This window comes from Bombyx mori, chromosome 16 (assembly GCF_030269925.1).
Source record: "Bombyx mori chromosome 16, ASM3026992v2".
In the NCBI taxonomy this organism is placed as follows: domain Eukaryota; kingdom Metazoa; phylum Arthropoda; class Insecta; order Lepidoptera; family Bombycidae; genus Bombyx; species Bombyx mori.
In genome coordinates, this window is record NC_085122.1 from 11,606,297 (window position 1) to 11,894,654 (window position 288,358).

Consider the following 288,358-nt stretch of genomic DNA (forward strand, 5'->3'; position numbering starts at 1 on the left):
CTACCACCAGAAATACAAGACAAGTGGGAGGTAGGTCCTTCGTTGGTCCTTATAAACATCACAGCGTAAAAATAGAAAACTATAAAAATCTAAAAGTTGTATTTTAGGATTTTTTACTCTCTCTCTGTCTCTCTCTCTCTTCCTTAAATATTTTTTATTGCTTAGACGATCTCACGACCCACCTGGTGTTAAGTGGTTACTGGAGCCGAGTAAATAAATAAAGTCATAAAGTTATTTACTGATCTATCTAAACAAAATTATGACTCAAATAAAAATTATGAAATATTTATTATTTCTTAAAGTAAACTATGTAGACGAAGCAGGTGGTAATAAATGTGTCAAGGAGACTATTTACATCTTTTATTAAAATAAAGAGCAATTTTTTTTTAATGAAAACATGTTGTATGACGTCATTCTTACATTATGAATTTAATTATCTAATATAGCGCAAAAGCAGCGAGTAAGCAGTGGCTCTTTGAGTCCTCGGCTACGGCTCTTTTGCGAAATGATTGATCAGGCATTGTAAGAGACAAGTAAGCACTTTTCTCCCCTCCGGGCGGAAAATGGTAACTTTTGTCCCGCTGCGCTAAACAAAGTTGCCGCTTTCCGCCTTTGTCGGACAAAAAAATAGTATACAACCCTTGGAAAGTAAAAAAGTAAACCTCAGATCACATGTAATTGTTGGCCTTTCTTATTTTCCTTCCCAAGAGGTGTAATGTACTATTGAAATACAAAGCTCTAAAAATACATTATGTTAAAAAAAAACCTTATTACCTATACCACACTGTAACTACACCGAGACCTTAGAACTTATATCTCAAGGTGGGTGGCGCATTTACGTTGTAAATGTCTATGGGCTCCAGTAACCACTTAACACCAGGTGGGCTGTGAGCTCGTCCAGCCATCTAAGAAAAAGAAAAAAAAAACCAATTCTGTGTTATACTGAGGTGAAATGAATTCAGTTCAGTCCAACCCATTGAAGACACAGGTTTGCGCGTTCACTGCGAAGAAGGACCCTTTTGTCATGGCGCAGGAATTTCAAGAAGTATCCCTGCAGATTTCCGCGAGTATCGGGATTCTGCGGGTCGATATTTCGGAGTCATTTCGAAGGTAAAGCCAAAATGGTAGGCAGCGGCTTTGCTGACGTCCATGAGCGACGGTGACCACTTACCATCAGGTGGGCCGTATGCTCGTCTGCCTACAAAGGCAATAAAAAAACCTGGGGCTTTTTTTGAAAAGGTTGCCAACTAGGTCAGTAGTTAGAAAATGCTACTTTTAATATTTATCTACTTGGTTATATTAGATGCAGGCCAGCTGCCACTAACTGTTAAAAGAATCCAAAATTTAAAGGTTTAAAATAATTCGTAATCATATATCTATATAATAGGTTGGGGAAAAAGTTTCTACGCATTTTTTAAGAAAATTCGCAACATTTTTTTATTTAGTTTATTTACATTTAACTAAAGTATGTAAGTACCATTTTATTCGATAACTTTTTGCCATCTTGTAGGTAGGGACATGATCTTATTGCTATAGAAATTTTGGGGCACCTGATCAAAATACCGCGACAATTGGTTTTGGCAGTCCTCTCGTGATGTTAACCTGACACTGCCTAAAGAATTCTGAAGAGACCGAATCAGATGGAAATCTGAAGGTGGAAGGTCAGGACTATACGGTGGATGCATTAACACCTCCGAGCCAAGCTCTTAATTTTTGCTGAGTGGCTAAAGATGTGTGAGGTCTAGCGTTATCATGATGAAAAACCACACCCTTTCTATTGATTAATTCCGGTCGCTTTCTCTCAACTTCTTGCTTTAATCTCATCAGTTGTTCGCAGTAGAGTTCAGAATCGATGGTCCTGCCTGGTGGTAACAGCTCATAATGAATAATGCCCTTCCAATCCCACACACACACACACACAGCATCACCTTGTTGCGAGTTAACCCGGGTTTCGCCACAGTCTGTGAAGCCTGACCACCTTTGAGGTTTTTTTCAGTGAGCTCATGAGGTACCCAAATATCGAGCTTTTTTGTGTACCCAGTTTTTTTCAAATGTGCCAAAATTGTTTTGTGCTCAATTCCCAGTTCTTCAGCTACATCGTAACTACCGATATGCCGATCTTGCTCCACTTTTTCATAAATGGCATCCATTTTATCCGTAATAGGGCGACCAGAGCGACGTGCATCTTTGACATAAAAATTTCCGGATTGAAAACGCTTAACCCAAATTTGTGCTACTCTCACAGACACTGCACTAGGTCCATAAACATCACAAAGTTTTTTCGCGGCTTGCGTTGCATTTTTAAATTTTTTGTAGGTACGAAAAATAAATGAAAATCACACATTTTCTAAAATTGAATTTGGAATTATCTTCTTTAAAATTTAAACTTTTAATGACACCAAAACCATCCATATACAAATAGTACCTATAGCCAAAGAGATTTTATTACAATTTCATACATACATAATGCGAAAAGACTTTTTCCCCAATTGTTAAATAGAAAAAAAAAAGAATTTCATATTTTCAGTACAAATCGGCAATTTCTTAATTTAACCTCTAATTTAAAATCAGTCTAAAAATGACATTAGCTGTCATAGACTTAGGTAAGGAACGTCACTTGGATTATTTAAAGCGGGGTTATAACAAAAAATGTTACCCGGTGAAGCCGGAGTAATTGATAAGGACACATTTGTGCAATTTATATAAAAACTTCTAACTTCTACGGATTATTTCAAAATCGAAAATATAGACGGTTCAAATTTATTGTCTTCTCATCGAAAACGAAGTATTCACTCCGGCAATTCTTTTTACTGGTGGTAGGACCTCTTGTGAGTCCGCGCAGTTGGGTATCGCCACCCTGCCTATTTCTGCCGTGAAGCAGTAATGCGTTTCGGTTTGAAGGGTGGGGCAGCCGTTGTAACTATACTTGAGACTTTAGAACTTGTATCTCAAGGTGGGTGGCGCATTTACGTCGTAGATGTCTATGGGCTCCAGTAACCATTTAACACCAGGTGGGATGTGACCTCGTCCACCCATCTAAGAAATAAAAATAAAAAAAACAATAGTGAATATAAATTTGAGGTAAGTGTTACAATCAAATCCAAGCTTCGACATTTGTATTAAGTCCACTACACCTTATTACAAATAAATAGGAGTTATTAAATAAAATGCAAACTTTATTATTCATATTATTATAATTTCTAGAAATCTGCAAACACTTTTATTTCGCTTAAATCTAATACAATGCAAAACTGGTCATCGAATCCAACGTTTTAGTCTCTATTTCTATAACGAAAGTTATAAATGACGCTGAATTGTTTTTGTTTGGTACGATACGACACGGATTTACATGCATCTAAGAAATACTTTAATAGCTATCAGTTATAGTAATGTGATCCTACACAACACAGTGTTGCCAAATGAAAAATTATTTGTAACAGTTTGAAAATTAACGTATAAAATACTAGCTGACCCGGCAGACATCGTAGTGCCTCAATTGATAAGTAAAAAACCTATACTTTTGTATAAAATAAACTTAAAACAATCAAAAGGAATCCGTCCGACGGGGGACACATCAAAAGAAAAACAAAATTATTGTTTTTATTTAATTCCGAGCATTTTCATATTTATCTACATTTTAAACCTTCTCTGGACTTCCACAAATAATTCAAGACCAAAATTTGCCAAATCGGTCCAGCCGTTCTCGAGTTTTAGCGAGACTAACGAACAGCAATTCATTTTTATATAAATAGATAAGAAAGTATATAAACGTTCCCTTGGTCTATTGAATCTTTGAAAACAGCTATCCTAGAAAGTACTATAAAGGATTTTAGTAAGAGTCCCTGTCGTATCGTATCGACACATAAAAATGCGTATTTAAGCACCGAGCTGCTTGTACAGAATAGGGACGTAGTCGTCATACTGCGCTTCGTAGAAGTTGCCCGCAATCGGATCCCCTAGGTTGTACTTCTTGGCGAACTCGGCAATTTTGAAATTGGCACGTTTGTCGCTCGAACTGTGGAATTAGTTTGATTATTTGTCGTTATATCATCAGCGCTAAAATGTTGAGACAAATTTTTAGTTATATATTTTGTTTGGTAACGAATTTCAGCTTAATATAATGAAGTCGTCGTGGCCTAAAGGATAAGACGTCCGGTGGATTCGTATGTAGCGATGCACCGGTGTTCGAATCCCGCAGGCGGATACCAATTTTTCTAATGAAATATGTACTTAACAAATGTTCACGATTGACTTCCACGGTGAAGGAATAACATCGTGTAATAAAAATCAACTCGCAAAAAAATTATAATTTGCGTAATTAGGTGGTAGGACCTCTTGTGAGTCCGCGCGGGTAGCTACCACCACCCCGCCGCCTATTTCTGCCGTGAAGCAGTAATGCGTTTCGGTTTGAAGGGTGGGGCAGCCGTTGTAACTATACGGGAGATCTTAGAACTCATATCTCAATGTGGGTGACGCATTTACGTTGTAGTACGTTACGTAGATGTCTATGAGCTCCAGTAAGCACTTAAAACACCAGATGGGCTGTGAGCTCGTCCACCCATCTAAGCAATAAAAAAAAACAATGACTTCTTCTTAATTTCTCACTGATATCTCAAAATGAATTCTAGCCACCTTGAAACGTGAGGTCAAATTACATTGTATCACGTCTAACCCGCCCTTCAAAACTAGTAAATCCGGCAGAAGTCGAATGGTAATTTTTACTCATCAAAAGAATATCTTGCAAATAGAAACTGCAAGCGTATCATTGCTACTTTTGAGGTATACCCATAAGTGTTCACCGTTTACGTTTAAACCATATAAAATACACTCTTTAAAATAACCAAACAAGTCTAAAAATGTTTTGACTATTTCCATGCCTCACTTTCTAGGTTAATTGGCAGAACAGCTCCGCATTACTTATAGCTGCTCATTTTGGAATAGCCTCTTAGGCCACCAGCTTATAGGGAATAAAAAGTAGGTGAGGTTGTATTGAAAGCAAAGTTAATGTGCTTGTTTACAAATACTAGTGGTAGGACCTCTTGTGAGTCCACACGGCTAGGTAGCACTACCCTGCCTATTTCTGCCGTGAGGCAGTAATGCGTTTCGGTTTGAAGGGTGGGGCAGCCGTTGTAACTATACTGAGACCTTAGAACTTATATCTCAAGGTGGGTGGCGCATTTACGTCGTAGATGTCTATGGGCTCCAGTAACCACTTAACACCAGGGCTGTGAGCTCGTCCACCAAACTAAGCAATAAAAAAAAGTTTAAAACTTACGTGTTAGTGAGTCTCGGCTCGTCGAATGTGAGCTTCGATGGTTGTTTGTACAAGAGGAACACGTATCTGTGCAGGCCTGTCTTTTCCGGAGGTCCAGAGCCCACGTACTGGGACAAAGTTTCGCCGGAGTTTACCTCGTTGCCCTGGATGTTGCCAACCAGCCAGTGGTGCCATTCGCGAAATGTGGGTTCTTTACGGGACGGCGCATCAGGGTCTGTTCAGGGAGACGATTTTTGTCTCAACTATTCCTCTTTATTTACGAATGAACTGGCGATGCCAATAGATGTGAATGTATATTCATTTGAATTGTAGTCTCAATTTGATACAAGATTAGTGCTTATCGATGATCTTATGTGAAAATTATAGGAGAAGTGATCTCTTGTGAGACAGTAGTAGTAAACATCTTGTAATTAAACACCGATTGCTAAGATTAGGATTATTTGACCAAAGGGTTTTAGTTGCGAACAATATAAGCACTTAAGTTGCTTACCGGTCATGGCCAGAGTGTAGTACTGTCCTGGCTCCGCGTCCCATTTCACTGAAGGCTCGTCTTTCACCTGAGTTGGAGTCAGCTCATTACCTTCTTTAACTTCGACTCCGCTTGGGTATTTCACCTGAAAATGTACGTAGCACTACACCATCCTTCCAGTTCAGTTCACTTTTGCTTCAACCCGAGAGATCCTCATAGTAATGTAGAATTATTTTATTCATATTATTATGTACTATTTGGGAAGGAAATTTACGTGAGCTCTAAGTGTCGAACTGGCTAGATGTTGCGCAGCGCCGGGATGAATGGCAAAGTTTATTGTCGGAGGCCAAGACCCACTTCGGGGTCATAGCGCCAGCGCAGTAGTAGTAGTAGTAGTGAATGATATTTTTTGTTTAGGTCAATAATTGCAAATATAAATATTGGTAAATGAAAGGACAAAAATGTTTATTGACAGACATAATTGGTCCTTATTAATTACTGGTTGAAGGCTCCTTTTAGGCAAATAATACTTGTGTTAGGAGACTCCGCTCTGCCCAAAGTTGTACATAAAATGGAACTTAGCCTAAAAAAGACAAGATTCTTAAGAGTTTCAGGCAGTTGCGTCCCCAGGTCCTTATTTTAATAATTCCATCTTATTATTGAGTGCCATTCAGCTCTTATCTACAGATCAATTTATCCACAATACTATGGCCACAAAGCAGGTTAGGCACTTCGGTTTGGACGGTGGGGCAGCCGTTATACAACATAATTGAGATTTCGACCGTATGACTTCGCAGATTTGGCAGCATACACGTTAAAATGTCTATAACCTCCGGTGGACTGTGAGCTAGTTCATCCACCTATGCAACAAATACAATACAGAACAAGTTTGAACATCTAGCGCGTTTTGAAATCCTGTCGCCAATCCGTACCCGTTTGCTATCTTATAAAATAATCATAAGACTGGTTAATCAATCGGGCTTCGAAATTTACAATCATCATCACTTAGGCACACAAATTATGTGTTCCGAACAATAAATGATGGAACTATGACAGTTAAAATTGTATGTAATTTAAAAAAAGAAACAGCTTATTTTCTCGTGTACACTAACTAGTGTTATTTAACTAGGTACTCGTTATTTTATCATTACCACGAGCAATACCAGCTAATGGTTTAAGGCCGTGTGCACACGTTGGAACCAACATATTAAATTGTCATATGACATTGATAATTTACTTGCAATGATTCGGTATGTCCAGTTACAAGAATACTATGCGATAGATTGTTTTACTAGAATCGGTGACGAGGTTCACGCTTGAGATATTATTCTAATATAATCAATAATAGATCGGACCGCTACATTTATTCTTTGTGACAGATTTTGTGCCCTTAAATTAAGTATTTAACAATTGGTGCGGCTGAAACTCTACCAATGCCGGTCCCAAGCCCGAATGAGAGAAGGGGAGGGTTGAGTTGGAGTTTGACCTTTCCACCTTAAAACGGTCAACGTAGAATGTCTAGCGGCGGTTAATTAGCCGGACCCAAATAAGGTTTCAGCGGCCTCGAAGAACTAAATCTCTTCCAAAAGCACCGCGGGTACCCACCCACCATTTGTATTTTCCCAAGAAACAGCTGATTTAACTTAAAGACAAGAAATTGCGCCCCTGATGAAACATAGGAATTGTCTTGGTTTTTTAAGTTCTGCCGCTAATAACCATAAAAGTGAATCGTAATCGCTTCAAAATCGATTTTCAGCTTGCATCTATACATATATAGACATATGTATATCTGTTCGGAGCAACCTTTTGACCTTCTATCTACTTAGCGAGATTACCCGTTTGGCGGAAAATCCTTTTGTTCGTATTTACCGTCTTTCTCTTTTTTCCTTACCAATTTGCTGGCAGTCTAAGGGGCTATTCCAGCTGAATCCAACTACTCTCTGGTTGGTAGGTAAACTCACGGATTTCAACGTCTTTTTATTTGTTAGTTGTGGTAGTTTATAACCGTTTCCTATTTCTGAGTAGTTAAAAAACACATATTACGAAAGATAAAAAACTTGATACTCTTCTCGACGATACGACAAAAAACGATAAAAAAAACAGTTAAAATTTATTTAGCATTAATACAATTTAGAACTTTTTTTATAGTTCGATTATTTTTATGAGGTAGTTAAGTTATTGGAATTTTTTTAATTTAACGTGTTACTAGTTACGGGTAAACTAAACTGTAAAGTCAAAAATCTATTAGTTCGAAGCGAATAACCTCTTTTTATCTATACATATAAATAAAATTGGAGTGTCTTTTTGTAATATTGAAATAGCCTCTATTTACTACATGCATATATACGGTACATACACCAAAATAACATTTTTTACAATTTTTGTCTGTCTGCTTGTTCCGGCTAATCTCTGGAACGGCTGGACCGATTTTGACGGGACTTTCACTGATACGTAGCTGATGATATAGGGAGTAACTCAAGCTATTTTTTTAGACTAGCTTCGTCCGACTGAACTGAGACTTAGGACTCATGTCTCAAAGTGGGTGACGGCATTTATGTTGATAATGTCTAAGGGTTCCAGATAGGTCATGAGCTTGTTCAGTTATATTTTAGAATACCGAATCTTCAATATTATTTTTTGGTTCTTGACACTCACTACTCTTGTTTGCGCATTATCTGTGACAGTGGAATGTGTAGATCAAACAACAACATTTAACGTAAGCGTATTTCGTAAGATTAAAAAATCAAACTCCTAAAGACATCTTACTCAATTTTAGATCACAAATGAATAATGTTTTAAAAATATGCAATTACACAATAAACGAAAGGTCACGACGATTTTGAGGGCGAGATCTCGTCTACAATGCAAATACAATGCTAATAGATGTAGCTCTTTCGGTCCCACACGAAAGCAACACGAAAAGGAACCCAATGCCTCTAGCGTGATTCATTTTATTGGTGGTAATTCAAAATGTTACTGAATCGCATCACTCGCTTATTGACGGATGTAGCTAGTGTAAGGTTTATTGTAAAATAATTAAAACAAAAATAATAAAATGTATCATGTTAAACTTAAGGATTGTCAAATAGCAACACTGTTAGTGGGAGCAATGGCAGTAGTGGGGACGTGACATAATAAAAAAGGCGGTAGTCTGAAAAAACGACACAGAAATCAGTGTATTCGGTTGTGAGCAGATGTCTAGAGATGGTAAAAGTGGAGTTACAAATAAAGCAATACAGAATTAAGTAAACTACTGCAATCTGTGTATTATTTCCTGACCGTTGGAAGTGGAGTCTTACACTAGTACCGTAATTCTGAGCAGCCGATCCGGCGCTAACCACAAAAACCATGAATCAGTGATATGTGGATCCACGCCGGAATTGGCCGCAGTTGCAAAGAACCCGCACCGACCGGTACTTGACTATGGATCTTTGGAGGTCATCAGCAATCAACAGTCAAATTTACTAATGATTTCCGTATTAAATAACGTTAGGAAAGGCCAGCGCGAACAGTTTTGTTATTTATTGAAACAGTTGGATGATGTTATCCCTTATAGTCAAGTAAATGAAAGGCTTAGAATTGTTATGAATAGACTTTGAGAGTGCGCAAGCATTTAAATATTTTTAAAATAGAAGCAGAGAAACAATATAATACAATAGACTTTAGCGCCTTATCACGAGAAACCCGATGTAATCTTATCGAGCTATAGGTATGCCTATACCGGTGTTCAAATCTTGCAAAAAATATAATTTGCGCGATTACTATACAATTGAGACATGGACCTCAAATCTCAAGGTGGATGACGACATGCACGTTTTGATGATGTGGCCAAAGACTGTGGCTAAAATGGCCATTACGAGAACAAGATAGAAAGATTTCAACCTACATATTTGGAGAAAGTTGAAAAAACATGTAAATGCTTTTATAAAAACTGATTTAGACTTTAATAAAAACACTAAATAGATAAACATGCTTTATTAAGGAGGCCCTATTTTAAAGGTATTTAATGTGTATGTGTTTCGATATCCAGGCGATTGTATACAGCAGAGACGCGAATGTTGCGATGGATGTCTGGAGTAACGAGAATGGATAGAATACGGAATGAATATGTTAGAGCAAGTCTGAAAGTGGCACCTGTGACAGAAAAGTTAAGAAGTGCACGTTTGGGATGGTATGGACATGTCGCCTTTTCGCATTAAAAGTGTACAATTTTTTAAAATATTCGAAATTGAGTTAATATGCGGAAATATTTGGTATCACCAGTATTTTTCTCATAAATACTGTCTCATAAAGAGCGTAGTTTGGTTTTAGTTTTTTTTACTTTACTTATGCTTTGACTACTATTAACAAAATTAACACATAATTTTATCTTACTTTAAAAGACAGACCGTGTAACTGGTAAAAAATAAAAAATAAATGTTGCAAAGATGATTAATGTTGAAAGACGATAAGGGCTAAGGATAATGCAAGAGGGGAGTTTGCAAAGAAATGGTATATGAGAGAGGAGTATGGAAGGAGAAACCAAATGGCGCCGACCCCAGGTGACTGGGAGAAGGGTAGGAGAATGATCCATCCACTTTACAGTAGACGGGCCGTTCGTTCGCTCGTCCGTCTATGCAATAGAAAATGATATATAAAAAAGAATATGTCCATTTCGGTTTCATTAAATCATCAAACGAGATCCGCCCAATCAGAAAGAACAGTTAGCCAAATGAAAAAGAAAAACTGTCAACAATTATGGTGCAACGTATTTTATCGTTGTAACATTGAATTATTAATAGCAGGTACATAAATGCAATCGGTGTCACGAGAAACATTTAGTTCCCGATCTCTCTTTCACTTTTATGCAGCACAGCGCTGTTTTTTAATTATATAGTATCGAATCAATAAGCGAATAGGTCTTTCTGGCTGAGCCCGTGTTCGCAAACTGTCCTGGTGAAAAACTAAAGAGGCCTTCGGACCACCAGTAATCCTTCAATCATAAAAAAAGGACTAGGTGCTCATAAGCATTCGCGCCTTATTCTAGAAATTTCAACCGGTATATTATTATATAGAGTTCACTCACCTGCAATAAAGCGGCCGGCGCTTTTGGTATAACATCAGGCACCACTTGGCTGGCCTCGAAGGACTTCGCTACGGTAGACATCGCTCTGGTCAAGACCCTAAAATTGACCATAGTGGCGACTGTTAACAAAACAATCGCACATCTGATTAACGCACCCATTTCTTGACGTTCACAAACAAGAAAAAATGGATGACGTGAGATCAGACCGAAGATCAGTGAGCGACTGGCTATCCAAATGAATTACTGTTGATGTTTATATGAAGGTAATGGATTGTTCTATAGCAGAGGTGACCAACTTAATTTGAACCCAGATCAACTGTTTACTGACGAAACACTGTACGATCTGCCAAAGACATTTCTTGAAACTTAATGAAACAATGTGGTTCAGTACAGAAATAAGTACCTAGTAAGAGTATATTTTCTTTTATTAAAAAGATTAACATAAAGCTGTAAAATATATAATAAAAGAGAACTATTGTGTGGAAAGAGGATAAATAATGTGACGTAATGGTCATTAACAAATGATACAAAATGAAGATGATGCGTGCAGCAATTGGTGATTACGTTGCGCAGTCTGATCCTATGTATTTATATTTTTTTGTCTTGCCACGATCGACTGAACTAAGGCCTAGGCCGCACTACGGTTAAACCGCAGCGGTTTAAAGCTGAGTTTATGAAATAGGAAAACGAATATAAGCGGCCGCACTTGCGGTTCTTTCCCGCGACTGTTTTTTAAACCGCGAAATGTTACAAAATCGGCGCGTAAAACAAACGTAGAAAAATTTGTAATCCATAGAGCTAGGTGCGCGTGACGCACTATGCGTAGCCGCGGGCGGTTTTTTAAGAATTGTGAAATAAATTTGCGAAATATTTGTATACACGAAGTTGATGTATGGACCGCACATCGAGCAGAATTTTATCGAAGTTGGTTACTGACATCCGATAGTAATTGAAAAGTTACTTTGGGTATTTTCTTAAATTTTGATATTTCTTATGAAAGAAGCTTTTCTCAAATCTACGGCTAGTAAGTGGATAAACCCAACATCTGTGAAATTTTCATTGACGTTATTTTTTTCTATTTCTTAGTATCCGAGCAACAATACAGACCGCTCTTTTGAAATCCATCTTCAAACTGTGAAAATCGTTGGCGAATTCGCGGTTAATAATTGTAGTGTGTGCGTCTTAAGCGGTTTCGCGGTTACAGCGGTTAACCGCTCCCGGGAAAAAACCGTAGTGCGGCCTAGGCCTTGTAGCCACGATCGACCGGTCGATCGCGATCCACCGGTTGGCCACTCCTGTTCTATAAGATACATAGAGACAGTGTGACATTATTTTTTTCTTTTATCGACCCTATCCGGGAGAACGAATTTAACGGCCAGAGTTATGAATTTCACAACCTAAATGGCCACTTTGAGGAGAGCGTATTGGGATTGGCACCGTATCCTGTCACACCAGCAATTAATCGTTTTAACTTTGTGAGTTTCATTTTTATTACACGACTAGCTTTTGCCCGCGACTTCGTCCGCGTGAAATTCGGCCGGAAATTCGCGGCCGCTGATCTTTTTTATTTTTTAAGATTTTATGGCCTGGGGCAAAAATCGTTTATGGTATGCATTTTTTCTCTCTAAAACTTCGTACCAGAAAATAACTACGCGCGGACAGCTAGGTGAGACACGGGCTCAATCTGAGAGAATTTACTAGGTAACAATAGCCCTAGCAAGAGCAGTGCTTCGCAGAATCTACCGCTGGATCGGAACCGCGATTCCACTGAGGAGATCCGACGAGAAACTCAGTCGGCTATGTATGCTAATGCTGCCGCCATTTGTGAAGAAGGCAATAAGGATGTTCCTTTTTTATTGTTTAATAGGGATTAATCTGTTCCATTTCATTATCTCAATTTTTTGTGTGTTCATTTATAAGTTGCTTACAATTACAATTGCTCTTTTCATAATGTTTTCCTCACTTACAATGCCACTATTGTTAATGAATGTTGTGTATAATAACATACCTCTCTATTTATATAAAATCTCTTCAAGTATTGTATCAATAATCTTGACGGAATCATTACTTGACGGATGACGTGCAAATGACTAACTTTTATAATAACCATTCTTCAGTATTAATAACATTATTATTAGAAGCGTACATACCGTACCCATTACTTGAATATTTACTGAGTCACCCATTGATCGTGATACCCAAAACCTTTAGTATGTTTATTATAGAAAACAGGTAGCAATAAATCAGTAAAGAAGACATTGTGATAAAAATTCTAAGATAAGAAATATAAATAATGATTATTTTTATTTACTCTTAATTTTATCAACATACCAATTGCTTTCAAACTTTTATGTGCATCTGCAGTGAAAAAACTCTATCTTATCTATAATAATGATTATATTTTATCTTAAATATTTTTCATTTATCAATTTTTTATTTGTACGTTCTTATGCTATGCTTTGTTTGTTCAGCAAAACATGTTTTATTTGTAATAATTATAATTAAATATTTCACTTGTTGCCTGTAATTTTATGTACCTAATGAGAGAAATCAAGATGCAGGATTTACTTCCAAGACCCATCACACCTGACCGCTTGGGTCATGTCATTAAGAATGCTTTAATATTTGAAACATACCACCAGTTAGATCTACATTGTGTCATGGAATGTGTTTCGTTTGCTCTTGTCAATTATCTATTGCATATGCTGCCTCTTTTTAGAATATTGAACATATTTGGAACCTCTATTTCTATATACAGTCAAACCTGGATAAGCGAGAACTGGATAAGTGAGAAAACTCTATAAGTGAGAGTAATAGCCAGGACCCGTCATTTTAAGCTCCCAAAACCTCTATTAGCGAGAAACAGAAACCTGTGTAAGAGAGAGTCATTTTTCCCTCATTGACCTCCATAAGTGAGAGTGCTACTTATCTATACCTCTATAAGCGACAGTCGAGCTTTATTTATTTATATTATTTAGGAGGAACAAATGACAAAACAAATTACAAATTTAACATCTGCTATTTTATGACTCATTCTTAACTTTCGTGGAACTTCCTACCATTGTTTTTGTATTTTTTTCTCGTCAATATTGAACCTATTCGATTTCGTGGAACTAAATAAAATTGTTATTTTATCGCATTCTTTTCGACTGGACACGTGTGCCTGTGTACCGTCCTGTTTGTCGGCCTTACTCAGTTTATCGTTAATCAATTGCGAAGGAAAGTTCTGTTCTGCATCATGTCAAAACGGAAAATTAAAGTACTGTCATTAAGTGATAAACTTAAAATAGTGAATGCGTTTGAATACGGAAAGTCGCGAAATGAAATTCAGAGGGAGCATTAGCGAGAAACTCGGGTTAGTGAGAAACCTCTATAAGCGAGAATGAGATTGTGCTCCCTTGAACTCTCGCTTATCCAGGTTTGACTGTATCTTCTAACACTTCTTCTACCTTCTGTGTACTTAACATAAATTTGTTTATTTTCGTGTTCGTATTTAAGATATATTATATTATTTTTATGACATGGTGAACAGACCTTAATATATCAAATAGTCGCTAATAAAATTAGCAAAAATTTGTTTAACAGATTTAATTGAAATTTTTTACAATTTTTATTGCACTCGACTGTTTGAGAAATGTTACCGTAAATTAACTCTTAATTACTTTTACCTAGTAACGTTTTTTATTGCTCAATTATGAAGACAAACCACCTTTTGTACATAATAATGCCAGTTTGACAATGTTGTTGAAATTTCATAAGGTTCAATCACACCGATTTGCTTATTTCTACCACAAAACAGTTATAAAAAATTTATTACGTTACTGCTGAATGAAATCAATCATCACCATTAAAATTTTATTGTTTAATATTTTGATCTGTTTTAAAGTCTGAAATTGTTGTGGACTTTGCTTATTTCTACCACAAAACAGTTATAAAAAATTTATTACGTTACTGCTGAATGAAATCAATCATCACCATTAAAATTTTATTGTTTAATATTTTGATCTGTTTTAAAGTCTGAAATTGTTGTGGACTCAAGGGTAAGACAACTGGTGCATTTGTATAGAGAAATGTGCTTGTTTGAACCCCACAGGCTAGTAGTACCAAATTTTCTAATGAAATATGTATTTAACACACATTTTCCACAGTGAAGGAATAATCTTGTGAAATAAAAATGAAATCCACAATAATTACGATTTGTGTAATTACTTGTCATAGTCTTGTGAGCCCAGATGGTTAAGTAATCATCACCCTATGTACATATTTCTGCCAAGAAATAACAATTTGTTTAGTTATATTATTATTATATATATTGCTTTATGTTTTTACTTGGATTTCCTTGTTGATACATTCACATACTACATCGGCTTTACTTTAAATAATTTCTGTGTTAATCTTTTTTGTATACATGTTTATCAGATTTTGTTTGAGTATTTTCAGTAGGTACCTTGATTACTTTCAAGCTTTATTTTTCAGGTCAGCACATCATCTGCTGATCTTGCAATTTATATTCATACTATATAAATTTGGTTCTTCCTTAGTTTTAATTACATAGTAGAAACATTTCTTAGCATTTTTTTCAGTAGTTTTTTCATTATTTACTTGGAATAATCGAACATTACAAATATATAGTTTTTTAGTCAGCTTGGGTTGTAATTAATGTTTATGGAAAAAACAAAAGGACATCATTTAATACACCTTGTGATAGTTAAAACTACTTTTATATATAAATCTCAAGTTTTTTATTAATATTATTTTCAATGTGTTGAATGCAAATTTCCAGGCTTCGTGGTCTAATGGCCATACACGGACAACCTGAAGCTGTTAGGACCGACTGCTTCGAGCTGTGACTGCATAGTGAACTACAGATTTCTACATAAATACATACAAGAACCACTTGAGCAGTTGCAACTGATTCGGGGGTTTGGCAGGATGGTGAAATTTCATCATGTAGTCAAGTAACGGCCAAACATACACTGCTCGAGCTGTCAACTGCTCACGCGCAGTTACCTCCGCCGGCGCTCTTCATTCCACGACGCGCACGTTTTCCGCCCGCTTGCTTCGTTTGTTTATTGAGAAAATTTCTATTTTCTTTTTCTACATCGCCGTTGTCGTCTTATGAGCACAAGCAGCAGTAGTGCTTCTGATTTGAATTAAAATTGAAATTGCCAACTACTCAAGCAGTTAAGTCAACGCAACGAGTAAGTGCAACGAGATTTATCAATGTCAGCTTCAAGCTGTTGACTACGACTGCAAGAGCGGTCCGTGTATATTGATCAATGGCGATCTGCTCGAGTAGCCCGTATATGCCGGCTTTAAGGTGTTATTCTTCGACATTTGAATACTGTTATGTTTTCGAATTTGCTTCATGCGAGATTAAATGGTAAAAGTAGACAGATTTAATTATGTCTAAGATTCGCCTAAGCCGAAGAGAATACTCTTTAAATATTAAGTGTGTTATCTGTGGAAAATACTATATTGTTTAAGTTTCTATTTTGGTATGTAGATATTGATAAAACCGCGTCAAGAAGGATGAGGCAGCATTACCCAGTAAAAAGTTTTAGTTTATCGCGCTGTAGTAGGTAGGTTCCTATCTATTCTTGTCACCTTATGATAAAGAATTGCAAATTTTAAGTATCACTAATTACGTAATTTTGCAAATAAAATAAACTAACAAACATCTAGAATGATCTAGCACCTAAAATATAAATTGATTTTCATTGTAATGTAGTTAAGAAGAACTGTGAGCTTAAAAAATATGACAGACTTACCTAATATACTGAAAAAGCTATTCTTGAAACAAATGAACAACTGTGTTCAAGTTTTTGTTAAAGTAAAGGTAGATGCAGATTTTCAAAACAAAAAGTTTTGACAGGTTATAAAATACCGGACCGTACCGACCACAGGTTTTTTAGTTGGGTTCGTGTATTGGTAGGCAAAGGGAACACAGAGAAATTTACTGTGACAAGAACAAAATTGCTTCTGTAGTGTGAAAAATAAAATGATATTATATATCAAATAAAACAATTCATGCATCTTTACACCATATGTTCACGACAAAAAGTCTGCAGCTTCTATGAGATTTTGATAATTTGATACTTTGTTTATCAATAATCTTTAATTACTAATGAAATTCTACGACTTCGACTAAATTTAGCTTTGCAGCAACTCACAAGCACAGTTTTTTTTGCATCTGTTCATCGAGTCGTGTTTCAGCATGCTCAAAATTTACTTTGTACGTAAATTATACTTCACTCTCAAACTGATGAAAGAATTTTTTATCGTATTCCCGTCTTCTTCTTTCCTTTTTCCTTATTTGCACGAGCTAAGCAGGTGGTGCATCAACCCAACGATAGCGTTTTTCAAACATTCTTGACATTCTTGTTTATAAGAGTTCTTGAATGACTTATCTGGCCGTGTTTCTCGATTCAGTACGACGCGACGCGACGTCTCTTATGAATTATGAATAAGCTGAGATTTCCTCTTTGTTTAACATATACGTGGCGTAATAATCTAATCAATGTAAGTTTCTCATTTCCAGAGTAGAAATAAAATTATTAAAAATATACAAAGATGCTTTCAATCTTAAAGTTAATAACATAGGCCTCTATGTTCCTTTTGCCTATCGAACTAGAAATGACGAAAAAAATATGCCAAAACTGAAATGATTACAAATTGTGTCACATTTCACAATTTACAAGGAAGAATCAAAAATTATTCATAAATAAAAACATACCTTTTAACACAAAAAGTACTAATATCATTAGTATTATTAGATTTCCAAAAAGCAGTTCTCGATAGTTAATTATAATTAAAGCAGTGATGACTTTTGCATCATTGTTAACGCATTATGAAGCGGCAGCATAAATCATGCTCGGCGACGTCCAGTTAACGAAGCGTTTAATAGTGATAGTTGTCATTTTGAGTATTATTTTTGTGTTGAAAGAATTCGTATTTGTTTATCCACTATGACTCAACAAAGGGTAGCGTATTTCTATAATCCGGACGTGGGTAATTTCCACTACGGTCCAGGGCATCCAATGAAACCACACAGGCTGGCTGTGACGCATTGTCTCGTGTTGAAGTATGGTCTTCATAAGAAAATGCAGATATATAAGCCGTATAGGGCCAGCGCTCACGATATGTGCCGTTTCCACAGCGAGGACTACATAGAGTTTCTGCAAAATGTAACTCCTCAAAATATACAGAGTGAGTTGTTTCAATGTGCCCCCGGAATGATTGAAATAAGAATGCAACATATTGGACTAATTTACACTGTCATTTCTAAATATTATATCTTCTTAGACACTTTTGTCTGAGTTGTGGTTGTGCTGAAAATGCATATGCAGAAGTATTTGTTAGGTTGCCCATGTTCCAGAGGATTGCTCTCCTGGGGAAGCACTTTCTTATTTCTATCAAATATTCATACGAAATATGTATATGAAGTTTTTAATTTGAAGTAAACTGCCACTGCCACTTTTGAGTTTTGTGTAAATTAGGTAAATTAGTTTTGAAGATATATACAGTTTGTGAGATTATTCTAAAATACTAAAATAACACCTTGCTACAAAGATTTGGTGTAGTTTAGTTTAAATGGCAGTACAGTTTAACCAACCAGATTTTAAGTAGACTAGGGTTTAAGGGTGGTGTTGTGGTGGTAGCCATCATACATTACCCACTCAGTGGAAGAATTTCCCTTTGTCGTATATCCCTCCATACTGGTGACCCCGACGTGATATTACTTGGTAGACCGACGTTCCAAATGTTGTTGTCCGGAACTTGTATACATGCAAGTTTATTTTGAAAATGTTGTAAGCGAGATTCAGGCATCTGTCAAATATCTTCTGTTGTATGATGGGTACCGCCACACTGCTATTCAAATTGTGATATTTATTGGCTCTTAATTATTGGAGCACAATTGGCCACAACCAGGATGAGGCTTTTGGGCTCGTCCATCAATTTAGAGTTATGACCCTTTATTTCCTATTATAGGTTACTCAAAAGATCTTTTGCACTATAATGTTGGAGACGACTGTCCAGTATTCGAAGGTCTTTTCGATTTCTGCTCAATGTACACTGGAGCTTCATTGGAAGGTGCTATGAAGCTAAATAATAACACTTGTGACATTGCCATCAACTGGTCTGGGGGCTTGCATCATGCAAAGAAATTTGAACCTTCCGGTGATTATTAAATGTTTAAATTACTTAGGGTATATGAACCTCAATTTTAATTATTTCAAAATGAAATTTGGTATTTTTATGCAAAACTGAACACATAATGTGATTTTTTTATAACCTTATGTAACAAGTTAAGCTTAATAAGTGGTGATCTTGTTTTCAATATTAAATAGATTAATTCACTTGTTAAGATGTAACAGAAAGGTTGTTTTTTTTCCAGGATTTTGCTACGTCAATGATATAGTAATAGCAATTTTAGAGCTCCTAAAATATCATCCAAGGGTTCTGTACATAGATATTGATGTTCACCATGGAGATGGGGTTCAAGAAGCTTTTTACCTCACTGACCGAGTCATGACGGTTAGTTTCCACAAGTATGGGAACTATTTCTTCCCTGGAACGGGAGATATGTATGAAATTGGTGCAGAGAGTGGACGATATTATTCGGTAAATGTACCACTGAAAGAAGGCATAGATGATCAAAGCTACATACAGGTCAGTTTGGATGATTTATTATCTTAATTAATAGAATGTTTTTTTTTAATCAACAGTATTTATAATAGTTTTCATCTTTTTTTTTATTGTGTATATGGATGGACCAGCTCACGGCCTACCTGGTGTTAAGTGGTTACTGGAGCCCATACAACATAAATAATGACCTTATAACGGCTGCCCCATCCTTCCGACCGAAATGCTTCACGGCAGAAATAGGCAGGGTGGGGGTACCTACCCGTACAGACTCACAATACGTCTTACCACCAGTAATTACGCAAATTATAATTTTGCGAATTTGATTTTCTTCTGTATAGTGTCTTCTGTATAATATAGATCATTCTTTTAATTGAATAAAGGTATTTAAACCAGTGATCTCCTATGTGATGGAGTGGTATCAACCTACAGCGATAGTACTGCAGTGCGGTGCTGACTCGCTGGCTGGCGATAGGCTTGGATGCTTCTCACTCTCAACTAGAGGTCATGGCGAGTGTGTGAATTTCGTTAAAAACTTAAATGTGCCAACCCTGGTGGTGGGCGGAGGAGGGTGAGTATTCTTTATTATTTAATGATAACTAAATGTTCATAAATTGTTATTGACATGATAAGTAATTTTTTTTTTATTGTTTATTGGTGGATGTGCTCACAGCCCACCTGGTGTTAAATGGTTACTGGAGCCCATAGACATCTACAGCGTAAATGCGCCATCCGCCTTGAGATATAAGCTCTAAGATATCAAGTATAGTTACAAAGGCTGCCCCACCCTTCAAACCGAAACGCATTACTGCTTCACGGCAGAAATAGGCGGGGCGGTGGTACCTACCCGTGCGGACTCACAAGAGGTCCTACCACCAGTAATAATTAATAAAAAATATCAGAGCTTCACCCCTTTTTATCTCTTAATCATTAAAATGAACTGATAACATTAAACAACATGATAACATTAAAATGAATGAAATGATTTGAACTTGCAGATATACCTTGAGAAATGTAGCTCGCTGCTGGACTTACGAGACCTCACTTCTTGTGGACGAACAGATCTCCAATGAGCTTCCATATAATGAGTACTTAGAGTTCTTTGCACCAGATCTTCAGTTGCATCCAGAGATCAGCAGGTTTGGCACTAAATCTATTGTATATAATGAGCATCTGCAATTAACCTATCCTAGAAAACTTTCAAGGTCATTATCATTATTGCACTGTGTGGCTAAAATACCATCATATTCCACACAGAATTAAGTGGTTACTAAATCTCATATAAGTCAATGTATATTGCCATCTATTTGAAGAAAGAAGATTGCTGTCTCTATTACAAAAATAGCATTTTGTTTGCATTATAGTAATTATTGCCAACACAAATTGACGTAATATTAGGCAATCTTTCTTATATTTATGTGAAATTGTAACAGGCCCAGCAAATGTATCTGAACAGAGTAGCACGGAGTGTTTAATCCATAATATAATTTACTATATTAACTTTCCAGGCCTGAAAGCACAAACAATGCCAATAGCAAAGCTTATTTAGAAGCTATAACCAAATATGTATGCGATAATCTGAAGATGTGTCAACACTCGCCCGCAGTACAAATGACTCATATACCAGGTATTCATGTTATACTTAACACAAGCAGTTGACAAATATTTGCCACAGGTCATCTAAATATTGAGTAACGTAACGAAAAAAACACTTTCTGTATTACTTAGAAAAGTCATAGAGCAAAACATCATAGACATTATAAACGTCAAAATAATTAATAATTAACAGAGGGTCCGGATTGTATAGGTATATATACAGATCTATTCCTGAAAGATAACCTCACCGATCTAGTTCCAAGTCAATGACCAGTTTGAAGGTCATGATCATCATCAACCTGTATGTCCACTGTTGGATATAGGCCTTCCTATAAGATGTCTTAATTAACGCCATTCGCATCCACTTCTAGCAGCTCGACCCTCTATACGGTGCTTGCAGTTAGTAACATTCAAAATCTATTAAGTCTGCCTTTCTATAATCACCCCTTCTTGTTTGTAGTTTTAAGTTAAAAACCTTAATTTTCCAGGTGACTTCTTCCCTGAAGATTACCGAATCAAGGACGAACCCGATCCTGACGTTCGTATCAGTCAGGACGATGCTGACAAAATGGTGGAGCCCAAAAACGAGTTTTACGAAGACGAGAAAGATAACGATAAGGAGTTGCCACCAGAGATTAAGGATCCATAGCAAATAGAACTGCCTCCGGATCCCCTCGCTATATGACATGTGCACAAGAAGTACAGAATGAGCATTTTAGCTCTAGCAGACTAAGGCACCGGAGGTAGACAGTGATTTGAAAACGTTAATAAAGTGTTTGTGTTAGGTCTGTTAAGTGTAAAAAAAAAAACATTATAGTGCCAGTGTTTTTTTGATTGCAGTGGGTATGGCTTCTTTACCGTAACACTAGAAACAAATTACATTCCACATCAAACAATCATGGCAATATTGGTATTAATTTTATTGTGAATATATTAAATAGAGTAATACTACGTAATATTACAACGGCTTTAACAGTATAGAGTGAAAATTTTGGATGTTGTATGATTTCAATGTATGTTATTATGATAAATATAAGTTTTAACTTTCTTTTTTATAGCTTAGATGGGTGGGTGGGTGAATTTAGGTTCCTCCTGGTATTAAGTAGTTAACAGAACATCATTGCTTCACAGCAGAAATAGGCAGGTTGGTGGTACCTACCCGTGCAGGCTCATAAGAGGTCCTACTACCAGTACCACATATTAGTTTATTTCTATCTCACTTCACGTTTTAATAACAGAATGAAGTTTTGAAGCAAGATTTCCAATTAGAATAATGTATATATGTGTTGTAATTTTATAGACACTGCAGGCTGACAACATCTTTGAATCGAGCAGTCAATGAATTAGCTCAGTTTGTTTAGAAATTAATTATTATTATTTTAATTTTTTTTATAGCTTAGATGGGTGGACGAGCTCACAGCCCACCTGGTGTTAAATGGTTACTGGAGCCCATAGATCTCTACAACTTAAATGCGCCATCCACCTTGAGATATAAGTTCTATAGTAGTGTGTGGTGGTAAGTGGTTACAACGGCTGCCCCATCCTTCAAACCGAAACGCATTATTGCTTCACCGCAGAAATAGGCAGGGCGGTGGTACCTACCCGTGCGGACTCTACAGGTCCTACCACCAGTAATCTAGAGGTCCTACCACCAGTATAATAGTGATTAGGAATCGTACTGTGTTGTGAATTAGAGAGATCAATGTCCATTAGTAATTAGCTGTAGATCTCGATATATGTATCTTTAATATCAAACTTAAACTTTAGTGTATAATTTGCTATTATTTATACCAACCGGTTATTTATTAAAAGTTCTGTAACTCTTTTAGTGTTGAGGTTATTTTCACATATTTTGCAGAAATCGGGAAAGGATTTTTGAAAAATCAGTACCACATACAAAATTTTTACTTAAAAAAAATACAAAAATCAATCCTAAATTCACAGCAAAATATTTTTTCATTGATAGAGCGCGCTTAAACACTTCCATATAGGCCGATACCTAATACCTTTAATCAAATTGCGCAATAGTTGGTATTCCGACGTACCGCGCTTTATACGCGTATATAAAGAGTCGATTTATTCTCACACTCAACAAGGTCAAGTATTTTGATAATTTTTAGTCCATTTCATTAGCTTTACTCGTAATTAATTAAAAATGATTAACATTCAAAATAAACTTGTAGTCAAAATGGTTTTTATGTAAATTATCTATATTATTAACAAAGTTAGCTTATGAAACACCTACATAGTATTCAAAATATATTATAGTTTACTAGCGACCCGCCCTCGCTTCGTTTCGGAAACTGTAATTTATTATTGATTTCTCCACTATTTAATGGATGTTATACATATAAACCTTCCTCTTCAATCACTCTATCTATTAAAAAAACCGCATCAAAATCCGTTGCATACTTTTAAAGATTTAAGCATACATAGGAATATAGGGACAGAGAAAGCGACTTTGTTTTATACTATGTAGTGATGAACATTTGATTTTCAATTAATCAGATTGTTGATGCACGATGACATGGTTTTTTTTCATGCAGCATTTAAACGCAACATTACGTCACGATTACCTTGCGCATACCCGTGTGCTTAGTGCGAGTTTTTTAACGTTCTCGATAGCGTAAAAGTTAACCCAATTTTATATGCAGTTGGCGCCCCTAGCGCCCCTAGCGACAAACGTAGGCAAACGATCCCATTCCATACAAATATGAGCTAACTTTTACGCTATCGAGAACGATAAAAAGCTCGCTCTAAGCACACTGATCCAGCGGACCGAATGGTAAACTAATGGTGCTTTTTGGTACCTCAAGTACCAGTCACCGTTCTCGTCGAACCTGTCGCTTGCGACGAAGGGTTCAGCGAGTAAACCAGCCTACTGAGTTTCTCGTCAGATCTTCTCAGTGGCTGGCGCTTCCGATCCGGTAGTAGATTCTGCGACGCACTGCTCTTGCTAAGGCTAGTGTTAGGAACGTCCTCTGTAGAGCCTCGTGAGCTCACATACGCGCTCCGTTAAGCGGGCATAGTCTCAAGGCTACCAGTTTAGGTAGGGAAAAACAAAAATTACCTTACGTTGGTGCGCTGTATGAAGTTTTAATTCCTTTGCATAAATTATCTATGCCAAATCATGAAATCACAATGACAGTCATCAGTCAAATTAATAGTTTAGCATGTTATTTACGTACATTTACTTTGTTGCATAATAATTAATATTATTTTCTTTTAATGGTTATTCTCAGCACACATTTCCAGTCATTCAATAAGTATTGTTTGATAGTATTTACGATAAAGTAGGTAGATTATTTGAATTTGTGAACGCAAATGTTTATGAAAAAAAGTAGGTAATGTTGTTTAATGATGTTTTACATCTAATGTTTACGTGTTAATAATTAATGTTCTTGATGTTATAATTACGTACATGCTTTTTATAATCCTGTTTCAATTATTGCTTTTATATCAACTTATCGGTGTTAGCACAAATTTAATGTTCCTATTTTTATTGGCATAAAAGAGGGCACTTGAAAGTTTTTGATGTGGTACCTACCTATGTTTTTGAAGTAAAAGTACATTGGCGTCGATTTGATTTGAATCTCGATGAAACGAAAGAGACAAACATATGACCTGTGTGAGAGTGAGATAGAATGATTCATAAGGTTTCGTTTCTACTTCCAGTTTACTCGGTCTGTGATTGATTAATCTTAATAGTTTTTGGCATTTAGGAACAGGTTTTGTATCACGGTACGATTGACGAACGGTAAGTAGCACGCTAACAGTTGCAAGAATGATAAATGAAAAAAAAAAAGATAATTGATAAACTTAGCGATGAACAGATTGGGGTGACCGGATTTCACTAGTTTCTGTTAATTAAGTATAATTGTTGTGGTTTTAGAATATAATTTTTTAACATAAGAGTAGGGATTTTGGTAGTATTCTACAATCTGAAACATGCCATATTGTCAGGATTTGAAAAGTTAACAGAAGAACAAAAACAATGTCAATAGTAAAATATTTTATTGTTAAAATAAATACAGTACATACAGTAATTAATCCTAATAACTACCTAGTTTTAGATCCAAATTATTATCGCTGATGTACCTATGAAAGTCGCTTGTGTCCTCATTTAGATCTACAGTCAACATTTGTAGTTTGTCACAACTTTGTATTATTTCTTTTACAACGTTTTTTGAAACCTCCAAAGTGCAGTCTAACCAGAGATTGTCGATGTTTTTGAAACATCCTTTACGCAGTAAGCTAGACAAAGTATTATCAATGTTGACTTTAGTTTGGTATTTCAGTACCAACGTTTGCAGATTGCTCGTACAATTAAGGAAAAAAGTTAAAATCTGTTCAATACTAAATGTATCGTTGCCTATTGTTAGGTGCTGTAAATTGTTAAAGATATTATTTGGTCGCTGGAAATATCTCGGCACCTCCAAGCTTTTAGATTGACTCATTAAATAGAGAGAGTTCAAATTCGTGCAACATAGTCCTATCGATAAAATCGCGTCCAAAGTCAAGGAGTTTTCGATTTCCCACAGAGAGAAATGAGTCAAATAACAGCCCTTGAATAGTAAGAGTTTCTGCATTGACTCCGAGTATGAGAAGAAAGATAAATTTAACCTATTCAGTCTTAGTTCACTGGTTGAAATCTGCTCCAATATAGCGTCTTTGTTATGCTCGGACAAGTGCGTGATCGATAATTCGCGTAAGCACGGACATATGTTTATTAGTTTTCGAATACCGTCAGCTGAAGCGTAATGACAGTTGACTTTCTGAAGACTCAAAGGACCTATTTCCATGACAGTGCCGATTAAGGTGGAACCGATATCGCAGGATTCGATTCTCAGTTCTTCTAAACGCGGTAATTCGTTTATCAACATGATGATGCCGGCTTGAGAGACGCAACGGCCGACGCGGTTGGCTCGTTCGTTCCGTGGCGGGTCCATCGCTAGAATACGTAAAAGTTTCAATGGCGCAATCGAGTATAAACCAGCATCAGACACATTTCTGATCAATACAGATGCATTAAAAAGAGATTTGTATATATCAACTTTCGAGACTATGTTTAGTTCCTCGAGAAGGAGACAATTCAGGCCCACTACGTTGAGTATTTCGTCTGTGCATATGAATTTGAGGTCGAGAACGACAAGACGACTGAATTTCGAGAGAGTTTCGATCCAGAATGGTTGGGGTATTGAGTTATCGAGATCGCATTTGCGGAAGACTGTCATGTTGGGATGCGTCAACACGTGGAGCTGAATACGAGGATCGCCACGGTACTGGCAGCATGTTCGTTCTGAACAGAGGACATCGAATAACCTGGAACAATGTAATTGATATTAATTAAATAGCTGAGTATGTGCTTTTTTATTTTTTTATTTCTTAGTTGGGTGGTCGAGCTCACAGCCCACCTGGTGTTAAGTGGTAACTGGAGCCCATGGACATCTACAACGTAAATGCGCCACCCACCTTGAGATATAAGTTCTAAGACCTCAAGTATAGTTACAACGGCTGCCCCACTTTTTAAACCGAAACGCATTACTGCTTCACAGCAGAAATAGCCAGGGCGGTGGTACCTATCCGTGATGACTCAAGAGGTCCTATCACCAGTTAGTGTAGCTCATCTTAAGCGTTAACTGAATTATAATACTATTAATTTAAATTGGGTATTTTTTGTTGACACAGGCAGATCAATATTATGCTTACATCAAGTTTTTTTATGGGGCGGCCGAGTATACAGCCCATGAGATGGTGGACGATTGCCGTCTCTCATGTGAGAAATACCAGGGGCATAGCTAATCCTCTGCCTACTGCTGAGTTATCTGCCCAAACCTTATCTATTATCATACTGAAATATTTTGATCATACTTGAATATTACTAGTGTAAAATTACTAGTCGTAGGTCACTCCAAGTCACAGGTTCCAGAGACAAAAACTGGTCTATGTTTGTGTTTTCTCCAAAATACTAGTTTTAATAGTGATACTGAATTTGGCTGGGCATTGACCCTGTTGTTATTTGTCAACAAACAACAAATTCCACAATTTGTTGTCCAGTACAACTTAAAAAGTTTGAATGAGTTTGTACTCAATCACCATCAATCAGTCATATTTAAGCACTTACGGGACAGTATGAAGGGTAGTGTGAAGGGCAATTGCCAACTTGGGACATGAGTGTAAAGATTTAATTATATTATTATTATAGATATCATCTTATTGATTTACAGGTAATGCTTTTGTAAGACTTGTATTATATGAGTATATAAATAAGGAGAATCTAAATCAAAACTCATAATTGAGTCGACTATTATCAAAGGCGGCAATCTGACTTTTGGACAATGATTGGTAAATCAGAAAAACGAATTATTGACTTTGTATTCCATTGGCAGTCACAAAACTCTTCGGAACGACATCTTAGATAAATAACAGGTTAACTATTAACCTTTATTTAATGCAGGTTTTGAACCGTATTCTTTGAAGGAGACGATTATATTCAAATAAATCTGTATTGACATATCAATAATTTTTTTTTGTCCAAATTCACAGATTGCCACCTTTGATAATAGACGACTCAATTCACTTAAGTTTTTGTGCAATTGAAATATCTGGTTTGAAGTCTATATCGCTTTATTGGTATTGCTAAAAATTGGCAGCAAAAATACAGATTTATAGGTGCGATGGATGGCACTGCATTTTATGTGAGGTGGATCTGTTTATGTTCAGGCAAATTTGTTTTGAGATGGTTTTTATAGCTGATTTACTCCTTTATGGATGGTTCTGATTGAAGTTCGTTATAGACATCTATGAAAACAGAATCGTCATCATTGCATTATTTTGTAAAAATTGTGATATTTTGGTATTAATGATCCCAAAATGTGAATAGATGGATGCATTATTATGGTCATAGTGATCACGAATGATGAGAGCAGGCAACTCATAAATTTAAAACCATTAATAACATGACAGTCTACAGCACTTGACTAGTTCAAATGGTCAGTCTTTTAAAATGCATTTTTATGAACATATTCCTCAAGTGTCAGTGGTGGTCGGTTGAAGCTTAAAAGAAATGAACAGAAGGCAAATGTAATAACGATGTGTAATGCCATGAATTAAGGTTAAAAGTTTTTACCTGCATGGTAAAACAGTCATCAGGTGGCATTTCAATGAATATACTTTTTTTTCACACTCATCGAACTCTCCCTCTGAACAACTTTTTTCGATAACGTAACAAGCGTAATTAATTACATTTAAACAACTTTTAATGCTTAATTGAAATAATCTTTGTGGTTGTTTAGGGGGCGACATTTGTTAAAATAATTCTAGTTGGTTATGTTAATTTCAATATGTAAAAGTGTACTTTTATACATTATTTTTGTGACATTTTACATATTATTATTAATAATAGTATTTTTGTCCTTTCTAAAACCTACTGTGCTCACTACTGCGTAGTAAGTACGTATCACATTTTTATGCAATGGTCACAAAAATGTCACTGAACTGACTTAAGTAGCTAATCAATGTTTTTTCTGTTTTGCTGTAGGTACGTACGGTTGTCACTTTTCAGTAAATATCTCAACTTAAAAAAAAAAAATTCTCAACAGGAAAGGCGAAGGTATCGCACCCTACGGCCTAATCTTTAATAAAAATCTTTTAAATAAATAATAATAATTTGTGTTTTAGGAGAATTGATATGGAGCGAAATGATAAAGTTTATTCATTTGATACATTACTAATCAATTGAAGTGAAATTAAATTAAACGAGATGACATGAAAGGATGAAATATTATAGACTCAGTAAAGTGGTCGTTGATTACTGAGATTTTTTAGAAGATCACGTGAACCTACGTTCAGTGGCTTTGTTTAAAATTTCTAGATTTTTGCACTTTCACAGATACTAAAAAGTTAATAAACAACCGTTAACACCGTACACATTTAAATCCGAAGAAACACTCACACACAATTTACATAGCCTCTCCTCGCGTTTCCGCCAAGGTCACTTTTTGCTCATTTCCATAGAGTGAACTCCACGGTATTCCTCAATTAGCCAGAGAATGGAAACGCAGACCAAACTTACAGCTAAATTTCATGACTTAATGATGATGATGACATGATTAAAAATTTATTTTGTTAGTCAGCCCGCTGTTCAGCGATCTTTCATGTCAGTTTCATTCGATCGCTACCAAGCTTCACAAGATCACTCGGTAAATCAATCCGAAGATATTCAAAAAATTACGTTGAAAGCGCACCGCCGTTTCGGAGTCTAGGGATATATTATATACATAGATAGATACAGCACATTTAGCATAACATTTAGAAGTAGGCAGCAGCATGGCTTTGCCCCTGGCATTGTTGACATCCATGAGCGACGGTAACCACTCACCATCAAGTGGGGCGCATGCTCGTCTGCCGACAAGGTGGGCCATGAGCTCGTCCAATCATATCCATATATATATATGAATTGCTGTTCGTTAGTCTCGCTAAAACTCGAGAACGGTTGGACCGATTTGGATAATTTTGTTCTTGAATTATTTAAGTCCAGAGAAGGGTTAAAAGGTAGATAAATTGAAAATGCTCGGAATATAACAATTTTGTTTTTCCTTTGATGTGTCCCCCGTCGGACGGATTGTTGGTTTTAAGTTTATTTTATACAAAAGTTTAGGCCTTTTATTTATCCGTTGAGGATCTATGAAATCTGCCGGGTCAGCTATATGCAATAAAAAATAAATAAAAAATACACAGAATCGCTATGGCCTTTTAAATTATTTATATCTGATGAATAATTTTGTTGTGCTATTGAGTATAATCATAATAAATCGATTAATGATCTGTTCATTTTGTGACGATATAAGAAGGAATTAGACTTCTTGGAACTGAACAAAATATTATATATTTATGTTAAAATAGATTGTTTATAGACTTGACTTGAGGTTTTTAATGTGAAAATCATTTCACTTAATTACACTGACTTCTGAATACAGAGATCAATATCACTTATGTCATATGTGCATAAGTTATGTCTATTTTATTCTTTAATGTTCAAAATCTCGTATATTATACATAATGCATGCTTTTGTAGCTTGCTTCTTATCTATTTCTCGTCTTAAATATGAAGTGTATATTATCTATGATTTCTCGTTGAGTTCAGTGTGCTTAGTGCGAGTTTTTTAACGGACTCGATAGCGTAAAAGTTAGTTCATATTTGTATAGAATGGGATCGTTTGCCTACGTTTGTCGCTAGGGGCGCTGTTCCAACTGCATACAAAATTGGATTAACTTTTACGCTATCGAGAACGTTAAGAAACTCACACTAAGCACACAGAGCACAACATGACTTTAGGACTCTCAAATAATTTTGAATGTTTTGTATGGGACCAATGTATCAGTGTTTTTTTTTTATTGCTTAGATGGGTGGACAAGCTCACAGCCCACCTGATATTAAGTGGTTACTGGAGCCCATAGACATCTATAACGTAAATGCGCCACCCACCTTGAGATATAAGTTCTAAGGTCTCAGTATAGTTACAACGGCTGCCCCACCCTCAAACCGAAACGCATTACTACTTAACGGCAGAAATAGGCAGGGTGGTGGTACCTACCCGTGCGGACTCACAAGAGGTCCTACCACCAGTAATTACGCAAATTATAATTTTGCGGGTTTGATTTTTATTACACGATGTTATTCCTTCACCGTGGAAGTCAATCGTGAACAATTGTTAAGTACGTATTTCATTAGAAAAATTGTAGATCAATCCAGGGCTAAAGTAGAAAACAAAAAATTTTAAAGCGTAATATCCAGTTCATTTAATTATTTGTGCGTGCTGTGCAACGCATATGTTTTTATTTTTAAAACTATATTTTTAGTATTCTTAGAAAGGCTCGGATAAAATGAAAGATCTCTCACCATAAGCGTTTAGAAATAAGAAAATACTTCAAATCAATTGTTTTATTTTGTTAAATTACTTCTAGAACTATCTAAATTACAAATTAAATTAAAGTAAAAATATTTTTAATTACATTACTTAAATATACTATCAATATCTATTTTGTATCTACATTATTACATAGAATAGCGTAAGTAATTCTTGTCTCTAGTATTTTTACACTATAATATTCAGTGTAATGAGTATTTCTCTAATTTACACGTGTTGAAATATTTAAGCAAAATAATTTTTTTAAAGCTATTTGAGTGAGGCGGGTGCTTGGCGCGACAGATTTGAGCGAGTTATATAGTTGCCTTCAAATGTTCCTAATGCGGACGGGGCTCATTCCCGATCCTGCGGACAGAATGGAAAGAAGCCGACGTCGCCCCAAACATGTCATTTTGGATCCTCCCGATCCACTAACGGTGCTTTTAGGTACCTCAAGCACCGGTCTTCGTTGTCGTCGAACCCCTCGCTTGCGACGAAGGGCTCGACGAGTAAATTAACCCTCAGACACAGCCCACTGAGTTTCTCGCCGGATCTTCTCAGTGGGTCGCGTTTCCGATCCGGTGGTAGATTCTGCGAAGCACGGCTCTTGCTAGGGTTCGTGTTAGCAACGTCGCCAGGTTTGAGCCCCGTGAGCTAACCTACTAGTTAAGGTTACGCTGATATAGCCTCTCAAGGCTCTCAGCTTAGGTAGGAAAAAAAAAAGCAGACATGGCTGCGGAGGTTTCATGTTTTATATTTCCCGCCGCAATACTAAATTAAAGTTATCAGCTGTTTTTTCAACTGAGGAAAAGCCTCGAGTGCTGCCAATTAGAAGAGGTTTTTTTTGCTAAGCCAACAGTTTGACTTTTGTTGAGCGGAGTCTAGGTACATTAGCGGTAAATAACATTTTAGAATACGGGCTATTTATAAAAAAAAGTCTTAATGGGTGATTGAGGTCATGGTCTATTTGGTGTTAGATGGTTACCAGGATCCATCGCAACGTGAGTACCGTCGCCCAAGACGGTAAAGCTTAAAAAATTGGGAATTTGGCTCTAACCTTAAATTTAATTTAGGTAATTCGTGATCAGGTGTTGTTATTCATAAAACATAGTACATATATTATATTTTACAGATTTAGGAATACCGATTAAACTAATATTTACATTATTTTAGAAGATTAGTAACTAGTAGGTACTTTTCAGAGTTTATATATTATTATGGCTTAAATTTTTATTAAAACCTTTTGTTTGGCACGAAACGGAATGTTTTGGAATGCATCTTAAAATAATTTTACTGTAATATTTCGATTATGTTTTTGTTCTTTAAGTTTATTTTGTAGCAATTTATGTATTTATTTGGGAAACAAATAGTGCATTAAAAAAAATTTGTGAGCCAATAATGTCGATGTGAAACATCGACATTATTTTGTAAAAGTATTATGCAGAAAAGAACAGATTCTGATATAGGAACTAAATATGTCATAATGATAAAATAAAATATTACGAAAAAATAATTTGTTTTCAAGTAAAACACAGGTTATGTGTACTGTAGTAAACAACACTGTATACACTACGGAGTATACACTATAGGTATCCGAGCTCAGTGTAGCGAGAGAGATGGCTTAAAGCCGGATCGAGTGGGAGAGAATCGCACAGTCGATTGCGCATGGCGACGCGTCGCCACACCGTACACACTACTGCATATTATTATAGACTGTATATATATACGATCATATAGCGTGGCGACGCGTTGCCACGGCATGCGTCGCCACGCCAGAAATCGGTTTTACGTGCGGCTATAGATGTTTCACATCAATAAGTTAACAAAAACCAAACAAGTTTCCGCTACGCATGAGTAGAAAATGAATTTATCAGTTACTAGCGACCCGCCCTCGCTTCGCTTCGGAAACATTAAAACACACATGAAAGTAAAAAATAAAAATAAAAAATAAAATAAAAAAAGTAGCCTATGTTCATCAGGGACAATGTCGGTTTCTAATGGAAAAAGAATTTTTCAAATCGGTCCAGTAGTTTCGGAGCCTATTCGAAACAAACAAACAAATTTTTCCTCTTTATAATATTAGTATAGATAAATGAATGTGTGATTATACCGTAATAATTAATGTTTACTTAAACTGGTATATCAGAATATGACGACACGAATTTTGGTGCTAATGAGTGAGTAGTACCTGACGCTAACAAGCTGCTATAGATAGGATTTTTTGTCACTACATTTTGGCAATGCCGATTTCCCTACTTTGTCTGATAGTCTCCCTCTCTATTAACTACCTACTAATTCCTTGCTTGTCTTGCACAATAAGAGTCGCAGAATTACAAAATTCATACTAAAGTTTATAGTTAGCATCATTTTCATTATTAATAAAGTTTATGAACTAGCATAGTTTAATTCTGAATCCATAACATGTATTATGGTAACTATAGATAATATCCACTCTTATCTAAATATATTACAATATATGTCAGACCACAATTTTAATTATGTTATTAAGATAGGTTATTGAGTTTTTCTATAAAACATTTTATGGAAACGAATATTATAAATTATTAATTCTTTGGTTTTAGCTAAGTAATTAATCATTTTTTAACTTCACTTCGACTTAATTTCGACAATTACCTATTTAACAACCTGTATGCATATTTATTGGAATGCGATCTTATTTTACAATACACAATAATATGATAAATAATAGGTATAATACATACACGATTTGTGCATAAGATTGTTATTTACTTATAGCTAGGTTACCTACTAAAGAAAACTACAAAAAACTTTGAAGTTGAACTTCTAAACGTCTCGATTACTAGTTAATGATTATATTGTTCTCTCTGACTGCTAAATTGTCTACAATACAATAAATTATTTATTAAGTTACAGTACAAAGTTGATACCACAGACAAAAAATTTGCTGAATGTCGAATACGGAGGCGCTGTCAGAAATATTATGTAACAAATTTAAAGAAAAAGGCGGCAAATTAAAAACATATCTTCGGAACGCCAATTGAAACAATTATATCTAATTTACACATTTATAGATGAAACAATAAAACAAGTTTTAGTAATATGTACATGTATTTATTTTTTATTTTAAAGGTTTCTATGCCTTGCTCGTGTTTTGATAAAAGTACGTAAGTATGTACGTAAGATAAGTAAGTTACCTTTTGATCCATAAACTTATAGTGAAGGATGTTAATCTATGTAATCTTATTCAAGACTGGATTGACTGACAACGCAACGTGCAAAATCTCAATGTACCACAAGAAACAATATTAAATCGTGATCATCGTAAAAAATGATAATTACCAAAAGCTGACCGCCATCTTGATGCTCATTCGTGTTTTGATCAATATTCTCTCGTTCATCGCTTACGTTTCTAAATGCATCGGCGGAATCGTTGTTAACATTTTCAACGGCTCTACTATTATTACCTGTATTTTTGTGTTCATTGCCGTCCCTAACGTTTTGTTTCCCATCACCAGAACATTCGTTTTGTTCAACGACATTGGCCTTTGCGGTATCTGTCGTATTTTCCCTGTCGTCGCTTGATAATTTGAAACTTGCTTCACCATTATAATCCCAATTCTCAAGTATTGTTTCGTTGGAGTGTTCTAATTCATCATTCGTAAAATCTACATTATCATTATTTAAATAAGATTCAAATTTTAATGGATTTTTTTGTTGTGTTTCTTTTGCATCATCTATCACGCATGTATCAGTTTCGCTATCATTACAACTCGTATCGTCTGATGTGGATATATCTCTAGAACATTCTTCAATTTTCGAGTAGCAGAGAGAGGGAACATTTTTGTTGTTTAGTGGACTCCACTTGGGCTCGGTTTTGAGTCCATGTTGCGTGACGGATCAGAGTCGCTTATGCGATTCTGTACTGGTGTTCTTCAGGGAGCCGAATCGACGAGTTTCCGAGGATGGAGTGGTTTCTCGATCAAGACTCGCCGCTCGGAGGATCAGCCCTCTTGATTGTCGGAGCGAAGACTCTGGTCCTAGCTGGGGACGGATACAGCTATTTTGAAATAGATCGAGCTAGTTATTTTTGCTATTAGTGTTGTTTTGTTGGTAAAGTTGAGTAAATGAGCTTGCGGCCAGATTTTTCGCAGCTACCGAATCTCATACACAAGGTATGAAACTATACCTTAACCATTATGCCTGTGCTTCAATTATTTTAACAACTATAACCCCAATCATTAAATATGCCTGCAAAATTGATTGATAGCTTTAGTATAGATTTTATTGGTTTATTTAAGAAGACGTAATTCTATATTTTCTACATAATAATTAGCTGGGGAATCAATGGCTTTACTGCCTGTAAAGACTTCATTAATGAAAAACTACTGCTGATGGTAGGATGTCTTGTGAGTCCGCACGAGTAGGTACCACCGCCCTGCCTATTTCTGCTGTGAAGCAGTAATGAGGGTCGGTTTGAAGGGTAGATAGATAGATTTCTATGGGCTCCGGTAACCATTTAACAGCAGGTTGCGATTGCCAGGTGGGCCGTGAGCTCTTCCACCTATCTAAGGTGATATGGTGATATGAGGCCGACAATAAAAAAAACTACTTACCGGTTCAACCAATGAAGCGACTCTGTACTGTCTCGTAGGAGTTCTTTGCAAGTAAGATGATTGGGGGAGCAGTGGTACAGAGGCCGGTGACCGCTCTGGGCTTTCATCACGCAGTGGTGTGTCTGATTCCTGGTTTTAGAGATAAAGAGGCGTATAAAATAAATTTTGGCGTTAATCCAAAATATTAAAAGTATCTAATTCTCTGACCAATTGAATATTGATTTTTGGATTTGATAGGAATTATCTGTATCTCCCTATAAAATACTGATATTGCCTTTCTGTCAGACTAACTATGGTCTAAGCAGGGTTGAAGTAGTAGTTTTAAAAAGATGAGGAATAATGATGGTATATTTTGCTTAGACATTAAAGTCGACTGAATAAGATTCTTTCGGAGAAAAAACGTACCTTTTTTCTTGCTTTGATGGATGAACGAGCTCACAGCCCACCTGATATTAAGTGGTTACTGGAGCCCATAGACATCTACGACGTAAATGCGCCACCCACGTTGAGATATAAGTTCAAAGGTCTCAAGTGTAGTTACAACGGCTGCCCCACCCTTCAAACCGAAACGTATTACTGCTTCACGGCAGAAATAGGCAGAGTGGTGGTACCTACCCGTGCGGACTCACAAGAGGTCCTACCACCAGTAAACCTCAAATTGCTCGTGTCTCATTGGTTTTTTAACTCAAATATATAGCATCTGCCCACAGCTATGATACAGAATGACAAGTACGGCCGCTCTGACAAGGAAAACAGTAAAAACATTTGCTTTGGTCTTAATTTCAATTTAATGACCTCTTCAAGCTCCCGCAGTGTGGTCTCGTACTGGTGTCTTCTGGCTTCTTCTCGTTCTCTCTTCTCTAGTTCGTCGGCCAGCATCATCACCTCCCAGTCTCCGCCACTCCCTGACAACCCTTGCGAAATCAGTTTAAGATTCAAATACAAGAAAAGTGGGCTGCGCTTAGTCAAGCGTGCGCGGTATTGCTGTGTTCCATTCTGTTTTGAACTATGACCAAGCGGCATTTCGTCGAACCCGTCGCTTGCGACGAAGGGATCGACGAGCGAATTAACCCATAGACACAGCCCACTGTTTTCTAAGTGGGTCGCGTTTCCGATCCGGTGGTAGATTCTGCAAAGCACTGCTCTTGCTAGGGTCAGTGTTAGCAACACTCCGGTTTGAGCCTCGTGAGCTCACCTACGTTAGGGTGAAGCTGAAATAAATAGCCTCTCAAGGCTATCAGCATAGGTAGGAAAAAAAAAAAGCGGAATAGGGGTGTGACTGGTTCAGTATTTACAGATTGTTAGTGCTTATAATAGTTATGACTGAGCAATTCGGAATACAATGCAAAGTGCGTGAGCAAGTTTCGCACGATTTCCTTTTTGAGCGGAGTCATGAAAAGCGTAAATGACTTTAAATTGTTTTATATTTACAACTATGAGGGTCAATTTGGGTAATTAAGTAAATCATATCAGATCTTGCTTATAAATATCACGTTGACAAGCGTTATGGTTTTTTTTTGTTATAACCACAATTTTTTTTGGTTCCACCTCCAACGACCGCCAAAAAGCGTTCCCAAACTAATCCTGATTAAGGATCGTTTGGAATATTTGGGTTCACAGATGGACTTTGGACTTTGCGTTTTATATTGCGCGTTACAGGGATTACTGGGAAGACGGTTGGAAGTGGCAGTCGTATTGTGATGTGCATGATACGGTGACCACCTCCGGTAGACTGCGAGCTCTATGACTGCGAGAACAAGTGGTAAAGCAGCGGTCGGGAACCTTTTTTAATTATTACCCCAAAATATTTATGTGTAAGTTGATATTACCCCATGGCGAAGAACAAAAAAAAACGAAATCGCTTCGTTTTAGCATCTTTCATATTACAGCCTCCATGATAATTTAGAAAAAAAATAAAAAAATCCTTTCATTTCATTTGGTGTCATCGAGTTTGAAATCACAACGATTCTAAAGAAGTTTCACTTCAATATATGAGGCCTATAAAATCAAAGGCAGCTAGCCTTAATGTCGTAAAATGGATTAACAATGGCGCTATCTTGTTCAGTTAGTTGGACACGCTTTAGTGTTTTCATGTTATAACAAATGCAGTAATGTATGTAATGGTAGAGTTAACATTTTCTTTTACATTTTGACATTCAACAAGTGTGTTTTTGATGACATACAAGTTGAAATAAATGATTTTGAATTTGAATTTGAATTTGAATTTGAGTTAAATCTCTAACAAATTCAGTTCAAAAATTTTATTTTTACTCTGTACTAAGTACTAATAAACGAAGTTTTATCATTTAAAATTCAGATTATTAGTAATATTCTCATTATTTATAAATCTGCTTTAAAATAAAGTATATCGTAACTATCCGAACAAAGTTATTTCAGATTCTCAAACCGGGAGTGTTGCTAACACTGGCCCTAGCAAGAGCAGTACTTCGATGGATCGGGAGGATCCGTAAAGACGTGTTTAGGGCCGATTTTTGTAGTTTACTTGAATATTTGACAGATTGGATTTAGCTGTTTTGATTTTATAGGCCTCATACACTTTTTACTCACAAAAGTTTCATTTTTACCTCCCCAAAATTTCATTTAACCCATTTGGGGTAATTTACCCCGGTTCCCCGACCGCTGTGGTAAATCTAAGTATACATACTGCTGACTGGGGCGTGTCGGGACCGACTCGCGAACTCTTCGAAGGCGGGCGTCCGCGGCGGAGACTCGGAGTCGCTACTGGAAGATGTTGATAATCTAAAATATGAATGAGGTGTCTATTTGGACAGCGGAAGGTGTTTATTGTTTTGTTTTATTGTGTACTTGTATGTGTATAATTTTATTGGATGTGCAAGGCATGTTTGCTTACTTTCATTTCATTAAACTTAGCTTAATAGATTTGAGAGTAGATTTTTCAAATTGGGTTTCACAACGAAGTCCATAGATAGCCCATTAATTTAACCCAATTCGGAAATAATAAGTCATATTATATCACGTCATATCACACAATAAACGAAGGAAAACTTATAGAGAAGGAATAAACTATCAGTGTATTATTATCGTATGTACTGATGTTATTGCTTCATAGTTTCACCGTGGAACTCAATCGTTATTTTATTACAAAAATAGGAAGATGCCAGCGGGTTTTGAACACAGACACGATCGCTTCATTTTTCGACGCCGGGCTTCTTATTCTTTAGGCCAAGTCGCCTTCAAACAATTTCATTCTTAGGAGCAAGTTGCAATAAATTTTCTAGAGTTTCTAGTTGGTTACTGTATTGTATATTGTATTTGTGGACATAAGTAAGAATATAGACAGTCAATGCGTCTTGATTCAGTCGTAATTGTGTCATTATGTTTAATTGGGCAAGGTGAATGTTCAAATGTTGTGATCATGTTACTGGCGTGTGCTGCTCTTAATGATGTTGAGATTTTTGTTTAAGGTATGTTTATCAGGATAAATGTGTTAAGGGAGAGTCTATTAATTAGGTTTTTTTTCTTTTCTTTCTTAGATGGGTGGACGAGCTCACAGCCTACCTGGTGTTAAGTGGTTACTGGAGCCCATAGACATCTACAACGTACATGCGCCACCCACTTTGAGATATCAGTTCTAAGGTCTCAGTATAGTGACAAAGGCTGCCCCACCCTTCAAACCGAAACGCATTACTGCTTCACGGCAGAAATAGGCTTGGCGGTGGTACCTACCCGCGCGGACTCACAAGATGTCCTACCACCAGTAAAGGGGGTATTACAGTAATTTAAAATTACAATCATAAAATTAAATAAGGTTCGTTGAGTCGCACGCGTCGATACAGTTGTTGGATAGCGTTTAAACAATCAAAGCGCTTCTTTGCTGCTCTGCGGGGTTCGGACAAATACGACAAACACTACTGTGTCAGATTTGGCCACATTGGTGAAACAGTACAGTGGGAGCCATATAGAACGCTACGATGAGTTGCTCGCTCCGGGCATTTCAATATTGCAATCATTGTTACGTTATAATACTCATTGTAAAAATGAATATTTAAAAAAAAATCTAATATAAAAAAAAAGCATGCCCGCTGAGTTTCTTGCCAGTTCTTCTCAGGATTGAGGCTAGTTTTTGTGAATGGCGGTAGTTCTTTTTGACGTTCAACAAGTATGTACTTTCATTTATGTTGAATAATTTTTTTTTGACTTGATTTGATTTGATGCGTATCAAATTAAGACATACGAATCTGTCCAGCTGAGGTCACTGCCCATGTCCAGCACCACGTCGTCGTGAGTCCTGGCGACGGGTCGACGCTGTTGTCCAAAGAACGAACCGAGACTGAACTTCCGATGTTCGCGTTTACCAGATTGTTCTATGAAATAATATTAAAAAAAAATTAACAAAAAAGAAAACCGATTTTAACAACACAAAAAACCGGCACATCGTCAATGTAGACGAATTCAATTAATTAATATGCATCAGTAAGGATGTGTCAAAAACCATTGGTCAGATCTTAATAAAATTTAAATGGGACCACATGAACTTTTTCTTTATCTTGAAGTGGGTTACCATTTTTTCGTAGAGCAGACGCTCTTAGACTTTTAAATTGCTGACATTGGAGTGACTTTTTTATTCTACTTTTGTTCAATATTTATCCTACAAGGCAGAGCATGTGGTTGTTTCGCGGAAGAAATAGGCAGGATGGTGGTATGTCTCTGTGTATATAACACGCTGAATCAAAAATATTATCATTGAATATGGCACAAATAAAAAGTGATAAATAAGCAAATTACATATTTCTATGTTGTAAATTGTACTTAAATTGTCTAATTTGTACGGCTGAAATTAAACACACATTATTTACTTATGGATTAGTATAAATTCTCACTTCTATCATTCCTGCCCGTGTGATGCATTCCGGTGTCAACAGACAAGGTCTTTTTGATTTTTGATTTGGTGTTGTCGAGATGCGAGCCGAAGAAGTGGAAGGGAGTGGTCCTCCTGCTGCTGCGGAGGCTGGACTGTTCTGGACTCAGCAAGGAGCGGTCTTCAGACATTGTGTGCGGGGATAATGGCCTGGAAGTGTAATCAGCATGTAATTCGGTCGACAGCAGCTTGTCTTGTCTGTCTTGATATACTTTTTACTGGTGGTAGGACCTCTTGTGAGTCCGCACGGGTAGGTACCACCACCCTGCCTATTTCTGCCGTGAAGCAGTAATGCGTTTCGGTTCGAAGGGTGGGGTAGCCGTTGTAACTATACTGAGACTTTAGAGCTTATATTTCAAGGTGGGTGGCGCATTTACGTTGTAGATGTCTATGGGCTCCAGTAACCTTTTAAAATCAGGTGGGCTGTGAGCTCGTCCACCCATATAAGCAATAAAAAAAATACAATTCCACATACCTCGTGAGATCATGCATTTCAACACTCTCTTGATCGCTCTGATCTTCCCAAGACTTTCTCTGCCTCAATTTAGCAGCCCGCTTCCTCGAATAAGTTCCCGCCTTCCCGTCCAGGTTTAGGTCCATCCTCTTCGACTTGCTAATAGACCACTCCTCCTTACTCGAAGAGCTTTTATCGCCTTTCGTCAAAGACTCAGCCAAACTCTGCAGCTCTGAGTACGAAAGCTTTTCTAATTCGATGCCTTCAGTCATCTCTGATAATTTCTCGTCGCTGATGCTCTCTGGGATCTCTTCGTGGGACTGTTCCAGTCTCGCTGCACTGTCGTCTTCAGCGCTGGCTGTTGGTGGAGACGAGGCGAATACCGTGTCTAAAGAATCACCTCGCTGTAAGAACAAAAAATGATTAGCTAGAATATTATTAATTTACATTTCCAAAGGCATACGTAAGGGGGAGCGACGCCCGCTGTCACACTTTTCCCCTTGTTTTTCAATTGCAGCCGCCAAGGGCGATACATCGATTTCATATTTCATATATTCGTGTATCTTTAATATATAACTAATAAAGATATCAAAACAAATAAAAACAGTCCACTCTCAGTTATCACAACGCAACAATTTGTATGGAAGATTTATTCGCTCAATCTCCTCAAGAAAAGACTAATTTTATCAATACTGATATCAATATTTTAAAGAGACAAATTTGTTAAAATAATTAATCATCTTATTGTTTTAAGTTCTATACATATATCGAAAATATTAAATGTCTAAAGAATCACCATAAATCCTTCTTCAAGGTCTTCTTCTTCTTCACTCCCGGAGCTGTTTTTCATGGTGACGGCGACAGGTAGTTCCAGAGGCACCGCCCCCGCGCTGGACGCGAGCCCGAGCCGCTCGAGTTCCTGAATCCTCTTCTGCAGTTGGCTGATGATCTCGTCACGCTTGCGAACCTCATTTTCTAAACTTGTAAATCTACAGCAGCGGCAAACGTAAATCAAATGAACTGTAATTCTTAAGAACAGACGTAATTGCGAAATGATAAGACTTCTGAAGACCACACATGATAGTGTAAATCATTAATACGTGAAGCAAAAACTTTGTACCCCTTTTTACGAAAATTGCGTGGACGGAGGAGTATGAAATTTCCAACACTTATAGAGAATATATAGAAGGAGTGCAGTATGTTAATTTTTTTTTATATTAAGCATAAAAATACATTAAGTCAATAAAAAAAAAAATTACACACACTACCATGTATTTGACACACAGACATAATATTATATAACTCTTTATTTATTGTCAAATTGTTATTGTTTAAAGTCTGTGGTCAAATTCAGAATAGATTAAATATTGTTTATCTTTATTAATATTTGTCTAAAGTGTAGTCTTGGCGAAATCTGTGATTAATGAAGTATAATAAATAGTCTTTGACAATAGAACCCTAATAATGTTCAAACTTACAATTTCAATTAATTATAGTCGAATTTCGACTACTGCGGGACTACTAGTTAATTTAAAAAGACCACGGATGCCTACTGTGTTTTGGCAATATCATTTGAAAATGCAATTACGTTCACAAATCAATTAAAAGTAAACTTAGTTACCTTTCTTGAAATTTTAACTGGACGTCTTGTAGATGTCCTTGTATAACTTGTTTGATTCCCAAGAGAACTTCCCCAAAATACTCCTGTTCTTCGATGGAGCCTGCACAGGGATAGAGCTAATGTAATTGTCGTCACCTAAAGGCGACTTGTGTATTCGTATTGTCAATACAATAAATAATTTTTTTAATACTAAACCAAATCTATACCGTGCGATGAAATAATCTATTATTATAGTCTAAATTGTTCATACGTTCAATGTAATTTAATTTACTTTTTAAGAAATCTCACACGAAACAAAGCTTCCTAAGTAAAATTACCTCTGAGTAGTTTCCTTTGATTTGCAACAGCCGATATTATAGTAAGTTTAGGTTTTTCTTTGGGCACTTTAATATCTTCGGGCCTCAAGTTTTTGAAATCGTACATCGGATCCATATTCTGTTGCAGATGATATTCCGTTCTGAAATTCAGGCCCGTCTCTTTGGTGACTATCGTATCTTCTATCGGTCTTGTGATTTGATTACACGGATCAGGTTCGACCACTTCAGCTTCCGTCAACGGAGGCGATATTTGTGGAACTTGAATGGGAACGTCTGGGATTTGAAAAACGGCACATTTAGTGTCAGCGGGAGCACTAGCCGGAGGTGAAGGTAATGTGTGCCTATGAAAGGTCACACTTTTGGCAAATTTTGAGTGTCTCGCTGCGTATCCTTCGAGAGTTGGTGCTCGAATTAATTTCCTTAATTCATTACTACGTTCAGGACTCTCGGCTGGGGTCACGTCTTCTGATAACTTCTTTAATATAGATTTCAATGTTCGTCTTTCTAGGGTTTCATTGGATTCATGACTTCCGATTGAGTCAGTAGATTTTCGCTTATATTTCCTTTTGTCCATTGTGCTGCCTTCTGAATGACTTCTAGTTAATGTGTCGCAAAGTAGATCCTCCGAAGAACTGGTGCAATCTAAGCTTGAACTTCGAAATTTAACCACCTTTTCCAATTCAGCTAATTTCTGTCTTTCGTTCAAAATCTTGAGTTTCTTAACGAATGGCAATCCTCCGTATTCTGGCGAGAGATCATCGATAGATCTATACTTTTTAACTTTGGGTAAAAGGGTGCCGAGATTTTTAGTTTCAGTAGTTTTCGCTACGTTTCTTTTCGGCGATAATGTCATCAAATCTAGGCTTTTCTCCTGGACGGTTTCTATAGGGCCCGTTAAGCATACCTTAGGGTTTTCCGACTTATCACTATCACTTATAACTTGAACATTATTATTGTCTATCTTCACCAGTTCCGCAGTTGTTACAACGGGAACACATATTTTTACACAGGACTCTACGATTACTTCGGGCGTTTCATTAGTTACATCATCTTTCTTTTCTTCCAAGCTAGATTTACTTTGGCTTTTTGATTCACCTAAAATCGCGGCCTTTTTTAGTTTCGACCACGGCTTTTTATTTTTAATCTCTTCTTTATTGTCCGTAATTTGTATGGGAGGTATTTCTATTGGATTTTTCTCAAAAGATGAAGCTTTCTTTTCTGCAGTCGTATCTGAATCTTTACCACCACTTTGCAGAAGCTTTAGTTTATCCCTGAAAGTAGTTCCAACAACTTTCGCTGGCGATTTTATCTTACTCACTACAGAATGTGGAATCGAAATCAAATTGCTTTCTGTTTTAGGTGTGGGCTCAACGACTGCTGACGGTTTTTCGCTACCATCTTTATTTAGAGGCTGGCAAACAGCTGTACCGTCACTCTGGACTTGCAGAATTTTGTCTCTGAAGCTAACTTTCGGTCTAGAAGTCCCGTCACTGGAGCCGGAGGAATTTTTTCTAGAAGTCCTGGTGGTTGGACTTTGAAGCTTTCCCGGGGAACTGGACTCAGAGCCTTTTCTAATGGGACTTAAAGTTTTAACTGTTGGACTCAACGGACTTTTGATAGAGGTGGGACTTATTGTGTCGGAGCTGGAAGGTTGGTTGCTGGTCGTTGGGGTTAGCTGATTTTTTTCGCGTTCTTCTTTCGCTTTGAGGAGCATCAGCCTTTGAATAAGCGGTAAACCAGCTCCGATTACTTCAGGTTCATCAGGAGCCGCACTTGTGGATGGGATCGGCTGGGTTTGTATATTTAACGATACAACTGATGAAGTTGAATGCCTTTGTTTTGCAACTTTTTCTTCTCTATCCTGTAAAATAGACTAGTTCAATACTATGCACTTGCTGTTTTGCGGTAGTTATATGTAATGTTAAATAATTTTGTTCTATTTATGTTCTTTACCTGTTTTTCCTTTAGAAGTTTTAATCTCGATAATAATGGTAGTCCTGCACCTATGGGAGAAACGCATTTCTCACCATCTTTGCTGCCTGATGTTGTTTCCCCATTGTTATCCTGTGGAATTTAATTTAAAAATTATGTAGTTACAACAAAACCGTTTTAGATTTCGATGATATCAAACGACATTGTGATTATGGTTGAAGCGTAATATTCTTTCCAAGCAAGTCAATGGTAATTGGCTAAGCCCTACGAAAATCTTCCTATTCTTCATCAAACGAGGATTATGGAGAGTACCTAACTGGCATTGCTGAAATCCATGGGTGACGGTAACCACTCACCATCTGGTATGCTCGTCTGCCTACAAGGGCAATAAAAAAAACCTACCTCGTGAGGTCCGTGGGCCTGTGAGTCATCACTCTCAACTCGGTTCATTCGTCGCAGCACCTTCCCTTCGCCGCCCCCTCCCCCGTTGGCTGCACCGCCCCCCCGCCCCGCGCGCTCCTCGTCCGCCGAGCGGCGCCCCCCGCGCGATCTGCTGCGTATGGCGTTACGGATGCCCTGGACATATCAAAACATTCATGTTAAATGTTACTTACTTAAAGGGACTGGAAGTGTTCTTATAGGCAAGTTTTTGTTACGCCGAACCACGTGTTAATCGCGTGCTATGTGAAAAGAAGTGTGAAAAGAAAGAAGGGTGTGCAAGAAGAAGTGAAAAGCTAGTCTTGAAATACGATTTATTGTGCTAACGAACACTAGTAGTAGTTCTCGGGAACGTTTTCAATGCACCAGATAAAAACAGTCCTTGAAAACAACGCCTAGTTACATTGCATACCTAAATAGCTATCATTTTCACGGCAAAGATAGATAGATAAATCGTGTTTCAAGACTTGCCTTTCATCTAATAAGTTTTTGCATATCACTACGCTATGAAGACCACAGATTCCCGGGGTGCGTGTGTCGGCGTAGCAACGTCTTACCTATAAGAACACTTCAAGTCCCGTTAAGCTAACTTACTGGTGGTAAGACCTCTTGTGAGTCCGCACCACCACCCTGCCTATTTCTGCCGTGAAGCAGTAATGCGTTTTGATTTGAAGGGCGAAGCAGCCGTTGTAACCATACTGAGACCTTAGAACTTATATCTCGAGGTTTTTTTTTGCAATGTGTGGAAGATGTCTATGGGCTCCAGTAAACATTTAAAACCAGGTGGGCTGTGAGATCGTCCACCCATTTAAGCAATAAAAAAAAACATGGTTAGCTACGGCAAGCATCATCAGTAGTCCACTGCAGGACATAGGCCTCTCCAATTGCACACCACTGAGCATAATTTAGGAAATCGTATTATTTTTTTTAAACTACCCCCCTATCAAATGTTTACCTTGACATCACTCCTCAGTTTGTGGACTATTCTTTTGGGACCGCTGTCGTCACCAGCATTTTTATCCGGACTGGTTTCTCCTGAAAGATTTCTCAGGCTGTACTTTTACGGATTTTTTTTTCAAAACACCCACAAAGCCATCGAAAAACGAACCATGCATCCGATTGACTTGAAAGTCTTGAAACTTGGTATCCATGTAGAAAATACATGTACTAAATGGATAGACTAATATTTATATGTGTGTTGGAATAATGACAATAAATAATAATGTTAATTTTAAATGCCCAGCGAAGCGGGCGAGTACGGTTAGTCATTTATAGATTTCCAAATTACAAAATCAATGGTATTTTCTTTAAATGTCTACATGTAAACGATTTATGGGAGCTTGGATACTGGAAAAAAAAGCAAAAACATAGATTAACTTTTAATATATAAACACTATTTAATACCCTTGACTTTCTGTCTTGACATGTTCTTGGCTTCCTGCAGTCTTTTCCGGCCCAGGGTCTGGAGGATCTCCTGCGCCTCAGGATAGTCCTTCATCGCAGCGAGCACGTCTTCACGCGAAAGTGAGAACAGCTCCGAATAACCAACGGAACGGACATCTGCTGTCCGTCTGAAGTTGATGTTGTTTAAAAATGATTTATTTATTTATTTAAGGATTACCGACAGGGTTTACAGTAAGACATAAAATAACATTGACATGAATAGAGCAATTGATAACTGCAACTCTAATTAGAGGCAATCACAGCATGCATTACATTAATATATCAATAGAGATTTAACAATACTATTAATAATAATAAAAAATTAAAAACAAAAGAAAGACAATAAGAACAGTAATACCCGATTTAATTAAAATAATAATATTTCAATTGCACTGTGGTTCGATAGAATCGATGGGAGTTTAAATCTACGATCATATCGAAGGGTGAAATTCTATTCGGCTTAAGCGAAATAGCTTTTCACCTATCCATATATAAATACACACTCATCGAGCTCGTATTGTGAGTCCGCGCGGGTAGGTACTACCGCCCTGCCGTGAAGCAGTAATGCGTTTCGGTTTGAAGTATGGGACAGCTGTTGTCATATAAACTGAGACTTTCAATTATCAAGGTGGGTGGCCGCGTTTACGTTGTTGATGTCTATGGGCTCCGGCAACTACAAATGGACCGTGTGCTCGTCCATCCACAATAGCAATAAAAAGCTCCAATACTCAATAGTAAGGTATGAAGTACGATTTTATTTCGTTGTTTTACACGACGATTCAAAAAGCTCATACTTTGTGAGCTTCTACCATCAGGATGTTTGTTCACTACTAAGAGATGGATCTTTAAAGGTGAGTTGAGAAGAGTCCGTGGTTGTAGACACCAGTTTGGCGGTATCTCCAACCTCGCCGACGTTTACGAGCAAGTAATGTAAAAAAAAAACCCGCAATGGAAATTGAAGTGAGTGACCGTCACTTCTAAGCATGAACATAAATTAGAACAGGAATTCGAATACTAACTTGTTCAATCCGTCTAAGTTCAATATCCCGATTTCGCCGAAGAAGTCTCCAGCCTTCATGGTGGTTAGTACTCGTCCGGTTTCCGATATCACCTCCAAGATTCCATCGGCTATTATAAACATTTCTCTAGCAACTTCCCCTGAAATACGACGGTACATAATTGCTGACACACTTCACGTTTTCTTTTACGCTCCTCTTTATAGTAAAACTAGCTTTTGCCCGCGACTTCGTCCGCGTGGAATGGTTCCCAAATAATGCTTTATTTTAGAACAAATTTGGTTAGCATAAAAAACGTTATAATGAGCCAACCTTAACATATAGACATATACGGACTTTTTTTTAGATATTTTAAAGGGGAACAATTCTCTCATACACTATTTTAGCGAAACTTGAACCGCTTCTGCAGCGCACGCAGCGGAAGCTCTCAAAAGGGAAAAAACCCCGATTTTGAAACATTCTTTCTTGGTGCTCCGCTTGTATTAGCCTTAGCGTGATGTTATATAGTTTATAGCCATCCTCAATAAAAGGGCTATCTAACACTGAAAGAATGTTTCAAATCAGACCAGTAGTTCCTGAGATTAGCGCGTTCAAACAAACAAACTCTTTAACTTTGTAATATTAATATAGATTGACGTGTTCAGTATATGGAACCTAAGCCTCCCCGCACAACCACATTTCCATCCATAAGTATACATGGCCCCAGCTTATTTTTCGACTTCTCCCCTAATCCATATACTGGTGTGATGGGTCCAAAGCGTGCCTCTCCGGTATAGTACTGCCGTGAAACACTAGCCAAGACTTAGGTACCCTCACCTCCCGTGAAAACCTTTTTGCAGTTGCTTGTTCATATCGATTACCTTTACGACAAATGGAATCGCCAGGTGTGAAGATGTAAGCCTTCATTTTCAAGACGAGGTCATGAAGGAACTCCGGCTGGCACTCTTGGAAGATGGTGACCTATAACAACACACACGACTAGTAGAACGAACCTTCAGATTTCTTGTCTTAATACCTTCAATATTGTAACGCGCTGGGGTTCGGGATAAATAAAAAGTTCTACCAAAGTACAAATTAAAAACTGTATTCAACACTTAGAACACTTAAAACACTCAACAAACACTTTAAAATTATCAATTCGCTTCTTCGGCTTCGCTTCAGGTAATCCGTTCACTGTTTCGCATCGAGTAGTTCCGATTACTAACTGACTGCGTGCCATCTCTGCAACGCTTTTATGGTCGAGACGAAATCCCTAGAATCGCCGAGAATATTCCACAAAAGTCTAGTATTGTGTGTTTCCGATATCTGACAATAGATGGCGTTATACTTCTCGAGCGTTCTAGATGTTACTAGATTCTTCGATATTAGTTCGACTATTCGGCGATAGATGGCGTTACGCTTACCGGCGTAACAATATTAAGTGTATTATCTATGTTAATGCCCGTGGTGGTATTTAAGTTATGTTCTTTAATGGTTAATTCCTCTGAACTCTTAAATATTAAGTGTATAATGTATGCTATCAACGCAATTTCATTTGTCAATGTCAATCTCGCAGATGTCTGTTTTAAAGGAGGTTTTAAAGGTAGGCAGTGGCTTGGCTCTACTCCTGCCATTTTTGAAGTCCACGGGTGATGGTAACCACTCACCATCAGGTTGGCTCGTCTGCCTACAGAGGCTATAAAAGAGATTTGAGCGGTAAACAGCATAATAGTTGTGTTCTTGGCGTTGCAGATCAGGTAAGCCGTACCTTCCTCTGTCTTCGAAGATATTAAGAAAAAAACATAAGTACTAATAAAACACCACCAATACTAGCCAACATTACGCATTTCACGTCCAAATTTAATTTACTTTCCCGGAAAACTCGAGGTATTTTTAGTATTTTTTTACTGGTGGTAGGACCTCTTGTGAGTCCGCACGGGTAGGTACCACCGCCCTGCCTATTTCTCCCGTGAAGCAATAATGCGTTTCGGTTTGAAGGGTGGGGCAGCCGTTGTAACTATACTGAGATCTTAGAACTTATATCTCAAGGTGGGTGGCGCATTTACGTTGTAGATGTCTATGGGCCCCCAGTAACCACTTAACACCAGGTGGGCTGTGAGCTCGTCCACCCATCTAAGCAATAAAAAAAGCCAAATGCCTAACGCAACTTAGCTATTTCTATCTTACCTTTTTAAGTACGCTCAAATTGACATGCAGAGCAAGTTCGGTCTTCAGTTTATCGGGTAGCAGCCCTAGAGCAGTGTTGATGTCACCGCCTCCTTGGATCCTGCCGCGGGACCACGAGTAATCGTACCATCGTAATACACGACGTTTCATACCACCCGGCACCTGTAAAGGAAGAAAGTACAGTGCGTCAACAATTACGGGTTTATCGTATATACAGGGTGGCCCATAAGTCCTTTGAAAAGTAAAATTTGAATAAAACGAACAGGGCGCGCGTGAGCGGTGCAGGGGAAGCGGGGGGAGTAACTTCGGTTTCTGGGAATTTAGTCGCGATGGAGCGTTTTACCGGAGCGGACCGTGCGTTTTGTGTGCGCGAGTTTTATAAAAACGACAATTCGGCAACCGTTGCGCGGCGTAAATTTCGAGAACACAAAGGTTTACACAACTTTGACGACACTCCAACTCTTCAAACGATTAAGAACTGGGTTGCTAAGTTCGAGGAGACCGGTTCGACGTTAGATAAACCGCGGTTGGGTCGCCCAAGGACGTCACGTACGGAACAAAACATAGACACAGTGACACAGTCTATTCGCGAAAATCCGACACAGTCAACTCGTAAGCGCGCCAGAGCATTAAACGTATCCAGGACATCGTTACAACGGATTTTGAAGAAAGATTTACATATGCACCCTTACAAAATTCAGTTGGTTCAAGAATTAAAGGAAACTGACGGTATTCAAAGACAAAATTATGCGAATGAAATGTTGAATCGGTTTACTTCCTTCAATAACATAATGTTCTCTGACGAGGCTCATTTCCATCTTAACGGGCATGTTAGTAAACAAAATTGCCGCTATTGGAGCCCCATCAATCCAAAACTTAAGCATCAGAAGCCCTTACATAGTCCGAAAGTGACTGTTTGGGCCGCTATGTCAGCCCATGGTATCCTAGGGCCTTACTTCTTTGAGGATGGCAGAGGGCGCGCAGTTACTGTTACGTCGGAGCGATATGTGGCTATGATCGAAGAGTTTTTCATACCAGAATTGCAAAACTTTTCAGGCTTTAATGCCAGGACGTGGTTTCAACAGGATGGGGCCACTTCTCACACCTCTAACACTGCTATGCCCGTTATCCGTCAACTTTTTCCTGGCAAAGTTATCTCTAAGAGAGGAGACATTTCCTGGCCTCCACGTAGTCCAGATCTGACCCCGATGGATTTTTTTTTGTGGGGCTACCTTAAGGCTAAAGTATAGGTACGACACAAACCCGCGGTCAATTGAGGCCCTAAAAGAAAACATCCGCAGAGAAATGACAAGCATTTCAGCAGTGACGTGCCGCGCAGTCATCGACAATTTTAGACGTCGTTTGCAAGAGTGCCGTGATCGCAACGGATTACATTTAGGAGATGTCATTTTCAAAAAATAATTCCCGTTTTTTAAGCTTTTTATGTAAATAAAAATTTAATTCATAATGTAATTAGTTTTATTTTAATAAATTTTTTTTCATATCAAAGGACTTATGGGCCACCCTGTATATCGACGCTTGAAAGGCAAACGTGACTAAGCGACAATGCGTGAACTTTACAGTAGACTAATTTACAGTTGGAATACCTGAAAACAAAATTTATTTTAACGAATCTAGCTGTAGTAGAATCTAGCTAGTAGCTGTAGGATTGAAATGATTTTAATAGACCTAGGAATATATTTTTTTTGCGCATCGAATATGGTTATTGCCTATCATTTATGTATAAAGCTTTTATTGTCGCTTAGTCGCGTTTGCCTTTCAAGCGTCGATATATATATTTAATGAAAAAAATCGTGTCTTTTAAAAATTAGGTTAAGTGCGTATACTTAATGTACCTAAAAATTAAATGTAAGGTGCATAGCATAATGCAGGATAGTTAGGTTGCCGATAGATCACGCAATTCATTTCTAACCGCATTCCCGGTGACACTTGCCTGAATTAATGTCAATTGTTAGTTTGAAATATTGTAATTATTAGAAATATGTAAAAAAATTTATATTTTTAAAAAGCCTTATTAATAAATCCTTGTAACAGTACGTACGTATTCTTGACTTTTTTTTTCTATAAGCGATTTCAGCTAATAGCCGTTGGTTTTTTGTAGACGTCCTTAAATTCATCAAAACTAACAACTCTATAAAAAAATTAGCACCAAAATTTTATTAGCTTTTGAAGCTGTGTTTTCGCTTCTAATCGAGCTGAAATATTTGGTAAGTTCCCTCAAAAAATGCAAAATGGATTTCTAAAGAGTTTTACTTATAAGGCTGTCTTTTTTTTTGAAAAAAAACCACTTTTTTTTTTGAAAGAAAAAAAAAACAGTAAATTGTAGCAGATTTTAAATCAATCGAGTTCAAAAAGTTCGCGAATACTTGCTACCTTTTTTGAATCGCAAAACTACGCGAAAGATAAAGTTGTACTCTCGAAGGAAGATAAGCGTTAACGTAAACAGAAGAATAGATAAAGCGTTTAAATTTATTTCAAGCCATTGTATAGTTAAAAAAGTACTAAATCTCTGCAGTTATAACTTGGAATACAAACGTTGGTAATTTAAAGTTTCATCGTTTTTATAATCGATTTAATTTTCCGAAACAAATTTTTGACGTTTGTGTTTATTTAATGGGGCAATATAATATGTATAACCAATCAGTAATAGTACAGGATCCCTGGTACTCTTTTCATCATTCGGTGAAGTGGGTAGACGAGCTCATAGCCCACCTGGTGTTAAGTGGTTACTGGAGCCCATAGACATCTACAACGTAAATGCGTTATCCATCTTGAGGTAAAAGTTCTAAGGTCTCAAGTATAGTTACATCAAGGTCTCAAGTATAGGTCGTGATATTGGAGGGGCAGATATGATGCGTCACATGATGTCTTATCATCTAGACATTTACAACGTAAATGCGCCACCCACCTTGAGATATAAGTTCTAAACTCTCAGTATAGTTACAACGGCTGCCCCACCCTTCAAACCGAAATGCATTACTGCTTCACGGCAGAAATAGGCATGGTACAAATTGTTCAGAATACTGTTTCATACAAATTATTCAGAATACTGACCTTATGGTGCCTCATGTAAGTTTTGGCTCCGTCCAGAAGCCTCTCGAACTCGAGACGGTTCGCGTTCCTATTAGTGATGACATTCCCGACTTGTCCGACAATAGTTGCGAATATAAACACCCCAATTAGATAGCTTACTATTGTGAACACGTACCTGTCGAATTTAAAATTATTAATTAATCGATCGCTAAAATATTGTCGCACGCGAGCACTGGTGAGCACACTTTTAATAAAAATACACGATTGTAATCTAAAATGGCATTGAGTAAAGACATGGTGATCGTCAGAAGAATCATTCGCGGTTGTGATGCATAGAACATACGATATAGAACTGTATGATAAATAGAATATTGGTATAATTAAAATAAGTGGAGCGAAATAGCTAGGATGTGTATATAAAATGAATAATTGTTGGGTATTAATAAAAACAACAGATAAATTGTATCTATCAGGGAAAAGACAAAGATGAACTAAATTCAAATGGTTGATAGTATCTTAATGATTATCAGACAATAAAAGTGAGAGACTAGAGGAAAAAATATCCAAAGGGAACATAGAAAATGAGGCACCATATTGAAGAAGACAAGTGATTGGTGACGACAATGAAACAAGATTTATATGAATCACAGACACAATTAAAAACACGTAATTTTCCTTAATCACGAAAATTGTTGTCGATAAAATAAATTTGCGTCACAGAAGCAGTTGGCAAAATATTCCAATTTCGACGAATAATAATAAGCTTGTCGGTCGTGTCAGCGAAAACTGCAATTTACTTGAAATGTCGGAAATATTTTAATGATAATTAAAAATGCGAGGCTAAACCGTAAAAGTCGATTTTAATTATGTCTACGACAAAGGAAAACCGAGGAAGATATTGTCAGCTATAGAAATTTGGTCAAGGAAAGCCAAAAGTCTAGAGCTGCATGACTATAAACCGTGTGCCAATTTAATGAGAAAAAAATATATATATGAAAAAGAATGTGTCTATAGAAAAAAAAATTAAGTGCAAAGTTTTCGAACAGTACAAGTGTTGCAAAATACCTTAAAAAAAGTGACGTGAAAAACGTGAAGAGGCTCTAAAGTGGCGGTTAAAACTGAAGGCTGTTCGAAAACTTTCTAGAATTTTTCGTATTAAGTTTTTTTTTTTCGAAAAAAGAAAAATAATATAACTCAATAGTTACAAAAATGATTAATTTAAGCTGATCGTCGTTTTGTTGCGTGGAACAATGAAAAAAAAAACCGTTTTTATATTTCGAATTAATGTGGCATTAAGGAAATTTTCCAATTTTTACTCTTAAATTTGCGGGCGTCAATTGTTCAATCATTTTACGTCATACCGCAAATAAGCGCGAAAAACTACTAATGTCAAATTAATGTCAAATGTCATAAAGAATTAATGCCAAATGTCATTCAAATCAGATTATTCTAGAAAGTTTTATGAATTAAACAGTCATTATTCCACGCTCCGATGTAAATGAAAAGACGATCAGTGCGAAAGTCTGTCTGTGTAACACCCAAGTTCGTCGGAGGGACACGAACAGCCTCCAAATTTCTGCCGCCACCATTTTTTTTTTTAATATCTTTTTTTATCACGTTCTGCACACGGCTGTTTTCTTCCAACATAGTGTTTTGATTGATTTATTCATAAAAATACAAATAAGATTATAAATTATTATCAAAATATGCTTACAAAAAAGTTATAATGTTTCAAATTCAAGCTGTGGTGTCGCAAGTCGTGACAGTTTGGGAAGCGCTTTTTCATTTTAAAAATCAATTGTTTGTAAGTACAATTTCTTATGTATTTTGTAATTTGTATTAATAAAAGGTCTATAAAATTATATTCTTTAAAGTAGTTTCTACCCAAAGTGCTCGATATGAGTGCATAAATAAATCACATATGAACACGTGTTCGAAGAAACAGCTTACCTCGGAAAAGAGCATTGCAAATGAAAAACATATTGTTTAAGGCAACGAGTTTGGTCAGATCATGTACGCAGGTTTATTTTATACAGTTTTTTTTCACATTTTTTCCCCTACCTATTCGCTCGTGGCCTAAGGGGCTATTCCAGTTATCGCCGGGCGGGTAAGGGAGCCCACGGGCTTAACCTGAGAGAATTTGCTAACACTAGCCCCTAGCAAGAGCAGTGCTTTGTAGAATCTATAGATCTCACGGATCGTTTGGAGCCTCTGGGTCTGCGGAGGGACTTCGGTTCCCTCTGTATTCTGTACCGCATGTTCCATGGGGAGTGCTCTGAGGAATTGTTCGAGATGATACCGGCATCTCGTTTTTACCATCGCACCGCCCGCCACCGGAGTAGAGTTCATCCATACTACCTGGAGCCACTGCGGTCATCCACAGTGCGTTTCCAGAGATCTTTTTTGCCACGTACCATCCGGCTATGGAATGAGCTCCCCTCCACGGTGTTTCCCGAGCGCTATGACATGTCCTTCTTCAAACGAGGCTTGTGGAGAGTATTAAGCGGTAGGCAGCGGCTTGGCTCTGCCCCTGGCATTGCTGAAGTCCATGGGCGACGGTAACCACTCACCATCAGGTGGGCCGTATGCTCGTCTGCCTACAAGGGCAATAAAAAAAAAAAAAAAAAAAGAATCTACCACGGGATATCCACACAATGGAATATATTCCGTTTGAGTTATGAAATATATAATCATTTGGTGATTTCATATTGTGTTTAACGGTATATATATATTTATTGTATGTATGTATTTTCTATAGTAATGTGTTGTTAATAGTACACCGCAATATACCTACTGTATCTTTATCTGTCCAGAATTTCGGGTAATTAAACGGTTGTCTGGAAGAGATCGCTTTTAGCGATAAGACCGCCTATTGTACAAACGTATCGGCTTGTTGGCTGTTTTCTGATAGCCCAAGAGCCCGCGACAGCCAGACCTTCGTTATTTTATAAAAGCTGAAAGTTTCTCTGTGTATGTCTCCAACACAGGTAAGAACGACCCGCGATTATAGAGTTTCGATTGTGGTTACTTGGGCAGGTAACAGGCAGTAAAGGTATATAAAATAGTACCTTAAATTCGTTAAAGTATAAAGGTTTCTTTTTTTAATATTTACTCCAGAATATCTTTAGAAATCACGATATCCGTTGCCGGACACTTTTTCCAGTTGTTACCCCCTGCCAGACACCCCTAAACTTTAATAAATTTTAATTATACTTTCGTTATACTATAAAAGCTAAATTTCATATATGTTACTTAGGGACTTATAAAAATATGTTACCCCAATAGCCGGACAGTTTTAATGGTTCTTACATCTTGCCAGACACATTGAAAGCCCGCTGTAGGTGCGAGCGCGAGGTAGCAACTGTTCAAGCGGGTGTGAGCGAGATAGAGTGCTTAGTCTATTGTGATCTTTTAAGATATCCAATAAAAAAATTATTTTATTACGTTCATAGCAATATTATAGAAAATAAAAAATGTTATTTTAATATTATAAAGTACAAACAAAATATTACATGTCAAAGAAAAATATTTAATCGTTCTTATAATTTTCCTCATTGTCGTCGATATTGAACTGACAGTCGAGTCGGCCTGAGGGGCCTACGAGGGGGGGCATAGCTACTACCGTATCGAATTTGAGAGTACGAGCTAAGCGGTAGTAAGACCTTTGAGAGGGCGCGAGTCCTTCTAAGAAATCAAACCATCTGGCATCTCGGACTTCGGCGATGCGAGACTTTACGTCGCGTTGTAGGGCACGCATTCAGGTACGATTTTCCACTGTAGGATACCTATCGTAGGCGCGGATCGAAGCGTTCTTAGCTCTAAGGAGTTCCCTAATATCGTCGGGCAATTTGAAGCGGTGAAGGAAGTCCTCCGCCACAACTTGCTTCGATGACCTATCTAATGTCGAGGTGATGTGTGACGTTACGATGTCTATGGCTTCAGCGGTATCCTGAGGAGACGGGGTAGAGTCCGGGCTAAACGGGAGCGATGGTGGATCAGATTCAGCCAGGCTAATGCCCAGCGTGTGCCAATCCACCACAGTCCTCGAGACGGGAACGGAATCGAGAGCGTGACCGAGCTTCATAATGACGGGGCGGTGGTCTGAATCTAACTCTAAAACTACTTCGATCGAGTGTAAGCGCAGAGTTACGTTTTTTAATAATGCTATGTCGAGTATATCCGGGCGATGCGCGATATTTAGGGGGTAGTGAGTCGGGGTTAGCGGAGCGATGATATCGAAGGCGAGATCATCGACTAACGCGTCGAGCCGCCTGCCATTAGGGGTTGTAGTGTGTGAGTTCCACCTGATGTGTTTACAATTTAGGTCGCCCGCCAGAATGACAGAGCTTCCCATGCCGAGTAGCGCCTCGATATCACTGCTTAGAACGGATAAATCCTATAAACGACAGCTGATGTGCAGTAAAAGATCACAATAGACTAAGCACTCTATCTCGCTCACACCCGCTTGAACAGTTGCTACCTCGCGCTCGCACCTACAGCGGGCTTTCAATGTGTCTGGCAAGATGTAAGAACCATTAAAACTGTCCGGCTATTGGGGTAACATATTTTTATAAGTCCCTAAGTAACATATATAAAATTTAGCTTTTATAGTATAACGAAAGTATAATTAAAATTTATTAAAGTTTAGGGGTGTCTGGCAGGGGGTAACAACTGGAAAAAGTGTCCGGCAACGGATATCGTGATTTCTAAAGATATTCTGGAGTAAATATTAAAAAAAGAGACCTTTATACTTTAACGAATTTAAGGTACTATTTTATATACCTTTACTGCCTGTTACCTGCCCAAGTAACCACAATCGAAACTCTATAATCGCGGGTCGTTCTTACCTGTGTTGGAGAGATACACAGAGAAACTTTCAGCTTTTATAAAATAACGAAGGTCTGGCTGTCGCGGGCTCTTGCTCTATGATGTTAATTGTGTTTTGGTGTGCACTAAAGTATGTTCTCTCTCTCTCTCTCTCTTTCTCTCTCTCTCTCTCTCTTTCTCTCTCTCTCTATATATATATATATATTTTCTTTATAAAGTGAACGAGTTATTTTATTTACGTGGTTTTTGTTTAATTGTTAATAGTTAATAGTGCAGGTAATATATTCTCCAGGAGTACATAAAATGTGTATAATTGTAATATTTCACTAAAGTTTAAATTGTGATATCACAACAATATGTTAACAAGTATCTATTCCTAATTCGATATAAAATGAGTTCACCGTCCAATATATTTTTTTAAAAACAATATAGAAACCGAACCTAATACGAAATTCAAATTGTGGTTGAAGTAAATCCGAGCCGGCTCCAGCGTTCGGTGATTGAATTCGAAATTAGAAGTCAAGGGTTGTCTATGGAAATTAAAGTTGCCAGTTACATTGACGTCTGCGGTTTTCAAGGAGAAATGGAAATACAGCTACAAATCTCTTTTATTTAATTGTTTTTTCAGAATTGGACAAATTTTATTAGTGGTCTCATTCGCACATCGACATGTGCATTGATAATGACAGGGCTCATAGATTAGCTATCGCTTAGCGTAGTTATTTTGTAGAAACATATACGATATGGCAGGAGACCAGAATGCCAAGACAACTGCTCTATGGCAAACCAGAAGGCTGCAGAAGCAAGAAGGAGAAAGTCTTGAACAGAGCAGTCTGGAGAGACATACTGGACCAGGCTAAGGCCCACCCTGGGCTGTAAGGCCTAAGATGATGATGATATACGATAGCTATGTTGTGTGTTTCCGGTCCTCATATCATAGAAGAAACATATCTTGTATATGTTATATACATATATATAAGGAATAAATTCCTCATAAGGAATGGCGAAGTCTGGTGAAGCACACCATCACCCGATATGACGACCACGAACACTCTGCTAAGAGTGCATACGACTAAGAAGAATGTTATATATGCCGTATATGCCCTCGAACTAACAATCTGTGGGGCATAAAAGTACTGGAGTGGAGATCTCATACTGGGCGTCGTAGCGTAAGACAACCAATGAGGTGGATCGAAGACCCGGATAAAATAGCGGGTAAGGACTTGATGTGAACGGCCAGAGACCGACAAGAACAGACCGGCATTTGAAAAGACCTACACTCAGCATTGGGTGCACACGGGTTGAAGAAGGAATATGTTGAACGTATCAAATTTTTTTGCGGTAGAATTTGTTTTATATCAGGTAATATATAATAACACAGCACACCAAAAGTACCCTCCGCTCCATTAATATTAATTTTTGTTATAAAAACCGACAAAAGGTTTGAGAAGCGTACAAAATTATAACAAAACTCGTTGTTGTTATTTTTTCCACGTTGTCTTGATAAAAGAGTTTTCATGTAACGTATGAATACCGCCATTATTATGACGAGAAAAAAATGTTCCGGTTGAAAAACTCGCAGAGTCGCATATGGCACATAATTCATTTTAGTTTGACGATTGTGATGTGAAAACAAATTTCAGGTTTTACCGCTAAAATACAGTTACGCTTTTCATCACGGAAGACTAGAAAATTACAAGAATAAGGCTTGTGAAACATTTTGAATTGCTTACATCTATTCTCAGACGGGTTATTCTAAGTTTCACTATAAAACTCGAACTTGAAAGAACCTACAAAAATTGCGTACGACCGAAGCAAACAACTTGATAATATTTTCCGTAAAGAAACTCAACTACAATATTATAACGGTGAAACAAATAACTTTGTGATCGTTCGTTCTTACCGAAAATACTATTAATAATAAACTTTGTTTCTTCCCTATTACCGCTCTCGGGACATGGTAATATTATTACCGTTTTAGAAATACGCGAATAAAGATAATTGAAATGTGTTCTTAAGCAACACATAACGCAGGGGTCACCAATGACTTTTTTTTACACATCAATAAGAAAAATGACACTTTTTATTGCGGACTGAAGTTTGGATTAAAAAAAAAATTATTGCCCTTATAGGCAGACGAGCATACGGCCCACCTGATAGGGAGTGGTTACCGTCGCCCATGGACTCCAGCAGTGCCAGGGGCAGAGCCAAGCCGCTGTCTACCGACTAGCCTACCTAAAGAGATGCAAGCTATTGATATTACACCTTGGAAATATATAGGTACATCAGTAAGTCGAGAACGAAATTTAATGTTAATAAAGATCATCTTCGAAAATTCTGCTTCGCAATTAATATATATGTTTACCCAAACACAAAGTAAGAAGTTACAAAGCTTATTTTTGTAGTTATGCATAATTTATACACAATACATAAACTTTATTCAGAACTTTTTACTGAAAACTTCCGTGTTATGTAGTACAAGTTGCTGTGTTTTCGCGGTCCGCACTAAATGGGTTGGCAGATACGGACCGCGGACCACCATTTGGCGATTCCTGACATAACGGAATGCGAATAATAACATAATATAAGCTTCATAGCTTAAGGTTCTATGGATTACGATACGACTTCACACTTAGCTTTCGACTCTACCACCAAAAAATTTTTTTTTTTCGAAAATTTCTGTTTTTCCGGTCAACAACTGATAAGCTAGGAAAGCCTTGAAAGGTTGTAGAATACCAAAAAGAAATGCTCGTGATAGTCAATGACGTAATTGAAATTAAAAAGGGGTGCGCGAAAGAGATACCGAGATACTCCCACTGACTTTGACCTATGTATGACTCAAGCTCGGGACAAATAATAAGTCGGTTTCTTGAAGTGATATATATTTTTACTTCGACATTAATAATTAGCTAAAATAATTGAAAATTTATAAAAAAGGCGCCAAAGTCGTAAGTGAGTGAAAAAAGGACAGATAATATGAAAAATGCACAGATAAATTATAAAAAATGAGTTTATGCGTTTCGTTTCACGCTATGAAGATCTTGAACAATGACCTTCCTTATATACCCATCGATAAAAATAAATTTGAAATGCGTTTCATCACCGATTTCGATACTGTTTTCCCAAAATCATGTTGGTGGAATTTTGTCTTCGATGATGATCGATTGACGAGAGAGCTGAATAATTAATTATTTTAAAATTAAATATATTCCGGTCACGAATTATGTTAAAGAGCAAATTAGATATTTATCGTAGTTTCAAAATGACAGTTCACAGTTTTTCATAAATACTGCATTTCCGAAATAAATTTATTTACCAATAAATTAGTAAAATTCGACAAATACTAATGTCGCGCTTTTTAAACAAGGTCACTTCGATTTGACGCTAGTGTTATTTAGTAGTAGGTTTGGTTTCAATTTAAAATTATAATTACGGAAATGAAATAGCGCTACCATTACAAACAAGAATATGCTTAAGACATCTAAAGTCAATTAATACAATACTGTGCTTGTATAGTATATTTAGTATAAGTAGTCATTGATATCACAAATTTTTCTTTTGGCCTACCTATTTCCCAGTAGCCTCGATGGGCTGTTCTGACTTTGGCTTTGACTTCGTTGTTGGACGAGCTTACGGGGTTATTCACCGTGAAGGAATTTGAATACCTGCCCTAGCAAGAGCAGTGCTTTGCTGAATCTTCCACAGGATCATAATGGCGACCCACAGAGAAGATACGGCTAAATGAGGTCTAAATAGGCTTTTTATGAATCCCACGTAAAAAGTAATTTTGAAAGAATGTTCTGGATGTCCATTAATCGTTATCCGGGAGACTTAAGGAGTATAAATCTTGTAGAAAGACGTAAAAGCGCCCTATTCGAGCCCCGATCCATCATTACGAAAAGAGGGATGGGATGCTGAGAAATTTGTGGGGAGACGCTGTAGATGGTTGATGATTGCTTTTTATTTTTAAACGACTACAAAAAAGGAGAAAGCTGTCAATTGGACTAGAATTTAATTGACTTCAACTACATAGACGATATTCTTAATTTACTTCGTATTTCGGATGGTCAGTTTTTTTAAATTTTGTATTATCCTAGATACATTTTTGTTTCTGACATCGTATATTCGAATTTATATCATCAGTCTGTGTGTTTACCATGAAGGCTTTCATTTAAGGGGGCACCAAATTTCAAATTCAGTGGAGTCCATTACAATCCATCTCCCGAATTTGCATAATTAGGACCCCGTCTGATTTGTATAATAAAATCTGAGGCACACCTTTGATAAAAACTTTACTGGTACTCCAAAAACGTTGATTACATCAGCCTTCATATAAATTTAGTCAAATCTAAATAATAGAGATGTATAATGGCACGTGATATTTCTAGAAAAAGAAAAATATTAAATTTTGATTTATTGACTTATAATTTATTTTGTTATTTTTATGTTATCGTTGGTAAATTATGCTGTTATTGTGGTAACAATTAATCGTTCTGTATTCAACTAAATCGTAGTTTTAATTAAGAGTAAGGTAACACCGAATGAAGTTGTGTTTATAATGGCGGGCATTCCATTCTCTTGTTGACAGCGGTCGCACGCGGTGGTCATCCACAAACCCATTAGTTCTAAATCGCTAATTAGTCTTGTAATCCCTGATTGTTTAAGTGATTTATCCGTCTGTATAATTAAAATAATGAAGAGTCAACATTACAGTTTACATATTTCAACGTTTTCTGCATTACATCGCCTACCATGGATTCCTATGGTGATGAGTTTACGAACCGTCCACCAATGTAACAACAACAACAAAAAAAACTTCGAAAAAATGTGTTATATACGCTGTCACGACGAGTTCCGTGAAATATTCCGAAAATTAATAAAAGTATTATTGAACATTGCCATAATGTACTTAATGTACAGATTCGTTCTAATATGTCTTACTCTTTCACGCATGTATCTATGTCATCAAAACGAGGCTACGTATATAATGTACAAAAGTAAATAGAGTTATTTTCCCTGTGTAGTCCCAAGGCACCTTAAGTTTTCCTTGTAACTTTAATAACGTGATGCAGTCAAGCGAAACGCAAACAAACTTATATCGATACGAAATTACATTTTTGTGAGGAAAATTCCTTAAATAACAATCAAGATTCAGAGGTTGTTGTAAGGGAAAGTAAATGAAAATAGAAACGGAAATAATTGGTTGAATTAACCCAACGAGAAAACAATATTATTTATTTTGTATTCAAAAAGCCATTTGTGTTATTGTGAATCTGCAAATTCAAGCTTATGCTTTTTGGTGTCTTGTACAGATAATCTTGAGCATTAATGGGCAATTGCATGTCTAGTTTGATGCCATAGATTGCTGAATGAGCTCACGATCCACTCGGTGTTATTTGGTTACCGAAACCCAGAGACATCTTGTTACATTACGTAAAAGTCTCAATGGTATTGTATTAAAACTTTACGGACGGATCCGTAATACCTAGGTAGGCTAGGCCTTTAAGCATTCCAAGAACCGGTCGCCGTTCTCATTCGACGTGCAACTTAATCCATAGACACAGCCCACTGAGTTTCTCGCCGACGTTTCTCAGTGGGTCGCGTTTCCGATCTGGTGGTAGATTCAGCGAAGTAAGCACTACTAAGGCTAATATTAGCAAAATCTTTAAGGTTAAGAGCTCCGTGAGTTCACCTACCAATCGGGGCAAAGTTGGAATAACCCCTTAAGCTACGAACGATTAAGTAGGAAAAAACCCCCATAATAATAGACTTTACTACCATAAGAAACTTCTGACCTAAGCTAACTTATAAATCGTCAGATCGAAGCCTGGGAAATGAAGCCGTAAATAACACGCCCTGGTCAAACAAAGGCTGATCTTGCCCTTTCCTGATTTACGGCTTCCCAGGGCACCGCTTAGGAAGCCCATAAAAACACGGTTTTTTTTGGGTAGGACAGAGAAATGTATCTAATTACTTTAATATCCTGTTGATAATACAGTGCATAGTTAAAAAAGTATCGATACAAGAACCAATGGTTCGTCCAATGTTTGAAGAACCAACGGTTCGTCCAATGTTTCATTGAATGTTTGAGGAACTGATGGCTCGTCAAATAATACAGTGCATAGTTAAAAAAGTATCGATACAAGAACCAATGGTTCATCGAATGTTTGAAGAAGAAACGGTTCGTAAAATGTTTGAAGAATTAATGTTTCGTCGAATGTTTGAAGAACTGATGGCTCGTCAAATAATACAGTGCATAGTTAAAAAAGTATCGATACCAGAACCAATGGTTCGTCGAATGTTTGAAAAACCAACCGCTCGTCCAATGATTGAAGAACTAATGTTTCGTCAAATGTTTGAGGAACTGATGGCTCGTCAAATAATACAGTGCATAGTTAAAAAAGTATCGATACATAACCAATGGTTCGTCCAATGTTTGAGGAACCAACGGTTCGTCCAATGTTTGTTGAACTAATGTTTCATCGAATGTTTGACGAGCTGATGGCTCGTCAAATGTTTGCAGTGTACGTAGATGATCTGACCAAACGCATAGAGAACGTACCCTCTGTTGGACCTGAACTGCAGTAAACGGGACTTCAGTCCGCGGCGCGGCAGAAATTTGGGGCCTCCTTGCGTGCTATCATTACACCAAAGCTAGTTAGTTTTGTTCTTAATGAATTAGTACTCAGCATATATCTATGCATATGAACAACAAAGGTTGAATTAAAAAAAAAAATGTAAGCAATGTTTTTCTGTCATACGAGAAAAAAAAAAATTTGATTTTGGAACACATACAGGCTCCCAAATTATTATTATTGAGAATACAACTCCTTTGTCTTATTTTGACTTTTCTCTTAAGCCTAATTCGAATCATTTGAATAAAGTGGAGCTTGTGAATTTATGAGCGAAATTTCATTTCGTGTTATTTCATTATTCACGAAAGAAAGCTTGGTTTAAATATCTAAGGAAGAAAGTTTTATGAGTTAATCGAATTAAAATGTGATTAATTTCTAACGGAAAAAGTTTGATACTTTAGAAGGGATTCTGCCACAGTGCTTTTTCAATTTTTTTTGACATCGTATACATTTACACATAACCACAGAGAATACTAATTTTTTTTAATAACTATACCATCTGTGCCACTCTTCAAATTGGATCAAATAGCTGCTACGTGACTGAAAAAGATAGCGTAGAGGTACCTAACTTTTCCGCTTCATACTATGTTCCGCCGTTGGCAAATTTACATATAAAAATTCACATTTACATATTCATCGTGATCATTGTAATAATTACAGGAATTTTTCGAAGCAGTGTAAGTATATTGTTATCCACTTATTGTTATTACTGGTGGTAAGACCTCTTGTGAGTACGCGCGGGTGGGTACCACCACCCTGCCTATTTCTGCCGTGAAGCAGTAATGCGTTTCGGTTTGAAGGGTGGGGCAGCCGTTGTAACTATACTGAGACCTTAGAACTTATGTCTCAAGGTGGGTGGCGCATTTACGTTGTGGATGTCAATGGGCTCCAGTAACCACTTAACACCAGGTGGGCTGTGAGCTCGTCCACCCATCTAAGCAATAAAAAAAAAGCACCCAAGTGAAACGAACAAACAATATTCGATTATTTCTAAGTTTTTGTTTAGTTCGCTAAAAAAAACTTTTTTTATAGTTTTTACTCAACGTTTTCATTGATTCATAAATTTAATTGCATTAGTTACGGTTTGAAGTGTACATATACTGTTAGACTGTCAATCTAATTTCTTTTCTCTAATGTTACATACATACACCAGTCACTGGAAATAAATGAATCGAAAATGTATGAATATGAAGAGTAAAATTTTTTCTCGGGCTGTTAGAGCAAAGGGATATCGTGTTTGACGTTTCGTGAAATCGTTTCCCGCCTGTCAATGTGTACGACATGACAGTTCGATATACTTACATAGGATCTTTATCGATGTGTAAACAAATTAAAAAAAAAAGAAAGTTTATGAAATAAAATTTTCATCGACTTCAGGATTTCCGATTAACTTGAAAATATGCGAACGCAACAAGTTGCGATCACAAAAAAAATCATAACTTTGTTGTAACATCCTGACCGGTATCAATATAACAAATAATATTAAATTCATTGCTAGTTTGATTTGCTATTTTAGCGAGTTTTATCAGATTTTAAACTAGATACTTAAAATATATATTTCATAATTTTTTCTATTCCCGTATCTCTTATCAGAGTGAATTACTATACGATTAAAATATCCGCATTAATTTAATTAACATGAGACACAGCTGATAACCTTTTCCATATAGGCAATTTAACGTAGCAGACAAAAGCTTTAATGGCTTTATTGAAAGTTACACGTACAGGTGTACTCGTCCGGAATCGTCACGCGCATTCCAAAAAGCTTTCCTCCGTTGTATTCCCCGGGGAACACGTGCTTTCCATTACTCCCGAAAGCTCAGCTTGTAAGATTAAAAATAGCGTTTGTATTCACGATACGTTTTGTACATAGAATGTGTTGTTATGGTTAGAAGAAGACGCAATACTAGTTCCAAACCAGGATTCTACCCGGTCAAAATGAATCTATTGTTTTTAAGCATGGAAAGCTTATTGCTGCGTTGATGTCGAAGTCCCAATTTTGTTGGCAACAACAATTTTATTTCAAACCGCACAAAAATAGTCTAGAAAATATTGGTCTATTTAGTGTATATTGATACATCTCTGTCTATAGAGTACGACCTTTTCCAAACTGAATTACAGGATACCACGTATGCGGCTGAGAATAGACAAGTTTGAAAACACCACGAGAAATTAATCCGTGAAAAGATCTACATTGTTAACGAAAATTGTACGAGGAATGTTTCAAGTCGTCAGATTGAAATTGTCCCCTAAGGTAGACTGTTAGAGAATGCCCATGGCATTAAGTCCGCCTTTATACTTTATAGTATAAGAAGTTATAAATAAATAAATAAATAAATAAATAAAATTGATTTGATAATTTCCACGCGTTTCATGAACCATTGACAAATTTTTTTTTTTTTTTGTTTTGGCCTCAGATTCCCATGGCCAGAGCATAAAAAATATTACATTTTTAATTCAATTTCTTATAAAAGCGTTTTTTTGCTGTTTTTAAACTAACTACTTATGTTTACTTATATAATGATAGTATATACGTACATAAATTATAGGTAGGACATTTTTTCGAAACTGATTTAGCAATTATTGAATTTTTCATTGCCCTTGTAGGCAGACGTGCATACAGCCAAATTGATGGCGAGTGGATACAGAGCCAAGCTATCTGCCGTTAAGTACTCTTCACACAAATTTATTATTTTCCATTTTTAAGCCGGAAACGGGCGTAAGACGTGAGTTTTAATTATCTGGCTTCAGTGATTAGGGGGACCGGCTTAACGAGAACACTTTTCTTAGTTTAATTACGTCAGGCAATAATTTTGGTTAAGTGATCGTTTGCGGAGGGGGTCGCGGAAGATTTAGTGATATTCTACAGGGGTACTAACATTATTTTATCCATTTGGGTACCGTCTGGCCCGTAATTAAGGGTAGAGAATAAAATGGATTTTTTTTGAGATGGACCGTCCAAATAATAAATAGCAGCTCTAAATGGTTCCATCAATGAGTGCACAAGAAGGGCCAAGATACGCGAGGAAAGGCGGCATCTTGTAAGCGCGCCACCATCCGAACTGTTGACCACGACTATTCTGCCAAGAGTGCAAGCGACTAAGAAGAATCATGTAATGTTAGTATATTTTTTTAATTTTTTTATTGCGTAGATGAGTAGACGGGCTCACAGCCTACCTGGTGTTAAGTGGTTACTGGAGCCCATAGATATCTACAACGTAAATGCGCCACCCACCTTGAGATATAGGTTCTAAGGTCTCAGTACCTATATGTAGTTACAACGGCTACCCCACCCTTCAAACCGAAACGCATTGCTGCTTCACGGCAGAAATAGGCGGGGCGGTGGACCTCACAAGAAGTCGTACCACCAGTAACCCCAGTAACCAGGGCAGCATTTCTCTCTGCGACTCCTATTTTAAGTGCTGTTGGTATAATATTTTTATGAGTCTTATACACAATTGCACTGGTGGTAGGACCTCTTGTGTGTCCGCACGGGTAGGTACCACCACCCTGCCTATTTTTGCTGCGAAGCAGTAATGCGTTTCGGTTTGAAGGATGGGGCAGCCGTTGTAACTATACCTTAGAACTTATATCTCAAGGTGGGTGGCGGCATTTACGTTGTAGATGTCTATGGGCTCCGGTAACCACTTAACACCAGGTGGGCTGTGAGCTCGTCCATCCGTCTAAGCAATAAAAAAAACCTATTTTTACGGCTTGGAACGTTTTGATAACATTACTGCTTTCGTGGTCACAGGTGATTGAAATGTTAATCGTCGGTATTCCAATATTTTGCAAACTACCGTCTTATGACGACTGATTCGATGGTGTGGAGCTATTGCCCCTTGTCTCTTGCGTCGAGGATCGTGGGTTCGATTCTCACATCAGGCCAACATTCGTGTGATGAATAGGTTTGTTTGCTCTTTGCCTGGGTTTTTATTACCTATATATGGATATATTTAAACGTATATAAGTATGTTTGTCAGTCTCTGGTACCCATAAGACAAGTAATCCTTATTTGGGGCCTAATTATGATTTATTTATTAATGTTTTTTTTTCTTTATATTACATGATAGTCTGCATAATAATAAGCCTCAATACGGTTTCTTCCTGCCTATATGTACCGCAAGTGGCTTAAAAGATGTTGCAACAACGTCATTGAGATTTCGATTTTTTAAACTATGTTATGAAAATTCTATTAAAATTAATATAAAAATTATATTAAACAATGAAAAATAACGTAAGAACATTTTCCGTACATAATAATTGTATAAGTAGGTATCGTGAGCCAACATTTTAATCTGTGACATTTGAGTTACTAAAGACTAATAAATTTAGACTCAAAATTCGATATTTATTACAAAATTTAAGCACTGTGGCAGTATCTATATCCCTGAATAGAATTATTTAAAAAATATGGTCTTGTGCATTGAAGAGTCACCTTTGTTATTACGTAATTATTTCTGGAGACTGAAAATTTTAAAAGATTTAATTAAATAAAATATAACATACATATAAATATAACATAGCTTTTCTATAATATGAATGTTAACACTCTGTAGAGTAACGGGAGTATTTTTACTACCACCAGTTTTTTTGCAGATACATATTTCTAAGCACTTCTCTATTAGGAAAATTGTTTTTTAGGTCGCAACATTCATGAATGCTAAGAAAATAAATAGTAACATAAACAAAAAAACATTCATGAAATATAGTTAAAATGATATTCTAATCGTTTATCTAGTCTAGATCGTTGATTCCTCATGAATAATTGGTGAAATCGATTCTTTGCATGAGCCTACAAATATTTATCGTGCACAGAGATGAGCAGAATTTTCAGAAAATAACATTAATTGTATTGCCTTACTTCCAGTTTTGGATTCGGAATAAACGCGATGCAAATTTATATGTGGGTAAAATTTATATTACCCGAATGGATTTATTTAAATATGTATATTATAAACAAACACACACACACACATATCTTATAATATTTACGCATATGCATAAAACTCTCTTCCTTTTTGTCGATTGGAAAGATTTACAAAAAACCTGTCAAAGAGAGTAGGTACTTACTCGGCATTGGTCTCCGGAGTCGGCAGGTCCCCTATGGTGGTCAGGGTTAGCGTGGACCAGTACAAAGAGCCGAGGTACTTTCTCGTTAGAGTTGCATAATCTCCCGGACGATAAGGATACACCCAATCACCCTGAAAGAACATATTTAAATTAACTAGAGGTCCCGCAGTAGTCGAAATTCGACTATAATTAATTGGAATTGTATAATGAGTTCGTACACTATTATGATTGTATTTTATACTTCTATAATCACAAATTTCGCCAAGGTTACACTATAAAAAAATATTAATAAAGACAAACAATATTTAATCTATTCTCAATTTGACCACAGACGTCAAGAACAAAAGTTTGACAATAAATAGTATGCATGCGTGTGTGCGTCAAATACATGGTATGTAGTGTGTGTAATATTTTCTTTATTGATTTAATGAATCTTTTATGCATTATTTTAAAAAAATATTAGCATTGTGCATTTCTTCTCTATATTCTCTATAAGTGTGGAAAATTTCATACTCCTCCGTCCGCGCAATTTTCGTAAAAAGGGATACAAAGTTTTTGCTTCACGCATTAATATATATGTTCGAAACCAATCCGTTAGTTTTGAATTTTTACCACGGCAACACGGGTCGCGATTTGACGGTGCTGTCGCGATTTGACATCTGTCACTTTGTCTTGCTTCTCGAACGGGACGGTACCTGTATATTGACGGTCTACGCTAAAGTTGTGTATCATCGCTAATCCTTATCCATTCCTGCCCCATACCCTTCTCCCTAAGTGATACGGCGTGAGAAGACGAAGGCATCGGTTCCGGTGAGTGATTGCATGATATTTTGTTAAAATAGTACATACGGCGCCGCGAATCGCGGCACATGTTCGACGCGCACCTCGTGCTGGTTTCCGTAGCCCTAGGCTGCCACGAGGTCGCTGGGTTCGAATCGAACAATTTCTGGTAGCAGAGCGTGGTTAGATTTGTGAAATCTATATAAATTACCACGAAGTAAAATTTTTTACGTCTAACCTCACTTAATTTTGTTACTAGTCAGCAGAAGTAGTGTAGGCATGGGGTTCGGTTCTGTTTAAACTATCATTCTGCTGACCTAGGTCAGGTCGTTTAGTGTGTTTCTATCCACCTGGTTAAGAAAATTAGTGAGTAGTAATAGTTAGTAATAGTAAGACTGATTTATTAGCTTCCACTGCGCATAGCTGACTAATTGTACGTGAGTTGGACAGCTGTGCTGGCTGAGTTTATGACCTAGCACACAGCTGCTACAGTGGTCAGCTATTTTCATACTATTACTACAGATTTATGTTAATTCTGCTCATCATAGCAGTAGATTACCACATCTATTTAAGCATAATTGTGTGTAACAATCTGAATGTTATTACAGTTTGGGTTTATAGTTTATTGTTAATTTGTGTATGATTGTAGCTCACTTCCTACTTATATTTTAGTATAATTGAGCTGCAACACATTTGTAATTGAATATAACTGGAGTACTTGTTGAACTTGTAGTAGTAGATTGCTGGTTGGGCCCTGTTTGGAGACTAGCTTAGTTATAGTCCAGAGGCCAACGGTGTATGAGTGTCATTTCAAAACTTATACCAGCAATTTGCTATTATATATATTTTTTGTTATTTGTTTTAATTTGTTCTAAATTTAAATTACTTGTTTGAATTTGTGGTAGTGGATTGCTGACTGTGGGCCCTGCTTGGTGACTGGCTTTGGTATAGTCCTGAGGCCATCAGTGTTTGAAAATTAATTCACAAATTTTTATCAGCAATTTGCTATCATATAATTAATTTTTAATTTTAATTTTGTTATTTGACTTACCCGTTGAACGGTGTGAATACTTTGTGATAGTAAATTGTTGATTGGGTCCTGTTTGGTGACTAGCTTCTAGTTATAGTCTAGAGGCCAGGTGCGCTTGAGTTTAGTTACAACTCAAAACCTGGTATCAGCAATTTTCTATCTTATAACTTTAATTTTAAGTTTGTTCTTATTTGTTGGGGTGTCCTTGGTACAGTGGTGAGGTCTAGGTTACCTAAATACTTAGGAGTAGGAATATTTTGGTGGGCTCACTCGTACACTCCTTTAAATAATTCCTTTGTTTTTGTTTTGAATTTTTATTTTGATTTTTTTTTTGATTTTTTTTTGATTTTTTTTTGATTTTTTTTGAATTTTTTTTGAATTTTTTTTTGTTCTGGTTGTAAACTGCAAGTAACATGTCGGTGTCCTACATTCGCGGGAAGGTGACTAGTGAGCTCCGATGGTTCGCATCAGCTCATGCTTTGGTTGACAGAACGGATAGGGATGCGGCATTGCTCGATAGGGCGTCTCAGGTGCACGAACGGTTGGAGGTAGTGTACGATCGGTTGTCTGACCTCGTTGCTTTGGGGTCCGAAGTGGAGAAGGAGGTGATCCATGCCATCGGTCTTGACGTGGACCAGTGTCAGGAGTACGCTGATGCCATTCTGCAACGGGTGGCCGATATTAAGAAGCAGTCGGCTTCCGGTGGTAATGGAGGTTCGGGAACTTCGTCAGGCGTCATATCACGCCTCCCCTCCATCGACCTGCCGATCTTCCACGGTGATCTGAACGAGTGGGTCGGCTTTATAAATTTGTTTGACAGCCTGGTCCATGGTCGGTCGGACTTGACTGCCTCGTATAAGATGGCTCAGCTTCGGGGTGCTCTGCGAGGTGAACCTGGTGAATTGGTGGCACACTTGCCTATCACCAACGACAATTATGCGGTCGCACGCCAGATCCTGTTCGACCGATATCAAAATCAACGACGGTTGGTAGACGCTCAGCTGGCCAGGCTGTTTGCGATACCCAAACTTTCTCGGGCGTCCGATATCAGAACCGAGGTACTGAATCCAGTTACGGTGGCCACTAAGGCCTTGGGCAATTTGGGTCTACCAGTAGACCAATGGTCATATCTGCTCTTTTATATTGTTGCAGGTAGGCTGCCGGTTGAGGTGCTCACTCGCTTCGAGCAGCAGGACAACGCAGGTAGGGACGAACTGCCTACCCTGGCCAATCTGCTGGCATTTTTAGAAGCCGAAAGTCGCAGACACGAGATTATGCCACCACCCTCCTCTGGGTCGCGTGTGCCGGCTTCCGGCCACGCCGTTTCGGTTGCTCAGAGGGGAGGGGGAGGGGATAAGAGGGGGCCGTCTCAACGACTGACTGCGCTCATGGCAGCGGTGGGAGGCCCACGGTGTGCCTTCTGTCATGAGAGCGGGCACGACGTAGCCGCCTGTCCGAGGTTCCGGTCGACGCGCATCAGGGGTAGACGCAACATCGTTGCCCAGCGGCGATGGTGCTTTTTTTGTTTTGGGCCGCACACGGCGAGCGTCTGTCCACAGCCACAATTGTGCCCTAATTGCGACGGTCGGCACCATGCCCTCCTGTGTCTGGAGTCTGCCGCCACTCCGAGGTCATCCGGACGCAGTCATCTAGCCTCGCCGACCGGTGAGCGCACCGGTCGTAGCCCTCGCCAATTTGGCGGCGTGGACCCTCGGGAAGAGGCTTCGCAGGGAGGCGCCGGGTTAGGTACTGCGGGCGGGTGCCAGCGGATGCCCACTAGCTACGCCGGGGTGGCCACGTTGTCCCCCCGTGCGGGGCCGTGTTCGCCTGCTGGATCGAGTAGCCCTGCTCACTCGTCTCCCCTTCCCTCAGAAGTACGGTTTTCCCCTCCGCTGAGGGAGCGGCCGACGCTGGAGCGACTCCCTCCAGTGTTTGGCCCGTTTGGCCATCGTACACGGAGGTATATGAGGCGGGACGGGAAACGAGGGCCTTATGTGGGAGCGTGGGATCCGCTGGCACGCTACGACCTTCCGTCGCGCGCCGACCGGGATAGCGGGGACCCGGGCCCCCGCTAGGAAATTGCCGCTCACTGCAGTGTTGCCCCAGCCCCAGAAGCTGTTTTACTTCCTACCGCTTCTGTTCGGGTGTTGGATTCGGATGGCAACACTGTGTTTGCTCGAGCTCTGTTGGATTCCGGCGCACAGGGCAGTATTATGTCGAGCAACCTTGCAGTACGGTTGGGCAATCCTATTTACAAGTCTTCTTATTCTATTCGTGGAGTGGGCAATGTTAGAATTTCGGACGTGATCGGTCACACTTCATTTATTTTCTCATCGAATCCCAACCCTCGCTTACAGTTTAGAGTCTCAGCTTTGGTGATGCCTGAGGTGATAGGTCGTCACCCTCCGGTGAAGGTAAACAGTTACATACGGTCATTGACTTCAGACTTACGGCTAGCGGACCCCAAGTTTGACACCCCGGGGCCAGTAGACGTACTACTTGGGGCGGATGTACTAGGGAAGCTGCTCCTGACTGGGAAGCGCGTTCTTCATGCGGAGGGTTTGGTTGCAATGGACACAAAATTAGGGCATGTATTGTTGGGTCCTGCGTTCCGGCCGGTCGCTGCGAGGAAATCGGACAATTTTCTGGTCGGGTCTACGCTTTCGGAAGTAGTCCAACGGTTTTGGGAACTAGAAGAACCTCCTACAGCTTATCGAGTTAACCCGGATGAGGAGGAATGTGAGCTGTTTTACCAGAATAATACGGGTCGTCTCTATTCGGGCCGGTTCTTGTTAAGACTTCCTTTTCGGGCGAATCGCCCACTGCTAGGCAGTTCGAGGAAGGCAGCAGAGACTAGACTTTTGTCAATGGAGAGACGCATGAGGCGCGACGCGGTGTTCCGGCAGAAATATGTAGAGTTTATGCGGGAGTATGAATCCTTAGGTCACATGTCGGTTTCCAAGGTAGATTGGAGTGCTACGGAGCACTGTTTCCTGCCTCATCATGCGGTTTTGAAAACTCCTAACGGTAAAATTAGGGTCGTGTTTGACGGTTCGGTCACGACCTCCTCCGGCGTCTCGTTAAATCAGTGTCTCCATTCGGGTCCAAAGCTGAACCGGGACATTTCAGACATACTGACGAGCTTCCGCAGGCACCAGATCGTTTTCGTGGCAGACATCCGTATGATGTTCAGGCAAACGGTGATTCATCCGGAGGATAGGCGGTATCAACTCATTCTCTGGCGTGAAAGCTCAGATGAGCCCATAAAAATTTATGAACTGAACACGAACACTTACGGGTTGCGGTCGAGTCCATATTTAGCGGTTCGTTCTTTGCGGGAGTTGGCAGTGAGGGAACGGTTGCACTACCCTCGTGCTGCGGACATTTTGGAACGGGATCTATATGTCGATGACGTATGTACGGGCGCCGACAGTGTCGAAGAGGCCTTATCACGCAAGGATGAACTGATCCGCCTTTTGAGCAGGGGCGGGTACGAGTTGAGAAAATGGCTGTCTAACTGTCCTGAGTTGTTGACTGGTTTGCCAACGGAGTTTCAACAGGATCCCCATCTTTTCGAGAATGTCGATAACCCTAACATGCTGTCGGTCCTAGGGATTCAATATCGTCCGATTCAAGACGAATTTACCTATCGGGTGGAGTTGGAAAATCCAAAGGTATGGTCTAAGCGAACGGTGCTTTCCACAATTGCTCGAACCTTCGATCCAAACGGTTGGATCGCTCCTGTCACTTTTCTCTTAAAGTGCTTCATGCAGCGACTGTGGTCTGCTAACCTGTCATGGGACGAGGGGATTGCTGGTGACCTATTGAAGGATTGGTTGAACTTTTTCTCGTCTCTTCCTGATATTAACCACGTGTCAATACCTCGGAAGCTGGTTCCTGCGGGCAAATACAAGGCGTCTCTCCACGGGTTTTCGGATGCCTCGGAACGTGGATTCGCAGCTGCGGTATACTTGCGAACGGTTTCTTCAACTGGAAGGGTTGATATACGGTTGGTGTTAGCGAAGAGTAAGGTCGCTCCGCTTCGGACACGCATGACGATTCCGAAGCTCGAGTTGTCTGGTGCCGCTCTGTTGACTAGGTTGTTAAACCATACAGCTACTAGTTTACGGTCGGTTATTGATTTAGAAAACACTGTCTATGCTTGGACAGACAGCCAGATAGTGTTATGCTGGTTGAAGGCTTCGGTTCATACACTTGAAGTTTTCGTGGCCAACCGTGTCTCCCAGATTCAAGGTTCTGAGGTCCCTCTAACATGGAGACACGTGCCTGGTGAGCTCAATCCGGCGGACTGCGCTTCTCGGGGATGCTTAGCATCGGAAATAGTTGATCATCAGTTATGGTGGGGTCCCCAGTGGCTCACCATGAAGGCTTCTCAGTGGCCTCCCTCTCGCATAGAAGTTCCTCCAGGTCTCGTGGCTGCACCGGCGCAGTTCGAGGATCGAGGAGTGATTCAGGGGTTGGATTTGGATCTGCTCATCAACCGTTATAGCTCCTTGGACAAGCTGGTTAAGGTTACCGCCTGGATTTTGAGGTTTATTCGGAATTGTCGTTTGTCGGTGTCTCAACGCAATATGACACCTGTTGTGTGTCCCATCGAGCGGAAGAAGGCGCTGCTGAAATTAATTGAAGTTGTGCAAGCCACCAGCTTTCATTCAGAATTGAAGGCGCTAAGGACTGAGCGCCCTAAGCTTCGTGGAGCTATCGCTCGTCTTAGCCCCTTTGTAGACGGCCAGGGGTTGATTCGAGTGGGAGGTAGATTAAGTAACTCAAATTTACCTTATTCGGCGCGCCATCCCCTTTTACTTCCCAAGAAAAGCCAGTTAGTTGACCTGTTGGTGATGGATCGCCACATCGCAAATTCGCATTCCGGTTGCAATGCGCTGTTGGCATCCCTCCAGAGGGAATTTTGGATTCTGTCAGGGCGTCGTACCGTTCGGAGCGTCCTTTTCCGGTGTTTACCCTGTTATCGGCTTAAGGCGTCTACGATGCAGCCTCAGATGGGAGATCTGCCTCCAGACAGGGTGAAGAAGATGAGGCCGTTTTCTGGAGTTGGTACGGACTTCGCTGGGCCTTTCATGATCAAGGCTTCACGTTTGCGGAATGTTAGGTTAATTAAGGCTTATCTGTGCGTCTTTGTCTGCCTTTCAACCAAAGCTGTACATCTTGAAGTTGTTGCCGACCTTACAACTGAAGCCTTTATTGCGAGCTTGGATAGATTTGTGTCCCGTCGAGGCTTACCCGAATTGATACGCTCCGATAACGGAACGAATTTTGTAGGTGCGGACCGTTACTTGCGGGATGTAGTAAATTTCTTGAACAATAACCAGGTGGATATTGAAACGGCCCTCTCTCGTCGCGGTATTCGGTGGACCTTCAGTCCTCCAGGATGCCCCCACTGGGGTGGAATTTTCGAGGCAGTAGTAAAATCGGCTAAGACTCACTTGATGCGCGTGATAGGGCAAACCTCGCTCACCTTTGAGGAGCTAACTACGATATTTTGTAAAATTGAAGCGGTACTTAATTCACGGCCGTTGTGCCCGCTCAGTTCAGACCCGAATGACTTGGAGTCGTTAACTCCAGGCCATTTCTTGATAGGACAGCCACTCAATGCGTTGCCGGAGTATCCCCTCTCGGATATCAAGCCTGGACGGTTGAGGCGATACCAGCTGTTGCAGCAGATGTCCCAAGATTTTTGGAAACGTTGGTCCCTTGAGTATTTACATCTGCTCCAGCAGCGCTTTAAGTGGACGGATAGAACCAGTCCCCCTCACGTCGGTGACCTTGTGTTGGTTAAGGATGCTAACCTGCCGCCACTGCGTTGGCGTAGGGGGCGCATTGTTAATCTGTTTCCCGGTAAGGATGGGACCCCTCGGTCTGCAGAGGTTCTGGTCGGGGACTCGGTTCTCAAACGAGCGGTCACAACGTTGTCCCGGCTGCCAGTTGATTAGGGACAGGTAGGGGACCTGTCCGGGCGGGTGACTGTTCGAAACCAATCCGTTAGTTTTGAATTTTTACCACGGCAACACGGGTCGCGATTTGACGGTGCTGTCGCGATTTGACATCTGTCACTTTGTCTTGCTTCTCGAACGGGACGGTACCTGTATATTGACGGTCTACGCTAAAGTTGTGTATCATCGCTAATCCTTATCCATTCCTGCCCCATACCCTTCTCCCTAAGTGATACGGCGTGAGAAGACGAAGGCATCGGTTCCGGTGAGTGATTGCATGATATTTTGTTAAAATAGTACATACGGCGCCGCGAATCGCGGCACATGTTCGACGCGCACCTCGTGCTGGTTTCCGTAGCCCTAGGCTGCCACGAGGTCGCTGGGTTCGAATCGAACAATATAGATATCTAAGTTTCCTTTTTACCTTCCAAAATTGAGGCACAGAGATCGGATACTGTTTGGACACTAAACATGCCTATCACTCAAACCTTTTATATAAGCTCTTTTGAAGAACAACGCACTATAGTGCTCTGTTAGCCAGCCGCATGGAGATCTTCATTGAATGTCTATGAATCTGTTCAGAGTTTTAAACTACATTTAAATTTTTAGTATAGGAGTGGTTAATTATTGTCCCTCTGTTTATTCATGAAGTGAAACTATACAAGTAGTTGCTATCTGCAGTACCCATGATGAGGGTACATTTGACTCCGCACGGGTACATACCGTCTACTTTTGCCTCTGTGTCAAAACTTTCTGACTCAGGGTGGGCATTAGCATCATGTTGTCTCTACGGGTGTCGACGCACGGACATTGAGGTCGAGTGGCACGGCCATTGAGGCCGGGAGAAGGACAGCAGCGAGGGGCCTCGGTTCTTCACTCGCTTGCTCGCTTGGACACTTAACGTAAGGAAACGCTACTCGCGACAGTTGTTTGGTACTCATTTTTATAAATTAAACAATTATTATACCTATTGTGTTACAACCCACTCTTTCATTTTAATAAGCTTTAACACCGATCTATCCTAGAGTAGCCCAGAACAATTGACTTTCTTTTTCTTTTTTCTTTCCTATTACCCTCTGCTGGGGTCTATATAAAATTTTCCATTTGCATCGATCTGGAACGATGGGCTTTAGTCGCCACTTAATATTTGATGGCTTAGTTATTTTGTCTACAGGTTTAAGTTGAAAATTTCATCGGTAAACTTGACCGTGGTTAGATATATCGGCTTGGCATAAAACTACGAATTTCGTTCATAGAACAAAACGTTACCAACCCCTATGTATAGTGGTGTGCTTCGAGAGATATTTTTACACGAACGTTGCAATTTTACGATGATACCATTACCTATCTATATATATAGTTATAAAAATGAATTGCTGTTCGGCAGTCTCGCTAAAACTCGAGAACGGCTGGACCGATTTGGCTAATTTTGGTCTTGAATTATTAGTGAAAGTCCATAGAAGGTTTAAAAGAGATAAATATGAAAATGCTCGGAATTAAATAAAAATAAGAATTTTGTTATTCCTTCGATGTGTCCCCCGTCGGACGGATTCCTTTTGTTTGTTTTTAGTTTATTTTATAGAAAAGTTTAGGTATTTTATTAATCGATTGAGGCACTACGAAGTTCGGTGCCGGGTCAGCTAGTTTAAAATAAAAAGTAAATAAAGCCATTTTTTAACTGATTTTTCAATTTAACTCTTTTACGGCACTAGTATAATATGTTTCATTTTTGAAATTCATACTTATTTGTATTTAAATCATCACGCAATATATAAAAAGTTGTTTATGATCCAAAATTATCGATTAAAAAAGTAATGACAATGAAAAAGGGCCAAAGAATAGGGATTGTTTCACTGGTTTCTCCTATGGACCCTGGTGATCAAACACACTAAAAACATGATATTCATCGATTTCATTACCATGTTATTCATCCATTTCTAAATATTACTTCAGCCATTAATAAGATTGAAACATAAAATTAAACAATATTAAATCAAATGCTTTTATAACGTTAAATTTTTTTTTAAACAATATATTCAGATAGTTTGTGATAATGTACATAATGAAAACTGTGAAAGTTTTATTATTTACGTCAGCGACTCGTGGAAATTGAGCAATATACTAAATTAATTCAGCAATGAAATGTTTCGCATCACTATGGGGTTATGAAAAATGGCAATGTCACAGATCATTTGAACGAACGCATAGTGCGGAAGTTGTGGATAACGCATTTGGAACTCTCCGGGGAAGTCTTATCAATTTTATGTGAATTCCTTGCGGGTTTGGACCTTATTGAAGTAGTTTGTTGGAGTTACATTCTTCCGCTTATCTTTTCGAGATTATTAAAAAAGTGCTTACGCCATTGTATTTTTTTATTTTTTTTTATTTAAAAAAGTACTGCCAGATCAAAAACATTTAACATTGAAAATAACATAAACTATTTCATTTATGGCCTGATGCATGTGACAATAATGGCGTACATAACATTGCCAATTCATCGGCTCGAAGATGGAATACAATAATAAAAAAACAAAGAGTACCTAATGAAAACATACTTTGAAATTCAAATTTAACAAGTAAAACAGTAATAATTGTTGAAATTAAGTTAAAATAAAGTCATCGGTGGCTCTGTATTAAAATCGCAGATGTGATGTAGGTTTTTTTTTCTTGTGTGATCTATATTGATATTTGGAATATGTGTCTGTGTCTTGAAGAACGAACTGCAGTAATAGACAAGTACAAGAATCAAGTCGTCGTGACCTAAAGGATAAGACGTCCGGTGCATTCGGACATAGCGATGCACCGGTGTTCGAATTCCGCAGACGGGTACCTACCTACCAATTTTTCTAATGAAATACGTACTCCACAAATGTTCACAATTGACTTCCACGGTGAAGGAATAACATCGTGTAATAAAAATCAAACCCGCAAAATTATAATTTGTGTAATTACTGGTGGTATGACCTCTTGTGAGTCCGCAAGGGTAGGTACCACCACCCTGCCTATTTCTGCCGTGAACCAGTTATGCGTTTCGGTCTGAAGGGTGGGGCAGCCGCTGTAACTATACTGAGATATTAGAACTTATATCTCAAGGTGGGTGGCATTTACGTTGTATATGTCTATGGGCTCCAGTTACCACTTAACACCAGGTGGGCTCGTCCACCCAACTAAGCAATAAAACAAATCAAGAGGACTTTTACCCAAGAGAATTGAAAGATGGAGGAAATAAGATGATTAATCTGTAAGCGATACTTTCTTTACTCCTCTTCAGATACGACTCTTTATTTTGTGTCGCGAATGTAATTGTGTTTTTTTTTTGTAATTGAAAAAGCATCGTATGTATACACAGTAAAAATTATAAATTATTATTTGTACCAAACAGCCTTTTATGGTTTGATTTTTTTTTCCGTTTAAGTCATGATTGTTATCCGCTCAAAGCGTTCATGACCGGACGAAGCCCATTATACAAGACTTGACTATGAAAAAAAAAAACACTTTAAAACACAAAAGACATTTCGCTGTAACGTACAAACGACGTCAATTTAAATTATCATATTTTTTTTTTTTCGGGCGGGAACATGAAAATGAAGCAAATGCGGTGATCGTTAAACCCTCAGAGTCCGAAATGCTTTTAAAAGGCCTTTTTCATATTATGTCTTCTTTTGATTTCATGTTTTGTTGGCTGTCTGTGTTGCCCGCATTTTATTTATTGCTTAAATGGGTGGACGAGCTCACAGCCCACCTGGTGTTAAGTGGTTACCGGAGCCCATAGACATTTACAACGTGTCGCTTCCCACCTTGAGATATGAGTTCTAATGTCTCAGTATAGTTACAGCTACTGCCTCACCCTTCAAACCGAAACGCATTACTGCTTCACGGCAGAAATAGGCGGGTGGTGGACCTACCCGTGCGGAATCACAAGAAGAAGGTAAGAATATACTGGTTAGACCCAGTAATTACGCAAATTATAATTTTGCGAGTTTGATTTTTATTACACGATGTTATTCCTTCATCGTGGAAGTCAATTGTGAACATTCGTTGAGTACGTATTTCATTAGAAAAATGGGTACCCCGCCTGCGGGATTCGAACACCGGTGCATCACAAGATACGAATGCACCGGACGTCTTATCCTTTAGGCCACGACGACTTAATTATTTTATGATAAAACTAACCCTCCCTATACGGTATTTTGTTTGGTTTTCGCGGGTCTAATCTAAAACTATTACTATTACAGTTTAATCGTGCAGTTTGTCCGTGACCAGGAAAACTGTAAAAAAGCGAAACATCGAAATGCCGGAAATAATGAAATGACAGAAAAAAAAACACGACATTAAACTTCCACAAATAATTCAAGACCAAAATTAGCCAAATCGGTCCAGCCGTTCTCGAGCTTTAGCGAGACTAACGAACAGCAATTCATTGTTATATATATAGAAAATAGAAGATTATTTAAAAGTCCATACCTGGAATCCCTCGGCTTCGGACAGCAAGAAATAGAAGCACCCGAACCAATGCGCCAGGATCAGCAGTATGTGGATGAGGTTGATTACGCGCCAGAAGTTCGGATAGACCGTCCTGGATTCGACCATGTAGTAGCAGCTCACAGCTCTGTAAACCTGGGATGAGAGAGTGGACTAGGTGACTTAATCATTCTTACACCAAAGATACTTCTCCATTCACTACACTGGTGGTAGGACCTCTTGTGAGTCCGCACGGGTAGGTGCCACCTTGCCTATTTCTGCCGTGAAGCAGTCATGCGTTTCGGTTTGAAGGGCGGGGCAGCCGTTGTAACTATACTGAGACCTTACAGCTTATATCTCAAGGTGGGTGACGTATTTACGTTATAAATGTCTATGGCCTCCAGTAACTACTTAACAGCAGGTGAGCTGTGAGCCCGTCCACCCATTTAAGCAATAAAAAAAGGCTGATTGATTCTTAAAGGTGCTTAAACGGGAAAATATGATGGCCTCGCAACAGAAATGAGTTGGTAAATGCGGTTAGCGATCGTGTTGTGCTGGTATAATATAGTCCAGTCATTTTAGGCCAAATTAGGTGCATATCCAGTATATTACCATGAAAAAACTTGTATTTTGACATCCTAGAACAGTCCTCAAAATTCACATATAGTTGGATGGTCGCAAATTTTAAAGTCAGGGGTCAAAGGTCACAACATCTTTTTCTATGGGTTTTACGCTATTTGTATTTATTATCAATATTGTAGAGAATTAAATTCTCTACAACTTTTTTATTTAACATTTTTTCATACCTTGAATTGTTTTCGAGATAGAGGGCGTAGAGTGCGCGGTCAGAGAATTATCTGACGTCAACTGGTAGTCTCGATCAAAAACTCGTAATATAAAGGTTATAATTTATTGTTAAGCATATAATTATCATTTTTTATTAAATTTTAGATTAAATTAATTTTTTTTAGTTAATTATCTATTTTTAGTTAAGTGTCAATTTATTTAATATCACTTACCTGGCCATGTAATTAAGAATGTTTGTGACCTTTGACGTTTGACCCCTCACTTTAAAACTTGCGATCATCCAATTATATGTGAATTTCGAGAACGGTTATAAGATGCCAAAATACAAGTTTTTATGTGGTAATATATGGGGTATGTCAATTTTCGGAGGTCATTCCCTATAATGACTGGACTAATATTCAGAGATCGCAGTTGCTGATTTTTCAATGAATAAGAGTTTTAGTGGTGCCATTTAATGCCGATACTATACAGCATAAATTGCAGTGAACAATATTAACGAAGTCAATAAAGAATTTTTTATAGGATACTTCTGAAAATTACTATTTAAGTAGTTTTTTTTCTGTTTGCTTTTATTCAGCACTGGCGGCCCGCTCCGGCTCCGCTCGGGTCTTTAACAAAAATTTCAACGATATCTTTTTTTTTTTTGCCTCTGTGATCTGTCTTGGACTATGAGCAGATCCGTTGCGTGTGCTATCGCGTCGAAGAGGCTCCTCACCAGGAGACTCCTCATTGATCACCATCTGTCACCAACTCCCTGTATATCATGACGTTTCAGTCGTTTGATGTAACTGACTTTTGTAAACGCATTAGCTAGGGTATTTGGGTGGTTTTCCAGCCGAGTTCTGTACTTAGTCCCTGTCAACCTTATCTCTTCCTTAACAGTTCTCATGTTCATGGCTTCATGGATCTCAGTGTTTGTCACAAACCATGGTACGTTTGCTATGGTTCTTAAGATGCCATTCTGCATTCTTTGCATGATATTTAAACTGGAGTCGCATGCACTTCCCCACAGTTGCAATCCATACGTCCATATTGGCTTCAGGATCATTTTGTAGATTAGGAGCTTATTGTCCGTGGAAAGCTTCGAGTTACGTGCCATCAGCCAGTAAATGTTTTTGAACCGCATGTTTAGCTCATCTCGTTTTGATTGGATGTGTTTTTTCCATGTCAGTCTTTTGTCCAGGTGCATACCGAGGTATCTGACTGTATCACATTGTGGCAGGGTGATATCGCACATTTTTACCGATGCGCAGCTTCCTTTCCTACGTGTAAATGTTATGTGGACGGATTTTGTAGTATTAGCCTTTATTCGCCATTTCTGGAGCCATTCAGTCACTTTGTCAAGGTTGTTCTGCAAGGTAGCAGAGGCAACAGCTGGGTCCGTGCTGCTTGCAAGTAGTGCTGTGTCGTCCGCAAATGTAGCTGTGGTAACGCCTTGTGTTTCAGGAAGGTCAGCAGTATATATGGTGTACAAGACGGGTCCCAGGACAGTACCCTGTGAGACTCCCGCCATTATATCGTGAATATTTGAAAGCTCTCCGATATCTGACGTTGTTTTATTTTTTTAAATAAAAGAACTCTTATTGCGGCATAACTATAATAGTTAGACATATGCTGTCGTGACACTTTTTGTAAATAATAATGTGTTCTATAAAGTCGTACTACATTATTTTATTCTATCATCAATAGTTTTCGCAGGGCACGCGATGTAAAGAATATTTTAGGTTTTTTTTTTCACCTTGGGTTACATTATTGGAGTTTTAGTAAGGATCCTTAATTTTTTTCAAAAATGATTATAGCCTATGTCACTCTGGAATAATGTAGCTTCCAAACAGTGTAAGAATTTTTCAAATCGGTTCAGTAGTTTCGGAGCCTATTTAATACAAACAAACAAGTCGTCGTGGCCTAAAGGATAAGACGTCCGGTGCATTCGTGTTGAAGCGATGCATCGGTGTTCGAATCCCGCAGGCGGGTACCAATTTTTCTAATGAAATACGTACTCAACAAATGTTCACGATTGACTTCCACGGTGAAGGAATAACATCGTGTAATTAAAATCAAACCCGCAAAATTATAATTTGCGTAATTACTGGTGGTAGGACCTCTTGTGAGTCCGCACGGGTGGGTACCACCGCCCCGCCTATTTCTGCCGTGAAGCAGTAATGCGTTTCGGTTTGAAGGGTGGAGCAGCCGTTGTAACTACACTGAGACCTTAGAACTTATATCTCAAGGTGTGTGGCGCATTTACGTTGTAGATGTCTATGGGTTCCAGTAACCACTTAACACCAGGTGGACTGCGAGCTCGTCCACACATCTAGGCAATAAAAAAAAAAAAAAAAAAAAAAACAAACACATCTTTCCTCTTTATAATTATAATATTATATAGTATAGAAGTACCTAGTCAGGTCATAAGTATTGTCACACAGTAAAAACTTTTCTTTTAGAATGCTGGCCACAAAAAAGTTTATTGAATTCGAATTTCGAATTGTTCATGAAAATAAAAAGGTATACTTTTAAAATTTTACTCATTTTTAAATATGGAGTGGACGTTGAAATAAGACCGTGTTGCAGTTATTGCGTTGCATCGTTGCGGTTACGCGCCAATTCAAATTTTTAACATACTGAAAAATTTGAATATAACCAAAAGATTCGTTTATCGTACCATCAAACGATACAATGAAGACTCTAGTGTAGATGACAGGTCAAGAAGTGGTCGCCCTCGGTCTGTTAGGACTCCAGCAGTGATAAAAGCTGTGAAGGCGCGAATTCAAATAAATCCCAAACGTAAGCAGAAACTGTTGGCCCTTCAGATGGGGTTAAGTAGAACCACGGTGAAAAGGGTGTTAAATGAAGACTTAGGGCATCGGGCATATCGAAGAAAAACAGGACATCGTTTGAATGCTCGTCTAATGGACCTGAGACTGAAGAGATGCCGCGCTTTGTTGAAGCGGTATGCGGGAAAAAAATATCGGGAAATTATTTTTTCGGATGAAAAAATTTTTACCGTAGAAGAGAGCTACAACAAACAAAATTATAAGGTGTATGCACACAGTAGTGAAGAAGCGAGCAACCGTATTCCGCGTGTCCAACGAGGTCATTTTCCATCCTCGCTCATGGTATGGTTGGGAGTTTCTTATTGGGGCTTAACAGAGGTACATTTTTGTGAGAAAGGTGTAAAAACGAATGCAGTTGTGTATCAAAATACAGTCCTGACGAACCTTTTGGAAACTGTTTCTCATACCATGTTCAATAACAGGCACTGGGTATTCCAACAAGATTCGGCGCCAGCTCATAGAGCGAAGAGCACACAAGACTGGCTGGCGGCGCGTGAAATCGACTTCATCCGGCACGAAGACTGGCCCTCCTCCAGTCCAGATTTGAATCCGTTAGATTACAAGATATGGCAACACTTGGAGGAAAAGGCGTGCTCAAAGCCTCATCCCAATTTGGAGTCACTCAAGACATCCTTGATTAAGGCAGCCGCCGATATTGACATGGACCTCGTTCGTGCTGCGATAGACGACTGGCCGCGCAGATTGAAGGCCTGTATTCAAAATCACGGAGGTCATTTTGAATAAACTTTAGTGTCATAAGAATCTATGTTTTGTTAAGTTCATTTTGGTATATGAATGGTTACATAATGAATAAACTTGTTTCAATTATTTTCCATTAAACATGTGACAGAATTTATGACCTGACTAGGTATAGATGAAACACTCGGTGCGAGAATTAACTCGAGCATTTAATATAATTTTAACGCTTTGAATGAGAGCCTTTACGAACAATAGAAGAGAGCCACAGAAATTCGGTCGCTAAATTTAACTTTTAAACGTTATATTGTCAGTGGAAGGTTTAGTGGATAGTCCTGGAATAGTTCTCAACAATTCGCTATGAGGTTTTATGTGGTTACATCCGGTAACATATAAAGAAGTATCTTAGCATGTCCATATTTTTATTGCTTAGATGGGTGGACGAGCTCACAGCCCACTTGTTGTTAAGTGGTTACTGGAGCCCGTAGACATCTACAACGTAAATGCGCCACCCACCTTGAGACATAAGTTCTAAGGTCTCAGTATAGTTACAACGGCTGCCCCGCCCTTCAAACCGAAACGCATTACTGCTTTACGGCAGAAATAGGCAAGGTACCTAGCCGCGCGAACTCACAAGAGGTCCTACCACCAGTAGTTTGTTCCTTCTTGGTATATTTTTCGGTGCATTTTTTGTTTGGTTAATTTGATAATTTGTATAACCGCGGTCTATATACTCTAGAATAGTTTTCCTAATAGTACCGTTAAAACGATAGACGAATATTTACAAGACAGTAATATTTTAGCCAGAGCGACAATTACAAGGAAGCCCCGTTCCATTTCATTAATAAGTAATGCATAAAATTACAGAATTAATTTGTAGAAAAATAATGTGTGTTAACTTATGCGTACCTTTGTCTAAAATATTAAATAATCGAAGACACATTACGGTTTGATTTATTGTGTATTTAGGTAAATGTACTAACCGACGTACTCTTCTCAACTGCATTCAAGCACATTGTGGCTTTCAGGCTAATTACAGACCACCATTCAACGACCGTCTGGTGTAGTGGTAAGTGACATGGTCACTACACAAGGGGGTCGCGGGTTCGAATCCCGCCAAGGGAAGATATTTGTATGATAAATATAAATGTCTTTTTCAGGGTTATGGATGTATATTAAATATATGTATGTGTATAATAAAAATCTTACATTTATTTCCGCTATCTGGTACCTGTAACACAAGTTCTTTACGAACTTATCACGGGACCAGTTAACGTGGCGTGATTGTTAGTAAATATTTATTTATTTATTTATTTATTACCATTTTCGATTTAAATGAAAAAACCGGTTCATATTTTTCAATACGCAGTTTTTTGCCCTACCTGAGCTTATAGCCTTGAGAGGCTATGTCAGCGTAACCCTAACGTGTGGGTGAGCTCCCGGGGCTCAAACCAGGAGGCGTTGCTAACACTGGCCCTAGCAAGAGCAGTGCTTCGCAGAATCTACCACCGGTTCGGAATCGCGACCCACTGAGAAGATCCGGCGAGAAACTCAGTGGGCTGTGTCTATGGGTTAATTCGCTCGCCGAGCCCTTCGTCGCAAGCGACGGGTTTGACGAGGATGGTGACCGGTGCTTGTGGTACTAAAAACACCGTTAATGGATCGGGAGGATCCGTAATGACGTGTTTTGGGCGACGTCGACTATTTACCATTCGGTCTACAGGATCGGGTATGTAGTTTCCAGCGGCCACGACAAGAGAGTTTTCATGTCGTGCCACCTTCTCAAAGTGGCGCAGATTCGCAGTAATGACAGACAACGACTATGGACTATACGACGAGAATGCAGTCACCTATTTCGAGATAATATGTCAGAATTCTTATTACATATGTATTTAAGTGTCATTATTTCTGATTTTGTTTAACACGTTGAATGCCATTGTAGGTCATCGGTGCCCTACGCGGCGCACTCAACTTATTATGTCGATTTCGCTCTTCGATCTTAATCTTAAGCGCCGGAATACCTAGTAAACTATGGGAAAGAGGAATTGACGAATTCGATGATACTGAGAATGAATCTATTTATTTTTAAAAGACTTATAAGACTAGTGCGCGCGGAACTAGTAGGCCGCGCCTTAGGAGGCGCAGGATGAGGGGCGGGTTGCCTACTGCTCGTAACACACATGAGATTAGACAGTGATGACTAAATAAATAAATAAATGAATAAATGAAATAATAAATAAATAAAAAACAATTGAACTTTTAGAAGTTTATATTGTACCTATCTAATTATCCGTCGCCCATGGACGTCAGCATGCCAGGGGCAGAGTCAAGCCGATGCCTACCGTTAAGTCTCGACAAGCCTCATTTGAAGAAGGTGGGCAGCGGCTTGGCTTTAACTGTGGCATGGCTGACGTCAACAACCAATCGTCATCAAACGGACCATATGCTCGTCTGTCTTTAAAGGAGATAAAAAGTGTAACTTAAGCTTCGATTTGAATATCTAGAAATTGTATTGTTAGACTAAAAAAACTGCACTGAGATTTCAGAAGTCAAAAGATCTGTTCGAATAACTTTCATGTTTTGTCATTACGTTTGTGAATCAACTCGTTTGAAATCAGATCCGCTTGAGTCCTCAAAGAGATCGGACTACACTATTACGCGATCTTTAAAATGCTCAGTACATTTCGACGTGTTCATGTCAAAGATATAGCTTTACAACGTAGCTTAATGATGCAGATATTCGAAAGTACAAAAGTAGAAAAACATATATTATTTTTAAGCTATTGCATAGATTTTAACGCGGGCCTTGAGCGCGGCGACCGAATCATCAAATTCCGTAACGAAAAAAACCTTACACCCCTCACTCCGCCTACCATGTAGCTCGCGTTGAACACATTCACAAGTTGCGCTTGTGTAGTGTTTGTGAATAAGCGCGTGGCGTGACGTGACACTGCATGCGCAACATGAAAAGTCTGCCCATCTCTCTCTTACGCGGTCTAGCTTATGAGTGTGAAGGGGACAGTTAAGGTTTTGCTTTTATTAATGTTTAATATAGCGTGGTCTTATTTTATTATTGTTTTAATATTAAATTATCATTGTCTAATTATAATTGCATAAGTTGATAAAAAATGCTATAAAATAGCTTTACCGCGGCAGTTCCTGAGTGCCACACGTTTTTTTTAAATTACACGCTAGGTCAAAACTATACAGTTTATTTTATAGGTATTGTATTAGTTTATTTTTGCTCTAATTATTTTCTAATTAGTTCTATTAGTACGACTGTTGATTCAAAATTTGAAAATACCACTTTTTATACTTTACGTAATCGTAAACAATAACTAAACTATAAATAAGCTAAATCTGTGTGAAAGCCAACAAATTATTCTATTATTTCTATTATAAATAAACATATTTTAGGGTAATTATGTTGACGATAAGCTAATTTAAAGAAAGTCTGGTGAATTCCTGCACGCCTCCACAACAAGAGGTATCTCTGAAGCCTTAAATTTGGACAAAAAAAAAACAATTTTATACATGACTAATACACAAAACTCAAGTCGTTTACGAAATGCTCCTTGTAAGATTCTAATCGAATTGATTAAGAAAGATCGCTAGAGACCTCGGCACAAAGGGGAGAAACGTCAAGTGTACATTGTTAAAAGCGAAGCCTAATAGATATTTCTTCGAAGAAAGTTCTGAGCGAATTAAAAAGCATTTAAATTTCATTGAACTATTTGAAGCCGAAACAAATGTTTATCCATACTACTAATATATAAATATACAGTAGTTTTTAAGGATGGTCCATTATAACTACTGAACCATGCATCCGATTGACTTGAAACTTGGTATCCATGTAGAAAATACATGTACTTAATGGTAAGCTAATATTTATATGAGTGTTGGACTCGCTAATAATAATGAAAATAAATAATAATCTTAATTTTAAATACCCAGCGAAGCGGGCGAGTATGGCTAGTTTCAATATAATTTTCCTGCCACATTTGGATGTGAGCATAGTTAAGTATGCAAGACTGCGCTATCCGCTATCCGAGGGGTCGGGTTTATGACACAGAAAACTGTCACTTGTAGCATATAGAAAAGCTATTTTGGAATATTTATAAGGTGATTTAGTCCTATGAGTATTATAGTTTTATAGTGTAAGTTGATGTACATAATATGTGCGTATTGTGTTGCTTTTGTTTTTTTGTTACTTAAAGTTCTAAATTTCTCTTCTCTGTTCACTTTTTACTTATATGTGATTTTGAGCGTAGACACATGTTTGGTTATTGTTTTAGCTGTTTTAAAAATATTATATTTGTATTGTACTGTTGGTTTCCCAAATAAATAAATAAAATAATAATTGAGTGATTATTTTCCATTTATTAGTACAGGTCTTTTTGCTATTTTGGCGTACGCCAAGTGGAGGGAGCGGTTGCTGGAGGAGCTTGGCCAAACTTCAGTCACTCGCCGACGCACCCTCGAGGCCCTGGTGCCCGTGCTGGAGGCATGGTCAGATAGACGACACGGCGTGCTCTCCTTCCACTTAACGCAGGTCCTCTCGGGGTATGGTTGCTTCGGGAGGTACCTGTGGAAGGTCTGCAGGAGAGAGCCACATCCGGGTTGCCACCAGTGCGGGCATCCGGACGATGACGCTCAGCACGCACTCGAAGCGTGCCCGCGTTGGGAGCGCTCGCGGCGAGACCTCATCGCGGTGCTGGGGAGAGACCTCTCCTTGCGGGCTGTCATCGCCCGCATGCTAGAGGACCAGAATTCTTGGGAGGCCATGACCAGGTTTTGCGACCTGGTCATGGCGTTCCGTGAGGCTGAGGAGCGCGAAAGGGAGTGGGATCCCTCTTCGGCTTCACAGCGAAGAAGGCGGAGTGGGCGGCACGGGCGCGAAGGTCCCGTTCATCTCCCGTAGGGGCTGTCGGGTGCCGGGTGCGGGGGTGCCCGGTACTCGGCTGTTGGTCCGGTGGTGAGGCGGCGCAAGGTGGCTCCTGTGCACCGCTCACGGTGTGTCTCCGAGACGACGTCCTGCGGGATTTTCCCGGGGATGGAGTGCCGTCCTATTAACAGGATGGGTACCGGCGACGGCGAGCCTTCGGCGCGCACTGTGCGGTACCGTGGGTTTCGTGGAGTCGGAGTGGTGGGGCTCGATGGGGTTTAGTCGGTAGTCGTTCTGCGGGGCAAGTGCTTCGCGCGCCTTTTTCAAGGCGTAGTCTCCTGTGAGAAATTGGGGGAGGTGAAGGACCTCGGCTCTTCTCTTCTCCCCTTCTTCCTCTCAGGAGGCGCCGGAGTCCGACATAACCCGGTCCGTTACCCCCCTCGACCGGGTATCCGTAAATGGATTCCCCAGCGTTAAAAAAAAAAAAAAAGGTCTTTTTGGTATTTGGATTATAAGGTCCGTTATTTGCATATTTTTTTCGTGGGAGGCCTATCCATGCTGTTTTTTTGGTACATGGTCGCCATTCGAGGACTTTTCAATGGCAGCGACAACACCGGCCATCTGTTCTACAAGCAATGTGTCCTGCTTATTGCCACTACAATCTTGTAATCCTTCGGGCTATGTCAGTTACATACCTTATATCATAATTGTATATCGTCAGATAATTAAAATGCCGGTCACCGTCCTCGTCGAACCCGTCGCTTGCGACGAAGGGCTCGACGAGCGAATTAACCCACAGACACAGCCCACCGAGTTTCTCGCCGGATCTTCTCAGTGGGCCGCGTTTCCGATCCGGTGGTAGATTCTGCGAAGCACTGCTCTTGCTAGGGTCAGTGTTAGCAACTCTCCGGTTTGAGCCCCGTGAGCTCACCTACACACGCTAGGGTAAGCTGAAATAGTCTCTAAAGGCTATCAGCATAGGTAGGAAAAAAAATATTTAAAATGTGGTTCGAATTAACCCGGCAGCCTCTTAGAAAACGAAAACTCAAGTTAATCAAGCTCCTGGATCTCAAAATATCGTTAGTTTTTTCCAAGTAAAAGATCGTGAATTTGAAAAAACCATACTTGTAGAAAAATATACGATAGTTAGCCCAATCCAAAATATTTTGTCGAATAAAACATTAGTTCTATTTATTATAGTGACGGTAGCCTTGAGCTTCCCAAAAAAAAAAAGTATATTTTTATTTATTTAAAGATCCGTCGAAACTACGATCCTTTCGATACGTTGAAAATTATAAAATGAAATGATTGAACGTACGATTAGACCTTTAAAATAGTTTTAATTATATCGACCGCGAAAACTGTAATATATTTGAAACCTCAGTAACAATAAAATAATAAGTTTTAAACGTCCGTCTGGTGTAGTGGTAAGTGACATGGTCACTACACAAGGGGGTCGCGGGTTCGAATCCCGCCAAAAGAAGATATTTGTATGATAAATATAAATGTCTTTTCCAGGGTTATGGATGTATATTAAATATTAAATATACGTATGTGTATAATAAAAATCTTACATTTATTTCCGTTATCTGGTACCTGTAACACAAGTTATTTACGAACTTATCACGGGACCAGTTAACGTGGCGTGATTTTTATTAAAATATTTATTTATTATATATATTTTATTTATTTAATTACATCGACCGCGAAAACTGTAAAATATTTGAAACCTCAGAAACAATAAAATAATAATGATAACTCCTGTAACGAAGGCGTAAGAACAGAAAACGGTAGATTCAACTGTAGTTTTAATTAGACTAACCAGGTTGTATAAGGAAGGCTTTGTTTATGTTTACAATAGGTGTTCTGTTTGAGTGAAAACAAAAGTTTTGTTTACTTATTGTGATCTGATTTAATTAGTTTGGATATAATCCTTGGAAGTACTGACTTTGTTTGCAGACAGATCTTACAGGCGAGTTCGTTGTTGTCTGTGTAATTGCTTGCTTTAAGTTTAAAAATTTAATCCTTTGTAGTAGCCCATTTCCAACATTCTAATGTGATTTTAGACAAAATCATGTGCCTGATTTTCCCTCAACTCTTTGTCTTGGGTTACCCCAACTTCACCTTATACAAACTAAGCCGCGACTATTGGATAACAATTTTATCCTTGTTTATATGTCGTAAATCCTGGTCCGTAAATTGGTTCTGAATTTCGCATGCCTGCTGGTTACGCTGTATTTACTGCTTGGAATTTTGTTATAGCCATCAACAGGGAAAATGATGCACACTGATTTATTGATCGGAAATACTTAGATAGTCTTATTATTATGGTGAAACCTAATTCTCAAGGATTGTTAGTCTTTCCTTGAACAATGATACTGTAAATACACACTAAGCTAAGCGCAGACTGTCGCTAATTGTGTGAGAAATATCCCTTGCTTGACCATTGGAGTGCAAGCTATCACAACTTAATTGTAGTAGTAGTATCTGAGGCTTAGCTCAAGTAAATTTTAGAAAAAACTTAATACTTTTTTTCTAAGCCTTGACACCTGGTATTCCAAATTTGATGATTATTGGTTGAGCAGTTCGGTTTGAAAGCGTAACGCAACTAACTCAAATTTGTATACTATGTACAGCATGGATCATAGAGGTATTGCATATTGTTATTCTAAAAAAAATTGAAATTGTCATGTCGAAATGTCAAGATATCAATTTGGCACTATGCCAATTCACCTTGAGGAATCGGGGGAAGCGGATGATTGGGTTGGTGCCGATCTTCAACTGGAACAGATCCAAGGGTATCAGCGCTGCGATGTCCAGAAGGAACGGGCGCGAGGCCAGGTAGTGCTTGGCTAACTTCAGAGAATCATACACCTGTAAATTATATTCTAATACAATTCCAAGGATCTTTCGTAATCATAGTTTTATCTGTATGGTTGTTTATCAAAATATACAGGATTGCATATCCATGAGTTACTGTCGCTGTTTACCCAGAATTTATCCCAGTTTTACATTATTTTTCGACTTAGTCTTCCCATCCTCCATTGATGCTAGTAAAGGACTGCCTTTTCCAAAGAAGGCTGATTTTACAAAAAGAATTTTAGGTTTTTATTTTTATAGGATTAGTTTTAGGTGTTTATTTTCTACGGACAGTAACAATAATAATAAGTCGAATAAGACAAAGTTATTTTTATTTGATTCATGTGTGAATTTACGGTACCAATCATCTGGTATGATACCACAAGGCTAATGCCGTTAGCTGTTTTATATTTCAAACCGAAACTACGTTGCAGCAGAAAAAGGCAGGGTGTGAATGGTGGGCATAATTCAAAAGATCTTTCGGTATTGGTCGCCATTAAAATTTAGATAACATAATATAATAATAATTTAGAGAACATAATAATAAAGCAGGACCGATCGTTGTGGTAAGGCTTGGGGGAGGTCTATGGCTAGCAGTGCACGTCTGTGGGCTGAAAGAAGAAGAAGAAGAATGTAAAAGATAAATGCTTACCATAAGTCCTTGCTCGAGGTACCCAGTTCTTAGCTGGACAATCAGATCGAGGGCGAAGACCACGTCGCTAATGCAGTCGCAGGATACCCAAAAAGTGTGACACATTATCTGAAAAATACCTGTCATTAAGACCAGATGGGATATTTCACTTTTGTCTTTAATTACGACGAAACTATGTGTAATCTATATATATTAATACGCGAACAAAAATTTTTTTAACCCTTTTTTTTCGAAAATTTCGCGGTCGGAGGAGTATGACATTTCGCACACTTATAGAGAAAGTAGAGAAGGAGTGCACAATGTTAATATATTTTTAAATTATGCTTAAAAAATACATTAAATCAATAAAAAAACATTACACACACTACCATATATTTAATACACACATGCATGCATACTATTTGTTTATTGTCAAACTTTTCTTATTGCTTATAGTCGGTGGTCAAATTGAGAATAGATTAAATATTGTTTACATTTATTAATATTTGCCTAAAGTGGAGTCTAGGTGAAATCTGTGATTATAGAAGTATACAATAGAATCATAATAGTGTAAACTTATAATTTCAATAAATTATAGTTGAATACCGGGGGACCACTATTGAGTTCAAATAATTAACGTTGCCTAATATTTAGTGTTGGTATTTTGCTGTTCTGATAGTCTTTAGGAAATGATGCAAGTATGGGACCAGGCCCATTTCTATTTTCCTATCTATAGTATTTTCATCAGCTTATTTATATACGAGATCGCAATTTTTTGTGTGCGGTGAGCTCGCATCGGCTACTTCAACAGCTTTCTACTGAATTATACTTTAAAAATCTTGTTGTGTTAAAACTTTTGAAAGAATGCGCCAATGTATTTAAAAATATTGTATACAATAATTATTTTCTACGGATAGGGCATAAGGCTTCATGTTTAGATTGAGTTCACATAACCTTATATCTGAAAAGATAGAACGAAGTGTTCATTGTGTTACGGCTATATATTATTTTTAAAATTCTGAGACCGCGTGTTATGCCCATTTTATTTGATTTTAGTCTCTTAGATAGGTGCTTTCTCTATTGAGTTACAGTTTCCATCTATTCGGTTCTGTCCAATTGGCATCAGGCCTATAACTATGATACTCTATAACAAATAAAAACCTTGAATTATCAAATAAGTATTCACGTACTATTTTCCAAACCGTGATCTACTGCGGTGATGTGGACTCAAATAATCAAATTGTAACAAGGCAGTTTTAATCTTATATTGATCGACCCGGATTTGGTAATGAAATAACGTTCAGATCTTCATCTCCTGTTTATTCCATAAATTAAGTACCCTCGTTTGGAGGAAAACAAACGAATTAGTACGTAACGAATGGGACATTTTGTTTTTCTTAGACGTTACCTTGACGCTATATAATTGGCTGTTATATTGTGTTTCGATTTAATTGGAATTTTAATTGCGATTCTTGTCTTAGCAGTGCACTTAGACTTTTTTATATTATTGTTTTATTGCTTAGGTGGGTGGACGAGCTCACGGCCCACCTGGCTTTAAGTGGTTACCGGAGCTCATAGACATCTACAACGTAAATGCCGCCACTCACTTTGAGATATGTGTTCTAAAGTCTCAGGTATAGTTACAACGGCTGCCTCACCCTTAAAACCGTACTGCTTCACGGCAGAAATAGGCAGGGTGGTGGTACCTATCCGTGCGGACTCCCAAGAGGCCTTACCACCAGTAAACTGGTACAATAACGATGTTATTGTACCACTACACCAGACGGCCGTACAATGCCATCTGGTATTGTACGGCCGTCTGGTGTAGTGGTAAGTGACATGGTCACTACACAAGGGGGTCGCGGGTTCGAATCCCCCCAAGGGGAGATATTTGTATGATAAATATAAATGTCTTTTCCAGGGTTATGGATGTATATATGCCAATTCTTCTCAGGACGGAGGCTAATTCTAAATAAAAATTGGCGGTAGTTCTTTTGACGTTCAACAAGTATGTACTTTCATTTATGTTGAATAAAACTTTTTTGATTTGATTTGATTTGATATTAAATATATGTATGTGTATAATAAAAATCTTACATTTATTTCCGTTATCTGGTACCTGTAACACAAGTTCTTTACGAAGTTATCACGGGACCAGTTAACGTGGCGTGATTCTTAGTAAATATTTATTATTATTATTATGTATTATTATTGTTTATTCGTTATCAGATGTGGAGAGCAGGAAATACTAGCATTGCGGCCTTTCCTATGGCCGGGGATATAATGTGGGTTCTTTTTCATAGAAGTCGTTACATATTGTTAGAGATTCACGCATAGTTACTGGTTTTTTTTTGCGCACGATCATCCCAGCTTTGTGCGTAATATCTGTGAGCGGAATGTGCGCACCATTTAGTACATAGCCAGTCTTTTCGAGTCAGTCACCGAACTGTTTTGTAGGGGAATTTATTTGTCATCCTTAATCTGTCATTTACATGTTTATTGCTATTTTACTTGCGTGGTAGATGCGAAAACGAGCTTGGAGTCAACCCTACGCTAGGGTGCATAATTGTATTAGCGTAAATGCGACCGCAAATTCACAGGAATTTATTTCAGTAATACAGCATCTATTTAACTGAATCAAATTGTTGTTATTCTCTTTTCCACTTCGTTCAGCATTCTTTTATTTTAATAATCCGTACTTAAACAATTTTCGTATATCAGTTTTTTTTTAATAACACAAGTGTTTTATGAAAATATTGCTATTGTTATTAAATTTTCATTGGGTTTTGTGACATATGACGTAGAAGCTTGTACTTTTTTGGTATTGCCTGGGGTAGTCGATGTTGGTACGACCCAGGTCGCTGGTCGCTTTGGTCACTTTTTACTGATGGTAGGACCTCTTGTGAGTACGCCCGGGTGGGTACCACCACTCTGCCTATTTCTGTCGTGAAACAGTAATGCGTTTCGGTTTGAAAGGTGGGGCAGCCGTTGTAACTATACTGAGACCTTAGAACTCATGTTTCAAGGTGGGTGGCGCATTTACGTTAAAGATGTCTATGGGCTCCAGTAACCACTAAACACCAGGTGGGCTGTGAGCTCGTTCACTCACTTAAGCAATAAGCAATAAAAAAAAAGGTCACTGCCTATCGCTGGAGACTCTTTAAGCCTCGTTTCTTGAAGGATATGCCGAACCATATAATACCGTACATCAAAAATTTCTCCCAGAGCATATAATTTCTGGATTCATTAAACAAAAAAATAAGTTGAACAGATGGGATAAAACATGTCTTAAGTTATTATAAAACTGTGTTATTATTATTATAGAATCGAATTACTTCGCATTTAGTGGCGAGTGTTAATACCAACATTGTTAACACCACCATTACATTTGAGACATGCATGTCTCATGGTATATCGGGAGATCTTCTATCTAGGTACAAGAAACGGGGGTGACTGAAAATCAGCGCTCATTTATCGACTTTGAATAGCATTAGCTGAGCCACCCCTTTTTTCACCACTGTCTTTTTTTCTTTTTTATGGCTTAGATGGATGGACGTGCTCACAGCCCACCTGGTGTCAAATGGTTACGGGAGCCCATAGACACCTACGACGTAAATGCGACACCCACCTTGAGATATAAGTTCTAAGGTCTCAAGTATAGTTACAGCGGCTGCCCCACCCTTGGAATGGAAGGATTTGATTTGAGCCCTACACCCCAGCAGAGGGTAATAGGAAAGGATGATGATGCTGATGCAAGAATTAAAAGACAAAATGTAACATCTAAATAAAAGTGCATCTTGAGGTGTCTGTGATTATGATTTAATTCTGATAATTGGGCGAATATTGGTTTTCTGAAACGCATTATTCTCGAAATGACTTGCTTGCCGATTATTCTAAATTAACAACATATGAACAGCTCATGAATTCCTAACAAGCATTAAAAATCACTCATTCCGATAAACGAGGTGCGAACGCAGAATGACATGTGAGAATTTGATACAGAGTTAGATAATCAAAATTTCATCTTCACAAGTAAAAATAAAGGTTTCCGTTAGCTCCAACTTCTCCAGAATCAGATATAAATACAAAACACGAGCTTATCCAAGCAGAAGGGTACGTTTCAGAGCACAACCCATTTGGCCCCTTTAGTTCATTTCCCTCAACGCCGGTTTCGCAACGCAACAAATCTATACCAATGGAAAACGTAGTGAAAATAAACACAAAAGAGTAAAGGTTTTTCTCGGAAATAATACTAGGTGTTATTTTGTGGAACTCAACTACATTTGAACCGAAAGTATTCTGGAAGAAACACGATTCGACTTAGATAAACGTCTTGCGAAAATGTAGCAAAGTATAGTCTGGTTCAATTCATTATGGGCTTTATACATATAATAGGGTATAGTGTTGACACAACGATTGGCTACACTTCTGAGGCCTAATAAACATGCTTAGAAGCTAAATTTGCGTTATAAAAATATACCCAGCAATATTCCGAACTGACTTTGCGTTATGGCGATAGACAGCGATTTGGCTGTGCTTAGCATTAACCACCAGGAGGGTGGATATACTTTTTTGCCTACGAAGGCAATAAAGTTTAAAAAGGAGGATGATGAGTCCATGCAGAAAGGTGCCACAGACCTGGATATGGCGTTCATGATTGATGGAACAGTCAACATTAAAATATATTTTTAACTTCGACCTCATGTCCCAAGTGAACTGACCTCAATCGATCATGATTACATTGACTCGAGGAGTGATTCTAATGAAAATAAGTAAAATCTATTTGTATGAAGACTTAAGGTTAGTTGTTAACATTGAGGATGAAGAATAATATTTAATTTTATTGAGCTTTAAACGCGTTCGCAGCGAGAAATTTATTTCAATGTGACATCTTAGATATCTAGTCATCTCTTTCTAGCACAAAATAAAATAAAAGTTACGGTCTCCACACAAAAGAGAGGTCAAGGTTTTTCTTTACCAACCGCAACGGAGATACGGACGAGGGCATTATATCGGTTTACACTTTACGCACTTAAGTGTAAAGTAAAGCACCTGTAAAGACCTTAAAGTCTTAATTGGTGTTTCGCTTAATCATCTAATTTTATAGAATAGAAGCTGCTAAAAAAAATACATTACTATTGTATCCTGCATAGAAGCAAATGCACTATGTGACTAATATTGTACCCCTAAAACGTGAATTTTGTGTTTTTTTTTTTCTAGTATATTGATAGTATCCACTATAATTAACAGTTATAGCTCGAAATGGGAGAAAAGAATGGGAACAAATTCAAACCCTTTCAGAATACGATTGCACTATGTTTAATCCGAATTGTAGGGTCAGGAGTATTCTCAAAGGGTTAAATCTAACACCAACCGTATTGCGGTCGGAAAATCCCTTAATTTTCTTCAAAGTATTTTACCATTTATACTGTTTTAGGAAAATCGTTTATTTAATGCGCTTTGTCCAAAGTCTACAATATGGTATACTTATTGTATATCACATGATAAAAAAAAAAAACCTTTTTACGTTTCATTTTCAATCAGGCATGCTCATATTTACATAGTAGACGTATTTCAAGTTTTTACCCCAAGTGTAAATCAAATATATAACGCGTTGCATGAAAAACAGATGCTTACTACGGAGAAAGTGTATCTGCAATATTCCAGCGCATTTCCACGCAGTCGCACAGCTAGATTACGCTGCATGGAATTACTTATAGTCTCGCCATATAATAGGGGTTAAAGTATGAAATTGCTATTTAATTGTAACTAGAAGATGACCGAGCTTTGCTCGTTTTTTTTTATAACGCCATCTTGTTGTGTCTTTAAAGCGATAGTTGCCCTCAATTAAGAAAAATAGTATTATTATTCGCCAATAGATGTCCGGAAGAGTTGATTATTGAAAACACGAATAAAACAACATTTTCTGAAAATAAATCGTAACTAGATCGATTTATCGCCCCCAAAATTCCCTGTATACTAAATTTTATGAAAATCGTTGGAGCCGTTTCCGAAATTTAGATTACACACATATATTAATATACAAGAATTGCTCGTTTAAAGGTATAAGATAGGCACTTCGAATTTAAATAAAACCTTCATGGTTTGAGTGATTTTTTTAAAAATGGTATCTATGAAGTTCTACTTTTAAAAACTGTGCAACATTCGATTATAGACTTTCAGTTGTTTTTTTTTATTCAGCTTAGACAAGAAAGACGGATACTTTAAAAATTCCAGTGATTTTTGAATAAGAGTTCCGACGTGGAACTAACGCTGCAGAAACAGCTCGCAATATCGAAATTATGATTTGAAGAACGAACCGCGTGAAAGACCGCCCACACATCTGAATAGCAATGAATTGAAAGAGATGGTGTAAGCCGATCCGAGCCAAACTACCCAGGAAATAGCGGCATGGTTTAAAGTTACCTTACCAACAATATTGACTCATTTGCGTCAATCAATACAATAAAAAAAAATATGAGAAAATGGGTGCCTCATGATTTGACTGATCTGCGGAAAGAAATGCGTGTTGAAACATGGGTTGCTTTGTTGAATCGATACAGAAATGAAGTAATATTTGATCGAATTGTGACATGTGATGAAAAGTGGATTCTTTACGATATCCGTAAGCAAAAAATGCAATGGCTGACCCCAGGTCAAACGCCGAAACAGTGTACTAAAGCAAAGCTTACCAATAAAAAGGTAATGGTAACTGTTTGGTGGCCTCAGCATGGTGTTAATCACTATAGCTTTCTCCAATCTGGTTAAGCAATAACGGCAAATGTCTACTATGCCGAACTCAGAACAATGATAGCAAAACTTTGCAGTGAAACGGCCCCGACTCATGAAGTCGTCATGGCCTAAAGGATAAGACGTCCGGTGCATCCATATCTAGCGATGCACCGGTGTTCGAATCCCGCAGGCGGGTACCAATTTTTCCAATGAAATACGTACTTAACAAATGTTCACGATTGACTTCCACGGTGAAGGAATAACATCGTGTAATAAAAATCAAACCCGCAAAATTATAATTTGCGTAATCACTGGTGGTAGGACCTCTTGTAAGTCCGCACGGGTAGGTACCACCACCCCGCTTATTTCTACCGTGAAGCAGTAATGCGTTTCGGTTTGAAGGGTGGGGTAGCCGTTGTAACTATACTGAGACCTTAGAACTTATATCTCAAGGTGGGTGGCGCATTTACATTGTAGATGTCTATGGGTTCCAGTAACCACTTAACACCAGGTGGGCTGCGAGCTCGTCCACCGATCTAAGCAATAAAAAAAAGAAATAAAATCGATCTTTCACCATTATTGCTCCATGATAACGCGAGACCTCATATAGCACGAGAAACCGTTTCAACTCTACAGGAATTGCAATTAGAAACCATGCTTCACCCTCCGTATTCGCCAGACCTTGCTCCAACGGACTACCATTTTTTTCGGGATTTGAACAATTTTCTACGTGATAAAAAGTTGTCTTCCCATGAGGCAGTACAAAATGCTTTCACATAGCTTGTAGAATCTAGAGCACCAGAGTTCTATCGCAAAGGTATAAATTGCCTTCTTATTAGATGGCAGCAATGTATAGATAGTAATGGTAGATATTTTAATTAAATAAATATGTTACATGAAAAAAAAACGAATTTCAATTTTTCAGTACAAATTGGCAATTTCATTCTTTAACCTCTAATAATTAAACGTATATAACGACATTATGATGTATCATAACTGTATTACCTGTAACTCAGGGAAGCTTTGTCTCACGATCAGCGTCCATAGATTATAGAGCACGCAGATGGTGATCACCCAGAGCCAGTAGAAGTAAAAGTTCTCGTCGGGGTTCACTACAGTGCGCGGGGCGCGGACTTTACGCCTTCTGTGACGGTTCGTTGATCTATGTTCACCAGTTGCACCCTCCGAGCCTGTATCTTCGACCTGCCAAAAAAAAAAAAAACGTTTCAAATTAATTAAATAAATAAAATAAATATTTACTAACAATCACGCCACGTTAACTGGTCCCGTGCTAAGTTCGTAAAGAGCTTGTGTTACAGGTACCAGATAACGGAAATAAATGTAAGATTTTTATTATACACATACATATATTTAATAAACATCCATAACCCTGGAAAATACATTGTTTTTTTTTATATACAAATATCTTCCCTTGGCGGGATTCGAACCCGCGACCTCCTTGTGTAGTGACCATGTCACTTACCACTACACCAGACGGCCGACGAATTGATCCTTTATTAGCTTAGATACCAGAGAAACGTAGGTCCAAACTAATTTGGATGAGTCCCTGTTTCTCATGGGTATAGATAACCAAAATGCTGTCAATAGGCAAGGCTCTTCAAAACCTGATGCAAAGAAATTTCTAGGGGTGGAGTGTTAATCAGCCTAATCAACCCAACAACTCTCTCAATCTTCAAAACTCACTACTAGCTCAATATATTTTAAGGACTTTGAAACCAATGGTCACTTGTGACCTTTTTATTTAAAACTTCATTTGGATCTATTGAGGTATTAAAATAATTGAGTCATTCAACAGTAATCTCATTGTTGATGTTGACTTCCATTTCACATTATCTGGCACCAGCCTGCATGTTGACTAGCTTACAATATATCTCTCTAGACGGGGCTTTCATTAGATCTGTTTTGTGTTCGGGCTGAAGGCAATAAGAACCACTGTGCTCTAAGAATTAGGTCTAAACTTCGTTGCGCTATATGGAGTGAACATTATTACAAATTCGGTTTTGCATTCGTGAATAATCTTTACATCATTTTAGTGAAGGAAATAAGACTCTATTCCAGTTTCATTTTGAGATATATTTGATTAAATTTGGTTCGAAGTTTTAGAATAAATTTTGATTTTTCTTTTAAAAATATATATTCGCAAAGGGAGATGCAAATCCAGGTGTCGCTCAGACTGAAGAAAGGTCAAAGCTTTAATAAAAGTGATTTTACGATATGAAACTATGACGTACCGTCTCCTGAGTGGCAGGTGTCTGTCTGGTCGAAAATCGTTTCAAGAAAGAATCTTCTCTTTTCAAAGGCGGTTTCTTTTGTATAGCCGAACTCAATTGCACTGTGGTCCTCAACTTCATCCATCTCTGATTCGATTTTGTTCTGTATCATTTAAAATAAAAGGGATTAATCATCAAAACTTACTGGAAAGACCTCGTTGCGTTAATTGATAGCAATAGCAACTGTCGATTGTGACAGGCGCGATTGCGAACAAGTTCCCACAATCAGGTCATCGAACGCTCCCACTTAGGGAGAGTGTTTAAGCAAAAGTAGCCATGCTTCCAGAATTTTATTCGTTAAGGTTCGTAAAATACTCCATCCTGATTAATTCAATATTCAATTTTATTTAGTTCAGCTATGCAACATCTAGTTATGCTGGAATATTTTATATCTAGAATTGAATAGAAGAATTTAGTTGGAATCGGTGCACTGCGAATTTAGTGTTCAATAGTATAGGTATGTATTGAAACGTGCAATAAATCTACCTTTTTGACATGCTGCAACGCACCATACTATATAATAAATAAACAAAACATATGCCTACGATCTGTAGAGTGAAGATTCAGTGAGTTAGAACTATAATAGTTTCCTCTAAATCTAATTCTAAGTTTCTAGTTTAAATAAAACACCGTCTATACATAATACTGAATCGAAAACATTGAGATGCATCAAACAGTAATATCGAAAGTCGTTCTCCAAGTGAAAACAGGAAGGTAGAGGAGACTTCTTAAAGTGAACTAGTAAAGGCACAATTATCACAAGATAAACACACAACCAGTGAGGACATTCTCGAAGTACCTACGCAGACGAAGGTAGCACATTAGTGGGAAACAAACAAACATACAAAATCGACAACGATGCGGCATTACCCGTTCGTCTATCGGACCTTTTAATTTTCCTGAGTGCCTGGTAGTATGCCATGACAGCTTGGACGTGCCTCCATTTATGGCCGCGTTTGTCTGTGTCAGACCCTGGCCTCTCAGAGTCCTGGACTGACTTGTGTGAGCTTGACGAGCTCGACGCAATGATTGGTTGCCTACAAAGGGACGCAGCGTGTTACACTGAGGCGGTGGAGTGCTGTGCTGTGTTCTTGTTGGAAAGCTCTCGAATAGGATACGTCTTGGACGATTCAGCGATATTTATTACTTTTTTTTAGATAGGCATAATAATATGTATCCCTTTGATTGTAAATTAAAAAAAAATGCCATAGATTACTGTTTGAAGCTAATTTTCGTTTCGCAGAATCGTACAGACGTAATCGTGGATGTTTCGAGTTACGTTATTAGCGAGTCGTCGGTATTACAACATGCATAGTGAAGTATTTATGTCAACGTTCACTAATCTCGTTCACGGACATTTACAATTTAATCAAATTACATACTGTGTTCAATACAATATTTCAGCATTACAGTGGCGTCTATACGTCCGGCTGTGCAAGGTTGTGTTCTAAATTATTTTAATGTTATCTATTGCATGTTTTTTTTTTGTGTGAAGCCATTGATCGGGTCGATTACGTATATGCATAATGATTTTCGAAGTGGCTGTCAAATTAATGAAAAAAAAAAAACTTGAAAAACCTTTTTGCAATTTTAATTCACATTTTGACGTTTGACGTTTCTTATGTCATAGACGCAAGCAATCGCTTATATTATTCGAGAGCCATTCGAAAGTCTAATCGGCATTCGTATTGAGCACTTTGGTACCAGGTCGTGCTTGCTAGGACAGCTAAGCGTTACCAAAGCGTTCGGTTGCTATCGTGTGTACGTTTTTATGACTTACATATCCTCCGGCCTCGCATTCGCCGGGAATGGGGATAACTTGCCCAAGAACCTATACAGCCCACAGAAAAAATTAATTTAATTCTTGAGGTATATAGGTAGGCCTTTTTATCCGAAGAAGCAGTGGTCCGTTCCGGTTTGGAGAGATATATGCCTTTTTCATTCCAATGCGATCGGGTCATCGTCACAAGTTAAAGTATGGCGCGCTTAATATTTGTGTTGTCTGTGGTTTCGGGCATAACTTTTTAAACCAGCTAGCCAGAGCGTAAATTTGCTTATATTATGCCAATTAAAAAGAGGTTATACTACATAAAATTATATTATTCACTCGTTCGAGGTAACGAGAATGACAAAAGTTTTATCACCGAAACAACAGTTGTAATAAAGTTGTAGAGTAGTTATTAAAACTAGATTAAGTTGTTAAATTTATAAATTTGAAACCTACCGTAAAATGTTGCTAAATAAATATGGAAAATTTTCTCACTTTACATTCATCAAAACTTTTTGTTATTTTGATAAATTCAACCTGCTACTGCTTTTAGATTAGCTTGACATGTGGGTGTATTTCGTCAATTTCCTAAAAGCTCTTGGGCTGCTTATTTTATAGAAACCTCAGTTGATAAGAGTAAGTCAGAATAAGGTGTATAATTGAATTGTGTTCTCTTATCCAACTCTTTGAAAATAATGGATAGTTTTATTAAATTAAATGGACCTAGTGAAAATCGCTGGGCTACGTTGGATGTATGCGGCAACGGAATGGCCGCATTGGACATCACTTGGAGAGGCCTATGTTCAGTAGTGGACAGCTACAGGCTGAGATGATAATGAATAATTTATTATTTACTAGCGGCTCGCTACGGTTCCGCTCGGGTCTTTAACAAAAATTTCAACGATATTTGACATTGTTTTTTTTAAAAATAAAATAACACTTATTGCGGCATAACTATAATAGTTAGACATATGCTGTCGCGACACTTTTTGTAAATAATAATGTGTTCTACAAAGTCGTAGTACATTATTTTATTCTATCATCAATAGTTTTCGTAGGGTCCGCGATGTAAAGAATATTTTAGGTAATTTTTTTACACCTTGGATTGCATTATTGGAGTTTTAGTAGGGAGCCCTAATTTTTTTCAAAAAAGATTATTGCCTATGTCACTCGGGAATAGTGTAGCTTCCAAACAGTGAAAGAATTTTTCAAATCGGTTAAGTAGTTTCGGAGCCTGTTTAATACAAACAAACAAATCTTTCCTCTTTATAATATTATAATATTAAATGTAGATCTCTTCTATTATATATTATTATACTTTACTCTATGTTACTTTTCGGAACTGATTATTGATGTAGTGTTTGTTGTCTTTCGACACGCCTTAATCTTCCCCATACGGGGTACTTAAATGTCTATATCGATCGAGTTGTTGGACCCGGTCATCGTCCTCGTCGTACCCGTCGCTTTCGACGAAGGGCTCGACGAGTAAATTAACCCTCAGACACTTCCCACCGAGTTTCTCGCCGGATCTTCTCAGTGGGTCGCGTTTCCGATCCGGTGGTAGATTCTGCGAAGAACGGTTCTTGCTAGGGCCAGTGTTAGCAACGTCATCAGGTTTTAGCCCCGTGAGCTCACCCACTAGTTAAGGCTACGCTGATATAGCCTCTCAAGGCTTTCGATTTAAGTGGAAAAAAAATTAAAAATAAAGTTCTTGGAACGTTGAGTACTGGCTAGCTTCGAATTCTAGTCAGAGTTAATATCTTCTTTAATTATATTAGCATTAGAGTTCTAATTGTATTTGTTTTTGTCTCGTTTTTGGAATGGAGTTCCATAAGCAGGTTTTGTTTGCTAGCTGAGGATCTAAATTGAAATAAGGTGTAACAACAATGAAAAACAATACCAAAAAGTTTTCGCAGTGATATTTAAGGCAATTTCCGATTATATAGGAAACTGTTTTTTTCTATAGATTCAGCTTGCCGTAAATTTTCAGAATACGAAACATATTACATAGGTATATTATAAGGGTGAAATTTCTGCAGCATTGCAGGAGGGTCATTTAAATTTAACATTTTGAAAAAAATATTATAACAAAAAAAACTTACACTGAAGTTTTTTTTTGAGCTTCATTAAGTTCAATTAAAAACATCGAATTGTTGATACTAACACCAAACAAAACGGACCTTTAATTGCAATTAAAGATAAATGTCGCGTATTAAGCGAAATTTCGCTTAAACCGAATAGTCTTTCACTCCTCGACATTAAAATAAATAAACCAATTTTTCCCATCTCTATAGTTACATAGAGAGCTATATGACTGGTTTTCTACTGGTAGTAAGACCTCTTGTGAGTCCGCGTGGGTAGGTTCCACCACCCTGCCTATTTCTACCGTGAAGCAGTAATGCGTTTCGGTCTGAAGGGTAGGGCAGCCGTTGTAACTATACTGAGACCTTAGAACTTATATCTCAAGGTGGGTAGCGCATTTACGTCGTAGATGTCTATGGGCTCCAGTAACCACTTAACACCAGGTGGGCTGCAAGCTCGTCCACACATCTAAGCAATAATGAAAAAAATATGAAACACGAAAAACTTAAAACTTGAAGCAAATCACACGAAGCCGTTAAATAATTCACTGGAAATTGAAAAATTTTAATGGAAATTCGATAAAAAAATGTATGCCTTGTTTAACGCTTCACACAATCGAATTATAATTGAACAAATTGTTTGTCTGTGTTTCGATCTGCGGCCGCGTTGTCTGAATTATTTGTCGCCCGGCGGGGCATTTCGGAGTAACTCAATTATGCCGTCGGAATAAATTAGCCAAACGAAAGCTTTATTCGATTATCCTAACGAATGTGTTTCTTTAGTTTTCAATAATCGAATCGCAAAAAACGTCCGTAACGTAAGATTTTTATTAGTAACTAGCGACCCGCCCTCGCTTCGCTTCGGAAACTGTAATTTATTATTGATTTCTCCACTATTTAATGGTGTTATTATATATGTAAACCTTCCTCTTCAATCACTCTATCTATTAAAAAAAACCGCATCAAAATCCGTTGCGTAGTTTTAAAGATTTAAGCATACATAGGGATATACAGATATAGAGACAAAGAAAGCGACTTTGTTTTATACTGTGTAGTGATGCACACAGTGTAGGACCTAACTTTGTAATAACTTACAAAAGATAACATATTTTTTATCATTCATTGACCACGATCTCAGAGCGTTCGTTTGCGCAATACACTAACTCTTATGCAAACAACCGTGAATGAAGTGTACCACAATAAGTTCGCACGTTACCGAATGACCGTGGGTTGTTGCGAAACCTCCAGTTTTATTTTCTTTATACCTCGAATAGAATTTAAAATTTATATTTTTATAATAAGGAACTTCGTTCCTATCCGGTGTCCCACGACACCACATATCTTTTTTAATGAATGCAGAACTGGTTACTGGTGGTAGGACCTCTTGTAAGTCCGCGCGGGTAGGTACCACCACCCTGCCTATTTCTGCTGTGAAGCAGTAATGCGGTTTTAAGGGTGGGGCAGTCATTGTAACTATACTTGAGACTTTAGAACTTATATCTCAAGGTGGGTGGCGCATTTAAGTTGTAGATGTCTATGGGATCCAGTAACCATTTAACACCAGGTGGGCTGTGAGCTGTTCCACCCATCTAAACAATAAAAAAAAGTCGTAGGTAGTTTATTTAAGCGGTGTTTTCGGAGCTGTGTGTGTGCGGAGAAAATTTGCGGCCAGTGGCCATCAACATTCACAAGCGAATTCATTGCTCCTCGGGTGACTTCTGATAAGCCTCACTTGTTTCACTGCCGTATGTAATCACTGGCAACACACACTGATCAAAGATTTTCGTATTGAGTCCCGATGGTATTTGGGTAAGAATTGCTATAGTTCTCTCGAGGCCGCTGGATGCAGACTGCACAGGACTGGTCCTCATAACGAACCTCGGAGGAGCCTGGATGCCTGGCTGCCCCACCTTTCAAGCCGAAACGCATTACTGCTTCACGGCAGAAATAGGCAGGGTGGTGGTACCTACCCGCACGGACTCTCAAGAGGTCCTACCACCTGTAAATTACAGCATTAAGACTGTTTCTGGGCAAAAATAGGCAGGGTAGTGTCTACTCATCGCGGGTTCACGATTTACCCTACCACCAGTAAAGGATGCATGACCATCGATATGTTATCAACACCGTTACCTAACACGCGACCGGCCAATGGTATACGTCACATTATTGGAAGCCTAATTCCGTAATTCGTGCGGACAAATTTGAGCTTTAACGATTGCGATAAATACAAATTATCTACATACAAACGTATATTGGCAATAGAGCCGTTTCTCGTTTACATATATACTTATATATAGGGGCCGTCGCGTCCGTGATCCCAGAATAAAGAAATCGATAAATGAACTCGAACAGAAATAACTTGAACAAGACATGTCTGTTGGTCAATTTATATCGAAAAATCGGGTTATTTAAAACTCTTTGAAGCGAATGAAGACGTACTTGTGATGTGTAGTAACGACCTTGATAAATAAGTTTTAAGGTCTCAAGTATAGTTACAACGGCTGCCCCGCTCTTCAAACCGAAACGCATTACTTCTTCACAGCAGAAATAGGCAGGGTGGTGGTACCTACCCGCGCGGACTCACAAGAGGCCCTGCCACCAGAAATTCAGCCTATTTCTATAACAAACACGGCCCATCTGTTGTTATTCAATTATCGAAGACCTGCATCAATTGACCTGATACAAGAAAGAAAAGATTGAATGACCGCTATGCAATACAATTGGCAATTCGACCTCATGTCTCAAGGCAGCGTTCGCGTCTTTGGGCTTCCGTAGCCACGCTGTTTCGCGATATCAGCAACACATAAGCACCGTCAACATCGACAAAGTTTAAAAAAAAATACATTTATCTAAGCGTCTCGGGTCATAAAACATTTACGGTCAGCCTTTTGCATTCATCCAATTGAAATTCAGGTTTTTTTCGGGAAGTGTTCCCGGGAGACTGACATGTGGAAAACTACCCTAAATTTATCGAAAAAATTACACCTTACCTTTTTTTATTGCTTAGATGGGGGTGGACGAGCTCACAGCCCACCTGATGCTAAGACATCTACAACGTAAATGCGCCACCCACCTTGAGATATAAGTTCTAAGGTCTCAGTATAGTTACAACGGCTGCCCTGCCCTTCAAGCCGAAACGCATTACTGCTTCACGGCGGAAATAGGCTGGGTGGTGGTACCTACCTGTGCGGACTCACAAGAGGTTACCTACCACCAGTAAAAAAAGTTACTTTATTCCAACGATTCGTTCACTCAGAATGAAAAAAAAAATACGTAAGGCGATACAACTCAAGCAAACTCACCCTACTCTGTTCCAAAACCGCTTTAGTCAAATACAGTATAAGGACGCTGTTTTTAATATAATTAAAAAAAACTTTTTCGGCTTAATCTTGCTTTTATGTATGTTTGAATTGAGTAAAAAAACCTAAGAATCGCGAAAAGATACTTTTTTTGTTTCGATTAACTGTTCGTCAACTAATCTATATATATAAAAAATGAATTGCTGTTCGTTAGTCTCGCTAAAACTCGAGAACGGCTAGACCGACTTGGCTAATTTTGGTCTTGAATTATTTGTGTTGGTCCAGAGAAGGTTTAAAAGGTAGATAAATATGAAAATGCTCGGAATTAAATAAAAATAACAATTTGGTTTTTCCTTTGATGTGTCCTCCGTCGGACGGATTCCTTTTGTTTGTTTTAAGTTTATTTTATACAAAAGTTTAGGTCTTTTGTTTATCGATTGAGGCACTACGAAGTCTGCCGTGTCAGCTAGTCAGGTATAAAAATAGTTTCTGATCCGATTAAGAGATTACTCGACTTTCGGATGAAGAGAATTAGCCCGGCTTAATTTCGAATGTTCGTGGTAAATTCCAGAAATTTGAGTAATCCTATCTTTGATATCATTAGCTGTTTTACTGGATGATACTGGATTTATTATGGGCGGTGTTACAACACAGTGGTGTAGCAAGAGGGTGTCGAGGGGGGATTTAGCCCCGGGTGCTATTCATAAAGGAGCGCAATGGTCTGCAAAAAAAAAAAAAACTGGTTTTTTTTTTATAATTACTTTGGAAAAAATAACAATATATAAAATATAAATTTCATTGCACCTACCACTATTTAATCTGCACTACCTTTGGCTGACTGGTAGAGAATGGCTTGGGCATTAAGTCCGCCATTGTAAATTTTACATGAAGTGTAATAAATAAATAAATAAAAAGCATACACGAAATAATTTAAGTAAAAATATGGGAGGTGGATGGCGGCTTTCACATTGTGTGTAATTGTGTGATATCTAAGAGCTTCGGATGCCTCTTAGAACCAGGTGGGTCGTGAGCATTCAGTAGTGTGGTAATAAAAATAAAAAAACTGAAAATTAAATTTCTTAAAGTAGCTGGATAAAATCTTAAGGTATTAGTGAAGTTCAATTCGCCAAGAAGACTATTATTATTGAAAACTTGAGACTATTCCATCGAAAAAATTCTAAGTAATTTTTGTATTTGCATTTACATTTTCGCGTCGACTTTTTTTTGTTGTCTATATTTCTGTTAATTCTATTCGGTTAGTATTGTTACGCGCTGGGGTTCGGGATAAATAAATGTTCCACCACAGTACAACTAAAAATTGTATTCAACACTTAAAACACTCCACAAACACTTTAAAATTCCCAATTCGTGATCCGTTCGCTGTTTCGCTTCGAGTAGTTCCGATTACTACTGACTGCCACCACATCCCTAGACTTATCGAGAATATTCCACACATTTCGAGTTACGTGTTTCTGCTATCTGACAATAGATGGCGCTGTAATTTTCGAGCGTTCTAGATGCTACTAGATCCTTCAACATTCGTTCGACTATTTGGCAATAGATAGCGTTACTCTTACCGGCGTAACAAAGTTATTACCAATCATTTTTATTCTCAACCTACTGTGTATTTATTTAATTGTATAATTTCATCCCGTTGTTCCACGCGATCTAAATCACTATGTTTTATTCTTTTGAATTTTGAAATAAAACAGATTTTGCATACAAAATACATTCTACTTTCCATGTTATCTTATCCACAAACAAAATCACTTAATGCCTTGAAACAACACAATGCATTAATGATAAAGGGTTATTGTTTAAATAACAGAGTCTTAAATTCCTTGCTCAAGCGTTTGGAGATGTCTTACGTCAAATTATGAATAAATGAAACACGTACTCTCCAGGTATTGTCTGTGAAATCCTTTCATGTGTCGCGAGCAGTGATGAATGGATTCAGAAACAATAAATCTTAGAGAGTCGGTTCCCAAATGATTTTCGGAAACCAGACCTAAATGGCGACTAAATAGTTCACTAGAGAATTGGTAATATCGTTCTCTGAGGTTATTACCAAAATACTGCTTACGCCAATCATTTACTGCTGGTAGGACGTGTTGTTATCCGTATTGCTACCTTTTAAACTGGAACACATGATGATGCAGAGTAGGAACAGGCCGGGCGGTTTGTCTACCAGCAGCAAAGTGGCTTGGCTTTGCGCTATTGTTTTCTATGAGTGAAAGTGAACACTTCTTCAGTTCTTAAGACCCCACGGCAATAAACTACAAAAAAACAATGGGAAATTTAAGAGATTCTTAATTTGAGTTTTTCGCGGTAGTCCCGTTTAAAGACTAGTGACCACTTCAGTAGACCCGTATGTTCATAAGACCCAACGGCAATAAACTACAAAAAAAGTTGCGCAATTTAAGAGATTCTTAATTTGAGTATATACCATCGGTTGTGAATCTCGATAATTTTGCGTCGCTCGAGTGCTTAATGCGAGTCAGTAAGTACATGAGTCATCAATAAACCAAGCCTTATATGCATTTATTAGGCCAGGGACACTGTTAATATGAAAACACTTGACGTATTATAATTCCGAGTTTGCCATTCTGATTTATTATTTCATGCGCGTGTTTGCAGAGTCAATCGGTGTTAGTGTGTTAGTAGTATTGATTTTTTTGCATTTCGAAGGGTAAAAAGTTATTATTTTATTTTTTATTGTTTAGATAGGTGGAGCAGCTCACAGCCCACCTGGTGTTAGTGGTTACTGGAGCCCATAGTTCTGTTCTGAGCTCGGGTTCTGACCCCGGACGGAGATCGGACGTCGAGTGTAAGAGTGCAGGGGAGTCGTTTAGTGCGGTAAGGCCCTAAAGCTCCTTGGGCCCGCGGTCGGCTCCCTGCAGACAACACATGCAGATCGTCAAGTCCCGCATACTCCGAACGCCTTCTAGACGCGGGGACCTCGGCACCGGTCCGAAAAAAAAAGGTGCGATAATTTACAACTCTCTGCGAAAAAGGTTAAAAAGTTTCTCAAGGGAAATGTTATGAGTGAAATAGAAGTTCCTTTTTTCTCGAGCCAAGGATATAATTGACTGGTTTTCGAAGAGCACAATCCTACCTGTCGGCCGTGAATCAAATATTGTATACTACGAATATGCCTTTTATAAATTCTCGCAATGTTTTTATCCCTATTCCTTATATTTCTATGAAATCACAAATAATGTTTCTGATTTTCAGCAAATTTAATAAAGTCACGTTTTTATTTATTTATTTAAGCTGAGCATTAAATTTTGTACTTGGCTGTGACCCTGGTACTACTGGCGTCTGTGAGTGACGGTAACCACTCACCATCAGGTGCGCCGTTAACTGTTAGGTTTAGAATCGCTGTAGAAAAGTAAGCAATAGTTTAAAAAAAAATAAAAAATACGCTTTTAAAAGAAAAAGAAAGAAAAGAAAGTAAGAAACTAAGAAAATCCAATTAAAAAATTTAAAATAAACTTATTGTAAAAAAAATTGTGTCAATAGTTACAAATATTTTGTTGACAGACATGAGTAGAAGGATTATCATTTTGATAATATCTTAAAAAAACACCCCACACTTTTTTTTAATAAATTTATTTTCCATTTTTTAGTTGGATTTTCTATAAAGCGTGGTTTCTTTTGTGCCTTTATTTATTTATCATTTTCATTATTTAGTTTAAGTAACATTATGTATCATAAATTATTCATTAATGTAAATTCATACAAATACAACAGTTTCCAATTTGCGAAGTGAAAAAAAGAAGGCGCTCAAATAATTTTGTTGTTTTGACTGCCGAAAGTAAATACCGGGCTTAACTGTTTAAAATATTGAATTGTCATCGGTTTTTAATAGGTATGCCAAACCAAAGTATGCCTTTAAGTATGCCAAAGTATGTCTTTAATAAGTATGCCAAAATATGCCAAGTTAATCCAACGTTTTGAAAGGAGTCAAAATCATGTTTAAAGATTCCGTTACATACTAACATACGTATAAAACTAATAATAGCGTTTTAAAACAAAGAAAGCGTACTGTTAGGTGGCGGCCAGCGTCAGTCTTTTTTAAAAACATAATCCTCTTTTGCCACACTATTTTATTTAACTAAAAACGCCCACAAAAATGTTATGTGACGCGCTGTGGTTCGATATAAATAAAAAAGTCTACCTAAGTGCAAGTTAACACTGTATTAGCACTTAGAACATTTCAGAAACACTTTAGTGGTAATGCGTTTCGGTTTGAAGGGCAGGGCAGCCGCTGTAACTATACTTCAGACCTTAGAGCTTATCTCAAGATGGGTGGCGCATTTACGTTGTAGACATCTATGGGCTCCAGTAACCACTTAACGCCAGGTGGGTTGTGAACTCGTCCACCCGTCTAAGCAATAAATAACAAAATTGTTTCAAGTTTGGTGGCGGCATATGCGTTGTAGATGTCTATGGGCTCCGGTGGCCATTTAACACTACGTGGGCCGTAAGCTCGTCCACCAGAACTTTCGGGACTTTTATTTTCTTCGAACAAAGAGTATCATGAAATCAAAATATCCAGGTAAACCTCATTCCCTCCTTATTCCCCTTACGACACACACGGCTAGAGTTAGATGATACTATTCCAGCCTAGCCTATTCATATCTCTCTCATTCGCCTCGTGGCCACCTAAGAATACGCACGCTTGTCTCGCTTCGTCTCTTAATCAGTTTCTCAAACTTTTATAAATATTTTAACTTTTTGTTATTATCACTATCACTTCTTAAAATGCATACCTGTGCGAATTGTGGTACTCAACACACCGACGGAACAATATGCAGCATTTGCAAGAATCATTATGATTTTCCATGTTCTGGAGTGACGGAATCCGGCTATCGTAGATTAGGTGAACGGAAAAATACCTGGCGGTGCCTGAAGTGTAAAGGGCCGCAGGACTCAATACAGGAACAACTTAGTCAAATCCTATCTCGACTGGCTCCGTTAGCAACGGTGGTGGATGACATCAAGAGCATCAAGGCTGAAATAGGCGATCTCAAGAATTCCCTCGAGCTGGCATATCAACTCACTGGTGATCTCTCGAACACGGTGAAGGACTTGGGCTCTAGAATATGTGCAGTTGAAAAGATCGGCAGTGAGGTTCCTGCTCTTCGTGACGAAATTACCAGATTGAACAATGAGCTACAGGACCGGGACCAGTGGGCCCGTGCGAATAACGTGGAGATCCGTGGTATACCGGAAAAGAAGGGTGAAAATCTATATGATGTCGTCAGCTGTATCGGTCAACTTTATAATATTTCCATTAAGAAAGAGGAGATTAATTATATTGCACGTATCCCAACTCGTGTGCTGAAGGCTGAAAAATCTATTATTGTTGCGTTCAACAATAGGTATCGCAAGGAGGAACTTATCGCTTTAGCTCGTAAAATTAAGAAGAACAGTCTCTCGGACTTGGGTATACGAGGAGAGGGAAATTTTTATCTGAACGACCATTTGACGCAGCGTAATAAAACATTATTAAACAAAGCAAAGTCGCTTGCGAAGGATAATAATTTCCAATATATTTGGGTAAAACATTGTAAAATAATGGCCCGCAAATCAGATACATCCCCGATATTTTTTATAAAAGAGGAAAGGGATTTGAAGAAGATAACCTGAATAATAATCAATATTTCTTTTTATTAAGTATTTTTTATCACACAAAATTTATTTTCTTTTCATTATTCTTTAAAGTTTGCTCTAATAAGAAGTCAACTGTTAAAAGTTTGAGAGCCGCATGCAACCTCGCGCATTATTATTACCTATATTTTTATTATTACGAAGTGTGCATCCAGTTCAGGTACGTAAGTTCAGCTATATTCATACGTTTATCGTTATGCATTACGTCGCTTAGCCATGTCATAGTGCACATTATCGCTTGCGTTTTGCTACTTCGGTTCCGCTCATTATCGCTTGATAAGTGTGAACCGATCGTGCTCGAGCGATCGTGTGCGATGCCATGTAAGTTTTTTTTACTACCCTATTCTTACAATATTAAAATTAAATTTTATTTGTTAAATGTATTACTTTTAGGATTTGAGTATTTACTATTTCTACAATATTGTTTTGTGTTGTTGAATTACTTTGTTCGTGAAAATGATTGTCTTGGTACGTTTATTAAAATCAATTTATATTATTCTTTATTATTGTTCATAATATTACATTTAAAATTGCTTATTTCGATTTATTTCAGCTATTGTATCAAAATTCTTATCAAATGGCTAATGTAAAGCTTAGTATTTATTATCAAAACACTAGAGGGTTACGTACCAAAACAATTGATTTTAAAAGAAATGTCCTACTTAATAACTACGATGTTATCATAATCACGGAAACTTGGTTAATGGATAGTATTGGTGACTGTGAGCTGTTCGATGATAGGTACATTGTGTTTAGACGGGATAGAAATTATATAGCTACAAATGAATTGTATGGTGGAGGCGTACTGATAGCGATACGACGCGATCTTACGGCGTCGCGCCGCCCGGAATGGTCGTCTTCTGCCGAGGATATATGGGTTACGGTGACATTCAATACTAAAAGTCGTGGTGTTGTAAATATACACTTTTGTTCCCTCTATTTATGTGATGAAAAACTTGGCTACAACTTCAATTCTCAGCTACCCAACTTTACAGACAAACTCTCTCTAGCAATGGACTCATGCCCTAATGACACATTTATAGTTACCGGTGATTTTAATATGAGAGATATCAAATGGTCTTTTGACACTGACGAAGATTTTACACAGCCACAGGGCATTAGTGGGAATGCGCAAATCCACTTTTTTGATGTCTTAGCAGAATGTAATTTCTATCAATTTAATTACTTTTATAATACTAATAATAGGGTACTTGATTGGGTTTTATCGAACTCAAAGCTTGAAATCAGTGCTTGTGACGACCCTTTAGTGAAGGAGGATGTTCATCATAAATCGTTGAATATATTTCTGTCTTTAACTGATATAAAACAGTTAATAGTTCAACCTAGGTTAAAGTATTGCTTCCACTCTGGAAATTTTGAGTCTATTAACTCGTCACTTGCGGATATAGACTGGGACAGCTTTTTACTAAATTTTTCCATTGACGAGGCCCTCGATAATTTTTATAAGATCTTATATGACGTAATCGATAAGCACGTTCCTCGAAAGTATTATGCTGCTAGTTTGTTCCCACCCTGGTACACATCCCCGTTAAAAAAAGTTTTGAAGGAAAAATACAAGTTTTTGAAAAAATACCAGAAATACAGCAATACTGACGATTATGAAACCTTTTCTCTCCTTCGTAAGAGAGCTAAAATATTGGAAGATGATTGTTATAGAGCTTATATCGCGTCGGTCGAAAGTTCTATCTTAAAGGACCCTAAGTTCTTCTGGAGATTTGTTAAAACTAACAAAGGTAGCGCAAATAACCTTCCTTCTACTCTCACATACGAAGGACAAACAACTGACTCTGGGGACGTTATCTGTAATCTTTTTTGTGAATACTTCCAATCAAATTTCCTTAATACTGCTACGGCTGATCACAGTACTGCTGACCAGCTCCTAGGTGTTAATTCAAACATAGCACACTCTGACTGCATATCCAGTATTGAAATTGATCCGGCTGAGATTTTGAAACTGCTAAAGGCTTTAGATCTGTCAAAAGCAGCAGGTCCTGATAAGATTCCACCCCTATTCATAGTTAGGTGTTCTGAGAACTTGCTTGCACCATTGGTCATACTTTACCGTAGGTCAATTCATGAAGGAATCATACCTGTGATCTGGAAATCTGCGTTCATAACACCTGTTCACAAAAAAGGCAATAAAGAAAATATAAAAAATTATAGGCCTATATCCAAATTGTGCTTATTTGCTAAACTGTTTGAACGAGTTGTGTATTCACAGTTGTACGCTTTTTTAAAACCTACCTTCATAGCGGAACAACATGGTTTCTTGAAGAATAGATCGACTACCACTAACTTAGTTACCTTCACGGAATATCTCACACGTAATATGGATTCTGGTGGTCAAGTTGATGCTGTCTTTACTGATTTCAGTAAGGCATTCGACCGCATCGATCACACGATTCTGCTACAAAAGCTCTTTAATGCTGGAATTCATGGTAGTCTCTTCAGGTGGTTTTCTTCTTATGTTGAAAATAGATCACAAAAGGTTGTGGTCAACGGACATGCTTCTTCCTGGGGAGGGATCCCTTCTGGTGTTCCTCAAGGGTCTCTGCTCGGCCCGTTGATGTTTAATATCTTTATAAATGATATAGGTACATGTTTTCGGTCTTCGGACTTCCTCTTGTATGCGGATGACATGAAAGTTTATAGAAAAGTTAACTCTGCCAATGATTGTCAGATGATACAGGAGGATCTTTTAAGACTCGAGGAATATTGTCACCTTAATAAATTAGACCTCAACGTTTCGAAGTGTTTTGCCATGACCTTCACACATAAGACTACACCTGTTAAGTTCATATATCAGCTTATAGGAACCAATCTGGCAAATGTAGATGAATTTTGCGATTTGGGTGTAACACATGATAGGAAACTGTCTTATGAGAAGCATATAGACAATATAGTAAAAAGAGCCTATATATCATTAGGTTTTATCAAGCGGCTTGGTGCACAATTTACTAGCGCTAAAATTTTTAAGGTGCTGTACTGTGCATATGTGCGCAGTATCCTAGAGTATTGTTCGCAGGTATGGAATCCGCGATATAAAATTTATATAAATAGATTGGAGACCATACAGACCAAATTCATGAGGTTTCTTCAATTTAAAACTAAAGTGTATGATCCCGACTACGAGACGAGATGTAGAAGGCATCACATACTTCCACTGGAGGAAAGACGTAGGATAGCTGATATTGTTCTTTATAGCAAAATAGCTCAGTCTGAGGTGGACTCGTCTTATCTTCTATCGTTGTTATGTTTAAGGGTGCCCCCGAGATCCATAATGCGCGAGAGCCGTCAATCATCTCGTCTCGGAGTACCTCGTGGTGGTACAAATTACAGACGTAATGCATTCTTTATAAGAGCTGCTAACAGTTTCAATGCTCTAGCTGACTTCCCTGAACTGGACATTTTCAACACTTCTACTAAGAGTATTAGGAGAACATTAGTCAGTCGATGGTTGAATGCAAATATTTAATTAATTATTTTCTATTTACTACGATTTTCTGTTTTTTTTTTTTTCTCAAACTGTTTTATTTTAGTTTTACGTTTTACTTTAATTATTTAATTCTAGGCGATGCGACGCCACAATCCTTTATACTTTATAGTTATTTAAATGCGGAGACATTTAAATGGTGTTTAGTTGTAAGTTTAGAGTTTATATAGTTTAAGTTCACTGTTTGTCTTCCTAATAAAATAAAATAAAATAAAATAAAAATAAAGTAAAATGAAGGCAATCTTATCAAGTACTGAAGGGTAATATAAAAATATGTTTTCGTCTACTGGTATTGGAGCAACTCGTGTAGCAGATTCACTGTGTATTGACATTTACCTGACCTTTACGTTGTCCAATGACAAGTGATAAAGTTTAAAAATAAACGTGAGGTTTACGTTCTCATAATCGTTCTCTGTATAATTTATGTCGCGATCGCGATCTCCAAACAAGGTCAGTGGCGAATTCACATCACTCTGGGGTATACAGTTCTTGCTCTGTATTGTCTATATATAAGGTATAATGACATGAAATATAATTTTATAATAGCACGTTTTTTTTTGTATGATTGATGGTAGGTAATTACTGGTAGTCTGGGTCAATCCTGATTTTGCAGGATAGCCGTCGGAGCACCATGGTTCCTGAGGGACGTGGATCTCCATGATCACCTGGAGCTTGCCTCAGTCAGTAAGTATCTACAGTCGGCATCGTTGCGCCACTTTGAGAAGGCGGCACGACATGAGATCCCTCTTGTCGTATCCGCTGGAAATTACATACCCGATCCTGTAGACCGAATGGTAAACAGTCGACGTCGCCCAAAACACGTCATTAGGTATCCTCCTGATCCATTAACGGTGCTTTTAGGTACCACACGCACCGGTCACCGTCCTCGTCGAACCCGTCGCTTGCGAGGAAGGGCGCAGCGAGCGAATTAACCCACAGACATAGCCCACTGAGTTTCTCGCCGGATCTTCTCAGTGGGTTGCGTTTCCGATCCGGTAGATTCTGCGAAGCACTGCTTTTTCTAGGGCCAGTGTTAGCACCACTCCGGTTTGAGCTCCGTCAGCGTACACGATAGAGCGAAGCTGAAATAGCCCCTCAAGGCTATCAAAATAGGTAGAAAAAAAAGGGTAGCTCTTCAGTTTCACTAAGACAGGCGGGCGAGCGAAGGCTCTACCAGGAGGGGTGGGATTTGATAACAGCTGCCCAAGTGCCTCCAAAGGAGACCTAACAACACAAAAGCAGCTCCTTCGCGAATGAATCTACTACCGGATCGGAATCACGACCCGCTGAGAAGATCCGGCGAGAAACTCATCGGGCTGATGCTTAGGTTAGCACGTCTAACTCTTTGCCGAGTTCGACGAGTACGATTAAGCCTGCTCTTAGTGTTAACGCTGAAGGCGTCCAATGCAAGGTTTATTGGATCTGAAGGAACCGTAAGAATGTGTCTAGGGCGTCGACGGTGATTGGCACCTGCGAGATTGGGAATCGGGGAGTAGTCAGCGGCGGCAACGATAAGGCGATTATCATGACGCATAGACTTATCGAAGTACCGTTCCGACGCTGACTTTTGTGTGTTTCGAAGCCCAGGCCGTCGGTTACCTCAACGTTCCTCACGAACCACGGAGCTCCAACGGCTAACCTGTAAAAGCGGGATTGTAGGGCTTGGGGGGTCTCTATGTGTGTGCGGATCGCATGAGCGAATACCACACTCGCGTAAGTCAAGACGGGCCATAAGCAAGTTTTGTAAAGTGTCACCTTGTTCCGAAGGGACATTTTACTCCGCTTACAGATCATGGAGTATAGTCTGTCTAGAAAAAACGTGGCACGGTCGCGCACTGATTTTCGACATAATTACTTCAGTGCGTCACGTAGAGCACGGGTGACCTACGTAGCAGTCGGCGTGTTAACAAATAGCTTCAACTTTCAACGCGAATAAGCTGCATTAAAAATAGATATTCATAATCTGAATGCTTCCGATTCGATTTCCTGGTACATTTTTATAGCGTTCGATAGAATCCGATTTCCATTTTGAATTTCAATAAGCGAAATAAGACGCGTTCGTCGGAATCTTCTCGGATCTTTTCATAGTCCTGAACCGAATGTAATCAGAGTAAGCATCTTAAAAGAACGCCAAAGAAATATATGAGCGCAGAATTCGATTTCATGAGAGCCTTTTTTGTATTATAATTAAGTTTATTCGATCGCTTTGCCTATTGATGGGTAGCTTTGACTTTTTGGTAGACAACTATTGTGCTTTTGGTACCAATAACGTCTGCGAGTAATGCTTACTACTCGCTAACAGGTAGGTCTTGTAGACATCTACCATCGACAGCAATATGCACAACAATCGGAGCTACGTATTGAGATGATAATGAGATAGAATACAAAAACAATGCTTGCATTTTTTTTATTGCCCTTGTAGGCAGACGAGCATACAGCCCACCTGATGGTGAGTGGTTATCGTCGCCCATGGACTTCAGCAATGCCAGGGGCAGAGCCAAGCCGCTGCCTACCGCTTAGTTAACTTTAAATTTTTTACTGTTGGTAGGACGTTTTTTGAGTCTGCACGGGTAGGAATCATCCTGCCTATTTTTGCTGAGAAGCAGGAGAACATTTCGGTTTGAAGGGCGGAGGAGCCGATGTACTGTTAAAATTGAGACCTTAGAACTTGGTCTCAAGGTGGTGGCATTTACGTTGTAAAAGCCTATGAGCTCCGCGTAGCTACTTAAAATCAAATGAGGCTTGAGCTCGTCCATCCATATAAGCAATAAAAATAATTAAGGAATGAGTAATTAATAACGGTAGATTAAAAGTATGCGAGTCCTTCACCGTAAATCCGGTGCTGCCTGCAGGGCCGGATTTAAACTTAATGCCGCTCCTGGGCACCGGAAAAAAATCCACCCCAATACTGGAATTTTACCTAAACCCATTCCAAAAACATAAATAAATCTTTGTTTTTTTTTTCACAATTATAAATTTTGACTAAGGGTGACTCATAATTATATTACACAAAAAAAAACTAATTAAATTTCTTTAATTACAGAAATTTTGAAAAATCGATTACTGTTTTAAATCTCGAAGGAAATAAATTGATTAAATCATTTTGGTTATTAATTTATACCAAAAGGGCCAAAATTATAATTCACAAATAATGGATGAATTGAATTTCTTGAATTATCAATTAAAAAGAAAATTATTAGTTATTAGAATTAATTATATTGAGCAATCTTGATAAGAATAAAAAAAAATTATTTTTTTCAAAAAATTTGCAGCCCTGGGCACTTGCCCCGACTGCCCCTAATGTAAATCCACCACTGGCTGTCTGCTAGTTGGACTTCAATAACCAGCGCTGGCTTTCAGGGAGACGGGGCGCCAAAGACACGTATAGACTGCGTGAGCCGATGATCGACATATGTAATTTGAGTTCCGACAAATTAATTCGTGCTTCATTATTGTATAACACATACTACATGCGTGGTCGAACAGCGGGATACGTCGACACGAATACACCCTTAAGACAAACACACATCGAATGCGTTACTATTAGTATCTTATATCTTTAAACGAGCAATTCTTGTATATATATACCTAAATAATCTGAATCTCGGAAACGGCTCCAACGATTTTCATAAATTTAGTATACAGGGGATTTCGAGGGCGATAAATCGATCTAGCTACTACGATTTATTTTCAGAAAATGTTGTTTTATTCGTGTTTTCGATAATCAACTTTATCGATAATCAACTTTATGACTCATCCCGACATCTATTGGCGAATAATAATACTATTTTTCTTAATTGAGGGCAACTAACCGCTTTAAAGACACAACAAGATGGCGTTATCAAAAAAAAAAAAAAAACGAGCAAAGTTCGGTCATCATCTAGTTCATGTAAAATTGTGTTGTGACATTACTTCGATTCATATCATCGACTTTTTTATGCTATTCACACTTTCTTCACATATACCAAGATTTCTTAATTAGTATCGAGCTTATACTTTTCAGCGTATTTTATAGATGTCTGTAAATGCCGTCACCCATTCGGTGACATGTGGTCAAAATGTCGATTTTCTATAATAGTGTCTGTCTTACCCTCAAGTCGAAAATCGCAACGCGTTAGAAATAGCCACGATGTGGTACGTATGTTCCATGGGGAGTGCTCTGAGGAATTGTTCGAGATGATACCAGCATCTCGTTTTTACCATCGCACCGCCCGCCACCGGAGTAGAGTTCATCCATACTACCTGGAGCCACTGCGGTCATCCACAGTGCGTTTCCAGAGATCTTTTCTACCACGTACCATCCGGCTATGGAATGAGCTCCCCTCCACGGTGTTTCCCGAGCGCTATGACATGTCCTTCTTCAAACGAGGCTTGTGGAGAGTATTAAGCGGTAGGCAGCGGCTTGGCTCTTCCCCTGGCATTGCTGAAGTCCATGGGCGACGGTAACCACTCACCATCAGGTGGGCCGTATGCCCGTCTGCCTACAAAGGCAATAAAAAAAAACACATCCTCATAATCTGTCTTACTAATATTAAATCTGTTTAATTACGACTAATTCGCTATTACAAGTTAATTATTGTCAATTATTACGAAGCTAATGTTCATAGACCGCTCCACAGAAAATAATGAAGGCAGTTTTAGAATGTTAATAGGACATTTTAGTTATATATCCATTTCTTTCTAACACTAAATCAAATTGAAGTTACCGCTTCCACACGACCGAGATGTCTAGACTTTCTTAGTCCACCGCAAAGGAGATACGGACCTGGGATTGTAGACTTCGTTCTACAATTTAGATTTTAGTCGTGCTTTATAAATATAAACATTTATCGGTAGGCAGCGGCTTGGCTCTGCCTCTGACATTGCTGACGTCCATGAGCGACGATAACCATTCACCATCAGGCGGGCCGTATGCTCGTCTGCCTATACGACGGACTAAAAGAAAAAAAAATCAAAAGAAATTCATGTTATCCTATTTGTAAAAGACCTCCAAAAGGTTGTTATATAAAATTATAACTAACCTCTGACCGGGGCTTTTGTTTTCACTGCTGATGTTGTTGCTGGAGTCATCGTCGTCTTCACGAGAGGTAGCCGCGGAGAGCACCCTGGACGAGCCGGCGTTGGGCTCGCTCCCATCATTATCTTCACCTTCTGAGTTGCGATTCGTGCCTTCTTCTGCCTAAAAGAGAAAGAAATTAAAATTAATAAGATTGTATGTCTGTGGGTGGTAGCATTTGCTTGTTGACTGTAGACTGACCTTTCTACGAAGAATAATAATAAACTAAGCCTTAATAGATTTGCTGGAAATCATACGAGGAATATAATCACTGATAATAGTGAAGTAATTGAAGTAGAATCGATGTTTTTTTTTATTGCTTAGATGGGTGGACGACCTCACAGCCCACCTGGTGTTAAGTGGTTACTAGAGCCCATAGAGACATTTACAACGTAAGTGTGCCACCCGCCTTGAGATATAAGTTCTAAGATCTCAGTATAGTTACAACGGCTGCCCTACCCTTCAAACCGAAACGCATTATAGCTTCACGGCAGAAATAGGCAGGTCGGTGGTACCTACCCGCGCGGACTCACAAGAGGTCCTACCACCAGTAAATCAGATGTTGTATCGAATTATATCAGCAGATTAGTTAACTTTCTAAATGCTTTTATTTATGATTGAGAGATTACTGGTAGCCCAGTTTTTAGTTTCACCAGGACAAGTAGGCAAGCAAGAGCTCAGCCAGGATGGGTGGGATTTGCTAACAGCTACTCGAGCGCCTCCAAAGGAGACTTAACAACTTAAGAGTAACTGCTTTGCGAATGAATCTAATTCCGGATCGGAATCGTTCTAAATGCTCATAAACGCCTACAGGTTCACGTGTATTATCTGAAATTTGCACGACGCGGTAGTGTTCACTCTCTGAGGCATTCAAGACGTTGCGAAAAAAACACGTGTGGTACTCGGGGACTGCCCCGGTAAAGCTATTGCATACCATTTTTTATCAACTTGTACAATTATAAGTAGACAATAGTAATTTAATATTAAAACAATAATAAAATAAGCACGCTTATTTATAAACATTAACAAAAGCAAAGCATTAAGTGTCCCCTTTACACTCATAAGTTAGACCGCGCGAGAGAGAGATGGGCAGACTTTCCATGATGCGCATGCAGTGCGACGTCACGCCGTGTGCTTATTCACAAACACTACACAAGCGCAACTTGTGAATGTGTTAGGTTTTATTTTCGTTACGGAATTTCTTGATTCGATCGCCGCGCTCAAAAACCGGTATGCAAAAAAAGGAATATTAAAAAGCTTCAAATGGAATATAAAAAAGATAAAACAACAAGACAGTTTCAGTTATAAGACCGATATTGACTGGATTCAAATGAGGAACTTAGGTAAACAAAGTGAAGATAGTATTTCAACTAGAGATTGATTTAGTAGGAGTAGAAACCGATGGAAACCCGAGACAAATAAACTGAGCCTGACTGAGCCACCTAAAACTTCAAGTATTAAATTTTGACATCGCTGTTACTATTAAGATTTTGAGAAAAATATATATTGAATATCTCTAATTTTAGTTTACCAACAAGACTAAAGTTTTTTTTAACACAAAACATAAAATAGTTGAAAAACAATGGAGGAATTTATACTTGTGTTTTATTTGCTTATTAATAAATATATAAATCAAAACCGGAAGAAAATACTGTGTACTATTTGAGCGTACGAAATACTTCAAGATGCTCAGTTCATATCTTGGAATATGCTGGCCAAATAATGCATAAAAAACGAAAAGAACACAACATGCAAAAACGTTAAAACTTTATTGTTTAATTAATAACAGTCGGATTTCGAACACTGGATAATTGTTAGTAACTACGAATAAGACTTATTATTTATTCGTAAGTTAGAAATGAAAAATCATTTTTAATGTATTTTCAAAATTATTTATTAGTTTTAGTCTCATTATAGAATCTCATAGATACATTGGGTTTTTTCCATAAAATATATTGTTCATTTTTTTTTTGCATAGATGGGTGGACGAGCTCACAGCCCACCTGGTGTTAAGTGGTTACTGGAGCCCATAGACATCCACAACGTAAATGCGCCACCCACCTTGAGATACAAGTTCTAAGGTCTCAAGTATAGTTACAACGGCTGCCCCACCCTTCAAACCGAAACGCATTACTGCTTCACGGCAGAAATGGGCAGGGTGGTGGTACCCACCCGCGGGGACTCTCAAGAGGTCCTACCACCAGTAATTACGCAAATTATAATTTTGCGGGTTTCATTTTTATTACACGATGTTATTCCTTCACCGTGGAAGTCAATCGTGAACATTTGTTGAGTACATATTTCATTAGAAAAATTGATACCCGCCTGCGGGATTCGAACACCGGTGCATCGCTTCAACACGAATGCACCGGACGTGTTATCCGTTAGGCCACGACGACTACAAAACTCATCTGACAGACTTGTCAGCGGAATGACAGACTTGTATTAGAACACAATATATTTGTCTCTCTAACTAAGCTTGCATACATACAAGCTCAGAACAGATGAACATTTGGATCGTCGGTCTACCGAGCAATTTCGACCACTCGGTGGAAGATTTTCCCTCTGTCTTTACCTCCCAAAAGACTTTATAATTATTTTCTTTGTGGGATCCTCCTATCATAAAGCTTCTCCAACCGCAGTGTTTATGGAGTTTAAGGTTTTTTTTTTGACGACAAATGTAGACGAACTCATAGGTGCAGTATAACTTTCTAGATTTTAGGGTGAGAGAACAGTTATAGACAGTTGAGACTGATTTTTCTAGGCGAATAGCAGTTTTCCTGTTACGATTTCTGCGGAATCCGGTAACCACTTCAAACTTGATGGGCCGTGATCTCGTATAGTAATCTCGTCTGTTTAAATAAAGTTAAATAAAATCCAAGGTTTAAACAGAGTTCTAGCTGTTTCAATGTTTCAGGAGCCTCGTAAACGAGATTGAAGAGGATTGCATCAAGTTCTCTAGTAGACGATAAAATTTAATACAGTCAAACCTGGATAAGCGAGAGTTCAAGGGAGCACAATCTCATTCGCGCTTATAGAGGTTTCTCACTAACCCGAGTTTCTCACTAATGCACCCTCTGAATTCAAACGCATTCACTATTTTAAGTTTATCACTTAATGACAGTACTTTAATTTTCCGTTTATACATGATGCTAACGGAACTTTCCTTCGCAATTGATTAACGATAAACTGAGTAAATCCGACAAACAGGACGGTACACAGGCACACGTGTCCATTCGGAAAGAATGTGATAAATTTTATCAACGTTATTTAGTTCCACGAAATAGAATAGGTTCAATATTGACGAGAAAACAATACAAAAACAATGGAAGGAAGTTCCACAAAAGTTAAGAATGAGTCCTAAAATAGCAGATGTTACATTTATTAAATTCTTATTGATATTAAATAATATAAATAAATAAAGCTCGACTGTCGCTTATAGAGGAGGTCCATGAGGGAAAAACGACTCTCTCTTACAGAGGTTTCCGTTTCTCGCTAATAGAGGTTTTGGGAGCTTAAAATGACGGGTCCTGACTATTACTCTCACTTCTAGAGTAATAGCCACATAATGCGGAGGACCGCATTATGTGGAAGGCATTGGGGAAGGCCTATGTCCAGCAGTGGGCAGATAAAGGCTGAAGATGATGATGATGATGATAGAGTTTTCTCACTTATCCAGTTCTCACTTACCCAGGTTTGTATATTGTATGTACTTTTTTATTTTTTTTTTATTGCTTAGATGGGTGGACGAGCTCACAGCCCACCTGGTGTTAAGTGGTTACTGGAGCCCATAGACATCTATAATGTAAATGCGCCACCCACCTTCAGATAAGTTCTAAGGTCTCAGTATAGTTACAACGGCTGCCCCACCCTTCAAACCGAAACACATTACTGCTTCACGGCAGAAATAGGTGGGGTGGTGGTACCTACCCGAGCGGACTCACAAGGGGTCCTACCACCAGTAAAATATGTATGTTTAAATATATTTTTTTATAATTGTATATTTTTTATTTTTTATTGCTTAGGTTTGGCATCAAATCAAATCAAATCAAATCAATTAAAACTTTAACTACACCTATAATTACTTCCATCTTGAGGTGTTCTGAATGCGGACAAGTTCCGCCGGATCAAGATATTTCCAATTAAAACTTTCGCGCTCTAGATTCGGCGGAATTCAGAAGGTTACAAATGCGACTGCAGTGAGGGGAATAAAGGGAATAGAGTTTACAATGATTTGACTGTGTATTCTGGAATGTTGCTTTTTAATATTTTGTGAATATATTTTTTACATCTTAAGTGGGTGAACGGACAAAGGGATGAAGTGTCAATTGTATTCTATAACGGCTGCCCCACCCCTCAAACCGGAACGCTTAACTGCTTCGTGCCTTAAATAGGCTGAAATAAGATATGAAAATGTTTGGTTACGTTCTGTATCTTAAAAAAAAAAGGTCACGAGAATTCTTTCACAACTGGAATTCAAATATTTTATTTGTTTTTTGTCTAGCCGTATGTATATGTCGTGGTTAATGAATTTTAGTAATATTAAGAAGTTGTTTTGACTATTATTTTAAATGATGAAATGTTGTTTTGATAAATGTCACAAAATGTAGGGTAGACTCCGTGGCGCCACAGTATAAAATGGCGGTACGTGGACAGAGTCGTGGCATTCCGTGTCAGACAGTCATACAGTCCGTATCGGACGGTCCGTCCGTCTTAGTCAGTGAGTCTCTGGCAGTCAGTCAGTCGGTCTGTCGGTTTTATTGACTTTTTATAAATTGAGTTCAACCAAATACGAGTGATGACGGAAACTACCGCTCAGCCATCTCCCAGGCGCCGTGCGCCGACATATATATTTTTTATTGCCCTTGTAGGCAGACGAGCATACAGCCCACCTGATGGTGAGTGGTTACCGTCGCCCATGGACTTCAGCAATGCCAGCGGCAGAGCCAAGCCGCAGTCTACCGTTAATTACTCGGTTATATACTTCGGTTTTTAAGTTATGTATCTTAAAAACCGAACTATACATAGTCTCATCACATCATAAGCGGAGTCACACATATTTCAATAAACACTTCATTAGTTTTTTACGATTAATAACAACCATGATAACGCATTGAATCATGAGGCCGCCTTCGTTTTGAATAACACTGAGATGGAAACGGGCCATAAATAAGAATATAACACTTTTACGTTTCAATATCGCCTTTATTTATTTTGCAATTACGAGAATTTCAACGAACGAACCCTAGGAAGAGCCGAATCCACCATTGGATCGGAAACGCGACCCACTGAGAAGATCCGGCCAGAAACTCGGTGGGCTGTGTCTGTGGGTCAATTAACTCGTCGAGCTTTTCGTCGCAAGCGACGGGTTCGACTTAGGGTACCTAAAAGCACCGTTAGTGGATCGGGAGGATCCGAAATGACGTGTTTTGGGCGACGTCGACTGCTTTCCATTCTGTCCGCAGGATCGGGAATGTATCTTACAGCTCTTGTTGTCACGGAAGACTTGAAACCCGGACAGTGACTTAATCTTATCCTGTTTGGTTCTGGAGGGAGAATGTAATGTAAGCATGCATGGGTCTGCCAATTTTTCAAGCGAAGTAGAGGGCAGGCGGCCATATAATAGACATACCTCATCAAAGCTATGACACGGACATCCATAGTTCAAAGTTTCAGAGAAGTTGAAGACTGCACGAAGTGAAAGTGCGTCGTGGGAGCTGCTTTGGTTAATAATAATGCAGCGCAATTAACCATGACCCCTTTGTCAAAAGTGAACGTATAAGAAGAGGGATCACCGTATTCCGGTCTAAAAGATAGCAATACGAGAACAAGGGACGTCTATGGGCGATGGTAATGATCAGATGGACCAAATGGTCGTTTACCATCAGAGACATTATAAAAATTATTAAAAAAGAGCTTCAAAATACTTTACAATATCTTCATTGATGTTTCCAATCCAGGATTTTCTCCTTGTATCGTGTGTTTTTGATACAAACACATAAAATACTAAGGCAGAGGTAGGCTTATAAGAGGTGGGCTTAAAAATGTATGGTAGTCCAGTAAAAATATTATGAGAACCTGATAGTATTATTTAATTTTTGTGGTAATAATTTTACATTGTCGCTCTAAGTCTGTTCTACTCGAGCTGGATCGTACTGTGAGGCACCGAATTGACGCAGAATCGATGAAATAGCGGCAGGTCCCGGGCACCACGTGTGACTTACACATTTCTCTTCCCCTAAAAGGGAAGATAAGTACCTTAATAAGGCCTGCTGTCTTGTATGGATCAGTTTGTTGGACGACTAAAGTGGCGGATGAAATTCGATTGCATGCAGCAGAGATGCGAATGTTGCAATGGATGTGTGGAATAACGAGAACGGATATAATACGGAATGAACATGTTAGAGGAAGTTTAAAAGTCGCACCTGTGACAGAGAAGCTGAGAAGTACGCGTTTGGGATGGTATGGTCATGTGATGAGACAAAATGAAAATGAGGTTAGTGTTAACTATGAATGTGGAAAGATATAGAGGAAGACGTAGATCTAAGAAAAAATTGATGGATTGCGTGAAAGACGATATGTGTAAGAGGGGAGTGAGCGTAGAAATGATAGAGGAGTATGGAAGGAGAAAACATGTTACGCCGCCCCCAGGTAACCGGGAGAAGGACAGGAGAATGATGATGATGATGAATGATGAATTTTACATTGTTTGGACGAGAAATATACTTTGGAGTGATTATAAAATATTTAGAACGGAACTGTAGTTAGGTAAAAACTTAACCAGTTTTGTGGCAGTATATAATAGTGACAACGCCGTTTGGTTTATATTTATTAAAAAATTAATAGTTGGTGATAAATTATACAGGTTTAATATGGCTTCGAGCAAAAATTAGGGGTACTTTGGGAACTAGAGACTGGTATACATATTTCTACACATAATATATCTTTGATAGTAGCATAATAGACCTATGAAGTTGCTGTTTTACAATATATACCGGCCATTTGAAACAGAATTTATGTGTTCTGGCAATAAATTCTAAGTTAAAATGAACTTGATTAAAAAAAATTTTGAACTATTATTCTATTCGCATTTAGTCATTTGTTATTAATGAGGGTTTTCTTTTTGTATCTTTTTTATCAATATGGACACGATAAAAATACTATTAATTCTCGAATACAAGTTCCGTCATGGTAGCAGTGCCGCACAAACATCTCATAACATTAATGACGTGTACGGAGCAAACACTACAAAAGTATGCACGACTCGTTATTAATTTGATCCTTTCCGACACTATCATTTTGATCTAAAACATGAAACCCGTTGTCGTGCGAAATCTAAAGTTAATGACAATGATAAATTAAACGCGCTTATAAAAGCTGACAATAGTCAATCTACCGCTGAGTAGGCGACAGGTTTCAACGTTAGCTACAAAACAATATTCCACGGGGAATGGTCTGAGGAGTTATTCGAGATGATCCACTCATCTCCTTTTTATCATCGCACCTCCCGCTATCGGAGCAGAGTTCGTCCATATTATCTGGAACCGCTGCGTTCATCGACAGCGCGTTTACAAATATCTTTTTTGCCACGTACCATCCGGCTTTGGAATGAATTTCCCTCCATGGTGTTTTCCGAGCGCTACGACATGTCCTTCTTCAAACGAGGCTTGCGGAGAGTACTTAATGGTAAAACTTTACCCTACAAAAGTCACGGTCACTGGTTGGGTGTCTAGTGCCGAAATTATTCAACACAGCTCCTTACCAAATAGCATCAGCATAACTGCATTTATGTACAGTGAGGAACTGGAAACAATGATGGAGAAGCTCGCGAAATTCCTCTCATCCTTGATTCGTAGCTCCTGCCCGCTGCTCTTATGTGAAAATGCTCGAACTCATCATCACAGAATGGCATCACAGAAGTTCTCTAAGCTACAGAAGCTAGGGTTGGAAATTTTGCGCCATCCACGGTACTCACCGGACTTTACGCCGAGAAACTTTTAATTTTTCCAAAGTTTAGACTACTTCTAGGCAGGAATACATTTTAATAACCGACAGGCAGAACAAAATGGCATTGAAGAATAAGAGGGAGAAAGAAAATATCTTTAACTTTCTGGATATATTATACAGCAACTTTGTAGGTAAAGACCTAATATATAATATATATACATACGTATATAAACAAAATATAAATGAAACCAATATAACGCACATATAAAATAAAAACATATATACTATACAATACTTATTACATAATAATAATATAGTCTTCCATAAAATAACTGCAATATAATGTAAAATAAAAATACCCGCTTGCTTAAAATACTCGCATTTTACTTGTCTTAACATGGTTACAACTATACGAAGTTTAATTTGAACCCATATTAAATGAACAAATAAAACCATAAATTGTAATACTCCTTATTACATTATCTTATATTAAGTAGCGTGCAACACTCGGTCGCACTCGGGTGTCATCGGATGCGATCGGAGTTTCCGAACGCGCAGGTGCCCCGTGACGTCATGCAACGAGATTCGCGCGCGTCGATTTAAGTTGATTGTAAAAACGTAATTTTAGTTTTAATTCGTATCTTCTAGAGCCTAGCATTGTTTACTTTACTCTTGGTTATATTTTAATATTGTACACATCATAGATATTGTGGAATTGGTGTGTTTGATACTTGATTTATATATTCGGAGTATAATATCTAGCGAAAGCGAGGGACAACTAACAAACCACAATTATATAGTATTTTATATTATATTATACATTATATAGTATCTTTTTCGGTTTTCCCGAATCGTAGACATTAAAATCATAAGCAAATACAAAAATCCATTAAAATCAATTAAAATTACATACCTGTATCCTTATAAGCGGTATAGTTTCTTCTTTGTACATAATATTTTAGTGTCAAATTTCACTTTTAATTCATCAAACGTTATATTTTACAGGAATTTACATTTTATTGATGTATGATTTAGCGAATTGATCTGGTTTATGATAATGATCTTTGATGCAACGGAGATATGTGCTTATTTCACTTGTCTTTTTGATGGATATAATAATGAACGCTGATGCAACGGAGATATTATTATGTGCTAATTTCACTTGCCTTTTTCATCGATTTTCTCAATCCGGGAGAGTAATAATAGTATTGCATGGTTACCAAGCCCATACAGATAAGACAAATAAAATTTAAACATAAATTGATGTGTTAGTAGAAGCTTAGAAGCCCGGTGTCAATGTGATTATAAGCTTAGAGCCTCACGGGAATATGCATGAAGGGCATGTGTATTACCAAGGCGCTGCTGGGTTGGAGCTCCATCCTGGAAAACAAGGACGAACATCCTTGGCAAAGAATGGTGTAGCAGGACTACAGAAGAGATATACCAGTAACGTCGGCTATCTTCTTCTGAATCATGTCACTCTTGACAGAATGGTCGTTTTTATTTATTTTTATTGCTTAAATGGGTGAACGAGCTCACAGCCCACCTGGTGTTAAGTGGTTACTGGAGCCCATAGACATCTACAACGTAAATGCGTTATCCATCTTGAGATAAAAGTTCTAAGGTCTCAAGTATAGGTCGTGATATTGGAGGGGCAGATATGTTGCGTCATACGATGTCTCGCCATCTCTTTCTGCACCACCACCTTTCCACCCTGCTCCATCATTTAGGGGATCTCGCACTATAGTTTTAATTAGGTCGGTTCAAGGTCTATTTTAGTAGTTTTTAAACACGAGAAAACCGTAATAATTTATCTTTAAATATGGCTGATGTATAATTTGTTCTCATTAAGGTAAGGTAGCTATGAGGATATTAGCATCGCGTCGTGTGGCGTGCCTATGTAGAGGCCTGTGTCTAATAGTCGACCCTAATAGGCTGCTTATAAACGATGTCACATATATTTATCTAGATGTTGTATATTTTGATATATTTTGCAGTGCGTGATGTATAGACTTATCTGAGAGTAAGAGCGACGTTTAGGGACGTTGCAGGAAAGCGATTTCACGATTGAAAATATCTTCAATTTTACTTGTGTACACTTTGGATATTAACTTAAATTGTTCTTACGAATATTATCGATTTTGGAAAGTCAACTTTATATTTAAACTTCGAGGCTCATTTTAGAAACGCCTATTTATTTGGGAGGCATCGTTAAACTTTCATTAAGGATTGACAATAGAGACCTGTTTTTAATGAGACGGATATCTGGCTTAGTTAATTTAGATATTAATTAGTCTTAAATTAATAATGTCGGATTTATGAAATACAGCAGAATGATTTTGGGGACTATTTATGACAAGATAACAGAAATTCAAAACCGGTATTTGCGTTTTATTTCTGGCAAATACCATCCGGTCACGTGGATACGAGGGTAGCCGAAGAAAAGTATGGCTGCGTTTTTTACATTTCCATCGGCGGTCAGCTATGAACCACATAAAACACAAGTCAAATCCGGCCTGTCATAGATCATACACATAAATTAGTTATAGATAAGCAACTCAAGCACTCAACAAAAATGCTTACGGGCGTCGGTCACTAGATGGCTTCGCTTCGATTAGTTTCTCATTGCTCCTGTAGATGGCAGTAACATACATCCTATATTTTATTTACAAAATCCTTTTGTAAATCTTCAGAAACCACACATTGATAAAATTTAATCAATTTGTCTACTCGTATAACAAATAAAGACTTGTATGATTTATTAGTTTGTATATTTTCTGTGTTTAGTTATACCATAAATGCCTTAACTTTAACAACATATAAGTTTAGGGGCAGCCGCTACAAGATGTCGCTAGTTTTCATACAGATTTTTTTTGTCTTAAAGTATCGCAGCTTCAGGGCCCTGTTAAGAAGAGTGAAGACCTCTCGGAATTGTCGTCGTCTCTTTGCACGATTACCCACCATACGCCCATAATGTTAAGAAATAATGAAGATATACGATACGAATCGATCGAAGATATAAATACATATACTTAATGGATAGGCTAATATTTATATGTATGTATGTATGTATGTGTATATATATGTATGTATATATGTATGTGAAGTGATTCATTTCAGTCGTAGTTTAATTATCGAAATTAGGCTTTCATATCAACAATAAAACTATTCTTGTTGTTAAGCTAGTTATAAAGCTGTAATTCTAAAAACCGAGTTTTCGTAATATTCCGCAAATGCAATTCTAAATTTACATTTTGCGACGGGACTATAAAGTATTTTTAGTTTCTGTTTGTATGTAATATTTTCATCTTGTGCTTTGTGCGAACGACTATATTATTGTTGTCGTTACACACGTGATTCGAGGACGAGGCTTGTTTATACAAATCAAATTAATTTAAATAAGTTAATTTAAAATGAACATTCGTAAAATGATAGTTTATTGAATACTAACAGTGTGTTTTTGATTACGAAACATTTTATCAACACACTTCCTTTTGTGCGTAAGTACATTTATATTTCTATTTCCATAGTTGCTTACATTATCACTACGTACTAATTAAATCTCTGATTCAGAGCTGAAGAAAAACATAATCTTATTACTTTAGTCGTCGTGGCCTAAAGGATAAGACGTCCGGTGCATTCGTGTTGAAGCGATGCACCGGTGTTCGAATCCCGCAGGCGGGTACCAATTTTTCTAATGAAATATGTACTCAACAAATGTTCACGATTGACTTCCACGGTGAAGGAATAACATCGTGTAATAAAAATCAAACCCGCAAAATTATAATTTGCGTAATTACTGGTGGTAGGACCTCTTGTGAGTCCTCGCGGATAGGTACCACCGCCCTGCTTATTTCTGCCGTGAAGCAGTAATGCGTTTCGGTTTGAAGGGTGGGGTAGCCGTTCTAACTATACTGTGACTTTAGAACTTGTATCTCAAGGTGGGTGGCGCGTCTACGTTGTAGATGTCTATGGGCTCCAGTAACCACTTAACATCAGGTGGGCTGTAAGCTCGTCCACCCATCTAAGCAATAAAAAAAAAAAAACTACTTTAACTTAATATAAAATTCATTGCACCTACCACTATCCACTCTGCAATGGCTTTGGTGGACTGGTAGAGAATGCCTAAGGCATTAAGTCCGCCAATGTAAATTTTACATGAAGTGTAATAAATAAATGAAGTGTAATAAATATCGGCACATCCTGCGACAAGGATAAGTTATGCAAGCCAGATTCATTCATACCGTTATAAAAATTGTGTATAATTTAAAAAGTGTTTATTTCAAAATCATGTACAATCCACTTCAAATTTCCGCAGCGAAGAAAACATCTATTCCAGTTTGAAGCGTGGAATAGATTTTAAACATTTCAAACGTTTCAGTTCAGCAACATTTTTACTGGTGGTAGGACCTCTTGTGAGTCCGCGCGGGTAGGTACCACCACCCCGCCTATTTCTGCCGTGAAGCAGTAATGCGTTTCGGTTTGAAGGGCGGGGCAGCCGTTGTAACTATACTGAGACTTTAGAACTCGTACTATATAAAAATGAAATTCTGTTCGCTAGTCTCGCTAAAACTCGAGAACGGCTGGACCGATTTGACTAATTTTGGTCTTGAATTACTTGTGGAAGTCCAGAAAAGGTTTAAAAGGTAGATAAATATGAAAATACTCGAAATTAAATAAAAATAACAATTTTGTTTTCCCTTTGATGTGTGCCCCGTCCGACGGATTCCTTTTGTTTGTTTTAAGTTTATTTTATACAAAAGCTTAGGTCTTTTATTTATAGATTGAGGCACTACGAAGTCTGCCGGGTCAGTTAGTAACAAAATAAAAACGAGACTGACCTAAAGTATCGATGTGGGTGGATCGTGTCTGTGGTAATAATAGCAAAGCAGTACAAGCATACAAAAGAAACACTTCAACTAGATTTATTTGTATAGATTTCATATTACTTATTACTCACTCTTTGATTACTAATGCGGTACGAATACGTATCATTAGCAAGACAGGAATATAATATCTTATTAGTCAGAACACGTGATATAGTTCACATTGTGCCCATCAAGTAGATTAATCCCGTAGGAAGTGATCGAAAAAATATATTACTTTTATATAGGTAAATAAATATAGGTTGAGCCAAATATGAGTATATCACCTGGTATTACGATTGATAACTTGGTATTTGTTATTATTTGATTTGAACACGAGATTAGAGGTTAAGTGAATTGATTTATTTTGTTAATTAATTTTTCAGGGTTAAATCTTGGACTGCCGTTGCCGGTCACTGATACCCTACGTGGCGCACTGAAGTAATTAAGTACGATTTCTGTTACTAAGTGACTGGATTGCCTAGCTTTGCCTTCTATTTTAGGTCTCTTGGAAATAGATTAATCCTCAGTATCTTCGGATTCGTATTTCCCAGAGTCTACTAAATATTCCGGCGCTTTAGTTATAGAAATCTACATAATTACTTTAATGCGTCACGTTGGGCATCGGTAATCTAAATGGCAGTCAAAGGGTTAAGCATAAATTGTATCATTGCTGACTAATTAGCCGGGTAAAATCTATGAAGGCGCATAAATATGGGAATAGAAAAGTAAATCGCTGGACGTGGCTATTACGGGTGCTTCCAAAAAGTCCTTTGACGTCTCAGTCGATTCCCACCATTTTTGCGGACATTTTTAATTTCACCTTAACTCGTTTTGTTTCATTCCATTTCAATCATTCAATTTCGTCAAATGGTCAATTTCATCATTCATCAATCGTTGGTAGTCTACGGGGCTGTTCCAACTACGCCTTGACAGGTAAGTGAATTCACGGAGCTCAACTCGAGAGGACTTACTACTAACACTAGCCCTAGCAAGAGCAGTGCTTCGCTGAATCAAAGTCTGTTGAGATGCAACTATTATTAACAATATTTTGAATTATTAAACAGATGTGTCCTATCGATCAAAGAGCTACCAAAATTTAGGGATGATGATGATTAACAATTTACATTTTGACTTAGTATAGTAGAAATAATTTTTTTTATCGCCTTTATTTAGGAATGCATTGAAAATTCAGTGTTACTAAATTATAAAACAGTATTACTATTAAATAAATAACAAAACTATTGTTAATATTATACATATATATATTTTTTTTATTGCTAGATGGGTGGACGAGCTCACAGCCCACCTGGTGTTAAGTGGTTACTGGAGCCCATAGACATCTACGACGTAAATGCGCCACCCACCTTGGAAATGGAACGTAAAATGCGTTATCAACGTTCTGTTTGTCTATGCAACCCTAGAAGAACATGAAGACGGTCCCTTATTTTGCCCTACTTCTCGGATTCGGTCACTCGCAGGATATCAAGTTCTTTCATTCCATTCACATTTCCACAATACGTAGGAGTGCCCTCTTTTAATACGCTTTTTTATTAGCTTCAGACGTAATGTATGTTTGTAACGGAATCTTTGAACATGATTTTGACCCCCTTCAAAACGTCGGATTAACTCGAAATTTTGTATGCTTATTAAGGACCGATGACAATTCAATATTAAAAAAAAATTTGAAAAAAAAAATTACCCTGAAAAAATTGAAATTCAACTCAAAGATTAAAAATAAATAATAATTTAAAAAAACGAACAAAATACGCTTTTATAGAAAATCCAACTAAAAAATTGAAAATAAATTTGATTTAAAAATAGTGTAAGAAAAAATGATTTCATTTTTATTATTTCATAAAATATTTATAACTACTGATACCACGCTTTTTTTACAATAAAATAATTTTTTCTTACATTATTTTTAATTCAAATTTATTTTCTATTTTTTAGTTGGATTTTCTATAAAGGCGTATTTTGTTAGTTTTTTTAAACTATTCTTTTTTTAACTAACTTTCAGAAGGGCAGTGACGTGTTTGACAGTGACATGAGTCACGTGTTTCTAAAATTAGTTACTTAGTCGGCAGATGAGCCATCAGTTCTAAAGATTCGATCTCACGTTATTTATAATATATATTATATAATATATTCATTAACCCGTCTGTTAAGTGGATGCTACGACACAGTAAAGAGCTTGCAATAAGTTGATGAAGCTTGGATAGTCCCTGCTGTCCTACCCTTAGGACCTAAACGACTTCACAGCAGAATGAAGTAGGATTGTGGGATCCATTACTACTGTTAAGGAAAATTGATTTCGACCTTTAATGTTCAAGGGGAAAATCTATATATTATTAATACGTAAAGCAAAAACTTTGTATCCCTTTTTATGAAAATTGCGCGGACGGAGGAGTATGAAATTTTCCACACTTATAGAGAATATAGAGAAGAAGTGCACAATGCTAATATTTTTTTAAAATAATGCATAAAACATACATTAAGTCAATAAAGAAAACATTACACACACTAAATACCATGTATTTGCGCACACACGCATGCATACTATTTATTATTGTCAAACTTTTGTTCTTGACGTCTGTGGTCAAATTGAGAATAGATTAAATATTGTTTGTCTTTATTAATATTTTTTTATAGTGTAGCCTTGGCGAAATTTGTGATTATAGAAATCTAAAATACAATCATAATAGGGTACAAACTTACAATTCCAATTAATTATAGTCGAATTTCGACTACTGCGGGACCTCTAGTATATTTAAAATCTCAATGGCATACTGGTCATTAAATTTTTATTCGCTTCATTTACGATTCTATTCGATGTTTTTTATGATTACATTAAATTTTTTTGTTGAAACGGTTCATGCAACAACGTGTATTGAAACTATGGTACCTATTAGAGTGCTATAATACAAAAGAAAGAAAAAAATATGTGCTAACAATAAAAAAGTGTTAATAACAATTTTACAACATCTACTTAGGTAACTCAGAGGAACGCAAACAACACGAAATTATAATAACATGATATTCATTTTTATACAAAATTTTAGAAGATTATGTACAATAGTAAAGTGATGATACAATAGTAAAAAAAAAAAATTAAAAAAATTGAGCTATGCTGATGGAAAGTCATATAACTGTTACGCCATATATCGCCGAATAGCCGAAATAAATATCAAAGGAACTAGTAACGTCGAGAAAACTTGAGAAGTCAACGCCATCTTTTAGATAGCGGAAACACACATTGAAGCTACTCGACTTGCCCAGAATGTTCTCGATAAATTTAGGGATGTCGTATCGGCTGTAAAAGCGTTGCAGAGATGCACGAAGGCGGTTAGTAATCTGAACTACTCGAAGCGAAACAGCCAACGGATCAACTGAAGCGAAGCGGATTGAGAGTTTTAAAGTGTTTTAAGTGTTCTAAATGTTGAATAGAATTTTAATTTATACTTCGGTAGAATTTTTATTTATCCCGAACTCTAGCGCGTAACATTATATACACACGGATCATAGTCAAAGACTTGTATATTTCATCAAATGTTTTGTAATAACAATTTTCAAGATTACTTGAATCACATTATTGTGTTGTGAAGCTCCTCACTTCTAACCTTATACAACATCGGACTAAAATATATTGTGTAAAAAAACCCTTCTAGAACAGTCGAGATTCTAATGTAAATCGAGGCTAAAAATATTAGTGCAGAGAAAAACTCGCAACGTCACGTACTTATCGAGAAAGGTGACGGCAGAACATGGATAAATCGAATACAGACCGATCTAATAAAAATTTAAATAGCCTTATAAAAATTTAGTATCTTCGGAGTACGGTCATCAAAAACCTCTTGGAAAATTTTGAGCTTGGAACTCTTCGATCCGTTTTAAAGTTATTAGTTACTTAACTGACTTTTAATAATAAGTTGTTGTTTAAATTGAGAAATTGTTTCAATCTTGCATTGAAATAATTGTTATACAAACCTTCACACAGGTAAGTGTGATTTGGCTGCGGTAGGATTAGGAAGCAAAGTGTTGCCAGCCCGAGAAGCCCCACAATACGGAGGGGAAAAAAAATAGGGCGATAGTCACACGAGAACAGTCTCTGTCGATGGATGATAGGGAATTCAAACAAGCTTTTCCAGACACCAAAATGATTAGTTTCTGGCGATTCGTGATCAAAGAGACTAAATATATTATTATGTCTATAAAGTGATGTTCAGTTTGCAATTAAAACAATTCTGTTGTTTATTTATCTAATGGCGAAGGGTTCATGTCGAAGTATTTCACTGTTTCAACTTTGGATGAATGCTGGTAATTTTGCGCTAACTTTGGTGTTTTATCAACCGTATTCATATTTGAGAAGACATGGTCTCGCAAACTCGTTTCTCTTGTTGATAAGTCTTTCTTCATATCTTCGATCATAGTTTTTACCGCCACCCTATTGGGTAGACTCAGTATCCATTACCTATGTATTTTGTTATTTTTTTATCTTCTGGAAGTTCTGCCCTTGTCATGGTGTCTTCGTTCATTGAAGTCGTAGAATCATCAAAAGACCATATTTATTCATAGAACGTTCATATTTTAATTATTAATAGTCTTAGCAGTTTGATGAAATTTTCATCAGCTTAGCGCAGTGGTCAATCAAATTTACCAAGGATAGCTTTTCTTAGAACATTCCGTATTTGTTTACCAACAGTACTTACTTCTACTACTACTAATTAGGTAGGCACGTAACCATACTGAGCAGGAGGAACAAGTGAGGTGACAATGTTGGTCCATTAGGACCAACAATATTCCCAACATCCACTGATAAAGTGTCATTTTAAATTAGTTTGACGTTAATAATATTTGAGACCGAAATTCGAGCTAGTGGAACTTTCACTGGAATATGTATAAGCTTGTTTGAATATTATACAATTCAGTTCTCTGTCAAAACCGAATTACTCAAATATTTGTCTGTGATGTGTGTTCAGCGGAATTCATAATCCCTCTTAAATTTTGTTTGAATCATGCTCATGCATTAATATAAGGTATTCAAGGTTTATATTGGTGTGGAAGTTTTATGTTTAAATAATTTAATTTGTTTGATAAATTCGATAGAGGCGAGTGTGGACAATGTTATAATTCTTGTCCTGGGATGTTCATTTGAACTTCACGATAATACTGCCGTGAGCCGCGAGCCGTGTAAAATTACTTGGCAATCATTAACGTGGTCATCTCTATAGGGTCTATTACCAGTCAATAGCATTTGGGCCGTGAGTTCATATGCAATAAGAATGCTTAAAGTACGTCGTTTTAAGTCGTCGTGGCCTAAAGGATAAGACGTCCGATGCATTCGTATCGAGCGATGCACCGATGTTCGAATCCCGCAGGCGGCTACCAATTTTTCTAATGAAATACGTACTTAACAGATGTTCACGATTGACTTCCACGGTGAAGGAATAACATCGTGTAATAAAAATCAAACCCGCAAAATTATAATTTGCGTAATTACTGGTGGTAGGACCTCTTGTGAGTCCGCACGGGTAGGTACCACCGCCCCGCCTATTTTTGCCGTGAAGCAGTAATGCGTTTCGGTTTGAAGGGTGGGGCGTTGTGACAATACTGAGACCTTAGAACTATATCTCAAGGTGTGTGGCGCATTTACGTTGTAGATGTCTATGGGCTCCAGTAACCACTTAACACCAGGTGGGCTGTGAGCTCGTCCACACACCTAAGCAATAAAAAATAAAAAAACATATTACCGTAAACCGTAAGCCCCTATTAAAGTAAAACAGTTTGTGTGTTTGTTTTTAACTTAGACAGAAGTTAAATAAGAACAGAAGAGATTGGAAGTTTGTGCCGCAGTCACAAACCAGGATTGCTATAGTCGAGAACAATCTAATCACACAACATAGTTCGCCTCGAGAGCGGAGAATTCATTTCCCTTTGCTCTTTGTGTAGGCTTCTGTTTTTTTTTTTGTTTTTTTTTTTTTTTTTTACTACCGCTTCGGAAATAAAGAATTGAACATAAAAAAATGTATATATTTCGTGTAAATTGAATTCAATGTGTATAGCATTATACAATTATTGTTTTTTTTTGTTAATTATCAATTTACAGATTTTGCTTTTAGATACTTATTGCAATTCTACACGGGCGGGACCATGTTTATGTCAATTTCTGCGGAGTTTTTGAAGTTAGACTTCTTAAGGCGCGTTATGAAAATTTGATGAGAGTGAAACTTTACGTTGCGCGCGCACCGTGACACAAAATTAACAGAAATGAAGTTGTCCACTAAAGAAAAAATGCTACCAACAAAACAGAAATGGAATGGAACGCCGCCTCTGTTCACTGTGTATTTATATTTATAATATTTATCCACATGCTTTGAGTTTCTACATTTAAAACACGTGTTTTCATTTTGTTTTCATTATACAAGTGCGAATTTTATATGTACGTCTGAATTATAATCAGAAGTGATTTAAATTGAATATTTAAATTAATATTAGAAAATATTTGTGAAAAAACTGTGCTCATTAACCTTCCTAAGTGCTCCAATACAATTGAGGTTAACTATCCGTATGTATTATTTAGTTATATAAATGACAAAATTATTATTTAATATAATTCATACTAAATATTATTAAATTATTAACGTTAAAAAAATATTAATAAATATTATTAAATTATTAACCCTGTCTATTTCTGTCGTGAAGCAGTAATGCGTTTCGGTTTGAAGGGCGGGGCAGCCGTTGTAACTATACTGAGACCTTAGAACTTATATCTCAAGGTGGGCGGCGCATTTACGTTGTGGATGTGTATGGGCTCCAGTAACCACTTAACACCAGGTGGGCTGTGAGCTCGTCCACACATCTAAGCAATAAAAAAAAATACATGTCTTCATGAATATCAATGAGGATCTAAGCCTTATATAGTCTTTCGCTATTCGTTCAAGACGGACGCGTGTGAGTGACTGACTTGTCGGAAACACGAGGCTAATATAAATAGGATATTATCGATTCTCAGATCAATATGAAGTTACTACAGTTCGAATGGCACGTGAGTGATTCTTTAATATTCATTTGACGTGTGGTAATATGTCGATGTCTATGACTCATAACATAAAGTTGGATTCCGGGGAAAAATTGCTTTATACCGATACCTGTGTTTCTTTGGGTTCTCGATTATAATCTAATATATAAAATTCTCGTGTCACAATGTTCGTTCCCATACTCCTCCGAAACCGCTTGACCGATTCTCATGAAATTTTTTATGCATATTCAGTAAGCCTGAGAATCGGCTACTATCTATTTTTCATACCCCTAAGTGATTAGGGTTGTCCACCCCTAACATATTTTTTTTTTATTTGGACTTTTTTTTGTTGTTATAATGAGGTATTATGTGGTTGAATGAGGTTTTGTTATTTTTATTATATATTCCTTCAACGTTCACAGCGCTACATGCCTCTTTCACTCATTTACCCACATCCTTACACACTTACAATAAGTTCGTTTTTTTTTCTACACTAGAAATTCCCTAGAAATCTTATATATGGCAAAACAATGTTTGCCGGGACAGCTAGTCATTTAATAATAATAATAAGTTTTTATTTCAGAATTAAATTCCATATGAAGTGTTAGTAATACAAGATCTTGAAGTGTTAGTAATACAAAATGTTTCTTAAAAAAAGCAGTTCATTTTATTTATTTTACATTAACCATGGCTGGTCTAGAGCCAACATGGACTTCATTCCATTGCCTCAGTATAGGGCAGCAATAGCGAATCGTCAGGAGGCTGTTCGGGCTGTCCCGAAAAATTACATTGACAATTTAAAGTCGATTGCAATGAATTGTTGGTTGCAATCTTGTTATATTATTTTTCATTGTTCTTATTGCAAATTTTATTGAATTACAATTTATTAAAAAAAAAAAAAAAATTTAAAAATAAATCTAAATTAAAAAATAAAATATCTATATCAAATGCATTTGAATTAGCTTAAAATATTGTCTAGGCAGGCCTTTCCGTTACAATATTCTTAAGACAGCGTTAAGATATTATTGTAATAGATTCAGACGCTCATGATTAATCTTCGTCGTCACTGAGTCTTTTGCCGAATAAATGTGAACCATATGTCTTGCCCATTTGAATTGTAAATCGCGTTTTCGACGACGACTTAACTCTCCCCTTTGATTTATTATAATTTAAAACAGATTATGCAAAAACGGTTTTGTTTTCACAGACAGACTTTTCTATACATACGTTTTTTGGTGAAATAGCTTAATGTTATTGGTCTATTCGCCTATTAATCACAAGAACCATTTATCTTTGGAATGAACTGCCTTTTTCTTGTTTCTTGAGCAGCTGCTGTGCAAATACGAATGTCTCCACACGGATAAATGTAACTTTGTTTTTGGTGAAGTTTCCCTAATCCCTGGACATCAAATAGGAGAACAGTGGTACTTTAGTTACTTTAGACAAAAAAGGTTTTAAGTGATGATATAAAATTTTGTTTTAGCGTTAAAGAATTATTGTAGAGTTTAACTCATGCGATAAAATAATACGTGTGATGTGAAAGAATATATATAATGTAATATTTTATTATATTTACATTAAAATACAGGTTGACATACTAAAACTATAGCACAAATTGAGTTGCTCTATAAAGAGAAACAACATTTAAAGTAATAACTTTAAATAGCTAAGCAATAGCTTCACCACTTTTTTATATTTCAATATTCCAAATTGCTTTTATATTTCTGTTGTTCCTTCTTATAATGTTTCAATATTCAAAATTCCATTTATGTCATCTTTATAACATATTAACCTCTTTTAAGATAAATCGTATAGAGGTTACATATATAGCCCTTGTAGGCAGACGAGCATACGGCCCTCCCAATGGTGAGTGGTTATCGTCGCCCATGGACTTCAGCAATGCCAAGAGCAGAGCCAAGCCGCTGCCTACCGACATAATATATTCGTATCTATTTTTATTTGATGTACTTCTGTCATTTTATATTTTGTTATGAGAACGATGATGTTAAAGTAAAAACCGGCTCACTAACAGACCGAAAGGCCCGAAGCTATTGTTAAGGAAATATGTCCGTACGGAATCCTTCTGAGCCTCTGCTCTTAGTGCCGCAATAAATCATTCAGCTCGACTAGTTACGGAAACTTTCGTGATATATTATGACGTGTGCGCTTTAAGTTCGCTTGTCAATCAGGAAGGCTATTGTGATTAAACGATTGATGCACACGCAAAACGTAATATCTATCTATATATATATAAATGAATTGCTGTTCGTTAGTCTCGCTAAAACTCGAGAACGGCTGGACCGATTTGGCTAATTTTGGTCTTGAATTATTCGTGGAAGTCCAGAGAAGGATTAAAAGGTAGATAAATATGAAAATGCTCGGAATTAAATAAAAATAACAATTTTGTTTTCCCTTTGATTTCTCCCCCATCGGACGGATTCCTTTGGTTTGTTTTAAGTTTATTTTATACAAAAAGTTTAGGTCTTTTATTTATCGATTGAGGCACTACGAAGTCTGCCGGGTCAGTTAGTATGTTAATAAATATTAAACGCTATTCGTGGCGTAAAGCGGAATTAGAGAAGCGATTTTTTGGCAATTTCTTTTAGTTCGTATTTTTGTTTGAGTGTTTTTTATACGAGGATAAGCAATATTTTTTTTGACACAAATTAATCGGACGTCTTGATTTTTGTGCAAAATAAGTTTAAATAGCATCCTATATTGAGAGATAGCAAGCTGACGGTAGCGCGCTTAAAACCTCCCCAGCCTCTATCAATCTTAAGATCGAGGCTCGGACAGGGGTACAACTAGTACAAACCTAGCAATATTATTACTACAGTATTTTATGTTGCTATTAAATAATGGCGGAAATTAAGTGGAAGAGGTTTGAATGTTTAAATTTGATACGTTTTTTTTTAATTTTTAAATTTAAAGCCTTATTTTGGTGCACTCGATTGTGCCGAAAACGTTCGTTTAAGATAACGTTATTTAAATATATTCTAGTTCGTTAACGCGTTTTTGGATTAGTTTCAAGGCTTATATTTATATCTTTTTTTTTTTTTTAAAAAATGTACTCCACATTGCCTCAAACTTTCTTTTATAATAGCGTTACGACGCTTGAAAGGCAAACGTGACTAAGCGACAATGCCTGAACTTTACAGTAGACTAATTTAATGTTGAAATACCTGAAAAAAATTCTATTTTAACGAATCTAGCTGTAGGATTGAAATGATTTTAATAGACTTAGAAATATATTTTTTGTTGCGCATCGAATACGGTTATTGCCTATCATTTATGTACAAAGCTGTTATTGTCGCTTAGTCACGTTCGCCTTTCAAGCGTCGCGTTATTAAAATATATTTGACTTCATTAAACGGTATTTCGATTAGAGTTTATAAATTTTTGTCTTGATGGACCTTTACCAAAAGTCTTTTACTTTGGTAAGCGGACGTTTACCAAAGTCCATTGCGATGAGATCCTCCTTCAATATCAAATATTAAATACCCCAACATCTGTTCGGAGCCTAGTTGACAGATGTGACTAAAGCAATATCGCCTCATTTATCACGATGATGTGCTCAATGTTATAACACGATACTAAGCGCTGAGATATACTGCTGTATGTATTTACAATTATAAAAAAAATAAAAAGACGTGTGGCACTCGGGGACTGCCGCGGTAAAGTTATTGCAAAGCATTTTTTATCAACTTATGCAATTACAATTAGACAATAATCATTTGATATTAAAACAATAATAAAATAAGACCACGCTATATTTATAAACATTAACAAAAGCAAAACATTAACTGTCCCCTTCACACTCATAAGCTAGACCGCGTGAGAGAGAGATGGGCAGACTTTTCATGTTTTTTTTTTTTTTTTTTTTTTTTCCTACCTAAGCTGAGAGCCTTGAGAGGCTATGTCAGCGTAACCCTAACTTTTGTAGCTCACCACGGGGCTCAAACCTGATGACGTTGCTAACACGAACCCTAGCAAGAGCCGTGCTTCGCAGAATCTACCACCGGATCGGAAACGCGACCCACTGAGAAGATCCGGCGAGAAACTCAGTGGGCTGTGTCTGGGAGTTAATTTACTCGTCGAGCCCTTCGTCGCAAGCGACGGGTTCGACGAGAACCCTTCGTCGCAAGCGACGGGTTCGACGAGAACGGTGACCGGTGCTTGAAGTACCTAGAAGCACCGTTAGTGGATCGGGAGGATCCGAGATGACGTGACTTTTCATGATGCTCATGCAGTGCGACGTCACGCCGCGCGGTTATTCACAAACACTACACCAGCGCAACGTGTGAATGTGTTGAGCGCGAGCTACATAGTAGGCGTAGTGGGGGTGTCAGGTTATTTTCGTTACGGAATTTCTTGATTCAGTCGCCGCGCTCAAGGCCCGCGATAGAAGCTATGCAATAGCTTAAAAATTACACTCTATAATTAACACAATTATCTCATTTCATAGTCTTTGAACTTTAAATTAAATTTCAGCAAAGCTAGCAAAAACTGAATAATTTAAATAAAGCGAGCGATGAATAAAACATTTGTCACAATAGAGATATTTTAGTTTTTATGGGATTATTTTAGAAACATATTTAGGTACTTATTTTTAATTAAATTATATTTTCATCTTTTCCCTTAAGGGTTGTAGCACAACTACGGTTCATCATTAAAATTAACATTAACTTTGTTGACTTTTGAAAGAGCTGAAGTCTGTACTAGAATATAATTAATCATTTTATGTAATTTAGGTATTCGTGACTTAGTAATTTTTGAACGAAGTTTCTTATGGGACGATGCAGAGGGGTACCCTAACCTGGAAAAAACGTCCGTAACGTAAGATTTTTATTAGTAATGCACACAGTGTACGACTTAACTTTGTAATAACGTACAAAAAATAACATATTTTTTTATCAATCATTGCCTCAAATGCGAAAAAAGAGAAATTCTGCAAATGACGACAAAAATTCCCCAAAATGTTTTCGCGCAGATTCAAACATGTACTTCTTGTACATTGATCTGTTTGTTCGCTTTGTGTTTTTGTTGTGTAATATTAGACTCCAGGGACATTCCCTTTATTGACTTTACTTAAGAGGCGTGTGAAGATCACAACATTTCACTCAAATACCCGCTTGCTCTGTTGGAATGTTTTCGTTATTCATTTAATTGGATTGCTTTGAAGCTGGAACCGCGTCTCGACTAGGCTTAACCGATTAAGTAATCATAATTATAGCGGTATTTAAGTTTCGCGTCATTTTTTTATTTTTGACTAAAATTTTTTTCTCTAGCATTTTTCATGGTAGCCTAAGGGGCTATTTCAGCTACGCCCGGCCGGGTAGGTGAGCTCACGAGGTCAACCTGAAAGAATTTGCTAACACTAGCCCTAGCAAGAGTAGTGCTTCGCAGAATCTACCAGCGGAACGGAATCGCGATTCACTGAGAAGATCCGGCGAGAAACTCAGCGGGCTGTGTCTATGGGTTAGTTCGCTCGTCGATCGATCGTAATCGACGTGTCTAAGCTATGATCTACAAGTAAGTACGTAAAGATCATATTGTTCTTAATAATATTTCGACTACTTGCCATATGTGTTCCGATTTCAAGAGTGGGTGCGCTACGACACAATACAGTTTTTTTTATTGCTTAGATGGGTGGACGAGCTCACAGCCAACCTTGTGTTAAGTGGTTACTGGAGCCCATAGACATCTACAACGTAAATGCCACCACCCACCTTGAGATATAAGTTCTGAGGTCTCAAGTATCGTTACTACGGCTGTCGCACCCTTCAAACCGAAACGCATTGGTTGTCATGATATCTCTAGGAACATGCGTTCAAGTAATAACTTCTTGACACCAGATGGAGCGTTATATGCCGTGATGCACGTGATATACGTGATATCCTGCCTAACTAGAGCAATAAGAAGCATAAACTGTCGCAGCGATTTACATTAGAAATCGTCAAAACCGACGCGTTATAACCGTGATTTTGAAAAGTTATTGAATTCCCGATATTTAAGCTCTGCGGCAAGAGTGATTGATCCATGCCTTCGAGTAAGCTTCTTTTTTTATTGCTTAGATGAGTGGACGAGCTCACAGTCCATCTGGTGTTAAGTGGTTACTGGAGCCCATAGACATCTACAACGCAAATGCCACCACCTACTTTGAGATATGGCTACTAAGATTTCGGCTGCCCCACCCTTCACGCCGAAGCGCATTACTGCTTCACGGCAGAAATAGGCAGGGTGGTACCTACCCGTGCGGACTCACAAGAGGTCCTACCACTAACTATTATATTTTATATAAGCCTAACGAGCCAATAGACGAGAGTCAAGCTGCGTTCGCCCTGATTCAACACTTATTTACCTAATATATATTGGAATTGTGTCGCTGTAATTTGCTGGTCGTTTCCGATTCTGTGTTTGCCCTTTTTTTCCCTTCGTCATTCTGTGGATATGAAATTGCTAATGAAGATGAATGTCGAGAATGCTATTATTGTTTATCAGCTGAGTTGTGTTTGTGAAGTCGTCGTGGCCTAACGGATAAGACGTCCGGTGCATTCGTGTTGAGCGATGCACCGGAGTTCGAATCCCGCAGGCGGGTACCAATTTTTCTAATGAAATACGTACTCAACAAATGTTCACGATTGATTTTCACGGTGAAGGAATAACATCGTGTAATAAAAATGAAACCCGCAAAATTATAATTTGCGTAATTACTGGTGGTAGGACCTCTTGTGAGTCCGCACGGGTAGGTACCACCACCCTGCCTATTTCTGCCGTGAAGCAGTAATGCGTTTCGGTTTGAAGGGTAGGGCAGCCGTTGTAACTATAATTGAGACCTTAGAACTTATATCTCAAGGTGGGTGGCGCATTTACGTTGTAGATGTCTATGGGCTCCAGTAACCACTTAACACCAGGTGGGCTGTGAGCTCGTCCAATCATTAAGGCAACAAAAAAAAAACCCAGAGGGGCAACGTTAAGATACTATTTGAAAGTCGTGGTCGTGGCTAGGTAAGATTGGCATTGTTATAAGATTATGCCATAACTTAGTGGCATTTTTGTTGTAGTTTATATGCTGTTGTAATTGTATCAAGCTTGTATGTCAAAAAAAGTTTCAATCTTATAATTAAAGTCAGGGAAAATCCTTGAAATAATTAAGAATGATTCAACAGACGATAAGAAGCTTCCGCTTCCGGAAAAAGCACCAGTAAGAAAAACCAAGTATGATTTATTTATTTTTTTATTTATTTATTTATTTAAATAAGTACTGCCACAAACATCTAACATTGAAAATAAATTTAAACTATTTAATTTATGGCCTGATGCATGTGACAACAATGGCGTACATAGCATTGGCAATTCATCGGCTCGAAAATGGAATACAATAATAATAATAATAATAATTAAAAAAAAAAACAGTACTATTTGTTGAAATATTAATAAAAATGTCTAAAAATGTCATGTCATATCGAAAAGAAGAAAAGAAGAAATGTTAATATAATGTCAAGTAACAACAAGTCAGTTATAGAACAAGAAATGATCAACGATTAAAGTTAAAGTTAAGGTCCCTTTTCCTCTCTTTTCCTATTCTGTCCTTAAATACACGCAACTTGTCGTGACGCACGATTTTGAATCTCTTAAAATTTGTTAATTTTCCATAAGGAAATGATTGGTGAATTTCATAAGGGAAACCAATCATTTCAAGAGAATATTCATAACACTATACATATACTTATAGCTTTTTGATTTAATAAAACATTGTATATTTCTCGCTTAAAATATCTTATATTTATCTTGAAATCACGCACCAAGTTATAGATTGAACCAATGATAGATACCGGATAAATTAAGGCAAATACGATTTGTATCAGAATCCGTATAATGACGTCAACATAGAATACAAACTGGAAAGACAGACTCAGGGCGCGGGAAAGATCAAAATCTGAGACAAGCGCTTCAGTCCATACTCAAGGTAATTAAACCCATAAACGCTCATCGATTTTTACCAGAATCTCCAATAAGGAGGGTTCTCTATTCGATTGGTAACCTTCATACATAAAACAACAACACCAGGAACTGTAATGTCTAATGGCAGATAAATTTTGCGGTAGGCAGCGGCTTGGCTCTGCCCCTGGCATTGCTGAAGTCCATGGGCGACGGTAACCACTCACCGCGTCGCATACTCGTCAGCCTACAAGGGCAAAAAAAAATTTATTCAAAGATGTATTATATTATTCAAAAAAATGAGTGCTTTTGATACGTAAAAGAAACAGACATCCTTTATATACATATATGAATAGGTATGTCTAAAACAGAGATATTAATTTCAAAGAAGAATTTTATGATTGTCGTCATGAATTCAAAGTTTATAGAACGAAATGAAAAATTCTTTTACACAAAAAAATAATTTGACGGAATTTAAAAACAAAATGTATTTAATGAACTCGTACGAATTTAAATGTGAATAGAAAAAGTCCAAAAAAAAAACATTCGAGATTTTATGTCTCAGGATATGAATCTGGTTACTGCGAACGTATGTCTAAAAATGGACATCTTAAACCGTATTGCGCGGATCGTTGATGGAAAGGATGAGGAAGATGGTGATGCTATATTATGTAACAAAAGCTATGAATTTAATTCCCAAGTCATTTATATACGAACAGGTGTGGAAGGATACGGCTTCTCTAATCTACTTTGAAGTGTATTTAGCGAAGTATAGCACGAATTCGTGGGCCCATGCTAATTTGCGATGCTAATTTTATTTAGCCATATTTTTTTGGTATAAGAATTGTTATGTGACATGTATGTTGAAATTGATATGTAATTTTCTAATTACTTCATTGGTCTAGTAGTACCTAATTGACCCTGACTATACCAACGAAGTCCAGTTTTTATTTTAGGTCGGAATCAGCATCTTGCTGAAAGATATTTACTATTTGACGTCGACTTGTTTTTATCTCGTTCTAATCTAAACTTGAAATAATTCTGTCTACCCTACCTATTTTGATAAAGAATATGTGAAATGACATAGATTATCCAGAGCTGATTGAATTTCGATCCAATCTATTTTTTAAAATGTTTGATATCTCAAAGTAGATTCTGCATATTGGATCTTTACGCTTCGGTGGTTTCAAAGTGACAGTTTACTCATTCTGTGTGCTAATTTTTGATTTGGCTTTGGCTCAACATTTATTGATTATTATTTGTCTTTTACTCAATTTTTACTGGCTTTTATTTGCTCAATTTTGAGTTCGTCGTGGCCTAAAGGATTAAATGCCTGGCGCATTCTTATCAAGCGATGCGAATGTACCGAGGTTATCCCATAGGCATTTTTTTTAAATCTTTTACGTACTTAACAAAATTTGACGAACGACTAACACGATCAAGGAATAATATCGTGTAATATAAATCGAATACGCAAACATTATAATTTGCGTAAATACTGATGGAAGGTAGTGTTGTGAGTCCGCACGGGTTTGTACCACACGGTCGTGAAGCGGTAAGGCATTTCGGTTTGGAGAGTAGCTGTTGTACTATAAAATGAAGACTTAGAACTAACAAGCGGTTATCAGCATTTACGTTTTTGAAGCCCGTAAGCCCGTCCACCATTTGTTACATAGATCACCTGTTGAAAAGAGTGCTGAAAAGTTCAAGAATAACTTATCAACGTTCAATATAGGTGTAGACTGGAAATCTGTGATTAGACATCGGGTTATAAGAAGACCCTTTTCAAAGTAAATGAGGTTGGTAAGAGAGTGTTAACTATGAATGTGGAAGGATATAGAGGAAGAGGTAGACCTAAGAAGAAATGGATGGATTGCGTCAAAGACGTTATATATAAGAAGGGAGTGAGCGAAGAAATGGTATATGATAGAGGAGTATGGAAGGAGAAAACATGTTGCGCTGACCCCCGGTGACTGGGAAAAGGACAGGAGAATGATGACGATGAATAAACAGCCTCAAGACAACCATAAAACAACGTTCGTTTACTTAGTGAGCAAAATCATATTTTACACAATAAGTTATACTATATAGGTTTCTTTAGAGATATAGGTATTCTTCAAAGAGAAAAACAAAATGTGTGCAATTCACACGTGGTAGAAGTGAAACCTTCCAAAATTAAAATACAATTATCCTAAACGTCTTAAGTATATGTAAAATTTTGTCATTAGTAAATAATTGTAAGGTAGCGCCCTCTGTGAATTGATACTTTAATTTCACATATAATCCTAAATTAAAATTCACTACAAGAGCTTTCATACACACGTTAGTATTAAAAAATCTCACAGATGTATTAAATAGTATGTATATTTCTGTCTCATTCTTTGCTGGCTTCGTCCTACACATTTTTGTATTTATGTCTCTTACCTGTCGTTTTTTCCGTTGCATCCGGTTTGAAATCACAACGATTCTAAAGAAGTTTTCACTTCAAAAAAAAAACATTGCTATCATTGGAATCATTTTCAACAAAAGGCATTCTTCAAGTGATTAAAAATTATTTTATTCCAACTGTTCATTCGTACCATAATACATTTTGCAGCTCAGACACAGACGTCTAGTAATCCAATTGTAACTATTCTTAAGGTTTCAATGTTTAAGATCAAATATTTCATTGTAAATGTAGCCTGTTTTAATCTGTTTTGTTTTCATATGAGGACCTTTGAGGAGGTTTCGTTGGGGAATTTTGTATTATTGGGAACAATTATTGGCATTAATGTTCTTTTGAAATGTCTGATCTTTTGAAGTGTGCCCTAGGTTAGTTATTAATTTAGTATTTTATTTATTAGGATAACAACAGATGACGTTATTATGAGACTAACAACGTGGAAATATCTTTTAAAAACTCCCATACACAGCTCTAGTCGCTATAGTGGCTATTTCACAATACAAGCAGTGCGATTATGGAATTCTCTCCCTCAACCTATTCGTGCTAGTTCCTCTCTAGAAGTTTTTAAGAGTCAAATGAAGAAACATTTCCTGTCACTTTAATTGTATTTAAGTTATTGTTTTATGTATGTTTATTTATATGTATTTTTCATTTTATATTAGTTTTTTTTTTAAAGCTTTGTTTAAAAATCATGCTTTAATAGCTTTTATATTGTACACTATTCCCCTCTTATACATCGTATTTCTCTCTGCTAATGGTTTGCTGGAAGAAAACTCATGAATGAGTTAAGCTCACCTTTGTATATAGTATTTAGTATTTAAACATTCTTTAAATCTGTTTTTATTGTATTTTCTTTTTGTGTACAATAAGTATAAAATAAAGATTGTCGGATACGACATTGAAGTCTCAATTGTACAGAGGTTAAAATCACATATTGATTTGATTTTTTTTATAACTGCCCAAGCAATAGAACGCTGATATAGATGTATGACTCGTTAACATTACATCGGGCGTTTTGCCGGTTCGGCCATGGACTCGTTCTGTGAAAAATAAATCTTTGTACGTTAAAAACGAGATGACGGTATTTTTAAATTTCATTTCCTTCCGTAACGGAGCAGAATATGTCGCGCGTTTCCCCTCCAGTGTTCCGTTCTGACATACGGATGGGGGAGTTAGGGGGCAAGGGGTAAGCTTCCCCCTTCCTTTAAAATTGGAGGAACGCTTTTCTCATAAAGAGGATTATAATTTAAATGCATACGCGTTTAAAACATGGAAATGTTTTCAGCATTTAAATTCATCTGCTTGTTAAAAGATACCGCTTAAAATAGTAACTCGGTACGTATACAAAGAATAGTTATGTTTATCAATAGCTTAAATAGTTGTTGTCAATTGTTGAAAATACGTGTAGAAAGGTTTTATTTTTTATTGCTTATTTGTGTGGACGAGCTCACAGCCCACCTGGTGTTAAGTGGTTACTGGAGCCCATAGACATCTACAACGTAAATGCGCCACACACCTTGAGATATAGTTCTAAGGTCTCAGTATAGTCACAACGGCTGCCCCACCCTTCAAATAGGCGGGGCGGTGGTACCTACCCGGGCAGACTCACAAGAGGTCGTACCACCAGTAATTACGCAAATTATAATTTTGCGGGTTTTTGATTTTTATTGCACGATGTTATTCCTTCACCGTGGAAGTCGATCGTGAACATTTGATGAGTACGTATTTCATTAGAAAAATTGGTACCCGCCAGCGGGATTCGAACACCGGTGCATCGCTCGATACGAATGCACCGGACTTCTTATCCTTTAGGCCACGACGACTTCACAAACTTCACGGTTTCTATTACACAAAATAAAAGCGTTGAATATATGCAATATGTACAGCTATAATATAATGTAGTGTTCGAAAATAAATAAAAACGAATAAATAGTCACATTTTCATATTTTTTTAAAGTTATATCAAATTTGAAAGATTCGAACTTAGGCATATTAGCATTGCTGGTTACGATTACACCGGGCCGGGCGTCTTATCGTTTAGACCACGAAAACTTTTAAAAAAAAACCCACGAGATCAATCGACTGCGGACGCACTATATCAATGATTATCTAGAAGATTGCACAAAGTGGGAATGAGTTGCTCACTCCGGGCATTTCAATATTGTAGTAATTGTTACGTTATAATACTCATTGTAAAAAATTCATATTTAAAAAAAAATCTAATATTAAAAAAAAAACATATTAAAAAAAAAAGACATACCCGCTGAGTTTCTTGCCAATTCTTCTCAGGACGGAGGCTAGTTCTTGTGAATTGGCGGTAGTTCTTTTGACGTTCAACAAGTATGTACTTTCATTTATGTTGAATAAAAATTTTTTTGATTTGATTTGATTTATATTTCGATCACTACCGAAATTCGAGTAAAGTCATATACCATAACTAATTATTGCGCTCAGCCGCTTGGAAACGAGAGCGAAGTTATCGAAACGCAGTCGAACGGAAGGCGCCTATCTAACGTATTACCCTCACCTGGATTCGGGAATATGTTCATCCAGTTTACGAAAGTCGATCAAGGTTGGGGAAAGATATAGTGTTACAGTACAGTCAGATTAAAATCAAACCTGCACAATTATAATTTGCCTAATTACTGGTGGTAGGAACTATTTTGAGACAGGGTGGTGGTACCGTACCTGCCCTGCCTTTTTCTACCGTGAAGCAGTAATGCTTTTCGGTTTGAAGGGTGGGGCAGCCGTTGTAACTATACTGAGACCTTAGAACTTATATCTCAAGGTGCGTGTCGCATTTACGTTATAGATGTCTATGGGCTCCAGTAACCACTTAACACCAGGTGGGCTGTGAGCTCGTCCACCCAAGTAGCAATAAAAAAAATCTATACTATAATATTATACAGCTGAAGAGCTTGTTTGTTTGTTTGAACGCGCTAATCTCAGGAACTACTGATCGGAGTTGAAGAATTCTTTCAATGTTAGTTAGCTCATTTATTGAGGAAGGCTATAAGCTATATAACATCACGCTAAGACCAATACGAGCGGAGCATCAATAAAGAATGTTTCAAAATCGGGTTTTTTTTCCCTTTTGAGAGCTTCCGCTGTGTGCGCTGCGGAAACGATTAAAGTTTCGCTAAAATAATGTATGACAAAATTGTTCCCCTTTAAAAGTTCTAAAAAATTCCTCGACAGCATATGTCTATATTATTATATTATGTAACTATTGCATGCTGATGAAGTTGCGGGTAAAGGCTAGTTAAAGATAAACGTTGATTGCAAATATTACAGCCACGGCAGATAGTAAAGACATGAAAATTAATTGTATGTGTGTAATTTCTCGAAGAGCTGAAGGTCACCAAGCGCCTGCTGACTATGTGCCAGGAAAGGATCCGGAGTTTCTTTGGGCACATAATGCGATCCTCATTGCACAGCCTGGAGAAACTCACAATTCTCGGACAGATGGAGGGGAAGCGCGCTAGAGGAAGAGCGCCAGCTAGATGGGTTGACCAACTCAAGGAGGTGACTGGAGGCCAGATATGGGGAGCGGTACATATGGCGCAGAACCGGACCGAGTGGAGAAGATTGACATACAGTCACGATCCTCAGCATTGAGGTTGATTGAACGACCAGAAAGAAAAAAGTGTAATTTCAATCATCATAACGAGAGGTGAAAGGCGACATTTCGCTTATTACGCGACAATTATCTTTGTAATTAAACGTCAGTTTAATTTGGTATTACGAGTGTAGCATCAAAACAGTTTAATGTTTTTAATTCAACTTTAATTAAGTTACGAGTGTTACTGTGCTACTTATAATATCTGGTGGTAGGACCTCTTGTGAGTCCGCACGGGTAGGTACCACCGCCCTGCCTATTTCTGCCGTGAAGCAGTAATGCGTTTCGGTTTGAAGGGTAGGGCTGCCGTTGTAACTATAATTGAGATCTTAGAACTTATATCTCAAAATGGGTGGCGCATTTACGTTGTAGATGTCTATGGGCTCCAGTAACCACTTAACACCAGGTGGGCTGTGAGCACGTCCACTCATCTAAGCAATAAAAAAAAAAAAATTGTATTCAAGTTTAACAATATTTGCTATGTGTATGTGCATCACTACAATTCTCATGTTGTATTTGTTATTTTAGTTATGTGTTATTTGTTCTACACACACTCATCACTTTTTATTATTATTTTCATTATCCTCTCGCAGGTCTGCTGGAAGAGATTTCCTAAAGAAATAAGCAGTGCCTTTGTACATAATTTTCCTATTACTCTGTACTATGGCTTCTTTTCCGTGTGTACATAAATAAATAAATAAATAAGTTTACAGCATTCAACCAGCTGAGTAAGTTTTTTTTGTTATGATATTTTCTCCGAGTTTTATACTTTGAAATGACCCTCCTGGAAAGTTGCCAAAATGCCGCTTAAACCAATTAGAATTTCACCATTCCACAATATGCAATGCTTATAGTGTTCTTAGTGTATTTAGATTGTTTTACGTACCATCATTCTGTCTATTTATGCCACGAAGCTGCATTGCGATCATTTTTATACAGCCGTTGTATTATATGTTTCAAACTTAGACACGATATAACTACACGATATCTATATATTAAGCAAAAACTTTGTATCCCTTTTTACGAAAATTGCGCGGACGGAGGAGTATGAAATTTTCTACACTTATAGAGAATATAGAGAAGAAGTGCATAATGCTAATATTTATGCTATATTTTTTTAAATAATGCATAAAAGATACATTAAATCAATAAAGAAAACATTATACACACTACATACCATGTATTTGACGCACACACGCATGCATTCTATTTATTGTCAAACTTTTGTTCTTGACGTCTGTGGTCAAATTAAGAATAGATTAAATATTGTTTGTCTTTATTAATATTTTTATAGAGTATAAAATACAATCATAATAGTGTACAAACTTACAATTCCAACTAATTATAGTCGAATTTCGACTACTGCGGGACCTCTAGTAAATTGAATGCTATAATCATGAAATTAAAGTGTCTTAAAATACAAATCGCCATAGAATAGCGTTCCAAACATAGAATAAAAATAACAGATAAATAGGTGTGGCATTCTGTGCGTATTTGTCTCATGAAAGCGGTGCACATGCGCGAGCAGAGTTATTTTTAAAATTAACCGAGAAATGAGCTTCTTAAGTCACCCCTCTAACTTTCCAGATACACGATTTTTAATCAAATAAACGATATTACAGAACAAAAGTGATCTATTACCAAAAATTCGAATTGAATGCGATACGTTAGCTGTAACTCAAAGATTTGGGGACATTTATACATGGAACGGATGGAACATGAAAACCATTGGCTTACAGAAATCGGAGACTCATTGGGATAACAGGCCCTTAGTTTAAAATTAAATGTAACATAGTGACATCAACATAGGAATGCCTTATGTTACAGCATGAATCAACGATTTAAAGATCATATTTTGATCTACAATGGCTCAATAAATACTACGCGAATAAAGCCCTTAAGAACTTTGCGACATTGCCTCGTAATTCAGCCTTAGTTTCGGAATATTGCTCGCGTGAGTTTTGTTACAGTGACTACGGAAAATCATCTACAGATATTTTAATCTGGATTATCTATTCTACGTCTATTGTTGTCTATACTAGATCGCATTAATTACAAAGTATTTACATAAATTAATTATTAATAAATCTTTAATAAATATTTATCTAATACTAAAACTCGTGATAATTAAAAGTAAATTACTGAATTTCAGCATAGCTTCAGAGCTTTTTAAAATACACTAAACAATTATTTGAAAGAAGAAAAAGCTCCTTTTAGCAGTGAAAAACCTTTTGAGTATTCGATGCGAATTTATGATGTTTTTGGAATTACTATGCCTCTTTGAAAAAAAATATGGTACTTAGATAATATTATTGGTCGTAAGATTCAAGTGAATGTAATCAGTAATCTTGTACATTGGACACCTTTTTAACTGTCGCCAGTGAATGCGAGAATACGTTAATAGAAGCATTATCTTATTACAATTAAAATAACATGACAAGATGTCGTGTAATTTTTACAAAACAGATTTCCTGATCCATTTAGTGCAAATACGTCTAAAGCATAGAAAAAAAATCATGCGAAGTATGGTACAGTGTAGTTTGTTGAGCGCAACTAATTTCATTTATAGACCAGTATTTTTAGGTTGGCACTTCTGTAACTAAGTAATAATTGTTTCTCATCTAATTAGGTCGCCACGCAAGTCGGCCGCTCTTATTGTCCAACTAAGTTAAGTCAATTAGCTGTGCCCGACAAAAGTGAACGAAACTAAAAAAGTCTGCTAATTAAACGTGAGAAAACATTCATGTAAAAACCTGTAAACATGCCAATACAAAATAAAGTCATTCAAAATCCATTCCGCGTGCGTTTCACATTTAAAAAAAAAAAAACACACATACCACCGACGGCAAACGGACTACATTATTTTTTTTGTTTGCCATTTAAACGGGCAGCACTGTGTTCTATTTTCGAATCACTGTCACATTTTGGCGCGAGGGGACTTTAGAATTTGTTTCCCGAAAGGGTTACAGGGCGCGGGCGAGAGCAAAGTGGACCGTTCCAAGCCACAGACAGCGATCTACTGAAGGCGAATTGAACGAGGGAGCTAATACATACTTCAATCACGTTGATACTCAGTTAGTTAAATAAAAACTTTACAGACTTACCTATCATTAAATTATCTTTAATGGATGGAATAGATTAATTGACTAGTTTCGACTAGTGAAAAATAAAATCACGTGAAGAATAAAAGATACTTCTATAGGAAACGGGAGTTGTTTGAGTAAAATAAAGATTAAAAATTATATCTGTTATATAGTAATCGCTTTATGAAAACTTAAGATAGCAGAATGGTGACAAAGTTTTATTTATTTACATTTAATCAATTGTACATTCAAAATTGTAAAAAATTACAGTAATACCAGCAGATAATATTTATTCCATTAGAAAATGAGATGTTTCTAGATTTACACAAAAAAAATACAAAATCTCAGTGGTAAATTTTAATAATGACGAGAAAATGTTAAGTAATGTCGATGTAACGAAACTAGAAAATTTTGCAACTTATGTAATCTTAATGATATGCAACTAATTAATTAGTATAAGAAATTAGGAATACGGAAAAATACATTAAGGCGAATGTACTTTAGAAAATTATTTTACGTCTCAGTCGGTATTTTGGAGTCGTTGTGGCCTCAAGGATAAGACACTCGGTGTACTTATATCGAGCGGTTTGACTATACCGGTGTTCAAATCCCGGAGGCAAGTGCTAATGGTTCTAACGAGATACGTATACCCACCTAAATCTATACTATACTAATTATACCTATAGATATATGTACTAGTAAACCCATGTTCATGATCTATGATTAAATAATAGCATCATGCACAATAATTTTTTTTATTGCTTAGATGAGTGGACGAGCTCATAGCCCACTTGGTGTTAAATAGTCACTGGATCCCATAGACATCTACAACGTAAATGCGCCACCCACCTTGAGATATAAGTTTTAAGGTCTCAAGTATAGTTACAACGGCTACCCTACCCTTCAAACCGAAACGCATCACTGCTTCACGGTAGAAATAGGCGGGGTGGTGGTATCTATCCATGCGGACTCACAAGAGGTCCTACCACCTGTACACAATAACTGGTATTAGAGCATTTCGTAGTAGTAACCTACACGGGTTGATGCTATCACTATAGCTATTTCATATGTGAAGCACTGCGTGTCAGTTTCAAGACTGGGACAGTTTTTATACTATACATTTCAGACTTCATTAAGATATGTTTCAAGGAGAGTAGCAGTAATTCCATTGTGATGCCAATGGGCTTCATTAGCTTCTTAAATCTAGGTGAGTCGTGAGCTTGTCTACCGAATCATCCATCCAAAAAAAGTGCATCTTCATTCTAGCATTTTTTTTATTAAACTAATTCTGCTACATCTTGTTCCAACGTTTTTCATTTCGCTCTCATTGTCCTCTTTGTATAGTTTACTTTTTGATGTTTATATAATTCATTCTGTTAAATATATAGGTAGATCAAAGTTTTTTAAAGAGCTTTTTCATAATAGAATAGCTTCAGTTTATAATTTGCTTTAGATTTCAGTAAGAAATTGCAATGTTTACGTTAATATACAAGATTAAGCTCTTTGTTGTCCATGGTATTCAAAAATATGATTTTTATAATAAAAAATCGGTGCGCGGTAAGTATTATGAACGAATTAAGAGTCAACTAAAAGGAAATTAAGGGTTATGGAGGGTAGAGGTAAGGAGGACTGTTATATGATAAGCAAATTTAAAAAGTGTCTAGCTAAAAGCAGCGAATTGCAAATCAAAAACCGACCAAAATAGCGCTAACGTAGCAAATTTTACGACATAAATATAGCAGTTTTAAATGGATTGAAGTGTGTTGATTTGAAACTTCTAATGACTTTTGGCGCTATTTTTGAAATAACACCACTTACAACGGTGGCGCCACCTATATTGGTCTATATATCCACAGTCACATTTTCATAAACAGAGAATGTGCTCCTTACCTCTACCTATTAACGGAAATTGAGATACAATAGAAACTTTAGGAGATCGAGGTCAAACAAAGCAAACTAAAAGAGTGCCTTAGGTACACAAGCCCAAAAAAGATACCAGCATTAGAGTTGACTAAACAAAGCCTCCAACCTCGGACGTTTTGTAAATACATTGTTTTGATGAACAAAAGTTTTTTCTAACTCAAAAAAACAACACGAACTCACTGTGTTTATATTGTAAATTACAGTTTGAAAAGCAATCGACTCTGGAGTGTTATTGTTTAACGCATTTTGTAATAACGAGTTTGAGTATTTTGATATAAAACTTTTGTTATGACGAGGCTCAATTAGATAGGTCGAGTTTTATACACAGCTTCTATCGCAGCCTTAAACTGGGTAATACATTTTGTTGATTTATTAAGCCAAGCACAATTACGTGTGGTTTTAGCAAGTTAATCTTACGTGGGGATGAATTTTAAGGCAACAGGAGTACTATGCTTTGATTCCCTGTAGATTTCGCGTGCTGGCTAATTAAGGGACCGATAGAAAGAATCACGTGACGAAAGATTATGCCGCCACCATGCGACTATTTCTTTCTATATCTCTTTCTATTACATACGAGTAAATATGTTTCTGCACATATTTAAGAAGATTCGAACAGATAGCATTGTGCACATGTAGTGAGAAATTATTTTCCTTCGGGAACACTCGGTTCTTTATCGGAATACGATAACACCTGAACTGTCAATGAATGATCGTATTAAATGAGTTACATTTTCATATACATTAATATGGAACTTTATTGTTTAGTTTCAAATGTCAAAATAAATTTATGTCATTGTATGTCATGTCACATAGTATGAAAGCTTGGGAGAAAGTGATAGCGAGAAGAATGAGAGATGAGAGTGAGGTATCACAGAACCAATTCGGGTTCATGCCGGGACGCAGTACAACGGACGCCATTTTTTCCCTGCGCCAATTGTGCGAAAAATATCGCCGTGCAAGTAAAAATGTGCACATGGTGTTTGTTGATTTAGAAAAAGCGTATGATAGGGTTCCCCGTGAGGTTTTGTGGTGGAGCATGAAAGTGAAAGGAGTGCCAGGGAAATACCAACGGCTTGTTCGAGCTATGTACGGTAGAGCTAGTACGTACGTACGCTCCGCAGCTGGCGATAGCGACGAGTTCAGTGTGGCGGTAGGCTTACACCAGGGATCAGCTTTAAGCCCTTACCTGTTCATCCTAATAATGGATGCCCTAACATCGGACATACAGGAAGAGGCGCCTTGGTGTATGCTGTTCGCCGACGACATTGTTCTCGTTGGAGAGGAAGGGCCTGAGATACAGAGGAGATTGGCAAAATGGAAAGAAAGGTTGGAAAACGTGGGTTTGAAGATCAGTCGAACAAAAACCAAGCACATGTTTTGTGATTTTGGTGGTTCTTCAGACTTCACGCCAATCGCCTTAGATGGTGTATCCCTGCCAGTCTGCTCCGACTTCAAGTACCTCGGCTCTATACTCCAGAACGACGGCAACATAGACCGGGACGTCACAAATAGAATAAACGCTGGTTGGATGAAATGGCGACAGGTCTCTGCAACAGCATGCGATCGTAGAATGCCCCTTCAGCTCAAGGGCAAAATTTACAAAACGATCATTAGACCTGTCGTGCTGTATGGATCTGAGTGTTGGGCGACGAAAGTTAAGCATGAAAGAGGAGTGCATGCGGCAGAGATGCGAATGTTGAGATGGATGTGTGGAGTAACAAGAATGGATAAGATAAAGAATGAGTACATCAGAGGAAGTGTGAAAGTGGCCCCGGTAAACAACAAATTAAGGAGCGGACGGTTAGCGTGGTATGGACATGTGATGCGTAGAGAGAAGATGCATGTGACTAGGAGATGTATGGAAATGGTAGTGCAAGGTAGAGGGGGAAGAGGTCGACCGAAGAAGACATGGATGGAGTGTGTGAATGACGATATGAGAGAGAGAGGAGTGAGTGTTGAGATGACGGCTGATAGAAGAGAATGGAAGAGAAAAATTAGCTGTGCCGACCCCACATAGTGGGATAAGGTGGAGAAAAAGAAGAAGTCATTGTACTGAAGCTATTTGAGAGAGCACGACAAATACGAACTTTTCCGAAAAATTACGAAGAAAAATCTTTTCTCACTGTATCTATACGCGGCTAACTCTTAATTTTATTACTGAGCAATTTTTTTTATTAAAGTTTATAATTTAACCATCTTACATTCAATTGCAGTACATAGATAAATTTGTTTCAAATGTAGAATGAAAGTTATAATTAGTAAATTTGCAATGATAGCGAATTTCGCTCCTGATGGTGGTCCCCCGACCGTAGACGTGTTTAGTTTGTTGGAGTCATGCCGTCATGGGGTTCTCTTATGCCACCATGCCTCTCATACGCCACCGGTCTCGACTGACTTGCGTGTTTGCGTGCGCATACTAGACGCTACCACAATAGACGTTTAGAACAAACAAAAAAAGGCGCTTTCTGTATTCCAAATAAGAAACGGAGGTAAGAAAAAAAAATTGCTATCATCGGTTTAGTGGTTTGGGCGTAACAGACTCACAGACTAGCTTTCGTATTTATAATATTAGTATGGATGCTTGTCCTGTCTGTCACAAAGGAACACATAATTGGTTAGCTGCAGATATAAATTGAATGGTGGTTTATTCACGGGCTTACAACAGAATACACCGCCAGTGACATTTGCTACGTAAATAGCACACATTAAACTGTAATTTAAATATGTTTATTTGTTGTTGTCGACGTTACGACAATATATCGCACGGTTTTAACAATAGGTTACGGTCAAATTGGAAGCTTACAATGATGCATCCAACCCTTCCTTGGAATTCAGAACAACTGTGGGATCAATATGATTATTATTTTTTCCTATATGTGAGCTGGAGTAATCGATATCTGAATGTTGTTTTTTGTTATATTCTTGTATTAAATACATTTAGCTATTTTGTGTTAGCCATTATATTATAATTTTCGGAGAACGCTGTTGCTCATTCCCAGCAGAACCCTTCAGTAGTTTTTTACGACTGGGATATTTTTTTTCCGAGGTGACCACTTAGCCATAGCAAGACGTAACGTGGTTTGGCCTCCTACAAAGTGGAACATAGACCTGCCTTAGACAACGGCAATCTGTGACATACAGACAGAACAGAGCGGGTCATTATAGCGCGTCTTGAGGGAGACCTAAGTCCAGCACTGGAAGCTTGTGTGGAAGAATGTGTCGTCGCTAACACCATGAATCCAGCCGAAAATGAGCAGTATAACAAACCATTGCTAAATAAAAATGCAAATGCAATAGTTTGAGTCACTGCAAACGCAAAACAACCAATGTGTTTCTCAGTGCTGAGGGCCAAGAACTTTACTGAGCATTTTTGCTTCGACTATGTTCCTCCATTTTTTCCCGTCCTCCGCGTGGATAGATGCTGGAGTTCAATGGCGTCTTAATATCGGACCATAGGACTACCCTTCTTGGCCTCTTTCCTTCCATTTTGTTAGTGATTAGTAGTTTTTCAAGATTGTTACAAAATACTAGAAGATATCTATTCATATTTGGTATATTTATGTTACACACTAATTCACTGACATAATATAGGTATAAACTCACAATCCACAAAACAAACGTGACTAATAAACTCGATCAACGCCTCGCATAATTCGCTAATCTTATTTTAAGCCGTCTCGTAATACATGTAAAGTACATTATCGCTTGGCATTCACATTCCGGTATGTTGATTTGAGCGTTTGTGAATTCATTAATCTCGTGTTTTGATTTTGTTCGCGTGAACATTAATTAATTTTAATCTAATTGTTTTCTATTGACAGTCAATATCAGAAATTCGAGAGATCCAAGCTGATGATGCCTATAGACACGAGCTCTAAGTGAGATTTAATGAATTTATTTGAATTATGAACTCGTAGTGATCTGAAGTTGTCGTGGCCTAACGGATAAGACGTCCGGTGCATTTGTGTTGAGCGATGCACCCGGTGTCCGAATCTCAGGCAGGTACCAATTTTTCTAATGAAATACGTACTCAACAAATGTTCACGATTGATTTCCACGGTGAAGGAATAACATCGTGTAATAAAAATGAAACCCGCAAAATTATAATTTGCGTAATTACTGGTGGTAGGACCTCTTGTGAGTCCGCGCGGGTGGGTACCACCACCCTGCCTATTTTTGCCATTAAGCAGTAATGCGTTTCGGTTTGAAGGGTGGGGCAGCCGTTGTAACTATACTTGAGACCTTAGAACTTATATCTCAAGGTGGGTGGCGCATTTACGTTGTGGATGTCTATGGACTCCAGTAACCACTTAACACCAGGTGGGCTGTGAGCTCGTCCACCCACCTAAGCAATAAATAAAAAATTAATAAAATATTTAAAAAATTTGACCAAAGTGCTATAAAAAATTTCTAAAAGAAAAATTTGTGGGTACTTTGTCATACTCGTACGAACTGTGTTCGATATTTAATTTTAACACCGTGTATTGGAATCTGCCTTATCGTGTAGATCGAAGCTTAAGGCGAAACAAACTGGCCAAAGCTAAAGAAACGGTCAGCTTTTGCTCTATACAAATAAACTTACATGCTTAAAAAGCATTTTTATAAAATAGAGGGTAGTTAGCACAATATTGAGATATCAACCAATAATCTATATATATAACTCGAGAGCGGCTGGACCGATTTGGCTAATTTTGGTCTTGAATTATTCGTAGAAGTCCAGAGACCAGAGAGAGAGAGAGAGTTTGTTCGTTTTAAATTTATTTTATACAAAAGTTTAGGTCTTTTATTTATCGATTGAGGCACTACAAAGTCTGCCGAGTCAGCTAGTACTAATATATAAATCTACAGTGGTTTTTACGGATGTTCCGTTATAACTACTGAACCGTGCATCCGATTGACTTGAAACTTTGTATCCATGTAGAAAATACATGTACTTAATGGATAGGCTAATATTTATATGAGTGTTGGACTCCATACACCAGTAGCGGGGGCGTTAATAATGAGAATCTTTGTGGGAGTAAGAAATAATAATGCTAATTTTAAATGCCCAGCGAAGCGGACGGGTACAGCTAGTTTCTTAATACTTATTATTCGTGATACTTATTATTTTTGTTCCTTTTTCAACGAAACCTGTATAACAATTTATGTAATATTATAAACTAATTGATATGCGTATTACAATGTAGTACATTCATTAGTACACTGGCAAACATTTATTAGAATTATATAAATTGTATTTTAGTGTTAATTATTATTGTTTTTTTTTTTTTATAACAGCGAGAGGCAAAAGAGCAAGACGGGTCACCTGATGGTAAGTGATTCACCGCCGCCCACGGTCACCAGCGTTTACGCCAGTGATTACATGTATTATTGATTACAGTAAAGTGATTCTTGCAATCCGCGGACATCACAACATAAATGCTGCATCCCACCTTGAGACATCAGGTCATGTCTCAATTGTATTGTATAGCATGATATGGTATATTCAATAGCCAATGCGATAATGAATAATTATTTTCTATAAAAAGAGTGCTTTTCTTGAGATTAATCATTAGTTTAAGTGCTTAGCAATATATTTCATTCATTTTCAGATGAGAAAGCACAAATTATGCTTGACCGTGAAGAACATATTTATTGTTCACGATTTTTTTAATGCTATAGAGAGAGAAAAAATGAAAATTATCTTTCGTACACGTAGACAATATAACTTCAATATCGACCTTGAGACAACTGAGCTTTGAACTTTCAATTTTATTATTGACTAGCGGTTCGCCCTCGCTTCGCTTCGGAAACATTAAAACACACATGAAATAAAAAAAAAAAAAAAAAATGAAAAAAAAGTAGCCTATGTTCATCAGGGACAATATCGGCTTCTAATGGAAAAAGAATTTTTCAAATCGGTCCAGTAGTTTCGGGGCCTATTCGAAACAAACAAACAAACAAATCTTTCCTCTTTATAATATTATTAGTATATTAGTATTAGTATTAGTATAGTATAGATTAGTATAGATGGTCTAGAGGTTATATTTTTTAAATCGGAAAACTTGATGTTTTCTCAGCAGCAATGGGTAGGATGGCTATTTCGAAGGATGCTAGTGTCAATTACAGCTACTTTTTTACTAGACGTTTCAGCATAACCAACTTTATTGAAATTGCATGAAATAATTTCATTCCAACGCTGCGAGCGTGTGCTACGGCCGCGCTACGGTTGCTACGAACTGTGTAGTAACCTCGTAACACTTTTAATTTGTAAATTATTTAGCTATCATGTAATAGTAATGGGTATTGTTTCGCTAATAAATAAATAAATAAATAAATATTTACTAACAAGCACGCCACGTTAACTGGTCCCGTGATAAGTTCGTAAAGAACTTGTGTTACAGGTACCAGATAACGGAAATAAATGTAAGATTTTTATTATACATATACATATATTTAATATACATCCATAACCCTGGAAATGTTCGAAGAGATGGTTTTTTGTTGACTTATCCTTAATTTCACGTCTAAGTTATACTAAGTATATTAACATACTTCTATAATAAGAATAATAAGACTTCAATTTTTTATATTACTGGACATATTGAGAACCTGCACGCCTCCGTAAGTCTTGCCTTGTCTTGTTTTGGATTAAAGTCATTTATTTAGTTTTACGATCGTTTAAAAATGTTTCTAGCACTAGGAGGATTTCATCTTTGTTTTCAAGATGGGCAACGGTTTTCAGGTTTTATTTTTATTTTTTTTATTTGCTTAGATGGGTGGACGAGCTCACAGCCCACCTGGTTTTAAATGGTTACTGGAGCCCATAAATATCTACAACGTAAATGCGCCACCCACCTTGAGATATAAGTTCTAAGGTCTCAAGTATAGTTACAACGGCTGCCCCACCCTTCAAACCGAAACGCATTACTGCTTCACGGCAGAAATAGGCAGGGCGGTGGTACCCACTCGCGCGGGCTCACAAGAGGTCCTACCACCAGTAAAAATTTATGTTGGTTGGTGGGTTGGTTAAAAGGTATGTTGGATAGAGAGGAGGAAATTCTCTAAGAAATTGCTTGAGATGCTTCCTTCATCTGTTTTTTACTATCGCACTTCCTTTTACCGAAGCAGATAGCTCTGCTCCGGCGGTAGGCGAAACAGTTCTAGATAGTATGGATATGCTATTTAAAACCATTGCGTTTTGTCTACAGTGCGCTTTCAGAGATCTTTTTTGCCGTATACAATTCGCCCCTGAGATGAAACCCCCTCCACACAGTTTCCTGAGCGCTATGACATGTCCTTCTACAAACGAATTTCGAGGGAATCTAGCACAGAACGCAGTGACGTCACTACTCATCATCAGGTGGACTATATCCTCATTTCAACGTGTGGCAAAACAAAGATGAATAGCATATCAGAAAACAGAATTAATCTGAATTAAATTGTCGACATGGTATCACATAATACACCCGTATTTATGGTTTCAAAGGTTCTTGCATAAAGATAATTTCATATCAAAAATCAAGGCAGAGGAGTACTTGTAAGGCCAGAATAATGTTATGCATTACTGAGGTCGCGCCGCTATAAGCCGAATGTTAGAAAACCTCTTTTTTAATTTTAAGCCTCAAGAGAGTTCACGGTCCCTGAATTATGGTGTACAGGTCGCTACAAATGTTTTTTTTTAGTATATTGTTACGCCGGTAAGAACAACGCCATCTATTGTCGAATAGCAGAAACGAATATCAAAGAAACCAGTAAAATCTAGAGCCCTCGAGAAGTACAATGCCATTTATTGCCAAATGGCGGGAACGCATATTGTAAGTAGTCGACTTGCGAGGAATGCTCTCGATACTTCTAGAGATGTCGTATCGACTATAAAAGCGCTGCAGTGATGACACGGAGGCACTCATCATACGAGACTACTTGTCGAACCGTTCGTTCCGATATCGAGTCGAGGGAACGCGTTCCCGGCCCCGTCACGTCACAGCCGGAGTCCCGCAAGGCTCCGCCCTCTCCCCGTTACTATTTAGTTTGTATATCAATGATATACCCCGGTCTCCGGAGACCCATCTGGCGCTCTTCGCCGATGACACCGCCATCTACTACTCGTGTAGGAAGAAGGCGTTGCTTCATCGACGATTTCAGACCGCAGCTACCACCATGGGACAGTGGTTCCGAAAGTGGCGCATCGACATCAACCCCACGAAAAGCACAGCGGTGCTCTTCAAAAGGGGTCGCCCTCCGAACACCACGCTGAGCATCCCCCTCCCGACTAGGCGCGTCAATACCCCCGCCCCCGCCGTTCGCCCAATCACGATGTTCGACCAGCCCATACCGTGGGCCCCGAAGGTCAAATACTTAGGCATCACCCTCGACAGTAGGATGACATTCCGCCCCCACATCAAGACGGTACGCGACCGTGCCGCCTTCATTCTAGGACGTCTCTACCCGATGATATGTAGGCGAAGTAAAATGTCCCTTAGAAATAAGGTGACACTCTACAAAACTTGCATACGCCCCGTCATGACCTATGCAAGTGTAGTGTTCGCTCACGTGGCCCGCATACACTTAAAATCCTTCCAAATCATTCAATCCCGTTTTTGCAGGATAGCCGTCGGAGCCCCGTGGTTCGTCAGGAACGTCGACCTCCATGACGACCTGGACTTAGAGTCCATCAGTAAGTATCTGCAGTCGGCGTCCATGCGCCACTTCGATAAAGCGGCACGACACGAGAACCCTCTCATCGTGACCGCCGGTAACTACATTCCCGATCCTGCGGACAGAATGGAAAGCAGTCGACGTCGCCCAAAACACGTCATCTCGGATCCTCCCGATCCACTAACGGTGCTTTTAGGTACTTCAAGCACCGGTCACCGTTCTCGTCGAACCCGACGCTTGCGTCGAAGGGCTCGACGAGTAAATTAACTCTCAGACACAGCCCACTGAGTTTCTCGCCGGATCTTCTCAGTGGGTCGCGTTTCCGATCCGGTGGTAGATTCTGCGAAGCACGACTCTTGCTAGGGTTCTCTCTAGCTCCCTGCTAGGGGACTCTTGTTAGCAACATCGTCAGGTTTGAGCCCCGTGAGCTCACCTACTAAAGTTAGGGTTACGCTGACACAGCCTCTCAAGGCTATCAGCTTAGGTAGGAAAAAAAAAAAAAAAAAAACACGGAGGAGTTAGTAATCGGAACGAAACAGCGAACGGACCACCTGAAGCAAAGCGGAAGAAGTGAACGAATTGTAAAGTGTTCTGTGAGTGTTCTAAGTGTTAGTACAGTATTCAATTGTACTTTGGTAGAATTTTTATTTATCCCGAACCCCAGCGCGTAACAATATTAAGGATTGGGCGAACAATAACTGAAAGGTACATTCCGACCACGAATTACCTAGATCTAGTTCAGTAAAATTGACACTTCAACCTCGTTTCTAAAGGAGGTTTTACTGGTGATAGGACCTCTTGTGAGTCCGCACGGGTAGGTACCACCACCCGTGTCTGCCGTGAAGCAGTAATGCGTTTCGGTTTGAAGGGTAGGGCAGCCGTTGTAGCTATATTTGAGACCTTAGAACTTATATCTCAATGTGGGGTTGTAGATGTCTATGGGTTGTGAGCTTGTCCACCCATATAAGCAATAAAAAAAGGCGGGATTCGATTTGTGATATTGGCGTCAGATAGGCTATAGAGCTACGTTTGCCTGTATAGAGGCTGGGAAAAATAATAATGACAAGAAGTAAACAAACAACACTCGGAGGCTACACCGATACTTTTTCTAAACTAACTTTGTGAAGCACTTCCGTTGACGAGCGTACAAACTTAATTAAGTCACTTGCGGGGCATTTCAATTTTTCCGCTCGTGAAAAAGACAATGTCGAGAGAACGACCGCGTCCCAGCAGATTTAGCGTCTATATAAAGGACGTTAAGGTTTTAATTGCTTTGGTGGCCTTAACAGGAATTACGGCAAGTTAAAGTGCCTTTAATTTAAGTAGGATTGATAAGAGATTGAGTAAGACGATCTTGGAAACGATAATCTTGGAAAATTCTTGCGAAATTTGGATAATTTTTGTATTTTCTTCTGATTACTTTCTATCGTGATTAATAAGGATTCTTCGAAATAATTAAAATAATAGCGGACAAATCACAATATAAACCTGTGTATAGTTTGTGTGTGTGTATTTGTGTGTGTGTTCACCATGTATGTGAACATGTATTCTCTGTGTATGTATCATTCTATGCGAATCCTACTATTGTGAATGATGCAAACATCATTAATATATTCTCAAAATTTAATTACCATTTTTTTATAGATAGCTTTCTGCCGTTAGATTTAAACTCGTGGAGTACGTTTTATATCACAAGGATGGACTTGTACAGTAGTAGGATGAAAGAAAACCATGTATTCTCATGGTTCCATTTGGATACCAAGTTTCATAAATATATATTCAGTGCTTTGAGCGTGAAAACATTTAATAGATATTAGTTATCTTCGTATTTATAGTAATAGTATTTATAATAATTGTAGAGCGCAAAAAATATGAAACTATTGACTATTTCGAAGCTTAGTTTGCTTGAGTTGAGGCTTCATTGGTATGATGTAACTATACTGATACCTTAGAACGTTAGAACTCATATCTCAAGGTGGGTGGCAGCATTTACGTTGTAGATGTTTTATCGTCGTCGTGGCCTAACGGATAAGACGTCCGATGCATTCGTGTTGAGCGATGCACCGGTGTTCGAATCCCAGGCGGTTATCAATTTTTCTAATGAAATACGTACTCAACAAATGTTCACGATTGACTTTCACGGTGAAGGAACAACATCGTGTAATAAAAATTAAACCCACAAAATTATAATTTGCGTAATTACTGGTGGTAGGACCTCTTGTGAGTCCGCGCGGGTAGGTATCACCACCCTGCCCATTTCTGCCGTGAAGCAGTAATGCTTTTCGGTTTGAACTGTAGGGCAGCCGTTGTAGCTATACTTGAGCCCTTAGAACTTATATCTCAATGTGGGTGGCGCACTTACGTTGTAGATGTCTATGGGCTCCAGTAACCACTTAATACCAGGTGAGCTGTGAGCTCGTCCACCCATCTAAGCAATAAAGAAAAAAAAATGTTTATGGGCTCCGGTAAACCCTCAACACCAGGTGGTCTGTGAGCTCGTCCACTCATCTATGCAATAAAAAAGAGCACATAAAAGACCAAGCTTTAGAAATATCGAAATATTTGTTAACTGGAAACGCTATTGGCGTGAAGCCGTTCAAATTATCGCTGCGATTCGCGATAACCTAAGAAAACCTTACCAGTGCATAATAGTGCCGCGTCGCCACACATTACTTCCTTCCACTTCGAATGATTTCACGAGGATCTCACGCGGGCGAGTCTCGAGTTATAAAATTCAGTACATTCCACATTGAATAGTCGTGTCGTAAACACTTTTATATCTTTTAGAGTGTTATTGTGTCGTTCAGATTCTGTTGTTACGATCAAAATATTTATAAAATGTTGTACTATTATTATTTATATATTGAGGAAGTTGTTTACGTTCGCTTGTTCGATTTGTTTATTAAAATTCAACATTGTTTTAACGCGTTCACAACTAGAATTATGTGTTAATAGGTCATCTCATATTTATATTCGTCTCTTTCCTGCGCCAAAACAAATTAAAGTTACTGCTTCCGCACGGAAGAGATGACTACATTTTTCTTGGATACCGCAAGGAAACGAAAGAAGCTAGATCTAGCTAGATAGAATAGACCTCGTTTCACACTCAAAGTGTTAAAGAATTGATGCTAATGCATGATCTTGAACCGGGAGGTCTCACTAAATTGCTTATTTCTGCTACGAAGCAGTATTGTGTTGTAGTTCGGAGGGGGAGACAGTAGAACACTATACAACTCTACAACAACTATACAATTGAGATTTTAACCTCAATTCTCAAGGTGGAATGAGCTATGAGCTCCATAAGCTCTGAGTTAGGTTAGCCGTGAGATGGTATACCCAGATTCATCAAAATAAAGTTCGAGAAAATCTGATGCATAGTGAGTCAGTAGTCAGATACATGAAATTAAAAATACTTTTAGGGTTTGATCTCCTGTTTTTAATGTCATTATATGTATAAGCTCCGACGTTTCTATATGTACCATAAGCACCGTTAAAAAGCACCGTTTAATTTTCAATGAAAATAATTCTAGACTTACATTTCTTTTCACACAGAACGAACTAATAGTATCTTGAGGTCTGGTAGTCTTTTTCCATAAATGATTTATCCGTCAGTATTAAAATGAAATATTCTAGTTGGTTGGTATAATAAATAAGCTTCCGTGTTTCTCCAACTCATTTACGCCGTGAACTATTGGTACATTCGTGTTCTCAAATTAGAACCGTTCTTAACATACCATTGCGACGTTTACCTCATATCTCAAGACATGTCTCTGACTCCAATCAGGAGGTTGCGTGTTCAAACCACGTCGGGGTCACCAGTTTGTAGGTATCACGACTAAAGGAAGATCTTCCACCGAGCGGGTGATATTGCTCGGTAGACCGACGGTCCGAATGTTGTTCGGAACTTGTATATATTATACAAGCTTATCTTGAAAATGTCGTAAGCGAGATTCAGGCATCTGTCAAATATCGTGTTTTTGTGATGGCTACCGCCACAGTTATATTTAGGCTGTGTCCATAACCGAACACCTGATTACGTAAATGCGATATGAAGTGAGATTTGTTGTAGCCTCGTAGACGCGTAGCTTCGTAGCGCTGTAGCGTCGTAGTAGCGTAGCGCATGAGTTGTTTCAGCGAAAGCTTTTGCGTTTTATTCCACAAGCGCTGTTTCTTTGTGATAATTAGTGACAGACTTCACGCTTTAGGGTTGACGCTGTAATTTTTTTTATTTTTTATTGCTTAGGTGGGTGGACGAGCTCACAGCCCACCTGGTCTTAAGTGGTTACTGAAGCCCATAGATATCTACAACGTAAATGTGCCACCCACCTTGAGATATAAGTTCTAAGGTCTCAAGTATAGTTACAACGGCTACCCCACCCGTCAAACCGAAACGCGGATTAGATGTTAGATTGAAAATCTTTACGAATCTCTTTAATAATTAGGTAATCGTTTAGCATGTATTAGTTATTTGACAAATAAGATCATGATCTGTCGGAATGTAGGTAGTCGATCGCATATTAACATGACAATGTGAAACTAAAGAGAACAAGTCTGATTTCCATCTAACTGTATATCAGTACAGGCGTCAAAGAAAAAAATGATACATAAAAAATAATATAACGGAGGAAGAGAATTGATGAGGAATTTGTAAGAGCTTGAAAGATTATTTTCAGGTGTCGGAAACAGAAAGAGATAAACGATATTTCATCTAAAACGTCAGAGTGTCGGATTTCGCGTTACGATAACGCTGAGCTTGGATTACTGATTCACGTTGGATAGTCTGTCCCTCACTATCCCTTAGAAGGAAATTAAAGAGAACAAAATTATTCCATAAAAAAAATTACTGCCTTTGAACATACTGCTTGAAACTTATTTATATGTTACGCTTGGCTTGCTGTACTTTAAAGATTCTCACATCGTCCATCGCTTACTGCGTTAAAACGATAAAACCATAGATTTAAGTTAAAAATTGTCGTTTATAAGTCGTTAGAGTCATAAGGAGCAATGACAGTCGAAGTCGTCGTGGCCTAAAGGATAAGACATCCGGTGCATCCATCCAGTGTCGAGCGATGCACCGGTGTTCGAATCCCGCAGGCGGGTACCAATTTTTCTAATGAAATACGTACTCAACAAATGTTCTCGATTGACTTCCACGATGAAGTAATAACATAGTGTAATAAAAATCAAACCAGCAAAATAATAATTTGCGTAATTACAGATGGTAGGACGTCTTGTAAGTCCGCACGTGTAGGTATCATCACCCTGCCTATTTCTGCCGTGAAGCAGTAATGCGTTTCGATTTGAAGGGTAGGGCAGCCCAGCTCAACTATACTGCGACCTTAGAACTTATATCTCAAGGTGGGTGGCGGCGTCTACGTTGTAGATGTTTATGGGCTTCGGTAACCACTTAACGCCAAGTGGGCTGTGAGACCGTTCATCCATATATGCAATAAGAAAAAAAAATGACAGTTTCATTTGAAATTTAGCGAATTTGGTAAACAAAATAAATCTCATGTTTCGCTCGTTGAATTTCAATAGGGGCATTCTTTTAATAAAGCACTTGGCACAGGCGTTACTCATTGTCACGAAAGAAATCCGTAATTTTTTATTTTCGTTAAAAAGTGCAATACGTTTATTTGCATTATAATTAACGTTCCGTCCATATTCGAGAACTGACCATGAATACTGATAACTCAAATTAAAAAATTTGTTTATGTATTACATAAACTTTATTACTAGAAAAAAACGTAATGAGGGTACAAAAGCTAATTAATGGTGTTTATAAAAAATTAGTTACATTGAGCAGACAATGGTTTTATGTTGTTTCGTCTTTTTGCATATGTGTATGCATCATATCATATTCAAACTTTTAATTTTAATTTTTTTATTGTTTAGATGGGTGGACGAGCTCACAGCCCACCTGATGTTAAGTGGTTACTGGAGCCCATGGACATCTACAACGTAAATGCGCCACCCACCAAAAGACTTCATTCATAAAGTTTCAATGATATTTTCAGGAAAACTTCAGATTGTTTGGTAGCGATCAGGTCAAAGTAAAGTGTAAGATTAGAGGGGTTCGACTAGTAAATTTTTAATAATATGGTCTTAACATAATTTCACTTCATATTCTACATTGAGTTTTGATTACGCTAATATATTACGCGCTGGGGTTCGAGAAAAATAAAAATTCCATAAATTGAAAGTGTATTAGCACTTAGAACACTTATAATACTTTAGAATTCTCAATTCACTTCTTCCGCTTCGCTTCAAGTGATCCGTTCGCTGTTTCGCTTCAAGTAGTTCCGATTACTAACTGACTGCGTGCCATCTCTGCAACGCTTTTATAGTTGATACGACATTCCTAGATTTATCGACTACATTATGGGCAAGTCGAGTAGCATCGATGTGTGTTCCGCTATCTGACAATAGATGGCGTTGTACTTTTTGAGCGTTCTCGACGTTACTCGTTCCTTAGATATTCGTTTCAGCTAATCAGCGATAGATGGCGTTACTCTTACCGGCGTAACATTATTTTCTTTATTATATATGTTTTGAATACTCGTGGCCCTAATCTATATTATACAAAGTGTTAGTATATTAAATTAGACTGAATTCTTATTTGTATTGGACAACGGCTGCCCCAAGCTTTATGACGAAAATACAGTGGCACGTAATTTGCGAGTTCATAGTACGCCATATAAGTAATCATTTTAGATTCCGTCCATAGCGCGATATAAATTTTTCCGAGTGTCATTTATACGTGGAGTGCGTTCACGAGCGCTCAGGGTTGGTAACCAGTGATAAATTATTATATTATTGAATAAATAAGCGGCGAATGCTTTGAAAGTGTCTGCTTATAGTCAAGTGTCACCGCAACTATAGATGTCATGTTGCTAGGCAACGCCGGTTTGTCTGTAACCCTGGCATTTTTTATGTCCAGGGACAACAGAAGCATCCAGTCATGTCCGAGAGACTTTTATAAGACAGTAAAAATATATATCTCCACTACACAATAGTATTTATATAATAAAATAAATTGCAAAAATTCCAGTGAAGAGTCCTGTGTGCTTAGTGCGAGTTTTTTAACGTTCTCGATAGCGTAAAAGTTAACTCAAATTTGTATGCAGTTGGAACAGCGCCTCTAGCGGCAAACATAGGCAAACGTTAATAGTCTATTAATTTCAACTATATATATTAATTAAAAAAACGCGAAATTAAACCATAGTTATAGAAACCTCCGAAGATACCAAAAGAGGAACACAGAATAAAATAACGTAATTCGTAGCTTAATTTTGTTATTTTAAAGTAAGATATTGTCAGCCCTACATAATCCAACCCAGGCTGCACTCAACTACAGAAGGTGTTTTCACAATGGTCTCCCTATTAGAGGCAGCTACGACAATTATTATTGTTTACCTATCTTCACCACTGTTTACCTTAGCTTGTGGTTAATGAACCTTAATATACGTGACTAGCTTTTGCCTGCGACTTCGTCCGCGTGGAATAGTTACTTTGGCATAACGCTAAATTTTACCCGCCTCTTCATTTACGTAGAAAGTGAAAATATTTTTGAATAATAGAGAATGTTAATGAGCTATTTAAGGTACCAAAATCACGTTTTTTAACCGACTTCAAAAGAGGAAGTTACCAATTCGATCATAATTTTTTATCTATGTATGTTCACCGATTTCTGGAAAATGTTTGAAACGATTCTGATTTTTAAAAAAAACCTTTTTTATTGTTCCCCGATTTTGAAACATTCTTTAATGGTGCTCCGTTTGTATTGGTCTTAGTGTAATGTTATATAGCCTATATCCTTCCTCAATAAATGGGCTATATAACACTGAAAGAGTTTTTCAAATCGGGCCAGTAGTTCCAGAAGATTAGTGCGCTCAAACAAACAAACAAACTCTTCAGCTTTATAATATTAGTACAGATTTATATAAATATATTTTACTGCCATCGAAGACAGATATGACAACTGTATATGTTAGAGTTATAGACATCGGCAATGACAAGGCCACAGCTGCTGTCAGCTGCTAAGAGCTCTGTTCAAACTGCTTTCATGGAATAAGAACTATGATTTTAAATTTAATGAAACCTAATATAGTGTAATAGAGCGTCACTCGGAATCAAACGGTCATATGTTTGAAGCTCAGCTTTACTAATATGAACTTTAAAATTAAATAAATAATAGTTTAGAAAAACTAACATAATACGCTTTTATAGAAAATATAACTAAAAATAGAAAATAAGTAGTAAGTGCTTTTCAGGATATTTTCAAAATAACCCTTCTACTCATATCTGTTCATAAAATATTTATAACTACTGATACCATGCACCCCACGCTTTTTTACAATAAAATCATTTTTTCTTACACTATTTTCAATTCAAATTGATTAAAATTTATATTATATTTTTAGTTGAACTTACTATAAATATTTATAAGTAACAGCCTGTGCTCTCTGCTCACGTAGAGTATACTAGAAATAGAGCTGAATTGAAAGTAGATTACTGATATTTGCAGTTAAGTCTTATTGCGAAAGAGTGTTGTTTTAGTTACGAACTCCGGCCGAGTCTGCAATGTAAGCATTTGGCAATAGCAATGCATATTTTAAGTGACTTCGAAAAAAGAAGAAACTCTCAATTCGACTGTGAAGTTTTCTGCAGGTGAACCAATTTTGATATCTCTTTTTTATTTGAGGTCTAGTGCTTTTCATGAGATCCTATTTAATCAATATTTCACTGTTATCTATATATTAATACGTGAAGCAAAAACTATGTATCCCTTTTTACGAAAATTGCGCGGACGGAGGAGTGTGAAATTTTCCACACTTATAGAGAATATAGAGAAGAAGTGCACAACGCCAATACGTTTTTAAAATAACGCATAAAAGATACATTAAATCAATAAAGAAAACATTACACACACTACATACCGTGTATTTGACGCACACACGCATGCATACTATTTATTGTCAAACTTTTGTTATTGACGTCTATTGTCAAATTGAGAATAGAATATGGTTTGTCTTTGTTAATATTTTTTATAGTGTAGTCTTGGCGAAATTTGTGATTATAGAAGTATAAAATACAATCATAATAGTGTACAAACTTACAATTCCAATTAATTATAGTCGATTTTCGACTACTGCGGGACCTCTAGTTCTTTGAGTTATCCTTAATAATGCATGATTCATTGATTTGGTCTACATTAAAATTTATGGTACTATCGGTTTCTTTTTTGGAGTCGATTTAATTTTTTGGTATTTTTTTTATTATTATTGTGTTTATGATATTCCTTATTGTTCGAATAACTCATAGAGTCGTATTCACATAGGAATATTCTAGTCGGACTATCGGTGTAAAGTCTTGTTTTGCTTTTCTGTGAGTGCGCAGGCGGATTCATGGTATATTTTAGTTATCAATTGAAATGGAAAAATATTGAATGTGAACGCCGGCACATTGAGATATAAAGTTGATGTCTCAAATGAATTAGAGAAGCTCATAATGGCTACGGAATGAGCTCCCCTCCACGGTGTTTCCCGAGCGCTATGACATGTCCTTCTTCAAACGAGGCTTGTGGACAGTATTAAGCGTTAGGCAGCGGCTTGGCTCTGCCCCTGGCATTGCTGAAGTTCATGGGCAACCTCTCACTATCAGGCGGGCCGTATGCTCGTCTGTCTACAAGGGTAATAAAATAAAAGTAATTGAGCTCGGCCACCCATCTAAGCGAAAGGTCGCATAGAGGGCAAGCGCGCCGTGGACAGAACACCAGCCAGATGGTTAGATCCAGTAAGAGAAGCACTTGGTGGTAGTCTGTACCATGCGGTCCGTGCCACTCATGATCGAATCCAGTGGAAGAACGTCAAATGTGGTCACGATCCTCAGCAGCGAGGGAACGATGAAGGAGAAGAAGAAGATATCTCTCTTCACATCGGTACATATATTCCTAGATCATAAGTGTGCGTAGATAATTATTTTTGTTAGACTTAATATTGTATTTTTAGCGTTTTTTTTTATTGCTTAGATGGGTGGACGAGCTCAGAGCCCACCTGGTGTTAAGTGGTTACTGGAGTCCATAGACATTTACAGCCGTAAATGCGCCGCCCACCTTGAGATACAAGTTCTAAGGTCTCATTCAATAAATTCACATTCAATAAAACGGTAATGCAAATAACCAAATTCGTGGCGACGGTAAACTGGGGGAATGCGCAATTGGAGTGACAAATAAAATCGTTTTTCCATTTGTCATGCGCATGAGTTATGTTTTATCGTGCGTGCAGTCGGCTCCATCGAATTATAAGACAAAAACAAATGAAAAAAAAAATTCATTTCGATCGTTTTCAAGTAATAAAAGATAATTATTCTCGAGTGCACGCACACCTGGGCTCGGGAACGGATACTTCCCTACGTGCGAAGTTTCTCAATACATCGGAAGGCACATGTAAAATTGATTATTCAGTGTGCACTAAAATATTCGCTTGAAAATGAACACACGAATATATTTGAACGAGTCGTTTCCCGGGTATAGCCGGGGACAGGTGGTCCGGAACCCGGTAAGTCCCGGGAGAGATATTTGAGTATGTTTCGATCTTTGGTTCTATTTATATCGCGTTAATATCGAATTCTAGATTTGATGAAGTTTTTTTTATTGCACGTATTGAGTGGATTGCCTCTCAATTGTTAAGCGGCTACTGAAATCCGTACACAATCCAACACGAAAGCTGATCTTGAGACATTAACAACTTAGAAATTTATAAGACTTTACTAAGTAAGACTAGTCGCTGGGCTTAACCTTTGCATTAGACACCTTTAGCTCTAACAATAGGAGTAGGGACTCCGGTAACCGTACTCGTCGAACTCGGCAAAGAGTTCGACGTGCAACCTAACATAAACATCAGCCCGCTGAGTTTCTCGCCGGATCTTCCCAGCGGGTCGCGATTGCGATCCAGTAGTAGATTCATTCGCGAAGCAGCTACTCTTGAGTTGTTAGGTCTCTTTTGGAGACGCTCGGGTAGCTGTTAGCAGTACCCAATCCTCTTGGCTGAGCCCTTGCTCGCCCGCCTACCCTAATAAAACTCAAACATAAAAAAAGTGTCGCTGGACTTGTCAGGCAAGGGCTGTTATATCCTTTAAGAGTAAACATTGTTGCTTCACGGCAGTAAAGAACAAGATGATTTAGTATGAATATGAACTATGTCGATATAATTTACTCAAAGAAAACGATCTAAAAAATAGAATTTTTCAAAAATCTTTTCTACTGTTTCACTTATACAAACCAAAATATAAGAAGACAGCTGTTATATGTACTATAAGTAGTTAGCTACGATTGTCGATGAAAAAACATAATTATATCTATATAGTTAGTGGTGGGTAAACAACAACTAAATAATAATATGTAGATAGATAATTAAAAGATGAAAAACTCGTTATTTCTAAAGAGTTGATTACTGCAAACCTCTGTTGTAGAAAGCGAAATCGTAACGAAGCTAAGAAAAGTTCAACTTGAAGTAGTTCGGAAATATTTTAGTAGATGGCGCTGTTTTAAATATTTTTGCTGGGTTAACTAAAAATTCATTTCATATTGCATTTTTATGAAGGAATACCATTCCAAACTAAGTTATGATACTACATTTTTTCTTCGTTTTTCTTCTTAATCTAATAAATAATGCCTTTTACTCCAATACACGGACTGACAAGCATTTTCCCACGTCATTTTCCACTCAGTAAAATTTAATGCTTAAACTACCTAGTTGGTTTAGAAGCATCCAATTTTCGCACTGAGTTCCAAATTTAGTTTTTTTTTTGATAAGAACTTTTTTCTCGCCCAATCTTCTCAATGTGTCGTCATTCAGATCCGATTGTAGATTTAGCATATCAATGTTCTTGCTACAGCTAGTATTAGCAAATTTTTTTCTTTTTTCCTACAGTGCTTCGCAGAATCTATCACCGGATCGGAGGCGCGACCCACTGAGAAAATCCTGCGATAAAATCAGTGGGCTGTGTCTATGGGCTTATTCACTCGTCGAGCCCTTCATCGCAAGCGACGGGTTCGACGAGAATGGTGACCGGTGCTTGTGGTAGCTAAAAGCACCGCTAATGGATCGGGACCATCCGTAATGACGTGCTTAGGGCGACGTCGACTGTTTACCATTCGGTCTACAGGATCGGGCATGTAATTCCCGGCGGCCACCACAAGAGGGTTTTGCTTCCGCCTTTTCAAAGTGGCGATAGATGTCGACTGTAGATACTTACTGACTGCCCGTGAGCTTATATACCTACTAATATATATTACGAACGTATGTATAACGGTCAACAACGATCATATAGAGAAAATGTTAATAAATTTTTCGCTTTTGAGTGTTACACGATTCCTTAATTATATTTCTACACGGTTGATCATATTAGAGACTAGGCTATCCCGTATACATCAGTGATATAAGTGAGAAGATTGTATGGAATAAAATTAAAAGATATTTAAGTAGATTAAAACTATATCCAGTCTTTTAAACAACATTAGAGACCCCAATTCAAATTTTTTTATTTTATTTTTGGAACGAAGTTCTTTATGGGACGATGCGAAGGGGTACCCTAACCGGGGAAAAACGTCCATCACGTAAGATTTTTATTAGTAGTGTACGACTTAACTTTGTAATAACGTACAAATTAGTAATGCACACAGTGTACGACTTAACTTTGTAATAACGTACAAACAAATGTTTTATCATTCATTGACCACGATATCAGAGCGTTCGTTTGCGCAATACCACTAACTTTTATCCAAACAGCCGTGAATGAAGTGTACCACAATAAGTTCGCACATTACCGAATGACCGTGGGTTGTTGCGAAACTTCCAGTTTTATTTTCTTTATACCTCGAATAGAACTTAAAATTGATATTTTTATAATAAGGAACTTCGTTCCCATCCGGTGTCCTACGACACCACACATATTTTTTTTTTCCTACCTACGCTGATAGCATTGAGAGGCTATTTCAGCGTAACCTTACTTCACTTTTGTTTTCACTTACTATTGTTGATCGAAGCTTCATACGCAGGGAGTTTCTAACGGGAAGGCAGAAATGTCATGTGGCGCTCTTAAATTTTATTCAGTATTTTAATGTTTTGTGGTATAATGACTTTAGTCAAAAATTCTAGCTAGCTGTATATTTTTTTAAAACAGTGGAATCGGCGTACGATTTTTTATGTGGATTCATCCGCTTGGAGAGGCATAGAATACACAGCTCATACAGCCAAGTCTTCCAGTTATTATTTAGCAAAACGTCATTTTCGTTAAATCTATACTGTTGTAGAGGTAATTTTTGTCTGTCTGTACAATATCGATTGCATTCCGTTTAGTAAAGCAGTTTTTCCTTACACATGCCAAGTTTCAAAAACTTATAACGCGTTTTGTTATCAATGATCAACGTTTAGTTGCTATGTTTTTTCAAATGTTTTTTTTTGTTTTTGCAGTGTTTTAAAAATATAATAAATACACGAAAATAATTGGATTGTTACCCTTTATAAATCAGACAACTCTTATAAGGAAACAATAAAAAATAATAGTGGTACAAAAACTGCCGTTCTTCTTTATAACTTTATTTGTTAGTCTCTGATAGGATATATAGTGTGATAAAGCATTATTTAGTAATAATCTTTATTATGTTTTTTTTTTATTGCTTAGATGGGTGGACGAGCTCACAGCCCACCTGGTGTTAAGTGGTTACTGGAGCCCATGGGCATCTACAACGTAAATGCACCACCCACTTTGAGATATAAGTTCTAAGATCTCAGTATAGTTACAACGGCTGCCTTACCCTTCAAACCGAAACGCATTACTGCTTCACGGCAGAAATAGGCTAGGCGGTGGTACCTACCTGCGCGGACTCACAAGATATTCTACCACCAGTAATTACGCAATTTATAACGATGTTATTCCTTCACCGTCGAAGTCAATCGTGAACATTTGTTGAGTACGTAATTCATTACAAAAATTGGTACCCGCCTGGGATTCGAACATAGGTGCATCGCTCAACACGAATGCACCGGACGTCTTATCTCTTAGGCCACGACGACTTATGTTGATTATTTTTAGTTTTAGAAAGGTACATTCCAAATATTGCCTTCCAAATCAAAACTAAAAATAATGAAATAAGGGCCTAGCTCGGAAGGGTTTTAGAAAAACCCTTTATTAGTACTAAAATCATCATTTTTGTAATGTTTCAGTTGTTAATACTTGTAGTACATTTATCTTACTCTATATAAAAAAAAGGCCTATAGCCCTTTAAATTACGATATTATGAATGATAGAGTAAAAATATCGGGAATCCCGAATCCTTAAACGCGGTTTTCCAAAAGTTTGTGTTTTTGAAATAGACCTTTACATTACTAAGGGAGCGATTTTTTATGGTAGGCAGCGGCTTGGCTCTGCCCCCTGGCATGGCTGCAGCTATGAGCGACGGTGACCACTTACCATCAGGTGGGCCGTACGCTCGTCTGCCTACAAAGGCAATAAAAAAATAATGTGTATACACAAATGGGTGAATTTAAAAAATTCAACAAATTTGTTTTTTTTTTTAAGTTAACACATATCGTTGACAGTTTTATAGTCGACTGTAACGAATGGCCGCGATAAATTCATTAGCACTCTGTGGGCCGAGCGCTTTTACAGCTTTTTAGGCAATATTCAGATACGTTATTTCTTTGTGGAAACATTAAGCAAGCTTTATGGTCAGTTCTAAATATTTAACACTCTAAGCAGAATTACAGTAAAGCTTCTTATTCGCGCTTTATTCATTCAAGTTTTCACAATTTGCAGCTTAAAAAAATGCGATTACTGGTGGTAGGACCTCTTGTGAGTCCGCACGGGTAGGTACCACCACGCCGCCTATTTCTACCGTGAAGCAGTAATGCGTTTCGGCTTGAAGGGTGGGGCAGCCGTTGTAACTATACTGAGACCTTAGAACTTACATCTCAAGGTGGGTGGCGAATTTGCGTTGTAGATGTCTATGGGCTCTAGTAACCACTTAACACCAGGTGGGCTGAGAGCTCGTCAACCCATCTAAGCAATAAAAATAAAATAAAATAAATGCGACTCAATTCCTATATACGCGCCAAAAAATTTCTTTATTCACGGATTTAATCAGTACATCGGTACATATAAATCAATAAATAGGATTCCAATATCTAACCAATTATCCTTTGTAAGTACTCTTTTCCATATTCAGTTTCTATTTCGCGACGAAATCACGGAAAGTATACCCCGTAAATAAAGATATTTTACTGTATTTTAAAATTTATTATTAATTGGATTTTTTTAAATTACCTTTTACGGCTAAGCAAGCTTAAGTATTATATATAAACCTGAGATAATCAGGACTTAATTGAGTGTTTTAGCCGTCTTTTTAAACAATTAATTAGTTTGATTATAGTTGAAAGATAGTTGAGATTTTTTATTTTTTTTCCGGGCAGATGAGTACAATAGGTACATAGGTATCACATACATATAATAAACGTTTCAAAAATGTTACAGGGATTTTTATGGGTTTGATTTGAGATGGACCTCATGGTTGTTCAGTAGTAACGAGGCATATAGTGGTAGTACAATGGATCAGTCTTGTGAGCCCGTACCTACCCGTACCACCACCTTGCCTACTTCTGTCGCGAAGCAATGATGTTTTTTTTTTATTTTTTTTATTACTTAGATAGGTGGACGAGCTCTCAGCCCACCTGTTGTTAAGTGGTTACTAGAGCCCATAGACATCTACAACGTAAATGCGTCACCCACCTTGAGATATAAGTTCTAAGATCTCAGTATAGTTACAACGGCTGCCCCACCCTTCAAACCGAAACGCATTACTGCTTCACGGCAGAAATAGGCAGGGTGGTGGTACGTACCCACGCGGACTCACAAGAGGTAAGAAAAGAGACCAGTAAAAGGTCTAAGTAAAAAATAAAAGAAATCACGACATGAATGAATTTTAATAGCATTCATATATAGCAATCTTATCGGATGCTGTTCGTATATAAATACGAAGATTAATAAAATATCAAATGTATAGTTATGTAGGTAGGCAGCGACTTGGCTCTGGCCCTAACAGTGGTGATGTCCATGAGTGACGGTAACCACTTACCATCGTTATTACTTTCTACAGCAGAGGCAATAAAAAAAGGTATATCTCTTATAGAAAGCCAAGAATGGAATAGAAGGTAATATCTAAAATTAATAAAACAAAACGAACAATCAATGTAAGCTTTGTTTTGGTTATTTTTGTTACTTAAGGGCAAAGGTGATGAGGATTGGAGGTAATAATATAAATGATGAACGGTAGGCAGCGGCTTGGCTCTGCCCCTGGCATTGCTGAAGTCTATGGGCGACGATTACCACCCACCATCAGGTGAGCCACACGCTCTTCTGTCCACAAAGGCATTAAAAAATTTTAATTCATCGATCTCTTGTTCTAAATGTGAGCGGGGACTTTCACTATGAGCTTTGCTAACCGCTTATAATCAGACCGACCGTGAGCAATCCTAACTACCTCGCACATAAAAAAACCTGAAGTATTCACTCCATCAGATTGAAATCAAGTTTTCCAGGCGACAATGGCAGGTCGTTTCGAGAGAGCTTTTTATGTAAAAGCTCAATAAAGTTAGTGGAGCATCAACGACTGCGGTATATCTCTGCGTGGACGTCGTTACTGTGACCTTTGGCCTTCGCAGACAGCTGATTGACCTCTTTCGATTTTATGTTGCGTCATCTTTTTAGTAAATGTAGAATTAATTAACTGATGTAGTACATTTTAATAGATTTATTTTAGCATATAGATGCCCAATTGAGTATTTTTTATTATTGAATTCAGTGTTGTTCAAATTTCGTTAAAAAAAACTAATCTCGAATATCAGCTGACCAAGTTCAAATATCAGATACCAGAGATAGCATGAAGTGATACCGTGGTACACTTCGAGGCATTCATTGTAAGGCTCAGAAACTGGTACCTTTTTTATGATTGAAGGATTACTGGTGGCCCGGACACCTTTCCATTTTCACCAGGATAGGTGGGCGAGAAAAGGCTTAGTCAGGAGGGGTGGGATTTGTTAACAGCTGCCTGAGCGCCTCCAAAGAAGACCTAACAACTCAGAAGGAACTGCTTCGCGAATGAATCTACTACCAGATCGGAATTGCGACCCGCTGAGAAGATCCGGCGAGAAACTCAGCGGACTGATGCATGGGTTAGGTTGCATGGCGACCTCTTTGTCGAGTTCGTCGAGTACGGTTACCGAGGTCCCTAAGCCTGCTCCTAGTATTAGAGCTGAAGGCGTCTAATGCAAAGGTAATTAGATCTGATTTATCCGTAAGGATGTGCCTAGGGCGTCGACGGTGACTGGCTCCTACGTGATCCGGATTCGGGGAGTAGTCAGCGGCAGTAACGATAAAACGATTATCATAAAGGAAACTGGTACCCTAAGGGTGCCTGTCCACCGGAGCGGAGCGAAGAAACGGAGAAATATTAACCATTATGATTGCACAAAATCAAAAGCATAAGATTGCAAACTTTTTATTTTTTATTTATTTTTTATTTTTTTGCTTAGATGGGTGGACGAGCTCACAGCCCACCTGGTGCTAAATGGTTACTGGAACCCATAGACATCTACCACGTAAATGCGCCACCCACCTTGAGATATAAGTTTTAAGGTCTCAGTATAGTTACAACGGCTGCCCCACCCTTCAAACCGAAACGCATTACTGCTTCACGGTAGAAATAGGCAGGGTGGTGGTACCTACCCGCACGGACTCACAAGAGGTCCTACCACCAGTAATTACGCAAATTATAATTTTGCGGGTTTCATTTTTATTACACGATGTTATTCCTTCACCGTGGAAGTCAGTCGTGAACTTTTGTTGAGTACGTATTTCATTAGAAAAATTGGTACCCGCTTGAGATTCGAACACCGGTTCATCGCTCAACACGAACGCATCGGACGTCTTATTCGTTTGGCCACGACGACGACAAGTCGTCGATTTTGTGCAATCTTATTGGTTAATATTTCTCTGTTTCCCCGCTCCGCTAACTCGCTCGGCACCGGTAGAAACCACACCATCTTTAGTGTGTTTGTCACACTAAAGACGGTGTGGTTTCTCGACACGAACCCACAAAGTATTTCATTACTGCCTTTTCGTAGTTTTAATACGGTTACAGCTACCTTTATTCATTGTTTAGTTTTCTGTGGGAATCAAGCGTTCGCTCTCGGCCGCCTTCGTTTTACTACATTATTGTTTTTTATATATCGCTAATGGTTTTTTTTTTTTGTTAGTCAGGAGGAAATCGCGGTACTTCCGCCCTCCACTGGGGATAGAGGGCGGGGCATGTCAGAGTCGAACTGACTAAAATCTCCTGTCGCTAAACAACCAACATCCAAACCTCGCATGAGACAGAACTTATGAAGAGGCAGAGGGGGAAAGTGAAGCGTTTAGTGCGGAGCACATCTCTCCCATCACCCTCCCCCTCGGGACGCCGGACCGGCGGTCGTCGGCGCCACGACCTCCACCCCTCTCGGTCGGCAGGCTATCCGAAGCCCGCCTAGATGGATCGCTAATGGTAAGAGAACTCGAAGATCGCCAACCAGGTGGACGGATATTGTAAGGGAGGCTACAAACACCAGCGTCCCGGGTGCCATTGGCAGGCCGAATGCAGGAAACATTGGAGGAAGCTGGTGCAAAAACTGGACCAAAGTGGTCACGACCCTCAGCAATGAGGAAGCGATGAAGAATGGTATAATGCAAAAATAAGCCAAGAATACTAGATGTAATTCGCTGGTTCTTTTCAAGGTTCTAGTTATTCTTCGAAACAATGGACACTCTATTTCCGATTTGTAATAAGCGTTGATGAATTTACGTTATCTAATCAAGATCTTATTAGCTCAAGTAAGTTTTTACAAGCTTTTTAAATTATTACTACTAGCACGGCCGATTTGCAATGCAATCCACCGATACAGATCAGGATTTGCTCTCTGCCAAATAAATGCTACCACGCAACAGAATACATTTAAAACAAACAAAAAAATCATAGAAATCGGGACGTATTACTTACCTGCTCTACACGATTTCCCAGTTATCCCAGTGAACTTTGAGAAAATAAGAGTTATGTTATGATAAGATAGAACGAATGATTGCATGATTTCGAGATTCCTTAAAGATCAGGGTCATAAACAAGTTTCTTCTGATTTATAGACGAACTTACAAATCACGTAACAAACTTCTGACCTTTGAAATTAAAGTAGTTAAAATTTTATGGCATGACGTGATTTCATTTAATTTATTATACATTACTCATGCGAGACCTTTTGTGAGTCCGCACGGGTATGTACCACCACCCAGCCTATTTCTGCCGTGAAGCAGTAATGCGTTTCGGTCTGAAGGGTGGGGCAGCCGTTCTAACTATACTGAGACCTTAGAACTTATATCTCAAGGTGGGTGGCGCATTTATGTTGTAGATGTCTATGGGCTCCGGTAATTACTTAACACCAAGTGGGCTGTGAGCTCGTCCACCAATCTAATCAATAAACATAAAACTCAAAGATACTGTTTCCTTGGCCGTGAAGTTTCACTTGAAATCTAAGATTGTATTGAATCACAATATTATGATACATTAAACTAAATCTTTATAGCCCAATTACTTAAAGATAAATAATATTCAAATATCACCGCCAATAAAGACGAAGCTAATTCAGTAGGGCGGACCCGTTTGAGTCAATTTGCAGCCCATTCATATCCAATTTCGGTAATGGACACGTGATATAGGGGCTCGAGTGGCCCTAAAGGGAAGTTGTTTCCGTACATCAAAATATTCACATAAAACCATTTATTTGACTCGGAATATTATTATTTTTACCGGGAAAAAAACGTAGCGGTCAAAGTGACGTTTTTATTGGTCACCAATAACGTTAATGATAAAGCCTTTATTCAGACAATTAGATTTTTTTTTTTTTTTTACATATACAATATTTTTTTTTTTTTAAGTTAGTGGTATTAATATTAAAAAAAAAAAAAAACATATATATTTATTAAAATTATATTTATTATAATAACGTTAATGAGCAAAACGATTCTGATGTTTGAGAAAATAATAATTTTTGTTGACACCCGGAAGTCGAAGCCAACGAACTGGATGGATTTGGGCAAATTTCGGGGACAGTGTACAGAGTTGGATGAGGTTTTCGCTGAAATTCATACCCCAGTGTCATAAACTTTCTTAATTATCTACTAGATGAAGTATTTATGATGAAATAAAATGTGTGGTTTATAATATTAAATAGACTAGAAGTCAAAATTCGATCATAGTCACTCACGACTTAGATTAATTTTTATTTTAAAAATGTCTCTCTTGTTTTCCTAAGAAAACCATGTAGAGATAGAATTTTAGTAAAGTTGATGATGCATTAAAGTTCTTTATTAGTATTATTATTATTATTTATTGCTTAGGTTTGTGGACGAGCTCAGGGCCCAGCTGGTTTTAAGTGGATACCGGAGCCCATAGGCATCTACAAGATACCGCCACCTACCTTGATATATGAGTTCTAAGGTATCAGTTATTACAGTACAACGGCTGCCCCACTCTTCAAGCCGAAACGCAATACTGCTTCACGGCAGAAATAGGCAGGGTGGTGGTACCTACCCTTGAGGACTCACAAGAGGTCCTACCACCAGTACATAAACAACAACAAAAAACAATTAAAAGTATATTAGAAAAAAGGACTCAGCTGTTTAATCTATACTTAAATAGATTATAGAAATACAATAATGAAATTTATGATATAAGAATCTAGATTAAAGATTTGAAAACCAATTACTATTATAATTTACCTATAACCTAATCAAAGGACGTGATAGGTACACATTAAACAATCTTGTTTATAATCTGGCACTTAATATTTGTTCGATCTCAAATTTTAATAGTTTTATAAGCAATGACCGCATTAACGCTACGTAATATCCGACAGCCTTTGTTAAGCATAACCTGTTGTCGTTCCAGTAATTAAGGGGAAATGTGTAATTAAAGCTTATGGATACGCTCTGGTTATTGAACCCTTATCCAAACATGACTGTGTTGTGACGTGTAATCATAAACTTCCGAGCCCACTGAGTTAATCGCCGGATCTTCTCAGTGGGTCGCGTTTCCGATCCGGTGGTAGATTCTGGGAAGCACGGCTCTTGTTAGGGCCAGTGTTAGCAACACATCCGGTTTGAGCACCGTGAGCTCACCTACACGCCAAGGAGAAGCTGAAATAGCCTCTCAAGGCTATCAACATAGGTAGGAAAAAAAACTTCTGTAATGTAAAATTTGTGAGGTAAACAAAGCATGTAGACAAACAAATGTTATCTGGACTTCGGACAACTAATAAGTGAAGAACAGTATTATTACTGGAATAGTTCATATGCGAAAATGGCTTTAGTTACCTATTTAGAAGCATTACGCTCATTCACAGTGAGATCTTTTTAATACGCTTTTATTATTAGCTTCAGACGTACGTGTGGGCGAGGAAGAGGAGGCAAGCAGTGGTGTACGAAAGAAATGATTATTTTATTTTCCTTTCAAATTATATTTCAAATAACGGCCGTGACAATATAGGTACACAGGTGTCGTGCGTAAGGTTGCTGCGAGAGAAGTGTCGGTGCGGTTGCAGTAGTGCTCGTTGACCGATTTCTTTTTTTTTTTGGTAGTTTTGTGCGCATAGACATTACCTATTTATAAGCATTATTTTCATCCACAGTGAGATCTTTTTTCTCACGTAGCATCCGGCTTTTGAATGAATTCCCCTTTACAGTGTTTCCCGAGCGCTGTGACATGTCCTTATTCAAACGAAGCTTATGGAGAGTGCTTAACGGTAGGTAGCAGCTTGGCTCTGCTCCTGGCGTTGTTGACGTTCACGAGCGACGCTAACCACTCATCATCAAGTGGGCCGCATGCTCGTCTGCTTACAAGGCCAATAAAAAACCTAGTTTCAGATTTTTCGTCCTCGTTCAGGTTTTTTTTTTTAATTGCTAAATGGTTAGACGAGCTCACAGCCCACCTGGTGTTAAGTTGTTACTGGAGCTGGTAAAATGTGCCACTCCTTCTAGTGTGTGCACCTGTGTGATTTTTATTACACGATGCTATTCCTTCACCGTGGACGTCAATCGTGAACATTTGTCGAGTACGTATTTCATTAGAAAAATTGGTACCCGCCTGGGATTCGAGCATCGCTCAACATGAATGCACCGGACGTCTTATTCCTAAGGTCACGACGACTTCAATTAAGCTTTAGAATAACTCCTGTCCTGATTGACATCAATAAGTCTTTATCAAGGACCGTCGATATCAGGCAAGGCGTTCTTACCATAATTGTTATTGCAACAATATCTGCCGCTACAAGCTATTTACCGAGGCTTCAATCTTATACCTTTAATATAATCTGAATCTCGGAAACGGCTCCAACGATTTTCATAAAATTTAGTATACAGGGGATTTCGGGGGCGATAAATCGATCTAGCTACGATTTATTATCAGAAAATGTTGTTTTATTCGTGTTTTCAATAATCAACTCTTCTCGACATCTATTGGCGAATAATAATACTATTTTTCTTAATTCAGGGCAACTAACCGCTTTAAAGAAACAACAAGATGGAGTTATAAAAATGATATGTGGTGTCGTGGGACACCAGGTAGGAACGAAGTTCCTTCGGCTAATGTAGAATCGACACAAATTGCAAAAAAAATCGTGCTCAATTTTATCTAGGTTTTCTTGATTTTTCTCTTAAATTTTGCTGATTAGTTTTTATTTAAGTACAAGAAAGTATTTAGGAAATTCAGTATTTTAGGAAAAAAAATAAATTACTTAAAATAGAAAGAGAATGGATGAGAGAACGAAAAGAAAGAGGGAGAAAGAGAAAGGTATTATACACTACTCGCTTGTGTATGCGACTGTCGCGCCTGCGCACGTCTCATTTAACGGTTTTATTCCACGCACTTTTTTCCACGGATTTTTTCTTACGGTTTTACTATCACATTTTTTTCATTTTGGTCGCGCAGCAAAATCGTCTCATTTAACGGTTTTATTCCACGGATTTTTTCTTACGGTTTTACTATCACATTTTTTTCAGTTCGGTCGCGCAGCAAAATCCCTATCCCCTCCAAGCCTGCCGTAAGGAAATTCGTTCCAAAAAAAAAAAAAAACGAGCAAAGCTCGGTCATCATCTAGTATTATTAAACAGTACAAGCGGAAAATGAAACTAGTAGATATAACGTGAGATAGTTTAGCTTTTGTCCATTGCATCTCTCGACTTCTGGGGCCGTTTCAGCATTAATAAGATGTCGCTGTGCAGAGAGCCGGAAACAAAGTTCTCACGTTCTCATATTGTCTTCTGATTCGGTCCGTTAGGGGACCCGAAACAAAATAGCTTTCCTCCCGGCAATCTGAACTTTATCATTTAGAGCTTTTTCGTGTGATCACAGCTTTAAGTCCTTTTTTATTACTGACTAGCTAATCCGGCAGTCATCGTAGTACCTCAATCGATAAATAAAAGATCTAAACTTTTGTATAAAATAAACTTAAAACAAACAAAAGGAATCCGTTCGACGAGGAACACATCAAGGGGAAAACAAATTGTTATTTTTATTTAATTCCAAGCATTTTCATATTTATCACTTTCTCTGCACTTCCACAAATAATGCAAGACCAAAATCAGCCAAATCGGTCCAGCCGTTCTCGAATTTTAGCGAGACCAGCAATTCATTTTTATATATATATAGGTATAGATAGAAGATAGACTAGCGACCCGCCCTCGCTTCGCTTCGAAAACTGTAATTTATTATTGATTTCTCCACTGTTTAATGGATGTTATTATAGATATAAGCCTTCCCCTTCAATCACTCTATCTATTAAAAAAAACCGCATCAAAATCCATTGCGTAGTTTTAAAGATACACAGGGATATAGGGACAGAGAAAGCGACTTTGTTTTATAATTTATACTATGGTAGTGAAGTGAAAAGAAAAGATTATACAGTTGAATGAAGTCAAGGTACGTGTGTGTGCTAAGCGTTGAAGAGTTTTTTTTAATCTACCTATTCGCAATCGTTCAGAGCAAAGTAGAAGGTACCAGATCGCGTGGAAGGTTGCCCATGCTATAGACCGACCAAATCAAGTCGGCAGGCTACGGTTGTTTACATGAGTGTACCAGGCTCACTACAAGCTGGAAGGAGTTACTCCTGAGGCGCTCAACATCTGCCCACAGCAATGATACTAAATGACGTCCACGATTGCTCTGACAAGAGTGATATGATAAGGAAGAAAGGAAATTGCTGGTAGCTTAAGAGGCTATTCCAGATTCCAGACGGGTAGGTTTAGACATTACAACGTGAATGCGAACACCCACCTTGAGGCTTAAGGTCTATAATATGATAATAATAATAAATAAATATATAATAATAATAAATTAATATTTACTAACAATCACGCCACATTAACTGGGCCCGTGCTAAGTTCATAAAGAACTTGTGTTACAGGTGCCAGATAACGGAAATAAATGTAAGATTTTTATTATACACATACATGTAAGCTTGAGGGTAGACATTATCTTGTTGAACACCAAGTAAAACGATGTCACTATTTGATTCCTGATTTAATCAACAATATGTTATCTTAACAATTCACTTTAACACTTGTCCAACTTTAACCAGTACGTACAACAGTCACTGAATCACACAACGTAACGAGGATATAGTAAGTGCACCAGGCAAGCGCAGTCCAACGAATGTTCATTTCAAGGCACGTTCCGCCTTTTTATACTAGCCGGCGCAGCTGGCTTATGAGTCACTTCTGTTGCAGCTGTTGTTTACGAGTGGAACGACACGGCCGGCGCGCCTGGCTTGTGTGAGTCACTCCTATTGCACGTGCTATATAACATAAATATCGTTAACGCCGTCACGGCCATACTGACGTGCGCTCGTCCTCGTGCGCGCATTCTTATAGTATGTCTGTGAACAACAAACGTGTTCGTTCATCCTGACATTAACGGATGCAACTTAAAACGTGGTCTATGATATTAACAATCTAGTACGGTTCGGTTCGCATAATTCTTCAGAAAATCCTATACTGGCTATAAATAACCTTCAGACTGCTTACATACCTGGGCCAGTTCATTTAAAACTCTTCAGGTATGTAAGTATGTCCCTTTTAACTTAGACCGGAATTGTTATCCCTTCAGTTTTTCGAACTGGACCGGATAATGCTAGACCGAATCGCAATCCCTGTAGCTAATTGTTGTGGCTAATCTGGATGAAAATCCCTATAGCCAAGCCATTGGACCGGACAGACCCTTCAATGACTTCACACTTTTTTTTTTTTTCCTCTTTTTTTTTGCTAGTCCGGATTAACATCTCTCTGGCCACATACAATTCTCTTTTTTTTTTCTTTTTTTTTTTTTTAATTTTCCTGTACTGTAGCGTTTGTTAAAACATTTCTTAAACCAGAACATTTATACGGAATTTCTTCAGAAATAGTGCGAGACCGACCATCGTTTTCTACATTTCCAACACCTGCACCTGAGGTGCCTGAGCTTACAGACATTGTATCACTACCCACAGACTATGTTTGCTGTATCGCTATTTGCGGACAAAAATGTCACTTCTATTGTCAGTGATAGAGTCGTCATCATTAAGATCAGTTTCATGAACAAGATTAATTAACCCATCCGTGTACGCCGTCACGTCATCGTCACTATAATTTTCAGAAATTTCTAGTAGGCCTGACGGGCCTCGAGGTATTTCACGTAAGTTTTCATGGGGAAATTTGTACACTCAACTGCAGTAATGTTGAAGGGACCTTTACATTTTCGGTCAACTTACGAAAACAAAATCGCGGAAAAGAGTTTGACTTTAGCTTTGCCTCGACTAAACCAAGCTTCTGTTTGTGCCCTTTTTTTATGTTTTCGCCGGTCTTCGACCGTGCTAAATCAAGATCTAATCTAGAGGGATTATCACTCTGTTGAAACTTTAAGATATTTCAAGTGAACTACCCTGAACGGCAAACGTCTATTCTATTGGAGTAAACCCTGTTACTCGACAACGTGCACTATTAAGGGCGAGTTGAATATCCCCTAACTGCTCTTGCCATGATTGGTCCGAGCTACTTTCAGATCAAAGAATGACTTGTTCATGAAACCGCTTACCATTGAATAAATTACTATGGCTTTGTTTTATAAGACTACATTCTGACCCTGAATGGAACATAAAGGGGAAGCCAAAACCACTTATCTGTAACACACTGAAGCTCTGGAACACACGTTGACGTCTCTGGTTGGACCTGCCACAGCACCTCACAGTCTCCTACGAGGCGGCGCGCCCTAGCGCAAGTGCAGCCGGAGCGCGGGGGCTCCAATATCGGCAGTCCGTGCTGGAGGCGTGGTCTCGTCGTTTGGCGGACCCGTCAGCCGGCCTCCGTACCGTCGAGGCGATCTGCCCGGTTCTCGCGGACTGGGTGGGCCGCGACCGCGGAAGTCTCACCTCCGGCTACACGATGTTACTCCCACACTGAGGAAGCCAACCGCGAACACTTGTCAAGCACGCACAAGCACGCACTTCACCGGAAAAACCTGCATCCGCCAGCGGAACCCGAACACCGCCGCATCGCCAGACACGAACGCACCGGACGTCTTATCTTACAGGTCACGACGACTTCAGATGTGTCAATTTTTCTTCCCCACGGAAACTTGCTTGCTTTCTTGTTTGCTTGCTTGCTGGAGCCCGAAGTCATCGAACGTGTAGTGTTATTGGTATTGAATCGAGTAGATTCTAAAATTTCAGCGACAATTCACAGTCTCATGTCGTGGTTTACTGTACTAGTGCCATGTAACACTAGCAGTAGTCATTGGCTTAAAAACGATTCGTGTCGGAACTACCCACTCGTCATGACAGATCCATTATTGCGATCGAAGTTTCAATTGAGATTTGCACTTGCCTTAATTTCTTGCAATAGCTTGTTACGTGTTGTATTTCCGTTAGTAAACGCCATGTGATGACGTCGACAGTCAAACTGGGCAACATGAGCCAGAACGTAAGATGTGACGATTTCTTCGTGGCTCAGATCTTCCATCGAGGTAATAGAGACGTTATTACACGACTTACGTATGCTGCATTCACGCTCTTGTGGCGTACCACTACTAGTATTCTGATCTGCATCATGTTTTTTTTGCTGTACTTCGAACATGTTCAAACACGTCACGCCAGTGAGAGTAGAGTCCTGATCTCACTTCTGATGTAAGCTTGAGGGTAGACATTATCTTGTTGAACACCAAGTAAAACGATGTCACTATTTGATTCCTGATTTAATCAACAATATGTTATCTTAACAATTCACTTTAACACTTGTCCAACTTTAACCAGTACGTACAACAGTCACTGAATCACACAACGTAACGAGGATATAGTAAGTGCACCAGGCAAGCGCAGTCCAACGAATGTTCATTTCAAGGCACGTTCCGCCTTTTTATACTAGCCGGCGCAGCTGGCTTATGAGTCACTTCTGTTGCAGCTGTTGTTTACGAGTGGAACGACACGGCCGGCGCGCCTGGCTTGTGTGAGTCACTCCTATTGCACGTGCTATATAACATAAATATCGTTAACGCCGTCATACATATATTTAATATACATCCGTAACACTGGAAAAGACTTTTATATTTATCATACAAATATCTTCCCTTGGCGGGATTCGAAGCCGCGACCCCCTTGTGTAGTGACCATGTCACTTACCACTACACCAGACAGCCGTTTCAATTGTACAATTACGCGGAAGTTATGATTTCGCCTGTTTGATTTTTACTACTCGATGTTATTCCTTCATCGTGGAAGTAAATCGTGAACACGAGTTGAGTACGTATTCCGTACAAAATGCACATGCTTCAGTTCTATATTTAAATAGAGAATAATAAATCGGATGTACCGATACTAATTACAATATAGACACGTATTTTGCAAATATTTCTTATTGAAAGCAGAAAAAACAATTGCATTTCTTTATTGGTAGCACGACCTCTTGTGAGTCCGCACGTGTAGAGGTACCACCACCCTGCCTATTACTGCCGTGAAGCAATAATGCGTTTCGGTTTGAAGGGTGGGGCAGCAGCTGTAACTATACTGAGACCTTAGAAATTATATCTCAAGGCGGGTGGCACATTTACGTTGCAGATGTCTTTGGGCTCCAGTAACCACCTAACACCAGGTGGACTGTGAGCTCGTCCACCCATCCAAGCAATAAAAAAAATGTCATTCATTTTTTTCATTTTATTTTAAGTAATCATATATTTAAATTTAATTAACGGTTATTGATTTTATTTTTGGATCTTATTAGCTCAAATTCTCAAGATCATTGTTATGTCAAAAGTTCATCATTTTAATGAGTCTAAAACATAAGTGGATTTATTAAAATTTAGAACAGTGCCACCTGATTTACTTTTTTGGTAATTAACACCGGCTGTAGAGTCAATCAATTAGGGCCTCGAAGTTTCGTATCGAAAATACTTGCGCTGTTCGCGGAATATTAATTGTTTATTGATGGCTTAAAGCGTGACCCTAATAGCATTCTGAGGAAGCAAGAAATTTGGTACAAGAAATTTGAATAAATTATTAGGAATTATGTGGAGAATGGTTTTATTATGTATTAAACATACATAAAGTATCTCTTTTATGTAAAGAGCATCCTGGCAATCATTCCGTTTGTTTATATGGCACAGATATATAAGACGTGCGGTGCATTCGTATCTAGCGATGCACCGGTGTTCGAATCCCGCAGGCGGGTGCCAATTTCTCTAATGAAATACGTACTTAACAAATGTTCACGATTGACTTCCACGGTGAACGAATAATATCGTGTAATAAAAATCAAACCCGCAAAATTATAATTTGCGTAATTACTGGTGGTAGGACGTCTTGTGAATCCGCACGGTTAGGTACCACCGCCCTGCTTATTTCTGCCGTGAAGCAGTAATGCGTTTTGGTTTGAAGGATGGGGCAGCCGTTGTAACTATACTGAGACCTTAGAACTCTTATCTCAAGGCGGGTGGCTTATTTAAGTGAGTGAAGTTAATATTTTGAATCAATTGTAGAATGACGTCACAGTACGTCCAGTAACCTCTTAACACCAAAAAAAAAAAAAGATCGGCGAACGAACTCACAGGTTACTTGGTTGTAAGCAGATCACAGGCGCTAGGAGCCCATAGATATCATGAGTATCGCCAACCATCTTGAGACTTGACATTTTTATATTGGGTAACTACCGTCATTCTTTCTATAGACATATTTCTTGACGTTTCACCACGCCGCACCCGGAAAAATATATATATAGAGAGAGAATACACTTTATTGCACACCAAAACACAATTTACATTCAAAAAACAATCAATAAAAAGCAGATACATTTGTACAATAGGCGGTCTTATCGCTAAAAGCGATCTCTTCCAGACAACCGTTTAATTTATAGAAATTCTGGAAAATATAAAGAAAATATAGCAGGTATGTTGCGGTGTACTATAGATAATACATTATAGAAAAAATATATATATACAATAAACAAAATATATACCGTTTACATATAATATGAAATATAATGACAATAAAAACCGATAAATCAGCTTTATTTATATGCCAATAAGTTGTTTATTGGGTTTTGTCTGGGCCACTGATTTAGGAAAATTGAATAGCACGAATAATGCAAAAACATAAAATCTTAATCTAGTTTAAGAAGCAAAAGTCAATAACGCTTTTTTTTTTTTTTTTTTTTTCGGGCCGGGGGCCGAACCTCCTACGAGGTCCCCGCGCCTAGGGGGCGCGCGGGGTATGTGAGACTCAACGATCTGCAGGTGTTGAGAGCAGATCGCGGGCCCAAGGATTTTAGGGCCCACCCACTAAACGACTCCCCTGCACTCTTACACCCGACGTCCGATCTCCGTCCGGGGTCAGAACCCGTTCAGAGTAGGGGGGTTCCCGCGGTCAACACTACAACCAGACACGCGGCGCCACCCCGAGGACGCCCGACCGACGGGTCGTCGAGGCGATAGTCGACGACCAACGACGTCGGTCTCCGCGGTACGGCGGCCCTACCAGGCCGCCCGGGCGGTGCCGCTGGTGTTCCGGGATACCCCGCTGGGCCAGAACCAGCCTGCCGGGTCGGAACGCGATACACCGCCGACCGGGTTGCTCTTCAACAGTATGTTCGGCGACGACAGCGACGACGAAAATGCGGACCGCATCGCAGTCCGCAGCCGCCGACGCGCCGTCCCGTCCTCCTGGTGCCAGCGCGCTAGAGTGACGGTAGCGTGCGGCGCAGCCTCAACCCCCTTAGGTCGCCCCGTGACCATCACCGGGAGGAGACTGCCTCCTCATAGGGGCTGGAGCTGGACAAACGCCCTCCTCCGAACCCCGGCTCGACGGCGGCGGCACGGCGCCGAGAGGGAAGAAGAGCTCTCCCTCTCCCGTTCCGCCGCCTCCTTCTGCGAGATGGTGGACTCGCAGAAGTCGAGCATCGCCTGCCAGGACTCGTCGCTGCCGAGCATCGTAGCCACGACGGTCGGAAGCGACAAGTCCGGTCCTATTTTTGCAACGAGGACGCGGCGCTGCTCCGCGAAAGCGGTGCAGTACGCGAGCGTGTGCTCCGCCGTGTCCTCGTTGCAGCCACTGCAGTGGTGACACTTCGGCGTCGGCTCCCTCCGGGCGACGAGGTGCAGGTAGCGACCGAAACAGCCGTGTCCCGTGAGCACCTGCGTCGCTCGGAAGGTGAGACGTCCTCGGTCGCGATTCACCCAGTCCGAGAGGACCGGGCGGATCGTCTCGACAGTCCGTCGCCCGTAGGTGGGGTCCGCCAGGCGGCGAGACCACGCCTCGAGCACGGCACGCCGAGATTGAAGTTTCCGCGCTCGAACTTCCGCCGCGCCGGGACGCGGCTCCCCCCTGGAGCGGAGATCGCATCGCCACGCGTAATCCGCAGCGAGCGCCTCCGCTTCTAGGTCCCAGGGAGGCGTCCCAGCTAGCACGCACGCCGCCTCAAACGAGACGGTGCGGTATCCACGAACCGCCCTGACCGCAATCGCGCGCTGCGGACGTCGCAACGCCGCAACGTTGTCACGGGTCAGGGCGTGGCACCACACGGGAGCCCCGTACAGTGCCATCGACCGCATCACCCCCGTGTAGAGGCGACGCACTACCACGTCAGGCCCCCCGACGTTCGGCAACAGCCGACTCAGCGAGCCGGCAGCCGCCATCAGTCGGGGACCTAATCTTTCAAAGTGAGCGCGGAAGCTCCAACGACCGTCCAGTACGAGACCGAGGTACCGCAACCCGGTTGCCTCGATCTCGACGCGAACGCCTCCGATCACGAGGTGGGCCCCCTGAGGCGGCGCTCTCCGGGCCCCGTGAAACAACAGGGCCTGGGATTTATCAAGCGCCACCTCCAGACCCAACCGTCGGATCCTGCTGATGACGAAGGCCACCCCCGCGCAGGAAAGACGGGCAGACTCTCGCAAGTCCCTCCCCCGGGCCACGACCAAAGTGTCGTCCGCGTAGCAAACTACGCTCAGACCCGGGAGAGGAGTGCTTAGGGTGCCACGCAAGACCCAGTCGTAGCCGATGTTCCACAAGAGAGGGCCAAGGACCGACCCCTGTGGAACACCGCGCTGGACGGGGAAGCGGAGCACCGTCCCACCGTGCCCGGTGCACACGACCGACCTATCCTCGAGGTAAAAGTCAATAACGCTGAGTTAACGTCTTGGTTCGCTAACAAATTTCCCGAGCGAATCAAGGATCGCCATTAAACCGCGCCACAGCGAACCATTGATGGCCACCGTAACTGTATTTTTAATAATATCGTCTTGTAAACAACATAATATAATCTAATGGCTTGATCATATAGTATAGATTGTTCAGTAGCAGCCGCTATTACAGTTTATTAATTAATGAACTATTAATTAAGGTTCGGTTGGCTTGGTCGTGTAGTGCGTATAAAGCAAGATCGGGCTGTAAAGCAGGTGTACGCGGGTGTATCGGAGGGACGCCGTCCCGTAGGGAGGCCCCAGTACCGCTAGTCTGACGCTGTGGGGGGAAATTTACGTGAGCTCCAAGAGTCACACTGGCTAGGTGTTGGGCAGCGTCGGGATGAATGGCAAAGCTTATTGTCGGAGGCCAAGACCCACTTCGGGGTCATAGCGCCAGCGCAGTAGTAGTTATTAATGAACTGCGTCATGTAGTATGTCCAGTGTTCGAGGTTAGCCTGAAAATGACGTTCAAAGGTTCGGTTACACGGTGTTTTCCGAGCGCTATGACACGTCCTTCTTCAAACGAGGCTTGCGGAGAGTACTTAATGGTTACTGTCGCTCATAGACGTCAGCAATGCCAGGAGCACAGCCAAGTCGCTGCACACCATTGAGTACTCTCCGCAAGCCTTGTTTGAAGAAGAACATGTCAACAAAAACAAGAAAAATTCATTTTGACCTTCCTACAAAACTAAAATCTTGTATCTGCTTCTAGCTATATAGCTACTGTGAATAACATAATATATTAAATATTCAATTATTACTTTACCACTTTGCCCGAGGAGAATTAAATACAAAAGTCAAATATTATCAACGTCGTAGTGCACAAAGACAAACAATTTACGAACACAAAGACTATAGCTCTGTTTGTTGTTAAGATAAAGTAACATTTACTTTGAAAACTATTAGGATTCCAAAGATGTTCGTATTTATTTGCCTGTACAATTTGCTTGAGAGAAATTTTCATTGCTAATTGGATTTTCTTTTCGTAATTACATTGTAATATAGCTGTCTCGTGATCTGAAGTTTTAAACTTTATTTAACACAATTAAAACTATTTTCACAATTCAATTACACTTATATTAGTTAAATCGTTTATAAGTAATATTGAAACCATTTATCTGATCTAAGACTAAGGCACTGCGCAATTTTATAAAGTCATTATTACTTTTACAATGTAAAAATTAAGTAATAGATTTAAATATTGCAATGAAAGTACGACAAGCCCTCTGGGGATATTTTATGTTTTTTTTGTTTTGTTTTTAAACAGATGAAAAGCTTTTTTTTATTACTTCGTTGGATGGACGAGTGTTACAGCCCACATAGTGTTAAGTGATTACTGGAGCCCATAGACATCTACAACGTTAACGCATCACCCACCTTGAGATAAGTTCTAAGGTCTCAGTATAGTTACAACGGCTGCCCCACTCTTCCACTCTTCCACTCAAACTGAAACGTATTACTGCTTCACGGCAGAAATAAGCAGGGTGACGTGGCGGTACCTACCCGTGCGGACTCACAAGAGGTCCTACCATCAGTAATACGCAAATTATAAATTTGCTGGTTTCATTTTTATTACACGATGTTATATCTTCACTGTCAATCATGAACATTTGTTAAGTACGTATTTCATTAGAGAAATTGGCACCCGCCTGCGGGATTCGAACACCGGTGCATCGCTAGATACGAATGCACCGGACGTCTTATCTTTTAGGCCACGACGACTTCCAACGACGACGAAGCTTATCGACGTTTTGATATTCAACAAGTAAGTTATGATATTTATGTCGAAATAAATTTCAATCTAGTATCCTTAAAGATTCATATCTGTCGATCCTGTATTTTATCTGTTGCCAATATGAAAAAAGCGATTTATAATCAAAGTATATATAATTTAAGTTCTATGTAAGAACGGTTATTGTTTAGGTGCGTGGACGAGCCCATTGGTCACTTACTGTTAAGTGTTATATTAGACTTGTCAAGTAATACAGTAATATCGAAATGATACACTGTCGAAAGATATGAATTCAAAACCTTTAAAATAAATTTTATTATATCGCCTTATGTATCAAAGACAACAATTCAGCCCATAGTAATGTCAAGAGCTGACTGCCGCTGAAGATTTTTCTTCAAGCTACGTTTCAAAATATTTTATTTGTTTTAGAAAAAGTTCCCCGATCCAAATTCGGGACATCTTTTTTTTTTAAATCGCGATTTACACATAAAGGGGAATGCCCATTTCAGGCCCAAAGCGGACAATAAATTAGAGAAAAAATACTTAGTGCATTAATTTCGTCATAAATAAATATGCATTTGCTTTCTTCCAAATGAGCGCCACTATAGTTTACAATAAATAGTTTAAAAAAAGTAACTCTTGAAAAAACAAGGTTTTTGATTTTTGCGGGAAAAATATTGCCAGCAACATTTTAAGTATATAAATAAATCATTTTAAGTATTATCATTAATCAATCGATTTTAATCGATTATAAGCAGATAAAATGACATCAAAGACATACCCATTGGACTTTAACTTGTAACCATACTTAAGACCTTAGAACTTATATCTCAAGGTGGGTGGCGCATTTACGTTGTAGATGTCTGTGGGCTCCAGTAACCACTTAACACCAGGGTGGCTGTGAGTTCGTCCACCCTTCTAAGCAATAAAAAAAACTTTACTAGTATTGTTATTTAAATATGTAAAACTAAAACAAAAACATAAAAAATAAAATATAATGTGTACTCGTAAAAAAAAGATTAAGAAATAAATCAATTATCGGTTATTTAAAATAAAAAAATCGATATATGAATTTAATGTAATTATTTTTCGTTATACTGACAACACTGAATTTAATCTGACTGACACTTCGCTTGCTGCTTGTGCTTGCGTTCAAAATGGATGTGTTTTGATTTTTCTTAGATTTATTTTACTTTTATCAATAACGTTTCATACTACGACTGAAAAACATTGTGTGAATTGTGGTTTTAACCTGACCAGGATTTAAAACCGTGTATATGCACTCCTGTGCTATTTTTAGATGATTTACCAATTGTGTATGAAGGTGAAAAAATATGGATATTTAAAGAAGCATGTGTGTTTTTTATACCCTAATAACTACAATTGGATATAAATACATTAGGAACATCTTAAACATTAAGAAAAGAAAAGTTCTTGAAGTATCTCACAACCCGACCCTTATTTATATAGAAAATTAACCTCACAACGAATTTTTATTTTTATTATATTTTTTATAATAGTGGCGTCAATTTCAATATATTTTTTAGATATCTAGTACATTTAAGAATTTGAATCAGTCCATTTTTATAGTAATATTTGATGTCCATCTTGGGCCCACTATGGAGAGTGGGCATTCCCCTTTAAACTTTCAAATACATTAAAAAAAGAAATATGTATAATATAAACATTTTTTGGAAGAAGTTTCAAATAAGAATCATGTAAAGGAGACTGAAACGATTACATACATTTTTGGGCCCGAATGTAACGTGATGAAACTAATATGAATTAATAGATTCAGATTTATCAGTACCTTGCTGAAAATTATAAAAGTTTTCTCAATCTGAGAGCCGAGTTAATCAAGATTTAGTAAAAGTTAGGTTATGTTACAATCCCTTTAAAAGAGCTGAATAATATTAACTTATTTAAGCATAAGTAAATGTTTATTATATCCATTGGATAATCTTTTAAATGTCATATTATGAATGAATATCAATGATATATATCAGGTATGGAATATGGAATTGCTATCCCACAATTCACACAGCGATCCATAATTTCAACAGTATCCAATGCAACAATTTCAAGTCAAACGTGTGAGCTATCTTCGGTGTCCAGTGTAGAAGCAATTGTACAAGGCTGGCAGAGTTGGAATCCGTAATAATAAAGCAGTGATCGTTGAAAATATAAAAACAGCCCGATAGATACCGGTAAAATGGGCGATTAGGGACAAATTCCAACTTTATGACCAATTTTAAGGTAACTGTTGATGTATATAATGCTGTATCAGGATCAAAATGATTGAGTCTTGGGGGCATCTTTGTTATCCAATTTAAAACAATGCAACTAGCATTCCAGTTTAAGCAAAAAAAGCAAAAATAGGTGTAATCCCTATTTACCCGGAAATTGCGGTTAATTGGGACGAAATGAGAAATTTGCTAGGGTTGGCACTACTTGGTTTTAATTTATTTATTTATTTAGTTGCACCAACAAAGTGATATATATATATATAACTAAAACTTGATTACATTTATTTACTTATGGTTAATTTATATTTACTTGGGAAATGATCCGCGACAGATTTTTCCTGTAAGTTGTGAGACAATTTAAAAAAAACATCTATTTCATCACTTAAAATTAGCTCAGCGCAATCGGACAACTCCGAATGAACATTGATGGAGACCACGCTACCGTGGACATTATTGTTGTCCCAAAGCATTCTGTATATGGGAGAGTAAGCACCTAAATTTGAACGAGTGGGCTTACCTAAAAATAGAAAACAATACGTAACTGATAATATAAATATTTACCAAACAATAAAATAACATTGATAATTTTAAATAAAAGTTCTAGACAAAAACATCATGAATAAGCCAAATTTTTACCAACAAATTTAAAAAATATTGTTATAACTACATAGACAACCCTACAAGCCTGTACCTATTTATACTTAGGTCGTTTCCATTTCACGTATTCTCATCCCAATTGACCCCTTTTTCGTTGTTATTTGTACCTAAGACGTCCCTAATATCCCCCAAAACAACAGATTTTTACATGTATTTTTATTTTATCAAATACATTAAAACCAATAACAACTGAGACTTACCTTTAATATATATGATGGTTCAAACACTAAATAACGTTTATAAATCACAGTCGTCTTCTATTATTATCAAATAAATAAAAGAGAGCAAAGTTTCTAGCACTCAAATAATTACTATCACAGAAAGTTAATTTGAAACGCGATTTTTTATAAGTTATCAGCTATTATCATGCATATTCAGAGTTGTTTTAGGAACTTTCAACATTCTACTATTAAACTACAAAAAATGGAAGATTTTGCAACGAATATAAAACTAATATTGAGCGTCGAAAGATTTTCCCGGTTTTTTCCCGATTCGCCTCTCAATCCCTAATCGCCCCATTTTACGGTACACACTCAAAATGCGTCGAAGATACAAAACGAGTAGAGCAGAAAAAACCAACAAGCGCCAAAAAATAATTGTATAATCTATGAACAAACGTCATGTCAGCTTACTGTCAAAGCTGTCATCAAAAATACAATCGATTTTAATCGATTTGAAATCGATAATCTTATTACTTTGCTAAGTAATAATAGACTTTTTCTTCATTTATGTATATAATCGCAATTTAACCCGGCGCATACCGCACTTGTATACAACAAGTATAAATCGCTCATTTAATTACTTTGCATTAATTACCTAGTGCAATGTTATTCTTTTTATAATCCTGTAATCGATTAATTAAATCGATCACACCGTTATACCGACAAAAACTAACTTTCTCATTTTTCTCCGGTCCCAGAAAGAGGATTGAGGTGATTTTTTATATTCTTATATAAAAAAATATGACAAATTTTTTAGACTACATTCCAAGTTATTACATTTTTGGCCCACGATTTTCCGTCTCCTTTCTGGGTTTTCGAATTCGACTTTCAGAATCCATTAATTTCGGGTAATTTAACGAACTGTATTATTTTGTAGCCACTTTCACGGTCCGAAGGATTTTTCCTCTGCTATTTGAGTTATGAAGATTGTTAGCAAACGAGCCGAATTTAATGTAATCATGAATTTTTATATACTTTTTACTTTCATCAAAGAAAAAAATACCAAATACGAAGAACCCACAAGATTATTTATTTATTTATTTATTTATAATACGTTGAGTTGTCTTTTAGAAATTCTATGAATTCATCTTTTGCCAGTGCTATTTTAAGCATGCGAATTCTTTGCCTGTAAGAACAGGACATATTTCGATTTCTATTGAACATTAATATCCCTCTTTTTATTTTTATTGTTTTTTTGTAAGTTTCTTGGGTGTCAGACATATAAATTAAACAGACTAACTTTATTCACACTCTGATTTAATCTACCAATTTTACATTGATGCGTCTTATTCAACTACTGTGCTCTGACTTTTTTTTTTTCCTACCTAAGCTGATAGCCTTGAGAGGCTATTTCAGCGTAACCGCGGCTAGTAGGTGAGCTCACGGGGCTCAAACCTGACGACGATGCTAACACGAACCCTAGCAAGAGCCGTGCTTCGCAGAATCTACCACCGGATCGGAAACGCGACCCACTGAGAAGATCCGGCGAGAAACTCAGTGGGCTGTGTCTGAGAGTTAATTTACTCGTCGAGCCCGACGGGTTCGACGAGAACGGTGACCGGTGCTTGAAGTACCTAAAAGCACCGTTAGTGGATCGGGAGGAGTGCTCTGACCGTCTGCATTCTCTTTTAAATATCTCTCAGCCGGCTATCCCCTCTTGACTGGTCACGTGGCTTAGTCACATGACTTTAAAAGCAGTCAATTGAGCAACTAATAAACAATAATACATATTTAAATGTTTTGCAATATAAACCTCATATTTAATAATAATTCTTAATATCTATAGGACTTTATATAATCATATTAATATAAATAATAATAAGCCTTACAGTTTGTATATGCAGTTTTTTTTTTCTTTTTTTTCTTTGTCTTAATTTAATATTAGTTAACGATATTTTTATCTTAAGCACAAATACTCTTAAGCAAGATGTGTTCACACCCAAAAGGGTGAATTCTGTAATGTATTATTTTATGTAAATAAGTTCAATGTTTATGTATGCAAATTTTATCCAGTTGTGTGACTGAAATTTAAAAAAAAAAAAAAAACAGATTGCTTTAAAATTATACACAACTAGTGAAGATTGCGTTTTATTTGACTATCGCTAAGCGCATCAAATAAATTGGTGCGTTGTGTCGATCTTGAATATGGCATCACCCGATTTTTTTGCCATTAGCCTCTCTCGTTAGAAAAACCGATTAAGGGATTCATCGAACAGTAAGCGGTCATATCATATAGTGATTTCATATTATATGCAAACGATATATATCTATATATTGTATGTATGTATGTATAGATGTAGTCTTTTATCTGTGACCGTAATATGTTTTTAATAGGGTTGAAGTTCGGGGTGGTGTGGCGGTATCCATAACACTTCGTATCCATGTTAATGTAAAATTTTGTCAATGGAATATTCTACTAAGTCTTCTACAAAGTTAGATAAGAATAAATAAATAAATAAACAAATAAATGTCAAAAAATAATTTCGTGTAGTTGTATTTTGGTTAATGATGAATTATGTGGAATATTGTATTCTTTTTTTTATTTTTTATTTTTTATTGCCCTTGTAGGCAGACAAGGATACGGCCCACCTGATGGTGAGTGGTTACCGTCGCTCATGGACTTCAGCAATGCCAGGGGCAGAGACAAGCCGCTGCCTACCGCATAACCAGTTTATCATAACCTTGTAACCATTCTTGTAACCAGTTTATCATAAGCGGCTTTGCGGTATTAAAGTTGGGCGGACGTTTCACATATTTATTGTGTATAAGCAGCATTGTCTACTACTAATATACAGAATTTGCAGACAAGTTGGGAATAAGTTGATTCCGTAACCATTTTTCATAATTAACATTATTCGTGGCATCGTGATCATCGCCGGTTTTATACTCTGAGTTTTTGCTATTTTTGAATTTTTAATTTTGAAGATTAAAAAATAAAACGGGTTGGAGAAGAGGAGAGCGATCACGAAGAATTTTCACGTTTAAAAAGATCGTGTTTCCTGGCCTGTCCTAAATACGTCACGGAGGACCGAAGCTCGTTTACGGAGATTGATGGCAACCAGCGCGACTGCCACTCAAATCGATCAGACAATGACGTTCCGCGCCAGAATGTTGGCTTGTGTGAAATTCGGCGTTCAACAGCTATGCTTGTTCTAAATTGACACTGATCGACAAGCAATTCAAGGGGTAAATTCGCTTTAGTTTCAACACCAGCTGCAACCGCGGCTTTGCTCGCAAAACTGAATGAAACCTCTATAATAATATATAAAAATGAATTGCTGTTCGTTAGTCTCGCGAAAACACGAGAACGGCTGGACCGATTTGGCTAATTTTGGCCATGAATTATTTGTGGAAGTCCAGAGAAGGTTTAAAAGGTGGTTAAATATGAAAACGCTCGGAATTAAACAAAAATAACAATTTTGTTTTTCATTTGATGTGTCCTCCGTCCTTTTGTGTGTTTTGAGTTTATTTTATACAAAAGTTTAGTTTAGATTGAGGCACTACGAAGTCTGCCGGGTCAGCTAGTTTTATAATAAAAGCACGTAAGACGATTCAGAAGGATAACCAACTACATAATATAATTTTAGTTGCACATACATAAATATATGTGTACATCATATCGACCTATGGTCATAGATAACACATTGCTATAGATAAGCAATTCAAGCACTCAACAAAAATGTTTACAGGCGTCGGCCACTAGATGGCTTCGCTTCGATTAGTTTCTCATTGCTCCTGTAGATAACAGTAACATATTACCTATCCTATATTTTATTTTTAATGAAGGATTTTGTTAATCTTCAGAAACCACACATTGATAAAGCTTAATCAATTTATCTACTCGTATAACAAATAAAGACTTGTATGATTTATTATTTTCTTTTTTTCTGTGTTTAGTTATACCATTATCTTATATGAAATAATCACCTATATTTTATTTTTAATGATGGGTTTTGTAAATTTTCTATAATAAATAGACTTGTATAGTTTTTTTTTCTTGTTTAGTTATACAATAATTAAATGCCTTAATTTTAAAGTCATATAAGTTTAGGGGCATCCGCTACAAGATGTCGCTAGTTTCACGTTTGACGTACTGAGACCTTAGAACTTATATCTCAAGGTGGGTGGCGCATTTACGTTGTAGATGTCCACGGGCTTCAGTAACCACTTAACACCAGGTGGGCTGTGAGCTCGTCCACCCATCTAAGCAATAAAAAAAAACTTGAAACCAGTCACATTTAAATAAGTCCTATAACTTATATTAACCACAACAAAAGAACTTTGAGGACATACATTATCCCATTACAAAACATTTCCCGTACAAACTTTACAAAAGAAACATTTTTATTCTTGCGTTTTCATTTAAGCTCTGAATGAAATTTTATTATTACGGCATTTTAAGCTTTGACCGAGCTTATTTCAATGTTGTTATTGTTGTATGGCTTATACGTGATTTATGTATACGATATACATAATTATAAACGGTATATAAGCGTAATTGTTGTTATTACTTCAAATGTTACTCTATTTTGTTGTTCTATAAAAACAAAGCATTTTAAAAGTTTCAATTACATATATACATATGCCAAACTATTAAAAAAACTGTAAAAATAAAGAAATGACATTTAAAGTCTTATTCTCATAGTATTCCGTTCATAATTCTAAATATCAACTAATTTCATCAATTCATATTTTCAAATTTCTTTACCGATACTTTGTTGGCATTTCATTTTAATTCGAATCGCTCCTGAAGCTGTGCAAGTGTGGCAATATTTCCATTTGTAATTATGTATGTAAATAATATTTAGTAATTCAATTACCTCTTTACAAACGTGAAGTCGTCATGGCCTAAAGGATAAGACGTCCGGTGCATTCGTATGTAGCGATGCACCGGTGTTCGAATCCCGCAGGCGGGTACCAATTTTTCTAATGAAATACGTACTCAACAGATGTTCACGATTGACTTCCACGGTGAAGGAATAACATCGTGTAATAAAAACCAAACCCGCAAAATTATAATTTGCGTAATAACTGGTGGTAGGACCTCTTGTGAGTCCGCGCGGGTAGGTACCACCACCCCGCCTATTTCCGCCGTGAAGCAGTAATGCGTTTCGGTTCGAAGGATGGGGTAGCCGTTGTAACCCTACTGAGACCTTAGAACTTATATCTCGAGGTGGGTGGCGCATTTACGTTGTAGATGTCTATGGGCTCCAGTAACCACTTAACACCAGGTAGGCTGTGAGCTCGTCCATCCATCTAAGCAATAAAAAAAAAAAAAAAAAAAAAAAAAATAAAAAAAATAAAAAAAAAACCTACGAAATTCAGTACGTACGTAAGACGGAAAAGGATTTTCTTTCAAAGAACATAATTGGAATCAGATGAAATGCCATCGTGAAAAAAATGCTAAAAAAATTAAAACTAATTAATTATGACAGCCCTAGCAAATGAAATTTAAAAAAGTCTGTTCCTAAGTTAATGCGGCCTGCGCACGACCCTAAAATCAGTGGTGACATCGCGACAGCGGTGGTGGGGATAATCGTCCCTAAATCGTGAGCTCGCCCGAAGCGATTTTAGAGTTTAGGGTAAACAATAAAAATCGGGTTACGATTTGCCTATACACGAGGTGATTTAGGGTACGATTTAGGGTCCTCCCTACTACTGTTCCGATATCGCAACTGATTTTATGGACGTGGGAAGTCGTCGTGGCCTGAAGTATAAGAGGCCCGGTGCACTCATACCGATGCGACCATGCCTAAGTTCAAAACTCACCTGCATGTATCACGTTTTTCTCAAGGAAATACGTGTACCGTAAAAGGATTCCAATATAGGCATCCAACCGAATATCCTTTGTAAACGCGTCATCAAACGGACTAATAAAAAAGTAAAATAAACCTTATCACAACTACGCCTAAAGTACGTTTTTATTTTGTCACCCAGGAATGTATTCCTAACAATCCCATATATGTAAATTAGCATTCCACATTTACTGTTTTAGTATTCATATACATATTGACGGAATATATACTCCGCGAATAAAGAGCTTTTACAGTACACGAAGGCTTTCGACAGTAAAGAAAGAGTGGTGTAGCAAAAATCAAACTTGAATCATTTTAAATTATCGTAATGATTGGTGATAAGACTGGTAAGGTGGATAGGAAATCTTGCCACGAAGGACTCGACGAGTAAATTAACCCTCAGACACAGCTCACTGAGTTTCTCGCCGCGTTTCCGATCCGGTGGTAGATTCTGCGAAGCACGGCTCTTGCTAGGGTTCGTGTTAGCAACATCGTCAGATTTGAGTCCCGGAAGCTCACCTACTAGTTAAGGTTACGCTGATATAGCCTCTCCCGGCTCTCAGCTAGGTAGGGAAAAAAAAGGATAGGAAAAGGCCTCCGGGTCGTAGCCCTAATACGTCGGTCCGACCACATCCGCACCGCTCTTGATTTCACATTTCACAACGCCCTCCACGAGAAATACGACCCAAGGAGGAGGAGATAAGACGTAGTATAATATCCGTATACACCCGATAATGTTTATTCCTGTTACAAAATAGAAAGGCGTTACCTTTTGGCGAATGGGACATATATTGGCTAATCAACCTTCAGTCTCATGTGTCATTTTATCCACGCTGTGGCGTTCTAAGCGAATCTGCTGAGGCGGTAGCCATTACAGAACACAAGATATTTGACAGATGCCTGAATCTCGCTTACGACATTTTCAAGATAAGCTCGCTTATATACAAGTTCCGAACAACAACATTATGACCGTCGGTCTACCGAGCAATATCACCCGCTCGGTGGAAGATCATCCCTTTGTTGTATATCTCCACAGCTGTATCCATAGAATCAAACTAAGATTTGGGACAACTGTTCCAAATTGATTTGTACGTTCAACTTTAAGAGGAATTTTGTTTACTCCTTAAAATTTTCAGCTGCCCCCATAAAACACGGCGAAGCGCAAAATGTTCAATATCGGAAACATTCTCCGAATGTGTAGTAAAGAAAGTCATAAAATAAGTTGATGGGCGTATTCCGTCATATTTCAAGGGGCAAAGGTGAGCTGAACGGAGGGAGTAATGAAACTTGTAATATTGAGGTGATGGTGTAAGTTTTCTAGACCGGGTGACGGTTACGAGATATAAAGTTATGAGAGGTCTGCTAGGCTTATAAAGGACGAGAAAAAATAAAAAAAATAATTGGGGCGCGTGCAACTTGATGGACGTGAAAAAAGTGAAACTTCTTTTGCTGTGTGTAGTATTGTGGTTTTCTTCATTTTTCATCCTTGTAATAGGGAATGATGTGTATAAGAGAAACGACCTCTTCACCACTTATATATTTTTTAAATTTTAAACCAATTAACATTCAGTGAACCTCGAGATCGTCTGACTACTGACGTCAGAAAAACGTCGATATTAGTTTCTATTTCACGTGGAAGGTACGGTCGTTAAGCAGAGTGTGGTAGCCGGATAATTAGACGCTACTCGCTAGAAAAATTGTTGCTAGGACTAGCAGCGGCTACATGAGAAGACTTTTAGATGAGCTCCAGATAGCCCGAAGGAAAGTTGAACGGTATTGACAACCGCAATAAATTTGCAAAACAGCAGGTGCACAAGCTTGGATTCCAAAATCCCTCTCCGCAAAAGCAGAGACCAGAGTAAATTAAATAAAAAAACCAGAATAAATTACAAACGATCATTCTACTCCCAAATATTCCCTGTACCATGGAAACCAGAGATTGATATACCTATATTCAGATACTTTTGAATATATAACTATAAATTATATTAAGAATCCATACAAAGCGCAAAGAGATTTGTCCACGTATATTTGGTCTACGTGGGCATCAAATCCGTGAAACTCGGCCTACTTCACCACAGAGTCATTAAAGTAAGCTGTATTGGCCAATTAGCTACAACTAAAAAGGGTTGCAGCCGAGAAAAGGTCAAGCACCACACACACAACTTACCCTAGAGTAAGACCTGCCCTATGAAATATTAAAGTAATTATATTGCCAGAAAATATTCGTACAAAAATTTAAACGCACCGGGTTGTGGCATTTCTATAAGATTTATATTGTACTGGACGTTTTGTGAGTCCGCGCGGGTGGGTACCACCAGCCCGCCTATTTCTGCCGTGAAGCAGTAATGCGTTTCGGTTTGAAGGGTGGGACAGCCGTTGTAACTATACTCAGACCTTAGAACTTATATCTCAAGGTAGGTGGCGCATTTACGTCGTAGATGTCTATGGGATCCAGTAACCACTTAACACCAGGTGGGCTGTGAGCTCGTCCACCCATCTAAGCAATAAAAAAAATTAATAAAAAAAACTATCGATGGTAGTGTGTATGGTAGATGGTACTACTGATAGTAGTGGTACCTAGTCTAACTGTTCACAAATTATAAGGCCAATCGTCTTTATTTAGATTGCCCGACGCGTTTAAAGTGCCGTAATCCTCTAAGCTTAGCGTTTTCAGTAGAGAAACCCTCATTAGGATGCGCGGTCATAATTCCATTACCTTTGAACGCTAAGGTTGGTTGAATGGGATTTTTTAAATTCAACAAAAAATGCGTAATTATTATTAAGTAGTTAACATCGAACTTCATCCTTGGAAATTACTCATTAAAAATTGTAATTCCTTGATTTATAATAAAATTGGCGTGACAGCTAAGACGGCTCTTAAGGGCTTTGAGTAATATAACTTTAATTTTATAATATAACAAATCAAAATAATTTAACATAAATCAACTCACACAGTATAACAAATCTTCCAATGCGCTTAAAGGAGGCACAGTTCCCAAGATACTGGCTACGTTACCTCGTTGGACAGCCAGACTCTCTCTCTGTGCAAAGTACCAGCCAGCTTTAGCATCACGTGTAACCTCCTTCAAGCGTTTGGAGATTTCTGACAAAAATTTCTTTGCTTCAGGGCCCCAAGGGCTTTGAGTAAATTTTTTATTTCCCCTTTTTCCTATTAACCTTAACTTTAACGTAACTGTTTTTAATAGATGCTAGAGACGCGTCACGCTCCACTGTAACAATCGATGTTTTTGTAAAATAAAGATGTGTGGTATCGTGGGACACCGGATAGGAACGGAGTTCCTTATTATAAAAATATTAATTTTGAGTTCTATTCGAGGTATAAAGAAAATAAAACTGGAGGTTTCGCAACAACCCACGGTCATTCGATAACATGCGAACTTATTGTGATACACTTCATTCACGGTTGTTTGCATAAGAGTTAGTGTATTGGCAAACGAACGCGTCTGAGATCGTGGTCAATGAATGATAAAAAAATATGTTATTTTTTGTACGTTATTACAAAGCTAAGTCGTACACTGCGTGCATTACTAATAAAAATCTTACGTTACGGACGTTTTTTCCCGGTTAGGATACCACTCCGCATCGTCCCATAAGAAACTTCGTTCGAAAAAACATTGATTTCTTAGAACTAATCGCGCGCCTATTTCAACACTGAAAGTACACCGGTCATCGTTCTTATCGAACCCGTCGCTTGCGAGGAAGGGCTCGACGAGTAAATTAACTCTCAGACACAGCCCACTGAGTTTCTCGCGGGATCTTCTCAGTTGGTCGCGATTCCGATCCGGTGGTAGATTCTGCGAAGCACTGCTCTTGCTAGGGCTAGTGTTAGCAATATCGTCAGGTTGAGCCCCGTGAGCTCAACTACTAGTTCGATGAATCTAGTATAACACCTCGAGGTTACTAAAATAGGCAGAAAAAAAACTGATAGTACCAGGACGAGGAACCTTCTTGGAATTGCCAAAAACAATTCAAACCGAAACGCATTGCTGCTTCACGGCAGAAATAGGCAGGGCAGTGGTTACCTACCCATACGGACTCACAACAGGTCCTACCACCAGTAATTACACAAATTATAATTTTGCGGGTTTGATTTTTATTACACGGTGTTCTTCCTTCACCGTGGAAGTCAATCGTGAACATTTGTTAAGTACGTATTTCATAAAAAAATTGGTATTCGCCTGCGGGATTCGAACACCGGTGCATCGATAGGTACGAAAGCACCAGACGTCTTAACCTTTAGGCCACGACGACTTGTTGGAAGAGGCAGACTTGGCCATCATGCGACACTCATTTAGAAAATAAATTCATTAGCACATAACATTAATGAACTCCTCTAACACTGTTTAGCAATTTAATTAACCTCGGCATTGTTTACGTTGTTAATATTATAATAACAAAAAAAGACGTGTGGCACTCGGGGACTGCAGCAGTAAAGCTATTGCAAAGCATTTTTTATCAACTTAGGCAATAACAATTAGACATTAATAATTTAATATTAAAACAATAATAAAAATAAGACCACGCTATATTTATAAACATTAACAAAAGCAAAACATTAACTATCCCCTTCACACTCATAAGCTTTATTTTTATTTTTATTGCTTGACCGCGTGAGAGAGAGATGGGCAGACTTTTCATAATGCGCATGCAGTGCGACGTCACGCCGCACGTTTCTTCACAAACACTACACCAGCGCAACCTGTGAATGTGTTGAACGCGAGCTACATAGTAGGCGTAGTGGGGGTGTCACGTTATTTTCGTTACGGAATTTCTTGATTCAGTCGCCACGCTCAAGGCCCAAGATAGAAGCTATGCAATAGCTTAAAATTCACATACTATAACAAACATCTGTCTGATTTCGGAGTATGTATATGCTTTTAAATGATTGAGTTTTATTTACATTATAGTAAGATTAAAAAAGTTTTTTTTTTTTTTATTGACCGCGCAGGCAGACGAGCATACGGCTGACCTGATGGTAAGCGGTTACGTCGCTCATGGACGTCAGCAATGCCAGCAAAAGTTTGTCTTTAGTACTGTTTATTTTTTAATTTTCGCGAATCATAATTGAAACAAACCGTCAAATCTCAAGATAATTTTATTTCTTTCTGTGCGCAAAGCTTCAAATACAAAGAATGCCTCCGAATACCGTAGCTACGAAAATTGTAAAGCATTGAAATCGTCAGAAAAAAATAAAATGAAATGAACGTAGCGAGATTAAAACGAAAAATAAGTTTTAATTATGTGTCTATATGTAGAGTTGAATAGTACAAGTCAAGTTTCAAAACGACTGAATTTCATAAACAATTCCATGACATCCTAGTTGCTTTCATTTACATATAAAGTTATTTATTATACTTATATACTGTCTACTCAAAACCCCCTTATCATAATAATATATTATTTTACCTCTCATTATAATAATTATATTCAAATATTTAAATACCTATGCATCTTGTTAAATTTCGAAGTAGTCAATAGCGTCGAAATTTAATAAAAGTATTTATTAGCTTTAAAAAAAAAAAAAAGACAATTAGAATACTTTATATATCTGTATATTTAAAAATGAATTGCTGTTCGTTAGTCTCGCTAAAACTCGAGAACGGCTGGACCGATTTGGCTAATTTTAGTCTTGAATTATTCGTGGAAGTCCAGAGAAGGTTTAAAATGTGAAAAAATATAAAAAAGCTCGGAGTTATATAAAAACAAACAGTTTTGTTTTTCCTTTGATGTGTCCCCTTGATGTGTCTTTTATTTATCGATTGAGGCACTACGAAGTCTGCCGGCTCAGCTAGAATTGAAAAACTTCAGAGGTGTCAAGGGACACCCGGATGCAACGAAGTTCCTTTCGATTAATTAGTGAAGGAATTGTAATTTTTTTTTTAAGCTATAATAATAAATTACGGCATTATGAAGAAGAAAAAGACAATACTATGAACTAAATTACTATTGTTGAAACGCTATCTCGAGAAACTGTACTCATTACGCGGACCAATCGGATACGAGCAATGTCACGCGATAAGCGCCTACACGTTGATTGGTCAGAATGACGGATCTAAAAAGTGTCGTGACAACTTTTCGTAAGAATTTTTTCCGTCTAGCCCCCTTTCACAACGCGCGATAAGGAACTTCGTTCCAATAAAAAAAATCCTTTAAATCAGGCTAGATTCTTAAACTCCCTTTAATCTTTCGTTGCTACATTTACGATGAAGCGACGTCACAATATGGCGCCGTAACAAGTAACGAGCCAGATTTATATCTAAGCACAGCTCACCGTCTGCTTTTATTGCAGCGTAGCAGTTAAAATACAATTTAATTGTATATTCCGTGAGATTACGTTGTCTAAAATTTAAAACGTCTTCTTTCTCTCTTGTATTTTGTCTTTCATTTGTCTATCGAGTTTCTGTGTGCAATACAGTGTATGTAAGTGAATAAACTCTTTGGTTTTCACGACACATTATTAATAGGAATTTTGATGTTTAGTATTTTCCTTATTTCCGCTTCCTCATCGTTGGTAGCCTAAGCCTAGGTGAGCTCTCCGGTTGAACCTGAGAGAATTTCCTAACACTAGACCTAGCAAGAGCAGTGCTTCGCTGAATCTACCACTAGATAGGAATCGCGACCCACAGAGAAGATCCGGCGAGAAACTCGGTGGGTTGTGTTTATGGACTACAATTGTTTCACATTTTAGGTTATTTTATTAGGAAATATGAAAAGAATATTAAAAAAAAAACACGTGTGGCACTCGGAGACTGCCGCGGTAAAGCTATTGCATAGCATTTTTTATCAACTAATGCAATTATAATAAATTTTTTTGTCTGGAGGAAATCACCGGACTTCGCCCTCCACTGGGGATGGAGGGCGGCGCTGTCGGAGTTTAACCGACTAAAACCTCCTGTCGCTCAACAACTAGCATCCAAACCTCGCATGATACAGAACTCGTGAAAAGGCAAAGGGGGGAAAGCGAAGCGCTTAGTGTGGAGCATATCTCTCCCATCACCCTCCTCCTCGGGACGCCGGACCGGCGGTCGTCGGCGCCACGACCACCAGCTCTCTCGGTTGGCAGGCTATCCGAAGCCCGCCTAGATGGCGCCGGTTAGAATGGTCTACCCTACGGAATACCCCGCTGGGCGTGGAACCATCGTGGGTTGAGGATAGCCGGCCGTCCATCACCCGGATGATGCAATTATAATTAGACAATAATAATTTAATATTAAAACAATAATAAAATATGATCACGGTATATTTATAAACATTAACAAAAGCAAAAAATTAACTGTCCCCTTCACACTCATAAGCTAGACCGCGCGAGAGAGAGAGATGGGCAGACTTTTCATGATGCGCATGCAGTGCGACGTCACGCCGCGCGCTTATTCACAAACACTACATAAGCGCAACGTGTGAATGTGTTGAACGCGAGCTACATGGTAGGCGGAGTGGGGGGTGTTAGGTTTTATTTTCGTTACAGAATTTCTTGATTCGGTCGCCGCGCTCAAAGCCCGTAATAAAATCTATGCAATAGCTTAACTATTAAACTATTAAAAACTATTAAAATTAAAATTTCTTCTGCCATCTTGAATACGAGGATAAAGTGTTAAAACTCAATATTTCGACTACATTTGCCACTGAATAGGTACTGATTCAGAAATCACGAACGCTACCATTTGTTTTTGTTTTCAAGATCGGTCCTGATACACTTTACATTATGAAGATCTTATTTATACGTTCGCTTGTCATTGAAAATTCGATACTCCAGTTCGCACAGTCGATTGCGACGAAGAGACGATCGACCTTAGGGATTTATATTGAATAGCACCGGAACGCGAGTATGGACCAAGCGAAGATGTTTAAGCGATTTATTATTATTATTTTTTATTATTGCTTATATGGGTGGACGAGCTCACAGCCCACCTGGTGTTAAGTGGTTACTGGAGCCCATAGACATCTACAACGTAAATGTGCCACCCATCTTGAGATATAAGTTCTAAGGTCTCAATATAGTTACAACGGCCGCCCCACCTTTAAACCGAAACGCATTATTGCTTCATGGCAGAAATAGGCAGGGTGGTGGTACCTACCCGCGCGGACTCACAAGAGGTCCTACCACCAGATTTGAAATATGTGTCGTGGAATACGACTTATATAATACACACTTCTTTACAATACACATTACATATAAACATTGTTTTGATTTCTATATAAACAAGAAGATGTTGTTTTGATTAATATAGTAGAGTATTTGGATTTGCACTTTTTGTCCGCTGTTTCCCAGGCGCTATGACAGTTCCTTCTTCAAACGAGGCTTGCGGAGAGTACTAAGTGTTAGGCAGCGGCTTAGCTAAACTTTAAAACTAAACTTTAAAAATCAAAAAGTAACTAATTTTCGACATTGATTCCAAAACTACAAATATATGGTAAAAAAAATTGTGATTTTCGTGAACGAGTTGATAAAGTATCATCATATATTAAAATATAATATAAGTATAGTATTGTAATTAGTATTAAAATTATAGAATTATAAACTTCGATAATCCTGCACCCATTAGCTGTATGTAAAACTTTCTCTCTCTCTTATATTAACATATATTAAACAGTGATTAATCAATATGTCACTGAATAGCAAACAATAGCATAGCTTCAGCTTCGTGACGACATATTTCCTTCACAGACTATTTTCGATAAGCTTATTACTACATGAAGCGTTATTAGTATAACAATTGGCACGAGTCTTGAGCTATGTATGAGCAGTAGTCCATTTTTGGGTCTGTTTGGGGGAACGAGGCAAGGAGGGGGAGGTGGTGCCGGCCATGTTGATTACGTGATTGGCTCTTCCCACGTCACCGCACATGTCGTTAGTTGTGATTAGATCCCTGTGTTGTGCACGCGTATTACTGCAGCAAACTACACTTTCGTCCAATTTTATTGGTCACAAATTTTTTTTACTAACGCAGATGCATCCCCGCTCTTTTGCGAGAACTCAATACTCGTGCCGATTATTATACCACACTAATATTCCACAAATATGTATTTTAAAGGAATACCTTTAAAAAATATTGCGTTTCTATATTATATAATAGGTTAGCTCATGACTTGTACCACACACAGAGTGAAAGGCGTTTTTACGATCGAAGAACACATACATACGTACATTCTATTTTTACCATTTGTATTGGGCGGTTTGTTTTGTGATGAAATGTTAAGCATTTAATGCTCACAATAAGGTTATTTTCTGGTTATTTAACTTATTTTTAGTATATTAATAAGGTCATATTAATCATTCTCGTAGATTCGAAAGAGGGATTTACAGAATAATGGGCAGTCACGGTCAGCGAGAGAGTTATATTGTACATTAAAATTGTCAGCATAAGTAACCAAGAAGAGAAGTTTGAGTAGGAAAGCGGACCCTGGCACTAGACCTGGAAACGCTAGGAAGAAGAAAAAGAAGAAGAATGAATTGTCATTCTTCTACTTCTATTCTATCTATGATTGCATAGCAATTAAACATTCGTTACTATTACGAATACAATCAACAAATATTGAATTAAGTCACTGAGCCATTGTAGTCAGCGACTAGTAATTAATTGTAACTTACACATTATATATGAGTCGTCTATTATCAAAGGTGGCAATCTGTGCATTTGGACAAAAAAATTTTATTGATATGTCAATACAGATTGATTTGAATATAATCGTCTCCTTCAAAGAATACGGTTCAAAACTTGCATTAAATAAAGGTTAATAGTTAACCTGTTATTTATCTAAGATGTCGTTCCGAAGAGTTTTGTGACTGCCAATGGAATACAAAGTCAATAATTCGTTTTTCTGATTTACCAATCATTGTCCAAAAGTTAGATTGCCGGCTTTGATAATAGTCGACTCATATGTCGGAGAAGCCACAATTATTAACACCATCGTCAGACATCGTAGGGGCGAATAGGATGATCAAGCTAAGAGAAATATTGAGTACACCAATCACGTTTGTTATCTTAGAACAACTTAGAAATGTATGTATGTAGAATGTAACTATACTTGAGACCTTAGAACTTGTATCTCAAGGTGGGTGGCGCATTTACGTTGTGGATGTCTATGGGCTCCAGTAATCACTTAACACCAGGTGGGCTGTGAGCTCGTCCACCAACCTAAGCAATAAAAAAAAAAAAAAGAAATATTCTCTTGACGTTACAAAAAGAAAACGATTGATAGTTCTAAGGGCAGCATCGCTCTTCAAGAAGGCTGGTTGGTAAGTGTGGTGGCGTCTGCGCGCCTCCATCGGCTAGGCTCTGTTGTAGTACGAAGTTAGCCGAGTTCCGACGATACCGCAATCGTGCTGCCATCTCTCGGGAATCGTGCTGCGTTTCGTTTAGCTACCAAACTAATGACCGTCTCCGACATATTAATATATTGACAAGATCAAATTAGAAATGAGAAAAACCAGGAAAGCCATGGCAATCGACATATTTGTCGTCTTCGTGGCCTAACGGATAAGACGTCCGGTGCATTCGTGTTGAGGCGATGCACCGGTGTTCGAATCCCGCAGGCGGGTACCAATTTTTCTAATGAAATACGTACTCAACAAATGTTCACGATTGACTTCCACGGTGAAGGAATAACATCGTGTAATAAAAATCAAACCCGCAAAATTATAATTTGCGTAATTACTGGTGGTAGGACCTCTTGTCAGTCCGCACGGGTAGGTACCACCAACCTGCCTATTTCTGCCGTGAAGCAGTGATGCATTTCGGTTTGAAGGGTGGGGCAGCCGTTGTAACTATAATTGAGACCTTAGAACTTATATCTCAAAGTCGGTGGCGCATTTACGTTGTAGATGTATATGGGCTCCAGTAACCACTTAACACCAGGTGGGCTGTAAGCTCGTCCACTCAACTAAGCAGTAAAAAAAAAAACATAGCCCAAATAACTGCGACGTTAAAGTGGCAGTGGGCAGGGCAAATTGCTCGTAGAAGTGGCAGACGTTGGGGCCAAAAAGTTCTTGAGTGGTGACCGCGTACCGGAAGACGTAGCGTGGGTAGGCCTCCCACAAGATGGGTGGATGACTTATTGAGGTTCGTGGGGATCCGCTGGATGCAAACAGCGCAGGACCGATCTTTGTGGCGAGGCTTGGGGGAGATCTATGTCCAGCAGTGGACGTTTGTGGGCTAATAAAAAAAAAAAACTTAGTCTACTCCATGCAATTCAGACCGACGTCTTCGTATCTTCGATTTTGTGCTGCACGGATCTTGAGTTGATTTAGCACAATTCACCAGGTCATGAAGGCGAGAGAGTACGCTAGCTGATATTCCTTCGCCTGCATAACCTGAAGAAATGAGCCTCCCTGGTCTTCGGATCCTTATTCTGTTGAATAATAATTAATGACATCTATCTTTTTATTGTTAACCAAGAATGTTGAGCTTACAGCACATTCGGTGTCGGTTACCCAAGCATACATATGTAAAATACTTCCACGCAATTTGAGACATGAAGACAGATGAATTTTTCTGTATAACGGCTACACAACACTTCGAATCCAAACGCATGCCTGCTTCGTGGATATAGACAAGACATTACAGGATTTACATTAAACCATACTATCAGTACTCGAGACAATTGAGATCAGTTTCGCCATTAACACAAATATAAATGAATGTTTGTTTGTCTAACGCATAGAGATGAGTTCAAACAATTAATCTGATTGCGATGAAAATCTGTACAGTTGTTATTGGGGCTTAAAGGTTTATGTCATAGTACGATCATCATACGATAGGTGGCGCTTGAGTAGTTTAGCAACTGCCACAGCAATGTCTTATAGTAAACGTTGATTTTAAAATGAAATATTCATATATAGTATAATTATTCTACAGAAAATAGCAAATGGCATACCCTAGGCAAATCACACCGAGCCCTCATAAAATATGCAGTCGCTTAAGACCACAATGTCCTAAATTAAATCTCTTATATTTACAGCGTTCAAACCATAAATGAGGCGTCGTCGAGTCTCGGAATTCTTCCATATTTCAGTGTCTCGCACAAACATGGGGAGGTGCGCAGAGAGGGACAGTGAACCATTAGTAGGTAGCTAAACAAGATGAAACATAATGTTAACTATAAAGAGAATTAAGTTCAAGCAATATCATTTTTTTTTGGGCAGGAGCCGAACCTTCTTCCGAGATATCCACGCTTAGGGGGCACGCGGGGTATGTGAGACTTGATGATCTACAGAATTTGGAAGCAGACCGCGGGCCCAAGGATTTTTATACGGCTCTACCGCATCGAACGACCCCACTTTGCACTCTCACAAGCGACGCCGGTCTCCGCGGTACGGCAGCTCGTCAGGCCGCCCGAGCGATGCTGCTGGTATTCGGGGATACCCCTCTGAATCAGAACCAGCTTGCCGAGTCGTATCGCGATACACCGCCGACCTGATTACTCTTCCGCAATATGCTTGCTGACAACAGCTACGACAGTAATGCAGATTTCGTATAAACAGAAACAACTGGCTACACGGCAGAAATAGCGAAGATGATGGTATCTGCAAGCTTAGAAATCACCCTACCACAATAACATGAATAAATTAAAGGAATCATTATCCACAGGTGGTCGGTGTAGACCGTGGTATGCGATCATCAAACACCAGACCGACCTCTGGTCCAAAATCCAAGATAATGGTTGGCAATCAGCCCAAATGAATTGGTATCGGAGTCCAAAGTATTTTGGCGGTAACTTTATTATACATACTAGCTTTTGCCCGCGACTCCGCCCGCGTGGAATAATTACTTTGGCATAACGCTAAATTTTACCCCCCACTTAATTTACCTAGAAAGTGAAAATATTTTGAAACATTCTTTATCGGTGCTTCACTTTTATTGGTCTTACCGTGATGTTATATAGCCTATATATAGCCTTCCTCAATCAATGGGCTAACTAACACTGAAATAATTTTTCAAATCGGACCAGTAGTTCCTGAGATTAGCGCGTTCAAACAAACAAACTCTATTTCACTACGAAGAGTAATGGTAATGACTCAGAACAGTTGTCACTATAGCCTCATATCATAACAAGGGCATTTACGTTGTCTTATTGGGATAAGTAAATGCGAATGATAACTTATAGAAGGACCCCCTCCTAATCCGAACCCTGAGTCCGGCTGTGTACAGGGCAAACTGGAAATGGGCAATATCCTCAGCAGTGCCCCCTTTCCGCATAATTCGCTAATCAACTCTGAGCTGAAGTACCTACCGGGAATTTCCTTCGCTCTCCCGGACTCGTTCATAATAACGTCTTTTTGAATGTGTGCAATTACGCTGACTACTTCACAGAATTTCAAATGTTACTTGCAGACTGAGAAAGTTGACCATAAGCAAAATAGGGTACTTTATTTATTTGTTTATTACACTTCATGTAAAATTTACATTGGCGGATTTAATGCCTAAGGCATTCTCTACCAGTCAACCAAATGTAGTGCAGAGTGTATAGCGGTAGGTGCAATATAATTTATATGAAGTTACAAATACATACACAAAAACAAAATGTGTGCAATTCACACGTGGTAGAAGTGAAACCTTCCAAAATTAAAATACAATTATCCTAAACGTCTTAAGTATATGTAAAATTTTGTCATTAGTAAATAATTGTAAGGTAGTGCCCTCTGTGAATTGATATTTTAATTTCACGTATAATCCTAAATTAAAATTCACTACAAGAGCTTTCATACACACGTTAGTATTAAAAAATCTCACAGATGGCGCTGTATTAAATAGTATGTATATTTCTGCCTCATTCTTTGCTGGCTTCATCCTACACATTTTTGTATTTGTGTCTCTTACCTGTCGTTTTTTCCGTTGCATCCGGTTTGAAATCACAACGATTCTAAAGAAGTTTTCACTTCAAAAAAGGTATATACATACATATATATATACAATCACATATACATACATATATAACTTTAACCCACGATGAGGAAATATGTTTCATGAAGTCGTGTATTTGTGGTGCATGACGATGATAAGATTATGATTGACGCCGCTTTAGTAATATTGTGCTTCAACAAGTGGACGCTCCTCTTCTTTGAATCGTGTTCTTCAAGGCTGAGGCTCGTGACCTTTATGGACTATTTTTTTTGGACTATGTTCCTCCATTATTTCCTGTCCTCTGCGTAGCGACATTGACGATAAAGTCCTATGTCGTCTTAATTTGATCGGACCTGTATATGGGACTACGTCCCTCAACTTCTTTCCTCCACTTTGTTTGCCGGTGATAAGTAGTTTCTCAAAATATTCGCAAGTGGGCGCTAGGGCCAAATAATTCTTGACTATCGACCGCGTCCCGAAAGACGTCACTTGAGTAAAGATCCCTTGAGGTGGACAGACGACTTGTCGTGATGCCCCTCAACTAGTCAAGGCAGAATCGATCATAGTGATGAACGAGGGGAGTGCTCTGAGGAATTGTTTGAGATGACATCCTGTTTTTACTATCGCACCGCCCGCCATCGGAGCAGAGTCCATCCATACTACCTGGGGCCACTGCGTTCATAAACAGTGCGTTTCCTTCTTTTTCCTCCTCCTCTAAACGAGGAAATTAGCCCATAGACACAGCCCACTGAGTTAGTTTCTCGCCGGATCTTCTCAGTGGGTCGCGTTTCCGATCCGGTTGTAGATTCTGCGAAGCACTGCTCTTGCTAGGGCCAGTGTTAGCAACACCCCCCGTTTGAGCCCGTGAGCTTACCTACTAGCTGGGTAAATCTAGAACAACCCCTCGAGGTTACTAGAATAGCTAGGGAAAAAAAGTAGGGCTTGGTTTTTGATGAGGCGGTGTTCAGTGGCACCCTCCTTCTTTCCTTAATTCTTTCCTCTTTCTTTAACTTTAATAGTAGACATAAAAAAACGCAGCTCGATATCCAACTCGATACATTTATAGAGACAAAAACAATTTTGATTTTAATTTAAAACAGAGCCACGCTAATCTTTCTGTGCCTGAACTTATACGAATATATTACAGCTTATACGCATACGAGAGTCGAGTTGGCACCTCTGTTAGTTTCCGACAAACTCCACCATCCGGCAGATATTAGCTCAAATCTAGTATATAAGATTCAGTGACATCGTCAACTAGAATTTATTTATTACACTTTATGGTTTTTTTTTATTGCTTAGACGGATGGACAAGCTGACAGCCCACCTGATGTTAAGTGGTTACTGGAGCCCATAGACATCTACAACGTAAATGCGCCACCCACCTTGAGATATAAGTTCTAAGGTCTCAGTAGAGTTACGACGGCTGCCCCACCCTTCAAACCGAAACGCATTACTGCTTCACGGTGGAAATAGGCGGGGTGGTGGTACCTACCCGTGCGGACTCTCAAGAGGTCATACTTATTTACATTGGTGGACTTAATGCATAAGACATTCTCTATCAGTCGATCAAAAACAGTGCAGAGTGAATTACGCCAGCAGTATAGGTGGTAAATAATTTATAATAGTACATTTTTACTTCTGTAAATTTATAGGTCACATTCACATGTAACTCACACCAACACATCGCGTCGTTGGTTAGTTATGCTACTGGTGGTAGGACCTCTTGTGAGTCCGCACCGCCGGGTAGGTACCACCACCCTGCCTATTTCTACCGTGAAGCAGTAATGCGTTTCGGTTTGAATGGTGGAGCAGCAGTTGTAACTATACTGAGACCTTAGAACTTATATCTCAAAGTGGATGACGCATTTACGTTGTAGATGTCTATGGGCTCTAGTAATCACTTAACACCAGGTGTGTTGTGAGCTCATACACACATCGAAGCAATAAACATAAAAAATCATAACATGAATCTATACAGTAACAGGCGAGGGATTATAAATACGATACGTCATAAATAAAAAAACATTTAAGCGGAGTTAACGTACTGAATGCTTGTAAACTGTGTCCACCGTAGAGGGCAATGGTCGCAGGAAAGGATCTGTTCGACGAATGGATTAGCTAGTCCAGGATTAAATCGTAACCGAATTGTCCTCGTTGTACGTGCGAACCAGAAATTAGTTTATATCCGATGACTAATATCCGCTCCGATTCACTATTGAATTTACGAGACATGTTCAAATCCGAATCACTCACGGTCGGTCTCCCTGCAAAAATTGGAAAGGTTGTGACGCAAATAATACGCAGACGCAGACGATGATGAGCATACCGCCCATCTGATGGTGAGTGGTTACCGTCGCCCATGGACGTCAGCAATGCCAGTTACAACGCCAAGCCGCTGCCTACCGTTAATATGCGTAATGAACCTCTTTTTTTTCGATCGGTGGACGACCTCACAGCCCACCTGGTGTTAAGTGGTTACCGGAGCCCATAGACATCTACAACGTAAACGCCGCCACCCATCTTGAGATGTGAATTCTAAGGTCTCAGTATAGTTACAACGGCCGCCCCGCCCTTCAAACCAAAACGAGTTACTGCTTCACGGCAGAAATAGGCAGGGTGGTGGTATCTACCCGTGCGGACTCACAATAGGTCCTACCATCAGGAAGAATCCAATCTCTGTTTGATGGCATATAAAATAGTGTGGGCACGGTAGTTTAGTAATATTTTATTTCTAACTAGCTGACCCGGCAGATTTCGTAGTGCCTCAATCGATAAATAAAATACCTAAACTTTTGTATAAAATAAACTTAAAACAAACAAAAGTAATCCGTCCGACGGGGACAAATCAAACGGAAACCAAATTTGTTATTTTTATTTAATTCTAAGCATTTTCATATTTATCTACCTTTCAAACCTTTTCTGGACCAATAATTCAAGACCAAAATTAGCCAAATCGGTCCAGCCGTTCTCGAGTTTTAGCGAGACTAACGAACAGCAATTCATTTTTACATATACTTATACAAGGTTCTACGATCATTTTAGCAAAATTTAAAATTTAATTTTTATTTTTTTATTTTAATAATTATTGTTATACCTATATTATAATACTTTGTATTAATTGTATGTATATTTACGGAGATATGTATGTGTATATGTATGTGTACATATATGTATGTGTATTTCACTGGAATGGTACACCGCGCGTAGTTCGTTTCCAAATGATTCTTGTCCACCTGATGGTTGTCTGGAAGAGATCGCTCTTAGCGATAAGACCGCCAATTGTACTTTTTTGTTTTTAATGTATCGCACTGTTTATTTGTTTTGTGGTGTACAATAAAGAATACTCTCTCTCTCTCTCTCTCTATACATATAGATTTGACTCCAGTTTCGGTATACTTCGCCATATTTAATTTCATATCGCAACATTGTATGTAGGTTTTTTTTTTTTTTTTTTTTTTATTGCTTAGATGGTTGGACGAGCTCACAGCCCACATGGTGTTACACTGATGGACATAGGACATTATTCTGCCACTAATCGCATATAATACAATACATTAGTTACAGTTATTCTCATCCTAACAACAAAACTATAAACCACAGAATTCACGAACACAATCAACTCATGCAATTAATTCCATAATTCCTATAGAATAGAATGTTGAAAACAATTGTTTATTGTCATTTAAGCCTCGGCAAGATTAGTGAGGATAGCGCAGATGCGATATTATTTGTAATTCAAACTGTTATATTCGTTTACTTCTGAAGAGACGTAAGCGCCACGTGACGTCACTCTACATTTGATTCAAAATATTCACTCTTCTGCTGTCGATATTATCATTGTATTGTCGTAATACAAGAATACGTATGGCATTTATATGGCATTATTACATGGTAGTAATTAGTATTCTAACTTTTTTTTATTAATCACAGCCCACCTGGTGTTAAATGGTTACTGGAGTCCATCTACAACGTAAATACGCCACCCACCTTGAGATATAAGATATAAGTTCTAAGGTCTCAGTATAGTTACGACGGCTGCCCCTCCCTTAAAACCGAAACGCATTACTGCTTCACGGCAGAAATAGGCCGAGGGTGGTGGTACCTACCCGCGCGGACTCACAACAGGTCCTACCACCAGTAATAACGCAATTTATAATTTTGCGGGTTTGATGTTATTCCTTTACCGTCGAAGTCAATCTTGAACATTTGTTAAGTACGTATTTCATTAGAGAAATTGGTACCCGCCAGCGGGATTCGAATCGAAGACGTCTTATCCTTTATTCCACGACGACTCTCAAAACAATGTTGTTTACAAAATTAGTGTAATTAATAAAGAAATTAATTATTAATTAGTGGTCCACTTACGGACCAGCTAAAATAATAATAATAATAATAATGGTTAATTCGAAGTAAGTATCAGTTGAATGGAATTAAATGTATTCAACTGACAATTATTTTTAATAATGTATTTTTATTTTATTTGTTTTGGCGATTTTAAGTATGTTTCAATGGGGCTATGTACACATATGGACTTGTTGTTCGTGTCTGAAATCATTCATTCATTCATCCATTCATTCATTCACTCATTGTACAGTATTGTTCAGTAGTTTAGATTAGGCGATCCATTTTGTCATGTTATGAGACCGATTCATGCATATACTTTATATAGATAGCATGCCAGCGTACGAACCCCTGGCCGTTAATGGTAGGGAGCCCATGTTTGGGTAGTGGGGATTGCTTCTAGGCCCGTCCCCCGACGACCCCTTTCTTTTTCTTCGTTTTCTTGGAATCGAGGTGGAGTAATTAGAGCGTGAATACACCGTCAGTTTAAAAGCGATAGACCAGATAACGTGCTCCTTTAGTACGTTGAGCGCTCTTCAGAAGTACACTTTACGGCTCTAAGAAGAGCGGCGATAATCCAGTGATCCAAGAACTCGCCCATCAACTAAAGATCCTGTCCGTTCAGGATCCCTAATAACTAGACTAAGGACGAGACGCTCAAAATATTGTCAGCTGTCAGCTAGGGGTGCCGCTTTGATTTTTTTATGTAGTTACTAGCTGACCCGGCAAACGTTGTTTTGCCATATGTAAGATTTCTAGGGAATTTCTAGTGTAGAAAAAAAAACTAACTTCTTATAAGTGTGTAAGGATGTGGTAAATGGGTGAAAGAGGCATGTAGCGCTGTGAACGATGAGGGAATATAAAAATAACAAAACCTCATTAAACCACATAATGCTTCATTATAACAAAAAAAATATGTACAAAAAATAAACAAGAAATGTTAGGGGTGGACAACACTTAGGGGTATAAAAAATAGATAGTAGCCGATTCTCAGACCTACTGCTCATACACATAAAATTTCATAAAAATCGGTCGAACCGTTTCAGAGGAGTATGGTAACTAACATTGTGACATGTGAATTTTATATATAAGATAAAAAAAAGCTTTGAGTTTGCGATCTCATGCGTATTAAGCACGCACCGTTACATTGCGTTGCAAGCGCTTTATTCATCAAAACTGCTAAAATGAAATACACGTTTTCGAAAGCTTTTATACGTCTTTTACATGTCCAATTTCGATTTGGTCGTGTAGTTTAATCGACGCCTATACAAAGGGCATTTTCAGTGCACAATACATGAATGCTCGCTACAGTTCAACTTTGAAGCGCGGGGTCCTAGTGATAGCGTGTGCAGACAGAACAATAATAATAGTGTTACGCCGGTAAGAGTAACGCCATCTACCGCCGAATAGTCGAACGAATATCGAAGGATCTAGTAGCACCTAGAACGCTCGAGAACTACAACGCCATCTATTGTCAGATAGCGGAAATATAATACTAGAGATGTGTAGAATGTTCTTGATAATTCTAAAGATGTGGTATTGACTATAAAAACGTTGTAGAGATGGCACGCAGTCGGTCAGTAATCGGAAATACTCGAAGCGAAACAGCGAACGGATCACCTGAAGCGAAGCGGAAGAAGCGAATTGAGAGTTTTAAAGTGTTTGTGAAGTGTTCTAAGAGTTGAATACAATTTTTAAGTTATGCTTCGGTGGAAATTTATTTATCCCGAACCCCAGCGCGTAACAATAATAACAAGGAACAAATCATGCACGATGACCCGGACCCAAATTACGATTCCCTGTGTTATGAATATCAGAGACGGACATACATACTTAAAAACGTTTAAATATATACATAAATAGATGATAAACATTGAGACAAAGAGCAAACAAGCCTGTTTGTTCATCACACAAATATTTGCCCGGGGTGGGAGTCGAACCCACGACCCGCGGCGCAACAATCAGGGCCGCTAACTACTACACCACCGAGTCAGTCAGAGAAGTCAGAGAATATTTATATCCTAGGTATAACCACTTCTAGGAATCGAAAAAACCACCAGGTGGATACGGACTTTTGAAAAAAGTCTACAATGCAAGCAAAGATAAAATCTATTAAATTAAGTGAATTATATTATCATAAACAAACTTCGTGGACTTTTCATGTAAAAAAAATTCTATTATGTATTTCATTTTATTATGTATAAACATAAATCTGATCCCATCATGAGCTTAGAAAGTGATTAATGGATGAATAGCTGCTAATAAGTTAGCATAACAATTATATCTCTTGATCCTGACTAAAGAATCGCGTTATCAACAAAATAATCTTGCAAATATACAAATTCCGTATGTCAATGGAATTTGGAATATGAGTCTTATGAGGAAATACAGGTGCTACGTGAAACTTATTATTATTATTATTAATAAAATGATACCCACCTATCAAAGAGAGCACTGACCTGGAAAGTGTCTGGTAAAAGGAAGAGAGGCCGCCCCAGAACAACTTGGCGTCGCTCGGTGGAACAGGAGCTAGGGGTCTTGGGCATGACGTGGGAGGAGCTAGAACAGACTGCCCAAGACCGATATAAATGGAAAAATTTGATTCGAGCCCTACACCCCAGCAGAGGGTAATAGGAAAGCATGATGATGATGATTATTATTTTTATGAATGAAGGATCACTGTTGGCCCGGAGGTCTTTCCAGTTTCACCATGATAGGACAGGACTTATTTCTGCTCGAGTAGTAAACGGTTTTGTCGTCAGAGAATAAGGCTAACTGGGTCAGCGGCGACCGAGGAATGACGTCAATAAATAAACTAAATAGGAGCGAAGAGAGGACGGAGCCTTGCGGGACTCCAGCCTTGAGTAGTCGCGGGGAGTAGCGGGTTCCCTCGACTCGATATCGAAAAGAGCGGTTCGACAAGAAATCCCTTATGATGAGCACGAGAGTGTCCGGCACGCCCATGATGTAAAATTTGAAAATCAAACCATTGTGCCAGACTTTGTCGAACGCTTTTGCGATGTCAAAGAAAAGGGCTCCCGTCTATAACGGCTTAGCTCGGATTTTTTTTGTTGTTTCTCAAACCATATATCATGCGATTTTATATGCGATCCTGCATGTACTTATTCTTGTCTCTAATACGTTTTAAACACACGTGACATGGCTTAAATTCCAAAACGAAAGCCTTTAAAATTAATGGAGCTCATAACATATTTTTTTTCATAAACGTGAGGACTAGCTCACGGCCCACCTGATGTTTAGTGATTGCTGGAGCCCATAGACATCTACAACGTAAATGCCGCCACCCACCTTAAGATATGATTTCTAAGGTCTCAGTATAGTTACAACGGCTGCCCCACCCTTCAAACCGAAACGCATTATTGCTTCATGGCAGAAATAGGCCAATAGGCAGGGTATTGGTACCTTCCCGACCGGACTCACTGAGGCCCTACCACCAGAAAATTTTCAAAATTGATTTATATTCATTAAATACAATCCACGCTACAAGTGAGACCACACCTAATGTCACTCACACAACTTAACGCCGAAGTATTAACGATCGATGACGCTTTGCTCCCGCAGCTGCATTCTCGCATTTCGGAAAACTGATCTAACTAAATACATTTGGTACATTTAACCAAACAACATTCGACGTTCCGCAGACGCGAAAGAAAACCAGCGATTTTTTTTTATTGCTTAGATGAGTGGACGAGCTCACAGCCCACCTGATGTTAAGTCGTTACTGGAGCCCATAGACATCTACAACGTAAATGCGCCACCCACCTTGAGATATACGTTCTAAGGTCTCAAGTATAGTTACAACGGTTGCCCAACCCTTCAACCCGAAACGCATTCACGGTAGAAATAGGCAGGGTGGTGATACCTACCCCCGCGGACTCAGAAAAGGTCCTACCACTAGTAAAACTCATTCGAATAACACAAAGTAGGGGCAATTTTCCACGACGTTAAAGGGAATTCAATATGAAACCGCTGTAGTTCCGCTTAGCTACAAGTCGCACAAATTGCCTCGGAAATATAACAGCGGGTATTGCAGGGCTTACGTCGTGCTCTCAGATCGTATGGCGGTTTGTAAAAGGAAAAACTGACGTAATACCTTTTCGTTGTACCGTACATGATCATAAATAAGACGAATAAGTCACGTGTCTTTTTCACAGTTCGTCGACCTGGCTCAAAGGATAAGTATACTCGGTGTACACGTATCGAGCGACAAATCCGGGAATATAGATCTTTTTTTATTTATTGCGTTTGTGGAAAGACGAGCATACGGCCTGCCTGATGGTGAGTGGTTACAGTCGCTCATAGACGTCAGCAATGCCAGGCCAAGCCGCTGCCTACCTACTCCCCGCAAGCCTCGTTTGAAGAAGGACATATCATAGCGCTCGGGAAACACCGTAGAGCTCATTACAAAACCGGACGGTATCTGGCAGAAAAGATCTTTGAAAACGTACTGTCGATGAACGTAGTAATTCCAGATAATATGGATGAACTCTGCTCCGATGGCGGGAGGTGCCAAATGATAAAAAGGAGATGAGAGGATCATTTTGAATAATTCCTCAGAGCATTCCCCATGGAACATACGGTACAAAACACAGAGAAAATCGAAGTCCCTCCGTAGACCCAGAGGTTCCAAGCGATCCGGGACAATCGACAATCCGAACAGCCCGTTTTTGTATGGAGTCAAATAGAAGTAGCTGGTATTTGGGAGCCCCGGCCCAGAGGTGAGAGCAGTACTCCACGCAAGGCCGGACTTGTGCTTTATAAAGCGCAAGTCTCTGCCCAGGCGTGAAATGCCGCTTCGCTCTGTTGAGGAGGACTCTCAACATTTTAGAGGCCAGTTTGGCTTTACCTTCCAAATGACTCCAATACCGAACATCGCTCGAAATATCGACCCTCAGAATCCCTATACTCGCGGAAAGCTGCAAGAGTACTCCTTGAAATTACGGCGCTGGATCCTTCTTCGCAGTGAACGCTCAATCCTGTGTCTAGTTCGGTTTTGTTAGCTTAACCTATACAAATCAATCTAATCTTTTAAAGCGATTATCACCAGTTTCAAGACGTCAAATCGGCTTGAAATTTTTCATACGCATCAAAGACTGATGACAGTAATAAAAAATATATTGTTCTGGTCTAATATGAGGAGAATCATGAGAAAAAACGCCGCTGTTGACCTTGAAGTATAAGTCTCAGTTGTATAGAGCAACGGCAGTTCCATCCAATTTGCCCTAAAACACCAGTAAATGTCGGTTAGCGGAATGTTTCTTGCTACCCATTCTTGCTACCCTTAATAATCTTTACGACTACTACAGGAAGGGATGGAGTGGTGACATTACAGGTAACAGCCAAGCCAGCAAACACACACTTGAACAAGCTTCATATTACGAATAAATATTCACAAAATGTGTACTCATAAAACACTTCAATACTTTTCGAGAACTAGATCGCAACAGATCCGTACAGATCATACAGCTCGTAATATATTTCCGCTGTAGATATTGAGCGAACTCAGGCCCACACTCAAACGAGATATGAGTTTCGAGGGCTCAGATATTAAAGTTTAGTTCGTGTATTGCCAACGTGAGCTTTCAGGCCTAGCTAGTGCATGACTATCATTTTTCGAGAGCTGTAAGACGCCGCATTCGTTTACTGTAAAACTCATCTTTAAAGCGATTTGTGTTTGGTTTTCCGTTCTCCTTTAAGGTCTTATTTAAGAAAAAAAGAAATCTTAAAATTCATGTAGTCATTTATTTATTTCTTTATTTATTTAAGGATTACCGACAAGGTTTACAGTAAGACATGAAATAACATTGACATGTATAGAGCAATTGATAACTGCAACTCTAATTAGAGGCAATCACAGCATGCATTACATTAATATATCAATAGAGATTTAACAATACTGTTAATAATAATTAAAAATTAAAAATAAAAGAAAGACAACAAGGACAGTAATACCCGAGTACTCAGACCAAGGCTGAGGCTGAGGTTCAACAACAACTTTTTATAATTTTGTTCCTGAATATTGGAAGGGAATCGCCAAATATGTCAAGGTTTTCAGCTTTTCTGACTAGATTATTATAAAGGTTAGTTAGACGAGGAGTAGGTGAGTGCTTGCCTAGGTTGGTTCTGCTAAAGCGGGTGCTGAAAAGAGCAACGGGGCGACGAGGTAACCCGGATAGCACCTTCAAAGAGAATTTATTGAGGATGGATTGGGAGTCGACAGCACCGCTCATAACTTGATGTAAAAAACATAAGCCTAACATATCGCGGCGATCACTCAATGTTTGCATTTTAAAATATTTAGCCCTATCAACATAAGATTCAACATAACACTTTGATACTGATTTTACTTATGATATAATTAAAATACGACGCTTGCAGCTGAAAGTAAGTATTGTACTTTTTGACGAAGCCTGTTGCTGATAACTCTATTTCTGTAATCTGACGAAGCGTATTAAAATAATATATTTATTTTTTTGCGACATATACACTTTTTTGGGAGATATTTTTCTAAGCATATTGATATGTTTCATTAGGTACTTTATTTTAGGTGTCAATTTTATTATAATAAACGTTAGATGGGCTCTACGTGAAATTGAGCGGTTATTTAGTCCATATAAATCACAACACTAACCATGGGACAGTCGAATTTTCGACTGTATCGTATATTTGCGGCCGATTCGGTCAATTTGGGACGTAAGATATTTCGCTGCGAAACTAAGCAGGATAGTTTTGTACTTGGTAATTAGTTAAAAAGTTAATTTTGATTTGATTTCAAAGTGAATTACGTCATCAGGCAGCTATCGGTTGCATTAAAATAATGCCTATGCCACCTCTTACAGCTAGCTCTAGCTATTCTAAGCTCTAAACCATACAACACATAGAATGGATATAGTTTCATCTTGCGAAATCTTTTTACTGGTGGTAGGACCTCGTGTGACCGCAAAATTATATTTTGAGTAATCACTGGTGGTAGGACCTCTTGGAAGTCCGCACGGGTAGGTATCACCATCCCGCCTATTTCTGCCGTGAAGCAGTAATGCGTTTCGGTTTGAAGAATGGGGCAGCCGTTACTATACTGAGACCTTAGAACTATATCTCAAGGTGTGTGGCGCATTTACGTTGTAGATGTCTATGAGCTCCAGTAACCACTTAACACCAGGTGGGATGTGAGCTCGTCCACACATCTAAGCAATAAATAAAAAAAAATCGAGTTAATCCGGCGTTTTGAAGGGGGTCAAAATCATGTTCAAAGATTCCGTTACATACTAACATACATAAGTCTGAAGCTAATAAAAGCGTATTAATAAAAATAAAAGTGCTAATGTGCTGGTGGTATCCGAGTCCGTGGCGTTGCACCGTATCAGCTGAAACTTTCCAGAAACATCTGCAACGAAAACTTGTAACTTACCTGTTGTTGTTGCGGTGTGAAGTTGTGTGGCTGGAGGGGCGCGCAGGTGGGGGGCGCCGCGGTGCTCCCATAGTGCTGCTGGTATGATGACGTCAGTATCTTCTTGTGCGCTGACGCATGCGCACGATACGCACTAACGCTCAACTTCATTTTACTTCGCACTCATTATTATTATCCATTATTTATACGTTCTCACTTATCAATACGATGATTTCATAAATTTTTCTTTTACATTTTTATTAGTGGCCGTGTTGAAGTTTCATGAATTCTATTGTTTTAATTTTTATTATTACTATTATTTAAATATTGGAAGTTTTTATGTTTGAATTACTCGTTAATTAGTTCTATATTTAAAAGTTATTTGGATGCATATTTTAATTCGGAGATATATAGTTATATTTGATTTATAAGATAATTATCATCAACACTTGTTTTTTTTTTAAAATGGAAATTGAGTAAGAATTTTCTTTTACTATAGTTTTAAATATTACTACTCTATATCACAATTTTATGTTTGATTATTGTGCGATCTTAATTTGCACAACTGGACCAGTTGATTATAAGTATATTTAAAAAAATATTGTGCGTTTTAGAATATTAGACCGAATGTATAAATAATTTTACAACAAAATAAACTTGAAACTATGCGAATGGCGAATGTTTTTTTTTTTTGTAGATATAATAAAATTTTCTTGTTTATACAAAGTTAGATTGGGACTGTTTTAATTTTTTTTTTGTCGATGAATTTCGCGGCTTGCTCGAACTTTGTGGTTTATCGAATTCTGCATCTGAAACCAAAAATGAGTTCGATTAAGCGTGTATACAGAAAAAAGACGTGTGGCACTCGGATACTGCCGCGGTAAAGCTATTGCATAGCATTTTTTATCAACTTATGCAATTATAAATCGAAAATAATAATTAAATATTAAAACAACAATAAAATAAGATCCGGCGAGAAACTCTGTGGGCTAACTTTCAATGAATCTGCTACATTGTGAGTATTCCATTTTGACCGCGCACTCACTAGAGGGCGCTACATGGGATAGAGACACGCCTTTGGATGCTAGTTCTAACTTTCATTCGCCCAGAATCAACAATTTAGCGAGTTTATTTTTAATGCCACTCCAATCACTGAATGAGTAGTAGGAGTAGTAATAAAATTCTTCGACTAAGCGATAGAAAATGGCACGCCCAACGCATTGTAATGTGATATGATTTTCTATTTTAAAATTCCGTTTGTCGCCGATAGATGGTGCTTGACGCAAAAGCTGAATCGCGCTAACGTTGTGTTACCCACGAAATTATATCACATATTTTGATAGTACAAAAATCGGTGTTAAGATTCTTACTTTAAACACTACACAAGCGCAAAGTGTGAATGTGTTGAACGCGAGCTACATAGTAGACGTAGTGAGGAGTGGAAGGTTTTTTTCGTTACGGAATTTCACGATTCCGCTCTCAAGCCGCGCTTAAGGCCCGCGATAAAATCTATGCCATAGCTTAAAAAAAGTTCCAAAAATATGTGTCGTATTCACGAGTTGCGATGTATATAGTGGGAAGATATGTATTAGTCAGCTGTTGTTTTATTCTGAAAAGTTCTGTTTTAATTCACGCAGACAGAATTAATTTAACGTGTTACATTAATTTTGAAGTTATCTTTATATATATCTATCTTTCAACCCGCAGACCTCCCTTGGTCGCGCCAGGTACCAATAGTCCCACGTGCATCAGTGCCAAGTACCCACGTTGCATCAGTCATGCAATCGAAAACTTTTTGAACCGAGCGGTTATCTGTTCTACAAGCAATATGCCCCGCTACCACCTCAAATATTTAAAATCCATGTCATACAATCCAAAATAATATTTTTAAACCAAAGTTAATTATTCGAAATATTCATATTTTTGAAGACATTGGATCGCGCACTTAAATACACCTTCTTACTTAAGTTATTGAATTTGAATGAAAAACAATGTTTTTTGTCAACGCTCCATGCTACTGCCCCACAAAATTGTCATACCGGAAACTTTAATGAAGTATTTATTAAATTAAGGTTAAGGTTAAGGTTTATTAAGGTGAATTGTCCAATAAATATTGATTGTCTGGGGCAGGACGCATTGTGAGTCCGCATGGGTACCTAGTTAGTTAACGTAATCCATGTCATACAATCCAAAATAATATTTTTTTAACACAAAGTTAATTATTCGAAAGATTCAAAATGTATTTATAATTATGAAAATGATATTTTTTATAACCTAGACATTGGATCGCGCAGTTAAATACACTTTGTTACTTAAGTTATAATGCATAAAGTATCTTATTGAATTTGAATGAAAAACGATATTTTTTGTTAACCCTCCATACTACTGCCTAATAAAATTGTCGTACCGGAAACTATAATGAAGTATTTATTAAGGTAAGGTTAAGGTTAAGGTTTATTAAGGTGAATTGTCCAATAAATAACAATTGTCTGGACTGGGCGCGTTGTGAGTCTGGATGGGTAGTTCGTTACCGTAATCCATGTCATACAATCCAAAATAATATTTTTTAACACAAAGTTAATTATTCGAAATATTCAAAATGTATTTATAATTATGAAAATGATATTTTTTATAACCTAGACATTCGATCGCGCAGAAAAATACATTTTGTTAGTTAAGCTATAATGTATAAACTATCTTATTGAATTTTAATGAAAAACGATGTTTTCTGTAAGCCCTCCATGCTACTGCCCCACAAAATTGTCGTACCGGAAACTATAATGAAGTATTTATAAGTAGTAAGGTTAAGGTTAAGGTTAAGGTTAAGGTTTATTAAGGTGAATTGTCCAATAATTAACAATTATCTGGGACAGGGCGCGTTGTGAGTCCGGATGGATAGTTAGTTACCAGCAAAACGGTTATGCCTTCCAGTATGAAGCATACCACATCCATTATACAATCCAATTAAGACTTCTTACTAGTGGTAGGACCTATTGTGAATCCGCGCGGGTAGGTACCACCACCCTGCCTATTTCTGCCGTGAAGCAGTAATGCGTTTCGGTTTGAAGGGTGGGGCAGCCTTTGTAACTATACTGAGACCTTAGAACTTATATCTCAAGGTAGGTGGCGCATTTACGTTTTAGATGTCGATGTGCTCCAGTAACCATTTAACACCAGGTAGGCCGTGAGCTCGTCCACCCATCTAAGCAATAACTTTTTTTTTATTGCTTAGAAATGTGGACGAGCTCACAGCCCACCTGGTGTTAAGTGGTTACTGGAGCCCATAGACATCTACAACGTAAATGCGCCACCCACCTTGAGATATAGTTAACTGACCAAAAAACGGACACGCGGAGATGGGAGTGTTATTTGAAATGAATCTTCTTAACACTAACATAAAACTGGATCTAGAATCTATATATTGTAACATAAAAGCTTTTTTTCAATGCGCAATTAAAATTTGAATGTGCTTACGAGCGCTCACAGTAGCTGCCTAACATCGTCAAAAGAGAACCTATAAGCTACCCTGAAATAAAGCTTCAGAGTCGATCATTAAAACGATAATAACAAAATCCCGTTCCACTAACAATACGCGCTGTTAACCCGACGTCAAGTGCAAAGCTCATTAAAAGCTGAACTCGGGAAATTACCAACGTGTTTATCTCTATCGCGTAAATAATTCAAGTTGTAATTAAAACTGACGCTTAAGAAGTTTAGTTATGAATTACATTGAGGTCACTTGATATTTTTATTGTGTATTTTTTTTTAAAATGACCGAATCGAGAGGATGGCTGAGCGGCAGTTTCCGTCATCTTTGGTATTCGGTAGAACTCAGTTTATTTCAATAAAAGTCAATAACACCTTTTGAATAATAATTTTCACATAATTTTCACAATGACAGGGTAAACCGACAGTTTCGTTTCACCTGACCGACTGACAGACTGACTGACATACTAACAGACTGACTGAGACGGACTGACTGTCTGATACGGACTGAGACGACTCTTTTTTTTTATGATTGAAGGATTACTGGTGGCCCGGAGGCCTTTCCAGTTTCACCAGGACAGGTAGGCGAGCAAAGGCTCAGCCAGGAGGGGTGGGATTTGCTAACAGCTACCCGAGCGCCTCCGAAGGAGACCTAACAGCTCAAGAGTAGCTGCTTCGCGAATGAATCTCCTACCGGATCGGAATCGCGACCCACTGAGAAGATCCGGCGAGAAACTCAGCGAGCTGATTCATGGGTTAGGTTGCACGGCGAACTCTTTGTCGAGTTCGACGAGTACGGTTACCGGGGTCCCTAAGCCTGCTCCTAGTGTTAGAGCTGAAGGCGTCTAATGCAAAGGTTATTGGATCTGATGGATCCGTAAGGACGTGTCTAGGGTGTCGACGGTGACTGGCTCCTGCGTGATCAGGATTCGGGGAGTAGTCAGCGGCGGCCACGATAAGGCGATTATCATGACGCTGAGACGACTCTCTCCACGTACCGCCATTTTATACTCTGGCGTTACGGCGTCTACCCTACATTTTTGTTATATTTATTAATTTTATCATTTAAAATAATAATCAAAACAACGTCTTAATATTACTAAAAGTCGTTATCCAAGACAAATAGATAGGCGTACCCCGAGACCTCCAAAGTTAATATCACTGTCTATCTTCGTAAATTACATGAAAGTTCCGATCTCGGCCGAAAAACGTAGTATGTCGACGCCTATAAGACGCTTATTAATAACTAGTGGTCGTCCAGTGGTCAAAATTCGGCCATAATTAATTAAAATTATAAGTTTGAGCATTATTATATTACAATCACAATATTAAAATCACAGATTTAATACTACGCCAAGGCAAATAATATTTAAAACAAACAATATTAATCTATCCTCAATTTAACCACAGACGCGTTAAACAATAACAAAAGTTTAACAATAAATAAAAGAGTATCTAATATGCGTGTGTGTATCAAATACATGGTAGTGTGTAATCTTTTTTTTTTATTGATTTAATGTATGCATAATTAAAACAAATATTAACATTCTGCACTCCTCTATATTCTCTATAAGTGTGGAAAATTTCATACTCCTCCATCCGCGCAATTTTCGTAAAAAAGGGTACAAATTGTTTGCTTCACGTATTAATAGGTGTATAGATATTATCTGGAGTAACCTTTATTGGGCTTTACCACGACCACCCTTCTAAGAAAGCAAACGACTGCACACTGAGAAAAACGCTACCCTGAAAAGCTATAACATTAATGAACATCATTAAAACAAGGCATCAGCTTATAAGCCAATCAATCGTCACAAATACACGCTCGACCCTGTCCATACAAAACGTACTCTCAATATAAATAATGAATATTAAAAACGGCAAGATTTAACTTCCCTCGTGTCTGTTTAGAGAAGTGAAATTTATCAAGTTACCGATAAAATTATTGGAAGGTGTCCGTAATCAAAGTAATTTTTAAACTGGTACCGGAAATTGTCTTTAGACATAGAACTTAAGTTGAATTGTCCGCAACATTTTTTTTTTGTTTCTTATGTGGATGGACGAGCTCACAGCCCACCTGGTGTTAAGTGGTTACTGGAGCCCATGGACATCTACAACGTAAATGCGCCGCCCACCTTGAGATATAAGTTCTAAGATCTCATTATAGTTACAACGGCTGCTCTACCCTTCAGACCGAAACGCATTACTGCTTCACGGCAGAAATAGGCAGGGCGGTGGTACCTACCCGCGTGGACTCACAAGAGGTCCTACCACCAGTAGGTTTATTTATTACACTGCATATAAAATTTACATTGGCGGACTTAATGCCTAAGGCATTCTCTACCAGTCAACCAAAGGTAGTGCAGAGTAGATAGTGGTAGGTGCAATGAAATTTATATTAAGGTACAAAACGTATATACATAATACATACATAATATATACATACATACATATAATAGTTTATACAGTATTAAAAGGAATATATTAATTAATTTCCATAACAAATAACTTCATCTTAATAAGTTCATGATGATTACGCTAATAAGGGCAGTCGTCAACTTAACAAAATATAAACAGCCATTTAAATTGAGAAATTAGTTTTTTACGCAATTCTTTTTTTAACGGCCTTAATTTTTATTACACAATGCTATTCCTTTAAAGTGAAAATCATCCGTAAAACTGATTTAAGTCTTTAACTATTTCGTTTGCAATTACCTGCCTTCGGGATTTGAACACTGACAGAGTCGCATCGCTTGACATTAGTACACCAGGGTCTTATTCTTAAAGCCACCACGATTTCTTTCTTTCTTTCTATATTTTAACGGTACTTGACCCTGATAAAGCCATTGACTGCCCTCCAAGTGCTATAAAGCCTGGTCGATCTTAAGCTCATCTGCTCACCCTCCTCCTTGAGTCGTATTCCTCAATGCTGAGGGTCATGCCCACTCTTCTGTATCACATTCTCTTGCACAATCTTTCTCCATCTGTTTCTGTCTTTAGCTTTGTAGAAGGCATTGTAAATATGGGGATATTGAGTTATAATATCCTCCTCAGTCGTGTCCTCAGTGCTGAGGGTCGTGACCTTTATGGAGCACATTTATTAGGACTATGTTCCTCCATTCCTTCTTGTCCTTCGTGCAGTAGATAGCGACATTGATGCTGGAGTCCAAAGTCGTCTTAATCTGATCGGACCAGGGCAAGGGACTACGCCCCTTAAGCCTCTTTCCTTTCTTTTCTTTCTTTCTTAATTATAATAATATGTATATCAAAATAAATTCATCGACACTTTTTATCGATAAAAGTCAGGCCGTAATGCTAGGCGCCGATTTGTCGAGAGCGATCTGAGCGAGGGGTCGCTGTAACGGCACGGTTTTATTGATCTTAACTGCCGTTTCCACAACACTGGTCTATACGAGTTTCCTGGTCGAGATTTGCATAATCGTTAGAACTAAGATTTTGGGAATGTGCTCTAGTTGAATATTTGGCACGCTTTACAGGTACTTAAGGATATTTGAGGAGATAAATCTCGACAAGAGAAACACGAGGACGGTTGTCTACGATTTAATAGTAATTTGAAAAGAGTAAATACGAAAAAAAAACCAATAAGAATGCCACCATAAATCTTAAGACAAATGTTCTAAATCTCAATTTTACAGTACAGTAATTGACCTACACTTCAAACCGAAGCGGATTGCTGTTTCACGATAGTGGTATGTGCGGACTTACCTGATGGGTATGCCACCGGCATTAAGATTTTTCAAAATATATCTCTATCTCTATAATATATAAAAATGAATTGCTGTTCGTTAGTTTCGCTAAAACCCGAGAACGGCCGGACCGATTTGGCTAATTTTGGTCTTGAATTATTTGTGGAAGTCCAGAGAAGGTTTAAAAGGTAGATAAATTAAAATTCAATAAAAATAACAATTTTGTTTTTACTTTGATGTGTTCCCCTGTTGCACCAATTCCTTTTGTTTATTTTAAGTTTATTTTATACAAACGTTTAGGTCTTTTATTTATCGACTGAAGCACTACGAAGTCTGCCGGTTAGCTAGTAATATATAAATTAAAAATTAAATTATACATACATAATGCGGGAGTGCTCTGAGGAATTGTTTGAGATAATTCCATCATCTCGTTTTTCTATCGCACCGCCTGCCACCGGAGTAGAGTTCATCCATACTACCTGGAGCCACTGCGTTCATCCACAGTGCGCTTCCAGAGATCTTTTTTACCACGCACCATCCGGCCTTGAAATGAGCTCCCCTCTACGGTGTTTCCCGAGTGCTATGACATGTTCTTCTTCAAACGAGGCTTGTGTATTAAGCGGTAGGCAGCGGCTTGGCTCTGCCCCTGGCATTGTTGAAGTCCATGGGAATTTTTCTAACGTAATCAACTCTACATCTATTCATTTCTTGTTTATACTTCAAATACTGTATAACAAGAAACAACATTTCAATTTTGTAATAATGAAATAAAATGATTAGTTGGCGGTTACTTCAATTACGAGTAAGTTCTGCGTGAATGAGGGTCGTTTGAAAATTAAGAGATCGCCCCTTCAAAGGAACTAAGCGATTACCTACTTTCTTTTTACTTTTTGAAGCGCATTTCGATTCTGTCAAACCATCCGCGCGAGCACCCAGACGTCTGGTGCCCGCACACATATCTATACTAATATATAAATCTACAGTGGTTTTTACAGATGTTCCGTTATAACTACTGAACCATGCATCCGATTGACTTGAAATTTAGTATCCATCTAAAAAATACATGTACTTAATGGATAGGCTAATATTTATGTGAGTGTTGGACTTCCTACACCAGTTGCGGGAGCGTTAATGATGAGAATGTTTGTGGGGGTGAGAAATAGTAATGTTAATTTTAAATGCCCAGCGAAGCGGACAGGTGCAGCTAGTCACTTACAAAAATGACATCGACTTACTAGTCTATCTGATATGGAATTAATGGAATAAAATTACTGGTGGTAGGACCTTTTGTGAGTTCGCACGGGTAGGTACCACCACCCCGCCTATTTCTGCCGAGAAGCAGTAATGCGTTTCGGTTTGACGGGTGGGGCAGCCGTTGTAACTAAACTGAGACCTTAGAACTCATATCTCAAGGTGGGTGGCGGCATTTACGTTGTCGATGTCTATGGGCTCCGATAACCACTTAACACTAGGTGGGCTGTGAGCTCGTCTACCCATCTAAGCAATAAAAAAAAGCAAAGTAAGGGTTTGTTTGGATAGAGTCCATAGTGTCGTGAAGTACACTCGCGTCGAGCCGCATCCTCCATCCATCTATGCAATAAATAAAAACCAGTTCCATCGTTCTGTCGCGTTTTGAATAGTTATCTTAGCTCATCCTTGGGCCCGCGGTTCGTAGTCGCGGACCAATCTCACATATCTCACATATATATCATATGATTGTTTAGCGGCTAGACTAGATCTTACTGTTTCATTGGCGGAATACCCGTCAATGAAACAGTAAGATCCCTTAAAATGTTAGACCCTATAATGTATAGAAGTCTGTATTTATTTCCTTATCCTTAATTTCCAATTCAAATGTGGTATTTGTTTGTTAATGTTTGGTTAGTTATTAATGTTTTTCCTATTGTCTAAATGTTAGTAAGACTTAGTTTTTGGTTATTGAATATGAACCCCACCTCGGGTGAAGACCTCTTCCAGTGCTCCAAAGCTATTATTACGCCGTTAAGAGTAACGTCATCTATTGCCGAATAGCCGAAACGAATATCAAAGGATCTACTAACATCTAGAACGCTCGAGAAGTGCAACGCCATCTATTGTCAGATAGCGGAAACACACGTCGAAAATACTCGACTTGTGAGGAACGTATCCACTATAAAAGCGTTGCAGAAATGGTACGCAGTTAGTTACTAATCGAAACTACTCGAAGCGAAACAGCGAACGGATCACCTGAAGCGAAGCGAAAGAAGTGAATTAAGAATTTTAAAGTGTTCTGTGAGTATTCTAAGTGATAAATACAGTGTTAACTTGTACTTTGGTGGGACTTTTATTTATCCCGAACCCCAGCGCGTAACACTATTATAGCCATGATTTTGTCTAGCCTTTGATAGATGTCGAACTCCAGGAGACAATCACAAATTTATTAGATATCTCAGGGGTTCGCCAACCACTAAAGCTGTTATACCCCTCATCCAGAAATATTAAGGAAGAACACCAGGTGTCCTTGACCTCCTTTACACGACTACTTTAATAAAAAGCAACTCACAAAAATTCCCTTTAACCGTATCAGAAAAAGCCCTACAGCTCGTAAAGCCCCCAGACGTTACGTAACAATAGTACAAAAGGTTTTTTTTTTTTTTTTTTTTTTTTTTATGATTGAAGGATTACTGGTGGCCCGGAGGCCTTTCCAGTTTCACCAGGACAGGTGGGCGAGCAAAGGCTCAGCCAGGAGGGGTGGGATTTGCTAACAGCTACCCGAGCGCCTCCGAAGGAGACCTAACAGCTCAAGAGCAGCTGCTTCGCGAATGAATCTACTACCGGATCGGAATCGCGACCCGCTGAGAAGATCCGGCGAGAAACTCAGCGAGCTGATTCATGGGTTAGGTTGCACGGCGAACTCTTTGTCGAGTTCGACGAGTACGGTTACCGAGGTCCCTAAGCCTGCTCCTAGAGCTGAAGGCGTCTAGTGCGAAGGTTATTGGATCTGATGGATCCGTAAGGACGTGTCTAGGGCGTCGACGGTGACTGGCTCCTGCATGATCAGGATTCGGGGAGTAGTCAGCGGCGGCTACGATAAGGCGATTATCATGACGCATAGCCTTATCGAAGTACCGTTCCGACGCTGACTTCATGTATTTCTGTATAGATTCGAGGCCCAGGTCGTCGTGTAGGTCAACGTTCCTCACGAACCACGGAGCTCCGACGGCTAACCTGCAAAAGCGGGATTGTAGAGATTGAAGGGTGTCTATGTGCGTGCGGGCCGCGTGAGCGAACACCACACTCGCGTAAGTCATGACGGGCCTTATGCAAGTTTTGTAAAGTGTCACCTTGTTCCGAAGGGACATTTTACTCCGCTTACAAATCATGGGGTAGAGTCTACCGAGAATAAACGCGGCACGGTCACGGACTGATTTTATATGCGGGCGGAATGTCATCGATGCATCCAGGGTAACGCCCAGGTACTTGACCTTCCTGGCCCAGGGTATGGATTGACTAAAGAGAGTAATCGGGGGTGTGAGATTCCTCCTCCTAATACGGGAGGAAATCCGTGTGGAGCTTCCCCTCTGAAAGAGCACCGCAGTACTTTTCGCTGGGTTGATGTCTATGCGCCATTTTCGGAACCACTGTCCTAGGGCTAGGGCTGCGCTCTGAAGCTTCTTCGCGATTAGGGACTTGTTTCTACTGGAATAGTAAACAGTCGTGTCGTCGGCGAATAAAGCTAAATGGGTCGGCGGCGACCGGGGAATATCGTTAACGAATAAGCTAAATAGGAGGGGTGAGAGGACAGAGCCTTGCGGGACTCCAGCTGTGAGAGGTCGTGGGGAGGAGCGGGTTCCCTCGACTCGATATCGAAAAGAGCGGTTCGACAAGAAGTCCCGTATGATGAGCACGAGACTATCCGGCACGCCCATGTTGAATAGTTTGAAAATCAAACCATTGTGCCAGACTTTGTCGAACGCTTTTGCGACGTCGAAGAAGAGAGCTCCCGTGTATAACGGTTTTGGTCGATTAAGCCCCACAAGAATGTGCTCCGTGAGGCGGTGCACCTGTTGAACGCATGAGTGATTTGTACGAAATCCGAATTGTTCATCGATGAGAATGCCCTTGGATGAGATGAAGTCTCTGAGGCGTTTGTAGAGCAGACGCTCATACAGTTTGCCTAGAGACATGAGGAGGCTAATCGGGCGGTAGCTCGTCGGATGATTTTTTGGTTTACCGGGTTTATGTATGCCGATAACGTCCGCTTCTTTCCACACCGCGGGAAAGATACAGTTCGCCATAGCGGCATTGAAAATAGATGCCAACATCACGATGAGTTGGACGGGTAGAAGTTTAATAACGCGGTTGGATATACCGTCGGAACCGGGAGCCTTGCGAGGACGTAGGTCTTTGATCAAGTCTTTAACTTCCATCGGGGTGACGGGTGGTAACACATCAGCGGGTGGCAAGGAAGCTCTGCGTTCTACCTCACTGTCTACTAATTCTACATGCACAGGGTCCACGGATTGAGTGCTGGGCGTGCACTGGGTTTGCAATGTATCGGCCAGCAGCTCTGCTTTTTCGTCATCATCGAACGCCGTGAGTCGGCCTGAGGGGCCTACGAGGGGGGGCATAGTTACTACCGTATCCGATTTGAGAGTACGAGCTAAGCGGTAGTAAGACCTTTGGGAGGGCGCGAGTCCTTCTAAGAAATCAGACCATCTGGCATCTCGGACTTCGGCGATGCGAGACTTTACGTCGCGTTGTAGGGCACGCATTCGAATACGATTTTCCGCGGTAGGATACCTGTCGTAGGCGCGTATCGAGGCGTTCTTAGCTCTAAGGAGTTCCCTAATATCGTCGGACAATTTGAAGCGGTGAAGGAAGTCCTCCGCTACAACTTGTTTCGATGACCTATCTAATGTCGAGGTGATGTGTGACGTTAAGATGTCTATGGCTTCAGCGGTATCCTGAGGAGACGGGGTAGAGTCCGGGCTAAACGGTAGCGATGGTGGATCAGATTCAGCCAGGCTGATGCCCAGCGTGTGCCAATCCACCACAGTCCTCGTGACGGGAACGGAATCGGGAGCGCGACCGAGCTTCATAACGACGGGACGGTGGTCTGAATCTAACTCTGAAACTACTTCGATCGAGTGTAAGCGCAGAGTTACGTTTTTTAATAACGCTATGTCGAGTATATCCGGGCGATGCGCGATATTTAGCGGGTAGTGAGTCGGGATTAGCGGAGCGACGATATCGAAGGCGAGATTATCGACTAACGCGTCAAGCCGCCTGCCATTCGGGGTTGTGGTGTGTGAGTTCCACCTAATGTGTTTACAATTTAGGTCGCCCGCCAGAATGACAGAGCTCCCCATGCCGAGCAGCGCCTCGATATCACTGCTTAGAACGATCTTATCCGGTGGAAGATAAACGGACGCGATAACGATCGGCGCGTGTCCCGTCAGTGAGATTCGGCACACTGATGCTTCGATATTAGCGAGCGCGGGAGGATCGAGTGGGACGCAATGCAGGGCTCTTCTATAGTAAATGACGGTACCACCACCACGAGCAGAGAGCCTGTCGTTCCTGACCATGTTATAGTTCGCGATTTTAGGGTCACGGCGCGCGGGCTTAAGTAGGGTCTCCTGCACTAAAAAGATATCAATTTGATGGTCACGCAAAAAGTCAGAAACCTGATCACGCTGATTTGCGAGACCGTAAGCGTTAAAAAATCCTATCGTTACGGATAGGGGCTTTATTCTACTTATATACGCCATTGATTACCGGCGGAGTGAGGGGAGGACGTACGTATTTAATGACGCGTATACGTCGGCGTATTCTTGCACAACGGCGATAAAGTGTTGTGCAGTGGAGGCAGAGCGAATGGCGTCGCCCAAAGCGTTAACGCGCTCAAAGTTGATCGACTGAAAGAAGTCGATCGCTAAAGCGAGATTGTCGGACGCGGTCGGAGGGCAAGTCGCGGGAGAGGGACGAGTCGCGGGGGCGGGACGAATCGCGGAGGAGGGAGTTGTAGCCGTGTTCATGTACGGCAGCGGTTTCGCCCAGGCCGAGACACTGGGCACCGGCGCCGGAACGAACGCTGGCTTAGCCTGCGACACAGAGGGTGCCGAGGCTTTGATGTCTGGGCCGGAAGCTCGGAGGCGGTTTTGGCGGGCGACGCGGCGATTTATTTTCGGGGCTCGGGGGCATCCGCGGTAATTTGCGGGGTGACCCTGTGTTCGACACAGGACGCAGCTAGGCGGTTCTGTCGCGGTTTTTTGATCGCGAGTGCATAGGGCCGTGGCGTGATCGCCTAAGCACTTGACGCATCGGGGGCGCGCGTGACAGTTACGGGAAGAATGCCCGTATAATTGGCAGTTATGGCACTGGCTAGGTGTGCCTTTCTTGTGTGGGGTTTCGACTGCGATTCCGGAAAGGCTACAGACCGTTCGGATGTTGAATATTTGCTTACCCTCGGGGGTAGGCTGGAGGGCGACGAGAACCATATTATATGGCTCCCTTCCGCGGCCTGTGTGCATGCGGTGTACGGAGTTAACCGGTAGGCCTTGTTCGAGAAGGTCGGCCTTGACGAGCTCGGCATCCAACTCTTTAGGGATGCCACGTATAACGGCACGGAGTTCGCGCTCCTCCTGGAGCGTATATGTGTGGAAACTTATACGCTCCTTACGGAGGTAAGAAGAGAGGGCCCTATGGTCGTCGGATGTTCGAACCTTAATTTGAATGCCGTTCGCGAGGTTACGGGCATTCGTAAAATTGATATTTTTGGCCTTAAGGGCCAGGGAAACTCGTTCCCAAGCTGCCTTCTCTTGAAGGATTACCGGGGGAGGGGTCTGGGCTTTATTTTGTGCCACCGGACGCGGCGACGGAGTGGCACGGGCTGGAGGCGCAACGGGAGTCTGAGGGCGGGGGCGCGACGCGTTCGCGGCTTTGCTAATTTTAGCGGCCGCGGGAGCTCGAGACTCCGCGGCACGCTTCTTACCCTTTTGCACCAGGGTGAATCCATCCGTCGATGAGGGGGGAGCGAGGTCGACCTCCATCTCCGAGTCAGAGTCGGAGGACGAGGAGGCGGGCGCAGGTGACCTACGAGTAGGTGTTTTGGACGGCGCGACGGAGGCGCATCGCGCTGCTGGGACGGTGACCACGGCGGACGACGCAGCAGTTTTACTCGCCAGTATAGGCGACGCGGGAACGGCAGGCACGACGGAGGCTGCGGTGCTCGATGCAGAAGCTTTGCACGCAGGTACAGGCGACGCCGGAGCAGCGAGCTCGGTGGAGTCCACGAGAGGGCTCGCAGTGTGATCGGCCTTGAAGGCCTGAAACTCGGAAGTGAGCTTTGGGTAGCGAAGCCGGAGAAATTCCGCAAATACAGCGTCCATGATGTCTACGTGCCCAGGTGGGGCTACCCTGGGTCTTAGAAAACACTCGCCTTGCGGCGAGGCCCCAACTTCTCGGACCTGAGCGGTTCTATTGAACACAGGTGGCGATGCGGCACGATTACTGCAGGACAAAGAAAAATCACAACAAAACGGAAATAACAAAAAGAAACAAAACAATTAAACACTTCCAGGAAGACAGTTTGTCGGCAGATGTACCACGAACACAGAAATAACAAAAGGAAACAATACAAATAAAAACTTCCAGGAAGAGCACTTAGTCGGCAGATGTACCACGAACACAGGCCGCGCGAACAATGGCCGGGCTAACAAAAGCCGGGCGAACAAAGGCCGGGCGATCGAGTGGTCGATGAGCACGTCCGCGCGTGACGGGTGCCTCTATCGGAATGAGTACAAAAGGATTCAGTACACGAGCCCTCTCGTCTCTCGGTAATCAGAATCGAGCACAAATGTATTTGTTAAGTTTGAATAAATAGAAAGTTATTGCCTCTAGTTATCGAATTGCTTGTACGTTTGTGAGAATAGTTTCTCAAGGGTAGGTTTTCTATTGGATTCTTATGTACGGTACTGATTTGATTTATTCTGCAGGGGTGAGTTTATTTTTGATGCACAGGAGCAATGCAATAAAGAATGGATATATCAGAGGAAATGTGAAAGTAGCCCCGGTAATCAACAAATTAAAGAGCGGACGGTTAGCGTGGTATGGATATGTGATGCGTAGAGAGAAGATGCATGTCATTAGGAGATGTATGGAAATGATAGTGCAAGGTAGAGAGGGGAGAGGTCGACCGAAGAAGACATGGATGTAGTGTGTGAATGATGATATGAGAGAGAGGAGTGAGTATTGAGATGACGGCTGATAGAATAAAATGGAAGAAAAAAATTAGCTGTGCTGACCCCACCTAGTGGGATAAAGAGGAGAAATAGAAGAAGAAGCAGCAATACAATGGATATTTCTATAGCACGGGGCCTAGATTCGATTTTCGTACCGAATGATCATTGTGAAAAACCGTTGTTATATATTCAAGGCAAGACTGTATCGGAAATGTGTAGTAAGAATTCCTACTTAAGAGCAGTTGAATTTCTCTGATCCTGTTACATTTTCAGCGTTTTGGTCGGTTTTTTTTGGTCTTAAAAGCTCGAAACCCGCGTCTTACCCAATATTTTGTTACAGTCGTTTAGAAAAGCGGATAAGTTGTTTGTTGGATCTTTGATTTTAGTTGGTCGAGGAACAATTATGCGACACTTTCATATTTGGTATATGGTTTTTTTTGAAGCTAGCGAATAAGCTTCAAGCCCAACCTATCAACGGGTTGGTTAATGATAAATAATCCATTATCGGAGCTTATAGATGCTACTTTGGGACCGGGGAGTTCGCAGATAAATGAAGAGAATGACTCAAAAATCTCTCGTTTGATGACTGCGCATGTGAAGGCGCAGCGCAACTAAACATTTAAAGGGGCAGAAAGGGGAAGCCCACCTTTGCAGTTAATGCAATAGTATTAGACAAGAAAATATTATGGTGAAGATATCTGAAGATAGAGAAGCATTAGATAGTGGTTTGGGTGTAAAAATCTGGCACTAATGACCAAACCGATAGTTCTCGTGCAAAATATTTTGACCTCGAATTTAACAACGATATAAAATTACTTTACATACAGAATCTGGCGTTTTAGTGATTAATCCGATGTCAAAGTTTCGTCTCGATTAGAAGAGAAGGAAACTTGAATGAAACCGAACGTTAAGTTAAGTTATGGATTCAATTATTTTTATGTCTGTAACAATTCAACTTAATGAATTCTAGTTTCAGGAGTCGCGGTAAGGCACTCGTTCTTAATCACTTCTTTTGTTTATTATAGATAGGTTTTTTTTTTACGAATCATATAGATACATATCAACGTTTGCTTTTCATTTTTCCACCTTCTAGGACCAATGTACCGTAGATTTGGGTTTTCAAAAAGAAAACTCACGTCTGAATTGAGCTGAATTGCCTTTCATACATGCCATTTAAATTGTGCTTTTTGCTTTAATATTTCTGAGCATAATTAATAATAAATCACAATTCTATCCCATTAAATGACTGCAGTATAGAATAATGTATCATTGTTATATTTTTCAATAAACATAAAAAAAAGTTGTTATAAATAATTATATTTATGAACTAGCGATCCGCCCTCGCTTCGCTTCGGAAACATGAACAAAACAAAAAAAAAACAAAAAACAAAACAAAAAGGAACAAAACAAACATGAAACCAAAAAAAAAAATTAAAAAAAAATTAAAAAAAGTATCCTATGTTCATCAGGGACAATGTCGGCTTCTAATGGAAAAATAATTTTTCAAATCGGTCCAGTAGTTTCGAAGCCTATTCGAAACAAACAAACAAACAAATCTTTCCTCTTTATAATATTAGTATAGATATAGATCTGCTCAAATAGAACTTAGCCTTTCCGATCGAACGCAACCTTTCATTTGAAGGCGTTATTCATTAATCATAGCCCGTGCGATACAAAGATGTATGTATGCTAGATTTGTTGAACTCGTCGTGGTCTAAGCAATAAGACGTCCTATGCTCTTATTGGGCGGTGATCATCATCATCAACATCAGCCCACTGTCGTCCACTGCTGGACATAGGCCTCTCCCAATCCACACCACTGAACCCGATCTTTGGCCATCCTCATCCACTTCTTGCCGGGCATATCATTGCTTAAATTCCTTGCAAGTACCCATATTGACTCGTTGCGTAAATCGGACCGGACTTGCCGCTACCGACCCTCGTAACTACGATGAGTCTTGGACTGCTCGGCAGCTGGTGATGCTGCCGAGGATGCTCGGCTTCTGTGAGTACACCATTTCGCAAAAGGAGGCGACAAAACGAAAGAGTGTGAGCTCATCTCTATCAGCATCGATCCGTCGCCACCGAAAGGGAACTAAATAAGGGCTTTTCCTTCGGTTCTTTTAGGAGACGTCCTCCTTCGGGGAAGGTTACAGGATAACTTGAAGGACAAGGGAGCAATCTATGAGAAAGGACTTACCGACAATTCGAGCCGCCATCTTCTCCAGATAAGCAAATGAAAATTATTGTCTTTAATAAAAGATCCGGCCTAGTGCTGTGAGCAGTACTCCCCGCGAAGCAAGTCTGTGCTTTGTAAAGCACAAGTCATTCTCCAAGCGCGAAGCATAACTTTGTTTTTTCGAGAACAAATTCGAATATTTTATAAACCATTATAGCTTTAAATACCATATTAATTCGATGCTTAACTTTTTTAAATGTTGTCATGAAAGATGTCTGATTTAGTTTGTGAATCAATTTTGACAAAAATTAAATCTGTCTGCCATGCTTTAATCCATATTTTTAATAGGTACCCTTTTTTTCCTACCAAGCCTTGAGAGTCTATTTCAACTTCTCCTTGACGTGTAGGTAAGCTTACGGGGCTCAAACCGGACGTGTTGCTAACACTGGCCCTAGCAAGAGCCGTGCTTCGCAGAATCTACCACGGGATCGGAAACGCGACCCACTGAGAAGATCCGGTGAGAAACTCAGTTGGCTGTGTCTATGGGCTAATTTACTCGTCGAGCCCTTCGTCGCAAGCGACAGGTTCGGCGAGGACGGTGACCGGAAAGTGTATAAAGCACCCTAAAATATTTTGTCTGTATTTAAAAAATATCAGAATGTGAATGCTGTTCCCCACGTCTGTTGTATTGTGTAACGATAGCGCCCTATCCTTCGAATCGGACGCTTGACAGCTTTAGGACTCACGATATGCGTACTCGATTATTATTCTATTACTACATTTGTATACATACATATACTTTTGTATTAAAATATTCGCCATAACCAAACTTTTATTTTTTAACACAAACGCTTACGCTTATGTATTGCGTACCACAGCTGGTCGTTCAATTAAATGTAACGACTTAATTTCGGCTACAGACCGATATGTACTACGGATTAATTGATATCAGCCCGGTACGATGGGTAACGAATTGTAATGAAAATGTGCAACTGGGCTTGTGTTAATCATAAACAATTACATATTATGTAGGTAGGTACATTTTACTATAACTTGTTTCTTTATTTTTTATTTATTTATGTACACACAGAAAAAAAGACATAGTACAGAGTAATAGGAAAATTATGTACAAAGGCACTGCTTATTTCTTTAAGAAATCTCTTCCAGCAGACCTGCGAGAGGATAATGAGAATAATAATAAAAAGTGATAAATGTGTGTTCTTTACAATATCGAAGGGTGAAAAGCTATTTAGTTTAAGTGTCATTTTTGCAACTTTACAGAAATGCCGTGGAAATTTTAAAATTTGGCAATAATAATAAAAACAAAAAAAACTTCTTCAGCTATTTAAATGGAGTAAACTTAATTGAAAATTCGATTAAAAACATCGAGCTGTTGATGCGATTTAATTATACTGATAAATACCGGGTATTAAGCAAATTTCGCTTAAAGTAAATAGCTTTACCTCCTCGATAAGCGTTATTATAGTTATTTTCACTTAAAATTTAGAGCTCAATACATGGACGAATCTTCTTCTTCATCGTGTCACTCTTGACAGAGTGGTTGTGATCGTGATGTAGCGTTGGAGGGGCAGATACAGATTGGACGAATACAGGAAGGGAAAATTTGGTTGGAACTCATTGTTTGTCTGTCTCTTGTCTGTGGTATTGGAGTGATAACTCCAACATCACTCTCCTTGGTGCGGCCACTCTTCTCACTTCCAACAGAGTTTGATGAACTAACTATCAGCTCAAATCAGTAATTAGGCTCACAATTATCACCAATTTTACGAGAATGCAAAATTTTATGTTTACGATTTGAAAAGTCAACTGTACAATGATTACTGTCAATGGCCGATGAGAATGGTATAAAAAAATGGCGTCTACAAAAGAGGAAAGGGAAAAAAGAATTTAACCATATATGTACACTTATAATTAGCTAAAAATATTTTAAAATTATATACTTTGATGGCAGATATCGTAAACGCATTTGATCTGTGTTATAGCGTTTGAAGTTTTTTTTATGATTGAAGGATTACTGGTGGCGCGGAGACCTTTCCAGTTTCATCAAGACAGGTGGGCGAGCAAAGGCTCGGCTAGGAGCGGTGGGATTTTCTAATAGCTGCCCGAGCGCCTCCAAAGGAGACCTAACAAGTCAAAGCCACTGCTTCGCGAATGAATCTACTACTGGATCGGAATCACGCCACGCTGAAAAGATCCAGTGAGAAACTCAGCGGGCTGATGCATGGGTTAGGTTGCGCGTCGAACTCTTTGCCGAGTTTGACGAGAACCGGGGTCCGTAAGTTTTCTTCAAGCGTTAGACCTGAATGCGTCTAATGCAAGAGCGTTTGAGGGTCAAAATGCCAAGTGATGTTGGATGCAAGTGGCAAGGGACCGGCCGCACTGGACATCAATTGGAGAGGCCTATGTTCAGCAGTGGACAGGCTGACTTCGCGATAATGATGACCAGTGACTCATAGTCCGAATCTTTGTTATAATACGTGTGGAGTAACAGGTTAGTCATCTTAATGAATAAGAGGTACTCTTTTTTTTTCCTTAATTGGCGTACAAAACAAATTACAACTATAGAAATCATAAGTTTAAATATTTAATATAACAGTTTGGATTGCAATTCAATTGTATTCAGAAAAATTATAACAACTGAAAAAATGCCTAAATACCTTGAGTATGTATACATAATATACTCTTATCGATTGCTAAGGCTGTGCAACTCGCAAGAACCAATTTCTATTAGTTTAGGATCTATAAACTTCCAATTGTACTTCTTGTTGTTACTTCAATATTTTCCTCTGTAAAAACTGAGAATTTTCATTTTATTTGTTTTAATTACATACCGATTTATTACTGATAAACGATTAAAATAAAAATAATAAATTTTATTATTAAAATACATACGCTTTTTGGGGAAAATCGCTAATTCTTTTTGAAATTCCACGTCTGTACGATCGGTTTTCAGTAAAAGCTTACTACATATATTTTAAAGTTCTAAAACAAAGGAATAATGCTTCTTAAAAAGGAAACCGAAATGAAAATTTCAATAATAATTATTTAATCCTGACGATCGCGTTCAAGACAAAGTGATTCTGAATACGTGTGCTTTACGAATTAATCTGACGTCACAAAGCTAAAGAAAAGTACGTTCAAGAATATCGTAACATAGATATAGAGGTCACACATATTAGAGGTTATTAAAAAATCATACTTTTTTTTTTTTTTTTTTTTTTTTTATGATTGAAAGTTTACTGGTGGCCCGAAGGCCTTTCCAGTTTCACCAGGACAGGTGGGCGAGCAAAGGCTCAGCCAAGAGGGGTGGGATTTGCTAACAACTGCCCGAGCGCCTCCGAAGGAGACCTAACAACTCAAGAGCAATTGTTTCGCGAATGAATCTACTACCGGATCGGAATCGCGACCCGCTGAGAAGATCCGGCGAGAAACTCAGCGGGCTGATGCATGGGTTAGGTTGCACGTCGACCTCTTTGTCGAGTTCGACGAGTACGGTTACCGGGGTCCCTAAGCCTGCCCCTAGTATTAGAGCTGAAGGCATCTAATGCAAAGGTTATTGGATCTGATGGATCCGTAAGGACGTGTCTAGGGCGTCGACGGTGACTGGCTCCTGCATGATCAGGATTCGGGGAGTAGTCAGCGGCGGCAACGATAAGGCGATTATCATGACGCATAGCCTTATCGAAGTATCGTTCCGACGCTGACTTCATGTATTTCCGAATTGATTCGAGGCCCAGGTCGTCGTGTAGGTCAACGTTCCTCACGAACCACGGAGCCCCGACAGCTAACCTGCAAAAGCGGGATTGTAGGGATTGGAGGGTGTCTATGTGTGTGCGGGCCGCGTGAGCGAACACCACACTCGCGTAAGTCATGACGGGCCTTATGCAAGTTTTGTAAAGTGTCACCTTGTTCCGAAGGGACATTTTACTCCGCTTACAGATCATGGGGTAGAGTCTACCGAGAATAAACGCGGCACGGTCACGGACTGATTTTATATGCGGGCGGAATGTCATCGATGCATCCAGGGTAACGCCCAGGTACTTGACCTTCCTGGCCCAGGGTATGGGTTGTCTAAAGAGAGTAATCGGGGGTGTGAGATTCCTCCTCCTAATCCGGGAGGAAATCCGTGTGGAGCTTCCCCTCTGAAATAGCACCGCAGTACTTTTCGCTGGGTTGATGTCTATGCGCCATTTTCGGAACCACTGTCCTAGGGCTAGGGCTGCGCTCTGAAGCTTCTTCGCGATTAGGGACTTATTTCTACTAGAATAGTAAACAGTCGTGTCGTCGGCGAATAAAGCTAAATGGGTCGGCGGCGACCGGGGAATATCGTTGACGAATAAGCTAAATAGGAGGGGTGAGAGGACAGAGCCTTGCGGGACTCCAGCTGTGAGAGGTCGTGGGGAGGAGCGGGTTCCCTCGACTCGATATCGAAAAGAGCGGTTCGACAAGAAGTCCCGTATGATGAGCACGAGACTATCCGGCACGCCCATGTTGAATAGTTTGAAAATCAAACCATTGTGCCAGACTTTGTCGAACGCTTTTGCGACGTCGAAGAAGAGAGCTCCCGTGTATAACGGTTTTGGTCGATTAAGTCCCACAAGAATGTGCTCCGTGAGGCGGTGCACCTGTTGAACGCATGAGTGATTTGTACGGAATCCGAATTGTTCATCGATAAGAATGCCCTTGGATGAGACGAAGTCTCTGAGGCGTTTGTAGAGCAGACGCTCATACAGTTTGCCTAGAGACATGAGGAGGCTAATCGGGCGGTAGCTCGTCGGATGATTTTTTGGTTTACCGGGTTTATGTATGCCGATAACGTCCGCTTCTTTCCACACCGCGGGAAAGATACAGTTCGCCATAGCGGCATTGAAAATAGATGCCAACATCACGATGAGTTGGACGGGTAGAAGTTTAATAACGCGGTTGGATATACCGTCGGAACCGGGAGCCTTGCGAGGACGTAGGTCTTTGATCAAGTCTTTAACTTCCATCGGGGTAAAAATCATACTGACGAGATATCGACAACCCTACTACGTTTTTTTTTTATTGCTTAGATGGATCGACGAGCTCACAGCCCACCTGATGTTAAGTGGTTACTGGAGCCCATAGACATCTACAACGTAAACGCGCCACCCACCTTGAGATATAAGTTCTGAGGTCTCAGTATAGTTACAACGGCTACCCCACCCTTCGAACCGGAACGCATTACTGCTTGACGGCGGAAATAGGCGGAGTGGTGGTACCTACCCGTGCGGACTTCCAAGAGGTCCTACCACCAGTGATTACGCAAATTATAATTTTGCGGGTTTGATTTTTATTACACGATGTTATTCCTTCACCGTGGAAGTCAATCGTGAACATTTGTTGAGTACGTATTTCATTAAATTTATTTAAAAACGTCTCGTCCATATCACATGTCAGATGTCTCAAGCCACAAAAACCATGTATTCATTGTAAAGTATATTCACGTGCAAGTAAACATATCGCAGCTCAACTATTGTAGAGGGATACATAGAGTGAGCTGTCGGGATGTCTTAACGAAACTAGGTCACTTATGATAAATTGCTCCGACTGCCTGCATATGTGTGTAGGTAGAGCGTAGGAGAATTTTCCTTTTAACGATTGTTACGCAATACACTCGCTCCGCGTCTCGCGAGATCATGTTTGAAGTTTCGCATCATCTTCGAAGGGAAAACATATTTCATTCTTTTAAAGTTAATAAATTGGTGGTAGGTCATATCATATCAAATTTAAACAAGAGAGATACTAAACGTGCTAATAATGGATAGTATGTTCTTGCTTTATATCAGCACATGGTCACCCTGCCCACGTGCCTGGTGGTTGCCAGAGCTCACTAATATTATAACAGGAACCCGCCTTTCCTTTGAAACCATTAAAATGATATGTATGTAAAATCACTATTGAAAACGAAGATTAGTGATTGTGTTAATGTTATATCCATAGATTCGGTAGAGTCTGGCGCCAAGCTCTGTTCAAAAATCTCGTTGTAAACGGAGCGCCAGACTACCGACTGTGCTTACTGTAAGCAGAACGGTTTTTTGAGGTTGCGAAATTTTATTTAATTCTACGGTACTTCTGGTTCCTAAATTGTAGTTCTTACTTTTTTTATAATGCTATGTCATTGTCTAAAACGTCCAGTCCTTTCGTATCTAGCGATGCAGTGGTGTTCGAATCCCATAGGCGGGTACCAATTTTTCTAATGAAATACGTACTTAACAAAAGTTCACGATTGACTTCCACGGTGCGGGAATAACATCGTGTAATAAAAATCAAACCCGCAAAATTATAATTGAGTCCGCGCGGGTAGGTACCACCACCCTGCCTATTTCTGCCGTGAAGCGTTTCGGCTTGAAGGGTAGAGTAACCGTTGTAAATATTTTTGAGACCTTAAGACTTATATCTCAAGGTGGGTGGCGCATTTACGTTGTAGATGTCTATGGGCTCCAGTAACCACTTAACACCAGGTGCTCTGTGAGCTTGTCCACCTACCTAAGCAAGGTTATATATAATCTTACTCTATCGCTATACTATAGTGACATATAGTATAACAGCGTATACTTAGCCAATAATATATAGCACAGTACAGTGTGAACGTGTCCTTAACAATGTATAGGATATTGTTGTGCTATGAACTATATGCTATTATATTATAGCGCAGTCTGAAAGCGGCTTAATGCTACCGCAATAGTACTGCATTTCGGATTTTCAGTCCACAATAAAACCGGTTCCTTATTTCCTCATACTTTAAACATAAAATTGAACGGCAAAATACTTTGTGCCCCCGCGAAATGACCTCAGTCTACCCCCGAAACGAGAACAAAAAACGAAACATTAGCGGTCCTCATTATACTGACGTCGTTAAGTCGAGGATAAAAAGTGGGCGCTGCATTCGGAGTGAGTCACTCGGCCAAGTACCGCCATCATTAATCATCTCGGTCATAATTCTTTGTTTACGAATTTCTTTTTAGGCGATGTTTTATGTACTGTTTACATTACTGAATGTAATTCAGCGGAAGAGTTCAAAGTCTACCTCAGGGTTTATTTTCTGTTATATCCTATACCTATAATGGGAAGCCCCTCGTTTAAACATAATGTTGCAGTCTGCGTGGTATCGAAATAAGCAATATCGTTGCGTTCCAAGTTATATTCTATACAATACTGCCTTGACCAAAGATCCCTACAGTGCTGTAGGGACCTTTGGCTAGTGTTCAGTAATGTAGACCATTTTTTAAATTGCTTAGATGGGTGGACGAGCTCACAGCCCACCAAGTCAAGTGGTTACTGGAGCCCATGGACATCTACAACGTAAATTCCGCCACCCTCCTTGAGATATGAGTTCTAAGGTTTCAGTATAGTTACAACGGCGGCCCCAAACCGAAACGCATTACTGCTTCTTTTTTTTTTTTATTGCCCTTGTAGGCAGACGAGCATACGGCCCACCTGATGGTGAGTGGTTACCGTCGCTCATGGATTTCAGCAATGCCAGGGGCAGAGCCAAGCCGCTGCCTACCGCAAAAATAGGCGGGGTGGTGGTAACTGCCCGTGCGGACTCACAAGAGGTATTACCATCAGTAAAAAATCTGCTTGTCTGTGATCTGTTCCAGTCATTCCTATTACATATGATATTTATTTGAAGAATATAGTAAGTTGTCAAAATTGGCTTACTTTTTTAGCCAGACTTTGATTTTATTTGGAACTAATCGCTATCACAGAATCACCCGCTTGAGTATTTTTTGTTAATTCAATATCTTTTCAATTTCATCTTTATCAATTTTTAGACTAAAAAAAGGCTATAGAGTTGTACTTAATTTTTAAAAAGGTGAGCTCACGAGGCTCAAACCGGAGTGTTGCTAACACTGGCCCTAGTAAGAGAAGTGTTTCACAGTATCTACCACCGGATCGGAAACGCGACCCACTGTGAAGATCCGGCGTGAAACTCAGTGGGCTGTGTCTAAGGGTTAATAAAAACAAATAATAACGGTAGATCGTATTATTGAAAAATTTCGCCACAGAAAGGATTTAAGTTTTTGTTTATGTTTGTATTCAAGGGATTTTACGTAGCTTAGTTGGTCATTTGCCTATCAATAAATACATTTTTATCCAATTTTCGGGTCGGATATCGATTCTCCTCCGGGTTTCAACGAATAGGGGGCGCGCGGGTTACATGGGACTTGGTGATCGCAAACGTTAAAGGCCCATTGCCTTTCAATACACTTTCCGCCAACTTTCCAATACAACAAGCCTTTACGAAATTCACTGATAGAAAAAAAAACCTCTACACACATCACAAATATTATTGTTCACTCAGCGAGTCAACATTGACTAATCGGTCAAACAGACTGTTGGCAAATGTTTTCTCCCTTACTTTCTGTCCCATTCTATTTTGCTTAGGGCTGTCGGGGCATGTTGTCCAAATTTGCCTTAATATTATGGTACGTTTTAACGTTTTGTCGTGTCAAATCTTTAAATATAAAAAAAGTGTATGTGTGCGCAAGTCACACACGGTAAAAGCGAAACTTATAAAAAATAAAAATAATCGCAAGAGTCAACCACTCCGCAGTGCAATGGAGCAGCCTCACCCTGGGGAAACCGCCTGCATAATCACGGTATCCCTAAGCCAGGTAAGTATGATTTAGCAAGAGAAATACGAGAACATCTATCAACTGTGTAACATCTCGTCACCGCGATTCAGGAATTGTTGAATTTACGTGCAGCGATATCTGTTGATAACAAACTAAATAGAAATAAAGGTATCTCAGGGCGCTCCGAGAGTCACGACAGAGTGCACGGACGTCAAAAACACCTTGAACTAGTCGGGGACGCGAGATGGTGTGGAGCGTTTCGTGATTTGTCGGCGCCGCTCGGAGCCACTTCGGCATGCCAATCGCGGCACACTTATTTTTTCGTTTCGTTTCATTTCGTTTCATCGAGTTTGAAATTACTATTCTAAAGAAGTTTCACTTCAAAAATTTTGTTTTATTTCGCAAGAATATGGTACATAAGTTTTTACAACTAGTTATTTGCCCTAACATACTCTGCCAACTTGGCATACTTGGTTATGATAACTTTTACACGAGTGCTATCAACTTTCAACACTTAATTGCGAGTTAATATCTAATTAAACATAATTAATTAGTACGGAGCTACTTGTTATCGCAAGTGCGGGTGGGAAGTGTGGGTAAAAGTATAAGTTTTTTGAGACGTTTGGGGCCGCCCCTAAATATGGCCGCACTAGGCCCGGGCCTACCGGGCCTTAGTGTAAATCCGCCACTAGACATAACATTAATGTGTTCAAGTCATAGTGATTCACAGAAGAACTAACCAGAATGATGCTCCCTATCCGCGCCTTCTCGCACACAGTTTTTAATATATTTCTGTAAACTTTCTGTACACGAACTATAATTAGTCCATATTTCAAAGTGTTCATACGTGCTCAAATAAATTACAAAACTTTTCATGGCGCATTAATAGAATCGCTAAGAAAGACAACATTATAATAACAAAGAGAATACAAAAACCATAGGGCGCTAATTACTCATTTCCCATCTTCCATTCAAGAAGCCAACGGACCTTTTCGTTCGCTCAACATTCATTCATCGCACTATCATTCAGGGTTGACTGAGCACTGATTTGGGTTCGATCTCCTCCTACCTTAAAGGATTGTACGTTGAAAGACTTGAATGTGGGTTAATGCGAGAATTAGGAGCCTATTTGAACATATTTTAGGGACCTTCAAAAGCGCTATCAGGTTTTGTCTTGAAATTCATGGAAACAGTGTTTAGAATATTACTGTAACAGCAGCCGTGGATACGTGCATAGCTTAATGAGTAAAATGCTCCGTGAAGCCTTACAAAAATATGGTAGGCAGCGGCTTGGCTCTGCCCTTGGCATTGCTGACGTCCATGAGGGACGGTGACAACTTACCATCAGGTGCGCCGTATACTCGTCTGTCTACAAAGGCAATAAATAAATAAAAAAAAACTAAAAATTCAATATTATTATTATTATTCTCACGAACGATGACACTAGAAAGCAGCGACACCGGGAAATAATAAAAAGCGAATCGGCCCTATTTTGTATAATAAATTTCGGTATTTTCTGTGGTTGAGAGTTAATTCTTCAAAAATATGTAGTACACCAAATATATTTCCGTGTTCGTCAAAGCATAGGTCTTTTCAATTGTAACTAGTAAATTAGTAGCAACTTCTTGGATACAATGATCGAACGCTAACAGGACTACAATTTTCCGAGAATTATAAGACTCTTTTGCAAGCGCACCATCTCGTAAATCTTGTACATTTTATCTCGTTTTCCATTATGGAACTACTGTTGGCGCGTGGCCAGATCACGTGTGCGTTTCTACTGGTCGACTCGACAGTTTTCCTCGTCGTAAGTATGATAAGCTCTTTAAAATTGCACTAATTAATTTTTGATTTTTTTTGCATATTTTCGCGTACGATTGTGGCAATTTTTTCAACTCCAAATACTCGATTAAATTGAAACTTATTTTTGAGCTATAGAACGTAAAAAGAATACAAGTGAATGCATTCCTAATTTAGGATTTTTGATTGATTTAAATACAGTGACGTTCTAAGGATGATTTTCGAAAAATATTCACTAAAAAAGGGTGCGTGTGCTTATGTACGCGCGTAAGAAGTTATACTTTATTTTTATTAAATTTATTTCTTTTTTTTTATTAAAATTTTAATCAATTTGAAAAAAAATCGATTAAACAACATCCTCAAGCACGCATATTGAACATCCCTTTTCTTGACATCGTATAAATTCGGTAATTCTCGGTACGGTTCGGAAAGTTCACCTTCGTCGTCGTATTGTAATGAGCGATTTAGTGGGCAACTTCATTCTGTTAATTTTGTGTCACGGTGCGCGCGCATCGTAAAATTTCACTCTCATCAATTTTTCATAACGCGCCTAAAGAAGTATGACTTCAAAAATTATAATTTTCGTAATTACTGGTGGTAAGACCTCTTGTGAATCCGCACGGGTAGGTACCATCACCCTGAATATTTCTGCCGTGAAGCAGTAATGTGTTTCGGTTTGAAGGGTTGGGCAGCCGTAGTAACTATATTGAGATCTTAGAACTCATATCTCAAGGTGGGTGGCGCATTTACGTTATAGATATCTATGGGCTCCGGTAACTACTTAACACTAAGGCTGTGAGTTCGTCTACCCATCTATTCAATGAATAAAAAGTTCATTCGTAAAGTGAACATTTTCGCAAATGAAACGAGAATTATTGATGGTAAGCTTTTGTTGCACAGTCATATAGCGGAGATTCAAGTTAATCTATATTTAAATCACGGTAAGTCAAAGGAACACCGAACTTTCGAGAAATCTCAAAACCTTTGAATTCCGAAGAATAGAACGACAGTCCTTAAATATTCAAGAATCTGCTTCTTGGTAATGTACTTCAGTAGTACTTGTTTGTAGCACGAAATGTAAAATACACCATCATTACATCAATAACGTCGTTACAAAGCTCCATTTAAGTTAGAATTAATTATGCCATCCAAACCTTTTCGAGCGACCCTTTAAGTCTAACCCGATACTGCGAGAGAGTCTTGCGTCTCAGCGGCTTCAGATACCAGAAGTTTCGAACAGCGGATATGTATTATATGGGATAATAGCTGGCCTTGATTTCTATGATATTCGGTTACCAATTAACGTCCCGCTCGTAGTCTGAAGGCAAAACCAAGCAATAATATTATTTCTTATGCATAAGTTCCGACCCTGCTTGGATAGATACTATAGTATTTCTTGCTTTTGATACTGTTACGTGAGGTACTGGGACTCGTAATAATTAAAAATTTTACCGAAGTATAAATTAAAACTGTATTAACATTTTGAACACTTTAAAATTCTTAAACCTTCTGCTTCGCTTCAGGTGATCCCTTCGCTGTTTCGCTAGTAGTAGTAGTTCGAAAGTAGATCCGATTAATAACTGCCTTCGTGTCATCTCTGCAACACTTTTATAGTCGATACGAGAACTCCACAATTATCGAGAACATTCTTGACAGGTCGAGTAGCTTCGGTATGTGTTTCCGCTATCTGATAATAGATAGCGTTGTACTTCCCGAGTGCTCTCAATTTGATTAGTTCCTTTGATATTCGCTTCCGCCATTCAACGACAGATGGCGTTGCTCTTACCAGCGCAACAGTGCTAACTAGCCATGCGTTCTTTACTAAGACAGTGGCCATTTATGGTAGATTCTCCGAAGCACTGCTCTTGCTAGGGCCAGTATTAGCAATACTCCCGATTTGAGCCCCGTGAGCTCACCTAAACGTCAAAGAGAAGCTGAAATAGCCTTTCAAGGCTATCAGCATAGGTAGGAAAAAAGAAGAAAAAAAGGGTAATTCCATGAGCCAATTCGAGCTTTGGTAATAGCTCAACACCATTTACCCTTCCACGAAACTAAAAACATCAAAAGTCACTGATATTAATTACAAGAAGATTCAATTAGCACAATGCTTGTTTTGTTGAAAGCTATTTTATTTCTCTACAAGAACAAATTGTTCAAACGTTAACTTTTACAATGGAACAAAACTAGTTCTCGTTGTGAATAGCAGAATTTGTCAGGATTACACTAGTGTAGTTCATTCAGTAGCTTCTCTTCTTTACAAGTATTTTAATGTTTAAATCTTACATTTAATTCAATGATTTCGCAATTAAGGTTTAGATCTCGTGTATCAGGTACATTCATGTTTTGAGGTCTAAGGGCTGCGTGATGACTTAACGCCAGCTAGAACGTGAGATAGTCCATATATCTATTCCATAAAAGAAAAGGTTCTGCAGGTCATTTGTCGATTCATAAATATGTATTTGATCGGGCTCAAGCCCAGTTTGCTGAGTAGGTAGTTTTAAAAAATCAAAATATAACAACGAATATCATTTTGTTCACAAATGAGGGTGTAAATCAATCTCTGACAAAAAAACACGTGTGGCACACGGGGACTGCCGCGGTAAAGCTATTGCATAGCATTTTTTATCAACTTAAGCAATTATAATTAGACAATAATAATTTAATATTAAAACAATAATAACATAAGACCACGCTATATTTATAAACATTAACAAAAGCAAAACATTAACTGTCCCTTCACACTCATAAGCTAGACCGCGTGAGAGAGAGATGGGCAGACTTTTCATGATACTCATACAGTGCGACGTCACGCCGGGCGCTTATTCACAAACACTATACAAGCCCAACGTGTGAATCTGTTAAAGGCGAGCTACATGGTACGCGGAGTAGGGGGTGTTAGGTTTCATTTTCGTTATGGAATTTCTTGATTCAGTCGCCGCGCTTAAAGCCCGCGATAAAAGCCATGCAATAGCTTAGAAAACACTAAGATAAGAATAAGTTATAAATGAAACTTTGAAAACAGAATCCTGTTTAGATATTTGTAAGTTTTGTGGACTGTGACTTCGAACACAAGCGTGTCGGCTAGTCACCGTGTACGTGACTGAACTCCGATCTAACAGTCGAGTAGTTACTTGTACCACAGTATAAAGTTTAAATGGGCTTTGAATTTGAAACTTATGGTATATTTTATTATTTTTAGTGTTCTATATAATACTAAATGAAACAAAAGTTTCAACTTTTATTTAGATAATGAACACTATATTAGTGTAATGTGCTTCGTACCGCTTCGCTGCAGGCAATTATAAAAAGATCTTCTAATTGTTTTTATTTCTTTTTGCCATACAAGCATACAGCTCATCTATTTTGGCTGGTCACTTTTTTATTGCTTAGACGGGTGAATGACCTCAGGGTCAACCTGGTGTTAAGTGGTTGCCTGAGCCCACACACATCAAAAACGATTATGCCCCCACCTACATTGGAAAATGAGTCTAAGTTCAATAGTACAACGGTTACCCCGTCCTTCAAAACGGAATTACTGTTTGGCGGCCGAAATACGCAGAGTTGTGGTACGAATCCGTGCGGGCTCACAAGACACCTTATCACGTTTAACTTTCAGCAGTACCACCTTCCAGCATCAATCGTGGACAAAGACCACGTTGTTGAACATATCTCTGATGAGAAGAACTGCATCTATTGCTTTGGGATGTGAGAATTATTTGTTATAATTTATTGCTTAGATGGGTTGACAAGCTAACAGCCCACCTGGTGTTAAGAGTTACTTGAGCCCATAGACATCTACAATGTAAATGCGCCACTCATCTTGAGATATAAGTTCTAAGGTCTTCTTACAACGGCTGCCCCACCCTTCAAACCGAAACACATTACTGCTTCACGGCAGAAATAGGCGGGGTGGTGGTACCTACCCGTGCGGACTCACAAGAGATCCAGTAAAAATAATACATTCAATTACAATTACAATTTTATATAATACTAGCTGTCCCGGCAAACATTGTTTTGCCATATATAAGATTTCTAGGGAATTTCTAGTGTAGAAACAAAAACTAACTTATTGTAAGTGTGTAAGGATGTGGTAAATGAGTGAAAGAGGCATGTAGCGCTGTGAACGTTGAGGGAATATATAATAAAAATAACAAAACCTCATTCAACCACATAATACCTCATTATAACAAAAAAAAAAGTTTGGGGTGGACAACCCTAATCACTTAGGGGTATGAAAAATAGATAGTAGCCGATTCTCAGGCTTACTGAATATGCATAAAAAAATTCATGAGAATCGGTCAAGCGGTTTCGGAGGAGCATGGGAACGAACATTGTGACACGAGAATTTAATATATTAGATTTTACATTCCGTTAAATCAAAGCTCACCAAACTAGGCTGGATTGTGGTGAAAAGTTTTGATTTATCGCTATATTAAGTACAGATGGTACAGTTTAGAAGAAAACCGTTATTGATTTACTACGCGAGATTATGATTTATAAGGCTTCAGCTAAACAAAGTTTTGTGGATAAAATATGGAGGAGTCTGGGATAATATTTGAGATAATCCATTTTGTCTCTATTTTAAGGGAAAAGAGCTCATTCAGACTATGAAATGCGTCTTTATAAAACTGTTATTGCATCGCATCGTGCAGCTACGTAATGAATTGCATTTATCGGTGTTGCTCGCGTTACGACATGTCCTTAACTAATGAGTTTTTCAAAACTAGCACTAAGACTTGGCTGTGTCCCGATATTGTCTATTTCCATGAAGGGGGCTATTTAAGATTAAATAAAAAATCATGACCCCCGTGTCTGGAGCGGAGCCGAACAATATTTGAACAATCATTAACAACAAGAAAAGTATAATCTATATATTAATACGTGAAGCAAAAACGTTGTATCCCTTTTTACGAAAATTGCGCGGACGGAGGAGTATGAAATTTACCACACTTATAGAGAATATAGAGAAGAAGTGCACAATGCTAATATTTTTTTAAAATAATGCATAAAAGATACATTAAATCAATAAACAAAACATTACACACACTACACACTATGTATTTCACGCACACACGCATGCATACTATTTATTGTCAAACTTTTGTTCTTGGCGTCTGTTGTCAAATTGAGATTAAATATTGTTTGTCTTTGTTAATATTTTTTATAGTGTAGTCTTGGCGAAATTTGTGATTATAGAAGTATAAATTACAATCATAATAGTGTACAAACTTACAATTCCAATTAATTATAGTCGAATTTCGACTACTGTGGGACCTCTAGTATAATAATAATATCAAACAATCAAATCAAGTGGACGTGTGTTTATTTGCAAATCTACATAATTTACTAATACATACTCGTATAGCTGTGTTTAGATTTTTCTCCGGTGACTTTCGTTGGACTGCGTACATAAGAATATAATGTATTGGTACAATAGTTTGACACAATCAATATAATAATTACGTTTTTCTCTCTCTCTTCGATCGGTCACTCACCGCTGAGGATCGTGACTCCGTCCGATTTCGTCAACCAACTGTCTCCATCGATCCCGCCCTGCAGCCCGGTGGAGTGCGTCGCTGATAGGTATCCCCAGTTCCTCCGCTATTTGGTCCGACCATCGTTTGGGACCTCTACCCCTAGGCCTTTTTCCCTCTATTTTACCAGTCACCACAAGGCGTTCCAAATTGCTGGTATCCCTACGTGCAACATGACCAAAATACCGCAATATTCTTTGTAGGCAGATTGTGGATAGACGTTGAATCTTTTCTATTTTTAACTGCCTGAGAATAGATATGTTGGTGCGGCGGGCCGTCCATGGTATTCGTAGCATACGTTTTTATTCATACCGAATTATGAAAAAGTAGTACATATTCATAATAAAACAAAATTAAATCGATACTTTTCTAAAAGTTTTGTCGACAAAAACGATAAATATTTTACAGACTCTTTTTAATTCCTTAATAAACTTTCAATAATGGTGTGAAGAGCTTTAAATTAATGTCTCGATATTTCCTGGTAAAAATTCATTTCATAAACAAGTCTTACTAGGGACTCGTTTATAGCACGTTCGCCGGAATTTGATGATACTTGAAGAGTGCTGTATCTATAGGTGTGAATTAACTTTGATTTTTATAGATTGGTCTTTCAACGATCACGTAACCTACACATCACATCGTGAATACTTCCTCCCCTGGGGCATGAGCTGGAAGATTCAATTTTCTTTTACAACAGCCGCTCTACCATTCAAACCGGAATGCAACGCGGCAGAATTGGGAGTGCTCTGAAGAATTATTCGAGATGATCCCATCATTTCTCACTTATTCCCATTTATTCGCGGCGTTTGCGGGGCTGAGGACCCGTAGAGCTAGAAACTGTCCAATGCCTATGGCAATTGAGCTATTAAACGAATTTCTGTCCTAAATCCAGGATACTGACGTGTTTGCCGATAGTTGGGGAATCCTTTTGTCTAAAATAATGTTATTTTTAGCTTAATAATCTATATATATAAATGAATTGCTGTTCGTTAGTCTCGCTAAAACTCGAGAACGGCTGGACCGATTTGGCTAATTTTGGTCTTAAATTATTCGTGGAAGTCCAGGGAAGGTTTAAAAGGTGACAAAATATAAAAAAGCTCGGAATTATATAAAAACAAACAATTTTGTTTTTCCTTTGATATGTCCCCTTGATGTATCTTTTATTTATCGTTTCAGGCACTACGAAGTCTGCCGGGTCAGCTAGCACTTAATAATTTTAGTAATGTTTTTGTGTAAACGAATTAGGCGTTTTGATGGAAACTGTAATCCTGACTTTGTATTGGATTGAATAAATAAATAAATTTAGTTCCTAACATCGCACCGATCGTCACCGAAGCAGAGTTCATCCACACTACCTAGAACCACTGCGTTTATCTACAGTACGTTTCTAGAGATCTTAGCTTGGCTGTATCGCTGGTGTTTCTGGCCTCTACTCACAATTAGATGAGTCTTAAGCTCCTCGTTTTAAGAGGCAAAATCAAACAAAATGGTGCTTAAAAGTCCAGCTCGCAACATGCGTTTCTATTCTGTCCTTAAACTAAGTAGTAAAATAGTGACCAAACAAAATATAGTCTATAGATTCTTCACTAATTGCCGCTTGGGGCGGTTTCGACTCAAATTGGATCGCTTCGATATATTGAGTAATACTCGCTCTGGGAACGAAGTGAGAATTTTCTTCTGGTAATCTTCAAAATTCTGATGATAGATTTCACGACTACCCACCATCCGCCCTCTATGTCAAAAGATAACGAATATATCAGCCCTTCGCGACATGTACATTAGTAGTTACGTAGCATTATGTTTACAAATAAAATAATACGGAAACACCACACTATGAAAAAATCAGTAGATACAAGTTACAATTATTAAAAAAGTATGTGAAATCGTATATACACACGCTTGATTTTAATCTAATATAATATTTGTAGGGATCTCTGTGCTTAGTGCGAGTTTTTTAACTTTCTCGATAGCGTAAAAGTTAGCCCAATTTTGTATGCAGTTGGAACAGCGCCCCTAGCGGCAAACGTAGGCAAACGATCCCATTCCATACAAATATGAGCCAACTGGCTCTGGTGTAGTGGCAAGTGACACGGTCACTACACAAGAGGATCGCGGGTTCGAATCCCGCCAAGGGAAGATATTTGTATGATAAATATAAATGTCTTTTCCAGGGTTATGAATGTCTATTAAATATATGTATGTGTATAATAAAAATCTTACATTTATATCCGTTATCTGGTACCTGTAACACAAGTTCTTTACGAACTTATCACGGGACCAGTTAACGTGGCGTGATTGTTAGTAAAAATATTTATTTATTTATTTATTTAACTTTTACGCTATCGAGAACGTTAAAAAACTCATACTCAGCACACTGGTAGCGATTATTAAACATAGGTCACGTAAATCGGCGCTTAAAAAGAGTTTTTGCTTCACCAATGCGCAGAACATTAATCACTGTTCAAATCTGACGAAAATTCTTGAAGCTTTCACAATGTTATGACAGAGTACGTAAGTAAGGGTTGAAAGAAACTTTTAAAACCAGCTGGTTGCTGTGTCTGCCTTGATAAGTCATTTTACATTGAAAATATAATAGTAATTTTTAATAGTTAATTTTTTACTTATGTTAGGACCTCTTATGAGTCCATACTGGTAGGTACGCGGACCTGCAGGGCGATGGTACCTACGCGTAGGTCCGCGTAGGTACCACCACCCTACCTAATTCTGCCGTGAAGCAATTCATTTCGGATTGGTGGGTGGGGCAGCCGTTGTAACTTTACTGAAACCTTACAATTTATATTTCAAGATGGGTGGCGTATTTACGTTATAGATGTCTATGGGCTCGAGTAACCACTTAACACCAGGTGGGCTGTGAGCTCGTCCACCCATCTAAGAAATAAAAGAAAATTTTAAAAAATAGAACAAGTAATTTTTTTTATTGCCCTTGTAGGCAGACGAGTATACGGCCCACCTAATGGTGAGTGGTTACCGTCGCCCTTAGACTTCAGCAATTTCAGGGGTAGAGCCAAGCCGCTGACTAAAATTGTTAATCTATTTGTGTTATGTATGACAAATATTCCGTGAGGTTCGCTTGCCTCAAGTTTCAATAATTTGACAAACGACGCGCGGACTTGAACAAACATACACATGTTGGTTATAAATTAGTTAGAAGAAGATGTATCGCATCCATAATTGCCTCATTAGCAGTGTCTTTCAAACTTGCCGCACAAAGCAAAACGTTTTTGTGTTATCAATTTGTGGTCATTAATCATACTTTAGACATGGAACACAATTTTCTTTTTATCCTTTTCGATAGACTAGGAGCTGCCGAGTCCGGAGATGATGCCTAATGTTTTACGATAAGGTTCACTTTGGCATACCGAAAACACTCTGACATAGGTAAGGAGTTTCAATAAAACCTGAAGCAACATCCACCTTTTGTCTAGTTCGAGTTCGTAGCGATATATAGAATATCTATTTAATGTTTTAAACAAACGAGTAAGTATTCAAAAATATGACTAATTCGACGTAAAGTAAATCAGTGTTTTCTTTGGAGGTCGGTCCAGACAATTATAAAATTACAATATCCATAAGCTTCGCTTAAATACATACTATTCTTCAGCTCCGAATATACCAAAGAAGGGAGTTTATTCTAGAGCTTTAAGAAGAAAGCTTCTCCAAGAATGACCTTTACCTGAAGTAGAAATAGCTAAAACTAACGAAATCTGTTTTGGTGACTAGGAAAAACATAATATAATAATATAATCCCCATCGGTTCCTTCTAACAATCTCCGTGAGACAGGCGATAAAACCCGCAAAGATCTAAGTATCTTAGCGTGTCCAAATTGTAAAAAGTAACCAAACTAAACAGAACCCAAAATTATAAGCATTATACTAAAATTATAGGCATTATACACAGAGATGAATAAACGGACAACAGCCAAGATTAAATTGAAAGAAGGTTTCCGTATTTTGCTTTATATCTATGAAACCCTCAGCTAATAATACCATATATATTATAAAGTAAAACTGACTAAATGACTCACTCGGTGGTGTAGTAATTAGCACCCCTGACTGTTGCGCGGTGGGTCGTGGCTTCGATTCCCACATCGAGCTAACGTTCGTGTGATGAACAGATTCGTTTGCTTTTAGTCTGAGTGTTTTTATCTATATATGTATTTATTAAAAAAAAAAAACTACAAAAATCTATGTCTGGGATACCCATAACACAGGGAATCATAAATTGGGGCCAGATGACCATGCGTGATTTGCTCTCAGTTATAAAACAAAGTTAATAACACCAAATTAAGTTCGGTCCAATGATTTGGACCTTTGATATTGGAACGATTCAAATTAGAATTGTAAATTCAAAATCGAAATACACGACGCGAAATTACAGATATATATTTTTTTAATATACATACACACACTTTGGATAATATCTATTTCGACCCATATCAAAGTTCATGTCAGAACGCTCTCATTATTAGCCGAATGTCCCCTGAGAGACGAATCGGAGCTTCAGGTTTTGGTAAATACGTCAGAGTATCCATTACGTGAGAGAATTCATTTATCTTCATTTTCGAGTTGATTTCTAAATCTTCGAAGGACAAGATGAAACTCGGTTATATCTATTAATCTATCTATATATATAATGTATAATTTTATTTGTATCAAAATACAGTTTAGCTTTGTAAAACTATAGCAATTGAGTTGCTCTTATAAAGAGTAACAACATTTAAAGGTATTGCTTCACCTTATTTTTATATCTTTTTATATTTTAAAATTGCAAAAATGCTCTTTATTTGTCTAATATTCTAATGTTTCAATAATCGAAATTCTATTTATGTCATCTATAGAAGAATGATATAAATAACATATTAACCTCTTTAAGGATTAATCGTATAGAGGTTACATATATATAAAAATGAATTGCTGTTCGTTAGTCTCGCTAAAACTCGAGAACGGCTGGACCGATTTGGTTAACTTTGGTCTTGAATTATTTGTGGACGTCCTGAGAAGGTTTAAAAGGTAAATAAATATGAAAATGCTTCCGGAAAACGGATTCCTTTTGTTTGTTTTAAGTTTATTTTATACAAAAGTGTAGGTCTTTTATTTATCGAGGCATTACGAAGTTTTTTTTTTTTTTTTTTTTGATTGAAAGTTTACTGGTGGCCCGAAGGCCTTTCCAGTTTCACCAGGACAGGTGGGCGAGCAAAGGCTCAGCCAAGAGGGGTGGGATTTGCTAACAACTGCCCGAGCGCCTCCGAAGGAGACCTAACAACTCAAGAGCAATTGTTTCGCGAATGAATCTACTACCGGATCGGAATCGCGACCCGCTGAGAAGATCCGGCGAGAAACTCAGCGGGCTGATGCATGGGTTAGGTTGCACGTCGACCTCTTTGTCGAGTTCGACGAGTACGGTTACCGGGGTCCCTAAGCCTGCCCCTAGTATTAGAGCTGAAGGCATCTAATGCAAAGGTTATTGGATCTGATGGATCCGTAAGGACGTGTCTAGGGCGTCGACGGTGACTGGCTCCTGCATGATCAGGATTCGGGGAGTAGTCAGCGGCGGCAACGATAAGGCGATTATCATGACGCATAGCCTTATCGAAGTATCGTTCCGACGCTGACTTCATGTATTTCCGAATTGATTCGAGGCCCAGGTCGTCGTGTAGGTCAACGTTCCTCACGAACCACGGAGCCCCGACAGCTAACCTGCAAAAGCGGGATTGTAGGGATTGGAGGGTGTCTATGTGTGTGCGGGCCGCGTGAGCGAACACCACACTCGCGTAAGTCATGACGGGCCTTATGCAAGTTTTGTAAAGTGTCACCTTGTTCCGAAGGGACATTTTACTCCGCTTACAGATCATGGGGTAGAGTCTACCGAGAATAAACGCGGCACGGTCACGGACTGATTTTATATGCGGGCGGAATGTCATCGATGCATCCAGGGTAACGCCCAGGTACTTGACCTTCCTGGCCCAGGGTATGGGTTGTCTAAAGAGAGTAATCGGGGGTGTGAGATTCCTCCTCCTAATCCGGGAGGAAATCCGTGTGGAGCTTCCCCTCTGAAATAGCACCGCAGTACTTTTCGCTGGGTTGATGTCTATGCGCCATTTTCGGAACCACTGTCCTAGGGCTAGGGCTGCGCTCTGAAGCTTCTTCGCGATTAGGGACTTATTTCTACTAGAATAGTAAACAGTCGTGTCGTCGGCGAATAAAGCTAAATGGGTCGGCGGCGACCGGGGAATATCGTTGACGAATAAGCTAAATAGGAGGGGTGAGAGGACAGAGCCTTGCGGGACTCCAGCTGTGAGAGGTCGTGGGGAGGAGCGGGTTCCCTCGACTCGATATCGAAAAGAGCGGTTCGACAAGAAGTCCCGTATGATGAGCACGAGACTATCCGGCACGCCCATGTTGAATAGTTTGAAAATCAAACCATTGTGCCAGACTTTGTCGAACGCTTTTGCGACGTCGAAGAAGAGAGCTCCCGTGTATAACGGTTTTGGTCGATTAAGCCCCACAAGAATGTGCTCCGTGAGGCGGTGCACCTGTTGAACGCATGAGTGATTTGTACGGAATCCGAATTGTTCATCGATAAGAATGCCCTTGGATGAGACGAAGTCTCTGAGGCGTTTGTAGAGCAGACGCTCATACAGTTTGCCTAGAGACATGAGGAGGCTAATCGGGCGGTAGCTCGTCGGATGATTTTTTGGTTTACCGGGTTTATGTATGCCGATAACGTCCGCTTCTTTCCACACCGCGGGAAAGATACAGTTCGCCATAGCGGCATTGAAAATAGATGCCAACATCACGATGAGTTGGACGGGTAGAAGTTTAATAACGCGGCTGGATATACCGTCGGAACCGGGAGCCTTGCGAGGACGTAGGTCTTTGATCAAGTCTTTAACTTCCATCGGGGTGACGGGTGGTAACGCATCAGAGGGTGGCAAGGAGGCTCTGCGTTCTACCTCACTGTCTACTAATTCTACATGAACAGGGTCCACGGATTGAGTGCTGGGCGTGCACTGGGTTTGCAATGTATCGGCCAGCAGCTCTGCTTTTTCGTCATCATCGAACGCCGCGAGTCGGCCTGAGGGGCCTACGAGGGGGGGCATAGTTACTACCGTATCCGATTTGAGAGTACGAGCTAAGCGGTAGTAAGACCTTTGAGAGGGCGCGAGTCCTTCTAAGAAATCAGACCATCTGGCATCTCGGACTTCGGTGATGCGAGACTTTACGTCGCGTTGTAGGGCACGCATTCGAATACGATTTTCCGCGGTAGGATACCTATCGTACGCACGGATCGAGGCGTTCTTAGCTCTAAGGAGTTCCCTAATATCGTCGGGCAATTTGAAGCGGTGAAGGAAGTCCTCCGCTACAACTTGCTTCGATGACCTATCTAATGTCGAGGTGATGTGTGACGTTACGATGTCTATGGCTTCAGCGGTATCCTGAGGAGACGGGATAGAGTCCGGACTAAACGGAAGCGATGGTGGATCAGATTCAGCCAGGCTGATGCCCAGCGTGTGCCAATCCACCACAGTCCTAGTGACGGGAACGGAATCGGGAGCGCGACCGAGCTTCATAACGACGGGACGGTGGTCTGAATCTAACTCTGAAACTACTTCGATCGAGTGTAAGCGCAGAGTTACGTTTTTTAATAACGCTATGTCGAGTATATCCGGGCGATGCGCGATATTTAGCGGGTAGTGAGTCGGGGTTAGCGGAGCGACGATATCGAAGGCGAGATCATCGACTAACGCGTCAAGCCGCCTGCCATTCGGGGTTGTGGTGTGTGAGTTCCACCTGATGTGTTTACAATTTAGGTCGCCCGCCAGAATGACAGAGCTCCCCATACCGAGCAGCGCCTCGATATCACTGCTTAGAACGATCTTATCCGGTGGAAGATAAACGGACGCGATAACGATCGGCGCGTGTCCCGTCAGTGAGATTCGGCACACTGATGCTTCGATATTAGCGAGCGCGGGAGGATCGAGCGGGACGCAATGCAGGGCTCTTCTATAGTAAATGACGGTACCACCACCACGGGCAGAGAGCCTGTCGTTCCTGACCATGTTATAGTTCGCGATTTTAGGGTCACGGCGCGCGGGCTTAAGTAGGGTCTCCTGCACTAAAAAGATATCAATTTGGTGGTCACGCAAAAAGTCAGAAACCTGATCACGTTGATTTGCGAGACCGTAAGCGTTAAAAAATCCTATCGTTACGGATAGGGGCTTTATTCTACTTATATACGCCATTGATTACCGGCGGAGTGAGGGGAGGACGTACGTATTTAATGACGCGTATACGTCGGCGTATTCCTGCACAACGGCGATAAAGTGTTGTGCAGTGGAGGCAGCGCGAATGGCGTCGCCCAAAGCGTTAACGCGCTCAAAGTTGATCGACTGAAAGAAGTCGATCGCTAAAGCGAGATTGTCGGACGCGGTCGGAGGGCAAGTCGCGGGAGAGGGACGAGTCGCGGGGGCGGGACGAATCGCGGAGGAGGGAGTTGTAGCCGTGTTCGTGTACGGCAGCGGTTTTGCCCAGGCCGAGACACTGGGCACCGCCGCCGGAACGAACGCTGGCTTAGCCTGCGACGCAGAGGGTGCCGAGGCTTTGATGTCTGGGCCGGAAGCTCGGAGGCGGTTTTGGCGGGCGACGCGGCGATTTATTTTAGGGGCTCGGGGGCAACCACGGTAATTCGCGGGGTGACCCTGTGTTCGACACAGGACGCAGCTAGGCGGTTCCGTCGCGGTTTTTTGGTCGCGAGCGCAGAGGGCCGTGGCGTGATCGCCCAAACACTTAACACATCGGGGGCGCGCGTGACAGTTACGGGAAGAGTGCCCGTACAATTGACAGTTATGGCACTGGCTAGGAGTGCCTTTTTTATGGGGGGCTTCGACAGCGATACCAGAGAGCCTACAGACGGTCTGTGTGTTAAAGATTTTCTTACCCTCGGGGGTAGGCTGGAGAGCGACTAGAACCATATTATATGGCTCCCTACCGCGACCGGTGTGCATACGGTGCACAGAATTCACTGGTAGGCCTTGTTCTAACAGGTCGGCTTTTACGAGCTCTACATCTAACTCTTTAGGGATTCCGCGTATTACAACGCGGAGTTCGCGCTCCTCCTGGAGCGTATACGTATGGAAACTTATACGCTCCTTACGGAGGTAAGAAGAGAGGGCCCTATGGTCGTCGGGTGTTTGAACCTTAATTTGAATGCCGTTCGCGAGGTTACGGGCATTCGTGAAATTTATATTTTTGGCCTTAAGGGCCAGGCAAACTCGATCCCAAGCTGCCTTCTCCTGAAGGATAACCGGGGGAGGGGTCTGGGTTTTGCATTACGAAGTCTCCCGGGTCAGCTAGTACTAATATATAAATCTACAGTGGTTTTTGCGGATGTTCCGTTATAACGACTGAACTATGCATTTGATTGACTTGAAACTTGGTATATATGTAAAAAATACATGTACTTAATGGATATGCTAAATTTGTATGAGTGTTGGACTCCCTAATAATAATGACTATAAATAATAATGTTAATTTTAAATGCGCAGCTAGTCTCATTATATTATTATAACATAATAACTTTGAGTATATACCTATACACTTGGATATTGGAGATGTTAAAAAAAAAAGTGCAACATGCTTGAGTTCCTCATAAGATATAGGAATTAAGATATAGGGAGCAAATGTACTAAAGATAGCGTTTTCAGATCCTTGGATGAGTGGTGGCCTAGAATAACAACGTCGCCCAATCTCTTTCCGTCGGTGCCGTAAGAAGATATTAAAGGAAAATCGGCAGCAGGGCTTTCTGAATATTGCACCAGCATACTGAGCTCGTCAACTGGCATTTGCTGGTGGTAGGGCGTATTCTAAACTCTCAGAGTAAGGTACCATAATTTTGCCCAATTCGGCCGCGAAATATTCATGCGTTTCAGTTTGAATCAGGGGCAGCCGTTACACAAAACAATTCGGGTTTTAATCTTACGTCACAAGATAAGTGGCCGCATTCAGTTTGTTACCTCCCGTTATCTAAAAATAAAACAAAAGCCAAATATGAAATAGTATTCAGACAACAGAACAATAGTCTACCTTGAGACATCAAATTTATAACCCCCTTGGTGCCTTCTCTTAGCCCAATAAGATATTAACTAAATGGGTATAGGACATTGAAATCAAAACCGGTACAAACATATACCAACATGATTTTTTTATAAATACAATTTCGGAAACATTTCATGATTGCTCACGATTGGCTATTCCGGGTTCTGTCATAACAATTGGACGCATTTTTACGAGCCGCTGAATTCGTTTGAGTGACATTCTCAAGCCTACAGCGGGGTGAGGAGCGTGAACTCATTAGCGCGAAGTCAACGACTCGTCGCGAGTGTACTTCGCGACACGATGGACTCTATCCAAACAAACCCTTACTTTGTGTTTTTTTATTATTGCTTAGATGGTTACCGAAGCCTATAGAAATCTACAACGTAAATGCCGCCACCCACCTTGAGATATGAGTCCTAAGGTCTCAGTATAGTTACAACGGCTACCCCACCTTTCAAACCGAAACGCATTGCTTCTTCACGTCAGAAATAGGCAGGGTGTTGGTACCTACCGTGCGGACTCACAAGAGGTTCTACCACCAGTAATTACTGTACTGAGTACTGAGAATATGTTGCTTCGAACCATCACTCGGCTTTACAGTTACAACTGTTGTATTAACAGTAATGTTTGCAAGATTAGTTCGAGGAGTGGATCCTCCCGATCCACTAACGGTGCTTTTAGGAACTTCAAGCACCGGTCACCGTTCTCGTCGAACCCGTCGCTTGCGACGAAGGGCTCGACGAGTAAATTAACTCTCAGACACAGCCCACTGAGTTTCTCGCCGGATCTTCTCAGTGGGTCGCGTTTCCGATCCGGCGGTAGATTCCGCGAAGCACGACTCTTGCTAGGGTTCGTGTTAGCATCATAGTCAGGTTTGAGCCCCGTGAGCTCACCTACAAACGTTAGGGCGAAGCTGAAATAGCCTCTCAAGGCTATCAGCATAGGTAGGAAAAAAAAAATCGAGGAGTGAAAGATCATTTGATTTAAGAGAAAAAAATTTACTTTACAGGAGAGCCATTTAAAATTTGGGAAAAAACCATAACCTTCATTGAAGTTCGATTAAAAACATCGCAATGTTGATACTAATAAAAAAACGGACCTTTAATTACAACAATAAATGTTCTGTACTATGCGATATGTCTATTAAACCAAATAGCTTTTCCTCGAGTTGTTATTGAAATTCCAAAGACTATAATCAAAATCACATACGAGATTTGGATTTGTTTTGTTTTATCTGTGTATTTATTATACGCATTTTGTTACATCTTCTATGTATTTTAAAAACTGTTCTGGTGTATGTCTGGGAAAAAATCTGATGTTATCATAATTTTTTTCTAACTCTCAATCTCATCAATAGATTCAAAACTTTAAAAAAATTACATGTTTTCACTCGTTTATATGTATATGTGTTAATTGCAATGCATAATAATGCTTTAATAATTTTTTTTCCTACCTACGCTGATAGCCTTAAGAGGCTATTTCAGATTCACCCTAACATGTAGGTAGGTGGGCTTACGGGGCTCATACTGGACGCATTGCTAACACTAAAGAGCAGTGCTTCGCAGAATCTACCATCGGATCGGAAACGCGACCCACTGAGAAGATCCGGCGAGAAACTAATGGGCAAGTGCTTCAGTCTGACATTGACAATATACCCACTTTGAGTCGTTATGTCATAGTGTCATTTTTCAAAACGGTTGTCCGGCCCTTCTATCCGAAACGCATTCTGCTTCGCGATAAAAATGGCCATGAAGCCCTACACATACAATACCCCTTACGACCTCTCAAACACAAATATCTCCATAACTTAGACGAACTTAGAACAGTAAACGGCAGTTTATATAATATTCAATGACCGCCGAATGCCGCGTTAGCCGTCCGAGATGACTACGAAAACTGTAGTATCCAAAGCGTCGCGTCGGAAGTATATAATATATATAATATAATAATAATAAAGACAATAAAAAAGATGTGTGGTGTCGTGGGACACCGGATAGGAACGAAGTTCCTTATTATAAAAATATTAATTTTAAGATCAATTCGAGGTATAAAGAAAATAATTATTCGAGTATACATTTTTTATTATGATTTTTTCATTGATAAAAATAAATAAAAACTACTTTACAAAGTTATCAACTTTATTTTATTCACAATGATTTATAAAAAATATATAATAAAAATATGTAATTTTTTATACGTTATTACAAAGTTAAGTCGTACACTGTGTGCATTACTAATTTGTACGCTATTACAAAGTTAAGTCGTACACTATGTGCATTACTAATAAAAATCTTACGCTACGGACGTTTTTTCCCGGTTAGGGTACCCCTCCGCATCGTCCCATAAGGAACTTCGTTCTAAAAACGCGAGATTAAACCGTAAAAGTAGATTAAATAATATAATATTTATTATTGGCCAAAAACGAAAAAGATACTACAGAAGATCTGAGTATTTGAATTATAATAAATCTTCTCACGAATTTCCACGACGCGCCTACAGTGTTACAATGTAATGTCATTCAATGTCACTACCTGACATCATTGCCAATAAGAAAATTCGATTCAGTTCCAAATAAAAGAATCAATCGGAATAAATCAGCGGAGCCTTCGGGATGAGCCACTATTTATCGTCACAGAGCAGTTACAATGACATTAAATAATGGATATTCTGGTCGCATGCGTCCGGCCGTTCATGTGAGGGTCGCTACGCTGTGGCTTGGGTGACATATGTGCATGGTGATTTCATTTCAATGGTTTGAATTGTCTCGGATTGTTCCGCATTCTTTTTTATCGATTTATTTGAACTTTGCTTGTTGCTGGTTATGTAGAAAATTATGCAATATTCCATTCAATCATTTCTTTTTTTATATTTAATTCTAAGTCTTATTTTTGAACTTGCATTAAAAAAAATTCGAATTTTACTTGTCGTTATATTATTTCGGATGATTCGAATACTTTACATCGATAAGGATAGTTGGAGCTCTGTAGTTCGTGAGGAACGTCGACTTACACGACGACCTGGACCTCGAATCGATTCGAAAACATATGAAGTTAGCATCGGAACGTTACTTCGATAAGGCTATGCGTCATGATAATCACCTTATCATTTCCACCGCTGACTACTCCCCGAATCTTGATCACGCAGGAGCCAGTCACCGTCGACGCCCCAGACACGTCCTTACGGATCCATCCGATCCAATAACCCTTGCATTAGACGCCTTCAGCTCTAACACTAGGAGCAGGCTTAGGGACCCCGGTAATCGTACTCGTCGAACTCGGCTAAGAGTTCGACGTGCAACCTAAGCTAAACATCAGCCCGCCGAATTTCTCGCCGAATCTTCTCAGCGGATCGCGATTCCGATGCGGTAGTAGATTCATTCGCGAAGCAGCTGCCCTTGAGTTGTTAGATCTCCTTTAGAGGCGCTCGAGCAGCTGTTAGCAAATCCCACCCCTCCTGGCTCAGCTTTTGCTCACCCACCTGTCCTGGTGAAACTGGAAAGGTCTTCGGGTTACCAGTAATCCTTCAATCATAAAAAAAAGATTCGAATACTTTATTTTACGTTTTAGATACGGACGACGAAAATAAAATAAAATTAGATGTGCTTCAAGTGTGTTTTGTGTGAATCAACAATAAAATGGACTTTGGTATGTTATGATAATGTTACTTTTAAATTGGGGTATCGAATATATTCTACTGGTGTACTTAATGAGAGGACGTAATTACGAGCAGCCCTATTATTAGGATTACCTGAGAATCAGAACGAAATAAATCAGTGTCACATTGACGGAGCTAACGGACTGGATTAACGAAGAAAAGAATATTATTTTTGAAGGTAAGTTTGGATTTTTTGTGTATCCTTCCTTTATTGTTATATTCGCATATGAGCTCACGGTCTACCTGGTATTGAGTGTTTCCGCAAATATCATGACGTTAATGCCACCACCCACCCCAGATCTTTATTAATATGATGAGTATTTCACCGTCGTCTAAGCAATATAAGCAAATAATTATTGTTCTATACATGAAACACTGATATGACACTGTAGGTTTCATTCACCTTTATTATTTCTGTTTGATATATAATTATAATAATATATAGTATGTATATAAAGACGCGTGACATTTTTTTAAATACTGAAATAAGGTTAACTTTGAAAGTTACAGTTTTAATTTATCATTACTTTAATCATTGGAAAATCTCATCGTGGCCGTTGGTAACTACATTCCCGATCCTGCGGACCGAATGAAAAGCAGTCGAAGTCGCCCAAAACACGTCAATTCGGATCCTCCCGATCCACTAACGGTGC

General features: G+C 38.7%; 5 protein-coding genes and 1 non-coding gene across 10 annotated transcripts; 2 read left to right on the forward strand and 4 right to left on the reverse strand.

Annotated features, from left to right (window-relative positions):
• Positions 1-3,175: 3,175 nt before the first annotated feature.
• On the reverse strand, positions 3,176-16,715 carry LOC100101169 (phosphatidylethanolamine binding protein). Of its 3 annotated transcripts, none has more exon segments than NM_001099797.1 (5): positions 3,709-4,015; positions 5,276-5,489; positions 5,766-5,889; positions 10,810-10,928; positions 16,581-16,715. In NM_001099797.1, coding segments are annotated over 4 exon segments (588 nt in total). In that variant the 5' UTR covers positions 10,921-10,928; positions 16,581-16,715; the 3' UTR covers positions 3,709-3,876.
• A 737-nt stretch (positions 16,716-17,452) lies between these two features.
• Positions 17,453-22,099, forward strand: LOC101744884 (histone deacetylase 3). Its single transcript, XM_012697024.4, has 7 exons — positions 17,453-18,018; positions 18,802-18,990; positions 19,208-19,482; positions 19,839-20,026; positions 20,454-20,594; positions 20,964-21,082; positions 21,540-22,099. Exons 1-7 carry the CDS (start codon positions 17,778-17,780, stop codon positions 21,698-21,700), a joined length of 1,314 nt encoding a protein of 437 aa, XP_012552478.1. The 5' UTR covers positions 17,453-17,777; the 3' UTR covers positions 21,701-22,099.
• A 2,949-nt stretch (positions 22,100-25,048) lies between these two features.
• Positions 25,049-28,652, reverse strand: LOC101744738 (uncharacterized). The gene is made up of 2 exons (XM_004922690.5): positions 28,181-28,652; positions 25,049-26,373 (listed from the first exon to the last, which is right to left on the reverse strand). Exons 1-2 carry the CDS (start codon positions 28,354-28,356, stop codon positions 25,104-25,106), a joined length of 1,446 nt encoding a protein of 481 aa, XP_004922747.1. The 5' UTR covers positions 28,357-28,652; the 3' UTR covers positions 25,049-25,103.
• Positions 28,653-30,979: 2,327 nt separating this feature from the next.
• Positions 30,980-240,634, reverse strand: LOC101740626 (uncharacterized). Of its 3 annotated transcripts, none has more exons than XM_038016229.2 (27): positions 240,402-240,634; positions 124,765-124,922; positions 103,367-103,508; positions 102,120-102,317; positions 94,404-94,511; positions 93,626-93,766; positions 81,674-81,826; positions 69,431-69,561; positions 64,285-64,359; positions 52,917-53,070; positions 49,842-50,003; positions 48,536-48,635; positions 47,679-47,817; positions 46,621-46,787; positions 46,172-46,251; positions 45,181-45,354; positions 44,800-44,910; positions 42,847-44,707; positions 42,530-42,629; positions 41,705-41,897; positions 40,930-41,312; positions 40,417-40,604; positions 39,771-39,900; positions 38,220-38,314; positions 36,350-36,468; positions 35,555-35,683; positions 30,980-34,982 (listed from the first exon to the last, which is right to left on the reverse strand). In XM_038016229.2, the coding sequence occupies exons 1-27, from the start codon at positions 240,549-240,551 to the stop codon at positions 34,839-34,841; spliced, it is 5,685 nt and encodes a 1,894-aa protein (XP_037872157.1). In that variant the 5' UTR covers positions 240,552-240,634; the 3' UTR covers positions 30,980-34,838. The 3 variants fall into 3 exon arrangements, with proteins under 3 accessions (XP_037872157.1, XP_062529089.1, XP_062529090.1); XM_062673105.1 differs by lacking the exon at positions 240,402-240,634 and adding an exon at positions 161,470-161,633 and having other exon boundaries at positions 42,847-44,719; XM_062673106.1 differs by lacking the exon at positions 240,402-240,634 and adding an exon at positions 133,660-133,896 and having other exon boundaries at positions 42,847-44,719.
• LOC134200353 (uncharacterized) lies at positions 70,061-77,596 on the forward strand. Its single transcript, XM_062673107.1, has 2 exons — positions 70,061-70,240; positions 72,393-77,596. Exon 2 carries the CDS (start codon positions 73,454-73,456, stop codon positions 77,207-77,209), a length of 3,756 nt encoding a protein of 1,251 aa, XP_062529091.1. The 5' UTR covers positions 70,061-70,240; positions 72,393-73,453; the 3' UTR covers positions 77,210-77,596.
• Positions 226,037-226,110, reverse strand: Mir2786 (microRNA mir-2786). Its single transcript, NR_107370.1, has one exon. It is a non-coding gene; the product is annotated as a microRNA mir-2786 (primary transcript).
• Positions 240,635-288,358: the final 47,724 nt, after the last annotated feature.

What these genes read in the sequence shown, in the direction of transcription:
- LOC134200353 (XM_062673107.1), top strand. Translation starts at nt 73,454, where the DNA reads ATGTCGAGCAACCTTGCAGTACGGTTGGGCAATCCTATTTACAAGTCT.
- LOC101744738 (XM_004922690.5), bottom strand. Translation starts at nt 28,356, where the DNA reads ATGTCGCCCCCTAAACAACCACAAAGATTATTTCAATTAAGCATTAAA. An exon ending in ATGACTGTTTTACCATGCAG is followed by an intron (nt 26,374 to 28,180) that starts GTAAAAACTTTT and finishes ACATTGTTCCAG; the next exon opens with GTTATTCGATGTCCTCTGTT.
- LOC101744884 (XM_012697024.4), top strand. Translation starts at nt 17,778, where the DNA reads ATGACTCAACAAAGGGTAGCGTATTTCTATAATCCGGACGTGGGTAAT. An exon ending in ATGATCAAAGCTACATACAG is followed by an intron (nt 19,483 to 19,838) that starts GTCAGTTTGGAT and finishes AATTGAATAAAG; the next exon opens with GTATTTAAACCAGTGATCTC. An exon ending in TTGCATCCAGAGATCAGCAG is followed by an intron (nt 20,595 to 20,963) that starts GTTTGGCACTAA and finishes TTAACTTTCCAG; the next exon opens with GCCTGAAAGCACAAACAATG.
- LOC100101169 (XM_012696400.3), bottom strand. Translation starts at nt 10,968, where the DNA reads ATGGGTGCGTTAATCAGATGTGCGATTGTTTTGTTAACAGTCGCCACT. An exon ending in CGCCGGCCGCTTTATTGCAG is followed by an intron (nt 5,890 to 10,809) that starts GTGAGTGAACTC and finishes GTACATTTTCAG; the next exon opens with GTGAAATACCCAAGCGGAGT. An exon ending in GAGCCGAGACTCACTAACAC is followed by an intron (nt 4,016 to 5,275) that starts GTAAGTTTTAAA and finishes CTAATTCCACAG; the next exon opens with TTCGAGCGACAAACGTGCCA.
- LOC101740626 (XM_038016229.2), bottom strand. Translation starts at nt 240,551, where the DNA reads ATGAAGTTGAGCGTTAGTGCGTATCGTGCGCATGCGTCAGCGCACAAG. An exon ending in AACTTAGACGGATTGAACAA is followed by an intron (nt 46,788 to 47,678) that starts GTTAGTATTCGA and finishes CATCAACTTCAG; the next exon opens with ACGGACAGCAGATGTCCGTT. An exon ending in CACGGGCAGGAATGATAGAA is followed by an intron (nt 39,901 to 40,416) that starts GTGAGAATTTAT and finishes ATTATTTCATAG; the next exon opens with AACAATCTGGTAAACGCGAA.